The sequence below is a fragment of the Macaca nemestrina genome, chromosome 4, assembly GCF_043159975.1.
Source record: "Macaca nemestrina isolate mMacNem1 chromosome 4, mMacNem.hap1, whole genome shotgun sequence".
Classification (NCBI taxonomy): domain Eukaryota; kingdom Metazoa; phylum Chordata; class Mammalia; order Primates; family Cercopithecidae; genus Macaca; species Macaca nemestrina.
The window spans coordinates 173959443-174203235 of record NC_092128.1 but is presented as its reverse complement, the minus strand read 5'-3'; the positions used below and the strand labels follow the sequence as shown (position 1 = coordinate 174203235).

Here is a 243793-nt window from a genome sequence, read left to right as displayed (position 1 = left end):
TTCATGTCAGAAGAATCCTTATGCCGGCTGGGCGCAGTGGCTCACGCCTGTAATCCCAGCATTTTGGGAGGCCAAGGAGTGCGGATCACTTGAGGTCAGGAGTTCGTGAGCAGCCTGACCAACATGGTGAAACCCCATCTCTACTAAAAATACAAAACTTAGCCAGACGGGGTGGTGCATGCCTGTAATCCCAGCTACTTAGGAGGCTGAGGCAGGAGAATCACATCCCTTGAACCTGGGAGGCAGAAGTTGCAGTGAGGAGAGATCATGCCACTGCACTCCAGCCTGGGCAACAGAGCGAGATTCGGTCTCAAAAAAAAAAAAAAAGAAAAAAAGGATCCTTATGCCAAAGTGTCATATTTTGGGTTATTATATTCGCTATGCTTCAGTTGTTATTTTCTTTTGCTCATTTTTCTGTAATAGCCCAGAAAAGTTGGTCTGGTTTTATTTATGAAGAGCTCTGTTATGAAGACAGCTGGTCCAGGATAATCTCTTATGTTTCGGATCTACAGACTCCAGCAATATCACTAATCCCGGGAGTGGGATCCCAGGCTGCCACTACCATGTGGTGGGTCCTCAGAGGGGATCCCTGTCTGCCTTGGAGCTTGTTTTTATAAGTTAAGAAATGGTCGTGCTTTCTAGAAGGAAATGTTCCTATTGTACCTTGGCAGATATTACGTTTAAGAAATTTTGACATGGCAAAAGTAAAATTATGTTGGGGAGGCAAGAGGAAAGCTGGCATCTCAAGCTGGAAACATGCAAGTCATTGTTAGATTCTGAACTGACTCTGAAACGTTTTATTAATTGTATTAGTCCATTCTCACATTGCTATAAAGAACTACATGGGACTGGATAATTTATTAAAGAAAAGAGGCTTAATTGGCTCACGGTTTCACAGGACGTACAGGAAGTATGGACAATCATGGTGGAAGGCAAAGGGGAGGCCAGCTGGAGCAGGAGGAAGAGAGCAAAAGCAGAAGTGCTACATACTGTTTTGTTTTGTTTTGTTTTTTTGAGATGGAGTCTTGCACTGTCGCCCAGGCTGGAGTGCAGTGGTGCGATCTCAGCCCATTGCAACCTCCACCTCCCGAGTTCAAGCAATTCTCCAGCCTCAGCCTCCCAGGTAGCTGGGGATTACAGGCATGCACCACCACACCCAGCTAATTTTTGCATTTTTAGGAGAGAGACAGGTTTCACCACATTGCACAGGCTGGTCTCCAACTCCTGGCCTCAAGTGATCCATCTGCCTCATCCTCCCAAAAGGCTGCGATTACAGGCGTGAGCCACCGCAGACGGCTGCTATACACTTTTAAACAACCAGATCTTGTGAGAACTCACTATCACGAGAACAGCAAGGGGGGAAGTACGCCCCCATGATCCAGTCACCTTCTACCAGGCCCCTCCTCCAACACTGGGGATTACAATTCAACATGAGATTTTGGTGGGGACACAAATCCAAACCATGTCATTTTACCCTGGCCCCTCCCAAATCTGTTGTCCTTCTCACATTGCAAAATACAATCATCCCTTCTCAACAGTCCCCTGAGTCTTAACTCACTTCTGCATTAACTCAAAACTCCACAGTCCAAAGTCTCATCTGAGATAAGACAAGTCCCTTTTGCCTATGAGCCTGTAAAATGAAAAACAAGTTAGTTACTTCCAAGATACAATGGAGGTACAGGCATCTGTTACATGCACCCATTCCTAGTGGGAGAAATTGGCCAAAACAAAAGGGTTACAGGCCCCATGAAGTTCAAACCCAGCAGGGAAGTCATTAAGTCTTAAAGCTCCAAAATAATCTCCTTTGACTCCATGTCTCACATTCAGGCCACACAGATGCAATGGGTGGGCTGCTAAGGCCTTGGGTAGCTCTACCCCTATGACTCTGCAGGGTATAGCTGCCATAGCTGTCTTCGTGGTGTGGTGTTGAGTGCCTGTGGCCTTTCCAAGCTCACAGTGCAAGTTGTCGGTGGATCTACCATTCTAGGGGCTGGAGGATGGTGGCCCTACTTCTCACAGCGCCACTAGGCAGTGCTTGAGTAGGGACTCTGTGTGAGGGCTCCAACTCCACATTTGCCCTCCATAGTTCCCTAGAAGAGGTTCTCCATGAAGGCTCTGCCCCTGCAACAGACTTCTGCTGGACATGCAGGCATTTCCATACATCCTCTGAAATCTAGGCAGAGGCTCCCAAACCTCAACTCTTGCCCTCTGTGCACCCACAGGCTTAACACCACATGGAAGCTGCTAAGGCTTATGGCTTGCACTCTCTGAAGCAGTGGCCTGAGCTGTACATTGGCCCCTTTTAGCCACGGCTGGAGCTGGAACAGTTGGGATGCAGGGAATGGTGTCCTGAGGTTGCCCAGGGCAGCAGGGCCCAGGGTCTGGCCTACAAAACCATTTTTCCCTCCTGTGTCTCCAGGCCTGTGATGGGAGGGGCTGCTGCAAAGGTCTCTAAAGTGTCTTTGAGGCATTTTCCCCATTGTCTTGACTATTAAGATTCAGCTTATTTGCTTATGCAAACTGGCTTATGCAGCCAGCTTGAATTCCTCCCCAGAAAATGGGTTTTTCTTTTCCATCACATGGCCAGCCTGCAAATTTTCTAAACTTTTACACTCTGTACCTTTTAAAATATAAGTTCCAGTTCCAGATTATTTCTTTGCTCATGAATATAAGCATAGGCTGCTAGAAGCAACCAGGCCATCTATTGAACATTTTGCTACTTAGAAATTTATTCCACCAATACTCTAAATCGTCACTCTCAAGTTCAAAGTTCCATGGATCTCTAGGGCAGGGGCACAATGCCTCCAACCTCTTTGCTAACACGTAACACAAGTCACCTTTGCTCCAGTTTCCAGTAAGTTCCTCATCTCCTTCTGAGACCTTTTCAGCCTTGACTATATCACTATAGCATTTTGGTCACAACAATTTAACAACTCTCTAGGAAGTTCCAAACTTTCCCTTATCTTCCTGTCTTCTTCTGAGCCCTCCAAACTGTTCCAACCTCTGCCCATTACTCAGTTCCAAAGCTGCTTCCACATTTTCAGGTGGAATGTGGCACCTTTATAGCAATGCCTCACACTCTCTGTACCAATATTCTGTGTTAGCTAATTCTCACAATGCTACAAAGAACTACCTGAGACTGGGTAATTTATTAAAAAAATAAAAAGAGGTTAAGTTGGCTCACAGTTCCACAGGCTGTATAGGAAACATGGGTGGGGAGGCCTCAGGAAACTTACAATCATGGTGGGAGGAAAGGGGAAACCAGCATGTCCTACATGGCTAGAGCAGAAGGAAGAGAGCCCAAAAGGGAAGTGCTACACACTTTTAAACAACCAGATCTTGTGAGAATTCACTATCATGAGAACAGCAAGAGGGAAGTCTGTCTCCATGATCCCATCACCTCCCACCAGGCCCTGCCTCTGACATTTGGGATTACAATTCAACATGAGATTTTGGCAGGGACACAAATCCAAAGCATATCATTAATTTACTGATAACTGGATGAGAAAAAGGAATTAGAGGGAATTTCAAGAGAGGGAGAGGGATCTTTTTTAAAATGACTTAAAATTGAGGTAAAAGGTATATATACACTGAAGTGTACTACATAAGTGAATACTATAAACCAAAAATCAAATTCCATTCCCCCCAACCATCTGTATAGACCCCTCCTCTTGGCCCAGGGCATGTTAAAGTTAACTGAAAAGCTAGTTCAGGCCGTGATGGGAAGGGGGAGCCAGACATTATACTCATTATACTCTCCTCCCTTTTGGAATTACTGATAGAATAGGCTCTTTAGGTCTGATAAGAAATATTTACAATCTATTCTCTCTGAAGCCTGCTACCTGGAGGCTTCCTCTGTGTGATAAAACCTTGGTCTACACAATGCCTTATCATAACTCTATTCATTACAGGTCTTTAGATAATAGCTTTTTCAACCAATTGCTAATCAAAAAATCTTTGACTCTTCCTACAACTTGGAAGCCCCTGCTTCCCACCTTTGTAGACTGAACCAGTGTCCATCATACATGTATTGATTGACATCTTACGTCTCTCTGAAATGTATAAAACCAAGTTGTAGTCAGACCACCTTAGGCACATGTTCTCCCCAGGATCTCCTGAGGATTGTGTCATGGGTCACTGGTCACTCATAGTTGGCTCAGAATAAATCTCTTCAAATATTTTACAGTGTGACTGTTTTTGCCAGCAATACCTTGGTGATGTAGAAGAGGAAAAAATAATTTTCCCTCTGCTTTTCTGGGTTCTTAGGATCTTTGTAATAACAGATTAATAAGAGGAAAACAGCTGGGTGCTGTGGTTCACGTCTGTAAGCCCAGCACTTTGGGAGGCCGAGGCGGGCAGATCACAAGGTCAGGAAATCGAGATCATCCTGGCTAACATGGTGAAACCCTGTCTCCACTAAAAATACAAAAAATTAGCTGGGCATGGTGGCGGGTGCCTGTAGTCCCAGCTACTCAGGAGGCTGAGGAAGGAGAATGGTGTGAACCTGGGAGGTGGAGCTTGCAGTGAGCCGAGATCGCACTGCTGCACTCCAGCCTGGGCAGCAGAGCAAGACTCTGTCTCAAAAAAAATAAAATAAAATAAGAGGAAAACAAGCTGAAGTTTATTAATATTATATTTCATATATACATGGGAGGTACCCAGAGAAATGAGTAAATCTCAAAGCCATGGCATAGAACCCTGGCTTATATAGCCTCACCAGAGAAAACAAAAACAAGAGGGCTATGGGGGAGGCAATTTATAGGAAGGTGACCAGGAAAGGAGGCACAGTAAACAAGAATAAGGTTTGTTATGCAGATTTAAGTCAGTGCCTTCTCCATTGATAGCAGTCTCATGTGATTTAGTCATCCTTTTATTCCTGTTAGAGAAGGAGACACCCTTACAAATGGAGATTTCCTTTATAGTGGTATATTTCCCATACAAAAGGTTAACTTCTACTTTGTTTTTAGAGCTTCTTCTGTGTCTGCTGTTTCTCAAAATAATCAGTGCAAAATAATCCCTATGCCAAAGAGGCATATTTTGGGGTGGCTTACTCTGGTCTCCTACAGTGATTTTTAAAATATGTGCACCTTGGCACCTTGATGCAACCGCCAGTCAGAGTAAGAGGTGGAACATTTCCAGCACCCCATAAAGTTCCCCTGTGTCTGCTCCATCATGATCAATTAGTTTTGTCTGTTTTTGCACTTCACGTAAATGGGATCAGGTAAAATGTATTCTTTGTGACTGGCTCCTTTTACTCATCCTAAACCTGTGAGCTTCATCTGAATGTTCGAGTAGTATGTTCTTTCTCTGTTGTTGTATTACATTGTATGAACAACCCAAAATGTGTCTCTTCATTGGTGATGGATCTTTAAACAGGATGCCCAAGAGAAGCAATGGCACCCACCATCCAGGCTACAAAGTGACTAATGGGACCAGGCTTCACTGCTTGCCTAGGACAATTTATTCACTTATTCAACAAATATTTATTGAGCACATAGTGTATTTGTGAAGCACCAGGCATTGTTCTTTGTGCTGGGGATGTCAAGATAAAATCCTTGTCCTCATGGGAGCTTATGTTACAGTGGGAAGACATGATTACTTAGTTCATTTATGTTGCTAAAAGAAAACATCTCAGACTGGATAAAACATCTCAGACTGGATAATAAATAACAACAGAAATTTATTTCTCACAGTTCTGGAGGCTGAGAAGTCCAAGATCAAGACACTGGTATTCGGTGTCTAGTAAGGGTTTTTTTTGCTTGGCAGATGAGCCCAAGAGCAAAGAAGCCCAAGCTAATTCCCTCCAGTCCTTTTTATAAGACACTAATCTATTTATGAACGAGGAGCCCTCATGACTTAATCTTCCCAAAAGGCTCCACCTCTTACACACCACAATAGAGGTTAAGTTTTGATGTGGTTTGGCTGTGTCCCCACCCAAATCTCATCTTGAATGGTAGCTCCCATAATCCCTGTGTCATGAGAGAGACCCAGTGAGAGGTAATTTAATCACAGGGGCGGATTTTTCCCTTGCTGTTCTCATGATAGTGAGTGAGTCTCACAAGATTTGATAGTTTTATAAAGGGCAGTTCCCCAGCACACACACTCTTGCCTTCTGCCATGTAAGATGTGCCTTTGCTCCTCCCTAGCCTTCTGCCATGATTGTGAGGCCTCCCCAGTCATGTAGAACTGTGAGTCCATTAAACCTCTTTTTAAAAAATTAATTATCCAGTCTCAGGTATTTCTCCATAGCAGTATGAAAATGGACTAATACAGTAAATTGGTGCCTTTAGAGTAGGGTACTGCTATTAAGATACTTGAAAATGTGGAAGTGACTTTGGAACTGGGTAACAAGCAGAGCTTGGAACAGTTTGGAGGGCTCAGAAAATAGAAAAACGTGAGAAAGTTTGGAACTTCCTAGGGATTTGGAGGGCTCAGAAGACAGAAAGATGTGGGAAAGTTTGGAACTTCCTAGAAGCTTGTTGAATGGCTTTGACTGCAATGCTGATAGTGATATGGACAATAAAGTCCAGGCTGAGGTGTTTGCAGATGGAGATGAGGAACTTGTTGAGAACTGGAGCAAAGGTGATTCTTGTTATACTTTAGCAAAGAGACTGGCAGCATTTTGCTACAGCCCTAGAGATCTGTGGAATTTTGAACTTGAGAGAGATGATTTAGGATATCTGGCGGAAGAAATTACTAAGTGGCAAAGCGTTCAAGAGGAAGCAGAGCATAAAAATTTGGAAAATTTGTAGCCTAATGATGCAACAGAAAAGAAAAATGCATTTTCTAGGGAGAAATTCAAGCCTGCTGCAGAAATTTGCATAAGTAACAAGGAGCCAAATGTTAATCACCAAAACAATGGGAATGACATCTCCAGAGCATGTCAGAGACCTTCACAGTAGCACCTACCATCACAGGCCTGAGGCCTAGGAGGGAAAAATGGGTTTCTGGGCCAGGTCTGGGGCTCCCCTGCTGTGTGCAGCCTAGGGACTTGGTGCCGTGTTTTCTCCTAGCTGCTCTAGCCATAGCTAAAAGGGGCCAAGGTACAGCTCAGACTTTGGTTTCAGAGGGTGCAAGCCCCAAGCCTTGGCAGCTTCCACATGGTGAGCCTGTGGGTGCACAGGAGTCAAGAACTGAGGTTTGGGAACTTCTGCCTAGATTTCAGAGGATGTATGGAAATGCCTGGATGTCCAGGCAGAAGTTTCCTGCAGGGGCAGGGCCCTCATGGAGAACCTCTGCTAGGGCAGTGTGGAAGAGAAATGTGGGGTGGGAGCCCCCACACAGAGTCCCCACTGAGGCACTGCCTATTGAAACTGTGAGAAGAGGGCCATCATCCTCCAGACCCCAGAATGGTAGATCCACTGACAGATTGCACCATGCACCTGGAAAAGCTGCAGACACTTAATGCCAGGCCTTGAAAGCAGCTGGGAGTGGGGCTATACCCTTCAAAGCCACAGGAGTGGAGCTGTCCAAAGCCATGGGAATCCACCTCTTGCATCAGCATGAACTAGATGTAAGAAATGGAGTCAAAAGGGGATCATTTTGGAACTTTAAGGTTTAATGACTGACCTATTGGATTTTGGACTTCATGGGGACTGTAACCCCTTTGTTTTGGGCAGTTTCTTCCATTTGGAGCAGGTATATTTACCCAATGCCTATACCCTCATTGTGTCTAGGAAGTAACTAACTTACTTTTGATTTTACAAGATCATAAGTGGAAGGGACTTGCCTTGTCTCAGATGAGACTTTGGAATGTGGACTTTTGAGTTAATGCTGTAATGAGTTAAGACTTTGGATGACTGCTGGGAAGGCACAATTGGTTTTTAAATGTGAGGACATGAGATTTGGGTGGGGCTGGGGTGGAATTATATGGTTTACCTGTGTCCCCACCCAAATCTCATCTTGAAATGTAGCTCCCATAATCCCTAGGAGAGACCTGGTGGGAGGTAATTGTACCATGGGGGTGGGTTTTTCCTGTGCTGTTCTCATAATAGTGAATAAGTTTCATGAGCTCTGATGGTTTTATCAAGGGCAGTTCCCCTGTACATGCCCTCTTGCCTGTCACCCTGTAAGATGTGCCTCTGTTCTTCCTTAGCCTTCCACCATGATTGTGAAGCCTTTCCAGCCATGTGAAACTGTGAGTCCATGAAATCTCTTTTTCTTTATAAATTACCCAGTCTCAGGTATTTCTTCATAGCAGTATGAAAATGGACTAATACAAGTTTCTACATGAATTTGAGAAGGGGACACATTCAAACCATAGCAGATGGGTAAAGATGCTTCAGGTATGGCCGAACTCACCAACACACTAAGACAATCTTAGTGACTGCTATGATTTGAATGTATTCCCCAAAAAGTATGTGTTGGAAAATTAGTCCCCGGTGCAACAGAATCTGGAGGTAGGGCTTAGCTGGAGGTTACAAGTTTGACCTCGTTGGGGCTCAGAAAGCAATACCTCACAATAGGGCATTTTTGCCATGCTGAACTGAAGAAGCCTCAAAGTCTCCGACCACCTACCCCCAAGATCTCTCCCAAACAAACTGAAGTTCCTTTATCTGCCTAAGATACAAACTGATATAGGTTGGTTGTGTCCCCACCCAAATGAATTGTAGCTGCCATAATCCCCACGTGTTGTGGGAGAGACCCGATGGGAGGTAATTGAATCATGGGGGCGGGTTTTTCCCATGCTGTTCTTGCAATAGTGAATAAGTCTCATGAGATCTGATGGTTTATAAAGGGCAGTTCCCCTGCACATGTCCTCTTGTCTGCCACCATGTTAGACGTGCCTCTGCTCTCTTCCTTTGCCTTCTGCCATGATTGGGAAGCCTCTCCAGCCATGTGGAACTGTGAGTCCATTAAACCTCTTTCCTTTATAAATTACCCAGTCTTGGGTGTGTCTTTTATTAGCAGCCTGAGAACAGACTAGTACACAGAGCCACCAAGGAGAACAATGACTCTTTCTTCCTCTTCCTGTTACCTCATTATCTATTGCAGAAAAGAAAATTAAGATCTTAATTTTCCAGCCTTATATGGCAGATCCTATTTACCCTTATATAACCATTGCTAAAATTTGGGTATTGCTCCCATATTTACATATGTATACACATGTCTAACTTATACACATATATGAATGCATATTTAAATAGAATCATATTGTACCTTATTGTAGTATCATCTGCCTTCTTTCATTTATTATCCATCATGAGTAGTTCCCCTTATCATTAAGCATCTTCCTATAACATATTTTTTAATGGTTACAAAGATTCCCTTTGGAATGACACACCATATGATAGAGTTTGGACGTGTGCCTCCTCCAAATCTCATGTTGAAATGTGATTTCCAATATTGAAGGTGAGGCCTGGTGGGGGTGATTGGATCATGGGGCAGGACTCTCGTAAATGGTTTAGCACCATCACCAGGTGATAAGTGAGTTCTTACTCGGTGAGTTCACATGAGACCTGGTTGTATAAAAGTCTGGAACCTCCCGGCAACCCTGGATCTTGCCATGTGACATCACCGTCTCTCCCTTCTCCAACTGCCATGACTGGAACTTCCTGAGGCCTCACCAGAGGCAGACACTGGAGCCATGCTTGTACAGCCTGCAGAACCATGAGCCAATTAAGCTGCTTTTATTATAAATTACCCCGCCTCAGGTTTTTTTTTTTGAGACGGAGTCTCACTCTGTCACCCAGGCTGGAGTGCAGTGGCACGATCTTTGCTCACTGCAACCTCTGCCTCCTGTGTTCAAGTGATCATTCTGCCTCAGCCTCCCGAGTAGCTGGGACTACAGGCGTGCACCATCATGCCCAGCTAATTTTTGTATTTTTAGTAGAGACAGGTTTTACCATATTGGCCAGGCTGGTCTCGAACTCCTGACCTCGTGATCTGCCCACCTTGGCCTCCCAAAACGCTGGGATTACAGGCATGAGCCACTGAGCCCAGCTGAGATATTCCTTTATAGCAATGCAAAAACAGACTAACACGCTATAGGTCCTCAAATACTTGCTGACAAAAAGAGGGTCTCAACTTGATATTTGATAATTTTGGACATTTAGATCATTTACATTTTAGCTATTGTAAATAAAACACTGCGATGTGAACATTGCCTTGAAAATGACGACACCCCTGTATAATTACATTATTCATGGTATAATGAATCACACCTTTAGAATAACTCCACCTGGAGTTTGCATTTGTATTATACACTTCAGAACATGTACATATACATTTATCTGGTCCTCACAAACCCCATCAGATGAATTGGGCAGATATGCTTATCTTTTCTCACCATCTTAGAGGTGAGAGAGGAAGGTGTGGCTCTTACCACAAACAGCGGCTTTTGTGTTCCGTGTTCATGACCGGGATTAGACAGCACACAGAGGGCAAGACTGGCAAGGCCCTGTATTTCCAAGCCAGAAAGTTCATCGATTAGCTGTTAGAACAGGACTGTACGCTGGAAATCCAAGGATCAAGATTCTGCCCTGCTTCTCATAGTAAGGATAAGAGAGCAAGCTCGCCACATATCAAGGGCTTTTCGCGGAACCAGCTTTGAGGGTACCACGTGTGCCCCAGTGCTCCCTGCTGGAAACCTGGAGGATTGTCTCAAGTTTTTTTGACAATGTGCACAAAGGAGCTAAATCTGACTTAGCAACCAGACTGTGAGTTTCCGGGGGCCAGGAGTGGGAGGCGAGCAGGAATCCGTCCCAAGCAGGAATCTGTCCCGAGTTCATCTTTTAGCTGATGGGAAGGCTGTGGCCCCTCGCGCTGCTGTGGTTGGGAGCGGAGCATCGGTGTATTTAAGAGCGTCCAGGTGACTGTAATGGGCCAGTTGGATCTAATTTACCTCGAAAATTCATGCATTTAACTAACACTCTGGCAGTGAAGAGCCGGACAATGCTTTTTGTCTTGATAAAGAAATAAAGGGAATAAATAGAATGTTGGCTGCGGTTGCTGCTTATCGAACATTTTTCCTAGATCTAAGGGTTTGCCCGAGTCTGAAGGATGTGGAAGGATGGCGTTCCACCTTACTTCCACCTCCCTCGCTGCATCCCACCTGGTACCCTCCCTGGCTGGCTCGGGGCACTGCCAGTGCCGTCCTGTGCGAGGACGTTTCTCTGGTGCCCTCTCGCGGTGGATCAGCGAAGTGCCGCATTTTATTTAGAACCAGAGTGGACCTAGAAGGACCCTTGGACGTCATCTTTTGTAACCCTATCGTTTTATAGATGAGGAACCGAGGCCTAGAGCAGTGAAGTGGTTTGCCCAGGCTCACATGCCTAGTAATTAGGTTAAATGGGGTTTGGCTGGGGACAGTGTTTAGGACTAGGAGAGGGTAACCCAGATCCCTGGCGTTCGACAGCCTGAACAAAGGCTTGGGAAATGAGAATCAGCTGGCGATGGATGGAATTAGAACAAATGCTGGGTGCCACACAAAGGCCGCGAGTGATTGCTGCTGCCACCACTGGAGCCTCAGAACCTGGCAATTTGCAAAGCCCCTCAAGGCCAATATGTCCCAAACTGAACTTATCATTTCTGCCTTCACTTTATCTTCTTCCGTCATGTTTCATCTCAATAAATGGCCTCACCTGCTCTCAGGTTGCTCAAGCTGGACAGCTAGTCATCTCTCTCTGTAGTCCACATCCATCCATCACTGAGTCCTGCTTCCTGTAAAATTTAGGCCTGGTGCGGCGGCTTACAAAACCCGTAATCCCAGCACTTCGGGAGGCGGGCAGATCACTTGAGGTCAGGAGTCTGAGACCAGTTTGGCAAAACTCCATCTCTTCTAAAATACAAAAATTAGCAGGGAATGATGGTGGGCGCCTATAATCCCAGCTACTTGAGAGGCTGAGGCAGGAGAATGGCTTGAATCCGGGAGGTGGAGATTGCAGTGAGCTGAGATTGTACCACTGCCCTCTGACCTGGGTGACAGAGAAAGACTGTCTCAAAAAAATAAAAATAATCTAAAAAATTATCTTGAATCCTCCACTGCCAAAACTTCTCCTTACCTATGACTATGAAAACCTGGGTAGTGGCCATCTTCCAGCTGTGGCTGTCCAAATGGTGAACACCTTCCTTGCATAGATAGCATCTCACCTCGGGAGCATTGTCCTGCTTTCTCAAGGTAGAATCTGGTCGGCTTCCTTTCCCAGCCCTCCCACATACCCCTTGCAACTGGAATGTAGACGTGTGTGCTGGGCTTTACCCAATTAGGTGCAAACCCAGGAAGCTGCAATATGGAAGTGAGTGACGTGATGAAGCCTGAGGATGGAGCTGGCCTTTCATCAGGGTTTGAACGTCCTGGAGGGCACAAGGGGATGATTTGGGAGGAAGAGAGGCAAAGGGCACAGAGCAGAAGGAACACGAGGAGAAAGGAGATGTCAGATGATTGTGGGGAACTACATTTTGGGCTATGACCCAGTGTGATGGTTAATACTGAGTGTCAACTTGATTGGATTGAAGGATGCAAAGTATTATTCCTGGGTGTGTCTGTGAGGGTGTTCTCAGAAAAGATTAACATTTGAGTCAGTGGACTGGGAGAGGCAGACCCACCCTCAGTCTGGGTGGGCACCATCTAATCAGCTGCTAGCTCGGCCAGAATAAAAAATGGCAGAAGGACATGGAAAGACTAGACTGGCTGAGTCTTCTGGCCTCCATCTTTCTCCCGTGCTGGATACTTCCTGCCCTCAAACATCAGACTCCAAGTTCTTCAGCTTTGGGACTTGGATTGGCTTCCTTACTCCTCAGCTTGCAGGTGGCCTGTTCTGGGACCTCATCTTGTGATGGTGTGAGTCAATACTCCTTAATTAACTCCCTTGTATATATGCATCTATCCTATTAGTTCTGTCCCTCTAGAGGACCCCGGCTAATACACTCGGGGTGACATAGAGATAACACATGGTGGTGCTGGATTTCTCAGGCTTGCTTTTTTTTTTCTTTTTTTTGAGACAGAGTCTTGCTTAGTCACCCAGGCTGGAGTGCGGTGGCGCGATCTCGGTTCACTGCAAGCTCTGTCTCCTGGGTTCACACCATTCTCCTGCCTCAGCCTCCCTAGTAGCTGGGACTACAGGTGCCCGCCACCATGCCCGGCTAGTTTTTTGTATTTTTAGTAGAGACAGGGTTTCACCGTGTTAGCCAGGATGGTCTCAATCTCCTGACCTCGTGATCTGCCCACCTCAGCCTCCCAAAGTGCTGGGATTACAGGCGTGAGCCACCACGCCCAGCCATTTCTCAGGCTTTCAAACTCGGATTCACAAAAACTGTTGCCTTGGTGCAGAACAAGCTAAGGCCACAGGTAGAACAGATGAGCTGGTGAGGCTGCCACAGGAGCTTGGGGCTGTGGTGGGTGCTCTGAAGGCCTGTGCAGAAACATACACAAGCTCTGACTGGAAACACAACCTCATATATAAGACAACAAAGCTGATATGGGAAACAGTAAACAAGTAGCTAACATGCTTTTAAAAAATTTCACTCCAAACCAACATGTGACCCGATTGGAATTAGAATGTGTGTGTGTAGATGTGTGGATGTATGTATATATGCATGTGTTAAGCCTATCCTGAGAGCAGCAGTTGCCATAGAGAATTTTTGAGTAAAATCACCCTCTTTGGGAATATACTTTCTTCCCCATGGGATCACTTTTGGGATCAAAACTTATTTGGTTGTATCGGCTTGGGTGACATCCTTGCCAAAGACATTATTTCAAAGACACTATTTCATAGGCATTGTTTTTAGCAAAGATACTAGAATTTTGCAAAGTAAAAGTGAAACTCTGCTTTGGTCTTTTACGGGGGCTTAACAGAAATATAAACCACTGGTGATTGATTGGATTGATTGAACATGTAAATGAGACATGTTTTTTGTTTCTTTTTTTTCTTTTATTTCCAGAGCAGGAATAGTCTCATTACTTAGACATTCTGTCATGGGTAGTGTCTGTTCTCTGACTAACTTGACTCTTCATGTACAGTCACTAGGTTTTCCAGAAAACTTATAAGTATCTGAAAAAAATGTTGCATTGGGTGTTAAGATCTTTTCAGTTTAGTTATTCAAAAATAGTTTCCCCAGCAGCCTTATTTGCAGAAGTGAAAAAGCGAATTGTTAAATCATATGTAATTGTGCAGGGCCCCTAAATAGCAAAAACATATTGAAAAAGAAAAATAACAAAAAAATCTGCCTATTAGGTACTGTGCTTATTATGTGGGTGGTGAAATAATCTGTACACCAAACCCCCATGACACTCAATATACCTATGTAACAAACCTGGACATGTACCCCTGAACCTAAAATAAAAGTTAAAAAAAGAATAAAATTGGAAAGCTAACATTTCTGGATTTCAAAACTTAATATAAAGTTACAGTAATCAAACAATGTGACGCTGTTACAAAGATAGGCATATAGAACAAATGTAAATGAATGTAGTTGCACTCTTACCTCACACCATATACAAAAATTAATTCAAAGTGATTTCAGCATTAATCTGATGCTAAAACTAGATAAGGAGACAACAACAACAACAAAAAGAAAATGACAGGCCAATATTCCTGATTAATATACGTGCAGAAATCTTCACCAGAAGATTTAGCAAACTAAATTCAACAACACATTACAAAGATCAATCATTATGATCACTTGTATCCCAGGAATGTAAGGATGGTTCAACATATGCAAAGCAATAAACATGATACATCACATTAACAGAGTCAAGAACAAAAAATCGTATAATTACCATAGATGCTAAAAAAGCATTCAATAAAATTTAACATCCCTTCGTGATAAAAACTTTTGACAGAGTATAGAAGGAATATATCTCAAAACAATAAAAGCCATATATGACTTTTATATGGCCAAAAGTCATATATAACAAACCCATAGCTAACATTCTACTGAATAGGGAAAAATCAAAAGCCTTTCCTCTAAGGTCTGGAACAAGACAAGGTTGCCCACTTTCACCCCTTTTATTCAATATAATCCTGGAAGTCCTAGCCAGAGCAATTAGGTAAGAGAAAGAAACAAAGGGCACCCAAATGGGAAAGAAAGAAGTCAAATTATTCTTGTTTACAGATGACATGATTCTATATTTAGAAAAACTTAAAGATTCCACCAAAAAACTGTTAGAACTAGTGAACAAATTCAGTGAAGTTGCAAAATACAAAACCAATATACAAACATCAGTGGCATTTGTTGTTTATTTGTTTGTTTGAGACAGGGTCTTGCTCAGTCACCCAGGCTGGAGTGCAGCAGCAGGATCATGGCTCACTGAAGCCTAGACATCCCAGGCTCAAGTGATTCTTCTACCTTAGCCTCCCAAGTAGCTGGGACTAAAGGCATGTGCCACCACACCTGGCTAATTTTTAAAAAAAATTTTGTAGAAATTAAAGTCTCACTTTGTTGTCCAGGCTGTTCTTGAACTCCTAGGCTCTTGCAATCCTCCCACCCTGGCCTTGCAAAGTTTTGGGATTACAGGCATGAGCCACCATGCCTGGCCATCAGTAGCATTTGTATATGTCAACAGAGAACAATCTGAAAAGGAAAGTGATCCCATTTATTCTAGCTACCAAAGCAAAAACAAAGCCCTAGGAATAAATTCAATCAACAAAGTGAAAGATCTCTACAGTGAAAACTACAAAACACTCATGAAAGAAATTGGAGAGGACACCAAAAGGTAAAAAGATATCCCGTGCTCATGGATTGGAAAAACTGATATTGATGTGTCCATAGCACCTCTATTAGCCTGTTTTCACACTGTCGATAAAGACATACCCAAAACTGGGCAATTTACAAAAGAAAGAGGTTTAATGGACTCACAATGCCATGGTGGCTGGGGAGGGCTCACATTCATGGCAGGAGGCAGAAAGCAAAAGGCACATGTCACATGGCTGCAGACAAGAGAAGAGAATGAGAGCCAAGCAAAAGAGGTTTCCCTTTATAAAACCATCAGATCTCGTGAGACTTATCAATTACCTCAAGAACAGTATGGGGGAAACTGCCCCCATGATTCAGTTATCTCCCACTGGGTGCCTCCCACAACATGAGGGAATTATGTGAGCTACAGTTCAAGATGAGATTTGGGTGGAGACACAGGCAAGTCATATCACCACCTAAAATGATCTACAGAATCAATGCAGTCCCTATCAAAATACCAGTGACACTTGTCTTAGTCTGTTTATGTTGCTGTAAAGGAATACCTGGTTAATTTGTAAAGAAAAGATGTTTATTTGGCTTATGGTTCTGCAGGCTGTACAAGATGCATAGTATTAGCATCTGCTTCTGGCAAAGGCCTTAGATTACTTCTACTCATGGCAGAAGCTGAAAAGGATCCGGTGAGATCACCAGACAAGACAGGGAGGAAGAGAGCAGGTAAGGAGGTGCCAGGCCTTTTTTTAACAATCAGATCTTGTAAATAGAGCAAGAACTGGGCGGATGGCAACAAGCCATTCATGAGGAATCTGCCGCCATGATGCAAACACCTCCTGCTAGTCTCCACTTCCAACATCGGGGATCACATTTCAATGTGAGATTTGGTGGTGGGGTGGGGGTGTCAAATATCCAACTATAGCAACATTCTTCACAGAAACAGAAAAAAAAAAGAATCCTAAAATTCACTTGGAACAAAAGACCCTGAATAACCAAAGCAATTTTGAACAAAAAGAACAGAGCTGGAGGTATCACACTAACAGATTTCAAAATGTACTACAAAGCTATAGTAACCAAAAATAGCATAGTACTGGCACAAAAACAGACACATAGACCAAATGGAACAGAATAGAGAGCCCAGAAATAAATCTATGCATATATAGCCAACTCATTTTTGACAAAGATGCCAAGAACATACATTGGGGAAAGAACTGTCTCGTCAATAAATGGTGCTGGAAAAACTGGCTATCCGTACGTGGAAGAATAAAACTAGGACCGTATCTCTCACCATATTAAAAAATCAAATCAAATGGATTAAATGTTTAAATGTAAGACCTGAAACCATGACACTACTAGAAGAAAACACTGGGGAAATGCTTCAGGACATTAGTCTGGGCGAAGATTTTTTTTTTTAGTACAACCTCACAAGTACAGGCAACGAAAGCAAAAATCAACAAATAGGATTATATCAAGCTAAAAAACTTCTTACACAGCAAGAAAATAATCAGCAGAGTGAAGAGGCAAACTACAGAATGGGAGGAAATATTTACATCCATTTGACAAAGGATTAATAACCAAAATATATAAGAAATTCAAACAACAGCAAAAAACCTGAATAATCTGATTAAAGAATGGGCAAATGATCTGAATAGACATTTCACAAAAGAAGACATATAAATGGCCAATAGGTATATGGCAAAATGTTCAACATCACTAGTCATCAGGAAAATGCAAACCAGATATTATATGCAATGAGATATTATCTTCCCCAGTAAAAATAGCTATTATAAAAAATACAAGAAATGACAAATGCCTGCCAGTACACTGTTGATGAGAATGTAAATTAGTATAGCCACTATGGAAAACAGTATAGAGGTTCTTCAAAAGTTCAAAATAGATTTACTGTAGGATCCAGCAATCCCAGTACTGGGTATATATCCAAAAGAAAAGAAATCAGTGGCGGGGTGTGGTGGCTCACACCTGTAATCCCAGGATTTTGGGAGGCTGAGGTGGGTGGATCATTTGAGGTCAGGAGTTTGAGACCAGCCTGGCCAACATGGTGAAACCCCATTTCTACTAAAAATACAAAAATTAGCCAGTAGTGGTGGTACAGGCCTGTAATCCCAGTTACTCAGGGGCCTGAGGCAGGAGAATCGCTTGAACCTGGAAGGCAGAGGTTGTGGTGAGTTGAGATTGCGCCACTGCGCTCTAATCTGGGTGACAGAGCAAGACCTTGTCTCAAAAAAAAAAAAAAAAAAAAAAGTATGTTGAAGAGATATCTGCATTTCTATATTTATTGCAGCACTGTTCACAGTAGCCAAGATATGAAAACAACCTGAGTATCCATCAGTGGATAAATGAATTAAAAAATAAGGCACAGATACACAATGGAATACTGTTCAGCCATTAAAAGGAATGAAATTCTGTCATTTGTGACAGCATGGATGAATCTGGAGGACCTTACATAAGTGAAATAACTCAGGCACAGAAAGACACATATATCACATCTTCTCATTCATATGTCTCAATCAAAGTTGATTCTATGAAAGTAGAACATAAAAGGATGGTTACCAGAGGGTGAGAAGGCTGGTGGGGATTGGGGATGTGTTTCCTTACCCAATAAAGGAAATACAGTTAAATAGAAGGAATGCGTTCTAATGTTTGGTAGAGCAATAAAGTGACAATAGTTAATAATAATTTATTGTGCCTTTCACAATAGCCAGAAGACAAGATCCGGCATTTCTCTGTTAGAAACACAAAGAAAGGATAAATGAAGTGATAGATATTCTAATTACCCTGATTTGATTATACATTGTATACATTTAACCAAATATCACATGTACTCCATAATTATGTGTAATTATTATATATCAATAAAAAACTATAGAAGAGAAAAAAGAATTCTAAATAGTTAATTATATAAATTATATTTAATTAAAACCCATATGTCTTAATGATGAGTAAAAAAATAGCAATGCTTCATTTTTTATTCAGGGTGTCTATAGTTCATTCTTCTTTCTTATCAAATTGACTAAAAAATTATTGATTTTTGGTAACTTTATCTGAATGTTTGCCTTTTGAAGGGGTTACTTTATTAAGATACTATCCCAAACCTGAGACATATCCTCTATAAAATACAGAGGAATAAAATCAGAAAATGTTTGATACATTATGATGAATTAAAGGTATCTAAGTCAGTATTTATAGTTTGAGAATAAAACCCTAAGAGAAAAAAAAACTACGTGTAAATATACAGAAAATCAAGTATAATTTTGAAATAAAATGTCAAAAATTTCATTTGAAATTTCATTTGGAGTGGATGTCTCATATAAATGAAAGCCAAAAATATGTATATAAATAATTTTACAGCTCATTAAAATTTTGTTTTATTTAAAACCCAAAAGCAGAAAGAAAAAAAATGCACTCAAAATAAATCAATGACTTAAATATAGAAGCTAAAACCATAACACTTTTAGGAGAAAACATAGGGATAAATCTTCATCATCTTGGATTTGGCAATAAGTTCTTATATATGACACAAAAAGCTTGGCAACAAAAGCAAAAACAGACAGATGGGACTACATCAAACTTAAAAACTTCTGCACATCAAAGGAAAGAGTCAGCAGAGTGAAAAGCAAATCTACAGAATGGGTAAAAATATTTGCAAATCATATATCTGACAAGGGATAAATACCCAGAATATATAAAGAGTGACTATAACTCAACAACAAATAACTCAATTAAAAATGGGTAAGGTACCTGAATATACATTTCTCCAGGGATGGTATCCAAATGGCCACCAAGCATATGAAAAGATGCTCAACATCACTAATCATTAGAGAAATGCAAATCAAAACCACAATGAAATGTCACTTCATACCCATATTAGTATGGCCACTATAAAAAAAAAAAACCACAAAATAACAAGTGTTGGAGAGGATATGGGGAAACTGGAACCCTTGTGCACTGTTGGTGGGAAGGTAAAATGGTACAGGCTGCTATGGAGAACAATATGGAAATTCCTCAAAAAATTAAAAACAGATTTAGCATATAATCTAGCAACTTCACTTCTGGTTATATAGCCAAAAGAATTGAAAGCAGGATCTTGAAGAGATATTTTCACACCAATGTTCATTGCAGCATTATTCACGGTAGCCAAGAGGTAGAAGCAACCCAAATATCCGCTGATAGAAGAATGGATAAAGTAAATGCAATATACATACAGAGGAATACTACTCAGCTTTAAAAAAGAAGAAAATCCTGTTAATATGACAACTTGGAGGAACTTTGAGGAAATTGTGCTAAGGGAAGCCAGCCAGTCATAAAAAGACAAACATTGCGTGATTCCATTGATATGAGGTATCTAAAGTAGCCAAACTCATAGAAACAAAGTAGATTGAAAGTTACCAGGAGCTGGGAGAGAGGAAAGGAGGAGTTGTTGCTTAATGGGTAGGAAGTTTCTGTTTGAAGTGAGGAAAAAGGTGGTTGCTAAGGGTAGGGGGAAGGAAAACAAAGCTGTTTAATGGATACAGAGTTTCAGTTTTGCACAATGAAAAATCCCCTGTCAGCAACCGTTGGCAATGATGTGTGGAAATTGGAACCCTTGTAGATTGCTTGTGGGAATGTAAAATGGTACACCTGATGTGGAAAACACGATGGTGGTGGTTCCAAAATTCACACACACATATATATATGAAGCCTAGCTGGGTGTGGTGGCTCATGTCTGTAATACAAACTACTTGGGAGGCTGAGATAGGAAGATTGCTTCAATCCAGGAGTTGGAGACCAGCCTGTGTAAGATAGGGAGACTCTGTCTATAAAAAAATGAAAAAAATGAAATATAGAATTTACCATATGATCCAGAAATTCCACTTCTGGGTATACATCCAAAAGATCTGAAAGCAGAGACCTGAATAGATACTTGTGCACCAATGCTTATTATTCACAATAGCCAAAAGGTGGAAATTACTCAGTGTCTATCAACAGATGAATGGCTAAACAAAATGTATATCTATGTAAGGAAATATTCAGCAACAAAAACGAATAGTTTTGTTTGTTTGTTTTTTTTTTTCTGAGACAGGGTCTTGCTCTGTTGCCCAGGATGGAGTGCAATGGCACGATCTTGGCTCAGTGCAACCTCCGCCTCCTGGATTCAAGCGATTCTCATGTCTCAGCCTCCCAAGTAGCTGGGATTATAGGTATGGCCCACCACACCTGGCTAATTTTTGTATTTTTGGTAGAGACAGGATTTCACCATGTTGCCCAGACTGGTCTCAAACTCCCGGCCTTAGGTGATTCGCCTGCCTTGGCCTCCCAGAGTGCTAGGATTTCAGACGTGAGCCACTGCACCGCATGTAATAAAGTTTTGATGCATGCTACAACATGAATGAATCTCAAAAATATTATGGCAAGTGAAATAAGCCACACGCAAAAGGACAAATATTGCATAATCCCACTTACATGAAATATCTAAAATAGGCAAATTCATAGAGACAGAAAGTAGATTAGAAGTTACCAGGAATGAGAGGAGGAGGCGGGGAGGAGGAATTATTTCTTAATGGATACAACGTTTCTATTTGAAGTGATGAAAGTTTTGGAAATGGATAGTGGTGATGGTTGGACAATATTGCCAATATAATTGATGCCACTGAAACATACACTTACAAATGGTTAGAATGGCAAATTATATTTTATCAAATGTCACATGTTTTACCACAATAAAAGTTATCAAGATGATCTTTACTTTCATAAATAAGTAAAACATAAAAAAAGAAGAACAAATACACAAATATTAGACATACAACTCAATGAGCTACCAGCTATATTGGATTCAGCGGTAGCAACAGGAAGGGGCCCTGACGTTGTCAAAATTTTTCCTACATGCTTAGTGCTTTGTGCGTGCTTTCACTGCATCTGCAGAGAAGCCCTGAGAGGTGCTACAGGGCCTATTTAGGTGGAAAAACAGACTAAGTCCTGGCCCAAAGTTATGAAGCTCTATAAACCCAGCATTCAAATCTAGGTCTATCTGGCTCCAAACGGAGTACAAGCAGACCTTGGTGACCATTTTGGGAAAAGTGTTTCACCCTGGAGGATAATTTTGAGTTTTTACTGAACTGGGGAAGATCACTGTGAGGGAGAATAGACTAAATGTGAACAAGATCCTATCCAACTCTAATTTCTCATAGGACTTTGCTGGAACTCATCACCCTCAGAACACTGATTTTGGGTTGAGTTTTCTAGTTTATAAGATTTTAGTGCACAATGGCAGATTTAGTAAATGCTGAATACAGTTCTTTTCCAATGTAATAATCCATCCATTTTCAGTTTAAAATTGACTTTGGTTGAGAAAGAGAAGTTCTTGAATTTCCTGCCTGTGACCAGAGGAGGCCGCTCTTTCACTATGAATGTTTTTAGGGTCAAACGCAAACTCAAGCATGTTGCTAGGACCCAAAATTATGGTTCTTATTTTCATACTCTATCTTTCTCTTCCTCCCTCCCCTCTCTCCCCTGTCCTCCTTTCCTTTCCCTTTTTCATTTCCTTCTCCTCCTATTATTTCAATAAGTCAGCTCAGATGTGATAACAGGAAGGGGATGTTTCTCTTCATCATATTCTTTGAACATTTATTCACCTGTTCCCCCACAAATAACTGTTTCCTTTGTTTGTTTGTTTGTTTATTTGAGATGGCGTCTCGCTCTTTCGCCCAGGCTGGAGTGCAATGGCACGATCTCGGCTCACTGTAACCTCCGCCTCCTGGGTTCAAGCAATTCTCCTGCCTCAGCCTCCCGAGTAGTTGGGATTACAGGCGCCCGCCACCACGCCTGGCTAATTTTTGTATTTTTAGTAGAGACGGGGTTTTGCCATGTTGATCAGGGTGGTCTTGAACTCCTGACCTCTGGTGATCCACCTGCCTCAGCCTCCCAAAGTGCTGGGATTACAGGAGTGAGTCACCGTGCCTAGCTTACTGTTTCTTTTAATAACAAACTTTCCAAGAAAATGGATCAAATGGAAAAGATACTTTTCCTTCCCCTTTACTATTTTTAAGGATGGAAATGGACTTTCGTTTTTGGGTGTAAACAGTTGAACAGTCACATGGCAGAGTTCAGTGTTCCTTTCCTCAACCTTTCATTTTCACAGTTTCGTCTGTCCTGGCCCCAGAGAGGGCAATGTGGGAGTTGTTTAGAAAAATCCATTGTCAAATCTGGAGAGCATTTAGATTTTGACATTTGATAGCTACAACTCATTTTCTGCATGGAGACTATAGCTTTCCAGAAGTTTCTTTGGTTAAGCAACTGAAAAGAAATTTAGGTTTTCTTCCTTTCTTTTTTTCTCATTCTCTCTCTCTCTTTCTTTCTCTCTTTCTTTCTCTCTCTCTCTTTCTTTCTTTTTCTTTCTTTCCTTCCTTCTTCTCTCTCTCTTTCTTTCTTTCTTTCTTTCTTTCTTTCTTTCTTTCTTTCTTTCTATCTTTCTTTCTTTTTCTTTCTTTCTTTCTTTCTTTCTTTTTCTTTCTCTTTCTTCTTTCCTTTCTGTCTCTCTCCTTCCCTCCCTCCCTCTTTCCCTTGCTTCCTTCCTTCTTTCTCTCTTTTTCTCTCTTCCTTCCTCCCTCCCTCCCTCCCTCCCTCCCTCCCTCCTTCCCTCCTTCCTTTCTTCCTTTTTTTCCCTCTGATCACTAATGAATCTTTCTAGAAAAGAAACATTTCAGTGCTTTCACCAATGTTTTTGATCTTTGCTTTCCCGTATCTCCATCTGTGTTACTTTAAAAAGTATCCAACCTTTTAACTGGGAGAGTTAACAAGCAAAATACAACTTTGTCAATTAGAAAAAATATTTTTTAAAAGGAACTTTGTAGCCTGACAGATGAGGGGATCAAGGTGCATGTGTATTGCGGGCAGGAAAGGTGGGTTACAAACACAATCTTCTTTATTCTAAATTACCTTGTGGGCACGGGTAGGGGGGGGAAGAATTATTTAATTTAAGGATGAGATGATTTAGAGCTCCAAAGAAATATTCCTCTGCAGAAGTGCCTCATCACACAACTTGGTTATTGAGACCTTCAGTGGGCTTGGTATTTGTGTCTTGGACACTACTTTTTTTTTTTTAAAGGGCCTGAAGGATCTTTAGGGAGTTAGGAGGCAGATGAGCTTTTCTGCTTCTAATTGGTGTTACTGCTGCTTTTCCTTCTCTTTCAGGCTATTCAAACTAACAAGAGGAGGTTGGTAGGGGCCCTCCTAAATTGGTTTCAACTACATTTTCCATTGTGTGTGTGACCTTGAACTAGTTCCGGAATCTGTCAAGGTTTCAGCTGTCCAAATCACACAATGAGACGTAGAATGATGTGATCTGCAATGGTTTCTTGAATGCCAGCTCTTTAGGGTTCTCCCTGTCTTTATTGCCTTAGAAGCACCATGTTCAGATTCTGATTCACTATTCCAAGCAACTGTCTCACCTTACAGTAAAAGTAGACAGAATATCAGTTAATACAATATGGTCTTTTTCTTTTCTTTTGATTATGGAAAGACTTTGGACACAAATCTTAGCGGTTAGTTGAACACGAATGGGGAAAAAAGGAAAGTAAATCAATAAATTGAAAGAAGACTTTGGAGGCCCTGACTTCCTGGGTTCAAGTCCCGGCTTTGCTACTTCTACCAGTAAGTGGGCAAGCTTTTAAAATTCTTTGTCCTTCCATTTTCTCATCTCAAAAAATAGGATAAAAATATCACCAACCTTGTGGGTGGGATTGTTGTAAAGACAGCTATCACCATAATAATTATTATAGGCTGGGTGCGGTGGCTCACACCTGTAATCCCAGCACTTTGGGAGGCTGAGGCGGGCAGATCACGAGGTCAGGAGATTGAGACCATGCTGGCTAACATGGTGAAACCCCGTTTCTACTAAAAATACAAAAAATTAGCCAGGTATGGTGGCATGCGCCTGTAGTCCCAGCTACTTGGAGGCTGAGGCAGGAGAATCTCTTGAACCAGGGATGTGGAGGTTGCAGTGAGCCGAGATCACGCCACTGCACTCCAGCCTGGGCAACAGAGCAAGACTTTGGCTCAAAAAAATATTACTATATAATTATTATTTCTGCCAACTTATAATTATGCCTGTTATTTATTTATTTATTTTTGGAGGTAGGGATGATAGTTCACTGCAACTTTGAACTCCCAAGCTCAAGTGATCCTCTTGCCTTCACCTCCTGAGTAGCTGGGACTACAGGCATGTGGCTGGCTTTTTTTTTTTTTTTTTTTTTTTTTAAATTCTAGCAGAGATTGAATCTTGCTGTGTTGCCCAGGCTGGTCTCAAACTTCTGGGCCCAAGTGATCCTCCCACTTTGGCCTCCCAAAGTGCTGGGATTACAGGCGTGACCCCCACCCCGTGCCTGGCCTATGCTTTTTGCAAGATTAGCATCTTCCATTTTCCACTGTGACTCATTAACCAATGTGAGAAACTACTTTTTGAGAAAAACACTGTCCCGGGCCCATTTTCCGGCCTTTGTAGTGTGTATTTACAAACGAGTTGGAAAGATAAGCCTGCCATAAGTAAAATGTAAGTGAATAGCCTGAGAGGGATCTGTTGGGGGAAGGTGCTTCCGAGGTAATGGATCTCCACTGGTGGCTGTTTTGCTGACTCTCCTTCAGGGAACCGGGACCGTGCAGTCCTGTTCAAAAGACATGAGCAAACCATTCACCTGATGTTATAGGCTGAAAACCACTCAACAAGGTGGGCTCGAAACCTTCATGTGGGCTCCATTCAAAGGGCGGCCTGAGGGCCAACAGCATGGGCATTTGGCATTACCTGAGAGCTTGTTGGAAATGCAGGATCTTGGTTACCATCCCACAACTGCTAAATCAGAATCCGTATTAGAATGAGATCCCCGGATATTTGGGGAGATTTCTAGGCAATTGCTGAGCACATTAAAGTTGAGAAACACAGCCACCTGTGTTCTGTTGTTCTTCTTTTCTTTTCTTTGAGATAGAGTCTCACTGTGTCACCCAGGCTGGAGTGCAGTGGTACGATCTCCGCTCACTGCAACCTCTGCCTCCCAAGTTCAAGTGATTCTTGTGCCTCAGCCTGCCGAGTAGTTGGGACTACAGGCGTGCCACCACCCCCAGCTTTTTTTTTTTTTTTTTTTTGTATTTTTAGTAGAGATGAGGTTTCACCGTGTTGCCAGGGTAGTCTCGAACTCCTGACCTCAGGTGATCTATCCGCCTTGACCTCCCAAAGTACCGGGATTACAGGTGTGAGCCACTGCGCCTGGCCGGTCTATTCCTTTAAGTTTTGGTTTTACCTACTGAAGTAGATTGTCAGTAATGATAAGTGACATGGAGCAGAAACTGACAAAAATTACCTTGGGGATTTCACTGAAGACACAGTGACCACAATTACAATAGTCATCAGCCAGATTCTCCAGTTTGGAACCTGTGAATTCACGAGAGAAATCTGCATTTCCATGAAGTCAAAACAACTCATCATTTTTCCCCTTGCCCTATCTTCCACTATTATTATAGGGGTAAGGAAAATTATTCTACATTTCTATGTGAAATAAAAAGGGAAAAATTTTTGAATATCTCAAAAATGCAATATTAAAAATGGTAAATTTTGTGCTATATACTTTAAATTAATTGCCTTTCAGTCTCACAGTTCTATTTCTCTTTTAACTTGTTTTGATTTTGAAAGTAATACATACCTATTTTAGAAAAGCTATGTATATAGAAGATGACAAAGAAAAAATGAAAACCATCATCCAGAAATAACCACCTTTGATATTTTGTTTATAGATTTCTAGGAGATTTTTTTTTCCCTAAAAAATTGAAATGGATTGAACACACTTCTTTGCAGACTGCCTTTTCTCCCATATTACTATTATTGCTTATACTTTCTATGCCGTGAGCATTCCACACCACAGAAGTTCTCAAACATGAGTGAGTTTCAGAATTGCAGATTGTTGGCTTTACCCCCAGAGTGCCTGTTTTAGGAGTAAGACCAGGGTAAGACCTGGGAAGTTGCATTTCCGTGAGTTCCAGGAGACGACACTTGGAGAACCGCTGCTATATAGCAGTCTCATTAAACTTGGTATCTGTGTTTTTCTCTCAGGCTTTTTTTTTTCTTTTTTTGAGACGGAGTCTCCCTCTGTCATCCAGGCTGGAGTGCAGTGGCCGGATCTCAGCTCACTGCAAGCTCCGCCTCCTGGGTTCATGCTATTCTCTTGCCTCAGCCTCCTGGGTAGCTGGGACTACAGGCGCCTGCCACCGTGCCCGGCTAATGTTGTTTTTGTGTTTTCAGTAGAGATAAGGTTTCACCGTGTTAGCCAGGATGGTCTCGATCTCCTGACCTCTCCTGAGCCACGACGCCTGGCCTCTCTCAGGCTTTTGAGGTGATTTGGATGGTCCATCAGGTCTGAGAACTATGATTGAAGCATCGTCATAGCACTGATCTGATGATGCAGTGGCAGGAGGAGAGAGAAATGTGTGGGTTCTAATCAGGCTGCCCTTCTAAAGATGATTTGTTTTTAGAAAATGCACAGGTAAAGGGGGCCTTGGCCATTTTGGTTTAGTCTTGTGAAGGGTTTTTTAAAGAGTTGCAAACTTTGTACACCTTCACCTTCAAAAAATAGTTTTACCACAACTGTGTTGGCTCAAAATGAAGGGAAATTGATTAATGATCATGGACTGCTATTATTGTTACAAGAAAAGAAACAAGTGGGACAGATTTTATAAAAGCAAGCAAGAGCCTAAAAGTCAGGGGAATACTGTAGAATTGAGTAGTCATTGGTGAAAACTGACTTCCTATGCTGATCTTCCTCTAATGTCTGATACATATCTTTCCACCTTCTTCTATCATGCCAAGAAAACACTATAACACACCTCATAAAATCTACGGGTCAGGAGTCCAGGCCTGGCTTAGCTGGATCCTTTGTAAAACTGCAGTCAAGGTGTTGACCAGGACTATGGTTTCATCTAAGGCTCAACTGGGGAAGGATTTGCTTCCAAGGATGCATGGTTATCGGCAGAATTCAGTTCCTGGCAGGCTGTTGCATTGTGGGCTTCAGTTTCTTGCTATCAGCCAAAGGCCACTGACACGTGTCCACTCCATAGACAGTTCACAACATGGCAGCTTGCTGCTTCAAAGCCACCAAAGGAGAGAGAGTCTTCTAGCAAGGTGGGCGTTACAATCTTATGTTACGTAATCATGCATACATAGTCATGTTGGTCGTTTTCTCCTGAACTGAGCAACTTATTTTACCTTCCAGAGCTTCGATTTCTGCATTTACACAGGGAAGGAAACAATGCCTTCCTTAAAGGAGCTGGGTCATCAGGATTAAATAAGATGACACATAAGTGGCAGCTGGTGCAGTACAGGGTACCTGGATTATTCCCTCCTTTTTCGCAGCCCGCCTCTCTCTGCCCTGGCTGTCCACCCCTATACACGCAGATCCTCCCAATGCCCAGTGCCCTGCAGTTTTCACTTCTCTCCTCACTCACATTCAAGCCTGCTCTTAGGAAGCCTTGCATTTGGGGGCAGTGGGTGGTGGAAGAGTAAAATGGGAGGCTGGTGAGAAATCATTGGGAAATGTAGGTGAAAGGGATGATTGTGGGGTGATTTCACAGTTATGGTGAATTCCTGTTTGATGTTATGCAGTTTTTTTTTAGTTCAGGTCTAATGGTGGAATAAAACGCTCTCTTGCTCCAGTTTCAGAGGTAGTGGGAGCTGGGGTGGGGAGGAGGTAGTTGGGGACATAGGGATTTCTCAGCTCTGGAATCATGCATTAGACTTGTTTCTCTTTTCATCTACAGCTGTAGTCAGCCAAATCAAAAAAGAAAAGCCTATCCAGGCCTTTGTTTAGTGACTTGGGAGATAGTGGAGGGGATGCAAAGCTTCATTGTTCTCTTATTGAGGCAAAGGAAGCATTCCTTAGATTCACTGTTATATCGTGATGGCATGGGTCTTGTTTTTAGAGTCACCAGCTCTTTGGCCTACAAGTAACCCCTCAACTTTACTGAGCCTCAGTTTCCTCATCTGTAGCAGGCCAGGGTACCATTCTGTCCTTGCCTACCATGGAAGGCTGGAGGTAGAGAAAATTAAATAAGAAAATAGATAAGAAAGCATTTTGGCTATGAGCGATGGCTCATGCCTGTCATCCCAGCACTTTGGGATGCTGAGGTGGGAGGATTGCTTGAGCCCAGGAGTTCGAGACCAGCTTGGGCAACATAGTAAGACCCCATCTCTATTGAAAAATAAAAATAAATGTAAAAAGAGAGCACTTCATAAGTTATAAAGTGCCATACACATCTCAAACATTGAATATCTTTGCTAATAGCTTGGATGGATTCTGGCTTCCAGTAAGAGGAATGTGACTTGACCATTGTTTCCAGCAGGACATGAAGCAATGTCTTTACCTAGTTAACATCATGTTTGGTACATTCTGCTCCTCTTTTCTGATGTCAACAAAGCTATTATTTTGTACGCCATTTCCCTGAAGGCTGGAAGATTGGCTAGAGATGCTGATAGGAGGCAAGATTGAATTACCAACTTTGAACTGAAAAGACAGGTGACTCAAAGCCACAGTAGCCAGGACTGGGTGGGGTGATGTCATAGAAAACTGATCTGCAGACAAAATTCATGTTTTGATTTGTTCTTTCTCTTTCTCTTGGACTAACTTTAAAACCAAAAACTGATGAGAATCATCACTCAAATGAACATTGGCTTTCAGGCGCTTCTCACAGGAAACCTCAGGCATTGCTTATGCTCTTGGGGTCTGCATTGCTTTGTGTCCTGAATCAAGTCAGTTGCAAGTGAAAAAAAGGTCAATAAACTCAAATTAATAAAGCAAGGACATATTATCTCACTTAACTGAAAAGCTCAGGGGTTCCAGGGGTGTTTTGGGGTGTTGCCTTGATGTCTCTGTTTTCAACTCTGCTCTTTTCTGTGTTGATTCTGATCTCAGCCCGATGTCCCTCTGTGGTCTCAAGGTAGCTCCCGACAGCTCCCACTAATCCCCTGTCCTCTCTTCCCAGCGATTTCAACAAGAATCCCATACTGAGTCTTCTGCTGGCACTGAAGGGGTTTCTGTCACAAATTATCACGAATTATGTAGCTTAAAACGGAAACTTATTCTCTCAGAGTTCTGGAGGCCAGGAGTCTGAAATGGAGGTGTCGTCAGGGTCAGGGCTGTACTCCTTCTGGAAGCTCTAGAAGATATTCCATCCATTGCCCCTCTGGCTTCTGATTGCTGTTGGCATTCTTGGGTGTGTGGTTGCATCTCTCTAATCTCCACCTCCATGGTTACATTGCTTCCTCCTATTCTCTGTGTCTTCCCCTCTTCTGTCTCAAATCTCCCTCTGCCCTTTATTTATAAGGACACTTGTCATTGAATTCAGGGCCCACCTAATTATCCAGGATCATCTTATCTCAAGATTCTTAATCACAACTACAAACATTCTTTTCCCCAATAAATTAACCTTTACAGGTTTTGGGAATTAGGATGGGAACGTATCTTTTTAATTTTTATTTATTTTTTTGAGACACAGTTTCCCTTTGTCACCCAAGCTGGAGTGCAGTGGTGTGACCATAGCTCACTGCAGGCTCAAACTTTTGGGCTCAAGAGATCCTCCTGCCTCAGCCTCCCTAGTAGCTAGTCCTATAAGCATGCAACATCACATTCAGCTAATTTTTTTTTTTGTAGAGATGGGGTCTTGCTGTGTTGCCCAGGTTGGTCTTGAATTCCTGGGCTCAAATGATCCTCTCACATCGGCTTCCTAAAATGTTGGGACTACTGGTGTGAGCCACCACACCTGACCCTATTTTTGGGAACCACCATTCCACCTATTATACTATACCAAGATATGTATAAATGTTCTCCTGAAATTCTCTCTAGGTCTTGAATATTTTTCTCTGGTTGCTTAAGCTCTAATTTAAGTCATGTTTTCAGAGCCAATTTCTGCAGCAGACCTGTAAAATATCTAAACTCTACTTTGAATCCTCAAATGGAGGTGGGGGCAAGACTTGAAGGCAGTGAGAGGAACTGATTTGGAACTGTGATTGCTGAGGAGGGGAAGAAGGGCCTGTGGGCAGGTGGGGAGCATACTCCAGCGAGTGCAATTTACTGGCTCCTAAGAGAGGCTATTGCTTGAGACCATTCCTCGCAGACCCTGCCTCGCCCATAGGCTGACAGTAAGAAACCACGTGTGATAACCTTTTCAGAGTCTTCAGGGAAATTTAGCTTTCTGTAACAGCACAAAGTTCATACAAACGCATCTCCTATAACTGTTTGCATATAGGGTTGCATATTTCATTTATAATAAATTATATTTTTTCTCATCCCAGGTAGGACATCATTTCCTAAGAGTTGCTAATCTTACTGGATGAAAGATAATTCATGAGCTCCATGTTTATCTGGTGAATATAATACCATATTGCAAAGAAACAGATCTTCTGTATGTCTTTTTCATGCAGACACTAGTTTTGGGCCCAACTGCACTCTGCTTATGGCTGTGATCACTGTAGCTGCTTCTCCCAGCACCCAGTGGTCTGTGATAATTAGCAAGTGCACCTGGAAAGTTCTAGAACTGCTTGAAAATGGAAGTGCCAAGTGATATGATTCTGCGACTACAAAAGAAATGTTAGGATTAAGGCAGGGCTGGTCCTGAGCCCTCATGTACTCTCTGTCTTTGGGAGAGTCACGGCGAGTTGAAAGTTTCACACTCGTCTATAGCCTTTGGGTGATTCAGGTCTCATGGCCAGAGCTTTGCGCAATTAGTGCAGAAGGGCAAATAGGGAATGTAGTTCCCCTCATCTGCGCTGGGCCACCAGTGATATGCTCCTGGAAGAGCCCCAGGGTTGTCTTCATCTTCCTGCCATCTTGTTCACTTTCAGGTTTTCAAGGTCACTAGGGCCTCTGTCTTCTTCTACTTGGAAGACAGAAGTCTGATTATCTTTCCATTCATCTCTGCCTTCGTTCTTCATGCCACCAGCAGGATTATCTTCTGAAACTCTATACACAAGTCATTCCTCAGTAGATAACCCTTCCCTGCTTGCCTCATTGTCACCAAATAATATTCCAACTCTACAGCCCAGCTCTGAAGACCCTCCTGGGTCTGGGGGTTGTCTACCCCTTAAAAATATATTTTTCTTTTCTCCTCAATGAGCCCTCAACTCTTCCACATCTTTAGCTCTTTTTGCCACTTTGAATGACCTTCACTAAACTGTATTGTCAGCTTCCTTATTAGTTGAATGGGAATAACATCTTTAACTCTCCCAGACCAGAGCAGTAGATTAAATGGACTATTTCATGGAAAGTTTCTAGGACAGCTCCTGATGCATTTACGTGATCACAGCATGATTATGCAACCTCCATCTTTGGGAGTTACTTATTACAAGCTCTCCCTCATGGCTTAGCTTGAGAGCTGCTGCTTTTCTGATGCTGTCTTTGTCCCCTCACCTTTGGGAGACTTTTTTCCCACTGAAATTCAAAGCACTTCATCGCCATGTCAGAATTTGGTGTTATGTACAAATTACTATGTGCTTGGTTTGGTATCAGGTCCAATTTTATGCGCCTCTCTGTGCCCCATGTTATATCTTTTCTTTTCCATAAGTCTTGAACCATAACTTCCTCTGCGGCAAGGGCTCTCTGGGCAGCTGTGCCCCTGGCTCACTTCCTCCACATCACAGAGCTCACTGCGACTATGCAGTGTGGCTGCTGTGACCTCCACTGTGCTCATGGATGTAGAACCACAGCAGATCCAGCACTCGAGTGATACAGAGTCTTGGTCCTGTGGCCAAGAAGCAGCAAGATGGAAGCCCAACTAGTTTCCCTGGAGATGAATTGTCTTAACTAGGTTCCTGGGGCCTTGAATGTAGTCGCTAAAGGCAGACCAGGGGGTTTGAGGCCCCGTGCTTCCATCAGGGTCTGTCCTGCAAAGGCATCCCTAGAGACAATGGATCAGTTGAGTTTGAACTTGGAGTTAGCTAAGACCAGGCTCACAGGACTCTGGCCTTCCTACTCCTTCAGAACTGAGATAAAGATTGTGTTCAGGGAGTGTGGTCTGGCTTCTCAGTGGCTTCCCAGAGGGAGCAGGTAGCACAAGTTGTATGAACTTGGGCTGATGAGAAGGCGAGACAAGAACAAGCCTACAGATCAATTGCTCTCCTTCCCTCCCCATGTGGTTCTAGTTTCCGTGTAGCATCTGGAGGCTGTCTATGTGCTAGGCAGATATACTTGATGTTGAGGATGTGACCAGCTGGGAGAGGATCCCCTTCTATTTGCTATGTTTTGCCACTCTGCTATCCTTTCCTCCCACTCCAGATTCCAGTGTGTTGCACTCCTCAAGAAAACTGGATGCAAGCGTCGCCTAAGTTTTTGCTTCCTAAGGAAGCATGCCCTGAAAATTTTTATCTACCATCTCTCTTTTTCCTCCTCTCCTCCCTTTCCTTTCCCTCTCATTTCCTCTTCTCCTCTGGTCTTCTCTGTTTTTCTTTCTTCTCCTCTATTACTTATTTTGTTCAAAAACCAAATCATAGAAGTTTGATTTTTCTGATGAGGGCTCCCACATTGCTTGCTAAAGCCTTAAGGAATCGTGGGGCAGTAGCTTTCTGAGTGGGATTCAGGATGGTGAACTTGATAAAATATTCTTTCTTTTTCTTTTTTAGAGATAGAGTGTCACACTGTTGCCCAGGCTGGAGTGCAGTGGCATGATCATAGCTCACTGCAGCCTCAAACTCCTGGGCTCAAGCAATCCTCCTGCCTCAGCCTCCCAAATATCTGGGATTACAGACGCTGGAGCTTGACAAAATAAACGTGGGTACACCCCAATTTTAAGTGATCCTCTGGTTTTAACTTTGTTTTCTTTATAAAAGAGATTCCCATAACTTTCTATCACATATACAAATTATTTGATTAATATATTTCAGTTGGCAATGAACTTTGCAGTTGCAGCCCCAGTGTGAAGGGAGAGGCTGGCCATTGCTGCGGGCTGCTTCACAGAGGAGAAGACACGTACTCACTCTGCCCTGGAAGGTGGGGGTAGTGGCATCTTTCGTCTGCTCTATTTTTATCTCTCTGGTGGGAGCAATGTGAAAACTTCTAAACATCCTCTATCTCAGCACTGGGGAGCTTCACAAATGTCTGACATGGCCACACAGTCATTTGTGTGTGTGTGTGTGTGTGTGTGTGCGCATGTGTTTGTGATGGGGGAATGGTGGTAGGTAGAACAGTGGCCCCCAAATGTCCACATCCTAATCCCTGAAATCTGCGAATATGTTACCTAACATGGCAAGAGGGAGTTTGCAGATGAGATTAAGTTAAGGGTCTTGAGATGGGAAGCTTATTGGATTACTCTGGTTGCCTGTAATCACAATCGTCCTTATTAAGAGGGAGGCAAAAGTGTCTGAGTCACAGAGAGAGATTTGAAGATGCTACCCTGCTGGCTTTGAAGATGGAGGGAGGGGCTATGAGCCAACGAATGCAGTCCACCTTTAGGAGTTGAGAAAGGCAAGGAAACAGATTCTCCCCTCCAGCCTTCAGAATGAACTTAGCCCTACACCTAGACACCTAGCCCTCCTTACACCTAGATTTTAGTCCAGTTAGATTTTAGACTTACAGAACTACAGGACAATAAATCTGTGTCATTTTAAGCCACTAAGTTTGTGGTAATTTGTTGCAGTAGCAATAGAAAACTAGTATGGTGGTGGGGGGGGGGGTGTTGAAATACTAACTTTTGAGTTACTTGTACTTAATTAGTTAAATATATTTGTTGAGCTTCTCCTCTGTGTCGGGCACGAAGATGAATCATTCCCCGTGGAGCCTGCAGTCTGAGGAAGCAATTGTTCTAGTGAGTTCTACTGTGCATAGCTGTGTTAAATTGCCTAGTTTCATTGGTGGATAGGATATTTTGGTTAGGATACTTCTTTTTCTCCACGTAATTTTTTTTTTTCACTAAGAAATCATTTCTAATTTAAACCATTGAGCACTTTATATTTATTATGTGGAAGGCATGATAAATGGTTGCTAGGGAGATAAAGATTCTCTTCACGGGGTTTCCAATCTATTAGTAAAATTGGAAAGAGTCTAAAATAGACAACTAACTCTACAAGGTGGTGTATGATTTTTAATAGGATGGGATTGGGCCAGAAGCAGAACCCAGGTCTCCTTGAATCTCCCTTCAGCTGCCAGCCTCTGTCCTAGTTAGATGCCATGTACAGAACCCTGCAAGTAAGGAATTCTTTATTACCTATGGACCTAGTTTCTCTGGAGACTCCAACCCTGCTGCTAGTCTGAATCATGCCCAGCTTCAAGGGCTCTCTGTATCCCTGTAAATTTGGACTTAGACTAGAGGTAGATCAAGGTTATACCAAATGCTGATCTTGACCTGATAAATTTTACTTATAGCCTATGCCACACACAAGAGAAGAAAATCCCTTTAAATCTTTTTAAAAGCAGACTATTCACCTCATTTTTGTTCCTCTAGCTAAACATCTTCTTCCTGTGCCCTGTCAGCTCTGTGACCCAGTTGTACCTCTGTTCTTCAAAATATCCCTGGACTTTCTGGCAGGGTGCAAGGATATTTTTTATAAGTTGTCCAAACAGGAGGAGAGAAGCCTTGGGATTTGCCTCGAGGTCAGGGTGCGTGACCAGCTATGCAAAGTGCCTCAAGAGACTCTTGCAATTTCAGGGGATTCATGGATCCCAGGGGAGGGATGTGCCAGAGATCGGTGGGTCACAGAACCTTTCCTGGAGGAAGGGAATGACATATGCCTCAAAGGACATGGAGGATTTAACTGAACAAAGGGGAGGGAGCATTTTCCAGGTAGGGGCCTGGGGTAAATAAAGTAGAAAGTGGGAATCTGTAGTGTTTAGGGTCCAGAACCTATTTAGAACTGACTTCATGCATGCAATTCTAGTTATCTGATTTGAGTCTGTCTCAAAATATGACTGGTATTTATAAGAGTGCTGTAGCCAAAGTTCTTGGAGTAAAAGTGATTATATGAGACATCTGGGAAACTCAGGGCAGGTATATGTTCTTAATCCTTTGTAATTGGAAGCCCCTGAGGAAACACAGCTGTCTGAGCCGTCTATTCACCTGCACATTAAATGAGACAGGTATTAATTGACAATTTCTCTTGTCCTTGGTTAAGAAACCTGTTTCATAGAAGAACATAACGGAACATCTGCAAGATGGTACAGATTGCAGTAGTTTACTCAGATTACGCTGTTAGTGTGCACAGAGAAAAACGAGCAGCACAAGATAATGCAGATGGGCCTCAATCCCAGGAATTTATTATTTGAGCAATCTGCAGTAAAACTTGCTCCTAACAGTGAAAGAGTAGATGATACCTTTTTAAAAACAATTTGCAGAGTTTTCTTTTTACGCATTTTGAATTAAACCCCAATAAATGTGTCTGCACTGGGTATGGAAGAGCATGGAAGGGCTGAGCGTAAGTTGTCACGGTCCTGGGTACAATGTTCAGTAACTAGTTAATTAAGAATTGATACTGAGAGAGTCCTTGTGTGGGGAATGCCATGAATTGTGGAGGGTCTTGGAAGACACTGCTAAGATTACACAGGATGATTTATTGTACATATTTTCTTAGTATATGTGGAATTTCACAATTAGTGTCTCACTCTTCTGTGTCTGCCACATTTTCTACTTTTTTGTTTGTTTGTTTGTTTGTTTGTTTTTGTTTGAGACAGGGTTTCACTCTGTCACCTAGGCTGGAGTGCAGTGGGGGGATCTCGGCTCACTGCAACCTGCACCTCTGGGTTCAAGCGATTCTGGTGCCTCAGCTTCCCGAGTAGCTGGAACTACAGGTGTGTGCCACCACATCCAGCTAATTTTTGTATTTTTTTTGATAGAGATGAGATTTCACCATGTTGCCTAGGCTGGTCTCAAACTTCTGACCTCAGGTGATCCACCTACCTTGGCCTCCCAAAGTTCTGAAATTACAGGCATGAGCCGCTGCACCTGGCCACATTTTCTAGTTCTTTTTGTGCTTCCTACTGAAATAAAATCTCTTTTAGTGGATGATGCAACCCTAGCTATTATCATTCATTATCGTCTTAGAAGGGATTAGCTGACCATGGCAAATTGATAATGAAAGTGCACATCCTGTAAACACAGGTGGAAGGAGACACAAGCATCCAGGAAAGAGAGACCCAGGGAGCCCAATGTCACAATTTGTCCCAGGGCAGTGACTTGTAAATGTCTAACTGGGGCCCTATCATCGTATCAATGGCTGGATGGTCAGCTCAGCTCCGGCACTTTGATTGCTGGCAACAGAAGCTACCTCTAGCTAATGATAAGGAGAGAAAAATAAAGAAATGTACTGGAAGGATATGGGATAGCACACAGAACTGAAGAAAAAATAAGCAATAAATGATGAATAAATAAGCAATAAGTGGGACAAGCATGTGGGCAGAGTAAGAAGAATAATGGACAGTGTCTGGGAGCATCACTTTTGGGAAAAATCTGCTCCAAATGTTTTCTGTCTTTGGAGTTTGCTGCACAATATTTGAATCGTTGTTGGGGACAGGGAGAATCCGACCTAGTTTATTACCCCTGAATCAGGAAAGGGGAGGCATCCTAAATGACAACTCCATCAACACCACCAGCGAGGATGAGGGTGATTCTCCACAGGAGGGCAAGACGTTGCCCCCAAATCAAGTGAGATGGGCTTTGGGCTCCTCGTAACAATAGATGTCGTCTCCAGGTAGCTAGAAGTTTTCTAATGCTTTCTAAATGGGAGAAAAATTTTTTTCTATTTACTTTCCATAAAAATGTCAAGGCTTCTAAACAACTTTTGTCAAGACTTAAACACAAGGGCACTTGTAAACTGGGTAATGAAAACTGAAGAAGAGGGGACAATTGGTAGAGGCTGCACATGAGTCCAAAGTCCCCTTTGGAGACTCATGACTTTATTTTCATTCTGAAATCTTAAAAAGGTAAGTGATCTACAACGATCTCAGAATTTCTAAGAGGAGTTTATATAAGATTGTGTATAAAGTCAATAGAATATGTGGAGAAAATGTGGACTTTTGAGTTGGAGGGGTTTATAAACTCAGATTTTTTTTTTTTTTGCAATTGTTTCCTTCGTAATATGGAAATAACCAGATCTCTTAAGATTTTGTAAGGTACCTGAAGCTCTTGGTATATATTAAGCCTTAATACATGCTAGCTTTCTTCCCTCCCACTGTGTTTTTATGTATATGTTCCTCTTTATGTATGAATCATATATACTAATGTAGTTTTCCTTTCCCTATAATGAGCTGAAAACAAATTCTCTTCTCCTCAATTCTATTTTTCTTCTTTGGAGCTGATGTTGGTAACAGGAGTACACAGCCAACAAGTTCATCCCTATCCTGAGGTTCGTATTACAAGATACAATCATTTTTCCCTTGGCGGTAGATGAGACAATTTATATCTCTGGTTGTCTTAAACATCTCCTACAACAAGTCAGTTATAGTTTAAAGTCTAAATGAAATCCTCTGTGGATTTGGATCATGGCTAGAAGCAAGGCCATCAAGTTAGGAGTGCTTGATTGAGCAAAGTTAAAAAAAAAAAAAAAGGCTTAGAACAACTAAATTACAATGAATGGTAGTAATATGTCATTCACGGCAACTTCAGTATTCTCAAATATTTTGTTTGATTTGCTCAACCAATTCCTCATATTAAAATGGATTGATGGGGTGAGTCTTCCTAATTTTTATTTTAAATGGGGCTGAAAGTAGAAACTGTTGTAGAAATAAACAAGAAGCTGTTTAAGGAGACAACCAGAGGGAGAAGCAGCAGATAATCTTGGAACATGTAGGAGAAAGAGCAAGTCATCTCACAAAATATGGTAAGAAAAATCACCATCCCTGCCCCAGCCCAAGTGAGAGAGTAATCCAGGATACCCAGAACATGGAAAAGGCACTTCAAAGTCAACCAGAACAAAATTGGAATTCCAGCCTTGCCGCTTTCTTTCTAGTTGCTGATCAACTTTGGAAACATGTCTTAGCCTCTTTGATTTTCATTGTTCTTATCTGTAGGATAAGGCTAAAAAATATCTCCATTTGCAGGACTCCTGTGAGGATGAATTGAGAATGTAAAGCACTTTGGAGTGGTTGGAACATACAAAACATTTGATAAATGATGTAGTGTTATTGTCTTAATATATTTAATATAGTATATATTCTAAGATGTATATTAAAATATGCATGCATTAAGATTTGACCTGAAAAATGGGGAATTATGTTTTATTATGTGAAAATTAATAATCTTATAATAATTATGAATAGTAATCATATTAAATCTTTTTTTTTTTTTTTTTTTTTTGAGATGGAGTTTCACTCTTGTTGCCCAGGCTGGAGTGCAATGGTGTGATCTTGGCTCACTGCAACCTCCACCTCCTGAGTTCAAGTGATTCTCCTGCCTCAGCCTCTCGAATAGCTGGGATTACAGGCATGCACCACCATGCTCGGCTAATTTTGTATTTTTAGTGGAGATAGGGTTTCTCCATGTTGGTCAGGCTGGTCTCGAACTCCCGACCTCAGGTGATCCACCTGACTCAGACTTCCAAAGTGCTGGGATTACAGGCACGAGCCACTGTGCCTAACCCATATTCATTCTTACATAAAAATGCTGAAACTTGAGGTGATACAGATAAGAAAAAACATGGGGTTGGGGTCAGAAAATTTTCAGTTTCTTCTGATTGGTGGCTGACATGTTTGAGTAAGTTACTAAAACTTGCTGAATTTCAGTGTCTTTATCCATACAGAGGGGATAATAGCACTTACTTTTTAGAGTTTTGGGAGGATTATAAAACAACTAATGAAGACTGCCTAGCATATGGTAAACAAAAAACACCTGTTCTCTTCCCTTTTTGGTATTGTTCTGAGACTACTATATAATCCTACTATATCTCGTAGTCACTTTAGAATACAGACAGAATACAGAGTCTCAAAATCTCACAGATAGCATATAACATATTAGAATCATCAAATACAAATATAAAATTTAAAAGTGAACCTGGTGAATATTTCAACTCCACTAACTGATGCATCAGGGCTTCTGATGTGTCCCTGGTAAGTAAGTCGCTAGGTAATTTCTGTAGTACTAAGCCCTTACTACCTTAGAACAGAGAGGCCATTCCTTTGAGGCAGTTTTAATTGTCAGAAAGTTCTTAATATTGAACGGAAATCTCCTCCTGGCAATTTCCCTTCAGTGGTTATAGTTCTAGATGTTGATCATATTCACATTGCAGCCCTTTGTTTATTTTAAGTCTGCTGTCTTAGAACAGCACCCGGCCAATGGTAGGTACTTAGCAACTGTTTCCTCAGTGAATGAATGAGTGGATGAATGGGACAAGAAATGAGAACCATTTAACAGTGTGAGTGCTTTACTGCCTATGCTGAGAACATTAGCACAATTTCTTTTGCACAAAATGGTAATATATTGTATCAGTCATGGTACAATAAAGACAGCAGAACAATTATGAGTTTTATAGAATAAGGGATTTATCATAGGAATAAGGCCTTATACCATTATGGAAGGGGCTGGAGAAGTATAGTTTACAAGGAGGGTTGGGAGGATCAGAGAAATGTCTATAACCGTGCCTTCTGAAATGCTAGTGCAAGTGGACAAGGGCAGAGTTCACAAAGGAATATGTGAAGGCAGGGACAGCAGCTGAGGAGTGAAACTGGGAAGGAGCCTGGGAACCCTGTTGTTGCCTCTGCATCTGGTTATGGGCCTGGAAAGACTGTTGGCCCGTGTGTTCAGGCTTTCCAGAGAAAAAGAACCAGTAGAATCTATCTGCCTGCCTATCTATCTATCTATCTATCTATCTATCTATCTATCTATCTACCTACCTACCTATCTATCATCTATCCATCTATCTGTATATCATCTGTCTGTGTATCATCTGTGTATCATCTATCTATCTATCTATCTATCTATCATCTATCTATCAATCATCTATCTATATCTATCCATCTATCTGTCTATCATCTATCTGTGTATCTGTCTCTACCTATCTATCCATCCATCCACCCATCTTTCTATCTATGGAATTGCCTCACGTGTTTACGAAGTCTGGGAAGTCTTAAAATCTGCAGGGAGACTGTCAAGCCTGAGATCCTGGAGAGCTGGTAGTGCAGATAAAGGCTGAAGGCAGTCTGTTGGAGAAGTTCCTCTTGCTCAAGGAGGCTGATCTTTTTGTTCAGTTCAAGCCTTTAATGTGTTGGATGAGGCCCACCCACATTATGGAAGGCAATCTACTTTACCTAAAGTTCACTGATTTAAATGTTAATCTCATCTCAAAACACCCTCTGAGTTGACATATAAAATTACCCATCACAGTCAGCAAAGCTTGCAGTCAGGAAGAAGAGCTAGATACAGAGGAGGGAAAACATGAATGAGGGCTGGAATCTGCCAGCACTTCTGCCTCTATCCCTTGTTGCGCTAACAATGATGGTCTTTGAAGAGTCAATGGCTACCGTTCACTTCTGCCTTCCAAATCTTGCTCAGGTTTCCCAGAAGATAATTCTGGGAATCATAGTGCTAGTAGACCAGTTGGCATGCATAAAACTACATAGTCAACCCATTGTTAACTTGGCATCATATATACCTTTTTAACTTATATTTAACTTTCTAACATGTTGCAACCACCCCTCAAGCAACCTCACACCTGCTAACCTTCTTGCCCCAAAAGGATACAAAGTCTCATGTGTCATCTAATCCATCTCTGGGTGATGTTATTACCCTTTAAGCTGCATCACACTTTTCCGTTGATATCTTGTAGCCTGAATACTGAGGTATAAGACTAACCAACTGTTAGTACATCTGATGATCAATACTAGCTTAATGGGAGAAGGGGAAGAAAGGAACATAATTGGTTAATATACACACAAATATTCATATGAAAGTAAGAAAAACAATAGTCAAAATTACTAGTCTTTGTTTTTATAACTGGACAGACAGGCTTAACTGGTGTTATCATTCCCTTCTTCCTCTGCCCATTCCTGCTGGTCATCGTTCTTTCTGAGTGGGATAACTAAAAGTTTCATTCCTTATTATACAATATGATATAACTAGCTATAACTTCCCTGCCAAGTGTTGTCCCCAAGCTGGTGTCATAACTAAGTTTCCCAAAGGTTATTCAGCTGTTCTATCAGACCAGTGGCTAATTGGGAGCATGGTAAGACTAGTCAGTACTATACATGTGAGCTTATTGTCATATTTTATTTGATAGAATATGATCTCCTGGTTTGGAAACAAGGCTGTGTGTGACACTTTGATAATTAACGAGGCCTTCTCTGAGTCTACAAGAACTGATTTTGGCAGGAGCATTGTGGGCGGGGAAGGCACATTTACATGCAGAGTGAGTGTCTTATCCAGTGAGAACAAACCACTGCCCTTCCATGGTGCCTCCAGATGACTAGAAGATTCTCTCAGGTAGTGAAGCTACATCAGAGATTCAGGGATGGGCTCTGCTGCTGGCAGATTGAGCACTCAGCAGTGGCTGGATCAGATCCACCTTACTGAGTCCATATATAACCTTCAACTCTACCACCACGGCCAATTGATTAATGAGGTTGTTGGGCAAGAAGTGGGATGACGTGGAAAACAGCCAAATGGATATCCGCATACTAGGTCATCTTGTCCATGTTATTAATAAGATCCTCCTCTGCTGAGATAACTCTTCAGTGAGCAGTCACATGGAATCTGAACAATTTTACACGGTGGGCATTCAGAGAACTCCATTTATATTCCCTTTCTCAATAATTATTTTGTCGTCATTTTTTCTAATCATGTTTTTCCCCCCACAGACTCTGCCCAATCAGTCAAATATGAAGCTACTTCCCATAAATCAGTGTAGATCTCTACCTGCTGGGAGGATTTCACTTCCTATTGTCCCTCACAGCCACACCTGGGTGGGCTGTGGTGCTATCGTTGTCTATTTCTGAGTGATGCTTGCATATCATGCAGAACCATCTAAATCAGGCCTAACATTTCCTTTTCAGTCAACTGAAATGAGGAACTCACCACAAGACCACTTCTATTGTTACATGAAAACACCCACTACGTTTAGTAGCTTAAAAGAATAACAATTTTATTTGATTGCTATTCTGTGGGTCAGGAATTCACAAGGTGCATAGTGGGAACAGCTTGCCTCTGCTCCATGTGATATATGCTGGACTGGACCACATCAGATGACTGACGAGATCATTACGTCTGGGGCCTCAGTTCTCGCTGTTGCTTGCACTCTGATTCTCCTTCGTATCCTCTCCTTCTGTTTGTGTCATCCTCACCTCATCAGTCTGGAAGAATAGCTGTACTTCTATGGCTGTGCAGAGCTCCTAGCAGCAACAAAGCTGGGATGCAGCCCTTCTAAAGGCTCAGTTCCAGAGCTGCAGAGCATCACCTCCACTGAATTCTAGTGTTTATAAAGTAACCTGGTTTATTCAGCATCAATTGAAGGTGCAAGAGCTACACCAGGGCATGAATTTTGGGAGGCATAATTCTTTGAGAACTTCTGCAACTGACCAGTGTACGTACTTTTGGAATTTTTTTTTAAAGAAAATGTTGTTGCCTACATAAAAATCATAGACTGGGCCGGGCATGGTGGCTCATGCCTGTAATCCCAGCACTTTGGGAGGCCAAGGTGGGCAGATCACAAGGTCAGGAGTTTGAGATCAGCCTGGCCAACATGGTGAAACCCCGTCTCTACTAAAAATACAAAATTAGTCAGATGTGGTGGTGGACGCCTGTAATCTCAGTTACCTGGGAGGCTGAGGCAGGAGAATCGGTTGAAACTGGTAGGTGGAGGTTGTAGTGAGCCTAGATCATGCCACTGCACTCCAGCCTGGGCAACAAGAGCAAAACTCTGTCTCAAAAAAAAAAAAAAAAAAAATCATAGCCCCATAGCTCTATAACCTATAATTTACATACAGAGGGATAATGTATATTGCAATATTCAGGGTTTCTCCTAACATCATAGAAATACATTGATAGTGATAGCTCTTGAGTGAAAGGCAAATTCATTCTCTTGTTTCTCTGTTGGAAATACCACAGGAATAGTAAATGAAATGTCCCCAGCCGTGGTCGTATTTATTTTTCCTGCACTGCTCATTGGCTGTTATCAAACCTTTAGAATAAACTTGTTCAGCAAGTTTATTGGGCATTGCTCGGTGTCCCAAATTGCTAGCTGATATTTTAAAATCTGATCTCATGTGTTTTTCTTCCTCGTCACCACTTGTGATCCTGTCGCTCTTTGGCCGTTTAAACTAAGCCACAAATCTCAGGCTGTCAGTGAAGGGAAGACTAAAAAGAACACAGCATGAACAAAGAGTTGAATCCTTAGCTTTTTGTTCTAAAATGAGCTTTTATAATTCTTAATAGAGTGATAGCATTTTGTATTTGTAAAATCTGAACTTTTTAGGGAAGAAAATATGTGGGGCTTTAAGGCAGCTATTGCTTGGAGGATAAGAATGTAGAACTTACATCTTAAACAACAGAATAGAAGAAGATGTGAGATTACTAAGAGCAGTTTCCCTCCAAAAAGACTAAGTACAGTCACTTCAGACAACTGTTCGGCAGTTTCTGATAAAGTGAAACATTCATCTACCCTTTGACCCAGCAAGTTTACACCTTGTCTAGGGACACATAGTGCTAGTAGATCAATTTACCCAAGAGAAATAAAAATATATGTCCGAAAGTATTTGTATGTAAACATTCATAGCAATTTTATTCATAGTATTAAAAAATTGGGAATAATCTAAATGTCTATTAGGTGACTAGATAAACAAGCTGTAAAATTTTCATATGGATTTTAAAGATGTGACTTACTTAACAGAAGAGAAGGTATATGAAATTCTTGAATTATGTAGAGAAAGAGGATTATTCCCCTTTAATCTGTGTTACTGGAAGAGTTTTTTTCTAGTACTGAGGCATTGGTACAGAGCTTCCGGAAAGTTAACACACCAAGGAAGAACTGAAGTCTCTTCAAGCAAAGGATGAAGACAAGGATGAAAATGAAAATGAAAAAGCTGCATCTTCTGCTGCTACTATGGAAGAAGACTCAGAAGCATCTTCCTCAAGGACAGGTGATAGCTCACAGGGAGACAACAATTTGCACAAATTAGGCCCCGGTCATGTGTCTATGGATATTGATGCCATTAACAAGGTCTACACCAGATTGCTCTCTAATGAAAAAATTCAAACAGCCTTTCTCAATGCACTTGTATATTTGTCACCTAATGTGGAATGTGGCTTGATGTATCACAACGTATACTCTCAAGATCCTAATTATCTGAATTTGTTCATTATCGTAATGGAGAATAGAAATCTCCACAGTCCTGAATATCTGGAAATGGCTTTGCCATGATTTTGCAAAGCAATGAGCAAGCTACCCCTTGCAGCCCAAGGAAAACTGATCAGACTGTGGTCTAAATACAATGCAGACCAGATTTGGAGAATGATGGAGACATATCAGCAACTTATTACCTACAAAGTCGTAAGCAATGAATTTAACAGTCGAAATCTAGTGAACGATGATGATGCCATTGTTGCTGCTTCGAAGTGCTTGAAAATGGTTTACTATGCAAATGTAGTGGGAGGGGAAGTGGACACAAACCACAATGAGGAAGATGATGAAGAGTCCATCCCTGAGTCCAGTGAGCTTACACTTCAGGAGAAGAAAGAAGAAACAAGAAAGGTCCTTGAGTGGACCCTCTGGAAACTGAACTTGGTGTTAAAACCCTGGATAGTCAAAAATCACTTACTCCTTTTGAAGAGTTTATTAATGAACCACTGAAGGAGGTTCTAGAAATGCATAAAGATTATACTGTTTTCAAAGTAGAAGCAGAGAACAAATTCTCTTTTATGGCATATCCCTTTATAGTGTATGCTGTCACAAAGAATCTGGGATCATATTACAACAACAGAATTCACATGTACAGTGAACAAAGAATCACTGTTCTCTACAGCTTAGTTCAAGGACAGCAGTTGAATCCATATTTGAGACTCATCGTTAGATATGACCATATAATAGATGATGCATTTGTCTGGCTAGAGATGATTACTATGGAAAATCCTGCAGACTTGAAGAAGCAGTTCTATGTGAAATTTGAAGGAGAACAAGGAGTTGATGAGGGAGGTGTTTCCAAATAATTTTTTCAGCTGATTGTGGAGGAAATCTTCAATCCAGATATTGGTATGTTCACATACGATGAACCTACAAAATTGCTTTGGTTTAATCCATCTTCTTTTCTTTTCCTTTTTTGAGATGTAGTCTCGTTCTGTCACCCAGGCTGGAGTACAGTGGCACGATCTCCGCTCACTGCAACCTCCGCCTCCTGGGTTCACGCCATTCTACTGCCTCAGCCTCCCAAGTAGCTGGGACTACAGGCGCCCACCACCACGCCTGGCTAATTTTTTTTTTTTGTACCCTTTAGTAGAGACAGGGTTTCACTATGTTAGCCAGGATGGTCTCAATCTCCTGACTTCGTGATCCGCCCACCACGGCCTCCCAAAGTGCTGGGATTACAGGCGTGAGCCACCATGCCCAGCTAATCCATCTTTTCAAACTGAGGGTCAGTTTACTCTGATTGGCATAGTACTGGGTCTGGCTATTTACAATAACTGTATACTGGATGTACATTTTCCCATGGTTGTCTACAGGAAGCTAACGGGGAAAAAAGGAACTTTTCGTGACTTGGGAGACTCTCACCCAGTTCTGTATCAGAGTTAAAAAGATTTGTTGGCGTATGAAGGGAATGTGGAAGATGACATGATGATCACTTTCCAGGTATCACAGACAGATCTTTTTGGTAACTCAATGATGTATGATCTAAAGGAAAATGGTGATAAAATTCCAATGACAAATGAAAACAGGAAGGAATTTGTCAATCTTTATTCTGACTACATTCTCAATAAATCAGTAGATAAACAGTTCAAGGCTTTTTGGAGAGGTTTTCATATGGTGACCAATGAATCGCCCTTAAAGTATTTATTCAGACCAGAAGAAATTGAATTGTTTATATGTGGAAGCCAGAATCTAGATTTCCAAGCACTAGAAGAAACTACGGAATAAGATGGTGGCTATACCAGGGACTCCATTCTGATTAGGGAGTTCTGGGAAATCATTAATTCATTTACATATGAACAGAAAAGACTCTTCTTGCCGTTTACAATGGGCACAGACAGAGCACTTGTGGGAGGAGTAGGAAAATTAAAGAAGATTATAGCCCAAAATGGCCCAGACACAGAAAGGTTACCTACATCTCATACTTGCTTTCATGTGCTTTTACTTCCGGAATATTCAAGCAAAGAAAAACTTAAAGAGAGATTGTTGAAGGCCATCACATATGTCAAAGGATTTGGCATGCTGTAAAACAAAACAAAATAAAACAAAAAAAAAGGAAGAAAAAATTAAAAACATTTAAAAATAAAACAAGAGGGATAAATTTTTGGTGGTAATAGTGTCCCAGTACAAAAAGGCTGTAAGAAAACCACAGTGGTCACCTATGTCTGTGACTCCCTTCTGGGAACATGTGGGCCGGAACAGCAGATTTCAGCTACATGTATGAACAAATCCTTTATTATTATTATAATTTTTTGAGTGAAAGTGTTACATATTCTTTCACTTGTATGTACAGAGAGGTTTTTCTGAGTATTTATTTTAAGGGTTAAATCACTTTTGCTTGTGTTTATTACTGCTTGAGGTTGAGCCTTTTGAGTATTTAAAAAATAAATACCAACAGAACTACTCTCCCAAGCAAAATATTGCCACCATTTGTAGACCATGTAACCTTCAAGTATGTGCTGCTTTTTTGTCCCTGTATCTAACTCAAATCAGGAGCTATATATATTTTTTAGTGATTTGCTTTTGAAACCTGAAATTTTGAAAACAGTGTGATGCAATTACTGCTCTTCTAACCCCCAAAGAGTTTTCTGTGCAAAATCTTGAGAATCAATAAAGATGGATGGGAGAAATTGGAAAAAAAATTTCATACAATGTAACATAATGGAATAAATTACTAATAGTGCCACATGCATGCATCTCAAAAACATGACGCTGAGTGGATGAAGCCAGACCCCAAATAGCACACACTGCATGATTTCATTTTTATGAAATTCTGGCACACTCAAAATTAATCTGTGATGATAGAAATCAGAAAAGTGCCTAGGAGTGATAATTGATGGGGGAGTGGGAAGCATAAGAAAAATTTCTGGGGTGATAGAATATTCTATATCTTGATAAGGCTATAGGTTACAAAAGTGTATACATTTATTAAAACTCATTGAATTGTTCATATACTCTATGTAAGTTATACCTTAGTGAAAGAAAGGAGATAGCAGTCTATCTAGCGGAAGCGAGGAGGAGATTTGGAGAGAAAGTACACGTGGTTTGGATACTAGTGTGTACTGAAGATACCTCTTTCCCCAGCCTTGCTGACCACACTTTGTTTCTCTTGACCCAAGAATGTCCAACAAGGCATCGGAGACTGTATGGCTAAGGTGTCCAGGTAATGAACTGAGAGAGTCTAACAGAATCTAGCCGATATGTTTGGCTGTGTTCCCACCCAAATCTCATCTTGAGCTGTAGCTCCCATAATCCTCATGGTTTGTGGGAGGGATCTGGTGGGAGGTAATTGAATCATGGGGACAGATTTTTTCCCATGATGTTCTTGTGATAGCGAATATGTCCTGTGAGAACTGAGGTTTTATAAAGGACAATTATTTTGCACACACTCTCTTGCCCATCACCATGTAAGACGTCCCTTTGCTCCTCCTTTGCCTTCCGCCATGATCGTGAGGCCTCCCCAGCCATGTGGAACTGTGAGTCCATTAAACCTCTTTTTCTTTATAAACTACCCAGTCTCTGGTATTTCTTCACAGCAGTATGAAAATGGACTAATACACTAGACCTCACTGTGTATGAGGTAGAGCAAAGAAAAGCCACTTAGATTTTCCCAATCCCTTCATTCTATGTCCTCTTTTCCTATTGGAGGTAGGTTGCAGCATTCTGGGACAGAGCTAGTGAACCTAAGGGAAACTTGATTGGGTTTAGAGGAAGTCAGTTGTAGATGCCAACTCCAGTTGCCCCTTACACCTGGTGCCAGGACAATGCAAACCCACCCACCAGTAAAAACCATTCCCAGGGAGAAAGGAGCTGAGGAACAAAGGCTTGAATTGACTGAGTTTAATATTGAGTCGCTACATTTTAAAATGGTAGCAATTGAGTTTAACTTGAATGACAAGGTAAGATGTTTCAATCGTCAAGGAGAAATATGTTCTCAAGAGCCAAGTTGATTTTAGTTAAACAAAATCTTCTCATCCTCAATAGGTGCTCAGAGCCATTTATAAGAATCTTCCTCTCTCTTTCCCTCTCTCAAATAAACATTAATAACTTAAGGCTATATTTGTGAGAGGAAATTCTACAGCACCTACCAGTGGGCATGTGAGCTCAGCTGAGGTGGCAGGGAAGAACTCCAGACATGAAATTGATAGAATTACAAAAATTAAAATGCAGCAACATTTAGAAATATGACACTAACCGTGAAAAATAATTTTTGCAATTATAGACCAAAATATGATTTTTTTTCAAGGATGAATGGTATCTGGAAAAAAGCACTGACAATTTAAAAATGAAAACTAAAAATTACTTTGTCAGCAACATTTTAAAGATTTTTTTAAAAAAGTGAACTTAAACATATTTTTATTTGATACTCTGATAATTTCAATTATTTGCTTCAGTGGTCAATTCATCTGGTAATTTTGAATGAATTTTTAATATGGAAGCCTGCACTTATGGAAAAATAACCTTTCATGTAGGGCATTGTAAAGCTTCCGTTACTGATCTATATGAACAATTAAAATTATTTAGAGCATGTTACCTAATGACATGGAAACAGAGAAATCTTAGCTGCTGAGCTAGAGGAGGGTCTCTTATTGGGATTGTGTTTTCTCAGTCTAATTCGTGCATTCCTCTGAGTTTCTATAACTGAATCCATGTATTATTTTTCCAAATTGAACTAGTTTTTTTCTGATAATTTCTTATGAGTGTTTCAATCACCTTTCAGGCAAAATGCAGTGAATCATGGTGTTTTAAGCACCCCAAGACATGAATTTTCCAGAAAGTGGAGAAGCTGTATTGTTCAGGGATGATATGGTTTGGCCGTGTCCCCACCCAAATCTCATCTTGATTTGTAGCTCCTATGATTCCCATGTGTTGTGGGAGGGACCCGGTGGGAGGTGATTGAATCATGGGGGCAGGTCTTCACAATGCTGTTCTCATGATAGTGAATAAGTGTTATGAGATCTGATGGCTTTATGAAGGGGAGTTTCCCTACACAAGCCGTCTTTGCCTCCCACCTTACATGTAAGATGGGCTTTTGCTGCTCCTTGCCTTCCACCATGATTACGAGGCCTCCCTAGTCATGTGGAACTGTGAGCTCATTAAACCTGTTTTTCTTTATAAATTACCCAGTCTCACGTATGTCTTTATTAGCAGCGAGAGAATGAGCTAATACAAGGGACATTGAGGCACTGACTACCCTCACCCCCTGGAGGAGGATAGGGCCTTGCTAGTGCTAATTTGGGTTCAAAAAGCAGGAGAGCTTGATGTTTGTAAAAGTTTTGTTAAAGGGTAGCACACAGATTTTAATGTACCTCATTTATTTTAATATAAATGCTTCTGAAATGATGATATATAAGCCATGTATATTAAAAGGGCAGTGACTTGGCAGTTTTCCACCAAGACCTTACCTTGAGCCAAAAAAATCAATGGTGACTACATGCCCTCCATGAAACATTTTGAGGGTAAAGTATATCACATCTGTTTCTGCCCTGCATGGCCACTATGCTTTCAGTAGGGTTTGTAACCTTGCTGAAGTAGTGTGGGAATATAATCTAATCTCACAGTGGGGTATGAATTTGTGGTTACTCCCCATCAATATATATAGCCCACCAGAAAAATCTATAAAATTTTTGGAAAAATTTTATTTTTCCTTTGCAGAAAGAAGCATTATTAAGAATAGGTAGGTTCTATGCTTTCAGGGGCTAAATGTTCAACATAATCCAAGGATGTTGGGTATCTCTGGAAGTGACTTGTCACTGTTTCATGGTTGACTCAAGTCCAGTAGTGCAAAGAGACTTTCAGTTTAGTGGGAGAAATCCTTTAGAGATTGAGAGTGAAGAACTGGTATAAATATATATGTATATAATATATAAAACAATGAACTGAATTGTGTCCCTCAAAAATTTGTGTGTTGAAGCCTTAACCGCCATTGTGATTGTATTTAGAGATTGAGTTTTTAGGAGGCAATTAAGGGTAGGTGAGGTCGTAAGGGTGGGTCCCTAAACTGATAGGATTAATGTCCTTATAAGAAGAGAGAGAAACCAGCTGGGCATGGTGGCTTATGCCTGTAATCCTAGCACTTTGGGAGGCTGAGGTAGGCAGATTAGGTTAGAGAGCTCGGGAGTTAAAGACCAACCTGGGCAACATGGTGAAACCCTGTCTCTACTAAAATACAAAAAATTAGACGGCCATTGTGGTGCACACCTGTAATCCCAGGTACTCGGGAGGCTGAGGCAAGAGAATCCTTTGAACCCCGGAGGCAGAGGTTACAGTAAGCCAAGATTGCGCCACTGCACTCTAGCCGGGGCGACAGGCCAAGACTCCGTCTCAAGAAAAAAAAAAGAGAGAGAGAGAGAGTGAGAGAGCGAGAAAGGGAGAGCTTTGCTTTGCTCTCTCTTTCTCTCTCTGTCATATAAGAACATAGGGAGAAGGTGGCTGTCTACAAGCCAAGAGAAGAGGCCTCAGAATGAAACATAGCTTGCTGGCACCTTAATCTTGGACTTCTCAGCCTCTAGAATGGTGATAAATAAATTTCTGTTGTCTAAGCCACCCAGTCTGTGGCATTTCGTTATGGCAACCTAACCAAACTAATACAATTATTGAGCACCGATTTAAGTATTTATTGAGTTTCACAAGCTATATGTGCTTGCTGGGTTGTTAGATTTATTCAATCAGTTGTTTTACACACACACATCACACACACACACACACACACACACACACACACACACACACACACACACAAGATACCAGTATTCACCTTTAGAAGTGGGCATGGTGGTTAAACCTTATGACAGATGAAGCCAGTTCTGGGGTGCTATCAGAGTGGTTCTGCAGTCACTGGCCAGGTTACCTGATTTTATCCTCTAGTGACATCCCACAGTGAAGCCACACAGGCCTTTACATTATTCAAATTCCTGACTAAGTAATCTGTTTCTCTCTGGTGATGGATTTCTTAACCTTGGGTCTACAGGTAGACTTCATGGTTTTATACATTTCATGAAATTTTATGCCAAATATATCTATGTGCATTTTCAGAGGAGAGAATTTGTAGTTTTAAACAGATTCCCTAGTAATTCCAGACTCTAAGGTTAAGACCAATGGCTTCAGGCCAACGTGTGGTGGAGATCTTATCAATAGTGAAGAGTCCAGCTCCAGGTTAAAGTCCTGGGTACGATCTCTCAGGTCTGACCAAAGACAATTGCAAGGCTTTTCCTGGCAGGTCTCAGGGGAGAAAGTTGACCTCCCCACATTGCAGTCTCTGGAGGAGGGAGGTGCAGTCAAGGATTCAAATCCCCCCACACTTACTGCTCATACACTTATGGATATTCACATTCACAGCCAAGACATCTCCATTTGGGGTCCTCCTTATCTATAGCCCTGCGAGAGCGGGGGCACTTTTCAGGTACATCCACCAAGATGTTCCTTATGGGGGGACCTTGACTAAGACTCTTCTCTCCATTGGGTACTCTGACCTAGTACCTTTTAACCCTAGTTCTTCCCCCTCCCTCCTTTTTCTCTTTCTTTGTCTCTTGCCTTCACTCTTGTGATAAATGAATAAAGGCCTGGTTGTTTCTTTCAGTTTGGCTTGTTGTCCCCCTTGATCACCTTGGGATCTGGCAGCTCAACAGGAGCCGAGGTACTTTAAGAGGTCACACTAAAATAATCATTTACGGGAGATCTTTACAGAAGAACATGAATATCTCAGAGACATGGTTAATTCCAAGGAGCCTCAAAATGACCCATGCTCTTAATAATTCATGTGGATTCTTCTTTACTTGGCCAGTAATCTGATTTTAGTTCTATTTGGCATTTGGAAACTGGTGAACATACTCCATCAAATTCTGGCTTTTTCTTCCAAATGTTCCACCAGGGTCACCTTTGGCCTCTGGTGTTAGTCAGACTATCCAACTACAATTATAGCACAAAACCACTCATTAGAATGGATCCCAAGCTTACACAGTAGGCTCAGAGAACAGCCACACCTGCCCCGTGTTAGGCACCTCGCCCATGCATTTGTGCACACACTCAGGCTTATATGCATTTATTTCACTCAGTAACTTTTACTCGTCTATTTGGCATTTTCCAATTATCTTAGAACCGAGGCCTTACTACTCCTATGTAACTGAGTTGGACAGGAAGATGAGGGCAGGGCATTGACATATGTTAAGCAGTGGCCTTTAAGAACTATGAAAAATGCTTTTATAAACCTTATCTCCTGTGATCCTTCCATGAGTGTCATTTCGCAGAAGAGGATATGGATTCGCAGGTTAAGTAACATGCCCAAGGGAGCAAGTGGAGGCTTTGGGATATGATTGCAAAGTCTGTGTCCTTTACCCCCATCCGCCACAGTATTTCCCTGGATGGAGGTCTGCTCTGTCCAACTTACCATTGTCTATTGAAGTTATCCATGATGTAATAAGACTACTCTGTTAATGTTTGTATTAGTCTGTTCAGGCTGCGATAACAAAATACCACAGGCTGGGTGGCTTAAACAACAGAAATATATTTTCTCACAGTTCAGGAGGCTGGAACTCCAAAATCAAGGCCCGTGGGATTGTTTTTTTCTGAGGCCTCTCTCCTTGGCTTGTAGCTGGACCACCTCCTTGCTGTGAACTCATGTGGTCTTCTCTCCGTGTGTGCACATTCCTAGTGTTTCTCTAGTGTGCCCAAATATCCTTTTTTTTTTTTTTTTAGATGGAGTCTCGCTATGTTGCCCAGGCTGGAGTGCAGTGGATTGATCCCGGCTCACTGCAACCTCTGCCTCCCGGGTTCAAGCGATTCTCCTGCCTCAGCCTCCTGAGTAGCTGGGACTACAGGAATGTGCATCACCACACCCAGCTAATTTTTTAAAAATATTTTTCATAGAGATGCGGTTTCATCATATTGGTCAGGCTGCTCTTGAACTCCTGACATTATGATCTGCCCTCCTCGGCATCCCAAAGTGCTGGGATTACAGGTGTGAGCCACCGGGCCTGGCCAACAAATACACTTTCATGTAGCTTTGAATTTAAAGGGCATATACAGAGTGATGCCTTTAGCATTTTAGCCTTATTAGAGCCAGAGAAATGTATTAGTATTTGATAAAGTATAGTGAAGGAAGAATATAATAATAGTGATGATAATGATGACAATGTGAACATAAAAAAATTCATTTATTGAAGGCTTATCACATGCCAGACACTTGGCTACACACATTTCTTTTTTTTTTTTTTTTTTTGAGACGGAGTCTTGCTCTGTCGCTGGGGCTGGAGCGCAGTGGCCGGATCTCAGCTCACTGCAAGCTCCGCCTCCCGGGTTTACGCCATTCTCCTGCCTCAGCCTCCTGTGTAGCTGGGACTACAGGCGCCCGCCACCTCGCCCGGCTAGTTTTTTGTATTTTTTTTAGTAGAGACGGGGTTTCACCGTGTTCGCCAGGATGGTCTCGATCTCCTGACCTCGTGATCCGCCCGTCTCGGCCTCCCAAAGTGCTGGGATTACAGGCTTGAGCCACCGCGCCCGGCCTGCTACACACATTTCTGAGAACAATTCATTCAGTCCCTACAACACATTTTTAGAGTCTTGGACCCTCAGTCTCTTCAGCTGTAACTTCTCTTAACTTCGTGGGATGGCTAATTTCATGTGTCAACTTGCCTGGGCTAAAGGATGCCCAGATAACTGAGAAAATATTATTTTAGTGTTGTCTGTGAGGGGTTTCAAGAAGAAGTTAACATTTGAATCAATCTGCTGGGTTAAAGAATCGCCCACCAATGTGGGCAGACATCACCCAATACTTTGAGTCTCTAAATAGAATGAAGAGGCAGAGGAAGGGCAAATTTGCTCTCTCTATTTGAGTTGGAACATACACCTTCTTGTGTGTCAAGAACCAAGGATATCAGAGCTCCTGGTTCTTGTAGTTTTGGACTTAGCCTGGTATACCATTGGCTCCTCTGGCTCTCAGGCCAGAGGACTTGGATTGAACTATACCACTGGCTTTCTTGCTTCCCCAACTTGCAGTGGCATATGACGGGGCTTCTTGGCTTCCAAAGTTGCATGAGACAATTTCCATTATAAACTTCTCTCTGTCTCATATATATATATGAGATATATATGTGAGACATATATATATATATATATATATATGAGACAGAGAGAAGTTTATATGAGATATATATGTGAGACATATATATATATATATATATATATATATGAGACAGAGAGAGGTTTATAAATATATGTACACACACACACACACACACACATATACACACACATTCTCTTTTCCTGTTTCTCTGGAAAACCCTGACTAATACACTTCATTAGACCTCTGTTTTCCCATCTGAAAAGTAAGGACAGTAATTTTTACCTGTAGAGTCGTTGCAAAGATTACATGAAACAGTAGACCCAAGGCCCATAGCACAGCGTCTGTTACTGAGTAAGCATTCACTAGAAATTGTATTTACGTTTGTGACTATTATAAGGAAATGTCTTTAGGCTTGTGTCCAAGGGCTGAATTCAGCTGTGTCTCTCACTCCTCCCTGAGGGCTGTGCCATGGCCAGGTGGCTTCCAATCTGTACTCACCTGTTACTGTACAGACTGTTTCTTTTTCAGTGGCAGCCCCTTAGGTCCCAAGGTGAATAGGCCACTACTTAGAAGAAGCTCATGTTTTGTGATCCCCCCCGACATTTATTACCCTATGAGAGTGGGTGATGCCCTACTCTGGGCCTGAGGGAAGCCCACAAGTGCTTTTAGAAGTCGCAGTATTATGATACCTTTCCAGCCTTCTCCTGCTTCCACTGTTCTCAACCCCTTGGCAACCCACATCCCAAAAGCAAGAGGAGGGAAATTTTCAGATGTATTTCTGTATTAGTGTTTTCTAGAGAAACAGAACCAACAAGATGTATATATGTAGGAAGAGATTTATTACAAGAAATCGGTTCATGCAATCATGGAGGCTGAGCAGTCTTAATATCTGCAGGGTGGGTTGGTAGGCTGGAGACCCAGGAGAGCTGATGGTTTGGTTCCAGTCTGAATCTGAAGGCCTGAGAACCAGGAGAGTCTGTGTTGTGGTACCAGTCCAAAGCCTGGCAGACTGAAGACTCAGGAAGAGCCTGTGCATCAGTGTGAGTCTGAAGGCAGGAAAAAATCTCATGTCAGTCAAAAGGCAGTCAGGCAGGAGAGATTCCCTCCTACTTGGGCAATAGTTGGCTTTTTAGCTCTATTTAGACCTTCAGCTGATTGGATGAGGCCCACTGACACTAGGGAAGGCAATTGCTTCACTTAGTCCATCGGTTTAAATGTTAATCCATCCAAAACACTTTTGCAGAAACACCAGGAGAAATACTTAACCTTGAATTTTGCTTGATATTCTTGAATATCAAGCACTCCATGACCCAGTCAGTTTGCCAAATAAAAGTAACCATCATAATTTTGGTTCTCATCAGTCTTGAAGAATCCTTCCTCACCCTCCAGTAAACTGGCATTTTGTTCAAAGCTTCTAAGTTATTTAAAGTTTTACACAACAATGAGGGTGAGTTTTTAATCTAAGGGGTAGGAAAGGAAGAATAGGGTGAGGAGGGAATAGCAGAAGTAATTAAAAGTAATTGTCATAATTGCTTCTTGTTAAACCCAGCTAATTGGTAAAAAGTAACAAGGAGGAGGCCATTATGCAAATATATGGCCACTCTGTTCGGCTCCAGTTGAAGATATCAGAGCAGAGAACGGGAACATTTCTACTAGCCAGTTACATGATGATCTGTTCATTGTCCTTCCTTATCAGTAACCCTTAGCCTCTTGCAGCATCAGACTTCTGCAATCTTGTTAGTTTTTCCCAAGCTGTCCAAATCCAATTCAGTATATTTAGAGTCATTCCTGACCCTTAAGTTATAGTATTTTCCTCTGTGTCTTCCAACTACTACCACCCTTTCATGCCCAGCTCAAATTCTGTCTTCCCCTTGATGCGTTCTGTGACTATTTCAGCCCTTAGTCTTCCATTTTCTCTGTATTCTTTTCTTCTTGCCTTTTCTGTACACTGACAGCTGCTTATATGACCTGTGTTACTAGAGGCTGCTTTTCCCTGTTATTTCCAGATCAGGAGAGTAAAAAACCTTACAACAAAGCTCTGTTTCTTGTGTACCTTCTTTAGTACCAAGAATAATCCCAGGAATAGAGTTGCTAATAGATACTTATGAATAATGAGTGACTCTAACATGTAAGCCAAATCGTATCATTCCTCTGGGCAAAACTCTCTAATGACTCCCCGTCTTACAAGAAAACCTAAAGTTCTATAACAGACAACATGGGATAGTTTGATCGGATCCCTTGTCCCTTCTCTTGTCTCCTTAATTCTCCACCTTGTTCACTGGAGCATCATCTAAATTGTCTTCCACGAAAACCTCTCAAGTGTAGGGGTTTCTAGGTACTGTAAGGGCAAATACAAACAAAAATAAGAGGCTGGGCCTGTAATCCCAGCACTTTGGGAGGCCGAGGCAGGTGGATCACCCGAGGTCAGGAGTTTGGGACCAGCCTGGCCAACATGGTGAAACCCTGTCTCTACTAAAAATACAAAAAATTAGCTGGGCATGGTGGCAGGCGCCTATAATCCCAGCTACTCAGGAGGCTGAGACAATAGAATTGCCCGAACCCGGGAGGTGGAGATTGCAGTAAGCTGAGATGGTCCTATTGCACTCCAGCCTGGGTGACAAGAGCCAGACTCCATCTCAAAAAAAAAAAAAAAAAAAAAAAGAAGTGTCATTGTCTCTGTTGAAAATAAGGGAAGATACCTCCTTTTTCTTAGATAATTTACTTTAGAAAATTTGTCATTGTAAATTCTCTGTCACTTTGGTAGGTGTCTTGATCCCAAACTACCTTCTATCATCAGGATATAAGAAGTTTATTTTTCCTTTGAATAAAGCCAGTTGGGAAACACAGATGGTCACTGCAATTACTCAGTGAATCTAGGATGAGCTATGTGTGACAAATCGTGCTGCCAAGTCCTCTTGTGGAGGCGTAGGTGTTGTTTATTTTGAGAACATGTATGTAACGGGCTTTATCTGCTTGGCTGTATAAAAAGGTGAGACTTCTTTCTGTCTTCACAATTTCTTAGTGGGTTGCCTGTGATGTGCACCACATTCTGGTTCAATGTTTATTCAATAACGAAATTGTTTTCTTCCTCTTGTTCCTTCGTGGGAAGTTTTCTGGGTTGGAGATGTGCTGTTGTTAATTGTATTTCTCTAACAGTACCTGCCTGGATGTTTCTAGTTGCCCTTCACACTACAGACTTCTATCTTGAGAAGGGGAAGGTGAGGACTTGTGTCTACAATTTCTTCCTCCCACCCTTTGTTTTATACTCCAGTGCATTATACAGAGTGGGTGCTACAGTCCAAACGCTACAGTCCAAATTCCTATGTTGGAATTCTAACCCCTGAGATGACGGTGTTAGGAGGTGGGGCTTTGGGAAGGTGATTAGGTAGTGAGGACATAGCCTGCATGAATGGCATTAGTGTCCTCATAAAAGGGAACCCAGAGAGCGAGCTTGCCTCTTCCACCTTGAGAGAACACAGGGAGAAGGTGCCGTCTACGAACGAGGGAGCAGACCCTCACCAGACACCAAATCTACTGGCACCTTGATCTCAGACTTCCCAGACTCCAGAACTGTGAGAAATAGATTTCTATTGATTTAAGCCATCCATTTTATGGTTTTAAAAAATAGCAGCCTGAACGGACTAAAACAGTAGGTTGTCTTTGTTCTTTTTCTTCTTGGAAAGGATTTCATTATACTATATCCTTCTTCTTCCTGGTCGCATTAATGTCTACACATTGGTTTTTTTTTTTTTTAATGGAAGAAACTCTACGATCTGTGTCTACCAGGCATATATATATATATATATATATATATATATATATATATATTTGATTTTGGAGCTGTTTAGTTTAGCTTCTCCCAAAGATAGATCCTTGGATAAAGATTTGAGTGCAAGTAGTTTATTTGGAAGGGGGAGGGAACAGACGTAGTGGAGTGGGAAAGTGAGAAATGGAGGGGAAGATGGACGCAAAGGGTGGGCTACTAAGACAGTTCCTGCAGTGGGTGACTGGCACTTAATCTCCCATGGAAACTGGAGGAATAGCAGGAAACATACATCAGAACTAGCCCACGGAGGGGTTAGGTAGCTGGGTCTTTATTAACTCCCAAGAGTCAGTGATTAAAGGCTGCTGGTGGGAGGGAGGGAGATATTCATTCCCTGGCACTTCCAAATGCTCTCACTTATGAGCAAAGCTGCCTTTAGTGGTTCAGCCAAAAGCCGGCAGGCACAGCGATGTGGATTACATCCGTGGGAGGTGTATTAGTCCATTCTCTGACTGCTATAAAGAACTACCAGGTCATGCCTGTAATCCTAGCACTTTGGGAGGCCGAGGCAGGCAAATCATGAGGTCAGGAGTTTGAGCCCAGCCTGGCCAATATGGTGAAACCCCACGCTACTAAAAATATATATATATAAATTAGCCAGGTGTGGTGGTGCATGCCTGTAGTCCCAGCTACTCTGGAGGCTGAGGCAGGAGAATCGCTTGAACCCAGGAGGAGGAGGTTGCAATGAGCCAAGATTGCACCACTGCATTCCAAACTGGGTGACAGAGTGAGACTCCATATTTAAAAACAACAACAACAAAAAACAAAAAACAGAAAAAGAACTACTAGTGACTGGGTAATTTAAGAAGAAAAGAGGTTTAATTGACTCACAGTTCTGCAGGCTGTACAGGAAGCATGACTGGGAGGCCTCAGGAAACTTACAATCACGGTGGAAAGGTGAAGGGGAAGCAAGCACCTTCTTCACATGGTGGCAAGACAGAGAGTGAAGGGGGAGGTGCTACACACTTTTATACCACCAGATCTCATAAGAACTCACTCACTATCACGAGAACAGCAAGGGGGAAGTCCACCCCCATGATTCAGTCACCTCCCACCAGGCACTTCATCCAACATGTGGGGATTACAATTCGACGTGAGATTTGGGTGGGGACACAGAGCCAAACCGTAACAGGAGGACTGCTGGCATTGAGGGTTTAACCATACAGGCGAGGCCCGGGCAGCATCTGCAGCAGGAGCCTGGGGTAGCATGTGCTCAACACCGGGATGTGCTGCCAGATCCCCACCAAGAACTGACTTGTTCCCCAGGCACTGGGAGCATGGTGAGTACACAACCTGCAGCTGTGAGCCCCTTCCAGGATTGGCTCAGCTGCTGAGCTGCTCACCCAAGCTCACACTTCTTCCCACATTTGATGACTGATCAGTATAGGAATATAAAGGCCTGGCCATCTGGCACAGCACTGCAAGGGCCAGTCTAGCTGCAGAGGACCTGAGAGGTCAGCCCAGGCTCCCTTCCTTAGGGCGGATCCTAGGGCTCTCCTTACTAAACATCCCATACTCACAACTCCTTTCCCAAATCGGTTTCCCAGAGAACTCCAGTGCTTTCATGTGGTTGCAGATATTGCCAAGAATGAAAGCACATCGGCTTGGTATCCTAGGACTAGTATGCCAGCTAAACAACGATAAAGGAGCTACAAATCCCGGTTTCCACAGGGTAAGTAAGAGTGGGTCTTTGTAAAGGCAATGATTATTTTTAATCATGATTATCTCCATTTTTTCTCAGAAAAAAAAATTATCTTCCAATCTCTTCTTTGTACCCTGTCTGATTCTTGCATTGGATCTCTTTTCCTCATTTCTGATAGCTTATTTTTCTGTCTTTAAAGGCAGTTTTTCTCTCAATCACTCAATCTTTATCAGTTGATTTCTAAGGATATATTTATTTTTCTGTACTGCCTGCCAAAAGAATTTTGGCCTGAGACTTAAAGAATTTTGGCCTGAGACTTAAAGAATTTTGGCCTGAGACTGCAGCTCTGGGCCTCGCCGGCCTGAATGCTCTGACTCTGTGGTCTTCTTTTTCCAGCTGCATTTGTTTCTCTGATGTGATGGAGGTTCTGCTTGCTGTGGCAGTAGGAGAGGTGTTTGGATTCCCTTGAGTGGGAGGAAGCACTTTCTCCTTGGTGTCCAGGCTGAAGACACACTCCCCTTGGTAGACCATCAGGGCTCCTTACATGCGATGCCACGAGTCAGCTCTCTGGCAGAAGCAGCTCGAGAGTATTACCTTGGGGTCACATAGCATCCAGGATTTCGGCTGTGCTTTTATATCCTAAAACTTAGTATGGCCCATAAATGGAGAGAAGCAATAAAAGTGTATATCAGTATATCAGTGTTTTTATACTGTATATCAGTGTTTTTACATAAACACAAAATTTCTGCTTATATACGTTTAAAAATAGCCTCCTTACATCACTGACTATAAAGACATGTATATATGTGTATGTGTGTATATATATGTGTGTATGTATATATGTACATGTGCGTATATGTACATATATGTGTGTATATACATATGTGTGTATATGTGTGTGTATATACATGTGTGTACACGTGTATATATTGTTAGCTCTGCAAGAATATGTAAGTATGTATATATTTGTGTGTGTACACACACACATATATCTCGCTAGCTCTGTAAGTCAACTCAGTTTGGGGGAATGATTTTACCACGAATATCAGATCAGTACTTTCTCAGGTATAATTTATGCCTATTACCAGAACTACACTAGTGCTGCTAAATATATATATATATATTTTGAGACAGAGTTTTGCTCTGTCGCCCAGCCTGGAGTGCAGTGGAGCGATCTCAGCTCACTGCAAGCTCCACCTCCCAGGTTCACGCCATTCTCCTGCCTCAGCCTCCCGAGTAGCTGGGACTACAGGTGCCCACCACCACGCCTGGCTAATTTTTTGTATTTTTAGTAGAGACAGAGTTTCACCATGTTAGCCAGGATGGTCTTGATCTCCTGACCTCATGATCCGCCCACCTCAGCCTCCCAAAGTGCTGGGATTACAGGTGTGAGCCACCGCGCCCGGCCAATATATTACTTTTAACAACTCTTGTGCAAGAAAGAGTTGGGCTTCAACTTTCCTCTGTAAACCTATAAACCAGCAGTGGTGAGAGAGGCAGGGTGGACCTCTCTCTTAAGCATCGGTCTCAGCTCTAGGCTGCTCTGACTCTTCTGGGGTTAAAACAGGGAGTGGGGGAGAGATGCATGCCTCTGACAATCTGACCAGAGGGTTCTCCAAATTGTGCATCTTTTGGAGCTGACTCTTGCACTCATGGGCCTCTCATCAGTGCTCTGGTATAACAATCCCTCTAGTGGACTGCTCACATCCTCCCTCACTTTCTGCATCTCATGGGACCATCCAAATTGCTTTGGCTGAGGTTGCTTCACCCTCTTGACCAGGATCCCTTCTAAATCAGCTCAGTGGCATTCCCACCCCAGATTCCTATCTGGCAGCCAGGAACCATGTATCTTTGAACAGTCACAGATAGGGGGCAAGGTTACTCTGAAACTCAGCCCTGGCTCATTGCGATGGACTGTTCAGCCCTGTCTCTCCCCTGTAGTCACTTTCCCCGCCCTGAGTCAGACAGCAGTTGGCTGTGTCTTCCAAATTCAAGGGATACAGTACACTTCCCATGGAAGTTGGCTAGAAAATGCCTAGGTTCTTGAAGACCATTTCCAAAGGAATCTCTTCCCCTTCCTAATGCTTGGCCTCTCCAGCGTATTTCATGATTGGAGATAGGAGCTTAGTGTAACTGGCCAATGGGTTCTTGCCCGCTGCCTAGACAGAGCCAATTTATCAAGATGGGGGAATTGCAATAGAGAATTTAATTCTCACAGAGCCAGCTGTACAGGAGACTGGAGTTTTATTATTACTCAAATCAGTCTCCCTGAAAATTTGAGGATCAGGGTTTTTAAGGATAATTTGGTGGGTAGGGGATCGGGAAGTGGGGGGTACTGAGTGGCTGGGTCAGGATGAAATCAGCGGGTTGAAGTGGGTCTTCTTGTTATCTTCTGTTTCTGGGTGGGATTGCAGAACTCATTGAGCCAGGTTACTTGTTTGGGTGGCATCCCTTGGTGCATCAGAAGGCAAAGTCTGCCAAATATTTCAAGTGCTGATCTTAGGTTTTACGACACTGATGTTATCCCCAGGAGCAACTCGGGGAGGTTGAGAATCTTGCAGCTGGAGCCTCTGGCTGCATGACTCTGAAGCCACACTTCCTAATCTTTTTTTTTTTTTTTTTTTTTTTTTTTTGAGATGGAGTCTCGCTTTGTCGCCCAGGCTGGAGTGCAGTGGTATAATCTTGGCTCACTGCAACTTCCACCTCCTGGGTTCAAGCAATTCTCCTGCCTCAGCCTCCCGAGTAGCTGGGACTACAGGCGCCCACCACCACACCTGGCTAATTTTTATATTTTTAGTAGAGATGGGGTTTCACCATATAGGTCAGGCTGGTCTCAAACTCCTGACCTCAGGTGAGCCACTGCACCTGGCCTCTAATCTTATAGTTCATTTGTTAGTCCTACAAAGGCAGACTGGTCCTCATGCAAGAAGGGGCTTTATCTCAGGAAAGGGCTGTTATCATCTTTGTTTTGAAGTTAAACTATAAATTCCTCCCAAAGTTAGTTTGGCCTACACCCAGGAATGAACAAGGACAGCTTAGAGGTTAAAAGCAAGAAACAGTCGGTTAGATCAGATCTCTTTCACTGTTACAATTTTCTCAGTTAAAATTATTGCAAAGAGGGTTTCAATTAGTTGCAGACTGCAGATCTAGGTTTCTACAGCTCCCTTTACAAGTCCTTCTCAGGTAGATTACCACCTTTCTTTGTAATATGAGAGCTGTTGTCACTGATGATACAGGTCCTCAGCTAAAACTAAGAGTCCTATTTTACATGTTGTTTTGCTTTAATATTTATCTCTTGGTGAATACATATACTTTTAACTCTAAGACAAAAAGGAGTTGGGCTTCAACTTTCCACTTCAAAACTTTTGAACCTATCTTTGTTCTCCCCTCTCAGTTTTACATCTCTTGAACAATCAGTGCAACAAGCATTTCGATTGTAATCACATCGAGAATAAGTGGGTGTGACGTTCAGTTTTCACTTGCTAATTTTAGTCCTTTGAGTTCTGGCCCAAAGGAAAGGAACAGACCAATCAGCATATAGATCAAAAATCAAAATGAGAAAGCTCACCAGCCCAGAAAGCAAAGAAAAGTTTTCATTTTTCTGTTGTGATAATACAATATTTCTTGCTTTTGCCTTTGTTGTTCAACATCTATAAAATATGATGATGAAAAGAAAGAGGTGAAAGTGAATGATTTAGGTTCTAGTCTGGGTTTTGTCACTCACTGGGTGATCTGACCAGTCTTCTCCAATGCTGTTTCATCATCTGTAAAATAAGAGGTTACACTAGTTCCTATATTATATTATTCTACCTGAAGTGATTATTAATAGTACATAGAATAATTCTACTGCTTATGTGTTTGAAATTGGTTTTGATACCAGTGGTTAAGTAGTAATGATTCTGACCCTCATTATGAACACTTCAGTGGGCTTCATTCTTCAAAAAGAAAATGTCATATTTAAGTATGTTTAATTTTACGTATTTCTGTAAATTATAGTTTAATTAAGGTTTCCTTAGAGAACAAAAGACGGAATCCCAGAATTTGGAAAACAACTTTTTAAAACCTCTTTCCTGATCGTGTTAGAAATTCAGTAAGGCAGAGAAGACTCCCTGCCCACCTGTGGCTGTGGAGTCAGATGCATAGAGCCAATACTCAGATGTTAATCTCTTTAGAAGATTATTATTCTTATTTTTTATTTTTAGTTTTTTAGATGGAGTTTCACTCTTGTTGCCCAGGCTGGAGTGCAGTGGCGCGATCTCAGCTCACTGCAACCTCTGCCTCCTGGTTTCCTGCCTCAGCCTCCCGAGTAGCTGGGATTACAGTCATGCGCCATCACACTTGGCTAATTTTGTGTTTTTAGTAGAGACGAGGTTTCTCCCTGTTGGTCAGGCTCGTCTCGAACTCCCAACCTCAGGTGATCTGCCCGCCTTGGGCTCCCAAAATGCTGGGATTACAAGCATAAGCCACCGCGCCTGGCCTTAAAAGTTTATTTTTAAAAAAGAAGAAGATTACAAAGATGAAGAATAAGGTATTACTTTGCAAAAATCACACCCACAGCTCTTGCCTCCAGTAGTATTTCCTATATAAACATTGAATAATGGAAAAGAATCTTGCAGTAAGAGCTAAGAGCCATCAAAAGTTTCATAAACAACATTGAGTAAAAGGGTAGTAATGTGTAAGGAAACAAAATTTTGCCATTTGGGTTTTTTTCTCTCTCCTAAAAAAATAAATGTGATCCTATTGTGCTGTTGGCCACATTTTGTTGGATTTATACAGTAAATGTACCTCTTCTATTACTTCAATAACTTAAATAACAAAGATGAAGGGGTAAAACTCATGGGATTGGGAAGGGCAGTTCTTATTTACAGTTGTATCCCTAGCTCTGAGCATAGCGCCTGGGATGCATTAGTTGGGCATTAAATATTTGGGAAAGGAATACATTAAGAATCAGACACTGGGAAGGGGCTGTAATGAAAGAACAATTTTAGGTGACAAAATTGAAGCTGATTGCTGCTCTTATGTCTGATTATAGAGCTTTAACTATGATGGTCAAAGCAGGAGGGCTTTGAAGACAGCATAACCATCCTGTGGAATCCAAACTGCACAGAAATCAAATGGAAACATATTTACTTAGTGTCAGGAATTGTTCTACAGTTTTAAGGTGAATGAGATTCTTTTCATGCAATTGAATCTACGCCATGAGAAGTCTACCCTACCCATCACTGAGGATGTACAAAAGTCCCAGGGAAGCTGGTGATAGTTGTACTCAGGAAACTTGCCTTTGACCTCCAAATACATCTACAGTTGCTGAACCATGAGCTACTACAGCAGCTATTATGGAGGCCTGGGCTGTGGTTCTGGAGGCTTTGGTGGCTGGGTCTATGGCTTTGGCTGTGGTTGTGGTAGCTTCTGCAGGCTGGGCTATGGCTGTGGCTATGGAGGCTATGGATTCAGCTGCTGCCAACCATTATACTATGGATGATATGGATTATCTAGCTTCTACTGAAGAGTGAACTCATTCTTTGGATCACTAGAATCTGTGTATCATCCTGACTTAATTCTCCTTTCAGGTCTTTTTACCCCCTCTGTCAACTGCACAGCCACTTTCTTGATAAACCAGACAAAGCAGCAAAGGGTGCCTTGTGAACTCTTCAGAGTGAAGACTCAATTCTGGCAACAAACACAACAGAAACAGTGGCAGCAGCAAGGGGAACCCTTCCTGTAGAATGACCTAGAATCTCACCTTTCAAGCTGTGAATCCCTCTCTTCCCTTATTAATATATCAACATGGCACCAACTCTTCTATTTCAATAAACTAATTTTAATAGTAGAGCAAACTTGGTTGAAAATTTTTTTCTATTTTATTTTGGTAAGAACACTTAACATGACATCTACCCTCCTAACAACTTTTTGAGTTGACCATACATTATTGCTGACTAAAGGTACCATACTGTATAGCTGATCTCTAGAGTCCGTTCACCTTGTCTGACTGAAACTTCATGCCTTTTTGTCAATAACTCCCCATTTCCCCCTTCCCTTAGCTCGTGGTAACTGTCATTCTACTCTTGGATTCTACAAATTTGACTCTTTTGGATGCCTCATGTAAAGTGGAATTGGGTAGTATTTGTCTTTCTGTGGCTGGTATATCACACTTGGTTTCATTTCTATTGATTCATTTCACAGAACCAGACCCAAGCTTCCAGGGTCTGTGTGTGTGCATTCACCATTGTATATTCTGTGGTCATGACAATACCTGGCACGTATAAGGCAGTCAAGAATATTTGTGGATTAAGAAACTTGCTCATCGGTGTTATAATATAAAATCATTTTTAATCTGTCCAATGGTTTGGGGATAATGGTGTTCTTTTACAGCTCTCCACCCTCTTCTCACCCCATTTCCTCTTACACACAAACATACTCACAAATTCTGGTCAAACATCTCTCACCCTAGGTGGAATTAATTTTTGTCCCAGCAGCTGACAAAAAAGCTCAACAGTAGCACTCCATATGTACAACCTTACAGGGTCAGGCAGAATGCCTTGCATTTTGTTAAGAAACATGTATGAAAAATTATTTGCTTTCAAGGCAAGCTACAGATATTTGCCACATAACTAGAAAATGTGCACATTTGGACTTCACCATAAACAACCTAACGTCTATCAACATTATAATGGAAAAATAAATTGCAGTATATTTTTACAATGGAATATTACACAGCAATGACAATGGCCAAACTAGAGCTATAGGCGACAACCTGGCTGAACCTCACAATCATAATGTGGAGTGAAAGAACCCAGGCATAATAGAATAAATACAGTATGAGCCCATTTATTTAAGTTTTTAGACAAGAAAAATGAGATTACAGGGTTAGAAGTCAGGATAGTCATTACCTTTGGGAAGACAGTATTCACGGGAAGACTCGAGGGGGGCTTCTGAGGTGCAGGCAATGTTCCATGTTTTGATCTGGCAGTGGTTACATGGAGGTTCTTTCTAAGTCATTAAATTTATGCTGTGTGTGTTTTTCAGCATGTTTGTTATATTTCGATATAAAATAATCTAAAAATTAATAATATTCCATGATTTGAAAAGTGCCTTCTAAGAGCAGATAATTCAGATGGTTCAAAATTTTTTGAGGACCTACTTTGTATTACATGCTGGCTGCACATATGGAGATTTCAGATGAATGATCTATCACTTTTGATGTCAAGAAACTAAAAATATAGCAGCCCATAATAGAGGCATAGGTGGGGACAGGAGGTCTGAGAAGGGGGTGGTGAGTTTCTATTCCAAAATTTAGGAGAAGATTAGGAAAGTTTCTCCTAATGTGTCTAAGCCTCAACTTCAGGATATACACATGGTATTAGTATCGTTAGTCATAAATCTAATCACATCTGAAAGAATAAGACCTAAAGAAAGTTAAACAGTAACCACAAAGAAAATCAAGTAAAAAACATGAATTAGGAAACTTGCTCACCTATGGGTTTCTCTCTTTAGCTTAAATAGGAAGTGCATTTTGCTCAATGGACATGGAGTATATTTACTGAGTGTGCTGTGGGTGATATGAGTGGGAGATGTGTATGATTAACAGAGAAAACAAGTCTAGCTCAATATCGACAAAACTTCAAAGGGAATTTTGATGCCTAAAAATTGTTCTAGATGATTTTTGAAAATTACATAATAGGCTAAATTATTCTTTGGAATATCGTGAGAAAATTTGTTATGCTGATAGGAAAGATGCAAATCTATTAACAAAAATGGTGTTTGCCATTCCTTTAATTAATTTATCTACTCTATTAAAACGGTTTGGATAAGTAAAGATACACAGTTAATAATATCCTTTGTGTTTCTCAAGGATATTTTAGTTAGGCAACAGTATTCATGATTTTATATAAAGCCTTCAGCATTTCAGTAGTGTTGCCTGATGTGTTTGGGATAGCAGATCAGAGATTTAACAAAATTGATGTTGATATCAAATATTCCTCATGCTAATGAATATGTCTGAAAAATGTATGTGGATAAACAATGACTTGAGAACTAGGAGTTACTCATGAGGGTGATAAACATAGTGATCAGCACAAATCTTGACCAGGCAGTTGCTTTTATAACCCCATTGGCAGCTAGTATCTTCTATTTGACAGAAATAATATACCACATATGAACCTCTCAGTAAATTCAACTTTCCCCAAATGCCTGCTGAGATTTATCTTGCACAGAATGGATTAAACTTTCAAGGCTTAGAGGAAAAATGTACATTCATCCCCAACTCACTAGCTAAATAGAATGCCAAGCTCACGTCTTACGTGAAAGGAAGCCTTTAAGAACCATTTGGATGACCCAGAGAGAGATGACATTCTCTACCTCCCATGACGCCAGGACTGGAGGCTTTAAAAAACACCTGTTTGTGCTGGAGCCTAATTAGCACTAATCCTATGTGGCAAAATAAGCCGGGGTCTGATAAGGTTCAGAACATTTGCTAGGAATAATTTTTCAGTGTTACTTAAAATTAGTATATTTTTATTTTTTATTTTTATTTTATTTTTTGAGACAGGTCTTACTCTGTCACCCAGGCTGGAGTGTAACAGCATGATCTCGGCTCACTGCAACCTCCGCTTCCTGGGCTCAAGTGATTCCCATGCCTCAGCCTCCCGAGTAGCTGTGGAGCATGCACCACCATGCCCGCCTAATTTTTGTATTTTTGGTAGAGACAGAGTTTCACCATGTTGCCTAGACTCGTCTTGAATCTCTGAGCTCAAGCAATTCACCTGCCTCAGCCTCTCAAAGTGCTGGGATTACAGGTGTGAGCCACCATACCCAGCCACAATTACTTTTTTTTTTTTTTTTATTTTGAGACAGAGTCTCGCTCTGTTGCTCAGGCTGGAGTGCAGTGGCGCTATCTCGGCTCACTGCAAGCTCTGCCTTCTGGGTTCACGCCATTCTCCTGCCTCAGCCTCCCAAGTAGCTGGGACTACAGGCGCCCGCCACCACCCCCAGCTAATTTTTTGTATTTTTAGTAGAGATGGGGTTTCACTGTGTTAGCCAGGATGGTCTTTATCTCCTGACCTCATGATCCGCCCACCTCAGCCTCCCAAAGTGCTGGGATTACAGGCGTGAGCCACCACACCCGGCCCAAAAAGTATTTTTAAAATTAAACTTTGGGTGACTACTATCTGGAAGGTGCTTGTAAGTAGTAAAACAAAACAAAACAAAACAAAATCTCTGTGCATTTTGTAAATTCCTCTGATTTATTGGCTATTTTCTTATTATTAGTTGACTATAGATGATAAATATTTATAATAAAGAAGTAAGTTTTTGCTAGTTCCTCTATAATGTCTAATTCGTGTTGTAGGTAATTTGAAACAGTTGAATCCCAATTGACTTCAGATCAAGAAATATTTGTGTTTATGATTTGGAATACTGTTTTGGTATTAGGATAATACAGGCTATACTGCAATAATAAGTACACCCTCAAATCTCAGGCTTAATCCAATGAAGTTATTTATGACTCTTGTCTAAGTCTTACTCAGTGAGTCAGTTCTCCTTGGAGCTCTCCTATAGTGACTCAGGGATCTGGGCTGCTGTGTTTTTTTTGTTTTGTTTTGTTTTGTTTTTTGAGACGGAGTCTCGCTCTGTCGCCCAGACTGGAGTGCAGTGGCGCGATCTCAGCTCACCGCAAGCTCCGCCTCCCGTGTTCCCGCCATTCTCCTGCCTCAGCCTCCCGAGTAGCTGGGACTACAGGCACCCGCCACCACGCCCTTGTATTTTTAGTAGAGATGGGGTTTCACCGTGTTAGCCAGGATGGTCTCGATTTCCTGACCTCGTGATCCGCCCGTCTAGGCCTCCCAAAGTGCTGGGATTACAGGCTTGAGCCACCGCGCCCGGCCGGCTGCTATGTTTTATAGCTCTGCTATCTCGTTGTTTCAGCCACACTAAAGGGCGAGAAGAGAACAGAGAGAAAACATACCTGCCTCTGACTGCTTTGGATGAGATGAAACACGTTAGTTCTGCTCCTATTCCCAGTGGCAAGTATTCAACCTTTTGTCTCTGTGTGCCCCGAAAAGGGAGAATTGGTGGTCTTTCCACAGTTACTTTTCTCAACCAGAACTGGATTGTTTTGCATGTCTTAGGGACCCCTTGCTCCATTTCTCTTTTAAACTTATTGTAGCTCAAACATACATATGATGGAGATGTGGAAAGACCAGGGGTAAATTTTCCACACTTGATAGAAAGTTTTTCTAGGCTGATACCTTTTTTTGTCACTCTAAAATGGTACAAGCTGCCTTATTGGAACTCCAAGTCTTAAATAAATGTCTAAATTCATATATCTATGTACTTTCGTATCATTATATATTAAATCAACAAAATATTTCAATTTTAAATCTTATAAACACAACAAAGAGATGTGTTTATTTTCAAAATCTTAGGTTTTAAAAATAAATCTAGAGAGAGACCACTGAATCCCTCATTAAATGGATGAATTTCTTCAGGAGTAACCTTGCCAAATGGTTTAGGGTACATAAGGGTAGGAACTAAAGCTTATCTGATAATTATTAATTTATTTGTTCAGTCTTCATCTGGGGTCTTCCTGTGTCTCAGCAATTATGATAAAAACATTCAAAGATGTATAATAGCTCAAAGTCTCTTTTGTCCTTACTCCCATTTCTCTGTATGTAACTATGTTTGTACCATCTTCTTTCTCCACCTGGCTTTAACCATCTGTACCAAGAAAAAAAAATCCCATTTACATAATAGCATTTTGACAGATTAGGACTTTCACTGAAGTTTAGGGTGGGAGGGGCACAGAGTGTGATGGGAAAATGATCAGGTAAGGTCATTTCCTCCACCACCTTGCCTTGGAGCCCATTCCTACCAGCCTGGTTTAGCCCAAGCTGACACTCTCTATGTGTGACCCATTCATTATGTCAATCTTTAAGAAAGTGATTCTGTTCTTGGATCTCCTTGAGAAAAATCCCTTCCTGCTCTTTTCTTTAGGACCCCTGATATTTTAGAAAACAGACTTTTCTCCATTTTATCGTATTTTATATCTTGTGTACTTCCTAATAAGCTTTCAGGTGATTTACAGTAAAACAAAGTATCACATTAAAACCATCAAGCATTAGAGACAAAGGACAAGAGGCAGGGCAACTATGCCAGATAACCCAGGCTAAGGGAAAACTGTAACTGAGTTAAGACAAACCTAGCTCCAAGCTTCCTAGCTGTCAAAGTCATTAAGGAAACTAATTAATCTTCATTTTAGTTGATTGAAATGCTTGTGGTTTTTTTTTTTTTAGTTTGCCATGACTCTTCTTAATTTCAGCTGTGTTACTCAATGTTTGGCCTAGCTTTGTTTCACTTATCTCTTTGATGTACATTGCTTCTACATTTTCGTTCATTGAACCAAGTCAGTTTGGGTAAATTCATTAACACAATCTCATTGGCCCGCGTCAGTGAAAGAAACATTGACAAAACAGGCCCAAATATAGCTTTACAGTATGTTTTGGGGATAACTTTCAATGTTATTCATTCATTCATCCTTTTAAATAGTTGCAAACACTGGCATGTCTTGGGCCCTGTGCAGAGTATATGGGAAGTGGTAGTTGGTACCCCTGCTCCTAAGTAGATTGTAATCTATAGAAAGTGAAGCTTGAGAAGTTTAGCAATTTAACCTGACTTTAAACAGAGACCCACTTGAATTACAGAGCTGGAATTTGAAAGCAAATCAGTCTTCACCAAAACCCGTGTTATTGACTTTTATCCACTGCTTTCTTTGTGACGGGCAGAATTTCTACAATGGCCTCCACAAAAATGCCCTGCCCTGATTCATGGGAACTGGGAATAGGATAAGATAGCACTCTCGTGACTGTGGTATGTTACATGGCACACGATCTTGCAATGATCTGGTTAGGTCTGATCTAATCACACGAGTTCTTAAAAGCAGAGTTTTCTGTACTGATAGCAGAAGTCAGAGATTCAAAGCATGGAGGAGATTCAACACACTGTTGCTAACTTTGATGATGGAGTGGACCCCATATGAAGGGATGCAGGCGCTGCTTAGAAGCAGAGAGATGCTCCCAACTAACAGCCAGCAAATAAATGGGAACCACCGACCTGCATCCACAAAGAGCTGAATTCTGTCAACAAACTGAACGAGTTTAGAATTAGATTCTTCTCCAGAACCTCCAGATAAAGGCTCAGCCTGGCTGATGCCTTGACTTTCATTTTGTGAAATTCTAAACAGAGAACCCAGCCAGGCTTACTGAATTTCTGGCCTACAGAACTGTGAGATAGTAAAATGTGTTGTTTTAAACTGCTAAATTTTGGGTATTGTGTTTGGCACCAATAGAAATGTAATACATCCTCTCAGATTAAAAGGAAACCACGAATCCCCTCTCATTGGGCAATTCATGAATCAAAATAGCTGGTTCTCTTATCTTCTACCCATTTCCCCCATATATTCCTAGGGTTATCATGAGAAAATTTCATGGAATCCAATTTCAGCTGTATTTCCAATTCACCATTTGAATGACTCTTCATGCTCTGCCAAGTGTTCTGGTAACTGTTTCTCTTTGGGGAGCCAGGAATGGCCATTGACCAGTTGGGAAACCAAAGCTCAGAGTAAACTTATGTAAGGTCATATAGAAAACGGGTGGTAGGGCTGGGCGCAGTGGCTCACGCCTGTAATCCCAGCCCTTTGGGAGGCTGAGGTGGACAGATCATGAGGTCAGGAAGATGGAAACCATCCTGGCTAACATGGTGAAACCCCGTTTCTACTAGCCGTGTGTGGTGACGGGTGCCTGTAGTCCCAGCTACTCGGGAGGCTGAGGCAGGAGAATGGCGTGAACCCGGGAGGCAGAGCTTGCAGTGAGCTGAGATTGCGCCACTGCACTCCAGCCTGGGTGACAGAGAGAGACTCTGTTTCAAAAAACAAAACAAAACAAAGAAAACAAAACAAACAAACAAACAAAAAAACAAAAGAAAAATGGTGGTAGACCTGGGTTGTTTAAATGTGTTTTATTTATTTTAAAATTTCTTCTTTCCTTTAGGAAGCAGAGGTCTACTCTTCTGAGCAAGATAATTCTGAATGTAAATTTAACATCTGATGCAGTTGTAACACTTACGTAGGGAAATATTTTTCTACTCTCATTTTCAGGCATACTTTATTACCACAGCCTCTTGGGTTTTGCCAACAAAATGTCTTTTTGTGACCTCAATTATATGCTGCTGATTTCTTTAAGCCACGCTATTTCCACCTAAGCAGTGATCCAACTTGTTGGCATTGGATAGACCTTCACGTTCATTGTTATGTGAATAGACACTTAAAACCACTTCAACGTGGTAAAAGAAAGTAACTAAATTTAGGTTATTAAAGAAAACTCCTGCTGAAATCTTTGACCCTGAGCTCCAAAGAGCATAGTATAAATGCTGGGCAAACTATTTTTGTCCTCTGCTCTATAAATGAGTTCTGTTCTTTCTTCCATTGAGTACTGTTGGGCACAGCTGCTGTTTTTAGAGCCGAAAAAAAAAAAAAAGATGGGAACTGAAAATAAAGAAACAAAACCTTGTCTGAAACACCTGAGCCTGTGACTCATGGCCTGCTTCCTGCATAGACTGTGTGTAGCTGCTAAGTAATTTATGAATGAGGGAGTGTAGACGAGGGATGACATCAACAAAAAGAACTAAGACTGATGGATTCTATTTCTAGTTCCAAACTGATGATGAAATGACTTCAGATAAGTCACTTAAACTTCTTTTGGGATCTCTACCTGTAAAATAGGAAGAAACTCATTTTTTTTCTTGACAATGATATAAAGACCTGCTTAGCTTCTCACCTTTACTGACTTCTCATTTAAGGCTTGATTCTCTTCAGCTCCTCTTTTAATATTCAACCCTGTACAACAGCGATGGAATCCATGCTTTTCCTTGGGACAAAGGAACTCAGAACAATAATTCAAATGATTCAGCCTTAGTGCTGGTTCACTTGGAGTGTTGGCCCTGGATGGGTTCTGGCTTTGTTCTGTGTCATCTATCCCTTTCCTGTGACCTCGTTCTAGTAACTGGATCCCCAGATTGTTTTATTACATCTGAGCCTCTCCACTGGTTTTCGATCTGCTATGCCACTTCCTCTGAGACTAAGGTTCTGCAGCTGATCCTTTTTGTCCCTCCTGTCGTATTTCAGCCAGAGTATCCAGTCTAGGTAAGGTTCCAACACTTTTTGTTCATCTATGCCACTACTTCTTGAAAGACAATCCTTGAAGACCATTCATTAAAAAATTTTAAATTCATTATTGAGGAGACCCCCAAAATACTTGTAAACTATGTATAAAATATAAAAACTAATGATACAATGAACATCTGGAGTATCCCACCTGGTTACCACCGCTACCACTACAAAAAAAAAAATTATTATTATAATTGAAGTCCTTGTCCCATTCCCTTTCCTCTCTACTCAGAGGAAACCACCCTGGCTGAATTAACTTGTGTTTATCTCTCTGTCTCTCTGCTGGAGTGCAGTGGTGCCATCTCAGCTCACTGCAAGCTTCGCCTCCCAGATTCATGGCCTCCCAGCCATTCTCCTGCCTCAGCATCCCGCATAGCTGGCACAACAGGGGCTCGCCACCACGCCCTGCTAATTTTTTTTGTATTTTTAGTAGAGACGGGATTTCACTGTGTTAGCCAGGATGGTCTTGATCTCCTGACCTCGTGATCCACCCGCCTCGGCCTCCCAAAGCTGGGATTACAGGTGTGAGCCACTGCGCCTGGTCTATCTCTCTCTTTTTTTAACTTTAGTTTTCCCAGATGGTATTTTCCTAAGTAACATATTATTTAATGTTGCATATTTTTGAACTTTATATAGATAAAATTATAGTGTATGTGTTATGATATTTCCTTTCTAGTTCAACATTATGTCTCTGAGATTCTCCATGTTTTTACATTTACCTGTAATTTATTAATTGTCACAAGAAGGCAGTGTTTTCATTGTATGACTCTCACATAGTTTGTTACCTCTGCTATCTTTGATGAACATTCGGATTTTTCCTATTTTTATTATGAAAAGGAGTGCTATGAATATACACCTGTCTTCTAGAAGAAACAATTGCTGGTTGATAACAGTTTTCACAGATGCTTGTCTCAATTTATGATCCCACCAGAAGGATAATTCCATATCCTTGCCAACGTTAGATTTTGTTAGGCTCTTCAACTTTTGTCAGTCTGGAAGTCATAATAGAGTACCTAATTGTGGTTTGAATTTTTATTTTCTTGGCGATTAACAAAGCTGAGAATCTTACTTGTATTTTTTTGGTCCTTTCGATTTTCTCTCCTCTGAAGAACTGTTTAAATTTTTTGTTTCAGTTTCCTATCAAGTCATTTGCTTTTTAAAATGATTTGCAGAAGTTCTTTGCTTAGTTACTATTCCTTTGTCAGTAACATATAGGGCAAGCATTTTTCTCTCCAGTTTGTGGGTTGTCTTTTTATATTTCATATCTTTTAGGGACCAAAAATCCTTAATTTTAGTTTAGCTAATTTATCACTTTTAAAAAATGACTTGCATCTTTTGCATCTTAAGACAGTTTTCCTGGCCCAGTGTGGTGGCTCCTGCCTGTAATCCCAGAACTTTGGAAGACGAAGGTGGGAGGATTGCTTGAGGTCAGGAGTGAGACCAGCTTCAGCAACATAGTGAGATCCCATGTCTACCAAAAAAAAAAAAAAAAAAAAAGAGAGACTTTTTCCTTCTCCTAATACTACAAATATGTTGTCCTATATTTTGACTAAAAGTTGAACAGTTTTGCCTTTCATATTTACATCTTTAATCTGTCTGGAATCTGTTTCTGTGCAAGAAGTTAAAAGGGGCTTTGATTTAATTTCTTCCACACCAATAACAATTGTCTAAGTAATGTTTATTTAAAGTCTATATGTTTCCCACTGGTTTGCGATGCCAGCTCTGACATAAATCAAGTTTCAAGTCTGTTTCATTGATCTGTTTGCTTTTCCCTATAATAATTCTATAGTGTCATGAATGTAAACATTTTGTAAGAATTCTTGATATCTGGTATAGCAAGCTTCACTAAGTTGTTGTCTTAAAATGTCTTGGTTATCCTGGCTCCATGTTTTTCCATATATATTTTGGAAACTTCTTTTGACAAGTTACATATACACACATACACACAAATTCATTGCAACTTACACTGTAAATACCTTTCATCTGTACATGAATTTGCAGAGAACCGACTTGTTTTATATTGCTTCTTCCAATCCATGAACATGGTATATCTTGTATATCTCTCCATTTAATTAGGACTTATTTGAAGTCTTTTAATAATTAATATGTCTAGCATAGTCTTATGCATATTTTGCTTAATTTGTTGCTAGGAATGCACACACACATTTGCTATGATTAATCATGATATGGGATTTTAATTGTGTGCACTTGAATTGTATTTGCATATTCTCGGCACACTTCATCATTTTCATCCCATGCTGTGATAAATCATTAATATTCTCATTTGTGATGTCTAGATCAGGTCTATTTTCCTGCCTTCCCTCCCACTTTAATTAGATGGCCTTTATTTTTCTTACTGGTTAATAGACATCACATTAAAAAATTAAATTATGAATGTACACTTTTGTCATATATAAATATATAAATAAATATATTTACTGTCTCTATACATAGAGTAAATATCTTTTTCTACTAATGGCTTGCCATTTTACTTTTTATTTCTGAATGAACCAGATATAAATATATATAATTTTGGCATATATAAAAACACGCAGATAAACATATATATGATTTTTACATTGCTATTTGGAAGATTGGTCTGTAATTTTTCATTCTTATAATGCCCTTGCCAGTTTTTCATACAAAGTAATACTAACTGTATAAAATGAATTGGGGAGTGTCTCTCCTTTTATTCTTAGAAACTTACCTTTTCAGGAATTACTTGTTCCTAGAGATGGCTAATCAAACTACATGGAACTAATATTTTCTTTTCAGAAAGTTGTTTTTGACTTATTCAATTCAAAAAAATGTTAATATGCCTATTTACTGTTTTTTAGTTGTTCTCTAGGACATTTTGTAAATTATATTTTTCAATGATTTGCTCATCTGTTTTCATATTTATTAGTACTAAGTTATTATCTTTTTAATATGTATAGTGTCTATAATTTTGGTTAAAGTTCATTCCAATATTATTTATTCTGTCTCTCTCTTTTTGTAGATTAAACTTGTTAGAAGGCTGTCAGTTTTATTATTATTTCAAATAACCAAGTTCTCACATCACCATTCCTTTCTGTGTTTGCTTTCCTCTATTATACGTTCTTATCTTTAGTTTTACATCCTTTACCACTCTTTGGACATATAGATACATTTTCACCATATTCATTTTTTATTATAATCACATTACTTTATAAATTTTACTCTATGTAGCACTTTGCCTTTATATCACAAGTTTTATGGGGCATGTGCTATTTTTGTTATTTAAATTCTAAATATTTATAATTTCTCTTGTGATTTCTTCTTTGACTTACGAGTTATTCAATTTGTGCTTTTAAATTACCAAACATATGGGTGTTTTCATGTATGGTTTTGTCATTATAAGTAGTAATTAAATTGACTTTTGGTTGAAAAGTGATCTCTATATGAGATCAATTATTTGACATGTTTAAAGACTTTAAGAGGTGGTCAGTTTTGATGCTTTTTTAAATATAAATATTCTTCATGTTCTTGAAAATAATGTATTTCGAAGATATAGTGCTCAATATATGCATGTAAGATAATGTTTTGGGTAGTGCTCAATCTGTATCCTTACCAATTTATTTTCTGTTTGATCTGTTGTCGGAAAAAGTATGTTAAAATATCGTGCTACAATGGTAGAAGTGCCTATTTTTTTTTCTGTACTGCTCTGAATTTTTGTTTTAAATATTTTGAAGCTATGTTATTTACTGCTTTATTGCATCATAACACCTTTGACATTGATGCCTAAGAGATATATATCTCTCTATATATAACTCAATATATATAGAGAATTGAGTTTATATATTTATTAACTCAAATGTATATATACATATACGTACATGTATATAATACTATGTATATAATGCTATATATACATATACGTATATGTATATAATACCATATATATACTTGGCTAGATTAGGGCTAATTTTCAATGAACAATCCTCAATTCTGCAAAAGATCTTTCCATTGTCTAGACATTTATATCAATGTACATTTGAGGTATACAAATAAAATAAAGCTTAAATAAGTGATATGTGTAAATTATTAGCTTTGCTCTTTAATGGTGGGAAGAGTTAGGTTTGTGCTTTTGTTGGATTCGTTAAATAGGGTTACTATCATTTTTAAAAACATATGTGATGCATTTGCTTGTTCATGACTCTGAGTCCATTTTGTCCTCAGAGGGGAAAAACATGATGCTGGGGACCATGAGTCAAGGATGAAAGAAGGAAAAGAGAAGGAACCATAGAAGAGGATCCAGTTGGTTAATGTCTTAACAGCCTCCTTTCCTTTTTAGCTTCTTGGTTCCTTAAGGATGTAGGAAGAAGACAGGTTTTGAGAAAATTTCACTTTCAAGGGAAATGTTATTGGTCCAGTTTCTACCATCATGTGAGAAATCCTTAAACAATATTATACAGGGCGTGGACATGAATAACATTAAATGTTGGACACCTAGACCAGCATTTTTGAAATCTGAGCTTGGTGGCACCATTTCATAAAGTCCAGGCTACCTTTAATCCTAAACATATTCAGAATGTGATAGCAATTACCCATAGTTTTTGAAGATATGAAAAAACAATACATTCTTAAACTGACAGAGCAAAGTTTCTTTGGAAGTGCTTTATCAGGAATGAAAATGATGAAGTGTGCTGAGAATATGCAAATACAATTCAAGTGCACACAATTAAAATCCCAAGATGTGTTTTATGATAAATCATTTCACTGCAGTAGCAAGAATTAGCAATAGGAATTCAAATTGATAATTAAGATTATATGATTTTTAGAATAGCTAACCATTTTCCATTTTCATCTGCTCTTTGAAATAAAAAGAAGAATATCATATCTTAAAACCAATCTATAAAAGGCAGATTGTATTTCAAATGTACAGGAAATTATTTTTTTCTCCCTGGCAGTCTTCTGTACCTTGAGAAAACCACAAATAGAATTTTTTTAAAAAGTCTGGTCCTATCTCCCATCCCCACCTCCCAACCTCAGAGTAAACTCTAAAACTTGTTTCAGTTCCCAAACTATTTCCACTACAGGCCTTAAAGAAAGACAGTAGGTGCTCTATGCTCCCATTACAGTGCAAATGTCCTATTGGAAGTTAAGCCACTTCTAACCAATCCCTTCGGTGAGCAAGCCCTGAACTGATGGAATCACCGTATGATGAACGTGTGTGGAGGGCTGTGTAAGAGGAGGACTGCTACGACGTTTTTGATTTAGGCATTTATCATCAGCTAGGCCATTTCTTGTCTGCTTTCTGTTGCCTGTTCAGCTTGAAGGAATAACTCAAGCTGAGCAGACAATCTTCCAATTCAGAAATCATATTGATTGCACATGTGATGGCTTTGCAGGGGTTCAGGAGGGAGAGGCAGATGTTAGGATTATCCTTCATCTGCTGGTCCAAGCTTCTTTTAATTTTTAATTTCTTTAGAGTTTAATGAATACAAGAGAAGAAATGTGCATGTTTTCAAATGTATGTTTCATTATTATTTGGATATAGTGAGGCAAACGGGTCAGTAGATAACTGCCATTGAAAAGATGACTTGTCATAGATTTGAAACAGAGGGGTCATGCCATGCCATGGGGAGTCGGGGCACACAGAGAAGCATCAGCATTGGTCAGGAGACAGAGGGAGAGAGGGGAAAACATGGGCAAGACTTTTTACTGTGATTTCCAGGGGAAAGAGCAGGTGAGGCAGGGTAAACCAGCTTAGAATTGGTTTGTTTGAATAATTTCAGCAGTTTTTGAGGCGTAGAAGATGTCGTCACTTGTCTAGTACCAGGCTCTGGGGTGATTAGGGCAAAGAAATAATGGCCTAGAGTGTCAGAGCCCAGTAAAAGAGGTGCTTGAGAGGCATGGGCTCTATTGCCTCTCAAGAGATTGGTTGGTTTGCATATGGAAAGCGTGCTTGCAAAAGAGTCCTTTACTATTTCCAGTCATTGGGGAAGTGGTGGTGGGGGTCTGTGGCAGGGGGTCACAGTGTCTCCAAGATTAGCAAGGCCCCAAGATGTCAAAGCATCGGAAATACATGGTTAATACGGTGTTGTACTAAACAAGTGTCACCCTTCCCGTGGTTGCTTTGTAAGGCTTCGTACAATTTTCCAAGGTTGACTGGACCCAAGGTAGTCCCATGACCTGGACAAGGGAGACTGCATAGACTGCATCTTGCTCCTATGCCTTGCTCTGGGTAGTGGATTCTGCCAAAGGCTTTGCTTAAGTCTGCATTTTCCCTCATTGAGTTTCATCTGTGAAATGTGGACAAGAGCTGCTGTGTCTATTGAGGATGAATTAGAAAACAGGCACGAAGAGGGATTTAAAGCAAAAGATACTGTACTTTGCAAGTGTAATTCATGATTACTTAATAGGGAAAAGAAGCAGGTACTTCAAAAGAAGCATAAACAGAAAATGAAAAAAACATACTACCAACAATGAAATAAAATAGGTCTTTTTTAGTTTCTGATAACGCATACATAGTAGGCATGGATTTCATTTAGCATTCCCAGACTCAGAATAATGGCTCTGTGTTGAGGCAATTCAGAGACTCTGGCAATCCCGTAACTCCGTTGAGATGTTGGCCAATTCTATTGCAATCCTTAATCAAATTTTCGCAGTGCAGTATCTGTGTGCTCTTGTCTATTTCTTTTAAAGTGAGAGTTGGGAAGTTTCCCCTCAGGCCCTTGAGCATTTCAGGTTCCCTCAAAACAGCTTCCACAACATTGTTTTCCTTTATTGCCAGGTACAAAATCCTAGAGAGATCCTGATTATACGATTTGCCAATCCAATTAAAAAAAAAATGCAAAAAAAAAAAAAAAAAAGCTTTCTCTTGGCCGGGGATCCTCCACGCAAGCTTGATTTATTTTCTTACGCGCCTGATGTATAACTAGTTAGTAGCTGCCCAGTGTCCCAGATGTTAAAATAGAAGGTAGTGAGGCTTTCTATATGATTATTGAAGTTCCCAAGAAGCAAATGTAAACAAGGCATAAAGATGATTGCATTTGTGTTTTGAGGACCTCAGCAAGCAGAGACAATGGAAATATACCATCAACAGGAAGGAAATAGAGACGTGTGCATTTATAAAGCAGGATTAGAAATGAGTTTCCTGAATAAAAGACAGGAAGCTGAGAACACTTGTGTTCAAATGCCACCTCTGTTGAGAATATGCCTGTTGTTCCTATTTATTATTCAAAAAGTGGAATACACCATCCTGTTCTATAAGAAGGTCACAGGCACCAGCCAACTGATGACACTGAAACTCTCAGAAGCTTCAAATTTCTCTAGAAATGCAAAATAGTGCTATTCAGTGGAGATGGTAAAATAATGATGTTTGCTATTTCCCCAGCTTTAAGTGTACACTTTGCACTTTAATCCCAGGAACAATATTGCTCTGTGAAAGGTATTATTCTCAGTAAATAGAGAAACTTAAAACATAAAAACCAATTATGAGACTGGGTGCGGTGGCTCATGGCTGTTATCCCAGCACTTTGGGAGGCTGAGGTGGGAGGACTGCTTGAGGCCAGGAGTTTAAGAGCAGCCTGGGTACCATAGTGAGACCACTATCTCTAAAAAAATAAAAAAAATTAAATTAGCTGGGCATTGTGGTGCTGCCTGTAGTCACAGCTATTTGGGAGGTTGAAGTGGGAGGACTGCTTGAGCCTAGGCGTTTGAGGCAGCAGTGAGCCATGATCCTGCCTGGGTGACAGAGTGAGACTCTGCATCAAAACACAACAACAAAAACCAGTGATGAGATTTGCCTTACCCAAAGGAGAGCAAAAATCATGTGCAAAATGAAGATTAAAAACCTAATGCCCTCTTTGTGGAAACATTCAGCTGTCCCCAAGCAGTAGACCTTAGACTCTGTGGCATTCTTCACCACAGGGCTGTTTGACGTTGCTACTATCCCAATGTGTGCCTTATGGGTCGTGTCCTTAGTCCCTGTTTTCATAAGACTTTGGAAATCTGGAATAAAGCAAATACTTGGTGGGGATAGTTCCAGGTTCCTTGAGAGAATCTAGGTCCTACTTATTATTAGAGAGTCCACGGAAATTGATATAGTTGGTCCTGGGGTAGATGGCTTAGAGTGGGTGTCTCTGGGTTTAATAGCAGACCTGGTTCTCAGCATAGGCAGGGGATGTGGACTTTCTAGTAGTATTCTTTTTCATCTCCTAGGACTTTGTCAGATCTGGAGTCTCTCCTTCTCTAACCCTCATGTTCTCATTCGTGTTGAAGTGGCTCTTCATCCTCACTGGGACATCTGTTCCCACAGCTCCAGTCTCTTGTCTGAACTCTTTGCCCCAGTCGGCCTCAGTTGTTCCTCTACCCAGCCTGGACCCCATGGCTCCTTTGCACAGTTTCCTCGCCAGCACCTTAGCATCCCTCGCCACGCTTAGCCCTTCACTGTCCCCATTTGTCACATCCATATCTGGATACTTCTTACTGAACCCTTTCTCACGCCATTTCTGGGTGACAGGACCTGATAGAGGAAGCTGAGAAACAGTGCTGAGGGCTTGGGGGTAAATTCAAGTTGTCTGGGTGCCCAGCTCCCTCTGCTGTTCAGCAATCCTCTGAATCAGCTGTCAATCCTCAGCTCTCCTCTCCTCACAGAAAACTCTCACCTCTTCCTTTACCGAGATCATCAAATCTATCTAATGAAAACTCCTCTCATTTTCTCTTATTTCATTTCTAAAGTTCTCTGAGGGTTCGGATCATATTTTTGAGATATTAACCTCTATCAACTTGTTTTCTTCCAACATTTCCTGCTTTTCCTTCCTGTCCATAGAAGCAGTAAATTGTCTCCATGTTCATTGTCTCAATGGAGAGGTAGGACAGGATAGGTCTTAATGGTTTTGGTTTCAAATACTCTAAGCTCCGAAGAAAGAGAGGGCAACTGAGGACGGACCCAATGGTGGGGAAAAACACGAAAGAAGAAGAATTCTCATCCCTGCCCCACTTCAGTCCTTCCCAAAACTAGAAGATTCCTCTGGGATGATGTGTGAACAGAGTATCCGCTCTTTGTAAATCCTGGAGAAAGTGCACCTGCTACCTTGTCTAGCAGAATTGCAGAGAGAAATTGGACTCGTGGTGTATAGCAGATGGTCCCTTAGTCTAGTAGAGATTACTGCACCCCTGGTGTGGCACAAAGGTGATAGTGAGAGTCCCTTGCCACTGGCATTATATGGAAACAGCAAATAAGCCAACAGACCTGAAGTCACCATGAGCAGAAACAAGCATGACTTGGCAGAAAACTTCACAGACCAATATTTCAGCTCCCTTCCCCCCAGCCATGTTTCAGGATTCTGTAAGCACCCCAGAACATTGATAGAACTCTGGAGAAGAAAGCAGGAAGGCCAGAACCAACTAGGATAAAATGTCCACCAACCCAGTGGGATGGGGGCTTATAATAGCAACTAGGTTGAGTTATAGAAAAATACAATATTTATTGCCTGCTTGAGTTAAAAACTGAGATTTAGACCCACTTCATCTGTGTCTTTAACCGTCTTCATTCTTTCACATTAATGAGAAGTGTTTTATTGCCTTATGTTTCATTTCAATTTTAAGAATAACATGCCATCGTCCTAAATCATTGTCCTAATATTTCCAACATCTACCAAACCTTCGTTACATATATCCCTTCTTGTATTAGGTCATTTAAAGTCTCAAGGGGGCACATATATAACTCAGAGGACTTAAGACAAGAGAGTAAGTATGTTAGCTCATGGAAAGTAAGAAAATGTGGCGTGGGAAACCACTGGGCAGGCAGAATGTAGCCGTGCCTCCGAAATAACTGGAACTAGGGTCTAGCTGCCCTTAGGATTCTTGCTCTTCATTTCTTCAATCTGCTTCTCTCTGAGAACTGGAATCATTATCTTTGCACAGTGACTGACTTAGCACAGCAGGGAAGAAATATGACATCTGAAAACACCAAAGTTTTTCATCTTAAAATTTTTACCACATGGGAAGGACAGACTCATGCTTTCTCTCTGGTACCTCATTTAGAAATCCATATATTGGCCGGATGCAGTGGCTCATGTCTGTAATCCCAGCACTTTGGGAGGCTGAGGCGGGTGGATCACAAAGTCAGGAGATCGAGACCAGCCTGGCCAACATGGTGAAACTCCGTCTCCACTAAAAATACAAAAATTAGCCGGGCATGGTGGTGCGTGCCTGTAATCCCAGCTACTCAGGAGGCTGAGGCAGGAGAATCGCTTGAACCAGGGAGTCGGAGGTTGCAGTGAGCTGAGATTGTACCACAGCACTCCAGCCTGGGCGACAGAGTGAGACTCCATCTCAGAAAAGAAAAAATAAAATCCATGTATTGTTCATGTCACCTTCAAGGTTTGAGGTATGGGGAGAAGTAGTTTAAAGAACAAGTTGGGGATGGGATAGGACAGAAAAAACAATAGATGTCTATGACCCATTTTTAAGAGAGAGAAGCTGCCTTTAGTAGTGTTGACTGTCATTTCAGTGGCCTATAAACACATGCATGTTCAGTCGCAGAAAGTAAATACTCACAAAAGAATGAGTATATTATCTATACTGCTTCCCCTTCCTCACTATTTTCTCTCTTCTCTATTTCTTGCAATCTAGTGTCTGCTTCGATCACCCTGAAGAAATTCTCTTAAGGGTTGCTCTGAATGACCTCATACTTCTCAAATTCAGCTGCTTCTTTTTTCCCCAAATAGTTGATTTTGTTAATGGCCTATTTTTGTTAATGGCTAAAACATTTTTTCCTAGCTCAGATTCCAAGTGCCTGTCTTTATCTGGTTCTCTTCCTACCTCTCAGATAATGCTTTTTGGTTTCCTTTGCTAATTTTGCTTTCTCCTTTTGCCCTTAATTGTAGGTAACCATCACATTTCTGACTTAATCCATTCTTCTCTACTCTCGGTCTCGTGGTAGTTCAAAGACTTCAGTAGCCTTTTTATTTTCTAAAGCATGAAACCAAAGATATTGAAAGCATCAAAGAGCTAGTGCAAAGTTAACATTCCATAAAAACAATGTGATGAATGATAATGAGAACAGCAAGAGTTGACAGTTAGTGAGCACTGGCCATTGCTCTAAACACTTGACTTGAATTAAGTCCTTTGATCTTCACCCTATAAGATGAATACTATTTTTATGATTTCCATTTTAACAGGTGCGGGCAAGGTATTGTTCAGAGCTTGGATGCTTGTCCCAAATCAAAGAGTAGGAAAGGCAGCAGTAAGCAAACTTGGGTGGTCTCCTAAACATGTCTGCAGCTTCCTTGCATCCTGTGTTTGCTCTGGGTGATGGTCCTCGTACCCAACTCCATCATTCAACATTCCGCTCCTCCTTCAAGTTAGAAGTTTCCAGATTACCTCTTCCAAGTGACCTGTAAGATGAATTCCTTCCCTCTTTGGAACTTCCATGGTGTTTTATTTGTGCCTTTGTTATACATTTTTGATTCTATTGTCCACGTATTTAAAATATGTCATCTTGCCTAATAGACTGTAAGTAACCGTAGGCTTGTGTGTCCCCATCCTGCCCCACCATAGTACCTCTTACTGCCATCTTCCATCATAAATGCTCTGTCAATGTCTGTTAAGTGAACAGATGAGCCATTTGTCAAACAACCAATGTTTATTGAGAATTTGAAATAGACCTTTATAGAAAATCTCTGTAGACCAGTCCTACTCAAAGTATGGTCCACAGACTGGTGTTTTTCCCAGAACCATTTGTTATGGTGAGATACGAAGCTTATTCCAGAAAGGTGAATCAACATACAGATTTCTTCTTCAAGAAAGTCCTTCTCAGAAAAAAATGTTGGCTCAACTAAAGAGTGTGCTTAGTGACATAGTTGATCTACTGTGTGGCTGAATTATATTTTGGTATAAGCTCCTGATCTCATCAGGGACCAGTAACAAATAGTTTGAGGCCAAGTACTTTGAGTAGCACCACTGTAGGGAATTGCTGTGGTTTAAATGTATGCATCCCTCCAAAACTCATATGTTGGAACGTAAACCCCAAGGTGATGGTCTTAAAAGGTAGGGCCTTGAGAGGTGACTAGGTCATGAAAGCTTCACCCTCATGAATGAGGTTAATATTACTATAAAAAGGATGGAAGGAACTAGCTGCACCCCTTTTTGCCCTTCCATTTTCTGTCATTTGAAGACACAGCATTCATCTTTTCTGCCAGGCATGGATATAGGAACAGGGTGCCATCTTGGAAGCAGAGAACAGCCCTCACCAGACATAGAATCTACTGGTGCCTTGATCTTGGATTTCCCAGCCTCCAGAACTGTAAGAGATGCATTTCTATTTTTGTAAATTACTTAGTCTCATTTTGTTATAGCAGCAAACTCAAACTGAGGCAGAGATATAAAACAGATATGGTATGATTTCTGCTTCCAAGAGCTTAACATTTGAATTGAAGAAATACAATGTGAAATTTTAAAGCAAGAATAGCAACATCTAGATCACAAGATGATAAACGTGCAGGTCAATAAAAAGAATAAAGAAATTAAAATGCCTCTTAACTGTTTTGCAGTTTTCTAAGTTTTGCAGATCAAGAAACAAAGGCTTGGACAGGCCATTTTAAGCAAGTCTTAATAAGGCAAAAATGTTTCCATGGAAACAAAACATTAGATGTACATTTTAAAATATGACTAGATGTTAACTGTGATTTGAACATTCACAACAGTTATAGGTGAGCATAGGTTCCACAAGGAAGTTTTCTGGTCTTTATTTGTAGATTTAATAAAATCCAAAAGTTTTTTTTTTGTTTGTTCGTTTTGAGATGGAGTCTTGCTCTGTCGCCCAAGCTGGAGTGCAGTGACGTGATCTTGGCTCACTGCAACCTCCACCTGCTGGGTTTAGCAATTCTCCTGCCTCAGCCTCCTGAATAGCTGGGATTACAGACATATGCCACCAGGCCTGGCTAATTTTTGTATGTTTAGTAGAGATGGGGTTTTGCTGTGTTGGGTAGGCTGGTCTGGAACTCCTGGCCTCAAGTGATCTGCCTGCCTCAGACTCCCAATGTACTGGAATTATAGGCATGAGTCACCACGCCTGACCCAAAAGTTTATACGATGAAATATAACATTAGCATACAAATAAAATCTATTTCTGCAGTCTATACATCTTTGCTCTACTTAAAAATTCGAATTTGCCAGGTGTGGTGGCTCACACTTTTAATCCCAACACTCTGGGAGGCAAAGGTGGGAAGATTGCTTGAGTCCAGGAGTTTGAAACCAGCCTGGGCAACATAGCAAGACCCCATCTCTACAAAAAATTAAAAAATAAGAACTTAGCCAGTGTGGTGGTGTGTGCCTGTAGTTTCAGCTACTTGGGAGGTCGAGTAAGGAGGATCACTTGAGCCCAGGAGGTTGAGGCTGCAGTAAGTTATGATTGTACCATGGTACTTCATGTTGGGTGATGGAGCAGGACTCCGTCTCTCGCCAAAAAAAAAAAAAAAAAAAAAAAAAATCGAATTTATCTTATTAAAAAAAAGATTGTAAATATTTAAGAAAGACTTTCTGGGTGTTTTCTTCCAAGGGCCTCTCAGTGTACATAGTTTGCAGCAAGGCTTTCAAATACTTATTTGTTGGTTGCAAATGCAATTTTAAGTAGTTTGACCATCATTCATTTTCTGAAATATTATCAACAAGAGTAGACTTACTGAAGCAGCCATTAGCAGAACTGATTATAAATATCAGGTTGTATGTGCCAGATGCCTTGAACTGTCACCTCTTAGAGACATATGAGTTAAATCAGCAGATTGCTGTGGAATTAGAAAAAGAAACGAAGACATCTTTAGGAACAAAATACACGATTTGACAGTACAAATGTATGCTGTTGCAGGCAAAGGAGAAAGAAAAATCTTTACTCCAAGACAAAGTGAACACAGTTGTGGTTCATGGGCTTCCTGACAAAATATTTGATCTGCTTGCGTGCACACAAGATGGGTCACAGCTGGCAAGAGATAGAGCTACTAGCACAGGAGTATTCTAGCACACTCTTAGAAATGTGTTAGAGAAAACACCTGATTTACAATTCTGCTCTCTATTAGCTCCATCTTTGTCCCTGAGCTAAGGGAACACACACTAAAACTCACACATCAAAATGAAATCCCAAGGAAACCTAAGCAAAATGTAAACAAAAATATAACCCTTGAAAAAGACAGCAGGTCCAACAGTCACAGTAAGAAAGGTCTGGATAATTTTGTTCAAAAGCTGTTGCTTTGTTCAAATGTACTTGGAAATATTCATTAAAAAAGTCTTTTTTTGACCCGTTAGGGCTTCTTTGGAGGAAATCTATACAAAGATAAACAGAACAGATGAAGAAGGTGGGAGAATCATGATGGAGAGGTTTACAAGCTGATTTGTTAAAATGATCTTTTTTGATTGGAGATGAACTGTGGATAAATGAACACTGTCTGTGAGTGACTTTTCTGTTTTCGTTTTTGCACTTTCTAATCCCCTCAGAGATGAGAGGGCATCTGGAGGTCTTTCTCTTGAGATTCTAATGAGGCCAAGGCAGAGAGCAATTGCAGAAACTTATATGAGCATTACTCTTTTTATGGACTGAATTCTGTCTCCTCAAATTCGTATGTTAATGTTCTAACCCCCAATGTGACTGCATTTGCAAATAGGACTTTAATGAGAAAATGAATGTTAAATGAGGTCATAAGGTTGGGACCCTAACTCAATAGGACTGGTGTCCTTATAAGAAGAGAGAGGGATACAAGTGCACAGAGGAAAGGCCAGATGAGGACACAGCAAGAAGGCAGCCACCTGCAAGCCAAGGAGAAAGGCCTTTGGAGAGATGAAACCTACTGACAGCTTGATCTTGGACGTCTAGTATCCAGAACTGTGAGAAATGTGTTTCTGTTAAGTCACCCTGCCTGGGGCACTTTGTTATAGCAGCCCCAGCTGACTAAGATATCGCAATAGCTGTTCTGTTCAACTTGTGGTCTGTGGACCAGTGCCGGTGCTTGACCTGTTAGTAGGTCACAGTAAGACAAGTACTAAAATTGAGAGTAAGACTGAAGAAACTTAAAAAAAAAAAAAGCAATTTGACAGAATTACTTTATGTCTCTTGAATTGATAATATTAAGATATGTATTTTATATGATTTAAAAATGTTCACTTTCCCAGTAATTCAATTTTCTTTTCCTTCCTTCCTTCCTTCCTTCCTTCCTTCCTTCCTTCCTTCCTTCCTTCCTTCCTTCCTTCCTTCCTTCCTTCCTTCCTTTCTGCCTTGCCTTGCCTTCCCTTCCCCTTCCCTTCCCTTTCCCCTTCTCCTTCCTTCCTTCCTTCCTTCCTTCCTTCCTTCCTTCCTTCCTTCCTTCCTTCCTTCCTTCTTTCCTTCCTTCCTGCCTGCCTGCCTGCCTTGCCTTGCCTTGCCTTGCCTTGCCTTCCCCTTCCCCTTCCTTTCCTTTCTTTCTCTTTCTTTCTTTCTTTCTTTCTTTCTTTCTTTCTTTCTTTCTTTCTTTCTTTCTTTCTTTCTTTCTTTCCTTCCTTCCTTCCTTCCTTCCTTCCTTCCTTCTTTCCTTTCTTCTTTCTTTCTTTCTTTCTTTCTTTCTTTCTTTCTTTCTTTCTTTCTTTCTTTCTTTCTTTCTTTCTTTCTTTCTTTCTTTCTCTCTCTCTCTTTCCTTCCTTCCTTCCTTCCTTCCTTCCTTCCTTCCTTCCTTCCTTCCTTCCTTCCTTCCTTCCTTCCTTCCTTCCTTCTTTATTTCTTTCCAAAGTTTCACTCTTGTTGCCCAGGCTGGAGTACAGTGTCACTATCTCAGCTCACTACAAACTGCACCTCCTGGGTTCAAACGAGTCTCCTGCCTCAGCCTCCCAAGTAGCTGAGATTACAGGCATGCACCACCACACCGGGCTCATTTTATATTTTTAGTAGAGGTGGGGTTTCACCATGTTGGCTGGGCTGGTCTTGAACTCCTGACCTTAGGTGATCTGCCTGCCTTGGCCTCCCAAAGTGCCAGGATGACAGGTATGAGCCACCATGGCTGGCTTTAGTTTTTTCGTATTTTATAAAAGTATAGCTCTGTGATGGATTGGAAAAAAAACTGCCCCTTCACCAGAGGCTCTGATTTGGAAGGAAACTGGTTCCCCAGTTTTCTCCTCTGTGTTCTGAATCTGAGACATAATTAAATACTGTGCTCTCTGTTCTGAAGCGAAGTAGATACTAGAGACCAAAGACGGATTGACTTGTAACTTACCTACTCAGATTTTCGTTGAGCAAGGGCCCAGAATTTGATGATCACATATCTTGTATTAAATTGTCTCTCTCTTCTGTTGAAAAAATGCCATGTGAGAAGAAGAAGCTGATTAGTTTCTTCTTAGGTCAGATATTTTGAGGCTTTCCTTAGCTTCAAAGTAGCAACAAGCTGAACTCAATAGAATATTTTTTTACAGATTTGTTTCAACCCACAAGAAAAGGGAAGCTCTAACAGAGTTTGGGTTTCGCCGCATATATCAAAACAATCCAAATAATAGTGGCTTAGTGTTTTATGATCCTTTCAAATGACCAAGAAGTTTTGGGATAGTCAGACCATAGTTTGTGGAACAGCTCAAGAATGTCCAGATGGATTTTTGAAGTTCTTTAGATTTTCTTTCATTTTCAGTTGTAATATGTCTGCTGCAGCTCCTGCTGTCATAGCTGCACTTCAATCAGAGAGAAGAGGAAAGCAAAGAGGACAATCCTAATTTACTGTGTATCAACTGATTCTATTCCATTTGAAGGTGCTTCCTGGTAGCCACATGAAAAAATGCTGCTTAGCACACCAACATGGCACAAGTATACATATGTAACAAACCTGCACGTTATGCACATGTACCCTAGAACTTAAAGTATAATAATAATAAATAAATTTAAAAAAAATGCTGCTTAATTATTATTGGCTAGAACTGTGTCCCATAGCCATTTCTAACTACAATTGAAGCTGGAAAATGAGGAGGTGTTGTTTTGGTTTGATTTTAGCTAGGCACGATCGTTCTGTTTGTAGAGAGGAAGGGGAGAGTGATGATTGAGAAGGCAGCTAGCACTGTCTGCCACAGATTAATGCAGAGTGCATCTTCCAACTCAAGAAGTGAGCTGCTTGACTGGGTTGCTAAAGAGAGAAATTCTCCTTACCTGACCACCTTACTGGATAGGCTGACTGGGGATAAGAGAGGAGAGAGTCAGTGAGTACCATATACAACTCTTCATAGAAATCAGATCACAGAAGGAAAAGAGTGTTCTGAAAGTTTCACGCTTCTCTGAAAGCGTCAGTGTGTTTCTTTTTCGCCTTATTTTTGGTTCTTAGCAGTTTTTGCCATAATATGCCTTGGTGTGGATTTCTTTGTGATTGTCTTGCATGTGGTTTGCAGAACTTCTTGAGTCTATGGCTGCCTTTCAGTGTCAGAAAAGGCTCATTCATAATCTCTTCAAATATTTCTTCTGTTCGTTCTCTCTTCCTTTGCCTCCTGGAACTCCACTTATTCATGCTTTAGGCCTTTTACCTTGTTCCGTAGAGCAATTCCACTCTTAAGTATTTCCTTTTTTTCCCTCTCATGCTTCAATAGTTATTTTTGTAATGAGCAATATCAGTTCATTGATCATTTCTTCTATTTATCTAAGCTAGTGTTAACCCTGTTTCTTGAGTTATTAATTTCATCTAATGACTTTTTTATTTCTAAATTTTATATATTGTTTCTTAGTAGATTTCAATTCTCTGATAAAATTCCCCATCTTGCTATCTTATATTCTTGAACACATCAATCACATTTATTTTAAAGAGCTGGGGGTATCTTTCTATTGTCCATTTTCCTTCCTCCTCTCTTTTTTACAATTACTTGGTTCTATTTCTTGACATGCCTGGTATTTTTCTGATGGCAGGAGGATGGCTTGAGCCCAGGAGTTCAAGACCAGCCTGGGGAACATAAAGAGATGTGTCTCTGCAAAAAATTAGAAACATTAGTTGAGTGTGATGGCATGCACCTCAGTTTCTCAGGAGGCTGAGGTGGGAAGATTGCTCGAGGCCAGGAAATCAAGGCTACAGTGAGTTGTGTTCACACCACTGCACTCCAGCCCAGCCTGGATGACAGAGCAACATCCTGTCTAAAAACAAACGAACAAACAACAACAAAAAAGGAAAGTAATCAATAAAAAGAACACAAATAAAACACAATACAGTATAACGACTTATATAGCATTTACATTGTATTAGGTATTATAAGTAACCTAGAGATGATTAAAGCATAAGGAAGGATGTGCATAGGTTATAGGCAAATACTATGCCATTTTATATGAGGGACTCTTTTTTTTCTTTGAGATGGAGTCTTGCTCTGTTGCCAGGCTGGAGTGCAGTGACGCGATCTTGGCTCACTGCAACCTCCGCCTCCCGGGTTCAAGAGATTCTCCTGCCTCAGCCTCCTGAGTAGCTGGGACTACATGCGCATGACACCATGCCTGCCTAATTTTTTGTATTTTTAGTAGAGACAAGGTTTCACTGTGTTAGCCAGGATGGTCTCCATCTCCTGATCTCGTGTTCCCCCATCCCTCCTTCCTTGTTTCATTCCTTCCTTCCTTCCTTTCTCTTTTTTGAGACAAGAAGGTCTTGCTCTGTTACCCAGGCTGGAGTGCAGTGGTGTGATCTTGGCTCACTGCAGCCTTGACCTCCTGGGCTCAATCCCTTGGGAGGCCGAGGGATTACAGGCATGAGCCACCACGCCCAGCCTGTGAGTGACTCGTAAGTCCCTTGCATCCACATATATCTGTATTGGAGTTGCGGGGGTGGGTCTTAGAACCTATCCCCATGGATACTGAGGGATAACTGTATGTAGTGACTCTTTTGTCTCTTCTCCCATGCCACTGAGAAATTGGCAAACACCAGGAGGAGAAATGTGGCAGAGAATGTTATGATCATATCAGTGCATTTTATTTGTCTTTGGATCTTGATTCCTCAAATGTTGGCTACTTTGCTTTATCTGCTGTGGTTTGAAATAGCTACTTTAAACAGAAATTCAGCTTTTATAGTTTATCTAAGGAAAGCTGCTTTGAAGCAAGCTATGCTCTCATAGCCAGAAGTTGAAATTTCACAGTTTAATTTAGCTTTTTCTGGGGTCACTAGGCACTGGTCCTTGGAGTCATCCAACTACAGAAAACATGGTTTTAAAGTACCCTAGAGTAGAAGCCCTTCTCATCACACTTGAGATGAGGATGGCAGCTCTGGGGGCTCAGCTAGAGGATATTACCAGCTCTCACCAAAGACACCTTCCTTCTAAATTGCCACTCCCTTTAGTCTTTATATTCCTGAAATAGGTGAGGGGATTCAAGAATCCTGGAGCAGGTCTTCAATTCACAGTGTAAACTTTCTTTTCTGTCCCTCCCCCCGTCAGTCTCTCCTTCCCTTCCTTGCCTCGCCTTCTTCCCTTCCTCCCTCCCTCCTTCCTTCCTTCTTTCCTTCCTTCCTTCCTGCCTGCCTTCCTGCCTTCCTGCCTTCCTGCCTTCCTGCCTGCCTTCCTTCCTTTTTCTCTTTTGAGACAGGGTCTTGCTCTGTCACCCAGGCTGGAGTGCAGTGGTGTGATCTTGGCTCACCGTAGTCTTGACCTCCTGGGCTCAAGTGATTCTCCCACTTCAGTCTCCTGAGTAAGTGGAACCACAGGTGTGTGCCGCCATGCTGATGAAATAATTTTTTTTTTTTTAGAGATGGGGGTCTTGCTATGTTGCCCAGGCTGGTCTTGAACTCCTGGGCTCATCTGATCCTCTCACCTCAGCCTCCCAAAGTTCTGGGATTATAGGCATGAACCACTACATCCAGACTTCAATTTTCTTGGTGGAGCTTTGAATTTTACAGTCACATGAGTATTGTCTGATTGGTGCCTACGTTAATCCTGAGTCAGGAAAAGCCCCAGTCTGTATCCTGTTGCGCAGTCAAACCAAATTTAACATGAAAATATCCACTGCTTCCTGGAAGTAAAATAAATATGAGAACTAAAAACATGTGAAAAGTGGCTTTCCCTTTGGAAGTACAGGAACGCTTGCTCCCAGGATGTCAGACTCAGCCTGCTCTTTTGGGAATGGTACTTCAGTGACATTATGGATTAAACAGTTTTTTTTTTTTTCTTGAACTGCCTAGGATTCTTTCACTCATAATATTATCACTGTGAGAAAATGCTTCGTAATGAGGCCACTTTATAAATAATCTCTGAAACACAGCTCACGTGAAAGCTTTGGTTTTGGATTACCCTTGTTAAACTTGTTAATTCAGGAAGCTAAAGATTTAGAAAAGGGAATTGGATCCCTTTGGGGAAAACTGTGCATCTCCTGAATTTTTTTCCCTGATAACCACTCAAATAAGGCATTCGAGTGTGCTTTCTTGTGATGACAGCTCTGTACACAGTTTATAAAAGGAAAAGTACATTTAAAAAATCTGTTGCCGGGCGTGGTGGCTCACGCCTGTAATCCCAGCACTTTGGGAGACTGAGGCCGGCAGATCACAAGGTCAGGAGATCGCGACCATACTGGCTAACATGGTGAAACCCCGTCTCTACTGAAAATACAAAAAAAAATTAGCCTGGCATGGTGGCGGGCGCCTGTAATCCCAGCTACTTGGGACGTTGAGGCAGGAGAATGGCGTGAACCCAGGAGGTGGAGATTGCAGTGAGCCCAGATCATGCCACTGCATTCCAGCCTGAGCGACAGAGTGAGACTCCGTCTCAAAAAAGAAAAAAAAAAGTCTGTTTTATGCAAGCTTCTGGAGCCTATACAAAGAAACAAAAATTATGTTCTGGTAGAAGGAAAGGAAAACCAGTTTCAGAGCTATGAGGGCCAATGGTTTTGAGCTTAGGTACATAAGTGACCTCGGCTGAAACCTGCAAGTGTGCTGGGAAGTACCAGAGTTCTTGAGGCCTCTGATGTGACCGTCTGGGCAGCACTTGAATTGTACTCACTTTGAAGAAGGTAATTTCTGTTGATGCCATTTGCTTGAGTCTAGTGGGAGATATTTTGGCCACGCCAGTTTGAAAACGATTATCTGCCACATGTCCTGGATGTGGCTGGACAGAGGTCAGTTAGAGCAGAGCTAGAAATAGGCTTCTTCAATTCATTGTCTGAGGCTGCTGTCACAGAGTCCCACAGACTGGGTGACCTAAGCTACAGAAATTGATTCTCTCACAGTTCTGGAAGCCAGAAGTCTGAGATCCAGGTGTCAGCCGGGCTGGTTCCTTCTGAGGTTGGGAGGAAGAGTCTGCTCCAGGCCTCTCTTGCAGCCTTTGGTGGTTTGCTGGCAAGTTTGGACATTCCTTGACTTGTAGATTCATCACCCCAATCTCTGCTTTCATCTTCACATGGGGTTCTCCCTGTGTCTGTGTCCAGATTTCCTCTTTTTACGAGACACCAGTCATATTGGATTAGGGGCCCATCCTACTCCAGCATGACTTCATCTTAACTGATTATATCTGTAATAACCCTATTCCCAAATAAGGTCCCATTCTGAGCTATAGAGGGCTAGGTCTTCAATATATTAATTTTAGGTTGCCGGGGGCAGGACACAGTTCAACCCATAACATTTCTGTTAACTTGAGATTCCCAGACACTCTTCCCCTAACTTCCAAGCACCACATCCATGAGAGTTAAGAATCTGATACATCACTTCACTCCAGGTAGCTATTATGATTGAATCTGGGTGTGAGCCATTAGCTATCAGACTTTGCTGGTAATAGGCAGGTTAATCTATTACGCTGAGAAACTCTCTCTGGGGTCATAGCTTCCTGGCACGGAGAACCTACCCCTGAAACCTTTTATTAGGTGCGTACATAATTGTGTTGATTGATCTGTTTTTAGAAACTTGCATTTTATAGCCATTCATTTTCAAATCTGATAATCAGGTTGATTAAACTTTGACAAGCATTAAAAAAAAGGAATATGGAGAAGAGAGCTGACAGTCCTAGGAGGGAAAAATAATGGGTCTTTAAAAAATAAAATTTGAAAATACAATGGGCATCTGGAGGGTACTTGTTAAAATACTTGTTAAAATAATTAGTGACAAAGCTTTGAATCTCAAATCATCTCCAGATTTTTCAGCTTGATTAACATGAATAAAGAGTCTTAAAGTGATATATGGCGTTTTGGTTTTGACTGCTTTTTTTTTTTTTCTTTTTTTTGAGTTTCAGGGTCTCTGAGTGCTGAACCACTTTCTAATCTCATCGTTCTACGCCACTGGTTCTCAACTAGGGGCAGTTTTGTGCCCTCCTCTCCACTCTGGGGATATTTGGCAATATCTGGAGACATTTTTGGTCTCAACTTGGAGGCAGGGGCAATGCTACTGGCACCCAGTGGGCAGAAGCCAGGTGATATGATTTGGCTGTGTCCTCACCCAAATCTCAAATTGTAGCTCCCATAATTCCCATGTGTTGTGGAAGGTCCCTGGTGGGAGGTAATTTAATGGTGGGGGTGGGTATTTCCCATGCTGTTCTTGTGATAGTGAATAAGTCTCATGAGATCTGATGGTTTTATAAAGGGGAGTTCCCCTGCACACTCTCTCTCTTGCCTGCTGCCATATAAGATGTGACTTTGCTCCTCCTTCACCTTCCATCATGATTGTAAGGCCTCCCCAGCCATGTGGACCCATGAGTCCATTAAACCTCTTTCCTTTATAGATTACTCAGTCTGAGGTATGTCTTTATTAGCAGTGTGAGAGCAGACTAATACACCAGGGATGCTGCTTAACTTCCTACACTGTATACAGCACAGCCCCTCACAACAAAAAATTGTTAGCCTGAAATGTTAAGAGTGCCAAGGTTGAGAAACCATTATCTTTTTCCATTTAGTTCTGCTGGGAAGTCCTGGTTCTGTTCTTTTTAACTGCAGCTTAGATGTCACCTGGCATTCACTCTGTGTGTGGAGAGTTAGCTACCACTATGGAGAGGTCAATCTAACATTTCAAGGGAGGTCCAAGGTCCTCCTCAAGGCTTTTGAAAATGGCTGTGAGCTCATGTTTTCCTAGACATTAAAAAAATGTCACATAATATAAAAAGGTCCCACAGGCTGGGGCTTCTGCTTTTAGTAAGCCTACAGATTTTAATCCAATCTTCTCTCCTACTGTTACTCTATCTGCTCACTGCTAAAACAGATGTGGAACTTGACCTCCCAATCTTTATATTCTCCAGTAGGCATTGGTGTAACAGATTTTGCTGCAGTTTTTTTTTTCTTTTCTTTTTTCTTTTTGGAAGGGGGCAGGGGGCATGCATTTAGTTTTCATAGTCACACAAGAACAGACAAAAGGTCATCATAATTTAGTCATCCTACATGCTTCTCGGTTATATATTTTTTGGCCCAACTCCCTTCTGTGGGTTTATAGGCCTCCTCAGGTTCCCCAGTGAAATTCAATTCCTCTGTACCTGAAGGTGCACTGTAATTTAGTATTCTGGGTTCAGCTTGGTTCCAAATCTCCCTTTGCATAACTTGGGGCTCATTACTGAGATACACTCTGCTGTCCCCTGTCCTCCCTAGGTCTTGCTTTAACTCACACACAGATCAGGTGAAGGGCTGATGTTCTGATTTATTCCTTTCATGCTCTGAGACCATTCCCTAGAGGAGACAAAAGAAACACAGAGATTTCTGTTCCCACTCCAGTGACGATGCAGCCCCATTCCTCCAGACCCCTCTTAGTAGTTCTACTTGCCTTTCCCACCCCTCTCCTATTTTTTTCCTTGTTCACAAAACTATTTGATCCTGCACAAGTCAGTCAATTTAGAATCATTGAAAGTGCAGCTTAAGGAAACCCTAGAAAACATTTATTTTAAGCTTCTCATTTCAGAACTAAGAAAACTGCTTAGGATTAACCCAAGGTTAATTAATGGTATTTGGGACCAAGATCCAAGAGCCTATTTTCTGGTAGTATTTTCAAGATTACTAGGAGAAAAACACCCAAATCTTAGTTCTCAGGGAAATCTCTCTCTCTCTCTTTTTTTATTTTTGAGACGGATTCTTACTCTGTCGCCCAGGCTGGAGTGCAGTGGCACCATCTTGGCTCACTGCAAGCTCTACCTCCCGGGTTCACACCATTCTCCTGCCTCAGCCTCCAGAGTAGCTGGGACTACAGGCGCCCGCCACCACACCAGGCTAATTTTTTCGTATTTTTAATAGAGACGGGGTTTCACCACATTAGCCAGGATAGTCTCGATCTCCTGACCTCGTGATCCACCGGCTTCGGCCTCCCAAAGTGCTGGGATTGCAGGAGTGAGCCATCGCGCCTGGCCCCAGGGAAATCTCTTTATTACTCTGAGCCTCAGTCTCGTTGATAAAAAATGGTAAGAGTTGGATTAGATGATCTCTAGGTTTTTTTTTTTTTTTTTTTTTTTTTTTGCACTAGCAATAAAATAATTTTTACAAATTGCTTGGAGACCCTGAACATCCCGCAATTTAGACCAAAAAACCCTAAAATATTTTTCTTACATATTGAACATGTTTAACTTTTTTCACTCTTGTGACATTTTCACCCATGTGACATTTTTAGAGAGACATAAGAGTGTAATAATGGGTAAGAACACAGACATTAAATATGGAACATCCAGGTATGAATACAGGCTTGGCTTCTTACAGGACAAGCTGTGTGATCTTGGGCAAGCTACTTAACCTCTCTGTGCCTTTGTTTCATAATCTTTAAAAGGCTCTTGATAATCATAATACCTGTCCTAAAGTAGTTTGAGGGATTAGATGTGTTCAGAAAAGCACTTCAACTGGTAACTGGCACGTGGTAAGTACCATGTAAGTGCTACCACTTATTATTTCTGACACCTGCAATTAGTAGGATATAGATCATGAAATAAAATAATTTGGTTGGAATAGAAAGATTAGAGGGATACACTTGTCACCTTACATCACTTCTTTTCTTGCCATAGAGCAACTGAGTCAATATATAAGAGGCTCTCACGGTATTATTTTTAGACTGTTATGAGGAGAAATGTCTAACCTTATTCACACTTGAGATAACAAATTATTAATGTCATGAGAATTATCCATTACCGAGGGTGGGCTGAGAACCATCAAGATTGTGCTATGTAAGCACTTTGGCTTGTGCTGTTGGGTGAGGCTCTTTGGAATGTACTGCAGACAATTTATGTTTCCTGCAAAAATGCAGAGAAAAGCCAAAATCTTGCAAAGCAGGGCTTCAGAGCATTGGTTTTTTTAATGTAATTTTTCTAATCCTTGCCATCAGAGGAGATGTGTTTTTCCCTGGGAACCCCAACTATATTTAAGTTAAATTATTTTTAATTAGTCTCAAATTATTTTCCTGGGAGGTCGTAGACGTGAACATTCCTCCTCCCCTTCTCCATTATCTGATTCAGGAGCATCCAGTCAGAGCCACGGACCCAACTTTGGGCAAGAGTTTATCCCAAAGTCATTTGATCTTAGACCAGTTGTCAAAGGAGATTGAAAGGTGGTAACAGCTTGGGGATGGTTCTGAAACAGAAGTCCCCAGTGAGGGCCCTGCCTGATCCAACACCACGTGACTGTTTCCATTGGATGAGATGACAGAGTGGCTTGCGTCTTCCCTTCCTCCCTCTGCATCTTAGAGTTGAGGACCATGAGGTGCCACTGTGGGGAGATGAATACCAGCCATCAGCAGCCTCCGCCTCTGCCAGCAAGTCAAGGGGTGAGCGAGCAGCCACTGAGAATCACAGGTGCAGAGTCACCAGGCAGGTGAGGAAGACGTGTTCCAGGGGCCCCTGTTGACAATGAAGGACAGCCAAGTTACAAGGAGTCACCTGTTATGCCAAGACAATTTATACATAAATCAGTCTCCACCGGGGGTGAATATTAGGTGGAAAATGTGCCAGGCTATGGAGTTTGCTCATTGCCGTGCCAGGTATGAACCTGTGGCTTGAAAGAAAAATCAAAGCAGGCAGAGGAATGTCGGAGCAAGAACAAGGATGCTCAGAGGGGGGCTGGGGCTTCCCATGCCTTTTGAAGGCTCTTTCTAGTGTTCTTTTTGAGGTGTTAAATTCTATGGCTCCTGTCCTTCTTCCAGAAGCCAGTGGCTTAGTCTCAGTACATTCAGATGTTTTCTCTGCTCCATGATGATTTAGTGGTTGCACATTCCAGACCCCTTTCCTCTCAATGCCCACATTCTTTCTACACTGGATCCTAAATTTGATCCCAGACTGTCATTTGTGATGGCATGAGGGGTCATTGCAGCTCTGGAGACACTGAATCAATACCAGAGAGGTGAGTTACTGGTTTCATGTGATCCTTTGAGGCCAGCCTGGGGCAAGACATTTTTCTAAGCTTTAGCAACCATGAAAGTTTCCATGGATTTTCTAGGACAAGGGGTCTTGAGAAGAAGCATCGGGAATTAGAATCTAATATACAAGAGGATCATGAAATGCAGTAAGAGCACTGGGGCTGCAGGCTGTGGAATCCTGAGACAAGAGAAGAGGAAACCAAGGAGGGCCAGTCAGAAAGTTGATCTGAGACTTTACAGAGTTCCTGAGGAATAAAGTCGAAGGAGCCCAGACCTTTCTGGACCTTTGGACGCTCCGGCAGCTATGCAGATAGAAGGTGTGTTCTCCTCCTCGGGCCCCTTGGCTGACAGCCATGATGATAGCCGATTCCCTTCCTTCTGAGCAACAGGGCATCCAGTTCTCACTGCAAACTCCACTCTGCTTCATCCACATCTTGCTGTCCTCCAGTTCCTGCACCTCTATGGAGCCCTTTTCAGCGTTCCCAGGTTGTCAGACGCCTCTCTGAGGGCCCTGCCCCTGGTACCGTGCCTCTATTAGAACCTGGCTCACTGTGTCTGACGAGGCTTCGCTCTGCTCCTCAGTGGGCCACTAGATGGTGGAACCCTGGCGAACCAGAACTGTGCCACAGTCTTCTCTCTGTCTGTTCTCACACCTCATATGGAGCATGGCATAAACTAGGCACCATTTGTTTGTTAAATAAAAACAAAATTCTTTCTCCTCATTTCCCATGAAAGTTGCAATCTAAACCAGCATAATTAAGAACAATGTGATTCACTTTAAAATTAGCATTTCCTTTGAAAAACTCTACTATAATTTTTTTAAAGGGGCAGGGATGAGAGGATAGACCAAAACCTTAGAGAATCTCTGGCACTGCCTAAAGTGTTATATACACCTGTTATCTCACTGAATCCGGAATGTAACTTGTGGGAATTGTTTGCACCATTTTATAAATCAAGAAACAGAAGTTCAAAGGGTAGAGGTGGGATGCCGAAGTGAGTTATAAAGCTGAATTTCAAACTTAGGTTCAGCTGACTCAAAGCCGGAGGTTACCCTACACTGCCTAGTACAATGAAGAGTGTTTCACTTTTCTCTGCAGTGTGAAGATTCTAATTTCGAATTCTTGTAGGAGCCATATGTAACTTAGCATGTGTGCACAATATAGTTAAAAAGACACATGCATCTACTGAAATTCATGCTTAAAATGCACCAAGCCAGGGTACCTTGGAAATACTTTCTAAATGAAGTTCATTGCCCACCTCCCCCCGCAGTTTTAAAAAAATTATTTATTTTTCACTAGGCCAAGTTAGAAGCAGAGGAAAAGGATTTTAGTAGCAGACCATTTCCCTGAGGAAAGTGATTTGTCTTCATTAGTATTCCAATTTTTAGTATGCAAATTGTATGTGCTTTTTTCCCTCCTTTATATTCATGGCAAATTATAATTCACTCTCACTGAGGGAACGGCATGGAAAATGAAAAGAGCCTAATCTTTAACATGAGTCAGACTTTCTCTGATTTGGGTGGAAGTGTAGGGGCCTGCCTCAAGGCATGGGGTCAGCTGAAAGACCTTTCCAGGTTTTCTTCTAGTCCTAGAAGTCATTTAATTATTGTCCTTTTCTGATTAGTTTTTCCCATCACATTTTAATATTTATGAAATTGAGAAGGACCTTACTATTGATTGAATGCTTAAAATTTTGATGAATTGTTATTTCCTCCCGTTTTCTGTTGTGTCTCACAGTTGATGGTATCTTCGAATTGAGTAAATCTAGGAATCCTTGTTGGGATGCTCAGGAGCTGTTCTGATTCCCTTTAGCCCTCTACTTCCAAGAAATGGGGGGCTAGCATCAAGGCTGCCCTGGTTAATACTTCCTTCCAAATTTTCTCCTGGTTGACCAATGTCACAACCTTGTAACATCCTTTAATTCTTATCTATTAAACAACGTTATAGCAGTAATCAGCTGTTCCTTATATCTTAGAATATTCTTCCTTTGCTTAATAAGTAGGATCAATGTAAGTTGGAATGTTTTCTCATCTATTGATGCTGCACATGGAGAGGGCTGAAAGTCCAAGAGGAAGAGGTGAGCAACACAAGATCCCCAGAAAAACAGACCCTGAGCACAAACATCTCCACGTTAGTGACAGGCTGACGCCACCTGGTTGGCATGGTGATGGGAGGGGGCTTTATCAGGAGACAGTCTTGGGATATCACTATGGGATGAGGGTTTCTCTTATTCTCCTCTTTGTGATGTGAGCCTGGCTCAGGTTGTCACTTTAGAGCTACGGTTTGAGCTGAGGTCCGTTTGAGGATCTTCATGGCGTCAACACACCCTCCCTATTTCTATGTGTGAGACTGATCTTTATTTCCTCATGTTACTGCAGGATCCCAAATAGCCATGGGCTCTCGGTAACATCTTCATGATGCTGGCGTGTGATAGGTTTATTTCTTCCTTTTCTTCCCGCTGTCACTACCCTTGCCTTCCCAGTGTTTATTTTGCATGCCTTAGCACAGACCCTGGCCAGCTGAGTTACTATTAGATGCAATAGAATCTATCTTTTATTATATCTGGTGGGATAAACCCTCTACCTGGTCAACATCTGACAAGAATTTAAATAATACTTTTTGTTTTTTTTGACAGAGTCTTTTTCTGTCACCCAGGCTGGAGAGCAGTGGCATAATCTCGGCTCCCTGCAACTTCTACCTCCCAGGTTCAAGTGATCCAGGTGCCTCAGCATGTGAGTAGCTTCCTGAGTAGCTGGGATGACAGGCGCGTGCCACCACGCCCAGTTAAGTTTTTGTATTTTTAGTAGAGACAAGGTTTCGCCATGTTGCCGAGACTGGTCTTGAACTCCTGGCCTCAGGTGATCTGCCCACCTCAGCCTCCCAAAGAGCTGGGATTACAGGCATGAGTCACGGTACCCGGCCAATAATACTATCTATAATGCAGCTGTACACAGATCAACAGGATGTTGAAGGAGACATTTCCTGTGGTCAGGGCTTTCAGCTAAAGTCCCAAAGCTGAGGATAATAAGCAGGAAGTGTTTCCATATTTTAAAGGGAATGCTAGGAAGTGGCAAATCCCTCTTCCAAATGCCTCGGTAAAGAGGAGTGGATTGTTGTGCTACTCCCACACTCTATGTAAAGAGAAGACTAGATTTCATGGCATTTCATTCAAGAAGAGTATTGGTAGAAAGGGGGATTCATAGAAAGAGTGGTTGCTGATGTAGCAAGAGGTCTTAGGCAGTGAGACTGTGTTTCCTCCTTGTGCTGCCTGAGGGCCAGGGCTCCAGGTTGCCTTTTGGAGATAGGAGCATGCCAACAAGAGTGGAGACTGATTCACTGACTGGAGGCCTGCTTAGCTGAAGAAATCCAAAGATCCATCTCCGTGTGGTAGAGGGTGGTGAGAACCTTCTTGGGAGAACCTGACACATTTCCTGAAATCTGTGCATGTATGTGAGTTTATGAGCTTGTTCCTCTCCTCTTGCCTTGCTTTCATAACTGTGGAGGGAGAAGGCTGATAAGAGCAGTTTGTGATGTTAGGAAGTTGAGAGAAGGCAGCTGGGAGGGTGACACTCACACCTTTTGTCTGGTACAAAGGTATGCGTTCCTATGGACCAAATGAAATAATGGGCGATAGCCTGGCAAAAAGTACCTTGAGGATACAATGGCCAAGAGGATATTCTGCGGTGTTCAGGGAATTACAGCAGTAACAGTTGTGTGGATGCACTATTAGGACAGGAACTGGAGACAGCAGAACACATCACCCCTATAGGGGACCTAGTAGGGTAGAGTTCCCTGCAGGCTTTTGAAAACTCTTCCATGCACCCCAAGGAAGGGGCAGTATGTGAACATCTCCCAGTGGGTAACTCACTAGCACCCGGGAGGATGTGCGCTGCTTCTTCTGTGATCTGGTTCCCACCTGCCTGGCTCTGGAGGAACAGATGTCAGGACAGGGAGGGAGAAGACAGAGTATGGCCCCCATTACACATCCCCACTCCAGGTCCAGGCTTGTGTTGTGACATGGACCTGAGGCTGAAGTTTAAGTTACGTTAGCGAATCATGTCTACACAAATCAATTTATAAGAAGGCCCTTCTTACCCACTACAACTGACCAATAAGCTCCTTTGCCATCAAGAACTGGGAACAGGACTCAGACCAGGTACGTTGGTAGGAAGTGCTTGGAGAAAAATGAAGTCTGTTTCAAAAGAAGTTCATCAACGTCAGGTGTTCAATAAGCTCATCACTCAGCGTGGGTCACAACGATGACATTCAGGACAAGCCATCAACAGGCATTGCGTGGCATTCCTGAGCTACATCTACTGTTAAAGTATTTGAGGGCCTGGTTGTTAATTAAAGCCTCCTCATGTCTGCTCAGAAGATGTTACTCAGACATTATTTCTTCCTTTTCTTCCCACTGTCACTACCCTTGCCTTCCCAGTGTTTATTTTGCATGCCTTAGCACAGACCCTGGCCAGCTGAGTTACTATTAGATGCAATAGGGTCTATCTTTTATTATATCTGGTGGGATAAACCTTCTCAGAGCGAAGGATTATGAATTGTTATCAAAATAATCACAACTTGTATTTTCTATTTAATTTACTATATTCAGGCACTTGTGCTAAAATCTTCACATGTTTTTATCCTCACAATTACCTAGGAAGTAAAGATTCATTATTATCATTTTCAAGATGAGAAATTGGGCCTAGCATGGTGGCTCATGCTTGTAATCCCAGCACTTTGGGAGGCTGAGGTGGGTAGATTGCCTGAGGTCACGAGTTTGAGACCAGCCTGGCCAAGACGGTGAAACCCCATCTCTGTGAAAAATACAAAAATTAGCTGTGTGTGGTGGCACTGGCCCGTAGTCTCAGCTACTCGGGAGGCTGAGGCAGGAGGATTGCTTGAACCTGGGAGGTGGAGGTTGCAGTGAGCCGAGATCACGCCATTGCACTCCAGCCTGGGTGATAGAGTGAGACTCTGTCTCAAAAAATAAAATAAAATAAAATAAAATAAAATAAAATAAAATAAAATAAGGATGAAAAATCAGAGGCTTAGGGAAGTCAGTTGCCTGAGGTCACACAGCAGGTAAGTGGCATAGCCAGCACTTGGATTTGGATAAGTTTGTTTTTCTCAGGTCATCTGACCTCTCTGCCTTGGACGGGGTCAGCGGTCCTGGACCAGGAATGATTTTGCCTCACTCCTTGACAATGTCAGGAGACGTATCTGGGTGTCCACAAACTGGAGAGGGAGGTATGCTTCTAGCATCTAGTGAATGAAGGCCAGGGATGCTGCTTAACATCCTACAATGCACAAAAAACTCCCTCCAACAAAAGTCGGTAGTGCTGAGGCCAAGAACCCCTGGATTAGGCCCCCACCCCTTTATCAAAGGAATGCAGCAATATTCAGATTTTTAAAATACATTTTTTATTTTAGAATAATTTTAGTTTTTTTTTCTTTTTTTGAGACGGTGTCTTGCTCTTGTTTCCCAGTCTGGAGTGCAAGGGTGTGATCTCAGTTCACTGCAACCTCCGCCTCCCGAGTTCAAGGGATTCTCCTGTCTCAGCCTTTCGAGTAGCTGGAATTACAGGCACGTGCCACCACACCCAGCTAATTTTTTGTATTTTTAGTACAGACGGGGTTTTGCCATGTTGGCCAGGCTGTTCTCGAACTCCTGACCTCAGGTGATTTACCTGCCTTGGCCTCCCAAAGTGCTGGGATTATAAGGGGAGCCACCATGCCTGGATCAGTTTTAGATTTAAAGAAAAGCTGCAAAGATAGATAGTTCAGAGTGTTTTCATAGACCCCAGGCCCGGCTATCCTTATCTCACATTACTGTGGTTCACCTGTCATAGCTAATAAACCAGCATCGTTACATTGCTATTAACTAAAGTCTAAAGTCCACCCTTCTTTCAGACTTCCTGAGTTTTTACTGAACCTCCTTTTTTCCTGTCCAGGATCCTGCATTGTGCTTTGTCATCCCATCTCATTAGGCTCCTTTAAGACTGTGATATTTTTTCAGACTTTGGTTTTGGTGACCTTGAGAAGCTTTGAGGAGTACCAGTCATACATTATGTAGATTTTTTTTTTTTCAATGAAGCTTTTTCTGATGCTTTTTTCAGCATTAGAGGGTGTTATGGGTTTTTTCTTTTTTCTTTTTTTTTTTAGTTTTGGAAGACAACAGAAACAAATGCCATTCTCTTCACATTATGCTATTAACATGATTCTTTGCTGTTGACATTAACGTTGATCACCTGGCTTGGGTAGTGTTCGTTAGCTTTCTCCACTGTAGAGTTACTGTCTCCCCAACCCCTCTCACACTGTACTCTTTGGAAGGAAGTCACTAGGTACAGAACCATGTTTAAGGAGTGGAAAATTTTGTTCCACCTCCTTGAGTGGGGAGTAGCTCCATAAATTATTTAAAATTCTTTTGCATGGGAGAGTTGTCTATCCTCTCCATGTATTTGCCTGTTTACTCAGCCATTTATTCAATCAATCATTCGTTTATTTCAGCATAGTGGTTTGAACGGTGGCTCCCAAAAAGATATGCCCACTACCTAATCCCTGCAACTTGTGATGTGACCTTATTTGCAAAGAAGTCATCACATTCGTAACTAAGTTAAGAATTTCAAAATGAGATTTCCTGGATTATCTAGGTGGATCCTAAATCCAATGCCAAGTGTCCTTATAAGACACAGAAGAGCAGGTGCACCCAGGATAAGGCCATGTGGAGATGGAGGCAGAGCTTGGAGTTATGCAGACACAAGACTAGGGACATCTGGAGCCACCGGAAGCTGAAGGAGACAAAGAATGGATTCTCCCCTAGGGTCTCAGAGGGAGTGTAGCCCAGCCAACACCTTAATTTCGGATTTTTATCCTTGAGAATTGTGAGAAAACAAATTTCTGTTGTCTAAGTCACCGACTGGGTGTTAATTTGTTATGGCAGCCATAGGAAAGTAATACAATGAGTATGAGTTTATGAATGCTTATTTTATATTTTGCATTATAATCTCATATAATGTTATTTATTTTATTGCTCAGCTTCTTCCAGTTTTGGTCATTGGGAGCCCTTTAAGTTGGCAGCAGTGGTTGTTAACAGGCATTCCTGTCTCCCATCCTGGTGTGTGTTGCTGGCCTCTGCTTTGTAGAGCATTTTAATCCGCCCTATGCAAGCACCGCCTCTGAGTCAAGTCCAGAGCTTCTGACTCAGTTTGCCTGGAGCTAGGTCATCTCCAAATCCTGAACCAGAAAGTGACCTTTAGTGTTTTATTACTCTTTAATCATTCTGTTACCCATCAGCACACCTGGGAGTTTACTACATTCCAGAAGGTTTGCCAGGAGAGGGAAGAATTAAACAGGAATGCTGGCATCAAGCAGGTTTCTCTACGCCCTGAAATGTTTACATGTTTTAGCAACACACTTGCATAGCATTAATGAGGAGGCAGAAGCAAAAACGTGCTTTCAGACTGCTTCAAATGGAGTCTCCTTAGCCGACATGTTTTCATGCAAAGGCAAAATTCATGTTTTTTGTTGGCAGATTTGAAATTTCAGATACTTCAGGTCAAATATACATCCAAGTCCACCAAGGTGTCTTTAGCTACTGTAAATGAGAGCCAGCATTCTAGGTTCCCTGGGGAATTTCCTGGAAGATTTTTGAGGATTAAGATTGAAGTTGCTCTCCAGATGTAATATGGATAAACAACATTTCTTGGGTAAATTTAGACTTTCTCTCTTTGTAAGCCAGAGGGGCCTTGGTATCCAGTTGCTACAAAGCTTGTAGAATTATTATCTTTATTTCCTTTGCAGTAGAATGATTTGTTTCGAGGATTGAATGTGATAGAAAGAGTAGAGATAATTGTGAGAAATGATAAGGCTCCAAATCTCCCCCACCCCGACTCCCCGCCCCAAGCTTGTACCCCTTCAGGATTTCCTGTGTTTGTAAATGCTCCTTATTGATCAGCCTTGAAGCTGGGCTGCCATTTTTGTCCACTTTCCTTCTTCTCATCTCCCTTCCTTTTTTGGTTCCTCCTTCACTCTCCCCTACCCCATCCAAACTCCAAGTACAGTCCATTTTTCTTCTTTTCATCTCTGTATCTATTTAACTTTGTCTCTTATAGCCAGCACCCTAATGCAGACCCGCATAACCTTATTTCTGAAATACTGCAAGACTTTTAATCGAATTATCACTTTTCGACTCTCCTTTACATTTCTCTAAGTGCATTAATGCATAATCACATCTCCTAAACATAATCTTGTGTCTTTATATTCCCCAGCTCATTATCCTTCAAGGTTTCCTCAATGCCGGAATAAGAAAGTCCACACTCTTTCCTGTAACTTTTAAGTTCTCCCAGATCAAGCTTAGCATGCCTGCCTAACTATAAATCCTGTAATTCAAAAATGGCATGAAACTTCTGTGCTCACCGAAGTGATTATTGATGCGTAGATCTGCCTATTGTCATTTTCTTTCATTTTCATTTTCTTCTTTTCCACTGTGCAATCCATTATTTCAATGCCCTGTCTTATAGATGAGCTCTTCTCTTTTAAGGGTCTACAGGCTGTTCCTGCTTCAGGCAATGGCCTCCCTCATTAAACTCCTGTGTTCTTATTGGCTACTGCAATATTTTTCAAACTGAGGTCTGCAGAGACATACGATAGTCATGGTTCTCAAACTTTTAGCATTCCATCAAAACCACCTGGAGGGCTCGTTAAACAGCGATCGCTGAGTCTATTGCCAGAATTTTTGATGCGGTAGGTCCGTGGTGTAGGGACACATTCTCGTTACTGATAAGATTCAGGTGATTCAGATGTTGCTGGTCTGGTAACCACATTTCAATAAAAAATGTAGTCTTATGGCTTTAAGATTTTAGTATCCACTGGAATACTTGGAGAGCTGATTCAAAGCTTAGATTCCAGGGCACTCACCCTCATAGTCTGATGAGGTAGGTGTGTGCTGGGCAGGTCCTTTAGCAGTCCCAGGTGGTTCTTATCCTTGGTTCTTAGCCCTGCCCGAGAAGTCTTGTTCTGGAAGGCACAAGCACGCTCATTTCGGAGAACAGTGGTGAGCCATTAGGCTCTTATCCCCTAGCATCCTGGTCTGCTCATTTCTGTGCATTTGATTTATTGCTTCAATTAAAGGTTTAAGTTTATTAGGAAGAGTTTCTTTTGATTCTCAGTCTCTAGCATGGTTTTTCCCAAGGAGTAGATACCCAAGACAGATCTTTTGGATTTTATCCAGTTCAAAAAAGTAATTCCTATCTACTTTGATGCACTGTGAAAGTAAGGGTTGAATTGGGAGTGGGGGTAGGAGGGCTTGATTCGGCTTTGTGAAAAGGCCTCAGGCTGTTTGAATTCCCAAAACGAGCTTCCACTTTCCCTGATGTGGGCGCTATAAGGCCAAGCCTCATTTTCTCTTTTGCTGGAGGTGAGAATTGAATATCCATATGCCTGTGGTTAAGTGGCATTCTGATTGCTAGGTTAAAAGTAAGCCACTTCCCTCCATACTTTCAGGTAGTTTCTTATGACTGACAAACTTTTGAGAAGTGAAACCAAATGTGACTTTCATTTTAGCTTTAAGAATAAAAAAGATTGGGGGCACAGAAAAAATGAGGAGGATGATTTTTTACTTCTATCTGGACTGATTGCTTAATGTTTCAGCAAGGGACAATGTATGCAGAATAAAGAGGTGTGCTGAGAAGGGGCGGGCAGGGATGCTGGAGGGCTACATATATTTGCCTCGTGGCTCTGTGTGCCTGGTACTAGGGACCTTGCAGTATGAGGTCCTCTGTATCTGGTCAGTACAGTTGAGACATACAGATGTATAGACGTGCAGGTGTATAGATGTACAGTAAAGATGTATAGATGTACATACATATGGTAGAGATGTGTAGGTGTACAGATGTACAGTAGAGACATGCAGATGTACAGACTTACGATAGAGATGTGCAGATGTATAGATATACAGTAGAGATGTGCAGGTCTCTACTGCACAGAGGTACAGATATACGGTAGACATGTACAGATATATAGATGTATAGTAGAGATGTACACATGCACAGACATATAATAGAGACATACAGATGTATAGATGTACCATAGACACATACAGATGTATAGATGTACAGTAGATATATACAGATGTACAGACATTCAGTAGAGATGTACAGATGTATAGATGTACAGTAGAGCTATACAGATGTACAGATGTTTAGTAGAGATGTACAGATATATATGTATAGTAGAGATGTGTAGATGTACAGACATAACAATAGAGACATACAGATGTATAGATGTACCATAGACACGTACAGATGTATAGATGTACAGTAGAGCTATACAGATGTACAGATGTTTAGTAGAGATGTACAGATATATATGTATAATAGAGATGTGTAGATGTACAGACATAACAATAGAGACATACAGATGTATAGATGTACCATAGACATGTACAGATGTATAGATGTACAGTAGATATATACAGATGTACAGATGTTTAGTAGAGATGTAGATGTATAGATGTATAGTAGAGATGTATAGATGTACAGACATACAGTAGAGATGTACAGATGTACAGTAAAGATGGGCAGATGTATAGATGTACAGTAGAGATGTATAGATGTATAGATGTACAGTAGAGGTGTATAGATGTACAGACATACAGTAGAGACATGCAGATGTATAGATGTACAATAGAGACATAGATGTTTAGACATACAATAGAGATGTAGAGATGTATAGACATACAGTAGAGACATACGGATGTATAGACATACAGTAGGGATGTAAAGATACACAGATGTTCAATAAAGATGTACAGATGTATCTCTGTTGCTTAAGAGGAAGGCTAGGGAAAGAGATTAGAAGTGATCACCTTTGCAAGAGAATCAGAATTTTAAAATCATATATTTAATTTTAAACTGAGTGGCCAAAACTTACTTGATCACTCTTAGCATTTCCCTAGACAGTGTTTCCCAGAACACCATGTAGAAAATGTTTGTATAAATACATACACAACTGAATCTGTGTTACAGTAATACAATTGTGCCAGAATTTTCAGCAGCATATTTTACTTATTTTAAAGGAATTATGGAGGTGTGAACATTCCCTGTTATAAAAGTACTATTCTAGAACATTCTGATGTCCTGAAGAATATCAGAATGTTCTAAAGTTCAGATCCAAGTTAGTTTTAAGACATTCAATTTAATAAATATTTACTAATTTGACCCAGAAAATAGCTTTTCTCTTTCTTTCTCCAAAGAACTGGATTTTATTTTAGGTGAATTCAAAATTTTAGAGTTAGAGAAAAGCTTAGAGTACAAACTAAGGTAGACAAATGAAGTGAGTTGTCCAGTGGAAAATTTCTGATTGTTCAATGATAGGAAAAGTTGAAAAAAATAGTATACGTGCACAAGGGAATATAATGTAAGTATGGAAAAGAAGGAGAATAATTGATAAGGTGACCTGGAAAAGGGTTCTGTATGCATTGGTGAGTAAAAAACAAGCAAGTTGCAAAATAATATGTATAATATGATTTTTTTTTTTTGCCAAAAAGAAATTTTTTGCCAAAAAGAAAAAAGAACCCAAACAAACAAACAAGCAAAAACCCCCAAACCAACCAACCAACCAAAAGCTGTATGTAAAGATACACGTTTTGGTATGTTTCAGCAAGAAAAATATGAAAACATACTTCAAAATGCCGATATCGGTTATCTTGGAAGGGTGGAGTGGGATGGGGAGTGATTTCTTGGGTTTTTCCTTTAAATGTCTCTATTGTTTGCTTGGGGGCACTGACTATTTAATGGTTTTGTAGATAAATGGAAAATTCAACAGTATATTTGTTTGAAAAAGCTCTCAAAAGAGGAGGCCTGAAAGTGTTAGAAATACCTCGTTAGGAAAACAGCTCACTGTTTTTCCTTTCCTTTAAATGAGCTGTGAGTGAGCTTGCCAACTCTAAAGTAAATGGGGATTTCGGAAGGTCTTGAGCATACTTGTTTTGTCCTTAAGCACGAAGTGTTCTTCCCCGAGATGTTGTTTAAATGATCAACTGACCTGTGAAGTAGGAACTTGCAAGCAAAGGCGAACTTCACTTCTGCCTAAATTATTTCCAAAAAAAAAAAAAAAAATTGCATGAAGTTTTCAGACTATTAAGATTGGAAATGTCCAGTTAGAGGATGTTATAGTAGACCTATTTGTGCAAAAAATTTACTAAATAGCATTATCATGTTAGTCCCAGAGGAAATTCAAAGATGTGCCCTAAAACACTGTCCATGGTCTCTAGGGTTTTAGCGTGGAGATGAAGAGACAGATTTAAGTACACATCAAAAATGGAGAATATTGGCCAGGCGCAGTGGCTCTCGCTGGTAATCTCAGCACTTTGGGAGGCCGATGCAGGTGGATCACCTGAGGTCAGAAGTTTGAGACCAGCCTGAACAACATGGTGAAACCCTGTCTCTACTAAAAATACAAAAATTAGCTGGGCGTGGTGGCAGGTGCCTGTAATCCCAGCTACTCAGGAGGCTGAGGCAGGAGAATCACTTGAACCTGGGAGGCGGAGGTTGCAGTGAGCTGAGATCGTGCCATTGCACTTCAGCCTGGGTGACAGAGCAAAACTGTCTCAAAAAGGAGGATATGATGAGATGATATACAATCTGTTTGTGTAGTGCCCACTTTTAGCAGTGTAGACATCCAAAAATGGAGAAATGAGTGAAGGCTGCAGATTTTGGGCAAATGCTACAATGAAAATTTTTGTACGACTAGAAAGTAATAAAATATAAAATAAAAAATCCAAGTCTCTGCAAAAAGCTACAGTTACTCCCAGGTAAATGATCCACACACACACAAAACTAGACTAGAAAAGAATTAGAATCGCTTTTAAAATTGTTCAATGGGCAGCGTCTACCATCTGACATTCTCCTTGAAATCTTATTGATGTTAATTGGGATTATGAAGGTGGCTAGTGAGGGTGGCTGAGTTTTTTGGTATTATTTAAACATTTTCTCAGTGTCTGCTGCTTCTAGGGGCTCTGCTGCTTCTAGTGTAGATTTCCACTTTAGTAAATCTACAAGTGAGCTTGCTGCTCCAAATATTCTTTAAGGAATGGAACGATTTTCCCTGGCAATGTTTACATCTTCCGTGGAGCTCTCGGGAATGATCTCCTGAGCTCTGTGGGCTTGTCGTCTTTTCTGGGCAGTCTTCCAGCCAGGGCAGGTATGTGAAAAATCGCATGCTTGGGCCTTTGGACATTAGTGGTATCCCTGCTGAGGCTGCCTGTGTCTAAACTGCTTCCTGAGTGCTGTGATTACCTAGAACACCATTATTATTGATGACAGGGACATACTCATAGTGTCCTCTCCATTTGCAAAGTGCTTTACCATGGCATTCACTTATTATTTATTAGATGTTAATGTCTAATTATAGCACACCTTTGCCAAGCCTTAGAAAGGTTGTCTGGGTAGGCTTGGCTTCTGGGGTGGGATGCCCAGCCCCGCTCCCCCTGCTGGGTTGAAAGCATGTGGTCTCATTCTGCGTCAGTCCTTCAGTCCAGCATACCAGCCTCTTATGTGTCTGCGACCTGAGGACAGGAGACTGGGGCAAAGCAGGCAGAACTTGCCCTGATCCTGGGTTGGATTCAGCCCTTTGGTATCAGGTCACCAACTCCTGATCCTGCTGTGAGAATTGGGTACTTATGACTTTTCTCTGCAGCAAGGACCGTGTCCTTCCCTTTGACCTGACAAATGTATACAGTTGCAATCACTAGGAAATAAATTTACTTAAATCCTATGAATAGTTTGAGTGTTCTTTCATAATACAGTGGAGGTACTTACCACAGTGCATTGTGCCTTGAGTAGATAAATGTTTGTCTTTTCTAAAATGGGGGCCATTTAAAAAAATGCAGACAAAAACCACTCTTCTTGTTATAGATCTATTGGCATTAGTTTTGAGGATTTATAACCCAGCTGAGCACTTGAGTTAACAAAACATTCTTTGTCCAAAGAAATTTAGAAATGTAGTCTGAGTTTCTTTTTAATTATAAAAGAGAAGTAATTAAGAACCAGATGGCTTTAGATTTTGATAAACTCTGGGGCTGTGAGTGTCTCTCTTGGGAGTGGGTTGACTGAACCTGGGGCTTCCAGCCCAAGGCAAAAGTCAGTGTGTTGACATCACATAGCTGTGCTATTGATTATCTTTCCACATTTGGGTGTTTAGGAGCTGACCAGAAAATACTGCTGCTGTGCGTGTCTGCAGCTATCTCATTGTTGGTTGGGGATCCTTCAGTCCTAAGTCTCTTCTCTGTTCTGTGGAGTTGAAGCTGAAGGTTCCCAACACTTCTCGACATGCACTTCATTGTTGGGATAAACATGGCCACTTCCTCCTTTCACTGGGACCTAACCGTCTTGCTGTTCTCCACTGTCTTCCTAAACTACCCCAATTGCCACAGCTCAATGGAACTGCAGTGCTCACATCATATTGCTATGGAAGGCATGTGAGGAGCAGATGTTGACCTTAAGTTCCCCCTCACTGGTTTCAATTCTAGAAGCACTAGAAAAGCATGCAGAAGTGAAGTGTTATTTCTCCAGAAGATAAGACTGACCATAGAACATTTATGGTATATAGTCCCTAGACTTGTACTTCATCTAGTATTGTAATTTATTTCCTTTTTTTTGTGTAATAGTGATAGCTGTAATTTGTAGTTTCTTGAGAAAGGGGAGGCAAATCCAAAAAGGTTAGTTGAGACTCTGAAGACCATCCCTATTTTGGGAAAGCTCAAGATGGTGGCAGCAGAACCCTGGTTCCCATTAAGGAGGCCTGAGTTTCCAGCTGCTCTGCTCCCTTTTCCTTGTAGCAAGGCAATGGACATTTGAATAAGGTAAGCCATAGGTAGGTGTGTTCCTACCTTGGATTTTGACTCTGGGGCCATGGGGCAAAGAAGCAGTGGGCATTCTAGAATTCCCTGTCCAGGGTTGGCAGTGGTGCTAGTAAAATGAGGCCACAGTAAGAATCTACGTAGGATCTTCTACTAAGATTTTGGCTGTGATTCTGGCCTCCTTTTATTTTGTCTACTTCTCTGTGCGTAGTTGACTAGCCTTTGCCTGAATCTTGTCATCTACCCTACGTCCTTCTGATAAATTGCATTTTGCCTTCAAGTAACCAAAGTTGGTTTCCTTTACATGGAATCAAGAACCCTGCACAGCACTCCTGTTCTGGGGCCAGGACATTGACTACAAAGGTTAGTAGAAACTATTTTGCCCAGTACCTCTTTTTAATCATAGAAGAAAGTTTTCTTACAAATTGAGAATGAGACTTTGTGTCAGCTACTGTATATATTCCAAGTCAAGTGTCTGAAGCACTCAAAGCTTTCGCCACTGTGTTTCTATTATTCTAATGCTTTATGCTCTTAATGGCTAATCGTGCATTCCATGTAAGTGCTGATGGTAGAAACTTGCTCCAAATTCTTGTTTTGACTGGTTCTGCTAATACCTCTTTTACGTATTCCTGATGTAATTACTTGTGAATTCATGCTGTAATGAGAGAAATTCTATAAATATTCTCAGCTTTATGAGGGAAAACAATAACTTCTAGTGGAGAGTTATCCAAAGAATGTTTTTACTATTACTTAGGAAAAGGATTATTTGGTTTGTCTTACTCCCAAATGTTCTCCCAGATTCAACAGTCAAAAGTTGTCTGTGTTGCTTTCCTAGGAATTTGCTTTCTTCTTCATGGATATTTACAAGAGGGGTTATGTTTACTTGGCATTTGGGAAATGTTTTCACAATGCTCATTTCATATAGCAGATTCTCATTTCGTGAATGAATATCATCTTGGTCCATGTGACAAAATCTCTGGAATGGTCTGTAGGGGCAGATACACTGTCAGGGCAGATCTGCTATCTTTCATTTGTGTATATAGAATTCCTTATGTATGGCATAGTGATGTGTGCATGCAAATGCTTATGTAAGTTAATATGATCACATTACAATATGTTAAATACCCAGAATTATGTCAATAATTAACACACAGTTGCAATATGTAACAAGAAGCAAATTCTGAATACATAGAACATTTATTCAGCAAGTATTTACAATGGCATCTTACTAGGTGCGAGGCAGTTTGAGGACAGCTAAAGCTAGCATGCTTTCCACTCAAGGGATTATCGATTTAATTGGGGAAACTTACAGTGTCACTGGAAGTTTATACTCTAACAGCTTTTATGGGATTTTAGTCAACCCACAGATATAAGCTTCTTGTTGGCTTACATGTTCCTGGCAAAACTTTGGAAGTAGGCATTTGGAAGCAATAAAACAAACATCTTTTAAAGGTTTTAGGTTCCTAGTACAAAAGTCTCCGATATCTCTGAACTGAAATTCTAAGGCTGACTTCTAAGCTATTTTCATAGTGACCCTAAATAGGATAACGTTTTGAAATCTGAGGCCTGAAAGGGAACAAAAATAGGAAATCGGAGCATCTTGGACCTGGAATGAAGCCCAGATCATTTGGCTTCACCAGGAGCTCAGAAACTTGAGATCATTTGTATGTGAGAAACCCCTGACTTGACTGCCATGGTCTTTTTTTTTTTTTCTTTCTACTTCCCCTCCCACCCCATTTTACTCTTCTAGAATCCCAAAAGATACCTGTTCTGGGCTTCAGTGGTTTTGGGTTTAAAAATTTTTTAGGCCGGGTGCTGTGGCTCATGCCTGTAATCCCAGCACTTTGGGAGGCCGAGGTGGGTGGATCATGAGGTCAACAGTTGGAGACCAGCCTGGCCAACATGGTGAAACCCTGTCTGTACTAAAAACACAAAAATTAGCCAGGCATGGTGGCATGCGCCTGTAATCCCAGCTACACAGGAAGCTGAGGCAGGAGAATCGCTTAAACCCAGGAGGTGGAGGTTGCAGTGAGCCAAGACTGTGCCATTGCACACCAGACTGGGCAACAGAGCGAGACTCCATTTAAAAATTTTTTTTGTTTTAGTAGAAGGCAGAAATACCAGTGCTACTTGGGAGACACCCACCATTGTTCTAGGGAGTGAACTGGACCTAGACTACCTCTTCCTACTGATATCACCTCCTTTTCCATGGCCTTCCTCTGATTGTGGAGCAGTTTTCTGTAAAGGGCCACAGAGTAAATATTCTAGGCTTTGTGTGTCGTATGCACACTCAGTTGCAATTACTCTACTCTGCCATTGTAGTGTGAAAGTAGCCAGGGTGACACAAACAAATAAGCAGGGCTGGGTTCCAATAAAACTGTATTTATAGAAGCTCAATTTTGAATTTCATATAATTTTCATAGGTTATAAAATATTTTTCTTTTGATCTTTTCCAACCTTTTAAATATTATTCTTAGCTCACGAGTGGCACAAAAACAGGTGGCGGCCTGGCTTACACGAGGGTCTGTTAGTTTGTCTATCCCTCCTGTGGAGAACCATTATGGAATATTTCCCTGAGGAATCCTAGTTAGAACTGATGCCCCAAGAAAATCAATGCAAAAGAAACATAATCGGCCAGGCGTGGTGGCTCACACCTGTAATCCTAGCACTTTGGGAGGCCAAAGCGGGTGGATTACCTGAGGTCAGGAGTTCAAGAACAGCCTCGCCAACATGGTGAAACCCCATCTCTACTAAAAGTACAAAAAATTAGCTGGGTGCAGTGGTGCATGCCTATAATCCCAACTACTCTGGAGGTTGAGGCAGGAGAATCGCTTGAACCTGGGAGGCAGAGGTTGTGGTGAGCTGATATCACACCACTGCACTCCAGCCTGGGCTACAGAGTGAGACTTTGTCTAAAAAAAAAAAAAGAAAGAAAGAAACATAATCACGTCAACACTAATTAGAATCCCAGAATTTTAGGAATTACTTTTCTCACATTACTACATTTAGAGATGCTCAGGTGGTGGCCTAGAGGGACATGACTGCCTCTTGTGACCTGGTTCCTCCTGATTCATAATTGTTAGCTTCTCTGTCCCATGCTCATGCAGAGACCCAGGGCCCTGGACTACATTCCATATTTGTTTATTCATTAAAACAATTCTTTTCTTTATTTTCCTTTCTCCTCTCAGTTGGGATTCTCCTGGGGTGGTGATCTCCCAGCATTTGCGGAGAGATAGATGCCTGCTTGCCTAGTGGCCTTGAACCTCAACGAGGCTTCCCAGGGAGAATTTTGGATGAAGACCTTTATAAAGGGGTGAGGTAGCTGCTCAAACTCTTGAGTCACTGCTGTGTCATCTTTTATAGGTTGCCATCTCTAGTACAAGATGAATATGAGGGTGTGTGAATGTATGTGTACTTTATAAGAACAAAATCGGTGATACGTTTCCCTATAGCTTTATGAAGGGTGGATCAAAAGGAGTGAAGCCCATAGACTGAAAATAAAAATGAAATTCAGATTCATCATGGCCCAGCTTCTAGCCACACATCAAAGATGTTTGGTCTGCTGGCTTGGCTTAAGAACACACTTAAGTTATTGTATAATTTATTTCCCAGAGTGAAGACTGTAAGCGTTGAGGGACTCGAGACACTGTGAGTGAGAAAACCAGTTTTCTTTTGGATATTCATCTGAAGGTAAATAATTCAAAGGTAAATTTAAATGTGTGGGATAAATAGTCTACTTCTCCCGAATACTCTTTCCTATCTCACTTTTGGTTGATAATTCCAAGATAGTGCCTCAGCGACTCCCATATTCCAAAGCGCAAGACTGGGGACTCCAAAGTCCCCGGAACTTGCAAAGGAGGTGGCCAAAATCCTGTTGTGTGGCCCTTAGCTGACCTCCTACACAAGGCCATGAAAGAGGTCGGGGAGTCTGAGAGAAGAACCTGGCGTTTGGAGAGAGGATTGGTTTGGGAAAACTTGGGCTTCGAGTTTCATTTTTCACCCAAGCTCCAGACCTCTCTTGCCCACTCCTCACCCCCTAACCTAAAACTGATTCACTTTTCTCAAGGTGAGAGAGGTGGCTTTAAGGGGCTTATTTGCACAGCTGGAGCTGTGAACCCTGTGATGAATAACATATGCCTACAAAAGCAATCTTCACAGGTGAGAGGCTGGCTGGACCAGCTGTGGCAGCTGAGGACAGGGCTGGGTTTGGGCCCGGTGTTCTCCGTCTGATGGTGGGTCAGACGTTTCTGTCACCTGGGGGCCAGATGAAGGCCACATGTCAAGGCAGCAGCTTGGGGTTGTTTAGATCCTCCCAGCAGGGCTTCCAGGAGGAGCAAGAAAATATCAACAGAGTGGGGTTGGAGGTGTGCCACTAGACGCCAGGACTGAAGAAGGAATTCTAAGCTCTAAGCAAAATACATTTGTATTCATCAAGGTAACTACAGGTGAGGGACCCCCAGCTTGGAGATGTTGTCCAAAGAAGACGGAAAGCATCCTACAGCAGCGTTGTCATTAAACACCAGCAAGAACCAAAGCCAGATCACAGAGATGCCCCTCAAGTGAGTTCTTTCCTGTCTCCTTACCTCTTCTCTCCTCTTTGGCTCTGGTCCTAGAGGAGTTAGAAGCCATAGCTGGGAGGGTGAGGTATTCAGGGCAGAGGCCCTTCCTCCTCTCACTTTGAAATAAAGTCTGGAGTTTGACTGTTATACAGGATGTTATATTTAATTACTGAAATGAAACTACCCTTAGGAGTGTAAGTGAATAGAGGGCACTTAGTAACCATAGAGTGAAGGGATGTCCTATGGGGTTTCATACAAGAGTTTACCAAGAGCAAGACAAGATTTCATCCACAGGCAGAGAGAATCAGCAACACAAAATGGCCTTGACTAGCAGGGGGAGAAAATAATAAAGTTGGTTTTGATTGTTCCTTGCCAATATCACCTATTTAATATCTGGGTTACACCTATAATTTGCAACAGCAAATTACAGGTATATAAAATCTCAGTTTCCTATAGTTTTCTTGTCAGTGTTACAGGATTAGACTCCCATAGGAACAGAAACTTTAAACCAGAGTCCTCTGTAAATTTTTCACAAATATTTTTTGCTTGTTTGTTTGTTCTTTGATGATTTTAATTTTGATTTCCAAACTGAACAAATTCAGCCTAACAAAAGAAAACCACAGGCTAACTTTATTTACAGAAATAAATTCAAAAATTCAAAGGAAAATATTTGCCAAGGAAACCTAGTGATGATCAAAAGGAACAGCACATCAGGACTGAATAGTTATTTCAGAAATGAAGCATGTTTCTATACTATGAAACCTATTAGCATTTTTCAGTTTGTTAAAGAAAAAGAGAAAAATTACATGATTATCTTGCCAGGTACAGAAAAAGCAATTTATAAAAATTCAACAGATATTCCTGGTAAAAACTAGGAAGAAATAGCCTCTTAAACTTAGATAAAAGGTATCTGCCAAAAGAGCAAACATCTTATGTAACAGTGAAACACTGGGAGCATATTAATTAAAATCAAGAGCTCTATTATTACTCCTGATGGTACTGCAGATACCAGTCAATGAAATATGAAGGGAGAAATAGTGTACAAACATTGAAATGGAAGTGATAAAACCACAATCATCTCTAGTTGGTATGATTTTCTACCTAGAAAAGCAAAGGCAAACTGAAAAGCTTTTAGAACTAATATGATAATTCATTGCATTGCCCGAATGTAAGACCAAACATTGAGATCACAAATTTACTGCTATCTAAGAGTAGCTTATAAGAATAGATGTTATTCATAATAATAAAAATATCAAAATGCCTAAGAATAAGTGCAGAACCTCAGAAACACTGAAATGTCTAAGGATAAACCTCAGAGCCTAAGAAGCTTACAAGGAAAATTAGAACACTGTATTGAAAAACATAAAAGAAGTGATGAATAATACACAGTATTTCTGGATGGGAAGACAGAACTGTAAACTGGTAATTTCTTCCTAATTTATAAATTCAGTGTAATTCCAATAACTTTTTTTTTTTTTTTAGATTTTTCTTCAAGTAAACATATGCTTTGGGCCGGGCGTGGTGGCTCATGCCTGTAATCTCGGCACTTTGGGAGGCCGAGGCAGGTGGATCACGAGGTCAGGAGATCGAGACCATCCTGGCTAACACAGTGAAACCCCGTCTCTACTAAAAATACAAAAAATTAGCCGGGCGTGGTGGCAGGCACCTGTAGTCCCAGCTACTCGGGAAGCTGAGGCAGGAGAATGGCCTGAACCCGGGAGGCGGAGCTTGCAGTGAACTAAGATCGCGCCACTGCACTCCAGCCTGGGCGACAGAGTGAGACTCCGTCTCACAAAAAAAAAAAAAAAAAAAAAAAGGAAAGAAAGAAAAGAGAGAGAACTTTCCACAGCAGTGTGGTTTTGTGTGGTTTTGGCACAGAAATAGAAAACTAAATAAATGGGATAGAATTGAGAATCCACAGAATAATGTGTCTTTTGTAATTAAGCATTTATGAATGGACAGTTTCATAAATGATGCATGGACAATAAGGTTTGAAAAAATTATTCTATACCTTATGCCATATACAAAAATAAATTCCATATGGTTTAAAGACATAAAAACACCCTATAAATATAATAAGAACATGCAGGACGTTTTAATAACCTTCGAGTGGCTAAGATTTTCCTAATTAAGACACAGAATGCAGATACTATAAAGATATACAGTTTAAAATTTTAAACTTGCCCATAAGCAAAGTTAAAATATAGGTAGCATAATGAGAAAAACAATATAAATAATAAACAAAAGATTAATTTCTATAATATATAAGGCATCCCCCAGTCAATAAAACAAATTACCCAATAGAAAAATGGACAGTGATAAGGAAAAATCTATTCACAGTCCAGGTGAATGTGAGAAATCAGTAAGCTAACTTAACCAAAAAATGCAAATTAAAATAACAAAAAATGAGCATTTTTCATCCATTGAGCCAGCAAAAATAATATTTATGTTAGAGATGGTGTGAAAAAGTGAACATTTGTTACATGTTATTGATGGGAATGTAAAGTAGCAAATAATGCTTGAAGGGATTTGGCAATTTTCACCTGAATTTAAAATACTGATTTCCTTTAACCTAGGTTTTCTATCACACAGAACATTTACATATATGCACAAAGAAAAACATATAAAATTATTTATTTGTCAGATTAAATAAATTGAAAATAACTTATATGTCCATCATTAGAAATTGGTATGAATGAAACCAATAAAAAGAATCCAATAAAAAAATGAAATAAAAAGAATCAAGTAGATCTATAGGTACTGAAAGGAAAGGAACTCCAAGATGTAGCATTAAGTAAAAAAGTTACAAGTTTCAGAGTTACAGAGTAATATGTGTCATATAAATTAATGTTTGTAAGTGTAAAAAGATACCTACATCTGTATCTGTAGCTATAAATCTGTATTTATTCCCATGAATGCATAAAGAAAGTTCTAGAAGGATACTCTGATTGCCTAAGGGAGTGGTCTTATTTTAAGAGGATGGAATGGGTAATTTTGTCTCTTATATCTAATCCTTTAAAATTTGAATTCAAAAAAGAGCATGATTTTTGTATTACTGTTGTAATTTTAAATGTTGTTACTCTACTTGCCCTTGTATGCACTGGACAAGAAAAGTCCTGGGCTTTCAATAACTCCCACTCTTCCTGCAAGGGAAGTGGTGTTTTTAGCAGCCCTAATGGGTTTGCATATGCCTGGGGCTCACCTCCCTAGGGGCTCACATTCAACCGCTGGTCCTGCTAAACAGAGCTGCAAACACAGCTGGATGAATCTGAATCACAAGCTCATAGTAAAGTAGAGAATTAGAAAGTGATTTAATGATTTAGAATTTAGAACTCTTGTATAGAATACAGAGTTGTGGAGAATTAGAAATAAATGGTTTGATCCAATGTTAGAAACTATTATCGACGGAAAGACCCAATAACTACAAGAATTGTGAATAAAGCAAAAATCTTAGAAACTCAGAGTTACATAGAAATGTAGAGCCATCTCTTTGGATATTTCCATTTCACAGACAAAGAAAGGGAGCTGACTTTTGGTGATGGAAGAAAGGGATGGACTTTTGGTGACTTCCCACAGGACTCCTGAATCCTAGTGCTCACTTAACTGTAACATCCCCAGAGCTGTTGTTGTTGCATGAACTTATAAGGGAAACCATATTATTAGGAAAAGTATTTCTATTAAAATAATAAAAAAGGAAAATGCTTAAGCAAGAAAAAAACTACAGACATGAACAGAACTTTCTATTTTATTCTTCTTCAACTTGGCCTCACCAAAGTATAAGAAAAGATTTCATCGGTGATGAGGAACATTGAAGACACTAGTAGGAAGGCCATGACAATGAAAAAAATTCTAAATATGAATATTTCCATAATAAAGTGCCATAAAATAACTGTGGGAGAAGACTAAGCAGGAGATTATGGCTATTGAGAATAGAAAGAACTGATTCCACTTAGACAAAATGAGAAGAATCCCAGAGACAAATGAGAAAGTGGGTAGGGTAGGTAAACTTATTTCATAGCTAATCTTTGATTTTTCAGGTTCAAAAATTGACTTTAAAAACTATGCAATGCATTAAAAAATGAAAGAAAAGAAAGTGGTAAAGCTGGCCGTGCAGGGGATTGAAATGAAGCCCCATACATTTTCAGCTGCTGTACAAAAGTTTCATCATAAAACTGAGCATCTATGCTGTGAATGCGGAGTATTTTTGGTTACTACGAATAATCAAATCTCACAGTATATACACAGTTTAGTTTAGCACATACTTTTAATGGACTTCATCACCATACCTTTCCTAGAATGCTTCAGAAGGAACAATCCTAAGTACTTGAGTTTTATCTTGTGATTTTCCTGAATCTGAATTTTTGCTTTCAGGATCCATCTGCACCTCCCTTCATTCACTGGAAAGTGACTGTTTCTAAAGTATAGAAACATTCTAAAGTTTGCAATGCTCACACCAATCACCAATAAAATATGGGTTGGCCACTTTTCATGTAAGGGCCAGATAGTACATGTTTTAAGCTTTGTGAGCCATGAGGTCTCACAACTGCTCAGTCTGCCTCGTCGCACAAAAGCAGCCTCAGACACCACGTAAACGAGTAAGCTGGTTGGGTTCCAGTTATCTTTTGTTTAGGGAAACTTACATTTCATATAATTTTCAGATGTCATGCAATATTCTTCTTCTTTTCGTTTTTTCTTCTCAATCATTTAAAAATGTAAAAGCCATTCTTAGATAGCTGGTCGTACAAAAAGATAGTGGGCTGGATTTGGCCCACTAGCAGCGGTTTGCTAAGCCCTGACCTAAAATCTTAGAAAGAAGGCAGGGACTACAGGCGCCCGCCACCTCGCCCGGCTAGTTTTTTGTATTTTTAGTAGAGACGGGGTTTCACTGTGTTAGCCAGGATGGTCTCGATCTCCTGACCTCGTGATGCGCCCGCCTTGGCCTCCCAAAGTGCCGAGATTACAGGCTTGAGCCAGCCACTCGGTAAGGCTGAGGCAGGAGAATGGCATAAACCCGGGAGGCGGAGCTTGCAGTGAGCGGAGATCCGGCCACTGCACTCCAGCCTGGGAAAAAATGAGCGTGTGTTTATCATGAAACTGCTTTAATATTTTTTTCTTTGAAGGATCAGGAGAGAGATTGTTTGCATTGCTATAATGATAGCAGTAATAATGGTCAATATTGTATTTCTATAGCACTTTCTTTGTGCCTGCTACTTTTCAAAGTACCTTTACCTTGAGTGACTCCCTTAATTCTCACAGTAAACCAATGAGATAAGAACCATTATTACCATGCCCATTTTGCAGATAAGGAAACTGAAGCACAGAAACTTTAAATAATGTGCCCCAAATTCTTAGTGTTAGTAAAAATAGTAAGGCTGAGATGAGAACTCAGGCAGTCTAGTTCCAGCGTGTGCACACTCAACTTCAATGCTAGTTTCCAACTTAATTTAGTTACACACCCTATGAAGCCCACTGTGTGTCTTTCTGTTTGAATATTCTTTACAAGGTCTAGATAATTTAGTAGGCTGTTTTCGTTGAGAAATCTGTCCATGAAACAGTATTGGAAGTGAGAGGGTTGGGAAAATGCTAAGTAACTTTTTTTTTAAGTCAATACATATTTTAAAAAAATTCTTGAATAACATAATTTTAGCAGGCAGATTGAAAATCACAGGAAGTCTTCTAAAACATTTCAAAAATGAAAATTAAAGAAGTTTTATTTGCTTGATTAATTGACACTGGAGTTAGGAAAGACTTTAGGACTTTGTGTGTGTATTATTTGAGTTAAAAATAAAAAATGCTATTGAAGTGGGGTTCATTGGGGGATGGTGTCACGATGTTGTCCTTGGAGAACCCAGCAGGCCCCCAAGCATCAGAGTGTTTCACTTTCTCTTTTTTTTTTTTTTTTTTTTTGAGACGGAGTCTCGCTCTGTCGCCCAGGCTGGAGTGCAGGGGCGCGATCTCGGCTCACTGCAAGCTCCGCCTCCCGGGTTCCCGCCATTCTCCCGCCCCAGCCTCCCTGGGACTACAGGTGCCGCCACCACGCCCGGCTAATTTTTTGTATTTTTAGTAGAGACGGGGTTTCACCGTGTTAGCCAGGATGGTCTCGATCTCCTGACCTCGTGATCCGCCTGCCTCGTCCTCCCGAAGTGCTGGGATTACAGGCGTGAGCCGCCGCGCCCGGGCATGTTTCACTTTCAATTTAACTTGGAAGTCACTAAGTAATCAAACAAAGACTACAGCCAATAAGGAGAAAATTGGTTATCAAAGCTTTCAAGTCTATGAAGAATTTCTCAGATAAATCACCAGTTGTTTTAAGTTTTTGAAACAAGCTGTGTCTTATGTGTATGAGTATGTACTTGTTGGTGGGGGGTAACTCATTCATTTATGTGAGGAAGACAAGATATACTCTCTAAAACTGGTTGGTTCTACTGAATTCTTCTGTACCTCTTTTGAGTTGATTAATATTTGGCAAACATTCATTCCTTCTCCAGCATCTAATTACTTCACTAAAAATGATGATAATGTTACCAAACTCACAGGCTGGTTGGAAAGATTAAATGAGATAATGTATGTGCATTGGAAATTGTGAAAGGATAATACATATATTAATCTCTTTTAATAAAGCCAGTGGAAAAGACAAATCTAGCTGTACCTCTCTGTTTAAATGTAAAAAGATCTCTATTACTGTCTGCATCAGCAAATTCAGATAAGACGTTCACTATTTATATTTTCAGCAAGAGCTGGAAAGCAACTAACAGCGTAACTGCTATCAAAGATGGTTTCAGAGATCTGTGAAAATGGATATATTCGTTTTAATTTACACTGAGGCATGCAGTGTCAGCATCACCTCAGAAATGTCTTAGGGGATAGATTTTATTAAAATATTTGTTTTACATTCTTTCTAATGAGAAGCATTTTCCCAGCTTTGATCTAAACTTCTATTTTTTAAGATAAAAACTCATCTGTTCAAGTGAAAAATGTGCGTGGTGATATCTCTAGGAGGAGAGGCATGCTATTTGATAAAAACCTCAACACTTTTGGTAGTTCTTAGCCAGGTTTAACATTAAAAAATAAACTGAAATTTTATCCTTCAGCTTTGTGTCCTTTAAAACTGCCAATATTATTATTTTCAAGGTTAACCTTTATTTTTAGTAGGCTACTCTGTTATTCTCTAAAATTAAATTATTGGCTTTCTTTAAAATTACTTTATTTTTAATGGGATAAATTGTCCTTATTTGCAGTTTCAAGATGGATGGAGTAGGCTAGGCGCAGTGGCTCACGCCTGTAATCTTAGCACTTTGGGAGGCCGAGGCAGGTGGATTGCCTGAGCTCAAGAGTTGGAGACCAGCCTGGATAACACGTTGAAACCCTGTCTCTACTAAAATACAAAAAATTGGCCAGGCATGGTGGCGTGAGCCTGTAATCCCAGCTACTCTGAAGGCTGAGACAGGAGAATCAGTTGAACCTGGGAGGTGGAGGTTGCAGTGAGCTAGGATCGCATCGTTGCACTCCAGCCTGGGTGACAGAGTGAGACTCCATCTCAAAAAAAAAAAAAAAAAAAAAAGACAAATGGGGTAGACATGTGTCTTGATCTGTTTTCTATTATTATTACTGAATACCTGAGACTGGATAATTTATAAAGAAATAATTTTAGCTCTTGGCTTTCAGCTCGGAGGAGGTGAAGGTGCAACTTTCTTCGGTAGTCCCGAATCCGGGTTCATCCAATACCAGCCGCCTCCACCATGCCGCCGAAGTTCGACCCCAACAAGATCAAAGTCGTATACCTGAGGTGCACCGGAGGTGAGGTCGGTGCCACTTCTGCGCTGGCCCCCAAGATCGGCCCCCTGGGTCTGTCTCCAAAAAAGGTTGGTGATGACATTGCCAAGGCAACGGGTTACGGGAAGGGCCTGAGGATTACAATGAAACTGACCATTCAGAACAGACAGGCCCAGATTGAGGTGGTGCCTTCTGCCTCTGCCCTGATCATCAAAGCCCTCAAGAAACCACCAAGAGACAGAAAGAAACAGAAAAACATTAAACACAGTGGGAATATCACTTTTGATGAGATCGTCAACATTGCTCAACAGATGCGGCACTGATCCTTAGTCAGAGAACTCTCTGGAACCATTAAAGAGATCCTGGGGACTGCCCAGTCTGTGGGCTGTAATGTTGATGGCCGCCATCCTCATGACATCATAGATGACATCAACAGTGGTGCTGTGGAATGCCCAGCCAGTTAAGCACAAAGGGAAATATTTCAATAAAGCATCATATGACAAAAAAAAAAAAAAAATTATTTCGCACAGTTCTGGAGGCTGGGAAGTCCAAAGTCTAGGGTCCACATCTGGTGAGGACTTTCTTGCTGTTGGGGACTCTCTGCAGAATCCTGAGGTGGTGCCGGGAATTGACGGCAAGGAGGCGCGTGAGTGATGGCCAAACTGGTTTTTATAACAGACCCACTTTTATGATAGCAAACCTCCCTTGATAATAATCCGTTAATCAATTAATCCATTAATCCATAAGTGTATTCATCCATTCATGAAGGCAAAGCCCTCATGACCCCGTCCCCTTTTAAAGGGCCCATCTGTTAAGTCTGTTACATTGAGGATTAAGTTTCAGCTTGAGTGTTGGAGGGGACAAACATTCAAACCACAGCAGCATTAAGTTTTGGTCTGTGTGTTATTTGGAAGTAAAGCTCTTTGGGGGCAAGGTCACGCTGAGTGATTTCTGTTAGATGTAAACACACACACAGCAAAAGAGAAATGCCATCGAGGAGTGTCTTTGCTGCAAACCCTCAAATGGGGTTGTTCTTGCTTGCTTTGGAGACAAAATATGAACATTTATCAGTTATTCCAAAGATGACCAAACAGTCACTGCAAATGGATGTGGAAGAATCACATAGAATTTCATGTATAACTTTTGAGAACAAATTAAGTGGTCCTTGGAGTAACCTGGTACAAGGATGATTTGAGTAAGAAACAGCTCTTGAACACAGGTAAAATCTCATTTTAATGAATTTGAGGGAGTTGGAAATAGCTTTGTTACATTCCAATTATATGTAATTGGAAATGTACGTGTGTTCAATATATACAGAGCACGGAGGTAGTGCTATTTACTTGATTTAGTTTATCTAAATAAAGCAGGCATTTCATTTCTATGTCCTGGTTTTGCGATTTCTTAAAAAACAGCACGTCTTTTATCATCTTCCTTTTATTCTGTATCATGTTGAGGTACTTGCCTTGGAGATATTCCATCCCTGACCCCTAGTTCTGGTAATTTCCTCTCTCTCATTCCTTTCCAACCTTCTTTACTCTTCTGAGATGCTAATATAACAATACTGTAACAGTAGAAAGCACAATTCTGAACCATAGCGGTGTTTTCATTAAGCAATTTGGCTGTTATGTGGACAGGGACTTGTGAGCACATCTGTTCTACAGGATTTTTCATTTAATATAATTTTCTGAAACCACATTGGCAAAGCACCATTATTATAAGCCATCCCCAAGGACATGGAAATAATTTTGCTAAACAGAACTCTAAGTTAAAATGCTATTTATAATTCGGAGATTCTACTTGCATTTATTAGCTGTCTCCTTCCCAGCTATATGAAGATCAACTCTGAGCTAGTGTTATTTAGATGTGGATTTTGGGCTTTGTCCTCACCTAGTTATGGGGCTGGGCCTCATGGAGTCTGTTCCTTCTGAGTTATTTGACACATAATGGCAAGGCTGTTGGCCTTGGGTAGGAAGACAATTTGTGGAAGAACAAGCATTATTTCTGGCTCTACTGAAATTATATCTGTTAATCTCATTTAATAAGATTATGATCAACTGAGATTGCAAAAGGCAAGAGCGTGAATGATATCAGCTCAATATTTTTTCCATCAGTTTATTTATTTTTATTTATTTTTGAGATGGAGTCTCACTCTGTCACCCAGGCTGGAGTGCAGTGGCATGATCTCAGCTCACTGCAGCCTCCGCCTCCCATGTTCCAGAGATTCTCCTGCCTCAGCCTCCCAAGTAGCTGGGATTACAGGTGCCCACCACCATGCCTGACTGGCTTTTTGTATTTTTAGTAGAGATGAGGTTTCACCATGTTGGCCAGGCTGGTCTTGAAGTCCTAGCTTGAAGTCCTGCCTCGGCCTCCCCAAGTTTGGGGTTACAGGCATGAGCCACCGTGCCCAGCCTCAAGTAGTTTATTTGATTGGAGGGGTTAGTGTTATTAATTCCTTGAATCATATCTCTTGTTTCTTTTCCAAACTCTTATAAAGTGTATCTTAGACTGAGTGCACAGCAAAACTGTGTCTCTGACCCTTGCTTTCAGGTGGGTGACATGAAATGCAGACTGTAGTATTTTACGTCTGCCTGTAACTAGATTAAGGAAGTTTTCTCAGGAGAAGAAACCTGGCTGTAGGTGAGCAGTCCCTGAAGTCTTTAGGATGGATTTGAGGCATGTTCTCATTTTGGGGCAATTCTATCTCCCCCCGTCCTCCAGGGGACGTTTGGCAATGTCTGGAGACAATTCTGGTTGCTAGAACTTGGGTGTGGTGGTATACCCTGTGAGTCAAGGCCAGGGATGCTGCTAAACACCCTGCAACACACAGGACAGCCCTCCACAACAAAGAATAATTTGACCCAGAATGTAAGTAGAGCTGAGGTTGAGAAACTGTGAGATTTAGGTAAGAAGCTTGCTTGAACCTTAATAGTCCAAAGGCTGAATAATTACGACAATCCACTCTACGGACTTTAATGCAGCTGTTCAAGAGAGATACCTAGATCTGTATTTGTGGAGCTTATGATGATGTATTAAGTGACTAAAAGCAACTGTCTAAGTGATGATAATAATAATAAACAAATATTATTATTTATTATTTATCGCCAACCTTCATTGAGAACCTACTGTTGGTCAGGCATTGCACTAGTGCTGTAGTTATATCATCCAATGTCATTCTTCCAACCGTATGAAGCAGGCATTATTACATTATTACCAGTCCTGTTTTATAAATGAGGACACTGTGGCATGGGAAAGTTAGATAAAGTTGCCTAAAATCACATAGCTGGTAAGGTCTCATAATTTCTTTCTTTTTTTTTTTTTCCTGAGACAGAGTCTTGCTCTGTTGCCCAAGCTGCAGTGTAGTGGTGCGATCTAGGCTCACTATAACCTCCACCTCCTGGGTTCAAGCAAATTTTCTGCCTCAGCCTCCTGAGTTGCTGTGATTACAGGCACATGCCACCACATCTGGCTAATTTTTGTATTTTTAGTAGAGATGGGGTTTCACCATGTTGGCCAGGCTGGTCTTGAATTCCTGACCTCGTGATCTGCCCATGTCAGCCTCCCAAAGTGCTGGGATTACATGTGTGAGCCATCGCGCCCAGCCAAGTCTCAGAGTTTCTATACCTTGTCACTGTCTCATGCACATGCATAGAAACCATGATGTAATACTGGAGATTTTATAAAAAGCAGTCGTTTCCCCCCAGCCCTTCTCTGACATCAGTTCCACTGCCTGGAGAAAACTCCTTTGATTTTTTTTTTTTTTTTTTGGTTGTTCTATGTCTTCACAACTCAAAAAATTACTTCATTAAAAAAAATTAGGTCCTATTTATTGATTTCCCACTATGATAAAGGTTTGACTCACACTACTACGATACTCTCTGATCACCTCCTTCCCCTCCTTTTTTTCCCCTCACTCTGTCGCCCAGGCTGGAGTGCAGTGGCATGATCTGGGCTCACTGCAAGCTCCGCCTCCCGGGTTCACACCATTCTCCTGCTTCAGCCTCCCGAGTAGCTGGGACTACAGGCACCCACCACCATGCCTGGCTAATTTTTTTGTATTTTTTTAGTAGAGATGGGGTTTCACCATGTTTGCCAGGATGGTCTTGATCTCCTGACCTCACGATCCGCCCGCCTTGGCCTCCCAAAGTGCTGGGATTACAGGCGTGAGCCACCGCGCCCGGCCCTTCCCTTCCTTTGGTGGTTTTTTGTATTTTCTAAAATTACTGTTGATCATTATTGTAAGTTTAAATAATAAAGCAGTAAGCCATTTTTCCATTCTATACATTTTCATCACCATTTTCCTTTTCATACACTCTCTATCTTAATACCCCTGACTTTCTTCCTCCTCGTTCCCTCCTCTCCTCTCACTGTTGCCAGAATCTTTCACACTGATGTGGTTCTGCCGATATCAGCAAGTCTTCTGAGGCTGTCAGCGAGCTGATGTGGAGAGTTGAAACCCGCTAGCTGTTGTTTACATAGCTGTGGTGATGGGTTATTCTCAAATCACGTAGGGGCCTAGGATTACATTTCCTTTACTCCAGACCCAATGTTTCCAGCCTTTAGCTCAGGAGAACAATGAGGGTATAAGCGCCAGTGGATTCTGTTTTTCTGAATAAAGACCATTAGCAAATCCCCTGTTTTCCAGCCCATTTCTTACTCCTGTTCACTGTGTGCCTAACATCTCTCCTGGATTCTAAAGAACCCTTCTCCAGCCACCTCTCTAGTTGCTACATGGACCTAATGGTTTTGAAAATTCTGTCAGAATATGCAACTCTACTGAATTTTATTTCTTTTTGTGAATATTTTGTTTTATGTGTTGACATTTTACTACTTATTTTAATGGATAACAAAGAGCGTATAAGACAGTCTAGACTGTAGCCTCCCAGAAGGGAGTCTGGATGTATTTTTTTCCCTTTGATGTACGAGCCCAGCGTGGTCCCTTAGCACTTTGGAGAGTCAGTTCCTGAGGGTCCCTTTGACCTTTGAAGACAGCCTCTGAGGAGAGCTGGCACCGCACTTCTAAGATTACTGCTCTTGGCAACCATTAAATTCAAAGAATATTCCCTTAAGATAGCAACAACGCTCTTCAGAACGTTCCCAGGTGAAGGAACATTCGGCTGTACATGAGAGGTCTGTGAAGTAGAAGCTTTGAGCCCACTGGGCTTCAATGTAATATTGAACCAGTCTTGAGTTAACCCATGTCATAGGCTGAGAAGTGCAGGAAGTCGCAGCAAAAGGAGACTCCTTGGTCATCCTATCATAAGTTGAACTCTCAAAAATAGACAAAGGGGTCTGAAAAATTCTGAAAGGCTCTGGGGAAGGAGGCTTGAGCGCTCATCTGCCCTGAAGGGGATGGCTGTAGTGGTGGGAGAGGGTTTAGACGGGCTGAGGAGAGGTTTCTGTCCCTGCTCCTCCACCCCCATGTCTCAGTAATCCCCTGTAATGATGCATGGGTTCTGTAAGAAGCCTTGCAGACATGTTTCCAGCTCCCTGCCTATTTTTGAGAGTTAAACTCATGAAAGGATGACCTGAGGGGTATCCTCTTAGTGTGGTTTCCTCCACTTCTCAGTCCTTGCCATGGGTTAGAGAGAGACTGGTTCAGTGTCAGACTGATACACAGTGAACTCCTGTACACAATTCTCCTGACATCAGCCACCCTTGAATAAACTTGAGTGAATGAATTTGTTTTGCATCCTGAAAAAATTATGAAAAGTTTTCTAGTATATAGGAATGATTTCCTCCTTACTGTGGGGAAACTGACGATGGCTCTCTCAAAACAGATCTTTAGAATAAAATGGTGGTTTGCCTGATTTATTTATCTTGATTACAAATAGAAAACGGTCCACTCCGCTCCCTGCCCCGCCACAAAAAGAGAAACAAAAAAACAAACAAAAATCAAACACAATAGGATGGGCGTGGTGGCTCAGGACTGTAATCCCAGCACTTTTGGAGGCCACGGTGGGTGGATCACAAGGTCAGGAGTTTGAGACCATCCTGGCCAACATGGTGAAACCCCGTTTCTACTAAAAATACAAAAATTAGCTGGGCATGGTGGCGCACACATGTAATCCCAGCTACTCGGGAAGCTGAGGCGGGGAATTGCCTGAACCAAGAGGTGAAGGTTGCAGTGAGCTGACATTATGCCACTGCACTGTGGCCTGGGTGACAGAGTGAGACTCTGTCTCAGGAAAAAAATAGAAAAAAATCAAACACAATAAAACAGAGAAACTTGAAAATAGAAACTTGTGTGACGTGCTTTGACCGTGCAGAGTTTGTGTCTTTTGTGAAGGGGTCTGTGAGTCCTAGGGCAGTAGGGGAGGAGCTCTTTCTGACCTCAGGGAGGAGAGCCAGCTGCCATCTTGCAGGAGCTGGGAACCTTCCAGAAAAACTGACAAATATGCAGCTAAGGACAGTTTTGTTACACTGAACAATCTGACTCTGTGCTGAGTTACTGCTTAAAACGTGCACCTGGAACATCCTCCCATCCATGGAATTTTCCAGAGTGATATTCATGTACCAAACAATCTCATTTTACTTTCCTATTCCCATATCCTCTTTTCTGAAGTTGTGACCATTTCAGGGGTGTTTTGAAACACCCTCTCCAGTCACTAAAAATCCTCTAGTGATAGGAGGAGGGGGTAAAAATGCAAAAAACTCCTACCTTTGTAATCTTAGATTTTAATACCATCTGATTTAAAGACCCTTGACTTTTAAAAGCCATTTCTCCCGTGTTTAAGGTTTAAAGTCTTTTTCTTAGGCTCCTGGGAAAGGAATTTCGATAGCAGAGCAGAGCAAAGAGATACCCTAATCTCAGTGAACACTTGAAGGACAACTTATGGGCTTTCACTGAAATTAACTCCTTCTGATTCCACTTCTTGGTAGGATGTAGCGTGTCCCAAAGCAATAATTTCCTGACAGGGCTGCATGCTGGGATTACATGTGACATTTACACACATACACACACACACAAAAACCACACACACACACACACACACACACATATCAGAGATCCACACCTACCGAATCAGAACTCCAGCATGTGGGCCCAGGAATCTCCATACATTACAAACTCTCCAAATTATTCTGATGTAGGCCACCTGTGCAGGTTATTGCAGGTCTTAATATATGCATCCCTGCTGAAAATTTCTTTATAAGCCTTCTCATATCTGGATACAATTTGATGAGCTTTTGAATTTTATTTACTTTAATCACTGGGACTGGCTACATAATTTTCAGAGCCCAGTGCAAAATAACAAGGCAGGCTCTTTGTTCAAAACGTCATTAAGAATTTTGGCCGGGCGCGGTGGCTCACGCCTGTAATCCCAGCACTTTGGCAGGCCGAGGCGGGCGGATCATGAGGTCAGGAGTTTGAGACCATGCTGACCAACGTGGTGAAACCCTGTCTCTACTAAAAGTACAAAAATTAGCTGGGCATGGTGGCGGGCGCCTGCAATCCCAGCTACTCAGGAGGCTGAGGCAGAAAAATCACTTGAACCTGGGAGGCGGAGGTTGCCGTGAGCCAAGATCATGCCACTGCACTCTAGCCTGGGCAACAGAGCAAGACTCCATCTCAAAAAAAAAAAAAAAAAAAAAAAAAAAAAAAAAAAGGGTTTCAAGATGGAGACAGCAAAGCATTAAACCAAGTCCAGGGCCTGATGTTTCTGCACAGGCTGCATGCCTGTCTATAAAACCAGCCCTGCTAATCATCTATTAACTGATAATAAGAGACACAAAGTTTAGGATAAACAACATTTCCAAAGCTCAATTAGCAGGGAATCTGGAAGGTGAAGACTATATATCTATGAGTTATTTCTTGGAAGACAGGTCCCTGAGTAACAGAGGAAAGTATTTGGCCAAACCAGGCTGCTGTGTAGAGCTAGGTAGGTCTGTTCTGCAAAGCTCTAGAGGACATCAGGCTATGTGATGTCCCCCTCCTGTGTGCGTAGTGCACAACCTGCACAACTGCGTGTAGCACAGCTAGGTAAAGATAAATGCTGCTTGGAAACCTGGAAGACATGGCTGGAAAAAAATGCCTGCATATCTCTGGTCAAGATTCAGATGAATTGATTATTTAAGTAACTAGTCCTGCCAGGCATTGTGACATGCACCAATAGTGCAAGCTACTTGAGAGTGTGAGGTAGGAGGATCATTTGAGCCCAGGAACTGGAGTTTAGCCTCCACAATGTAGCAAGGCTCCATCTCTAAAAAAAATCAAAACGAAACGACCACAAACCAAAAACTAAACAACAAAGCCTTATTTATTTACCTCTGTGGTAGATAATTAACTAAGACTTTGTGTGAAATGACTAATTCCCCTTCTAACGTGCTGTTTTAAGTCTGACCAGATGTTTAACAGAAGCCAAAAGTTATAGGAGTAGAGAGATTGAGATGGAGACAAGAGCTCCAATTTTCAAAGTAACTGTTTGAAATCCTAAGAATGCTCAGCACTGTGCTTGAGGTCTTTTGGAAAAGGTTTCTTCACTAATAATACCAATTAACATTTGCATGATCGTTTCAGAAGTTTTTTCTAACACAGCAGCTCATTGAAATTTATCTGGACACAGTGTTGTCCTTATCTCCTTTTGATAGATGAATAATTGAGGCTCAGAGTGGTTAAGTGATGCCTTGAGGGGTTCTGTGCAAGCAGTTAGTAGAGTTGGGACAGGACCTGGGACCATCTGATGCCAGATTCCACTACTTTTCTTTTTAGAGATTCTAGGTTTCTCCTCAGCAGGGGCACAGTTATCACATCCATCTTCAAATATCAGATCAATCATGAGAAACTGGACAGGACCTGAGGATAAAAATCTCTTGCATGAAAAGAATTTAGATTCTGCTCAGAATGAAGATCTTAATTCTTGACAACTCTGTTCTTTTATAATTATAATCCTCCTGGAAAAATCTTCTCAGATTATATACAAATGTAGTTTACTCAATGTTGTCACCAGTTTGAGCTGCTATAACGATATACCATAGACTCATGTGGCTTAAACCAACAGACTCTATTTCTCCTAGTTCTGGGGGCTGGAAAGTCCAAGATCAAGGTGCTGACAGATTTGGTGTCTGGGGAGGCCTCTCTTTCTGGCTTGCAGATGGCCACCTTCTTGCCATGTGCTTGCATGGCCTTTCCTCAGTGTATATACTGTCTTCCTCTTCTTATAAGGGGACTAATCTCATCATGAGAGCCCTATCTTCATGACCTCATCTAAGCCTAATTGTCTTCCAAAGATCCCACCTCCAGATGCCATCACATTTGAGGTTAGGACTTCACATATGAATTTTGGGAGGAACAAATATTCAGCTCATAACACTAAATTTAGAAAAGAGTGATTCCTTTAATTCAAAAATTGTCTCACCTATATCATTTTTGCTTACATTTATGGAGTGATAATTCTCTGCCAGATATATTTCTTAAATGTACACAATTCATCACTGTCCATGACAATGCTATGAAGTCATTATTATTATCATCCCCATTTTACTGGTGAGGGCATTGAGGCATAGTGATTAGGTGACTTGCTAAAAATTACACATCCAGTAAGGGGTTGAATCAGGATTGGTACTCAGGCTACAGACTCTAGAGTTTGCTCTTAAACTCTGCCTGTTAGTCAAATCTTCGTTTCCTTTTCTTTTCCTTCTTTCCTTCTTTCCTTCCTTCCTCCCTTCCTTCCTTCCTTCCTTCCTTCCTTCCTTCCTTCCTTCCTTCCTTCCTTCCTTCCTTCCTTCCTCCCTCCCTCCCTCCCTCCCTCTCCTTCCTTCCTTCCTTCCTTCCTTCCTTCCTTCCTTCCTTCCTTCCTTCCTTCCTTCCTTCCTTCCTTCCTTCCTTCCTTCCTTCCTTCTCTTTCTCTCTTTGTTTTTTTCAGGACTTTGTTGCCCAGGCTGGATGGCAGCATGATCTTGGCTCACTACTGCAACCTCCATCTTCCTAGGTTAAGTGACTCTTCCACCTCAGCCCCCCGGGTAACTGAAACTACAGGCCTGCACCACCACGCCTGGCTAATTTTTTTTTTTTTTTGTAGAGATGGGGTTTTGCCATGTTGCCCAGGCTGGTCTCAAACTTGTAGGCTCAAATGATCTGTCTGCTTCAGCCTCCCAAAGTGCTGGGATTACAGGCGTGAACCACTGTGCCCAACCAGATGATTATTTCTTTACGTCAATTTGCCAACTTGTTTTTCAACAAAGCAACCTGGTCTTTCTAACTACTATTTTGTTACTGACCAATGCTATTTTGCTGAATTTCTCTCCTCTCTATTGTGGTATTTGGAAGCTTGGGAGCTGAAATTTTAAGAATCCTTGGCCAGCTGGGTTTTGGTTTAGGTTCTACTATTGGGGTAGGAGGGGATTTATTCATGATTTGGAAGGCATAGACCAAAACCAAAATTCTAAGCCCCACAACTGACTGAATGGACCCCTTATCTCAGCCAAGAGGATATCAATGAAACCTGAAAAACTAGTTCAGGCCATGATGGGAACGGTGGGTCAGACATGCTTCATTATTCTGTCTATCCTTTGGGATTCAGGCACAACTGAGCAGCATTAACATTAAACCAGAGATTTTAAGAGTGACAAAACAGTCTGTTTGTAGCAATAAAGTACCATATTCCAGCCTGATTCTGGGATAGCATCACATTAAGAGATAGTAAGCCCTGAAATAAATGGAAATATTTTACCTCAAAATACATTTTTTGACCTATTTTGAAATGTCCCTGCAAAACTGTCTCTTGTGGGAAAAATCTACATTCTGTAGAGAATCCCCTCCCCTTTCCAGGTATTTTCCTGATCCAGGAGAGATCTAACTAAGAGTCTGATGCCTCTTAAGTTTTGATAAAAGACATTTATCATCTATTCTCTCTGAAGCCTGCTATTTGGAGGCTTCATCTACATAACAAGAACCTTGGCTTCCACCCCCAACTCCCACTTTATTCTAACCCCAAGCATTTCTTTCTGCTGACTTTAACTCTTTAGGCAAAACTTTACTCTTTCAGCCACTTGCCAATTAGGAAATCTTTGCATCCACTTATGACCTGTAAGCTTCCTCCTGCCCACTTTGAGATGGCCTACTTCTCCAGGCTGAATCAATGTAAAACTTACATGTATTGATTTATGTCGTTGCCTGTAACTTCTGTCTCCTTAAAATGTATAAAATCAAGCTGGAACCTGACCACTTTAGAAACATATTCTCAGGACCTCCTGAGGCTATGTCATGGGTCATGGTCCTCACATTTGGCTCAGAATAAATTTGTTCAAATATTTTACAGAGTTTGGCTTTTTCATCAACAAAGGAGAAAGGGAAGCATGGGCTGTGATTATACAACATGTGGAAGGTCATCTACTATGGACTAAATGTTTGTGTACCCCCTACATTCATATTTTGAAACTGTAATCCTCAGTGTGATGGGGCCTTTGGAAGGTAATTAAGGTGGAGCCCTCATGGTAAGATTAGAGCCTTTGTAAGAATAGAAAGCTTGCTTCCTCTCTGCCTGCATGCAGGAAAGATCATGGGAGGACATAACCATGAAGGGGGCCCTCATCAAGAGCCTGACCATGCAAGCACCTTTGTCTCAGACTTCCAGCCTCCAAAACTGTGAAAAATCCAGGTTTAAGTCATCCAGTCTTTGTTAACTTACTATAGCAGCCTGGACTTACTAGGACACCAACCCTTGCAAGATCCTTTAGGTATTCTTTTGCATCTCACCACTCTGGGGATTCACACATCAGTGGTCATCAGCAGTGTTCTTCCAATTCCAGGTCTAGAGAATAGTAGCAATTTCTTGATTCTCTGAAAATGAATGGCATGCTTGAGAGCCAGCAACAGTGTGGGCTGAGCTTGACTCTTCCACTTCTTTCAGAGATTTGTAATCATTTAGCACTGTATTAAATCACTTTCTATTTGGAATTTCCTAGAAGAGTTTCTGCATTTTTGGCCAAAACACTAAATGATATAATTATACTTCGTTTTGTTTTTTCTCTTGAAAAACAGACAATGTAATGACAAAGTAAAATATTTTGTGTCGATCTTTGCTTTCTCTTTAGCTTTTGTAGGTAGAAGTCATGTATGAACCAAGCTTTCAGTATAGAAGTTTTAAAGCCTATATACTAATCTATTTTAGCATCAGAGTTGATAAGGACAAATTTTAATTTTTAAAGGGCAGAAAGTGGTGATTCTCAACTTTGGCTGTCTATTTAGAATAATCTCAGTAACTTTTGAAAATTATCTGTGTTTGGGTCTCACTCTATTGTAAATCAGAATTTCTGCTGTCTTAACCCTCATTCTTTTAAATTTAAAATTTAAATAATTTGGAATAACTATTTGGTTCACTGAATGTATGCATCCCTGCCACTTTACGTCCCATCTCAATCCCAGTGTGACTATGCTGGTCTATACAATCACATAGCAGCAGAGTATGAAAATCATCTGGATGTCCACACACTTCATTTCTGGAACTTGCTAAAGTAGCAATTCTCAAACTTGCATGTACATACGTATCACCTGGAAATCTGATTAAAATTCAGATTCTGATGAAGTAGAACTGGGATAAGCATTGAGATTCTACATTTCGTAGGTAATTCCAATACTGTTGGAATCCATAGAAAACTTCTAACCAATTTTTGCTTTTCTAGTCCTAGTGTTTTCTCTTTTTCATCAACCCTGTCCTTCCTCCTCTCAGTTTGACTCCACATGTTACCTTCTATTCTCCATCTAGTCTGTTTTATTAATCCATCTGTTTCAACTTATGACCTCAACAAATATTTTCGTAACACACAAATTCTAGTGTAGTCCTCTGGTTCTATGTAGCTCACCAGGCATAGCTATCACCTCACTGCATGGACACCTTGGACACTGTGTAACTCCCCTCCAGACCTGCCTCCTATCAAAGTTCTCTGGCAGCGGAGAGGGATTGTTCAGTCACAGTAAATGGAGATCCAGATGCACTTCTTCATGCTAGAGATATTTTTGTACCTTTGTATCTACATCAGTGTTATTGACCCTGGATGCACATTTAAAATCATCTGGAAAACTGAAAAAAAAATCACACCATATTCCATAAATATGTACAATTCTTATGGGTGAAATAAAAACAATAATAAAAGCTAAAAGCTAGAAATAAAGGCTTATCTCTAGGAGCTACTGCTAGAGATTCTGAAACAACTGGTCTAAGATGAGACTTGGGCACTGGTATTCTGACAATTGAATATCCATTTTATTGCACACTCAGGTTTGAGAATCAATGATCCATACAAAATCTTAAGAAGCTGCTGAATATTTTGGTGTACTAAGAATGCATCAATGAGCTATTGCTGTGTAACAGACAATCACAAAATTTGACAGCAATGAGCATCTATTGTCCACTTGTGCACCCCAGGAGTGGCTGGGGAGCTCTAATGATCCCAATATGGTTGGCTGGGCTTGGCTTCCAGGCATGAGTTTACTTTATCTGGGATTCACCTGACTCTCATTTTTTGGGGACAAGCAGGGTATTCATGACAATGGTAGAAATGCAAGGGAAGAGAGTAGAAACATTTGATGTCTCCTAAGGCCTAGGCTTGGTACTGTTAGTCTTTCCCTTCTGCCCATGTTCCACTGGCCAAAGTCAGTCATGTGGCCAAGTCCAGCATTACTGGGCTCTGCAATCTGACAGTACTTTTAAGCTACATTCCTTGGTCAGACCTCTCATGGTGAATGTTTTGAGCAGAGTTACGATTGAGAATTACTATTTCATGCTGCGTGAGTCTCCCAGACCTAACAAAACTGCAAGAAGATAATTACTGTTTCCTTCATTTAGTGAAATCGATAATTTAAAAATTATCTCCCAAATCACCAGCTTTCTACAACCACATATTCTCCCTCCTTTTTAAAAAAAAAACCCTTTTGTTAGCTCTCTGTTGGTGTTGTGCAAAGCCCTATTGAATCCTGAAGCAAAGGGAAAAGTTAGTAATATTAATCCTAATTTATAATATTTTGTTCACCATTAACTTTTTCTATTCATTGTTATATTTTCAAGTATTGAATTAAATTGTTATGTATATTGATCCCTGAGTTTTCTGGTCTCCCCTTAGTTCTGGTTGTGCTCTTCATGAATATGTGGCTAGGTGTGTTTGTGGCCTCCGAGGATCTGTCCTTGTTCCCAAGGATGCTGCTGGGTGTGCCCAGGAGCTCTCTTTTCTACGTCAGCTCTTTCCATAAACTGCCTTTCTAGAACAAAACTCAGAAGTCTGCATTTGCTGAGTAAATATGCTTACGTGACGCAGCCTCCATTTCTGTTTCGGGTTGGGCCAGGACTCCCTGCTTCCTCTGCTACCAGGCTGACCTCCAGAAGTTCTGGTGGGAAGCCCGCCCCTACCTCCCAGCAGTCTCTGATCTCAGGATCTGGGGAACTCAGCAGTCAGCCAAAAGATTCTTCATCCATTCCTCCACAGGGCAGCAGGGCATATGGTAGGTACAAATTAAACACAGTAGCAACCTAGATATCTAATTATTCCCTAAGGCAAATATGTAACTCAAGCATAACTCTGGGTTATAAAATTAAACCTTTTACTATTAATTTTGTAAAATGCACAGGGAGAAAAATGTACCATTTTAGTAGTCTTAGAAAGGTGACTTTTGGATTCATAGAGCCACGTGGGATAATGACACAGCATAGATTTTGGAGTCAGAAAGACAAGAGTATGTATCTTGGATCAACTAGGTGGCATATGTGTGACTTTGAGAACATTTCTTAACCTCTCTGAGTCTCAATTTAATAAGGGTAATGGCCTTTGTCTTTGAGGTGGAGGAACATGTATATAACTCATAGCATATAATAGAGCTTAAAAGAAATAATAGGAGACACCCGAAATTTTGACCTGGAAATATGTTGACTTCAGTCTCAAAGCTCTCTAACAGCTTAACTCTTTAGATAGAAGACCTTTAAATTGTATTTTACCTTCACTTTGCTGCTTACATAGAATAGACTGGGCTTGCGTTATCTTTTCCGGATACACAAAGGCCATTAATAGGCACAGCTGTTTTCTGCGCTCTGCTGAAATGCAGAATGCCTCAGGACTGATTGATTCACGAAGGGCAGCTCATCCTTGTATGCCTCGCTTGACGTGTCAGTGTGCTTATCTGCGTTTTATGCTCTTTGGTCTTCTCCCTAGCTGTCACAAGTTTGCTGTCACTTGTCCTTGCTCTTGCTTGCCTCCTTTTACTTGCTAGTCCTGACTTGTGGTAGCCTTGTAAACCAGATATCAGCGTAATACAACTGTGGACACTAAAAAGTATTAATAGGCTGTAAGGACCAAGGGAATCCCTATGCATGGTGCATGCATTTGGTGGCATCTCTCTTACAAAGGGATTGCTTCTTGGTGGCAACCTAAACAGACAAAGTTGCCAGGTGTCTGGATTTTTGATGGTGAGGTGCCATTATAATAGTTCACATTGCTTTGAATGGATGGAAGGGCTTAAATCTTTTCTCAACTAGGATCATGGCTGTATCCTGAGAACCAAGACTTTGTTTTGTGTGACTTGATCGCCTTCACAATGCCCAGCATATTCCATATTCATAGTAGTTGCTAAATAGTTCATGGCATTAAATTAGATTTAATGTGATTTGCTTGTCTAGAAGAAAGTAAATGTCTCCAAATCATATTAACAGAGGATCAAAAACAAAACATAAATTATTGAAGAGGACTTACTTTTCCCTTAGAAAAACTGTAAATGTAATTTAAGAGAAACTCTGTGGAATGTTGTTTGAGGATGTAGGGATGCTACCTCTTAGCCACGGTGTTAGTCTGTCAGTGACTGTATCCACTGGTGTGGAACTGCCCCTGGCACAGGAAATTTCAAATGAGAGAAACATGTAGACAGAAAGAGAAACAAATATCCTGACCTTAAATTATTCCTGGTATGTGTAGGTTAGGGTAGATAAAAGTGAAATGAACTAGCTTGGAACTCAGGTGAAATTCTACTGCTGAGTATCCATCTACAGAAACTCTTACTCCTAAGAAGGATTCCTCCTTGTAATGTTCCCCAAATGCGAACCTAAGTGTGGATCAATGTTGGAATGGATAAATCATGGTATATTTATGCAGCGGAACGCTATATAGTTGTAAAATTAACGAACTACATACAACATGTTCAACTCATACACAATATGACTAACTTTAAAAATAAAACATTGGAAAATCACAGGATAGTGTGTGTCACTGGCTTGCACTTAGGTAAGGATAACAGACAGTCAAACTGAAAAATATGCTGTTTGCAGTTGTACTCAGTGGATAAAAACTATATTGAGAAGCACAGGGATTGTATTGGCCAGGGTAGCCTATGCTCTGCTCTGGTCACCAGCAATCCCAAAACTTCAGTGGCTTGAAGTCATAGTTTTGTTTCTTTAGGATTTGAGTTTCGGAGCAGCTACCATCCTGAACATGGCCGGAGGCAGACAGAAAAAGAGGATGTGGCAAAGCTCACATTGATTTTTAAAAGCTTCCAACCCGGTCACTTCTGACCATGTTTCTTTTGCCAAAAAAGTGACACAAGGAAGGATAGTATCAAATGTGTGGACAAGTGCAGTTCTACCAAAGTGGCCAGAAGGAGAGAGCCAGGACAATCGCGAACAAATCTATTGATCACCAAGGGAACGCTGCACAGAAAAATCAGGATACCTTTAAGGGGCTGGACGGGGAATGCAGTTTGGGAGAGACGTAGGAGGGTTTCTGAGGGGTGTTAATTCTCTCTTACTTTATCTGGGTAGTGAGTTTACAGGTTTGAGTATTCTTTAAACTGTCCATGTATGTTTTCTTATATACCTTGTTTCTATGCAAAATAGCCTTTTAGGACATACAGGTCATATATATGATAATATCGTTAGAGAAGATACTTAGCAGGATTTTAGAGATAGTGTCAACTCTGGAGAGATGGAGGAGAGATTGGGAGAGATGAAAAGGAAAATTTCACTTTGTTTTATATCCTTCTGTTTAAATTTCTTTCTTATAACGTATGGTGTTTGCTACTCAATGAAAGATTAATTTTAAAAAAAGTCTTTAAAAAATCAAGATATAGAATTAAAAAAAAAACCATGGGCCTAGGTGTGAAACATGCTTTTTTGTTCCCCAACTCCAGATTGAGACTGGCATTGGGAGATGAGGGGAGAAGGCATTGAAACGGCATCTCAAATGAAGCCAGGAGCAGACAGCCCTCAAAGTGGGAAGCAGACAAAGGACCACCAGCCACAATATCGGAAAGAGGCCGGCATGTGATTTGGTACCAGCTACCCCAGAGTGCGGAGCTCTGAGGACCCATGACTAGGGGTCACTGTCCAGCAGTTGAGATACTTACAGGGAACAGAGGGTGAAGGATTTGGTTGGTTTGTGTGGGGATAAGGGTCTGATCCGCCTCCTGCCATGGTTCGACTGAGCTGAACAAACCAGAAACTTCTCTAGGAACTGGACTATACTATATATGTAATTAAAAGTTAATTATCTAAAAAAAAAAAAGCATTAAATCTGTCTTTGATCTTGGTGGTTGTATAAATGTGCTTTGGAGAGCCCTTCATTTGGACATTGAAATCCCAACCTCAAATGTGGAGAATGTGACATGAGAATTATTTTTTTGAGGATTGATAAGGTTTATTTCAGAGAAATGGGGTGGAGTGTTCTAATCAAGAAAGCATAGAGACATAGATGTGCATAATGGGGACAGCGAATTTATTTTGGATGACGTGGGGGGCTGGAAGATAAGTAGAAAAATAAGACGACTTGAGTCTATGTCTTAGTTTCTTGTGACTGCTGTGACAACTTACTGTGCACTGGGTGGTTTATCCTCTCACATTTCTAGAGGCCAGAAGTTCAACCTCAGTTTCCCTGGGCTGAAGTCAAGGTGTAGGCAGGGCTGTGTTCCCTCTGGGAAGGTTTAGTTTCTTGCCTCTTCCAGCTTCTGGTGCCCACCAGAGTTCCTTGACTTGTGCCCACATCACTCCAATCTCTGCATCTCTCTTCATACTGCCTTCTCCTCTGTGTATGCATAATTGCTCTCTGCCTCTTTCTTGTAAGGGCATCCCCCCCTCTTTTTTTTTGAGGCCAAGTTTCGCTCTTGTTGCCCAAGCTGGAGTGCAGTGGTGCCATCTCGGCTCACTGCAACCTCTGCCTCCCAGGTTAAAGCGATTCTCCTGCCTCAGCCTCCCCAGTAGCTGGGATGACAGGCACGCACCACCAGGCCCAGCTAATTTTGTGTTTTTACTAGAGACGGGGTTTCACCGTGTTGGTCAGGCTGGTCTTGAACTCCTGACCTCAGGTGATCCACCCACCTCAGCCTCCCAAAATGCTGGGATTGTAGGCGTGAGCCACCATGCCCGGCCGTAAGGACACTTTTGATTGCATTTAAAGCCCACCTGCATAATCCAGGACAACTTCCCCATTAATCACATCTGCAAAGATCTTTTTTTCCTTCTAAAGTAACATATGTTCCAGGTATGGGGACCTGGTGTCTTTGGGTGGGCCATTATAAAGCCTACTAGAATCCGAATCATCAAAGTTAGTCCTTGAGGTTTCTGTGCATAAATGGAGAATTTGGGGGAATGCAAGGACTTACGGATACAATTATCTGGTAAATAAGTCCTGCTGCCTTCAGCCTGGACAGGTGTTTCTTTTTGGTTTATGGTTCCTGCCTTGTGTCTTTGGGCAACAGCAAGTATGTGGCCCTTAGACATTGCAATCCCTTCATGTCACTCCATGCCTGAGAAAATGTTCTGATTTGATAGCTCCTGGTACTATTATTATTTCTTTTGAATACAGGGTGGGAGACATTTGTATTTGACTAATATGGGAGCCACCTGGTGTGTACATTAAAATGAAAGGGCCAAAATCTTCTCTGAGTCCAGTTTCCTGTGAAGTGAACATCGAGCATATTCGTTCAGAATTATAATTGCCTTCACTGACGGAACCACATGAGGTTGGTGCAAAATTGCTAGGGAGATCCTGATACACATATTCTATTTATTTCTGTCCCAAGTGGAATCAGTAATGCAAATCACAAATAAAAATAGGAAGCGATTTTACTCGATGTATTAGTGTGAAAATAATTCAGTGTTGCCGAAGAGAATAGGAACAACTATTTGTAAGTAGGAGCAAGTGATATATTTCTCATTATGATCAATTTTTGATTCAGTAAAAAGTTGCTGCTGCTCCTATGATTATTTCTGATGCTTCTATCTTTATCCTTTATGGAAATAATTTTATTCATCTCTCATTTGAAAGTCTTCTTTAAACATTTAGAACAGTATTTTTGGTAGGTTTTATTCTTTCTTTTTCTTTTTTTTTTGTGTGTGGTGAGGTCGGTAAGGCAGAAACAGAAACAACTCTTGTTTCCAGTATTTTCTTGGCTACATGGGACATAAATATATTACTTTTTTTTTTTTTTTTTTTTGAGACAGACTCTCACTGTTGCCCAGGCTGGAGTGCAGCGGTGAGATCTCGACTCACCACAACCTCTGCCTCCCGGGTTCAAGCGACTCAAGCGATTCTCCTGCCTCAGCCTCCTGAGTAACTGGTGCTACAAGCACATGCTGCCACGCCTGGCTAAGTTTTGTATTTCTAGTAGAGCTGGAGCTTCAGTATGTTGGCCAGGGTGGTCTCAAACTCCTGACCTCGTGATCAGCCCACCTCGGCCTCCCAAAGTCCTGGGACTACAGGCATGAGCCACCGCGCTCGGCCAAAAATATATTACTTTTGAACTTTCAGGGTCTTTCAAAGGGCAAGTCAAAAATTCCAGACCAGACATTTCAAGTTAATACCACCAGTGTTACTCTCAGATAGCCCAAGAATGAATGAGTGAAGATCAGACCCTGTTTGTGGCCATGTGGATAGAAGCCAGTGAAACAGAATGAACAGCCCTTATGAAATCACTAAGATGAAGAGGATGTTGCACAGAGCAGAAATATAAAATATAAAAGGCTTTTGATATTGAGGGGGAAATAATTTTATAAATCAACATTGAAAAGGAATAAATTTTTATTGCATTATCCTGTTTACAAGTTTCTTTCACATACGATTTTTTGAGTCCTCCTGCAGTTCTGTGAAGCAAGATAGGTATTACTATCTCCATCTTACAGATGAAAAAATGGAAAGCTAGAGAGGCTGTGATATGATCAATGTCAGCTGGCTCCTAAGAGGCAGAGGTGGGATCAGAGCCCAGTGTCCCACCGTTCCACTGTGGTAGTTGATTAAGTCTGTTTCAAAGGCTGAGTGCTTGTGTGCACGTGCGCACACACACACACACACACACACACTAAAACTCTGGATTTTTTCCTTCTCATTGCTGACCTGTGAAGCAGATGTTGCTTAGGTACACTAATATTTGAGTATTATTATCTTTGACTATCTTGCTCTCTGGTGTGTGTGTGTGTATATATATATGTATGTATGTATTTCTTCTTATTCCTTCCTCATTCCATCTGAAACACCAAGTAATGTTGCTATAGGCACAAATAATTGCAGACTTATTTGGCTGAAGGAGTCCAGCCCATAGTATCCCTATCTCATTGCTTACTAGTGGTAGGGAGAAGAATTATACTGAATGGCTGGAGTCTGTTCTAAAAAACCTGCCGGGGTTTGCTGGGTTAGGCCCTAGAGATCCAAGTAGCAGCACAATGGCAGAACACCAGCTTCTGTGTCCTCTTCCTGGCCCTGCTCCATTGGAAGGGTCAAGGTTGGATCTAGCTGACTGGGCAGCAGGGGCAGGTAAAAGGGAGTGCTCAGGGAGACTGTGGTAGTTATTTGAGGCTGAGATCTGATGGTGAGTCCTATCATAGTCCTATTGTAACCAGTGTTCTTTCAGTTAAAAGGAAAAAAACATAAATTTTCTTTTATTTATGTGACTTATGTTTGGGACTTTTTTTTTTTTTTTTTTTTTTTTTTTTTTGACAGAGTCTCACTCTGCCACCCAGGCTGGAGTGCAGTGGCACGATCTTGGCTCACTGCAACCTCTGCCTCCCGGGTTCAAGCTATTCTCCTGCCTCAGTCTCCCAAGTACCTGGGATTACGGGTGTGCACCACCACTCCCAGTTAATTTTTGCATTTTTAATAGAGATGGGGTTTCACTATGTTGGCCAAACTGGTCTTGAACTCCTGACCTCAAGCAATCTGCCGGCCTTGGCCTCCCAAAGTGCTGGGATTACAGGCGTGAGCCACTGTGCCCAGCCATGTTTGGGATTATTAATTTTGCTTTTAGAAATCCTGCTACTGCTTATACCTCATTCCCCTCCCTACCCCCTGCCCACATTCTTCCTTGCTAACCAAACAGTATTTTGTACATTTCCCACTCTTTATCTGTCTTGGGAAGCACACTTTAGAATCAGTCACTAGGAATGAGTAATGCTTGGTCTAAGCCAGCCAAGGAGGAGCTGTACCCCTTGCCAATGATTGGTCCAGGTCAAGTCATGTGATATGATTCCGGCCAATGCCATACAAAGGTAAATCTGCTGGGGGAATTCTGAAAAAATGTTTTCCTCGTTCTTAAAAATGGATGGACATAAAGAAGCAGTTATTTTCTGCTGCTGATATTTTTGTTTCTGCATGTGATGCTTGGAACTGTGGCAGATGTCTTGGGACAATAAAGGGAACTAACCTGAGGAGACCTTGCTAAGATTGGCTGAGAGGAACCGCAGAAGGAACACTGGGTCCCTGGTGAACTCACTGGGCTGCCTAATTGACTAACCCTGCAACTTCTTCATCTTAGTACCTCTTGTTATATGAGATAATAAATCCTCTTGAGTTACTGAGCTTGTGCATATATGTGCACGTGTGTGCCTGCTTGTTTGTGTTTACTTGCAGCTAAAAGCTTCCTAAGGGATATATGCCTAAAAAAGAAAAGCAATTCTGACCCATGATGTGAATGGGGAGGGAAATGGCAAATACACATATTTGAACTTACTGGGCACTGAGCAGAAATTCAAGGAGGAAGCTTGTGCTTTAGAATGGTGTATTAGTTCTTTCTTGCATTGCAATAAAGAAATATCTGACACTGGGTAATTTATAAAGAAAAGTGGATTAATTGGTTCATGGTTCCACAGGCAGTGTCTACTTGGCTTCCAGGGGAGGCCTTAGGAAACTTACAATCATGGTGGAAGGTGAACAGGGAGCCCGGTCTCTTACTTAGTGGAGCAGGAGCAAGAGAGAAAACGGGGAGGTGCCACACACTTTTAAACAACCAGATTTCATGAGAACTCACTCACTATCACCAGAAGAGCACGAAGGTGGAAGTCGGCCCTCATGATCCACTCACCTCCCACCAAGCCCCACTTCCAACACTGGGGATTACAATTCGACATGAAATTTGGGTGGGGACACAGACCCAGACTATATCAGATGGAGATCCTAGAACAGTGTTTCCCAAATTTAATATGTATTCAGATCACCTGGGGATCTTGTGAAAGTACAGATTTGATTGAGAAATTCTGGTCTGGGACCCCAAATTCCAGGAAATGACACTGCTGCTAGTCCACAGACAGCAATTCCAGGCATTAGAGGTTGGACACTAATCGGGCTCAACTTCCCTACACCTGCGTGGCTTTTGGGTCCAGCATCAAACTTGGAAACAATTTTTGTGTTGGAAAAAGTACACTTTTATAGAAAGTTTGAGATTGAGGTCTCTAAGGTAAAATCCTGTAGAAATGCTACTTAGCTCATAGAATAAAAACCTAAAAAGTCTCATTTTGATTTCACACCATCTTACATCTGTGACAGAGACAAACTTCTCACCTCCCTACAGGAGAAAGATTTTAAAAAGTGATATTCTTTTTCTTCTGTACCATAGATTGCAATAGGAAATGGGTGAGCACACACTAGCAATTGATTGTAAATGTTTAGACAGCCATAGGAAACCTAAGATAATAGATGTTTCAACTCCAAGAAAATATGTTGTCATTCAAACCCAGAGATAATGCCACCAGCAGTTCCCAGGAGCAGTCCCTGCTTCCAGTAGTGGTAAAGAAATGACAGAGTCATCCCATATGAAATTTGACTTATCTCCTAAAAAGTTATCAGAGTGCCGGACTGGTCAAGGGTGAAGACTGCTCTCCGGAAAAAAACTTATTTGCACATCCGAATGTTGAAAGTGTGACGTTAGTCTCAGGAACACTGTGATTCAACTAAATTACACCTCTTCATTTATTCATTAATTCACTGAATAGATACTGAGAACATACTATGTGCTAGAAGAGTGTTTCCCAAATTCAATATGAATCCTGGATTCTAGAGCGTTAGACTTTGAGATAATACACCTACAATGAGGATATAAAGAGAATATACACTAAATATGTTTAAAATTATTAAGACATGATGGAATTGAAACCCAAGGACTAGGGTTGGGAGTGGTGGTGGATAATGTAATATATAAAAAAAGAGATTTAAAGAAGAATCAAGTAAAATTTCCACGTCCAACACTAAAGAAATGTATTCTCATTACAAAGAAAGCTCAATGAACTTTAGAATTAGTTTTACCAATTAAAAAAGAATATTGGTATTTTATTGGGAATTGTGTTGGAATTTATAAATTAAATTATGGAATAATAAGCAACAAGAACCGCTAGGAAAAATAGTCTGAAAATTACAAGCAAAACAAGGACACAGTACTACTGGATTGATGTTAAAACATCATAAAGGTGTAGTGGTTATTGGCACTTGACTAGAAAGTCCAGAAATAGATCTAAGCCTATATGATTATTTAGTAAATGATACAGATCAAATTTCAGAAGGGAAAAAATGAAGCCATTTAGAAACAAATAACTGTGTGTTTGGATTCATAACTCACACCTTATCTCAGGATGAATTCTGGATTAATCTAAAAGCTAAATGGTAAAAGAAAACAGCATTAAATCTTATCTGCTATAACAGAGAGGACATACAATTTGTTTAAAAAGAAAATACTAAGTTATTTTCCTGTTAAAATAAAAATCTTGTAGTGAATGGTTTAGAGTGGTGATTAGCTCTGCTTCCCATGGTCTATCAAAGACACAATTTCCTTCCCTCTTACTGTATCACATTTGCTAGGAAAATGTCCCCTGCTGTAGGAGTGAAGCTAGTTTGCAGGCACATTGTGTTCCTGCTCTGAGGAAGTCATCCCTAGAAGTTACATATATTTGCTTATATTTTGCTGATAGTTACTTAACCATGTGGTTTCACACAGATGCAAGGGATTCTGGGAAATAAGGTCTTGAGCTGCGACATCATTTGCTCAACTTCAATTCTTTATGGTAAAAGCGCAAAACAGATTTTGGTGGACATCCAGCAGTCTCTGCCACCCTTGTTCTTTGACATTTTAATAATTTCACAACATAGAAGGCCCTGTTAGATACGTTACAAAATTTGTGGGCAATAAAAAGTATTAATTAAATTTAACAACATAAAAATACAAAACTTACTGCCTGGCAAAACCTTTATGAGCAAAGTCAAACAACATGATAATCTTGGAAACTTGGAATACCTACAACTCATTTGTCAGATAATGGACGAATTCCACAATTGTGATGTTTACGTATATAAAACATATATGTATAAAACATATATATATATATATATATATATATATATTTTTTTTTTTTTTTTTTTTCACAGCTTCTGTCTCGTAACTCCCATAGCTCTTGTATTTTTCTCCCCAAAGCTGAACAGGCATGCCCTGCTGGGTTTCCCTACTCAGTCTATTAGTATTAGATCATACTCTTTTGGTCCAGTCACATTTCTACATTGTTGTCAATCATGCCTAGCCCATGAAGTCTCCATAAAAGACCCAGGAGGACAGGATTCAAAGAGCTTCCTGATAGCTGAACATGCGGAATTTTCTTTGGGGTGCCATACCCTTTCCCCTGTACCTCACTGTATACATCTTTTTATTTGTATCATTTGTAATATTTTTAATGATAGACTGGTAAATGTAAGTAAGTGTTTCTCTGAGTTCTGTGAGCCACTCTAGCAAATTAATTGGACTCAAGGAGGAGGTAGTGGGATCCCAGATTTATAGGCAGCCAGTCAGAAGTGCAGGTAAAAACAATCTGGGGTTTGCAATTGGCATCTGAAGGTGGGGCAGGCTCGGGGACCCAGCCCTCGACCTGTAGCATCTGCTGCTATTTTCAGGTAGATAGCATCTGAATTGAGTTGGATTGGAGGACACCCAGCTTGTGTCCCATGGCAAATTCATTGCTTGCTTGCTGGTGAGGTGGCGCTCCTACACTCTGGGTCACAGAAATTGTCTATGTTGGTTGTTATGGTGTGAGAGCAAAGGAAAGACAGTTTTTGCTTTTCCACTCAGGCCTACATATAAGGCAACCTAAAATCAAAATCAAAATGTTATGCTTATATTTTCTTCTAAGAGTGTTATAGTTTTAGTTCTTACAGTTAGGTCTTTGGTCCATTTTGAGTTAATCTCTGTATATGGTGTGAGGTAGGAATTTGACTTTACTCTTTTTTGCATGTAGATACTCATTTGTTACAGCATCAGTGTTAAGCCTATTGTTTCTCTAATTGAATTTTTAAAATATCTTTGTCAAAAATCAATTGACTATAAATGTAAGAATTTATTCCTGTACTCTCATTTTATCAAATTAATCTGTATGTCTATCCTTAAGTAGGTACCATACAATTTTGATCATAGTAGATTTGTAGTTAGTTTTGAAATTAAGATGTGTGCGTGTTGCAGCTTTTCTTTTTTTTTTTTTTTCAAGATTAGTTTGGCTATTCTGGGTACCATGCATTTGCATATGAATTTTAGAATCAACATGTCAGTTTTGCAAAAAAGGCAGCTGAGAGCTTTATAGGAAATTGTATAGAATCAAAAAGGAAGTATTGTCATCTTAATAATAAGTTTTTAGATCCACAAACAGTCTTTCCATTTATTTAGGTCTTCTTTAATTTTTTTCAGCAATATTTTATATTTTCAGTGTATAAGTCTTACACTTATTTGGTTAAATTTTTTCCTAAGTATTTTCTTATTTTCAATTCTATTATAAAGATTTTTAAAAAATTCATTCTTAAATTGTTCATTTAGTATATAAAATATAGTTGATTTTTTTACATTTATCTTCTACCCTGCAACCTTGCTGCAGTCATTTATTAGCTCTAATAGTTTTTTGGGATTCCTCAGGATTTTCTACATAGAAGATAATGTAATCTGCACATAAAGACGGTTTTACTTCTTCCTCTTCAATCTGAATGACTTTTATTTATTTTTCTTGCCTAATTGCCCTACTAGAACTTCCAGTACAATACTGGATAGAATGGTGACAGCAGATATTCTTGTCTTAGTTCTGATCTTCGGTTGGGGGGACTATTAGTCTTTACCTATTAAGTATGATGTCAGTTGTGAATTTTTTTGTAGATAGCTTTTATCAGGTGGGAGATTAGCTTCTATTCCTTATTTGTTGAATATTTTTATCATAACATTGTTAGATTTTGTAAAATGCTTTTTCTACATCACCGAGGTAATCATGTTCTTATTGTTCTTTATTAATATGATGTATTACATTGGTTGATTTTCGCCTGTTGAGCCAATCTTGCCTTTCTGGGAGAAATTCCACTTGACCATGGCATGTTATCCTTTCAATATGTTGCTGGCTCCAGTTTATTGGTATTTTGTTGAGGACTTTTACATCTATATCCATAAAGGATGTTGGTTGATCTATAGTTGTCTTGTGATATCTTTGCTTGGTTTTGTATCCTGCAACTTCAGTGAATTCATTTATCAGTTTTTAAGAGTTTTTTGGTGGAGTCTTGAGATTTTTCTAACTATAAGATCATGTCATCAGCCCGGCATGGTGGCTCATGCCTGTAATCCCAGCACTCTGGGAGGCAGAGGCGGGCAGATCACTTGAGGTCAGGAGTTTGAGACCAACCTGGCCAACATGGTGAAACCCTGTCTCTACCAAAAATACAAAAATTAGCTGGGCATGGTGGCATGCACCTGTAGTCCCAGCTACTCAGGAGGCTGAGGCAGGAGAATCACTTGAACCTGGGAGGCAGAGGTTGCAGTGAGCCAAGATCATGCCACTGCACTCCAGCTTTGGAGACAGAGCAAGACTCTGTCTCCAAAAAACAAAAAACAACAAAAAAAGATGATGTCATCTGCAAAGAAAATGCAAATCAAACCAAAATGAGATATCATCACACTCCAGCTAAAATGGCTATTATCAAAACGACAATAACATATGCTGGTGAGGATGTGGACACTGTTGGTGGGGATGTAAATTAGTATTAGTATTGCCACTATGAAAAACAGTATGGAGTTTCCTCAAAAATTAAAAATAGAACTATCATATGATCTAGCAACCCTACCGCTGGGTATATATCCAAATAAAAGGAAATCAGTATGTTGAAGAGATGTCTGCATTTTCACGTTTATTACAGCACTATTCACAATAGCCAAGATACGGAATCAACTTAAATGTCCTTCATCAACAGATGAATGGATAAAGAAAATGTGGTATGTATACACAATGGAACACTATTTAGCTGTGGAAAGAATAAAATCCTGTCATTTGCAGCAACATGGGTGGAACTGGAGTTTATTAAGTGAAATAAACTAGGCACAGATAGACAAATATTGCATGTTCTCATTCATATATGGGAGCTAAAATAGTGGATTTCGGTAGGGCACGGTAGTTCATGCCTGTAATCCCTGCACTTTGGGAGGCTGAGGTGGGTGGATAACCTGAGGTCTGGAGTTCAGGACCAGCCTTGCCAATATGGTGAAACCCCATATCTACTAAAAATACAAAAAAAAAAAAAAAAAAACAAAAAAAACCCCCAAAAAACCATCCAGATGTGGTGATGCACACCTGTAATCCCAGCCACTTAGGAGGCTGAGGCAGGAGAATCACTTGAACCCAGGAGGTGGAGGTTGTGGTGAGCTGAGATCACACCACTGTACTCCAGCCTGGGTGACAGAGCGACTCTGTTCCCTCCTACAGCACCCCCCACCTGCCCCACAGAAAAATAGTGGATTTCATGGAGGGGGAAGGTAGAATGGTGATTCCCAAGGCTGGGAAAAGTAGGGGGAAGGGAGTAGTAAAGGGAAGTTGGTTAATGGGTAGAAAAATACAGTTAGGTGGAAGGAATAAATTCTAGTGTTTGATAGAACGATAGGGTGGCTATAGTTAACATTAACTCATTGTATATTTCAAAATAGCTAGAAGAGAATTGGAATTTTTCAATACAAAGAAATGACAAATGCTTGAGATAATGGATATCCCGATTACCCTGATTTGATCTTTATATATTGTATACATGTATCAAAATATCACATGTATCATATCTTATGTATCAACAAAATAGTGAAAACATATTGTAGAATATTTGATTGCATGGTTATTTATAATTAATGGTTACTTCATTGTTGGATGATTAAGCTCTTTCACCTTTTTTGTCCTTTTATGAATGCTGCTTGACAAGTATCTTTACTCATGCTATTATTAAGCACATAAACTATTTGGTATTCTAGAAAATCTGGTGCCTTCTGGGTCACTGAAGATTATTGGGTTATTTGGCATTACATAAAATGAATTACGTTTTTGATTCTCATAATCTCTCTTGTTTTAATTTTTTATCTTTTCCCTTGATGTCCGATTGTCCATTGTTCATTCAAATTTTACCACTTTAATTCCATTTTTAAAATGTTTCTAATCAGCTGTGAAGTGGGAAATTCAGCAACTGATTGTTTTATACTTGCTTATGAAGAAAAAGTAGGTAGAGTAAGTGCCTTATAGGAAAAATATTCAAGTTTTATTAAATACAATTATTGACTCAGCTCAGACAATTTTTTAAACTAAGCCCCAGGTATTTTTCCTTTTGGCTGAAGTTCTTGTTACTCCACTAAATTAAAAAATAAATCTAACAATAATAAGAAATGGTTTCAGATGAGGTATGCTGCAGCTAACAAAACAGACCAACTGAGATTTGTGAGTGAGGGTAAATATCTTATTTTCACGATGGGTGAAGTGGTATGAGTTCAGGATAGTTTAGGAAGAAGGGAGGTGTTAGAATTTATGGATTTGAGGAAATGAAATGATCTGCTCTGTTGCACTCTGGCACAGCTCACTCCCTAGACACAAAAACTGCCACCCAACTGAACACGTGGTTGAATCGCCATTTCATCGAGGACTCAACATGTGTTCCCCGACACATAGGCTTCTAGCTGATCTATTTGGAATGTAATGTGTTACCAGCCATGACTGCTAATGTGATCAACTGAGTACTGACACTCAGGAGCTATCTTCCACTGCCTAGGTGATTATCCCAGCAGTTCATAAGGGAAAGTACAAATGTACAAATCATTATACATGACTTTGAACTTGCTTACAAAAACTCCAGAGGGGGTATTTTTGAAGTAGATTTAGCTGAATGTAGAGCACAGACTTGCCAAAGTAATTTTGAGAATAGGATGCCAGGGGATTCTCAAATGGCTAATGGTACACAGTACACAGTGAGCTTTCCATGAGAAACCAGGACCCATCTTTTAGAAGACGAATGGAAAGTAGGTTGGGAGTGGCTGAGAGTTCAAATGGAGACTGTCTTTTTCCTCAATAGGCCCTGTGTTTGCCAACTACTGTTTTTTTTTTTTTTCCTTAGATCTCCCCAAGTTCATTGGGTGGAAATGATACATGACATGTGATAGAATTATTAAATGAAAATAATATGATAAAATGTTATGTGATATGAGATGATAAACGGGACTAGCTTACCACATGTCAAACACACATGCACAGACACACACATGTGTGCACACACATACACACACACAGAAGCTAGGAGATTTGAGCTTTAGTTCTAGCCACCGTAATCAGTAGCTCCTTGATCTCAAGGTGTTTAACTTTTCTGTACTTCATCTATGAAGTGAGGTGGGATGGATAATCTATAGCAGTTCAGTTCTGATAGATTAGAAGTTGTGTGTAGGTGAAGTTGCTATAACAAAAAGATGTTATTGGACTTGCTTTAAAAATTATGAAAATGCCAGCCTGGGCAATATAATGAGACCCTATCTCTATAAAAAGTAAAATAGCTAAAAAATTAGCTGGTCACGGTGGCACACACCTGTAGTCCCAGCTACTTTGGAGGCTGAGGTGGGAGGATTGCTTGAGCCGAGAGGGCAAGCCTATAGTGAGTCATGACTGTACCACTGCTCTCCAGCCTGGGCAACAGATCAAGACCCTGTTTCAAAAAAAAAAAAAAAAAAAAAAAAAACCAAAAATTATAAAAAAGTTTTGATTTCTTTAGGATACTATTTGACAAAATTTTACAGTAGACCACTCACTAGGGTGACAGATTGCCAGTTCAACAAAACCCAATGAACAGATATTATATTCATGCTTTTCTCTCTTGCTCTTACATAATCACATTCACTGATTGTTATCTTAGCATACACAAATGTACAATCCATATTTGCAATAAATTCCTGTTCACCATTTACATTATCCAGAATCCTTCCATTCATATTACTTTTAAAATATCTGCTTTTGTATTTCAAGAAGTCTTCTTTGAAACAATGGGATTCATGTTCATTAATTGGGAGAAAAATATGACCCAATGGTAACAATAAAAATGAAAATTTATCCTAAAATAAAACATAAGAATAGAAGCACCATAGCTGAGATAAACCATGCCCTGTTAACTAAATCTGATCTGAGGCAAAGTGGCCAGCCTAGTACTTGCAGTGTATACAGAATCTTCAAGAAAGTAAGAAAGACCAATTAAGAAATTAATGAGAAACTTGAGGAAATCATAACTAAATTTACGTTTCAAATTTGTAAAACATATTTGAATGAAATGGCCTCACTGCCTTTTTTTTCCTCCTACATCTTCCTTCTATCCACCAGCAGGCTGCTTGATAGACTCAGTCTTCACTCAATACCTTCAGAGAAATAAGAAACCACAGGAAGATGCTGCTAAGGTCAACGATCAGTTTCCTCAGCACTAACCCCTTCAACTAGAGGGTCCCAAATCTGGCTGTATGTCAGAACCTCTTGGGAGGTTTTAAAACAATGAATTCCCGGGCCTTCCCTCTACCTACTTAGTTTGAATCTTGGGGTGGTTGAGTCTAGAAGTCTGTATTTTTCTAGCAGCTGGAGAGCTAGCCTAGTTCCTGCCTGCATGTCTACCTTTGGAAGACACCAGCCTAAAACTTTCTGCAAAGACGAGCATATACATTATTTTCGAAATCTGTAGAAACGATATTACAGATTCCTCTGATGCATTTGGTGGCATTATTTCAATCTTAAAAACTCCTATACTTTGGAGGTTCTCTTTCAGATCTAACCCAAGCCTTTCCTATTCAGATTAAATTCATTTTGTTTTAGGGATTGAAAAACAACTGATGCTATTCAGGCATCATTTGCATTTTGGAGCCTGGCAAGCATAATTATTTCTTTTGTCCATGTACTTAGTTCAATTCCTTTTTTGTCCACCATCTTTTTATTTATTTATTTTTTTTGAGAGAGGGTCTTGCTCTGTTGCCCAGGCTAGAGTGCAGTGGCACAGTAATGGCTCAATGCAGTCTTGACCTCCTGGGCTCAAGTGATCCTCCTACCTCAGCCTCCTGGGTTGCTAGGACCACAGGTGCATGCCACCACACCTGGCCAATTTGACAAAAATTTTGTAGAGATGGGGTCTCATCATGTTTCCCAGGCTACATCATCTCTTTTTTCCTAACTTTTAAATTCTTTTATCGCATTCTTCTCCAGCCAGACAGAAAACGAGAGGAGTAGAACAAACAGAAGACAAAGATTCACAAAACCTTCCATGTGCGAGTTACTAACCGACTGATTGGAGGCCCCCATTCATTCACTTATTCATTCATTCTTCTAAGAAAAGATTTGTTAGCTAATGCTGAAAGACAACAACTATGGAAATCTCAATGGTAAAAATGCTTATTTGGCTTATATATTTATGTTGACTGACTGAAGCCAGCTGGCCTCAATCAGCTCTGCTGATCTCAGTGAGGTTTGCTAACATGTCTATGGGTTTGTCCAGGGTTGGCTATGCACACGGGGCCCCTCTAGGGTGGTTGTGTAATATGCATCTCTTGTCTTCCTGCGGTATCTGGTGTGCTGACCTGGACATATTCTTCCCCTTGGCATGGCAGAAGGACAAGAGATCAAGTGGAAATGTACAAGACCTTTAAAGGCTTGGAATTAGCAGCACCTCACTTCTATCTTGGCCAAAGAAGGTCACATGGCCCCCCCCTCCCCCAAAGCCAAGGGTGGGGAAATAGAGTAGAATAAAGGAAGGAGTGAATATTTCTGAAAATAACCTAATTTACCACAAGTGCCTAATATATTTTGGGCTCATCTTTTTATATTTTGAACCCCTATTTTTATCTTTTGTAAAATTGAGATGATAACATCTCATTTGGAATTACATAGTTTTGTTCTAAGCCTTGAAAGTGATGATGTTAAAGAACTTAGTCAGCTTCTATCGTGAGTCTTTGGGTTGTCCAGCCCTGATTTCCACCAGAGACTGCTGGAGAGCGTGGAGAGAGGCTGGAAGTCAGTTTACGGGAGTGTGTGCGCATGCCCTGACCCCTGAAGAGAGAAAACAGAGGAAAATGAGGTACAGTAGGTATGTTACTCACATAGAGAAGTAAAGGTGCTGTAATCCATGTTTCTCCATCTTTTTCCTTAAGAAAAAGAACTGGAGTAATGGATCAATAGGTGTTAATTGTACCCTACTAGGTATGAAGCTTTGAAGTAGTCACCCTCGGTTCAAGAAAGTTGCTCATCTCTTTGAAGACATGAGACTGTAAGATCAGGCTGTAGAATGTAAGCAGAGTGGGTACTCTGAGAAGGGTAAAACGAGTGTGGGCTACGTGGTTTTGGAGGGCTTCATGGATGATGTAGGATTTAAGCCAAGCCTTAAAAGTTGGGTGTGATTCGGAAGTGGTCAAAGAAAGGGAAGGCCATTGTTGTTAACAAAATGAGAGTAAAATCCAGAAGAAGTAATGATTACTAAGGCACTTCAGGAGGCTGGTTGTGCTGACAAGTGTAGATTCATTCATTCACTTATTTATTCAGGACGAGTGTTTTTCATGTCTCCTACGTGCCAGACTTACTGCTAGGGCTGCTAGAGGCTGACTTAATGGTTGGCAGGACTCCTGATCTCATGGAACTTACAGTGAGTCATGAGTCAGAAAGTCATTAAAGAAACACACACCCATCCACACTACACACCCCTCCCCCCCACATACCCTTATATGCACTTTACTTGCACCTTGAAATTATGTATACATGCACATACATATATAAATATATACACAGATATAAATGTATATATGTGTATATATGTATTTATGTACATATGTGTATATATACATTTATGTGTGTATATATACACATATATAAAATGGTATGGTAAATATATATATTGTGTGTATATATATACACACATATATAATGGTAAATTGTATATATATATATATACACACACACATATATATACACACACACAATTTCGAGGTACCAGGGGAGTGTGTGATTGGAACAATTAACCTAGTCAGGGAGGTCATACAGGTGTTCTCTAAGAAATTGCCACTGGAACTGAGGACTTAGGGATAAGCAAGCCTCACTTAGGCAAAAAGGTTTGGTGGGTTGGATGGGGAGAAAGTCTTTTGGGTAGAAGGTGGTATTTATAAGTGGCCTAGAAATGTGGTTGAAATGGAGAGTTGAGGGGGAGTCACAAGTATGAGACCAGGTGGGTGAGTAAAGGAGAACTGGCATAGGTGGGTGCTCTAAAGTCTTTGGTGTGAATCCTCACAAGATGAATTTTCCAGACTGTATGCTTAGGTGCCCGGAGGTGCCACAATGAACCTACAGGGCTGCCCCGAGATATTTTAAATGTTTGAGGGAAATGGCAACATCTCTTGAACACCCCATGAGCTACTACTATTAAGTTATTTGGACCCAATTAATACATGGGTAGTAGGTTTTTTTTTTTTTCTTGAGAGTACCATGAAAAATGACCAAAATACAAAATTGCTGTGACAGGGAAAGTTAGGGATCCTTCATCCCAAGGATGATATGAAGTCATAGTCATTTCTTAAAGAGGTACATATTCAAAAGATGACTCCAGCCACAATGCGGGCAGGTGATTAGTGGGAGGTGGTAGGCAGAGTAGATGTGGCAGTACAGTAGACCATGAGAATGAGGAAGGATGGGGTTGGCCTGGCAGGTCCTGAACGCCAGGTAGAGGATAACCACAACGCTGCCTCCTACAGTTCAGCAGAAGCTCTGGTCAGTACTAGACTTGTGCAGGGCAAGCACCTCTACCAATCAGCCTAATGCCTTTATTTTTTGTTTTAATGAGAAAGACTTTCATGGACGTTTTTTTCTCCCAGATATAATTTGAAGTTAGGTCTAATTTACCTGCAATACGAATGCAGGAATTATTGATTAAGCAAGTTTCTTTACTTAATGCACTGTTGTTTTTTTTTTCTTTTCTTTTGCCCATGGAAGGGAACATGACACAAGGGGTTTGGAACCAGACAATCTGTATTGAAATCCCTGCTCTACTACTTACAAACTTAATCACACTGAGATGTTATTCTCTTCTCCTGGTCTCAGTTTCTTCATCATGCACCCCACAGGGCTGTTGGTGAAGTTTAAATGACAGACATCCGGGGGGCTGAGAGCGACTCACATTGTTGGGGTTTCATGGACATTAGCTGTCATCATTATTATCATGCTTACCTCCCTAAATTACCAGATAGATATCATACCATATAAAACCTTGTTCATAAGTGAGAAGAGGTGTATGTAACAAGGTAGGGAAAGTATGTTACGAGTTTAGATACCTATAGGCTGGGATGCCTTCACTCTGGGTTAGGTCTTGGACGGACTGATTCTTCCACGGGTCTGTTGTGCCCACGTGCTGCACTGTGGTAGAGATGAAATCAAGACTCCAGGTTTGCCAGGTGCGATGGCTCGCTCCTGTAATCCCAGCACTTTGGGAGGCTGAGGCAGGTGGATCGTTTGAGGTCAGGAGTTCGAGACCAAACTGACTAACATGGTGAAACCCCATTTCTACTAAAAATACAAAAAAATTACCCAGGCATGGTGGCGCATGCCTATAGTCTCAGCTACTTGGGAGGCTGAGGCAGGAGAATTGCTTGAACTCTGAAGGTGGAGGTTGCAGTGAGCCGAGATTGTGCCACTGCACTCCAGCCTAGGTGACAGAGGGAGACTCTGTCTCAAATAAAAAAAAAAAAGAAAAAGAAAAAGACGGCAGGTTCGTTGCAGTGTGGGTTGCAGGTCTGGGAATTTTTATCTGGGCGGCCAGTTTTCTCAGCTTTGTAAGAATGATTCCACGAAAAATAATGTTTGTTGTTGGTTATTTGGGACACATGTAGTTTTGCTCTGCTTTTGATCTGTGAGATGATGAAGGATGCTGTATGTTGTTTATGTGGCTAAATTAAATAATCATGATGAATGGAAAAAATCAGGCACCTCACATTTCCTGTAAATGTGATTGGGGATTGGTTAATTTTAATTGTACCTGAGCCTCTTAATCTTCATTAGTTCTCTCCCCTGTCCTCTTCAAATAAGGGAAAAAACAAACAAACAAACAAAAAACAGAATTTCTGAAAGGAAAGGAATAGTAAATACATTTTAAGAAGAAATCCTGACCAGATGTGGTAGCTCACGCCTATAATCCCAGCATTTTGAGAGGCCAAGGTAGGCGGATCACTTGAGGTCAGGAGTTTGAGAGCAGCCTGGCCAACACGGTGAAACCCCATCTCTACTAAAAATACAAAAATAAGCTGGATGTGGTGGTGGGTGCCTGTAATCCCAGCTACCCGGGAGGCTGAGGCAGGAAGATTGCCTGAACCCAGGAGGCAGGGGTTGCAGTGAGCTGAAATCATGCCACTGCACTCCAGTCTGGGCGACAGAGTGAGACTCTGTCTCAAAAAAAAAAAAAAAATTAAAAAAAAAAAAAAAAAGAAATCCTTACAGTCGTTCTTAATATTTAGATACAAAAGGGGTGTGAGATAAGGCAGTGTCTCAATATATTCCAGTTACAAGTGGTAAGTTGAAGACTTCCTACATTGTTCCTGTACTTGTGACCATGATTAAATAGTTTAAGAGTCAGCAAACGCCAAGGGCGATACTTTGTTAGGGTTGGCCTGCTGAGAAAGTGCTATAGGGCTTCTTTTTACGTCACTGCATCACTTTTTAGCATTTGCTACTTGCTTTGCCGCTGTATATTTTTCCTGTGGAAACAAACAAACAACAAACAAACCCAGGCCCTTAGAATGACAAATAGGATTATGTAATCATTGATATCTCTGAAAGAGAAACGATTTGGAAAATGCCAAAGAAACAAATGGGCTTGGACAGTGTTGTAATCACTACGGACTAAAGAGAATCATGTTTTTAGAATAATAGTTCTTAACCCTGGGCACACATATTAGAGCCTTCTAGGAGCTCTTGCTAGTCCTGGGACCATGTCCCAGGCAATGAAATCAGATTCTCTGATGTTCAGGTGTGGGGATGAGCAAGAGGAGGAACCAGGACATCAGTGTTATGTTAAAAGCTTCCTGGGTCATTTGAGTGTAACCAGCATTGAGTGCCCCTGCTATACAGAATCTTTATGGAAGTAATGAATACATGGTAATAGAGCAGTGAGGATCCTGAGGTCTGCAAAATATAGGAGCCCTCATTAGACATCCTGAAGTCTAAAATCCTTGTTTGGTTGATCATTAGCTGAATAACTTTGGAAAATTGCCCAACATCTGTTAGCCTCAATTTCCTCATCCATAAAATTATAATAATTGGCATCATAATGCCAGCTGCCAAAAGTCTTCTTGGGAATTTCACAAGTAACCAGGAAAGTCTCTGTTCTCACCCTCATTCTCACTACAAAGCAGGACTCTTATTTTCAGTGTCTTGTTGCAACACTCAAAAGCAAATCTAAAGACACACAGCGTTAACAAGAAAAAAAGATTTTGCTGACAATGTCATGGGTTAAGAAGACATGCTTTCATTGCACCTCATGCATCAAAACTCAATACTAACTCCCACTGACCTTTCTCTGGCTCACAGCCGCCCTACTTGCTTGGGCATCTCTCCTTCAGGAGATTCCAGTTTTTTCCAAAGTCGCCCAGATATCTGCTTCCCGCTCTTCTCCCCACACTTCATGTACACAGCTTTGTGGTTTGTGAACCTAGAAAAGAATAAAGTAGGAGTACAGGCTGAGAAGGTGAAATGCCTGGACAGTCTCTTCTTCTCTTCTTTAGGGATGGGGGAAAGAGTGGTGGGGAGGACACACATGTTCCCTCCAGGGCATGGTTTCTCAACAGTGGCACTGTTGATATTTTGGGCAGATAATGCTTTGTTTTGTGGGGGCTTTCCTGTGTATTTGTATTAGTTTTCTATTGCTACATAGCAAATTACCTCAAACTTAATGACTTAAATTCACATACATCCATTATCTCTCAGTTTCTGTGGGTCAGAAGTCCAATTGCTGCCTAGCTGGGGTGCCCTGCTCAGGGTGTTACAAGGCTGAAATCGAGGTGTTGCTTGGGCTATTCTCATCTGAGGTTTGGGGTTCTCTTTCAAGCTCACTCAGATTGTTGACATAATTCAGTTCCTTATGGTTGTAAAATGGGGGTCTCTAATTTCTTGCTGACTTACTGGATAAGAGTCACTCTCAGCTGTTGGAGGCCACCTGCAGTTCCTGCTATGAGACTCCCTGAATTAAAAATTCCCAAGGCCCCCTGCATAGGCTGTTTGTTTCTGCAAGGCTGGAGCTTGTCTACTGCTGCTTCTTGTCTCTTTTAGGTTCACCTGATTAGGTGAGGTCCACACAGGATAGTCTCATTTTGCTTACCTCAAAGTCGACTGATTAGGGATCTTAATTGCACCTGCCAAGTTCCATTTGCCATAGGAAGTAACATAAACATGAGAGCAATATCTCATCATTTTCATAGGTCCTGCCCATATGCAGGAAGAGGGGGTTATGCAAGGCATGGCTACCAGGGGATGGAATCTTGGATGCTGCCCGCCACAGTCTACCAAGGTGTTTAACATCATCCCTGGCCTCTGCTCATTAGATGCCAGTAGCAACCTCCCCCCAAGTTATGACAACCCAAAGTGCCCCTCAAAGACATTGCCAAGTGTCTCCTGGGAAACAACATCATCCTAGGTTGGGAACTTCAGGTCTTTGGCCTTTAGATAAGCAAAGGACTTTAAAAACTCTAAAATGAGATTATCTCAAAGGTTTCTTCTTTACCAACATGGGATAGAGTAGCAAAGTGAATTTTATGCTTTGGATCAAGATTAAGATTGAGTTTAGCTTTCCTGAATCATTCATGGCATGAACAGGACTCAAAATTTCTTGGATGTCTTCACTGGGGACTTGGAACCATTCAACTTGTTGGGGTGGAGTGATGTAATGCTACAAGCAAGGCCAGACACTGTGTGGAGGGCGTGGCACTGACAAGGGATTCCAGATCCAAGACTCCAAGCGATTGCAAAGACCACAGATCTCAGGGTAGTCAGGCAGACAGAAAGTTCCACAAGGCACTGGACAAAGCAAGAGAAACAAAAGTTTTTGTTACACCAACCACCAAATCCAGCCATCAATGCCATCAGTAGGAGCATGACCAGGTAGACAGGGCACATTGGCCCACAGATCACTGGAGCCAGAAGATAATATGGATCTTGGATGCTTCCATCCCATTGCCAAAAAGTTGCATGGGTCACCCACCTCTAGGAGAGGAATGCTGAGAGAGACTAAGCACTGCAACTAAAGAGGCTGAGAAGGCCAAACAACATTAAATCAGCTTTAGTAAGAATTTGACTTTGGGCCAGGCGCGGTGGCTCAAGCCTGTAATCCCAGCACTTTGGGAGGCCGAGACGGGCGGATCACAAGGTCAGGAGATCGAGACCATCCTGGCTAACACGGTGAAACCCCGTCTCTACTAAAAAATACAAAAACCTAGCCGGGCGAGGTGGCGGGCGTCTGTAGTCCCAGCTACTCGGGAGGCTGAGACAGGAGAATGGCGTGAACCCGGGAGGCGGAGCTTGCAGTGAGCTGAGATCCGGCCACTGCACTCCAGTCTGGGCGACAGAGCGAGACTCTGTCTCAACGACAACAACAACAACAACAACAAAAAAAAAAAGAATTTGACTTTGAGTAGACTAAACTAAAAAAAGATTATTTCAACCTGCAAAGATAAAAATATTGACTAGTTGTTCTGACATACACAAATGTGTGCACATGAAAGACGTGCACACACCACTTAGCAAGGTAGAAATTGGCAAAAAATATAGAACATTTAGTAAAGAAATAAAGATGATGATTTTCTCTGAAAACTATGTGCACTGTAAGTAAATTGTAACCTTGTGACAGTGTTACTGGATTTTTGGGGTGTCACTTTTCTGACTGGAAACCTCTGTGGCTGTGGCACCTTTGCCCAAATTCTTGTTCTGCATCTAGGAAGAACGAGGTACGCAGACAAGTGGAAGGTGAGCAACATGAAGAGTTTTACTGAGTATTGGAACAGCTCAGAAGAGACCTGCAGTGGGTATCTCTTCTCTGTAGGCAGGTTGTCCCACCAAGTGTTCAGCTCCTAGCAGAGAGGAGGCCCTGGACTGGGTGGGTTATCTTTGGAGGCAGGTCATTCCATCATCTCTGCAGCTCTCAGCAGAGAGGAGGCCTGGAGTGGATGGCTCCTCTCTGCCACTGGTCATCCTGATATCTGCTGCTGGCAGCAGCGAGGGGCCCTGGAGAGGGTAGCTCCTCTCTGCAGTTTGACATCTCTCCATCTTCTGCTCTATGCTGTCTGAGCATGGGGCTTTTATGGGCCTCAGAGTGCTGGAAGTGAGTGCCAACTGGTCCATGGGCAGCTAGGAAAAGGCATCACAAATCCCCACTCTGGTGTGTGGGACTAGAAGCCTGGTCCTGAGCCTTCAGGCCCTCCCTGGCTTGAAGGTGAGGCCTCACTGGGGACCCACCCCTTCTCATCCAAGAGCCTGTCTGCATCCTGCTGCCTATGGCACCCAGGCTGTTGGAGCCAAGGGGTTGCTGCAGGCCAGTTCTGGGCTGCCCCCCAACCCCATCTTGGCCTCCCTCCATTGGTGCCCAAAGTCCAGAGGGGCTGAGGTGGCAGGGGACCAGCACGTCAGCACTTCCCTGAGCCTGCACAAACCCAGCTGGGCTGCAACAGTGCTTGGGCTGGGCCCCAACCTTGCTTCAAGATCGGAGCAGTTGCTGGGAGTGGGGAGAGGCTAGGCAGCAGGAGTAGACACCCCTGAGCCTGCAGTTATGGAGGGTCCCTCCTGCCCCGAGAGGACCGGGAGGCCTAGGCCTACAGCCATGAGCTGGGTGGCTGCAGCTGCTCCTGGGGAGCTCCAGCCCTGACAACTGGTGGGGGGAGGGTGGGGTAGGGCTTCTGCCTGTCCCCAGATCTTCAGAGTGCACAGCCCTGGCCATGCGCCTTCTCTGCATCTCCCTGCAGTGGCAGGGGTTGAGGTGCGGGTGGCATGGTGGTCCCAGCCAACCCTGCACAAATGAACTTGAGGCTTCTGGGACTGGTCCTGCAAGTCCTGGCTGTGCTTTTGGCCAGGTGCTCATGGGTTCCTGCAACATGACAGGGAGTGAGGTTGAGGCTGTGGAGGAGGCTCTGGGCCTGGGAGTGGGTCCTGCTGGGCTGTTTGAGGGTGGGGGTAGCACAGTCAGCTGCTTTGAGGACATGGGGCACAGGGGACCCACTGCAGCCACTGCTACTCCCGCAGCCACTTCTGCTGCCCTGTTTGCCTCCTTGCAGCCTGGGGCAGGGCTCCAGCCCCTTGCCTGGCCGGGCTGGTGACTGGGGCAAGGGTGACATTGCCACAAGTTCCTCCTGCACCCTGGTACTCAGAGTGGCCCCGGGTTCCCCCTCATTCAGCTCACAACCCTGCCAGGGTATAGCCTCTGGGAGTAGATTGCGGGCCCCAGCCTGGCTGTGGGAGTGCCAGGCTCTGCAGTCACCCTGACGTGGGGTGGATCCTGTGGATGTGGCCTCAGACAGTCCCACACTGAGCCTCCCGCTGAGGCACAGGACCCTGGTACTGTGGGCAGGGTGGGCGCAGCAGCTGCGTGGCTGGCTGGGTCTGGGAAATGGGTGTCACTCCTGCTTCCTGTCCCAGGCCCCTGAAGCGTGACCACCACTCCGTGTTCCAGGCCCAGTCCCTGCACTCCATGTTCAAGGGCAGTACTGCCCTGGGCCCATCTTCACCTTGGGACCCCTCCACGTCTGACTGTACCATTCCCCTGCTGGAGGGTGGCCTGGCCCTGCCTGGCCCCACTGCAGCAGCTCCCAGGTGGTAAACCCCCAGACACTGTTTGCCTCAGCATCAGCACCTGAGGACCCGTGGCCAGGGCCCACACCCCACCGCAGCAGGTGCCATGGCAGCAGCCGCTTTGAATAGCCTGCTGCTGCCATCAACAGAGCAATAGGGATTGTTAGAAGAAAAATCCTGTGTAATAAATAATAGAGAAACCACCCTTACTGAGATTTGACACAATTGCTGATGTTAATCAGGAACTCTTTCAGTCAAAAATAACCAAAACACAACTACCAATGGCTTAAATGAGTGGTTCTCAAGTTTAGCTTGCGTCAGCATCACCTGGATGACTTGTTAAAGAACAGATTGCTGGGCCTCACCCCCAGGGTCTTTCATTCAGTCTAGGGTGGTGCCCAAGGATTTGCATTTCTGACAAGTTCCATGGCCGTGCTGCTGCTGGTCTAGGTGTCTCACTTTGAGGATCACTGGCTTAAATCACAAGACATTCATTGACTAATGAACCAGAAGTCTGGAGACAGGAGGTTCTCAACTCTGTTAATCAGCCCAGTGGTATGTCAAGGGTCCACGTTTTTTCTATCTATTGGCTCCACCAGGATTAAAGTGATAGCTTTTCATCTTATGCATATTTCTCTTTTTAAAATTTTAATTGACACAGGATTGCACCTGTTTATGAGGTATAATGTTATGTTTCAATACATGTATACATTGTGTAATGATCAAATCAAGGTAATTAGCATACCTTTCACCTCAAACATTTCTCACTTCTTTGCGGTGAGTGTATTAGTCCTTTGTTCTGCTGATGATAAAGACATACTGAGACTGGGAAGTTTACTAAAGAAAGAGGTTTAATTGGACTTACAGTTCCATGCGGCTGTGGAGGCCTCACAATCATGGCGGAAGGTGAAAGGCTCTGCCTACATGGCGGCAGCGAGAGAAAATGAAGAAGCAGCAAAAGCTGAAACCCCTGATAAACCCATCAGCTCTGGTGAGACTTATTCACTACCACGAGAATAGCTCGGGGAAGACCGGCCGCCATGATTCAATTACTTCTCCCTGGGTTTCTCCCAAAACATGTGGGAATTCTGGGAGATACAGTTCAAGTTTAGATTTTGGTGGGGACACAGCCAACCCTTATCAGTGAAAATATTCAAAATTGCCTCTTCTGGCTATTTGGAAATATACATTATTGTTAACTATAGTCATGCTACTGTGCAGTAGAAGCCAGCATTTACTCCTCCTAAATGTAACTTTGTACCCATTGACCAACCTCTCCTTATCCCCTCCTCCCTCCTACTTTTGTAGGTCTCTGGTAACCGCTGTTCTACTCTCTCCTTGTATAAGGTAAGCTTTTTGAAATTCCGCATGTGAGTGAGATCATGAGGTATTTGTCTTTCTGGACCTGGCTTATTTCACTTACTATAATGTCCTCCAGGTTCATCAAAGTTGTCACATATGACAGGATTTCATTCCTTTTAATGGCTGCATAGTATTCCATTGTGTGTGTACACTACATTTTCTTTATCCATTCATCATTGCTGGACACTTAGGTTAATCCCTATCTTGGCTATGTGAGTGGTGCTGTAATAAACACGGGAGTGCAGATATGTCTCTGATATATGGATTTCCTTTTCTCTGGGTATATATCAAATAGTGGGGCTGCTGGATCATACAGTGTTTGTATTTTTAATTTTTGGAAAACTCCATACTGTTTTCTATAAACAGTATGCTAATTTACATTTCTCCCAGTCGTTTATAAGGGATCCCGTTTTTCTATTTTCTCTCCAACACTTGTTATCTTTTGTCGTTTTGATAATAGCCATTTCAACTGGAGTGAGATGATATCTCATTGTGGTTTGATTTGCATTGACCTGATAATTAGTGATGTTGAACATTTTTCAAATACCTGTTGGCCATTTGTATGTCTTCTTTTGAGAACTGTTGGTTTCAGTCTTTTGCCCATTTAAAAATCAGATTATTTGTTTTTTGCTATTGAGTTGTTTGAGTTCCTTATATATTCTGGTTATTGATTCCCTGTCATGTGGTTTCTCCCTGCGAATATTTTCTCCCATTCTGTAGGTTGCCTCTACACTTTGTTGATTGTTCCTTTGCGATACAGGAACTTTTTAGCTTGATGTAATCTTATTTGTCTCTTTTTGCTTTTGATGCCTATGCTTTTGAGGTCCTACCCCAAAAAATTCTTTGCCCAGACCAATGTCTTGTAGCATTTCCCCAATGCTTTCTTCCAGTAGTTTCATATTATAGTTTACAGCCTTACACTTAAGTATTTAGTTCATTTTGGGTTGATTTTTGTATGTGGTGAGAAATAGAGGTCAGGGTTCTTTCTTTTGTGTATGGATATCCAGCTTACCCAGCACCATTTATTCAAGAGGCAATTCTTTTCCCAATGTATCTTCTTGGCAGCTTTGTAAAAAATGTATTGGCTGTAAATTCATGGATTTATTTTTGGGTTCTCCCTTCTGTTCCATTGGCATATATGTCTTTTTATGCCACTATCATGCTGTTTTGCTTACTATAACTTTGTAGTGTAAAGTCAGGTAGTGTGATGCCTCCAGCTCTATTCTTTTTGCTCAGCATTGCTTTAGGGTCTTCTGTGGTTTTAGGTAAGTTTTAGAATTGTTCTTTTTATTTCTGCAGAGAACGTCATTGGTATTTTCATAGGGATTACATTGAATCTGTAGATCACTTTGGGTAGTATGGACATTTTAATGACATTAATTCTTCAAATTCTTGAACATGAGATATGCTTCCATTGAGATACTTGTGCCCCATTCTCCTGAGTAGCTGGGATTACAGGCGCACACCACCACACCCAGCTTATTTTGTATTTTTAGTAAAGATGGGGTTTCACTATGTGGCCCAGGCTGGTCTCAAACTCTTGAGCTCAAGCCATATGCCCGTCTTGGCCTCCCAAAGTTCTGGATTACAGGCATGAGCCACCGTGCCTGACCCCTCTTCAATTTCTTTCAGCAATTTTTTTTGAACTTTTTTTTTGTTTTTCCTGTAGAGATCTTTCACCTCTTTGTTTACATTTATCACTAGGATTTTTTTTTCTTTCTTTCTTTCTTTTTCTTTTTTGGTGGTGGTGGGGTAGCTGTTGTAAAAAGAATTGCTTTCTTGATTGCTTTTTTAGGTGGATCACTGTTAGTGTAGAGAAATGTTACTGATTTTTGTATATTGATTTTGTATCCTGCAACTTTACTAAGTTTACTTATCAGTTCTAAAAGTTTTTTGTGGAATCCTTAAGTTTTCTCTATGTAAAAATCATGTTATTTACAACTAGGATAATTTGACTTCTTCTTTTCCAATTTAAATGCCCTTTATTTCTTTCTTTTGCCTACTTGCTCTGGCTAGAACCTCCAGGACTATGTTGAATAAAAGTGGTGAAAGTGAGCATCTTTCTCTTATTCTTGATCCTAGTGGAAAGGCTTTCAATTTTTGACTATTCAGTATGATATTGGTGGTGGGTTCCTCATTTATGGGGGGTCTTCAAAAAGTTCATGCAAAATAAGTATTATGAGAAATTATTCATGAATTTCAATTTTTTGGTACCTAAATAAACTCACACTAACTTATAACGTATTTGAACATAATCTAGCTTGAGGCACTAAGAAAGATAAGCTATCAATTTGAAAAAAGCCCTTATTAGAGCAACATGAATTTTGTTAAACATCAAATTTATAGTGAAGCTTAGAAGGGTGGTAAAATCACTGGTGCTTTATGAAAAATTTATGGGGACAATGCCCCAAAGAAATCAGCAGTTTACAAATGGATAACTCATTTTAAGAAGGGATGAGACAATGTTGAAGATGAAGCCTGAAGTGGCAGACCAGCCACATCAATTTTTGGAAAAAAAATTCGTCTTGTTTATGCCCTGGATGAAGAGGACTGACAATTAACAGCAGAAACAATAGCCAACACCACAGACATCTCAAAACATTTAATGTACACAATTCTGGCTGAAACATTGAAGTTTAGCACACTTTCCACTTGACGAGTGCCAAAACTGTTGTGCCCAGATCAGCTGCAGACAGAACAGATCTTGCAATGGAATTTTAAACAAGTAAGATCAAGATCCTGAAGGATTTCTTCAAAAAATTGCAACAGGAGATAGGACATGGCTTTACCCATATGATGCTGAAGACAAAGCATCATCAAAGCTATGGCTCTCAAGAGGTGGGAGTGGTCCACTCAAAGCTAAAGCAGATCGGTCAAGTGCAAAGGTCATGGCAACAATTTTGAGGGATGCTCAATGCATTTTTCTTATTGATGTTCTCAAGGGCAAAATAATAATATCTGCTTATTATGAGAGTGTTTTAAAAAGTTGGCCAAAGCTTTGGCAGAAAAACACCTAGGAAAGCTTCACCAGAGAGACTTTCTTCACTATGACAATGCACTTGCTCATTCCTCTCATCAAACAGGGGCATCCACCTTACAGTCCTGACTTGGTTTCTTCTGACTTCTTTCTATTTTCTAATTTTAAAAAACTTTAAAGGGAACCCATTTTCTTCAGTTAATAATATAAAAAAGGCTGCATTGACATGGTTAAATTCCCAAGACCCTCAGTTCTTTAGGAATTGACTAAATGCCTAGTATCATACAAAAGCATCTTGAACTTGGCGATTAAGTTGAGAAATTACATAAATATATATATATGTGTATATATATCTCTATATGAATGTATATGTGTACATATCTCTATATGGATATATATGTGCATATATCTCTATATGGATATATGTGCATATATCTCTATATGGATATATGTATATATGTGTATATATGTATATATGTGGATAAATATATATTTATATGGAATACTACCAATTCCAATTTTTGTATTTTTAGTAGAGAAGGGGTTTTGCCATGTTGGCCAGGTTCATCTTGAACTCCTGACCTCGGGTGATCCACGCCTTGGCCTCCCAAAGTGCTGCAATTACAGGCATGAGCCACTGTGCCTGGCCGCTACTATTACATATTATAGTCTATCTCTCCCTTTAAATCTAATAATGTTTGCTTTACATATTTGGGTGCTCCAATGTTGGGTTCATATGTATTTACAATTGTTATATCCTTCTGCTGAATAGATCTTTTAGCTGAAATGACAGTCTTTGTTTCTTTTTCCAGTTTTTGAGTTAGTCTACTTATCTCACAGATGTATAGCTACTTCTATACATCTATACTTTTTGGTTTCCATTTGTGCAGAATATCTTTTCTATCACTTCATTTTCAGTGTTTGTGCAACCTTATAGGTAAATTGAGTTTCACATAGGCAGTATATAGTAGGGTCTTAAAAAAAACGATGCCATTACTCTCTATCCTCTTTTTTTTCAACTTTTAAGTTCAAGGGTACATGTGCAGAATGTACAAGTTTGTTAGTAGGTAAATGTGTGCCATGGTGGTTTACTGCACAGATCATCCTGTCACCCAGGTATTAAACCCAGCATTCATTAGCTATTCTTCTTCTTTTTTTTTTTTTTTTGAGAGGGAGTCTCGCTCTGTCACCCAGGCTGGAGTGCAGTGGCCGGATCTCAGCTCACTGCAAGCTCCGTCTCCCGGGTTCACGCCATTCTCCTGCCTCAGCCTCCCGAGTAGCTGGGACTACAGGCGCCTGCCACCTCGCCCGGCTAAGTTTTTGTATTTTTAGTAGAGACGGGGTTTCACTGTGTTACCCAGGATGGTCTCGATCTCCTGACCTCGTGATCCGCCCGTCTCGGCCTCCCAAAGTGCTGGGATTACAGGCTTGAGCCACCGCGCCCGGCCAGCTATTCTTCTTGATGCTCTCCCTCCTTCCCTCAGAACAGATGCCCAGTGTGTGTTGTTCCTCCCCACATGTCCATGTGTTCTCATAAATCAGCTCCCACTTGCAAGTGAGAATATGTGGTGGTTGGTTTTCTGTTCCTGCATTAGTTTGCTGAGGATAATGGCTTCCATCTCCATCCATGTCCCTGCAAAAGGACATGCTCTCATTTTATGGCTGCATAGCATTCCATCATGTATATGTACCACATTTTCTTTATCCAGTATATCACTGATGGGCATTTAGGTTGATTCCATGACTTTGCTATAATACTGCAATGAACATATGCATGCATGTATCTTTATAATAGAATGATTTATATTCCTTTGGGTATATACCCAGTAATGAGGTTGCTTGGTCAAATGGTATTTCTGTTTCTAGGTCTTTGAGGAATTGCCACACTGTCCTCCACAATGGTTGAACTAATTTACACTCCTACCAATAGCATAAAAATGTTCTTTTTTCTCCACAACCTCACCAACATGTGTTGTTTTTGACTTTTTACTAATAGCCATTCTGATTGTCATGAGATGGTATTTCATTGTGGTTTTGATTTGCATTTCTCTAATGATCAGTGATGTTGAGCTTTTTTTTCCCTATGTTTGTTGGCTGCATGTATGTCCTCTTTTGAGAAGTGTCTGTTTATGTTTCTTTGCCTACTTTTTAATGAGGTTTTTTTTTTCTTGTAAATTTAAGCTCCTTGTCGATTCTGTATATTAGACGTTTGTCAAATGGATAGATTGCAAGAATTTTGACCCATTCTGTAGGTTGTCTGTTCACTCTGATAATTGTTTCTTTTGCTGCACATTTTAATTGGATAATTTAATCCATTTACATTCAAGGTTATTAAATGGACTTGTTCCTGCCATTTTGTTAACTGTTTTCTGATTGTTTTATAGATGATTTGTTCCTTTTTTTCTTATTGTTTACATTTCTGATTTGGTGGTTTTCTCTACTGATAAGCTTTCATTCCTTTCTCCTTCTCTCTCTTGCATCTGCTATAATTTTTTCCTCTCTGGTTACCATGGGACTAACATAAGGAATCTTGTAGTTATACTATTTTAAGCTGATAACAACTTAACTTTGGTTGCACATATACACTAGATTTTTATCCTCTCCTTACAATTTATATTTTTGTTGCCTTAATTTACATACATATTGTGGGTTCCCTAACAACTTATTGTAGCTATAGTTACTTTTGGCCATTTTGACTCTCAACCTTCATACTAGATATTTGAAACATTTTCATACCATCGCTACAGTACACTGATAGTAATGACTTTCCTTTTGCTTCCAGTTGAAACATTTCCTTAAGCATTTTTTGTAAGGTTTGTCTAGTGGTGATAAATTCTTCCACATTTTGCTTGTTTGGGAAAGACTTTATTTCTCCTTCATTTCTGAAGGATAGTTTTGCAGGGTATAGTATTTTTGATTGGCAGGTTTTATGTCTTTTAGCATTTTGACTATATCATCCTATTCTCTCCTGGCCTGCAAGGTTTCTGCTGAGAAATCTGCTCAGTGTAGTGGGAATTGCCTTATATGTAACTTAACACTTTTCTCTTGCTGCTTTTAAAATTCTCTGACTTTGACTTTTGATTTCATTATGATGTGCCTCAGAGAGGACATTTTTGGGTGAGATCTATTTGAGAACTTTTGAACTTCCTTGATCTGAACTTCCTATATCTTTCCCAAGACTTGGAAAGTGTTCAGCTATTATTTTGTTAAATAAATTTTCTATAACTTTCTCCATCTCTTATCCTCTGAACTCTCATAATGCAAACATTTGTTCACTTAATGTTGCTCCATAAGTCTCATGGGCTTTCTTCATTCTTTTTCATTCTTTTTTTTTTTTGTCTGACTGGGTTATTTAAAAAAACAAACAAACAAACAAATCTGTCATTAGGTTCAGAAATTCTTACTTCTGCTTGATCTAATTTGTTGAAACCCTCAGTTATGTATTAAATTTCATTTATTGAATTTATTAGCTCTGAGATTTCTACTTGGTTCTTTTTTTTAAAAAATCCATCTCTTTGTTGATTTTCTCATTCACATCATGAATTGTTCTAATTTTATTTTTATTGAATTGTCTACCTATATTCTCTTGTATCTCACTAAGTTTCCTTAGGATTATTATTTTGAATTCCATTTCAGGCATTTTGGAAATTTCCTTTTCTTTGGGGGCCAGTTGTTAGAGAATTATTGAATTCCTTTGGTAGTGTCAAGAACATTCACCTTTTCCAATTTTATGGAGTAGCTTTCATAGGGAAAGACTTCTCTTGCAGATGAGTTCTTGGGTGCTTGTTGGGTATCATGCATGATTTTTGGTTTTTTAACGATGCAGTTATGTAGTAAATGTGAAGACTTTTCAGCAATAATCAACATTAGCCATGCCTGTGAGTGCCTCAGTGGCCTAGACTGCAGGAGTTTGTGGGTTTGTGGTGGTGGTGGCATGGCTTTGTTGGGGGAAGAAGGCCAGCTGGTGCTCAAGTCAAGGGGTGTGTGCATTGGGTCTGCTGATTTGGGAGTGACCTCACCAGGGGAAAGGCAACAGGTTATTTCTCAAGCTAAGGGGCATTTGTGGTGGCCTTGCTGGGGTTGGGACACTGGGCTGGTTCCTAAGCTGAGGGGATGCACTCAGTGGGTCCACTGGCTTAGGGGTAGTCTTCCTGGGGGTGCAGCATTGGACTGGTTCTCAAACCAAGAGGGTGTATACTGTGGGTACACTGACTTGGGCTTTGCTTCTCTGCTATGCAGGACTGCTTGTTACTTGAGGGTAGGGGAGTAGTGAACTTCCGCAATGCAGTCACAATTGTTCCACTGGGCCTAATCTCTGAATAGCCCGGGGCATGGCATTGCAGCTACTTGTGTGGGCATGGTGAAATGATGGTAGAGATGCATTGGTTACTCTAGCAGATAGAAATGGCTACAGTTTCAAGATGGTGCTGTGCCTTAGAAGCTTGGGTTGTGGGTGTTGGGAAAGGCATAACATGAGATTCTTCTCTGAAGCAGTGAGGCCATGTGAACTTGAAGCATCTCCCTAGACAGGGCTCAGGGTTTATGAGGACTGTGGGACTCTCCAGTAGCAAAGACTGCAGGTATCCATGGTGGTAATGAAGGCTGTTTGGGATCCCCTCCTTAGCTTTTTTCCTGTTAAAAAAAAAAGCACGTTTTGGCTCCAAACCAGTCTCAACTGGGGAGAAGAGGTGATGGAAGCAGCATGCTTCATTCTCTTCTCTATGCTGGCATCGTGAGTTTTCATTATGCTCCACAGGGCTCCCTCTACTCCCTGGTACTCCAGTACTCTCTTTTAGATGCTCTAGTCTATATCTAGTTGTTTATTTGTTATTTTGGTCCTTTTTATATTGAGGGAAAACTAGTGTCAGGCACCTCTAGTCAGCCATCTTGCTGCTCATGCATATCTCTGGATGGTTACCACAGTCACTGCTGTGCTGGTCATCACATCCCCACACTGCCTTCAAAGGTATAAGGATGAGGAAGAGAAAGGAAAAAAAGGCATAACTATTTTTCAGACTAGTTCCCTGGATACATGTGTAATTGGAGATGACTGATGAGACAATTTGGGGACTGGCAAATTATTATGGATTGGACACATATCCTTGGCAGAAAGGGTAACCTTGAGTTATTAGTTGGTTCATGGTCACACTGCTTCTACTGAAGCTACATTTGTGTCTTTTGCTATTGTCTTGGATTCATAAAATATTGATATTCTTGAAGTAGATTATTTTTTCAATTGAGCTAACCCTGTCAGTGGCAGCCTGTAAGTTGGAGTCTTTGAATCTTTTTAAGTGTATCTTTGAGAACATCCTTGAAATGCTGTTTCTGTCCTTATCTTGAAAAAACATTGATTGAATTGGGAAAATAAAACCTGTTTCAGAAAACCTCTTGATACATACATTACATTTTATCACATGACACATCTTAATATTTCAGGTTTTTAAATAAAAAATAGTTTTTGGTTTTGCTTCTGATTTTCCTTATCAAAACATTGTAAACATTTAAAAAATCTGATCAAAACAAACTGAGTGTGAAATTATAAATAATTCTTGTTTCTATATTTTTGGAATTTCATATGAAATGCTTTCATTGAGTAAACTGTGTTGTAGGGTGGAATGCTGTGCTTGAGAGGGAAGGAAATATAATGTCTCTAGACTCTATCATGTTATTAACAGACAAACTGAAAAGTGCCTTTAAGATCTTGATTAATTCACAGGCTTCTGTTCAAAAACTTCAAGCAGTAAATATGCCTGTGGGTTGGGTGTTTAGCTTTTTACTTTGGGTTATTGCCAGCTGGAAAAAAAAATGCTGCTCTAGCAGTTTGCAGCCAAACTGGAAGCACAGGGTCAGTGGTATCTCTTAGAAAAGCATTCTTTTGAAATTCTTGTGGTCAGTGTATGCTGATGCTGAGAGAGGACAGATGCATCTGGCTGGAACTGGTGTGCATTTCAATGCTGGTGGTGTGCTATCATTGGTTTAGTTGATTATAGCTGGGAGTCAAGTACATTGTGTTCCTGAGGTGTTCCCATGGGAGCCCTAAGGGGTCAGCATTGTTTGGAGGCCTCCAAGGCAGGGTCTGGGCTTAATCCTGTGAAGATTTCTGTGCTACCAGCAACTTTGCTAGTAGATTCTCTTTAAAGGATCTACAGTGCTTTCTACGTTAGGAGAAAAATGGCTGCTCCTGAAGATGGATTGGGAACTTGGTTTCTCATGTTTTGTTAAAGATTTTCTTACTCTGATTCTATTTCTCAGCCACTGAGATGCAAACTTAAAGACAAATTATGTTTTTTCTTGATGAAATTTGGTTTCATTAACTCATGTGGCCTTCAGAAAAGTGGTTAAATACATTGGATATAGACCAAAACTATTAAGAAGAGGACAAATAGCCCCAAGCTTACAAACTGGTAGAGAAACTGTGAGTGGCTCATGAAAATAAGTTAGGGAGGGAAGTGAGGAGAGTTCCCTAAGGGAATTCTTGGGAATTCAGGAGAAATGAGCCTAAAGTAGTAGTGTTCCTTTCAAAGCATATTTTATGTTGTTAGAATCACGGGGATGTTTGTGAAAACTAAAGCAAAGCAAAACAAAACAGAAAGAAACCCATAAAAGATCTCTGGCCCTATTTAAGATTTATGGGATCAAAACATAGGGCTGGAGTGAGGAGGTGGTGTGGGCTGAATTGTGTCTTCTCAAAATTCATACATTGAAGGCCTTACAGTACCTGAGAATGTGACTGTGTTTGGAGATAGTGCCTTTAAAGAGGTGAGTAAGTTAAAATGAGACCTTTAGGGTGGGCCTTAATCCAATATGGTTGGTGTCCTAAGAAGAGGAGATCAGGACATGGATACGTAGATCTTGTGAAGGCAGAGGAAGAAGACAGCCATTTACAAGCCGTGGAGAGAAGTCTCAGAAGAAATCATACCTGCAGATACTTTGATCTTGGACATATAGCCTCTGGAACTGTGAGAAAGTTAATTTCTGTTGTTTAAGACACCAGTATATGGTACTTCATTATGGAAGCCCTCGTACAGTAACAGGTGGAATATAGATTTTTAAGACATCCCATAGGTGATTTTTATGCACATTAAAATTAGAGAATAGATATTTTAAGGTTGGAAAAATAAATTTGAATTGAGCTCCACTTGTTTTTAAAATTTTCTCGAGCAGTTGATTAAAGTGATCATCAAGAGGAATAAAAAGATGAAGAGAAAATGCAAGTCTACAAATTCTTATTGAGTATGTGCCACCCACTGCACAATGCAGAACTGGGCCTTGGTGAGTTTTATTTGGTCTTCAGTACAAATAAGAACCAGGAAGTATGCAGATGCCAGGCTCTGGCACAATAATGAGGCGTTCAGCTTCCAGGGACTGAGCATTCTTGCCATCCTCCTTACTCAACCAGGTACATTGAATGTTGCCTTCCTTGTCTGCAAAAATAAACAAACAGTGGTGTTCTTAGAGGGAAATGTACTCATTCACATCACACAGCACTAGGGTCTGGTTCAGGATGAGACAAGAAAAGCCCATGGCACAAAATTTAAGGAGGCAAGGTCATGCATGCTTGGAATCTGCACTGGCATGATCTGGAGTTAGGCGCTCAGGGCATAGAATTTAAGGAGGCACTCACTTTCAGGGTTCTACAAGGGCAGCGACAACACTTGCATGACCTTACCTTCTTAAATTTTGTGCCCTGCTCACCCATTTGTCTCATCCTAGTCCTGACCTTGGTGCTATGAGATGTCAACTAGTACATTGCCTCTAAGGACACACCGCTTGTCTGTTTTTGCAGACAAAGAAGGCAATGTTCAGTGCATCTGGTTAAGACTAGGAAGGTGGCAGGAACGTGCAGTCCCTGGAAGCAGAGCACCCTCAGTGTTGTGTCTGATTAAATCCTGGTTCCAGTTTGTATTGAAGCCAAGCCAAACTTAGTCTGCTTGTTAACTGCAGTCAAGAGAGGGTCTGGGGACAGATGGGGATGGTCCCCCATCTTTTCTATGTCCTTTGTTTAAAGTGCGCACCTGGCATCTTGCCTGGTACATTCAAGGGAGTACAAACAAAAGCTGGTGATTGCTTTTGTTGAGTTTCTTTTTGGCCAGGGTTTGTTTGTCCTGTAGAGGTTTAGTCTAAAGATTATCTGGTCCAAGGACCAGCTCCAAGGAGTCTTTCAAGTTCTTCTCATCAGTGCTCTCAACATCAGATCCAACAGTAAATGATCACAGGGACTTTAAGGATCACTGAGCTGAAGCCTTCATTGTACAGATGGAAAAACTGAGAGGAACAGAAGGGAATTAACTATTCAAGATACCAGAGCAACATACTAGAAAAGCAGAAACTAACAATTAAGTCCGGTAACATGGGTCAGTGTTCTCTCTCCGACACCAGCGTGATTCAGGCCATGCAGACAGCAGGCTGGGTTCTTAAGGAATCTGTTTGTCATCTTCACCTGCTAAGGTCTATGCAGGAGGACATACTCGATGTTACCCTGACATGTCCCATGTCCACATATCTTCTCTTGGGAGGCACTTTTGAAATACAGTAGAAAAAAATTTCTTTTTCCCCCAACTATCACCAAATGGGTGACGTCTTTCAAGAATAAGCAAAAGTTTTTTTTTTCAGTTAAAAAGTTGTCTTTTGCTCAGTATTGCCCTATGGCAGGGGGTTCAAGGAGTCTACGAGCTTGTTGAAATTGTATGTACAGTTTTGTGTGTTTTATGGGTTAGAATTCTTTATTTCTTCATCCTCATTTTGTTTTTTTCCTCTTCACTGGCATCTGGCGGGAAGAGTGTCTTCAACATGATAACACTTCAAAATAACACTTCATGTGATGAAGGGCAATTAACAGAGTCAAAATGGAAGTGTGTCTTGTAGATGCTTTACTCTGAAGAAAGGGAGGCTCACTTCCACACTCCCAGCATGGGAACACAAGTAAGTACCCCTGGACTTGGAATGAGGTGTAAGCAGCAGCCTGAGCTTCAGCTACCCAGGGCAGCAGGAGGATGGTGCAAGGGGAGCCGTGGAGTAGAAAAGGAAGAGAAAAATTTGATGAGGGCAGAAGGGCTTCCTGGTGCCCATCCAAGGTGGCCTGGATATGGACTGATTGAAAGGCAATCAGATGAGAAGTATAAACAAACATTTACAACATTTTCTAAAAGCTGAATATGTTTGTCACAAACTTTGAGTATAAACTTTGAGTTATTTCTTACCAGTAAAACTATATATTATAGTGGTTTAGGAGTGTGGACATCCAGGCTAGACTTCTTGGGTTTGAATTCAGCTCTGTTACTCACTAGAGAGGTAACTTTGGGTGATGTATCTAATATCTGTGTAACTTTGATTCTTTATCTGTTAAATGATAACAGTTATAGTAACCCTGACCTCCTTAAGTTGTTATGAGGCTTACATTAGTCAAAACACTGCCTGCAACATAGTATACTAACAAATACTAACTATTAAATTGCAAGAGACAATGACACCGATGCACTGGTCCTGGGGAGAATGGTCATTAGTTCTATAATAATCCACAGTCTTGTCAAGTACAGTGATGTCCTTAGGGTTTGAACCTTGAGTTTATCAGTTAGATCATATCATTTTGTGCTTCAGTAAGGAAGCTTAGTTTGGTGTGTTTAAACATTCTTGTTCTGTGTAGCAAAAAGCATGTATTAATTGTATTAATCAAATGCATTGCTCTGTTTTTGTAACCTGGATTCTCCTAAAAGGAAGATCAGTTGGTACATTTCAGCACTTATTTCTAAGATTGTGGAAGTGTTATTTCTCAGTCAAGTTCTGGCAGCACCACTGCAGCTACTTAATTCTCGGGGGTGATTGCTCTTCATCCTGCTTCTCACCAGCATAGTGTGTTGTGGGCAGCTGTCACAGAAGCTTTTTAATCCTCCCAGAGCTTCCTCAACCCTCTTCTTCTCTCCCATCTCCCCATCACCAACTGGGAATGCAGTTATTAAATTTGCCCTTTGGAAATCTTCAGAGGTCAGGAAATTTAACCTACGCTTTCCCCCTTTGTTCGGGTATGGAATCCAAATTGTCAGGTTATAGAATGCTGGAGCATTTCGTCAGACCACCTGCTCTTTAAATGTCAAAACTACCAGCAGTGTTTGCAATTCTACACAACGGATATTCTTTAGTAATGCCAAAACAAATTTCAGAGCATCATGTATCTACTAACAGGTGAGAAGGTTAAAAGCTAAGAACCATGAAAGTAAATATTTGGCTCTTTATCTAGTAATAATATCACAATCCTCTTTTCTTTCTATTAGTGTTTTCAAGCTCAATTGTGTTGTTAATGCTGATAAAATTGAAACCATAATGTTTCTTTCTGTGTTTATTTTAATTCCAAGAGACAGTAAATCTACTGTTTTGTATTTTGTTTTTATATAATGTTTCTACTAATTTTCCCCTGTTGGTTTATGCATAGAGAGAGTCAAGATATTTCTGGAATGTGGGTAAACACATGTCTTTTCCAATTCTGCCTCTAATTTACTAATACAATTTGTGTAATGAATAAGTTCTTATGTTATTTTGTGCCTCATTTATTTGATCTAAGGAAAATACTCACATTTTGCTTGGTTATCTCTGGATATCATGTGTGTTGTTGGAAGAGGAGAATACCTGGGGACAGAAACAGGACATGTGTTCAGTCTGCCATCTATTTGCAAGGATACTTTTGTTTTGTCTTTCAGAACTGACTTTCAGTTTCCAACTGCATAGTCTTTGGGGGCAAGCTATTGGTGGGAAGGTTTTTAGTCAGAGCTTTTTCCAAGAGCTCTCATGAGAATGAAATTCTCATGAGAATGAACTGAATACCCTAGGGAAAATGGAAATTTGAAATGATTACAAAAAGGTGGGTTGAAGGAAATTGGAAGCACCCTCCATTTTCCAGCTGAGAGCTCCCTGAGAGGCTACACCTGGCCAGTGCCCCAGGGAAGCTAATTTAGATACAGCCATGAGAATGATGTTAACACTCAATGTGAAGGAGGATGTAACTGGGTATCAACACAATATGATTCTTCAAGGAAAATAGTCACCCGACTCTCCCTAAACATTAAAAAATGTTAATTTTCAAATCTAATTGACTTAAATTCTGGTCCAAGACTTGTCCACAGAGGAAAGTGACCAACCATCCTGGCGTGTCTGTAACTGTTTTAAGCACTGAAAAGCACGTGTCTAGAGAAACCCCAGTCCTGAGTGAGTCTGGAGAGTTAGTTCGTCATCCTCCCTGAGGCCACTCGATCTATTTTACTTCATTTTATAGAAGTAAGTAGAGGGGAAAGATGATCCAAAACTTGCCCATAGTTTTCCTTCCATGGACTTATCCTGCACTGTCTATTCTATAAAGGAAATACCAGTCTATATGTTTTACAAAATCTCTTTCAAATTCTGTTGTTAGAAATGCTGGAGGGAGCTTGACTATGAGTTATATCTACTCCATTTGTTGTTGGATACTTGGGACTATCTCTTCATATTTCACATATTTCACACTCTTCATATTTCACACCTGTCATTTTACTTAAAGTTCTATTGTGCCTACAATGTTACTGACTTTTCACTTGCATGCCTTTATTGATTTTTCACACCGGCATTTGACTTTAGGTTGGTGATACCAGACTAGTGACACTTGCCAAGTAGTGAAGATTGTGACCTCCATCAGTGAGGAAACATTTCAGAAAATCTGACTTACAAGGGCTTAAACAATGAGGAAGGTTATTTGCTCAGCTCTGAAGTGTCATTGGGTAGGGCAGACTTTAGGTCGGTTGACCCTGTGATTCAATGCCACTGAACATTGTCTCCCTGCCTGTCCTCTACCATTTGAAGAATTGGCACTTGCTGTAGTTTGAATGTGTCCCTCAAAGCTTATGTGCTGGAAACTTAATCTCCATTGCAAGAGCGTTGAGATGTTGGACCTTTAAGAGGCTCTGCCTTCATGAGTTGATGAGTGGTGTTATTGTGGAGATAGATAATTATCAATGGAATGGGTTCCTGATAAAAGGATGAGCTTGGCCCCCTTCCTCTTTCTCAGACATGTGTGCATTCTTGCTGTTTCACCTTGTGCCATGAGATGATATAGCACAAAGACTATCACCAGATGCAGCCCTTGACCTTAGGCTTCCCTGCTTCCGTAACTGTAAGAAATGAATCTCAGTTTCTTATAAATTACTTGATCTTAGGCATTCTGTTATAGTAGCCCCAAATGAACTGAGACAGCATCTTTCTAAGCTTTATTCCCTCTCTTGATGAGGCAATGGTAATTAAATGCCAAATTATTTATTTCTTGGGGATAGGGAGGGAGGCAGAATACAGAAAGAAATCTTCTCTTTAGTTAGATGAGGTCAACTTAGGCCAGGCATCTAGTCCTGATCTGAAAATTGATGCTGGGAGAATATGTGTGCTCTTTGACCCAGGCCATTTCACTGTCTCAAGGGATTGAATTAGCACAGCGGGTTTAAACCATTGTTTCCCAAGTTTGAGGGAGCATCAGACCCATCTGGAGGGCTTGTTGAAACATGGTCCGCTGGACTTCACTTTCAGAGTCTCAGGAAGTCTGGGGTGGGGCCGGGCCAGTTCATAATTTGCATTTCTAACCACTTTCAACTAATCCTAATACTGCTAGTTCAGGACCACAGCATTTTTTCTTCTACCATCTCCTGCTTCCTAGCAACTTTTCTGTCCTGATCCTGAATCCTGGACCTACAGAGTCCTCCTGTTGAAATTTTTTCACTGGAGCACCACCTTCTTACTACACTAGCCTTCTCTGAGAGTGTTCTATGCTCCAAAATGGTCCTCTCCTCTTTCATCCCTGGCCTCTCTCCAGTACAAAATTTATCTCTTTCCTTTGCAGATCTCAGCTATGTAATAGATTGCTATGTGACTAAGCGATATGATTGTCCTTCTCAAGATTTTATAAGAATATTAAGTTTCTACTCATGCACATGTATAAAGGAGCTATTAGATCAAGTTATCCTTCCAGATATCTTTGGCCATTCCTGGTCAACCCATTCTCTTTACTTCCAATGAAACAGAATAATGGTACCCCAAATTTAGAAAGACTCTTCTTAGCACAACATTTTAGACTCTAAAACCAGAATTACTAGGTTTAATCACTCGTTTCTAGACTTCTGGATTGTAAACCTAAAATAAAACCACCCAGAAGGCAAGCTGGGGAACCCTACGTATCTGCCTCACTCTCAGAGTTCTGAGACACATACTGCTAAATTGTCATCTAGTAATTTACTTAATTTAAGCTTTTCCTTTGGGAGAGAAATCCATTTGGAGTATTTACTAAAACATGTGCTATGTATGCAGTGCAAGCAGTGCTCTAAATCTTACTGATTCTCATCTTTATAAGAAATAGTTTAAATGATAAGTTCCAATAGCTTATATGCCCAGAAGGCCTTCAAAATAAGAATTTTGAAAGAATACAGGAAACAAACTTTTACATCCTTCTCATGTTTTCTGATGTAAAACTCATATGTTTTGCTACTCTAAACCTAGTTTAAAATAAACAATCTTGAGAATAGATGAAAATTTTGATGAATAATAGAATTCTTTTAAATGGAAATGTCTTACATGTGATTTTCCTTGCCATTTAGAAATAAACCATAGCATTTATCTTGAATCAATCAAATACTATATTTACTGAAGGTTTAGTATGTAGATTCTAAAATTGTATTAGTTGCTGCAGGGGAAATAAAAAGGGTACAATATGTGTCTTAAACTATGTGTTCCAAACTCAAATATAAACAACAATTTCCATATTAAACCCTTATTTTCTAGCTTTTGTAGGGATGGAACATAGCCCCTAAGTATGGCTCTGTTTTCATTCAGTTATTCAGCAATCTTTTATTAAGAGGCTTCTATTACCAGGCACTCCAAGGATTGAATGTTAAGCTACTATATACTATAAGTAAAATAAAAGTTTTCTTTTCCTTTCTTTTCTTTTTGCAGTGGCATGATCTTGGCTCACTGCAGCCTCTACCTCCTGGATTCAAGCAATTCTTCTGCCTCAGCCTCCCGAGTAGCTGGGACTATAGGTGTGTGCTGCCAAGTCTGGCTAATTTTTGTACTTTTAGTAGAGACAGAGTTACACCATGTTGGCCAGGATGGTCTTAATCTCCTGACCTCGTGATCCACCCGCCTCGGCCTCCCAAAGTGCTGGGATTACAGGTGTGAGTCACCGCACTGGGCCAAAAGTTTTTTTTTTTTTTTTAAGAAATGTTTAAATTTTGAGCCCTTTGTATTTCTTAGGTATTAAGAAAATGTTCCAAATGTCTTATTAGTTACACTAACACTATTTTTCTGGAAGTAGTCCATCCTTTCTCCACTATTGAGGCTGACCCTTTCATTATTTCCTGAATTATCATATAAATGCAGAATTACCTGATATCTGTTTCCTGATTCTATTCTATTGTTTTGACTTTATTGTTTTATGCCTTGCTGCTTTCATGGCTTTTTCTCTTTTAAGCTGGCATTTTGATTAGGATTGCATTAAATTTGCAAATAAATTGGGAGATAATTATTATCTTTAACTTTTATTTTTTAAATGCACAGGTGTAAAGTGAATGGCCTTAATGCTACATTATGTAAAATTATTACATTTCATATTAAATTAATATGCTTTTTATAAATGTTTTCTCATTGTGTATTTTTGGCTTATGAGAAAACACTTGATTTTGGTATTTTTACTTACGAACAATCATCTCACTAAAGTATCATATTTCTAATCATTTCTCAATATAATCTCTACCTTTTCCAGACAAATAATTATCTTTTCTGAAAATAAGAGTTTTGCCTTCAAGATTGCAGCATTTTTGTCTTTTGACATTTCCCTTCTGTGCTACTGAAACCATTAAACTGGGTACCAGTTTCCCTAACATTAGGCAATACTATTCTTTTGGGGGAGGAGTGACCCTCTTTTTTCCAATTAGCCCAGTCATTGGGTCGAGCTTGCCACAGTGAGGAAAACTGAGCCATCATATGTGCTTTCTGCTGTGTAATACCTCATGTGTATATCATCCAATCTCCAGTTCTGAGAGTTTCTCTGTTGCTGTCGTTCTTTAAAGGCAAACAAATACCAAGCAAAGGATTCACCTTTGCTTTTATTGACCATTTTAACCTGTGATATGGTTTAGCTCTGTGTCCCCACCCAAATCTTAGCTCAAATTGCAATTCCCCTAATCCCCACATGTCAATGGAAGGACCTGGAAAGAGATGATTGGATCATGGGATCAGTTTCCCCCAGGATGTTCTCGTGATCGTGAGTGAGTTCTCACGAAATCTGATGATTTTATCAGTGGCATTTTCCTCTGCTCTCTGCTCTTGCCTTCTGAAGCAGGTTCTTGTTTCCCCTTCTCCTTCTGTCATGACTGTAAGCTTGCTGAAACCTCCCCATCCATGGGGAACTGTGAATCAATTAAACCTCTTTCCTTTATAAATGACCCAGTCTCAGGTATTTCTTTATAGCAGTGTGAGAACAGACTAAGACAACGTGCAGTTGTTTCTCCTTCAGAGTATGTACCTTTCGCTGTGCTCCATTCCATAGTGAGACCCCGTCATGATGAGGAATGAGGGTCCGAACCAACAGCGAGGCATGATAAACTTTGCAGTGTGGTTGGCCTCTCTCCATTGTCTTCATTCCTTCCTTTACTGTGAGGAAGTTCCTTTACAATCTTGTAGCAATTAATTTCCTGAGCTTTTCTTGGTCTGAAAACATCTTTACTTTGCTTTCATTTTTTGAAGAATTTGTTGCTGGCTATAGATTTACTCTAGTAAGAAATTATTCCATGATAGTATTTTTCTATTTTTCTTTTTCTTCTGATGAGAAGTTAGTAATTATTGTCAATGTAGTTTCTGTGAATAGAATGAGTCTTTTTATCTGAATGCTTTGAAGACTGCCTCTTTAGTTTTCTATTCTGCTGTTTGAACTATTATGTGTCTACTTTTAAATTTTGTTTTAAAAATTATCTTTAAGGTTTGCTGCATTCTTGGATTTGTGAGTTGGTGACTTTAAATTTTAGAAAATTCTCAGCCATTATTTCCTTTAAAGTTTCTTCCTCCATTTTCTTTCTTCTCTACTCTGTAACTCCAACTGTCTATAAATTAGATAATTTCATATTTTCCCTTCATGTCTGTGATTTTCTGTTTGTATTGATTTGTTTGATTCCATTCTTTTGAAGCATGAGATTTCTCTCATGCTTCAATTTGGAAAACTAATTCTATTGCCTTATTTTTCAGCACACTGACCTGTTCTCCTGCTCTGTCTAGTCTTCTGTTAAGTCCACCTAATAATAATAATTTAGTTCATTTTTATGCTGAAATGCCTCATTGTTCCTCTAAGTAATAGAGTTAAATGTAAGTTAAGAAAATTAATATGGCGTTTTTAAAGTTATTTCAACATTTGGGTCATCTTTGGGTGACTATTTTTGTCTTAATTATGGGTCATATTTTCTTACTTCTTTACCTGTATTATAATATTTTATTGTATACTAGACATTGTATATGAAACAGCAGTAGAAACAAAATTAGATATTCATGAACTCAGAAAAGGCTTGCCTTTCCTTTTTTTTTTTTTTTTTTAAAGGCAGCTAGAGTGAGGAATTAAAGTATCCAATCAAATCAGAAGCTGGGTTCAGTAATGGATTGATTGACTCTCTAGGCAGTCTCAATTAACTTCTGGTGTTAATATCTTTAAGCAGAATTTTGAAATCGAATTACCCAGAACTAAAGATCTCTCTTCCCTTCCCTCTTTCTCCCCTTTCCCTTCCTGATCCTAGAGTCCTAGTGCTGTCATTTATTTATTCCACTAAAGTTATGTGGGAAAGAATTGTGAAGCGAGGAAGATCAACATTTGTTTGGGAGTCCTCCAGATTGAAGTCGGCCATGCCAGCCCCTCTGTGACTGTTAGGTGACTTTTTTTCTATTGTAGAACACTTCTGCTTAGTGCAGAGTCATTCTTCTGACTGCTGTGCTCTCACTTCAGGGTTGGTAGAGGCCGCCAGTTGGCTAATTCAGGAAGGACTCATTTCCTTAGGAATTTAGTTTCTTTAGCATTAGTTAGTCTGCTGTTCTCTGATGACTTTAAAGAGTATAATAGTTTCTCCTGATGGAGAGCTTTGTTCTGAAGAATAGAAGACTATGTATTTCAAAGTGGTAGCCTTTCACCTCTCCCTGCCAGGAGCACGAGGGGATTTTTCTCCAGTCTTCACTGTGAGAACCTGGCAGAGCTTCCGGAGGTAAAATTCACAAAAGCAGAGGGGACCCCTTATGCCTGAGCCTCCCATGAAGTTTTTAACTCTCAGACTCATCCACATTGAGCCTCCAGAAATTCCTCAATGAGAGTTTGGGTTTTTCTATCTGCCCAGAGTTTCTGCTCATAGGTTTCTGCTCCAGTAAGTTGTGATTCTCGGTTCCCACCTGTCTGTCTTTCCAATTTGGGGGGTTATGATTTGCCCTGTGACCTCCTTTCCCTGATGAACCTAAGGAGCGTTGTTGCTTTTTCAGCTTGTTCAGCGTTTTACTTCTTGTTAGAATGGGTTTTGTGACTTTCCAGCTTCTGGAATTGAGAAATTTGAAATTTTTGAGGAAAGTTATTGATTAGAGTAGAGTTTGCTTCACGGGAAATAATGGCTAGGTGTAGTGGAAACAGATTATAAACGACCTTGAAAATTCGGCAGAGGGGTAGCGGGAGACACTCTGGGTTCTTAATATTTAGAGTGAGAAATGTTGTGTTTTAGGAGGAGGAATATGAAAATGTTATTCAGAATATATGTCTAATGGAGGTGGCGATGAAGGGCGGGTGTGGGGATCAGAAGGAGGGTAACAAGAACACAGCACATATCCAGGCAGGATGGGCGCTACCTGGAGTCCCAGGTTCTCTGGAGCCTGAGGTGGGAGGATCACTTGAGTGTAGGAGTTCAAAGCCAGCCTGAGCAACATAGCAAGACTCTGTCTCTAAAAAGAAAAAAAGGAAAGAAGACAAGCACAGCACCTGTCTCTCCAAAACTGTTCGCTTCTCAATGACTAATTTATATCAAATGAAGGCACTTTTTCATCTTTCAATCAAGAAAACCTGGGATCATCTTCAATTCTCTCTTCTCTATTTCCTAAATCCAGGAAGTCACCAACTAGCTTAATGTGGCTCTTTTTGGCACGTGTGCCTGCTTCTGCTCCTTTTCTGTGTTTGTTTCTGTCCCTTCCCAGTGGTCTGGATCCTTCAAAATACTTCAGTTGGGATGAAACATTGGCTTGGAAGGGAGGTAACAGACATGCTTAGAGAGAGGTGGTGACTGAATATCTAAATGAAGATATCTTCTAGGAAGTTTAAAATATGGGATGTGAGCATAAATGATATTTTAGGACTAAAGATGAAGATACAGAAATCATCAAGGTAACTGCAGATGTAGGAGTAGATCCATTTATTGAAGGGATATATTTAGAAGGGTTATTTATCCTGAGAGACACCTATATAAAAGAACATGTATAAAAATAAATATAGTCCTGTAAAATAAGTAAGGAAGGAATATAGAGTATATGTAGAAATATGAGAAATATATAGAGCAGTAAGAAAATTTAAAAAATCCAAATGTATAATGTGATGAAAATGAAAAATTTCAAGTAAGAAATTAAGCAACAGAATTGAGTGCCTCAGAGAGATAAAGAAGAATTAGAATTCAGAAAAAAAGATTGGATTTTGAAACCAATGAGTTATTTTTCTTCAGGAATGATGAGGTAGTTAATCTGGGTTAAACCTACTATTGAGAACAATTAGAAAATCTGTACAAAATGTCCAAGAAAAAAGAGCTTATCTGCTTGAGTTATTAGAGAAGCAATTGGGTTGACTCACTCAGAGAAGTGAGACTGGCGTTGAGGGGTATTTTTTACTTAGAGGTAGCTACCAAATCTGGAAAAGAAAGTTGAGAAGCCGGAGGGCGGAGCAAAATGGCCGAATAGGAACAGCTCCAGTCTCCAACTCCCAGCGCGAGCGACACAGAAGACCAGTGATTTCTGCATTTTCAACTGAGGTACTGGGTTCATCTCACTAGGGAGTGCCAGACAATTGGTGCTGGTCAGCTGCTGCAGCCCGACCAGCGAGAGCTGAAGCAGGGCGAGGCATCACCTCACCTGGGAAGCGCAAGGGGGAAGGGAATCCCTTTTCCTAGCCAGGGGAACTGAGACACACAACACCTGGAAAATCGGGTAACTCCCACCCCAATACTGCGCTTTAAGCTAATGGGCACACCAGGAGATTATATCCCACACCTGGCCGGGAGGGTCCCACGCCCACGGAGCCTCCCTCATTGCTAGCACAGCAGTCTGTGATCCACCACCAAGGCAGCAGCAAGGCTGGGGGAGGGGTGCCAGCCATTGCTGAGGCTTAAGTAGGTAAACAAAACCGCTGGGAAGCTCGAACTGGGTGGAGCTCACAGCAGCTCAAGGAAACCTGCCTGTCTCTGTAGACTCCACCTCTGGGGACAGGGCACAGTAAACAATAACAAATGCAGCAGAAACCTCTGCAGACGCAAACGACTCTGTCTGACAACTTTGAAGAGAGCAGTGGATCTCCCAACACTGAGGTTGTGAGCTGAGAAGGGACAGACTGCCTGCTCAAGTGAGTCCCTGACCCCTGAGTAGCCTAACTGGGAGACATCCCCCACTAGGGGCAGTCTGACACCCCACACCTCACAGGGTGGAGTACACCCCTGAGAGGAAGCTTCCAAAGCAAGAATCAGACAGGTACACTCGCTATTCAGCAATATTCTATCTTCTGCAGCCTCTGCTGCTGATACCCAGGCAAACAGGGTCTGGAGTGGACCTCAAGCAATCTCCAACAGACCCACAGCTGAGGGTCCTGACTGTTAGAAGGAAAACTATCAAACAGGAAGGACACCTACACCAAATCCCCATCAGTACGTCACCATCATCAAAGACCAGAGGCAGATAAAACCACAAAGATGGGGAAAAAGCAGGGCAGAAAAGCTGGAAATTCAAAAAATAAGAGCACATCTCCCCCGGCAAAGGAGCGCAGCTCATCGCCAGCAACGGATCAAAGCTGGTTGGAGAATGACTTTGACGAGATGAGAGAAGAAGGCTTCAGTCCATCAAACTTCTCAGAGCTAAAGGAGGAATTACGTACCCAGCGCAAAGAAACTAAAAATCTTGAAAAAAAAGTGGAAGAATTGATGGCTAGAGTAATTAATGCAGAGAAGGTCATAAACGAAATGAAAGAGATGAAAACCATGACACGAGAAATACGTGACAAATGCACAAGCTTCAGTAATTGACTCGATCAACTGGAAGAAAGAGTATCAGCAATTGAGGATCAAATGAATGAAATGAAGCGAGAAGAGAAACCAAAAGAAAAAAGAAGAAAAGAAATGAACAAAGCCTGCAAGAAGTATGGGATTATGTAAAAAGACCAAATCTACGTCTGATTGGGGTACCTGAAAGTGAGGGGGAAAATGGAACCACGTTGGAAAACACTCTTCAGGATATCATCCAGGAGAACTTCCCCAACCTAGTAGGGCAGGCCAACATTGAAATCCAGGAAATATGGAGAACGCCACAAAGATACCCCTCGAGAAGAGCAACTCCAAGACACATAATTGCCAGATTCACCAAAGTTGAAATGAAGGAAAAAATCTTAAGGGCAGCCAGAGAGAAAGGTCGGGTTACCCACAAAGGGAAGCCCATCAGACTAACAGCAGATCTCTCGGCAGAAACTCTCCAAGCCAGAAGAGAGTGGGGGCCAATATTCAACATTCTTAAAGAAAAGAATTTTCAACCCAGAATTTCATATCCAGCCAAACTAAGTTTCATCAGTGAAGGAGAAATAAAATCCTTTACAGATAAGCAAATGCTTAGAGATTTTGTCACCACTAGGCCTGCCTTACAAGAGACCCTGAAGGAAGCACTAAACATGGAAAGGAACAACCGGTACCAGCCATTGCAAAAACATGCCAAAATGTAAAGACCATTTAGGCTAGGAAGAATCTGCATCAACTAACGAGCAAAATAACCAGTTAATATCATAATGGCAGGATCAAGTTCACACATAACAATATTAACCTTAAATGTAAATGGACTAAATGCTCCAATTAAAAGACACAGACTGGCAAACTGGATAAAGAGTCAAGACCCATCAGTCTGCTGTATTCAGGAGACCCATCTCACACGCAGAGACATACATAGGCTCAAAATAAAGGGATGGAGGAAGATTTACCAAGCAAATGGAGAACAAAAAAAAGCAGGGGTTGCAATACTAGTCTCTGATAAAACAGACTTTAAACCATCAAAGATCAAAAGAGACAAAGAAGGCCATTACATAATGGTAAAGGGATCAATTCAACAGGAAGAGCTAACTATCCTAAATATATATGCACCCAATACAGGAGCACCCAGATTCATAAAGCAAGTCCTTAGAGACTTACAAAGAGACTTAGACTCCCATACAATAATAATGGGAGACTTCAACACTCCACTGTCAACATTAGACAGATCAACGAGACAGAAAGTTAACAAGGATATCCAGGAATTGAACTCATCTCTGCAGCAAGCAGACCTAATAGACATCTATAGAACTCTCCACCCCAAATCAACAGAATATACATTCTTCTCAGCACCACATCGCACTTACTCCAAAATTGACCACATAATTGGAAGTAAAGCACTCCTCAGCAAATGTACAAGAACAGAAATTATAACAAACTGTCTCTCAGACCACAGTGCAATCAAACTAGAACTCAGGACTAAGAAACTCAATCAAAACCGCTCAACTACATGGAAACTGAACAACCTGCTCCTGAATGACTACTGGGTACATAACGAAATGAAGGCAGAAATAAAGAAGTTCTTTGAAACCAATGAGAACAAAGATACAACATACCAGAATCTCTGGGACACATTTAAAGCAGTGTGTAGAGGGAAATTTATAGCACTAAATGCCCACAAGAGAAAGCAGGAAAGATCTAAAATTGACACTCTAACATCACAATTAAAAGAACTAGAGAAGCAAGAGCAAACACATTAGAAAGCTAGCAGAAGGCAAGAAATAACTAAGATCAGAGCAGAACTGAAGGAGATAGAGACACAAAAAACCCTCCAAAAAATCAATGAATCCAGGAGTTGGTTTTCTAAAAAGATCAACAAAATTGACAGACTGCTAGCAAGACTAATAAAGAAGAAAAGAGAGAAGAATCAAATTGACGCAATAAAAAATGATAAGGGGGATATCACCACCGACCCCACGGAAATACAAACTACCATCAGAGAATACTATAAACACCTCTACGCAAATAAACTGGAAAATCTAGAAGAAATGGATAATTTCCTGGACACTTACACTCTTCCAAGACTAAACCAGGAAGAAGTTGAATCCCTGAATAGACCAATAGCAGGCTCTGAAATTGAGGCAATAATTAATAGCCTACCAACGAAAAAAAGTCCAGGACCAGATGGATTCACAGCTGAATTCTACCAGAGGTACAAGGAGGAGCTGGTACCATTCCTTCTGAAACTATTCCAATCAATAGAAAAAGAGGGAATCCTCCCTAACTCATTTTATGAGGCCAACATCATCCTGATACCAAAGCCTGGCAGAGACACAACAAAAAAAGAGAATTTTAGACCAATATCCCTGATGAACATCGATGCAAAAATCCTCAATAAAATACTGGCAAACCGGATTCAGCAGCACATCAAAAAGCTTATCCACCATGATCAAGTGGGCTTCATCCCTGGGATGCAAGGCTGGTTCAACATTTGCAAATCAATAAACATAATCCAGCATATAAACAGAACCAAAGACAAGAACCACATGATTATCTCAATAGATGCAGAAAAGGCTTTTGACAAAATTCAACAGCCCTTCATGCTAAAAATGCTCAATAAATTCGGTATTGATGGAACATACCTCAAAATAATAAGAGCTATTTATGACAAACCCACAGCCAATATCATACTGAATGGGCAAAAACTGGAAAAATTCCCTTTGAAAACTGGCACAAGACAGGGATGCCCTCTCTCACCACTCCTATTCAACATAGTGTTGGAAGTTCTGGCTAGGGCAATCAGGCAAGAGAAAGAAATAAAGGGTATTCAGTTAGGGAAAGAAGAAGTCAAATTGTCCCTCTTTGCAGATGACATGATTGTATATTTAGAAAACCCCATTGTCTCAGCCCAAAATCTCCTTAAGCTGATAAGCAACTTCAGCAGTCTCAGGATACAAAATTAATGTGCAAAAATCACAAGCATTCTTATACACCAGTAACAGACAAACAGAGAGCCAAATCATGAAAGAACTTCCATTCACAATTGCTTCAAAGAGAATAAAATACCTAGGAATCCAACTCACAAGGGATGGGAAGGACCTCTTCAAGGAGAACTATAAACCACTGCTCAGTGAAATAAAAGAGGACACAAACAAATGGAAGAACATACCATGCTCATGGATAGGAAGAATCAATATCGTGAAAATGGCCATACTGCCCAAGGTAATTTATAGATTCAATGCCATCCCCATCAAGCTACCAATGAGTTTCTTCACAGAATTGGAAAAAACTGCTTTAAAGTTCATATGGAACCAAAAAAGAGCCCGCATCTCCAAGACAATCCTAAGTCAAAAGAACAAAGCTGGAGGCGTCACGCTACCTGACTTCAAACTATACTACAAGGCTACAGTAACCAAAGCAGCATGGTACTGGTACCAAAACAGAGATATAGACCAATGGAACAGAACAGAGTCCTCAGAAATAATACCACACATCTACAGCCATCTGATCTTTGACAAACCTGAGAGAAACAAGAAATGGGGAAAGGATTCCCTATTTAATGAATGGTGCTGGGAAAATTGGCTAGCCATAAGTAGAAAGCTGAAACTGGATCCTTTCCTTACTCCTTATACAAAAATTAATTCAAGATGGATTAGAGACTTAAATGTTAGACCTAATACCATAAAAATCCTAGAGGAAAACCTAGGTAGTACCATTCAGGACATAGGCATGGGCAAAGACTTCATGTCTAAAACACCAAAAGCAACGGCAGCAAAAGCCAAAATTGACAAATGGCATCTCATTAAACTAAAGAGCTTCTGCACAGCAAAAGAAACTACCATCAGAGTGAACAGGCAACCTACAGAATGGGAGAAAATTTTTGCAATCTACTCATCTGACAAAGGGCTAATATCCAGAACCTACAAAGAACTCAAACAAATTTACAAGAAAAAAACAAACAACCCCATCAAAAAGTGGGCAAAGTATATGAACAGACATTTCTCAAAAGAAGACATTTATACAGCCAACGGACACATGAAAAAATGCTCATCATCACTGGCCATCAGAGAAATGCAAATCAAAACCACAATGAGATACCATCTCACACCAGTTAGAATGGTGATCATTAAAAAGTCAGGAAACAACAGGTGCTGGAGAGGATGTGGAGAAATAGAAATTTTACACTGTTGGTGGGATTGTAAATTAGTTCAACCATTATGGAAAACAGTATGGCGATTCCTCAAGGATCTAGAACTAGAGGTACCATATGACCCAGCCATCCCATTACTGGGTATATACCCAAAGGATTATAAATCATGCTGCTATAAAGACACATGCACATGTATGTTTATTGCGGCACTATTCACAATAGCAAAGACTTGGAATCATCCCAAATGTCCATCAGTGACAGACTGGATTAAGAAAATGTGGCACATATACACCATGGAATACTATGCAGCCATAAAAAAGGATGAGTTTGTGTCCTTTGTAGGGACATGGATGCAGCTGGAAACCATCATTCTTAGCAAACTATCACAAGAACACAAAACCAAACACCGCATGTTCTCACTCATAGGTGGGAACTGAACAATGAGATCACTTGGACTCGGGAAGGGGAACATCACACACTGGGGCCTATCATGGGGAGGGGGGAGGGGGGAGGGATTGCATTGGGAGTTATACCTGATGTAAATGACGAGTTGATGGGTGCTGACGAGTTGATGGATGCAGCACACCAACATGGCACAAGTATACATATGTAACAAACCTGCACATTATGCACATGTACCCTAGAACTCAAAGTATAATTAAAAAAAAAAAAAAAAAAGTTGAGAAGCCAAGATAACTGGGAAGAAATTTTGAAAGTTTCTTGTGGCTTGGGAGAAAAAAATGGAGGTACCTTCTGTTGGAACATCGTAAAACTCCCTATTTTAAGTTGAGAACCCAAAAGGTTATGCTCTGGGAGTTGGGATAAATTTGAATTAGATGAGTCCTTGCAGGGACTGAAGCCACACTTTGAATTATTTTAATTCCTGAAATTGAATTCAAGGCAATTCCAGATTATCTGTAACTTTGGACATCTACTAGAAAAAGAAAAGGTTTTTTTTTTTTTTTTTTTTCCTGGAAGAAGATAACATAGGATTCATATTATTTCTACAGCTTGTATAATTATTTCTCCAATTTTCAAACTAATAATGTCTGGCATTCAACAGAAAATAAGCAGGTGACAAAACAACGTAGATGAAAATCCAAATTAATGACCAAAGAAAAACCTACAGGGGCTGCAAATAATATTATCAAATCTAAATTTTAAAATAACTATGCTTAATATGCTCCAGAAAATAAAATAAAACGTTGAAAAAGTTGGCAAGAAAGTAGTAACTGGAAAAATGAACCACCTGTAACTCTACAACTGCAAAATACCAAGTGAAATACTGAGAGTTAAAATTAGGAAATAGAGAAGAGAGTGTAAACAACATTGAAAAAAATGAGTTGGATCCCCTGGAGCATAAAAGAGAGATAATAGGTTGGAAGCAATATATGATGAGATTGAATCTGAGAATTTTCTAAAGTTAGCAAAAACCTTAAAGTCACATATTCAATCATCCCTATAGATCCTGAGCAAGAGAATAACAAACAAACAAACAAACCTGAGCTTGTCGTATTAAAACATCTGAAAACCAAAAACAAAGAAAAATAATAAAAGCATTCAGACATTCAGAGGAGAAAAAGCCAAACTACTTTCAAAGGGACAACTATTAGTGACAAGCTGACTGCAGAATTGAAACAATGAAAGCTAGCTGGTAATAAAATATTACCTTCAGAGTTCTCATAGTGCTCATAGTAAATAACTTGCTACTGTGAATTTTGTATCCAGGGAAAATAACATCCAAAAATAGATAAACAGCATTTTTAGATAAGTAAAACCTGGCAGAATTCATCACCTGTAATCTACACCAAAGACAGAGAAAGATTACTCAGGCTCAGAATGTGAGATACAGGAAGAAATAAAGAACAATAAAAATGAGAAACAGATGAAGAAATGTAAATGTTTAATGACTACGTAAAAAATAAAAGTAGAACCTTATGAGAAAATATGACAATATTATATAAGTGGGAGGGGAATTAATGAAATTTAAAATGTTTCAATTTTATGCCTTCCTCTGGAAGAGTCAAAAAGTCCCATGTAACATTAGATTTTGATAACTGAAGGATGAATAATATAATTTTTAGGGAAATCAATGAAGAATAGTAAGGCCAGATATTAGGACTAAAGTAATAGTGATAAAAAGTGGAATAATAAGAATATTTTGTCCAACAGGATAAAGGAAAAAAAATGGAGAACAGGTTAGATAAATAGAAGGGACTGAGTATGACAGTAGATGCAAATTGAAATATGTCACTAATTATATTAATTGTCAATGAAATATGCTCTCCAATTAGAACACAAAGCTTGTCAAATGGGGTAAAAAGTTAACAATTTATAGCTTATAAGACATGCATCAAAAATATAAGGTTAAAAGGAAAAACAGATGAGAAAAGATATACCATGCAAACTCTACCAAAGGAAAGTTTGTATATATATTTACATACCAGGCAACATACATTTTGGGACAAAAACATAAATAAAATACAGATGAAGTGTTGAAAATAACAAAATATTCAATTCACAAAAAGATAAGAATTCTATGTTTGCATACACCTAATAGCATAGACTTATATAAAGCAAAAATTATCAGAAGTGGAAAAATTCCTAATCATAACGAAGCATTTAAAAATGCCTCTCTCAAAAAGTGGTTGGGCAATCAGACAGAAATACCAGTAAGAAAATAGAATTAAAAAACATGAATAACTACCACCTAATTAGATACATGAGAACTATACTCAACAACTGTAAAATGAACTTTATTTTCAAGCAGACGTGGAATGTTTACATAAATTGACCACATACAAGACCACAAAGCAAGTCCCTCGAAATTTCTAGGGGTTGAAATCATATGGAAAATGTCACTGAGTAAAGACCAATTAAACTACAAATCAGTAACAAAAAGTTAACCAGAATAGAATCAACCTAAGTGTCCATTATGGATGAATGGAAAAGAAAATGTGGTGTATACACAAAATGAAATATATTCAGCCACAAGAAGAAGAGAATTGTCATTTGTGACAACATGGATAAACCTGGAGGAGATTATGCTAAGTGAAATAAGCCAGGCACGGAAGAAAAATACTGCATGATCTCACTTATATGTGAAATATAAAAAAGTTAGTTTCATAGAAGTAGAGAATAGAATGATGGTTACCAAAGACTGGAGGTGGGGATTGGAGAATGAGATGTTGGCCAAAAGGTACAGCTTCAATGAGAAGGAATGTGTTTTCGAGATCTATCGCACAGCAAGGTAACTATAGTTTGTAATGATGTAACATATATTGCAAAACTGTTAAGAGAGCAGATTTTAAATGTTTGTGCCACAAAAAAAAGTAAGTGAAGGAAATGTTATTTAGCTTTATTTAATGATTTGATAATGTATACATAAATTAAAATATCACATTGTACCTCATAAATATAGACAAATATTATTTGTCAGTTAGAAAAAAAGTTAAACAGAAAATCCCCACTTTTGGAAATGAATGACTGATAGGTCAAAAAAGACACCATAAGGGAAAATAATTGAAATCAATGATAATAAAAATATTACATATCAAAATGTGGGATACAGTTAGAGGTGTGCTTAAAGAATAATAATTCTTTAAATTATATTTTAAAGAACATTTTAAGAATAATTTAGAGAACCCAATAATAAGAAAACCTCATTTAAAATGTACAAAAGATTTGGGCAGATACTTCACAAATGAAAGTATCTAACGAGCCAATAGCCATATAAAAATATTTAAGATCATTAGTTATCAAAGAAATGCAGAATAAAACCCCAGATGAGATATCACATGGTTTTAGGTTGGCTGACCATACCACGTGCTGGTGGGGATACGTGACAATATTGTTAGCAGGAATGCAAAACTTGTACAAGTACTTTGGAAAACAATATAGCAATGTCTTATAAAGTTAAACATACACCTGCACCTAACATAACTCAGCAATCCCATTACTAGTTATTCATCCAAGAGAAATAGAACATCTGTGCATATAATATATTGTACAAGAATATTCATACCAGTATTGTTCACAGATGCCAAAAAGTGTAAAGAACTAAAATGGCCATCAATTGGCAAATGATTAGAAAAATTATGGTATTTCTATATTATATTCCATATATCAGAACCAATCTCGTCCAATGAGTCTGAGGCGGATACTCCATTGACAATCCCACTCTCACACGATTTTTCACCCTTCACTTCTATATTATGGAATACTATTCAGAAGTAAAAAGCAGTAAAATATTAATGCATGCAACAATGCACTGGATCTCAAAAACAGTGAATCTCAAAAATAGTGAAATAATTCCAACACCACAGACTACATAATCTGTTATTTCATTTACCTGAAACTCAAAGAAAGACAAAACGATAGTGATAGAAAGCAAATTAGTAGTTCCCTGAAGCCACTCATCAGAGGTAGTGATTGACAGTCAAAGTGCATGAGGAAACATTTTAGAGATTAGGAGGGAGTTATTGTGTATATTGATTATGCTGATGGTTACATAACTATATGCACTTACCAAACTTTATCAAATTGTATACGTACAATGAATGAAGTTTATTTTACATAAATTATAACTCAGTGAAAAGTAAAATGATTGCAGGAAAGCAAGGTTAGTTAAGTATCTGAAAATAAGTATAGCATAAAGAAACATTAAGAGGGAAAAATCATTTGATCTTCCCAATAGATGCAGAAAAAGTATATTAAACTTAACATCTGTTTATAATAATACATTGAACACATAGCACAGGAAAAATATGAGGGAATTTCATTAACCAGGTCAATAATATCTGTAATAAGACTTCAGCAAACATTATATTTAGTGGTGAAATTTTGAGAGATTAGTGTTTGAAATAAGAATGCCTGGTATTTGCCACTTCTAGTCATCATTTTATTGGAGTCTCTGTCTGCAAAAAGGCAAATTTAAGAAAGAAAATTCTTTAGAATTAGAAAGAAAGAAATAAAGTTATCGTATCACAGATCCCATGATCATATGTGGACAAAATTAGGAGCAAAATCACAAGTAAATTGGTAGAAGTAGTAAGCAAAATTAGCATATTTTCTAAGCATAAGGTCTGTATACAAAATAAAAAGTGTTTCTGTGTGTCAGCAACAAATAGACAATAAAATTTAAAAATGCTATGTATAATAACATAAAATATAAGACACCTAAGAATAAATCTAGTGAAAGATATGTACAATTTCTACACAGAAAACTATAAAATATTATTGAGAGAGATAAAAGAAATGGATGGCTATACCATGTTATAGATTGGATGACTCAATATTATAAAGATATTAATTTCCTTAAAAATTGATATATATACACAAATTGATATATAGATATGCAAAGAGCCAAGAATAGCCAACACACTCTTGAAGTAAAAGAAGTTGAGTGATTTATGCTATAAAGATAGCAAGACCTACTATAAAGCTGTACTATAATTAAGACAATGTGATATTGGCAGAAGGAAAACTAGACCAAGGGATAGAATAGATGTTCTAGGAACAGAACAATTTATTTCTGTTAAAGGTGGTGCTGCAGGACAGTGGGCAAAAGGAATCTTTTCAATACATGGTTCTAGGGCAATTGGACATCGTCAGGAGGAAAATTTAGGCTTTACCTCTACTTCACATAGAACACAAAAAATCAATTACCTAGATTCTCTATTAAAATGTGAAAAGCAGAAGCATAAAAACTTGCAAAAGAAAAGCTAGGAGAATATATGTATAAACTCCCGTTGAAGAAAGATTTCATAAACACGACCCTCAAACACATTAAATGTGAAGGAAATGTCAATAGACAGGACAGCGTCAAGATTAAGGTATTTTATTAAGAAAGTGAAAAAGGTAAACCACCAGGCAGCAGGAGACATTTGCAAAACAAGTAACTGACAAAGAGCTAGTGTCCATATCATATAAAGGAACACCACAAGTCAATGAGAAAACGACAGTTTAATAGAAAAACAGGCAAGGGAGTTGAACAGGCATTTCACAAAAGATACATTCAAGTGGCTACAGACACAGAAAAGTGTTGTGCTGATCAGAAAATTACAAAGTAAAGCCACTAGGAGGTACAATGTGTATCCCTAAATAGCTAAAATTACAATGACTGACAACACGAAATGTTGAAGTGGAAATGAAACTTTCCCAAACTGATAGGGGAAGTAGAAATAGGTACAACTGCTAGTGACCTATTAGTGTTAATACATATGTACTGTATGGTCTTGAAATTTGACTTTTAGTTACCCAACAGACATGTGTGTGCAAATGCAGTAAGAGACTATATAAGAATGTTCATAGCGGCATTATTATAGCCAAATATTGGAAACGATCTAAATGTTAATCAGTAGTAATATAGATAAATTGTGCAATAGTCATACAATACGAATGCTGTATAACCATGCAAATGAATGAACTGATGCATGCAATGGCATGGATAAATCTCACCATCAGGGTATTGAAGAAATAAGCTAGACACAATTCCATAATAAGCCAGATACAATTCCATAATAAGGCAGACACAATTCCATAATAAGGCAGACAGGCACATGAATTCATTCATAAAAAGATGAAAAGCAGGAAAAACGAAACAGTGTTAGGCATAAGCATCGAGATGGTCTTCGAGGAGGAGAGAGGGATTAGACAATGTTCTATTTGTTTTTTGTCCTGAGAGGTAGTTGATATTTTACAAATATGTTGTGATAATTTATTAGTGTTTTTGTTTTATGTGATTTTCTGTTTATGTGTTATTGTAATCGCACAGTGAGATCACCTTGCCCGCTGCCTAGACGGAGCCGATTTATCAAGACAGGGGAATTGCATTGGAAAGAGTAATTCGCACAGAGCCAGCTGTGGTGGAGACCGGAGTTTTATTATTACTCAAATCAGTCTCCCCAAGCATTCGGGGATCAGAGTTTTTAAAGATATTTTGGCGGGTAGGGGCTTGGGAAGTGGGGAGTGTGGATTGCTTAGGTTGGAGATGGAATCCTAGGGGGTTGAAGTGAGTTTTTCTTGCTGTTTTCTGTTCCTGGGTGGGATTGCAGAACTCGTCAAGCCAGATTACCAGTCTGGGTGGTGTCAGGTGATCCATCCAATGCAGGGTCTGCAAGAGGCACTGATTTTGCGTTTTACAATAGTGATGTTATCCCCAGGAGCAATCTGGGGAGGTTCAGACTCTTGGAACCAGAGTCTGAACGCATGACCCCTAAACCATAATTTCTAATCTTGTGGCTCATTTGTTATTTCTGCAAAGGCAGACTGGTCCCCAGGCAAGAAGGGCGACTTTTTGGGAAAGGGCTGTTATCAATTTTGTTTCAGAGTCAAACCATGAACTGAATTCCTTCTCAAAGTTAGTTTAAAGGTTGGAAGCAAGATGGAGTCGGTTAGGTCTGATCTCTTTCACTGTCGTAATTTCCTCAGTTATAATTTTTGCAAAGGCGGTTTCATTATCGTTTACAATAAAATAAGGTAAAATGTAAAGCAGTCATTGGTGACCTTCAGGAGAATAATTTCAGCAATGTTACTGAGGCCGGAGAAAGTTAAGGTAGGGAAAGGCTGGGCAGGATGTAAAATAATTTCAGATCACTTTGAGGGGTGTTCAGCAATGGGAGCAAAGGATAGAAAAAAATTTGCTATGGTATTATTGTAGTGTCTTTTAGCTATTAGTAAAATCTTCTTTATTCAAGAGTGGGAAGACATAAATTTGCTTTTTTATTTCCTGACACCTTTCATAAAATTCCATCAATGAAGTCTCATTATCTTTTCTTTGAATGCCTATTCAAACTGCACTAATATTAGATTTAGGAAGAAATAAACCTTTCTCTTATAAAGAGCTCCTTTCATAGTTTTGTTCATTCCATGTGACAACTAGGACTGAAAATTGAGGCAAGTCTGGGGATGTCTCTCAGCTCTACAAAAGAAAGATATTTGTTGAATCTTTCCATTTTCCCTTTTAGGATTGCTGAGAAGGCTTTATGTTCCTGGCATGGCATAGAATTCTCTGTGGATAAGGAGACTTTGCTGTATTCTGTGGCCTCTGAAAGTGCCTCAGCCCAACAGCTGTCTGAAACAACCAATATGCTGATTATAAGGGAAATTGGATAAAAGGTGCCTACTGCTGTTAGGACTCTTATCACACTGTACTGTGTGATCTGCTTCATATTTTAGTCTCAAAAAAAAAAAAGAGAGAGAGAGAGAGAGAGAGTTAAAATCAGTAGTACAGCAGTTTTTTAGAGAAATTCTATCTTATCCTAGAGACAGAAACAAACTGGATCACGAAAAAGGAAAGAAACTTCACAGATAACTAGCCAGAAAAGAATTGAGTTGGAATGGGGTGTGATTCTGCTGCTTTGATAGAGAATTGTTTCATTCAAAGTCCTTTGGGTTGTAAGGACTATCATTAACATGAGTTTGATCAGAGTCAGGAAAAACTACGAGATATGCAAAATCCAATCAGTTTTCATTGAACAAACTGTAAAAGTTACGGTCCTATCAACCAGAATTTCACCTGATGAAATATCCAAATCAGCTGATTAGATTCAGTTTATAAAACATAGACTATGCCAATGATCACAAAGGTTGTTATTGAATTTATTACAAAAGCATGAATGTTAAGAATTTGATTTATAACATTCATGCTTTTGTAATAAATTCAGTAACAACCTTACTGCACTCCAGCCTGGGCGACAGAGCGAGACTCCGTCTCAAAAAAAAAAAAAAAAAAAAAAAAAAAAAAAAATTTGATTTATTCCATCATTTCATACTATGGAAACATTTATACCATCACAAGCAATTTGGGTTTCCTATATCAGCGTGTCGAAGTGCAAAATATACTCCAAATTTTAACTCAGAAATTTATTTAACCCGAGATCTTTGAATCATATTCAGCTATTTGGAGAAAAAATTTGATCTCAAACAAATCCATGCAATAACTAAGAAAGCATAGCCAATTTTTCCGCTTCAAACTAGAGACAGAATTTGCTTTTAAAGCACCCAGTGCAGATCTAACCAGGAAAGTCTTTAATACACATATTTTAAATGTGTGGGTGATACATTTCTAATGACGATTTTGAGGAGATATATCTGTGATTTTCGATTTATTTTTGTATATTATTGTTTGGAATACTGATGACCCTGCACTTTCAAAGGATTGATTTTATTTTCAGGGAACCTCATTTTGTTACTTACCTTTAACTTGCCTGCCTTAATGCCCAATAAAGATTTTACTCCAACCTTTCTCCAGAACTTGCTGCTTTGTTAGAGAATCATCTTGCATTCCATCAGGTGAAAACAAAGGTGGATTTACCACAGTTGCATGTGTTACTGGGATATGAACTAATTTTGTTTACCTATTAGTAATTAAATTTTATCTATTGCTAATCATAATTATTCAGTGGCTTAATTGCCACTGTTTTGGAGCTAGTTGACTAGATATCTTCATTTGGGTGGGTAGTTTAAGATTTTGATATCCTAACCCAGGGATTGGGTTTTTTATTAAGTAACCAGCCTAGTCAGCATTGCCATGGCTCAAATGGGAGACAAACTGGCATTACAGGTGTGCAGTAGATTGATCGCATAACAGCTCCCATTCTCCACCCCTCCCTGTACCACTCCCTTTGCTTTGTAGTTCTTCAGTGCCCTTTGGGCTGGGTATTCCATCTCACCCCTTGACTTCAGATTGAGCACATGACTTGCCTTGTACAATGGCATGTTAGAAAATGTAACCCAAGCAGAAGCCGGAACAAGTGCTTGCATGATTTTGATGGGTCTCTTGCAGCTTTGTGATTTCCATGAGAACGTGCCTGCTGGCTTGTTGTAAGATGAGGCACATGGAGCACGGCTGAGTTGTCCCAAACACCCCAGCTGAGGCCGTCCTAGATCAGCTAACAGCCAGCCACCTCCGTACTTGAGACTTGAGCCAGCTGAGGCCAGACGTACTGCTCAGTCGAACTCAGCCTAGACCAACAACCCACAGACCTCTGGGTAAATTAAATGCTTATTTTTTTTTTTTTAACACCACTGGTTGTGGGGTGGTTTGTTACATAGCGTTATGGTAGATAATGGGTAGAACATGGTTTCATCAACATCTAGTTTTATGGCTACATTGCCAATGTAGCACTTTACAAACTCATACATTTTGCTGATCAGATTGTCAGAGCTGGTCAGGAGGTACCTTCAAGACAGTTGAAAGTTAATTGCTTGGAGGTACAGAAATATGACAGAGGAATTTACGTTATAACAAATATCTTTGACCAAACTTTTCTCAGGCTCCTGAAGCTTCTCTTAGGCCTGTCCTTGCGCTTACTTGTAAAGTCCAGTTTTAGCCAAGAACTCTGCTAAGTCAGCTTAGCAAAAACCCTCCACCCTTGATACCTGATTAGGCTTCTCATGCTCTACCATCCCCCAGATGATGTCTGATCACCCTTGTCCATCTTCAGCAAGAATCCTTGTAGGTCAGTTTAGCTAGAACTCCTCTTATCTCTGATGGTTCCTCTTAATAATTTTGCATCCACTGACCCCCACACTACTCGGCTGTAACTCCCCACTTGCCCATGCTGTATTCAAAGCTGAGTCCAATCTCTCTCTTCCAGTGCAAAATCCCACCGCAGTGGCTGCTATGTCCATTGTAATGGTCCTGAATAAAGACTTCCTATTCTGCTTTAACAAGTACCATTGAAGACTCTTTTCCTTTAACAGTTGTTCCTTCTTTTCTGCAGCTAAATGCTGAATTCAGGGGACAGTGGGCCTAGGGTCAGGCTGTAGCTTGGTGGCAGCAGTGGTCTCTCTTTTGCTATAGACAAACTTCTCATTCCGGGGCATGTAGATGTTATTCTTTCTTTGTGTCTCACGTGCTCTATTCTTCATCGGCTTGTCACTTAATGGGAAGAAAAAAACACCAGGAAATATTTCTGACCCCGAGGAAGCATGTGAAATACGTCCATCATATTTTTCTGGTTATTAAATAATTATTTCAACTTGTTCAGCATATCTTGGGGAAATTCAGACCATATATATTTTAAGATTTCTGACTTTAGGAAAGATGTTTGATTTCATTTTGATATTTTTACAGTATAATATGAAACTGTGCTAATCTATTTCTATCACTGGATTCTCATTTATAATAATACCAATCTTAATATTACTTTTTTCCTAGATTAGCACCATATAGCTCCATGTAGTTATCTGATTTGAAGTTATCAGGGAGACAAGAAAAGCAAAAGCTTAAAATAACCTCGAGAAATAGTATTTGGGTTATTCTGCTCACAAATCATCTTATTTCACAAGATTTGGGAGAGCTTCATTGCTCCCTGATGCAAGTTGGCCATTTTGCAGTTTGAAGTTTTGAGGTGACTCACCTGAAAATTGAGTTAAAAGCAGCCTGAATAAGATGGCTCACCAAAATGACAGGTGTATTATTTGAGGCTTGCCAGGAGTGAAATACTTCAAGGTTTTCTTTCTCTCTTTCTCTCACTACTTTTTTCATTTTTTTTTCCTTCAGGACTGACCCAGTTGGAAAATTCTGGAATTTCTAGCTCATTTATTGGTTTAAAAATATTTATATTATGACTTCCAGACAACAAAGACAGTGATAATTTGTATAATATAACACTTCTACCTTGGGTCCTTATAGAAACAACTCAAGAAATATAAAAATATCAAGAAGCAGACATTATCACTGGAAATTATGGGAAAGTACTGTAAAAAAGCTGGGGATATTAGTTAGTTTCTTTATATTTAATGTAGATTTTTCCAAAAGAAAGGATGTGGGGCTGAGACTTTTAGAAAAGTCCCACCGGTGATGAATTAGGAGGCATGAGTCTGACAGCTGTGTGTACCCTGGAGAGGGTGACTTGGGTTCACTCAACTCCTTGTTCATGGAGGTGGATCCACAGCATGTGAAAGTGCTTGCATTAGGAGATATTAGAGTTCCTATAGGACTCACATTAAGCAAAAAGCTGCCAGGGAGGCAAGATGTCTTGTAGACACCTTTGATTTTTTCCATTTGATGTGCTAAGCAGTAGCCTGGCAAAGCAGATTGCTTAAGATTTGCCACGAACCTGGGCATTACGAAGAGCCAGAGAGAGAAAAAGGCTGACAGCTGATCCTCAGCAGAGTGGATCACCAGACAGTTGCTCCTCCACTTCCTCCGTCTCTGAAACAGCTACGTACCCATGTGATTTAGAGCAATTAAGTTTCTGCCAAAGGCCTGAAAAGGACATTTTAAGGAAAAATACACGGTGGATGAGAGGGGTCCAAAGAGCCTGAGCCATCCTCATTAAATATGAATGGATCACACCAAAATGCCTCAGTACGATAGTGAAGAAAATGTTCTCAAGCTTAAAAGGAAGAAGATGCAGATGTTGTATTTCCACAATATTTTCCACAAGAAAGAGAACAAATGTAAAATGATCTCTTTGTGCTTTCAATAAAACTCTAGAAAATATGAAGTAGAAGCATGGGGAAAAAAAGCAGGAAACAGATTAAAAAGGGATCCAGCTGAGAGAGAGAGAGAGAGAGAGAGAGAGAGAGAGAGAGCAAGCGAGCGAAAATTCAGTGAGTCGGATGAGGCAGGAAAACAGAAAGGAAACTAAAATGTAATCGCTGATTTAAAATTTGCATGAGAAAGACTAAAATCTGTATGAAGAGGCTTAAAATGGAAAAGTTTTTCTATGATATAATGAATCACAATGTGGAAAACAACTTTGAGAAGCTTTCCAGAATTCAGATGAAGGGGATAAAGAATGAAATTGATGAGAGAGAAGATGATATGGTTCATGAATCCTGGAGATGGAACAGAAGGAACGTGGTGTTTCAGAATTGTCTTCTGAACATTAACTGCAAGAAGAAATGAAGCACGACTTTCAGGATTTTGAGAACAAATATGTTTGGCTTTAAGATTTTTTGTTTAACACTTAATTGGGTTTTATCCACATGGAATGCAACTGAAGTATATTTTCAGATAATAGCTGGCTAAAAAAGTAGACTGCTAATAACGTTCTCTTCTTAAGCTACAGGAAATTAAAAAGAAAACCTCAAAATGATTAATGGTCAATAGTGAAAAAAATAATTAAATGAGTCTTATGATTGTAGTTGTAAAGTCAGCTAAATAGGCCAAGTTATTAAAAAGTGATACAAATTTAAAAAATAGAAATTGGGGTTTTACTAACAAAAATATCAAGTGAGAGATTGGGAGTATGATGTAAAACTATGAATGTCTTCAAGTTACATGAAGGAGAAAAAACTAATTGTATATTTTCTGACATTAACTTTTTAATTTACAAAGATGTATGAGATTATTTCATTGTGAGATGCAGTGTTTCATACAGAATCTTGCACACAATGAATGAATAGGATTTGGTGCTTTAATCATAAAGCTAACACCAGTGTAACCACCGCTCAGGGGCAGAAGGAGTCTGACACCAGCCTACCCCAGCAGCCTGCTTTGTTCCTCCCTGATTATAAATTCATTTCTTCCCCTTAGCCATGAACATCATCCTAACTTTTTTGTATTGAAATAAAATCATTTTGCCACCTGAACAATATGGTTTACTTTTGCCGGCTTTTGAGCATCATGTAAGTAGAATTAAATTCTGTATGTAGGTATTATTTTGTATGTTCTTTTTGTTCAACAGTTTGGGTCATTCATGTTGTTGATAGTTTATTTAATTTTATTACTTTATAGGATTTCATTATCTATTCATATAACTTATTTATCCCTTCTAATGTTGGTGAACTTTTGGAATATTTGCAATTCTTGGCTTTTATGAGAAGTATGTCTTAAAATATTTTACAAGGTGATGGCATATAGCATTGAATAAAGATGTATGATTGAAAAAAATAAATGAAAATATTAATACATCAAAATAATGGTAAAAAAGTAAGAAATCTTAAAATAGGACTTACAAAATGGGCTGACAAAAGCAAATCCAAACATGAAATAAAGATGAACACATCTTTTTTTTTTTGAGATGGAGTCTGGCTCTGTCCTCCAGGCTGGAGTACAGTGGTGTGATCTCGGCTTACTACAACCACCGCCTTCTGGGTTCAAGCAATTCTACTACCTCAGCCTCCCTAGAAGCTGGGATTACAGGTGCGTGCCACCATGCCTGGCTAATTTTTATATTTTTAGTAGAGATTGGGTTTCACCATGTAGGCGAGGCTGGTGTTAAACTCCTGACTTCAGGTGATCTACCCATCTCACCTCGGCCTCCCAAAGTGCTGGGATTACAGGCATGAGTCACTGCACCCGGCCCTGAGCACATTACTTCTTATTAAAACCTAAATATTAGGACTGGGTTAGAAACAATATCTGAATGTGAGCTATTTATTATGAGTACTCATAAAATAAAACAATGCAGAAAGGTCAAGAGTAAAAGAGTAAGAAAAACTACATTAAGGTTCACATCTGTAATCCTAGCACTTTGGAAGGCTAAGGTGGGTGGATCACCTGAGGTCAGGAGTTCGAGACCAGGCTGACTAACATGGTGAAACCTTGTCTTTACTAAAACTGCAAAAATGAGCCGGGCATGGTGGTGCACGCCTGTAATCCCAGCTACTTGGGATGCTGAGGCAGGAGAATCACTTGAATCCAGGAGGTAGAGGTTGCAGTGAGCAGAGATCATGCCATTGCACTCCAGCTTGGGTAACGAGCAGCACTCTGTTTCAAAAACAAAAATAAAAACAAAAACACTACATTAAGAAAATCAAACAAAACATCTGGAGTTACAGTAATAATATTACACAATTAAACTTCAAGGTAAAAGTATGAAACAGAACAAAAATGGTTTATGATTAAAAAAAGACAAGTGTAATAACATTTTGTAATCCAAACTAAAAAAAGATCAAATTACATTAAAAACACAAATTCAAGAACAATTCAAGAAATTAAAAAAACACATGTCCTTTTTTCAGTATATAACACAAGAAATAGGAAATAATGCTGACATATCTAAATAATATAATAAATTCAGATGACATAGTAGATTTAAAGCTATATTTTCTATAACAAAGAAATATACTTAGTATATAAATAAAAATTTGATAAATAGCACGATATAATTTACAAAAGAGAAAGGGAAAATAACACAGATGGCGGAAATTAATGAAATTAGAAAATCTAAAAATAGAATATCTGCATAAAAGGGAATGCAATGACAGCCATTGAGATTAAAAATTACAAGCAAATATTTAAAACCCTTTTCTAAAATTTAAAATCTCAAGAATGAATGAATAGGAGGGAATATGAATACAAAAATGACTCAATGAGAAGGAAAAAATAAAAAATCAGAGCATCTGAACAAAATATCAAGCTAGACATTAAAATATTTTTTCAAAAATTACTTTCTGAAAACGCTCTGGGCCCAGAACACTGAACTTGTAAGCTCTGTTATTTTGTTGAGCACAGATAAAGAATATAGATCAGTATTATACTGTATCTACTCTTTTATGACATATAGATAGCTGACATTATTTTACAAACTATTATTACCCCAATCTGGTCATGAAAGTAAAAAAAAAATCCAAAACACCAATCTCATTTATAAATTTCATCTCAATATTCTAAATAAAGTTATAGCAAGTTAAATTCCAGAAAAGTTACAGTTACATGTCAAAAACAAATATCTTACCAAACGAGTAGAAAAAGTAGATGAACCTTTTGGTATGGTGAAGGTCTATTTAACCCTAAATAACAAAGGAAGAAACTCTTTTAAAAAATCAATAGTTTATAAGTGTATGTCAATAATTCAATGATCCCAATTAAAATGCAAGAGTAGAAGAAGAAAAAATATTGTAATCCCTGTCAAAGAGCTTGTATGTTTAATATGTAAAGGTTTGTTACAAATAAGTAAGAAAAATAAGTGCCTGAATAGAAAATTTGGCATAGCCATAAGTAGACAATTCACTAAAAAAGTGATACATAAATAACATGATATAACAATAAATAAATAACAGCTTCTCTCATCATCAAAGTACTGCAAATTAAAACACTGGCTCAGTATCTAGCTATGATTAGTTCATTGCAACTTTGTGGAAGTCCAAAGGCATTTGAAGATGCTGATGTATTCCTAGGGCACTTAGTATTCTCAGTCTACACCCTGACACAGGGTTGAGTTCCTATTTCCAGGAATTGTTTTGGATATCTATCTGATGCATGCTCCTTTTGTCAACATTTGAGTTGACAAAATGTGAAAATTAGGCCCTTTCCAACACACACATACGAACCTCACTAGTATGAATCATCCATACTGGTGAAGGGGAGGTGGGGGAGGGAACACGTAACAACAGCTTGGACAACTTCACAGTGGAAAACAGATATTCCTGTTCTTGAAATTCCTTTTCAACACTACCTTTGGAGGAAGTTTTGTTAAGCACAGATAAAGAACATAGATCATTGTTATGCTCTTCTGTGATGTGCAGATAGCTGACATAATTTCTGTGAGATCTCTCAGCCTTAAAATATGAGATTGGCTCATTATCTTCTCCTCCATCTATGCTCTCTGTCCCTCTCCTATTTCTTGACAGCTTCCTCTTTTCTCCCCAGCAATTCCGGTTGTACCAGTGGCTCAGCAAACGAACTGTCTCTTTTTTGCCTTAGCTTCTGCTGCCAATGGTACTCTGAGAGCCTCATCCTGTATTCCAAAGAACAGACCAAAGTTCCTAAATAAGGCAGTTTGGAACGATTCTTTCATTAAGAAGAATCAGCTGCTGACTTTTGGGATAATAATGGTTCTACCATGATATTAAGACAGAATATGTCTTCAAAAATTGCTGCTTTAGGCTCTCTCTCCCAATGGGTTCTACCAGTATTTCCTAAGGATATTTGTTTGCTCTCTGCTGTCATTATAATTACTTTAGACAAGTTTGGAACCCACTCATTCCCCACTGCCCTCCACCTGCGTCAAGCATTACCCACCACATCAGGCATCCTCTTTCAGAACTGGGGGTCCTAAAGCATAGCAGACCACCTTTATTCCTGCCACCATGGTGAGGAATGATAGCGTAGTGAGTTGATCTTGGCCATAGCTATAAAGGTTATGAAGAAATGAAATACATTTTAACTATAGCTAGTACAAAATTTGGGGATTGGTGTTGAAATCTTGAACCCTATTCATGATCTAAAAGTATGAAGCTGTAATTGTTAACTATTACAAGTTGTTTGGATTCTATATTTTATTAATTGCATGCACTGACAAGTTACGTATGGTTAGGAATCTATGACAACTTTAAACAAATGGAAATTTTTATTTGGGAAAAATTGGACCCCTACAAAGCCCTGTCTTAAATGAAAGAAAAAGGGGAGTGGAAGAACCATTATGTATTGAATGTCTACATGTCCCAGGCATTACTTTATTAGGCCTCCCACAAAATCTATGTACGTCCCATTATTGTTTCCATTTATAGTTAGGGAAAAGGCAATTAGCAGTCTTACTGCTTTTCCCAGGGTTCTAGATGGTTACGTGGTGGTGAGGCAGGACAGACAAGCCCCCAAATTGGGGCTTAGCTCAGGAGAGTTCTTGGCTTCTCCCAGGAAAGCAACGGTGAGCCAGTGATGTTTAACAGCAACTTTTATTGAAGTGGCAAGTACGTCTGTACAAAAGCACAGGTACTGCTCCTTTTGGAGCAGGGCTACCTTATAGACAGAGTAGCAGCTCAGAAGCAGCTGTGCGCTCATATTTATACCCACTTTTAATTACATGCAAGTAAGGGGTGGTTTATGCAGAAATTTCTAGGAAAATGGTGGTAACTTCTGACTGGTTGGGTCGTTGCCATAGAAAGGAGTGGTAACATCTGGGCGTTGCCATGACAATGGTAAACTGACATGACATGCTGGTAGGTGTGTCTTATAACGAGATGCTTCCATGCTGAACCTGTTTTAGCTAGTCCTCAATTTGTTCTGGTGACCAAGCCCCACCTCTGATGTTCAAGCCTTGCTTTCAGAGTCGAATCCCAGCTCTTAGCTCAGTTGAGCACACTTTTCATCTGTAATCTTCACAGTAATCTCTGAGATACCCTACACAGCCAATGTTTATAGTTTGCTTCATTTAAATTATGCAAATTAGCTGGATAATTGGGTTTTCTGTAATAGAAATCTGGCAAGGCTATTGTGAAACTTGAAATTTTAAGAATTTCTCCAGAAGAAGTCCCTTGGTTGCCCTAAGTCTGTTGGCCATCCTTGGTTTAATATTTTTTTTTTTATCATTGTGGTAATCGCTTTTTTTTTTTTTAAAAAAACATTCTTTTCTGTTTTTCATTCTTTACATATTGTTAATTTCTAGTCCCATTATTTATATTATAGCCAAGACATCGGCATTCACCTTTGGATCACTGCAGCTATGGCCCTCTCTTAATTGGAAGAGGGTGAATGTTAATCATTTAAATTACTATTATGATATTTTTCAGTGCCACGAGTGCCCAAGAGGCTTTTAATACACCAAATGATAATAGGACAAATTTTACTCCTTCCCTGTGCGGTTGTAATTTAAAGGTGAAAATAAGTACAATGGAGCTAAATGCGATTATTAGCTAGTGTCAAATATTATAACTTTACAAGCTATGAATACAGTTGCCTCCCCTTTTTCATGGTTTCCCTTTCTGTGGTTTTAGTTACCCTCAGGACAGTACAAGAGATTTTGAGAGAGAGAGAGTAAGAGAGAGACATTCATATAACTTTTATTACAGCATATTGTTATAATGGTTCTATTTTATTATTGTTGTTGTTAATCACTATGCCTAATTTATAAATTAAACTTTATCATAAGTGTGTATATACAGAAAAAATCAGTATATGTAGGATTTGGTACTATCCATGATTTTGGACATCCACTGGGGATCTTGGAAGATATCCCTTGAGAATAAGGAGATGGGACTACTACAATGCCTTAGAAGCCTTCTCTTATGCTATTTGTAGAAAATTTAAAGTGCAGCATAGATGTCTCACCATTGCTTTGTACAACTTAGATTTAATTTTTCAGTTTTAGTGTCCTATAGTAAGAAGAAACCTAATAGGGTTAACCCTTAACTTATCCCTAATACATGAAAATTATTGCTATAACTTTAAGAAGAGTTAGGTCAAAATCAGATTTGGGTAGGTGACTGAAGACTGGGAAGATACTTTATTTATATTTCTCTTGGGCTCGATTCCAATGGGTAACTTGAAAGCAGAGAAACTCTCTTATTGCCAGATCTCTGAGCCAAGTATGTACCTCAGTTTTGCCTTTCCCTGCCTTGATCTGTGAATGACGTCTCCGGTTCCTAGAAAAACAAACAAACAAACAAACAAACAAACAAAAAAACCAACTTGAATCAGCAATTGTCTGCCTTAGTTTTGGAAATTCTATGTAACATCATGCTGCTTTAATATCTTTTGGAAGCTTAGAATATTAATCTTTTCTTACTTTAAAATAATTGGGATGAAAACTGTTTGTAATGCTCAATGACAGTTTGCTTTCTTGTTGTGCCTTTTATGTGTGAATCACAAAGCGTTTTGCAAACCATAACTCAGTTCTTGCAGCTCCCTGGTGAGGCAGATCCCATTATCCCTGTTTTACAGATGATCATGAAACAGACCCATGGAGTTTCAGTGAGGAGCCTCACGTCATGCAGTGAGTCAATGGGAAAGTTGGGGAAGGAACTTGTAGAACTTTTGACATACTCCTTGAATTTGACGACTTAAGAAGGATAAGGAATTCGTAAATGAGGAAGATAAATGAAGAGCCATTGGAAGAGCTGTTTCGTAACTAGCAATAATTGTTTTGATAAATTTTAAATTTTGCCTTAGTTTTTAAGTTTGTATATAAATGAAGGTTTGTTGGACTACTACTGGGATACTTTTTTGTGGCTTCTAATATGTAATATACATAACTAAGGAGGAAGATATTTAAAATATGCAATAGTAGAAAGTGCAGTGGGATATGCAAGAAATAATTTCAATGGACACAATGTACTATTTGGGTATGCAATAATGTGCAAACTTAAATGCTAAATTCAAAGGTCAATATACCAAATTATTTGCTATGATGAGTTGCCAGAAAAAAAAATACACTGCAATTTCAGATGTATGTAAGCTAAGGCTCATTTTTTAAATTTATCAGAACAACTATTGCTCATTACAAAACACCTTTTCTGATGGCTCTTCATGTATCTTTATTTATGCATTCCTCATTCTTCTTAAGGCATCAAATTCACGGGGCATGTCAAAAAACTGGAAGCCACTTTTCCTAGAGGTCACTTAGTCAGTTCAACCTCTGTTATACTGAAATCATTCAACTTAAAAGATAATTCTATTTGCTAAAAGTACTTGGAGAAGGAGGATTTCATGAGATAATATGAGAAAATGATCTTTTAGTGAAATGTGTACCTCTTATCTGTGCAGACAAAATGATTTGGTCATTGAGGGAGATGGGTCGGCTGTGCAGATTGAGGTGTGCAGTGACAACAGGATCAGGGTCTGTTCCTCCAGTTGGCTGCTGAGGCTTTTAGTTTTGTCGGTTCACCCAGGGTTAGCAGGTTCTGGAGGACTAAGTGAAGTTAGCCACATTTTAAAGAGACCAATGTACAAGCCATGGTGCAACTGTAACTCACGCTGAAATTGGATTGGCATACTTATGCTAAGTACTGAGGGTGTTTTATTTCTAGAAGGTAAGGACAATTGAAAAACCAAGTTAATATCAGAATTCTATTGAAAAGTCAGTTTCAAGGATTGGATGATCTGAATGGCACGTCTGTCATGTCTGAAAAAGATAAATTTGCTTAGTGAAGAGTAAGAGCATTTGTGGCGCTGATTGGATGCCCTGCAGGCCTCTACCTGTAGGCAAAGATAACATTACCCTTTGTGTGTTTTCATTAGTTGGACAACAGGTTTTGTAATAAAAATTGTGCTTCTGCATGTGTGTTGAGGTGTGGAAAACAATCTGGTCTGCAAACAATCCATTTAGAAGTCGTCTCTTCAAAAGTTGATTATTTTGAATATGCCCACCACATTTCACTCACTTGTTTGCTTTCTTTTTATATTGATTCTCATTAATTTCTTACCATGCTTGTCTTCTGAATTACTACTCAAAATTCTGAGGATTACCATTACCCTTATATAATATATAATATAATTCTTCATACTGTAATTAGTCATTCCTTGTAGTTCTTCTTAGTTATTTTTTAGTTTTCTTTCTTGAGCTTAGTATTTTTTTACATTAGATGTTTTAGTAGGAACCAAAAGTTACTGTGGAATTTATACTGTGTCTTTCTTGGGAAGGAAAGAAGAGTTGGTGGCTGTGTTGACATAAGTAGGGGAAAAAGGATACTGAAGTTAAGAAATTATGTGAAAGATGAGATTAGGTATCAGCCCCAGTTGATTAGTTTCCTGAAGGGTCGTTTTATCAGCCTTTAGTTCTTTTGCTTTTTAGCTAAAGCAATTGCTGGCTTCAGGTTCACTTTATAGTTCAGTATCAGTGATAACTGTGATCAGAAAAGCAAGGACTGAGTAATGCTTTACTATTAGTGTAAGATGACTGACCCTTTTCTCGGGCTGTGACCTTCTTTACCTGTGGCTCAGCAGCATGCAGGGGAAGACACATTGTCTTAAAACACAAAAGATGTTTGCATCCAGTTTGTCTTCACCCTAAATCATGGGAATTCAGTATCAGCAAGAGACATTCTGAGGAAACCACCTTAGAATATACGATGGATACAGAAAATGGAAGGCTGAGTTGGGAACAATTCACTATTCTCAGCATTGCTACTGGTATTTTATTTTTCCATTGTTAATTTCATCTTCGTTGTCTTCAATCCACCACAAACTGCAAAACAATTTCATTTATGATATAAGACTGTGTCGTCTTCAAAACGCTGATCCGTCCAGACTGGTGAAGTTCCCATAGTCTCCAGTAGAGTCCCCGAGAGCTTCCATGTGCCTGACTACTTCATCTGATGTGGAAAACCCTGAATACACATGTTCTCCACAGGCTCTGGAGCTGCCAAGTGTTTAATTCAGAAATAGAGCCAGAATAAATGAAGACTCTGGAGTGGCTGGAGCTCCTTGAAAGCAGCTGGTCATTAGCCTGATTCACTGCATCAAGCATGTGGGCCTTAGGATGTTGAAGGCATCCACTAGTCTCTCTAATTCCTGCAAGAATCCCCATCCCAGTGCTCCTTGATGAAGAGCTGTCTCTCTACTCTGAACATTTCCAATGATAAAACATAACATTTCAATTTTTATGAACATCAGCTAAGCCCATCTCAGGGATTCCCAGTCCTGGTGTGCTGGCAATTTAGAGAATGATAGTAGCTTATTTTCATGGCCAAAACAATATTTTCATCCTCATATCCTCTTCCAGAACTTTCCCACTTCCCCGTCAAGAAGTAGAGTCCATTTTACCTCCCCTTGGTATCTGGATGGGCTTTTGGGATGCCTTGCTATGTAGGGTATAGCAAAATTGATGTTCAATGACTTCCTAGGTCAGAAAAAGTGATATATTAATATATGTTCATATATATTAATATATATTCATATAATATTAATATAAGTGTATTTTAATATATATTTATCTCATATATAAATATATATCATATTTATATATTGATTATATAGATATTATATTAATATACATTATATATAAATATATTGACACAATAATACCACATGTTAATTATATTAATAAATTATATATATAAGATATACTTATATATTAATATATACTTATATATACTTATATGATATATTAAGTATATATAAGTATATATAGTATATGCTTATGTAATATATTAATATATATTTACTTATATACTTACATGATATATTAATATATACCATATATTAATATATACTTATATAAATATATCATATATTAATATATACGTATATGATATATTTATATAAGTATATATTAATATATCATCTCATATAAATATGTGATATATACTTGTCATATACTTATGTAAGCATATATCAATGATATTAATAGGTACTTACATACTTATCATATAAGCATATATTGATATATTAATATATACTGTCTTGAGGTTCTCACTCTTGGAGCCAGCCTCAGTGTTGGAGAAATCCTGGTGACATAAAGAGGCCATAGGCCATACACAGGTATACCCACAATGGCAAGTGTCAGTTGCCACACATGTGAAGGAATGAACCTTCAATCGCAGGCTCCCCATCCATCTGGAGCAGAGAGGAAATGCCCTGCTGCACTTCCTGCAAATTCCCAAGCCACAGAATCCATGGGCATCATAAATGGCTGTTTTATGCTGCTAAGTTTGGGGGTGATTTGTTACAAAGCAATTGATAAGCAGAAGAGGGAGCAGGGTACTTGGAGTGTGTGTGTGTGAATGTGTGTGAATGGGAATTGTTAAATGATCATATTCTCTAAAATACAGTGAATTTTGAAAAATTAAAAAACTGCTTAAAGTATTTATTAATTCAATATCTATGAAGACATTGTATTAAATCATTTAAATATTAATAAACACTGCTGTGATTTTTATCTTGACAATTTTTGTCATTATTTTCGTGTCAACTTCACCATTACAAATATTATTTTAGTTTAACTTTTATATTAACTTTTATTATGTTTATTTATAGTACCTCACTTCAATAAAACTTGCTTAAGCTTCATTTTATGTAATATCCTCAAAATCATGGCTTGAATAAACTAGCCCTATTTTATTAATACATTTAAAAATAAATTCATGACTAATTAAAACTATAAAGGAGTTGTGCATTTACTACCTAAAATTTTCTCCCATTTCACAGTTAGTCCATGTCTTACTTTGTTGGAGAGCATCTTTTGGTTTTGGAAAACAACAGTGACACGAAACTGACAATAATATTTGCCAAACTTTTATAGTGTTTTGGATGTCACTCTTAGGGACTGGCCTATGTTAAGGAACAAGCATAGTAGATCCACATTACAACGAATACATTTGAAAATCTACCAAGAATCTAGTCGCATTTCAAGACTTTCGTAGTTACTGATTTGACCATTGCAGAAATGGCTTTAAATACCCAAATGTCACTTGCTGGATGCTCAGCTTGTGTACAGGTTTTTTCTTGGGATTGCATGGACAGAGGCATGCATGTACCCTTAGGGGCCTAAGCTAGGAATTAGAAGGCCTGGTTATTATTTCTAATTCTTTCAAATAGCAAGTATTTGGAACCTGGGTGTCTCAACCCAAGTTTCCCGAAAAGCAAAGCTTGAGACAATTTTGGAGTTTTATTCCAGGGACTGCAGCACAAGGGTAGTGAAACAGAAGAGTAGGGAAAGCAACCACAAGAAAGTGTTATCAAGTCAGCCACCACTGCAGGCAGCTCGTGCATGATCCCATGGGACTTCCTGAAGCGAGTTTCATTACTGTATTAGTCCGTTTTCACGCTGCTGATAAATACATACCTGAGACAGGGTAATTTATAAAGAAAAAAAGGTTTGATGGACTTACAGTTCCACATGGCTGTGGAGGCCTCATAATCATGGTGGAAGGCGAAAGGCACATCTCACATGGCGGCAGACAAAAGAGAATGAGAACCAAGCAAAAGGGATCTCCCTTTATAAAACCATCAGATCTTGTGAGACTTATTCACTACATGAGAACAGTATGGGGGAAGCCGCCTCCATGATTCAATTATCTCCTACTGAGTATCTCCCACAATACATGGGAATTACAGGAGCTACAATTGAAGATGAGATTTGGGTGGAGACATGACAAAACCATATCAAGTATTATCTACCTGGAGGACAAAAGCGGGGCATTTTCATCCTTTGCTTTGCATTCTCTGTTACCTACACCTGACCCCACTTCTGGGTGGTACGTATGTGAGTGCAGAGAAAGTTAACATGGACTTTCCTTGCCATGGTATCAGAGAAGACCTAGCAGGAAGCAAGGAGCATGTGAGTTGCCTCAAAGTGAAGGAAGCACTTTGGGACTGCACCATCACCAAACTGGCTTAAGCATGTGCAAAGAGGCTACAGCAAGAAATGAAGTGAGACAGTTTCGCAGTAGTGCATAAGAATGTTTGATGTGCTTGACAAAGATGCTCCCTGGTTTGGACTTGGTTTCTCATCAATCAGATACGAGAATTGTATGAGAGGAATTTAAAATCCAGCACTGGAAGTCTAATTACCAACCTGAGATAGTGCTGGCCTAATGTTACACTCCTAATCCCCCAGACAGGCAGATCAGACCAAGAAGAACTATGTTGAAAGGGCATAAGCACAGGTCAATTAAGCGATGCTGAGAGAAGACCTATCTACTTTGCTTGTCTCCTACATAGATTCCAGTATCCTTACTCCACAGAGTACCTAGTAGGCTCTGAACAATTCTGGATCAGGGAAGGATGATACATCTTGGGAGACTTGGTGCCTTCTCTCTTAGGCCCTGTACATGAACACTACTCATGTCTGGTTACAAATGGGTCTCCCTCTCTTTATTTGGAAGGCCAGGACTGGAGCTCATGACAACTACACATGGGCTTTGCCATATGGTAGTTCGTTGTGCTGAAAAATACTTGGGATTCTACTCACCTTTCTTGACAGCACCCTGATTTTGATCTCCAATGAAGACACACATGAAAAACCACATGAATCTGAAAACAGGCATCGAGAGAGAATGGTTCAATTTAGAATTTTTCAACCTTGACACTGTCCTCTGAGGGTTTATTTTTACACAAGTCATGCAGCTGGTGATTGCTATTTTCAGGTTCTAAAAGCAGCAACTATTTTGCTGGTCTTTGCTTGTTTCTTTCACCTTCTGCTTTCTGCCCTAGAGTTCCGTCCAGCCCAAATTATTCAACCCTTCTTATGATTGATGCTTTTTGAAAAGAGTTTGGAAAATGAATTTCAGTTCAGTTTTGTGGTGCAAATCACCCAGCCTCCAGGGGTTTATAATGTCTTGGTTAATAAAGATTCTGGAGATTCAACCCAGAGGTCTGTGTGAAGTTGGAAAGAAAGCAGAACAACTCAGCCAAGATGTATTTAATTTTTAAAACAACCATTAAGTTCCACACTTAAGCTTCTGAATTTCCTTTTTATATTTCTTAAGAGACAATGAATAGCTTCAATTTGAGAGGGTGATCATCGTGAAACAGTGCAGAATGACAGCATTTCATTTCATATATATCAATTTTTTCCACAAGTTCACTATTCCTGCATTCAATGAGGCTAAGTGGTTTTCTCTGAACCGGCGTTGGTCAACATTATTATCAACTTTGTGATGAAAAATATCCTTGCATATCAAACCTCCAGCCTCCCTCACATGCTTAGCTCATTTTACTCTCAAATGCTTGGCCTTGTAAGTGATTGCTATGATTCAGTTTTGAGTGAAAGAATTGCTCATTTCCAGTCTGTGATAATTATTGTATAAGGCTTAGATTGTTCTATACAAACGAGAGCAAATTATCCATCAGTGATGAAGATAATGGCTAGTAGTTCCTCGATCTCTCCTCATCGCTCCTATTACCCATCCCCTCACTTCACGTTCTGCAGGCATGAGAATAATAATCTTCACAAAACTTTTTGCTGAGTGAAGTTTCAGGTTGTGCCTAACTACATAGTGATAGCAATTGGCCGTGTAATTTTTTCTTACATTCCAAGGAAAGGAGGATTTATTAACTTCATTGAACAACATTGTCACATTAAAATTGTGTTGAGTTTCATCAAGCTTATGTGACTGTCAGTACATGTTTCTTTACTTTTGTAACTTACAGTGAATGCAGATAAAGAGTCAAAGTGCTTGCATGTGACAATAAAATGCATGACAGTATTAAGTAGCTTGCCTACCTCTGCGCTGCATGGTGTATTTTCAGAGCATAGCAGAGAAGTGTATCGATTTTTCACATTGGCAAGACCTTTATGAGAAATGTTACTCACAAACTCTGAAGTCATTTTAATATAAGACTTCAGAAATAATCTGCTTGTAGTCACAATGTAAGCTGGAGTTTCTTTTAATAATTAATCTAAGGGATCTACTCAACATTTTCCCTCTATTTAGCACCTGAAAAATGGCAGACTCTTTGGAAAATGGGTAAGACTGAAAAATCCATTCACTTGTCTGCTATGCTCTGAAAATTAGTTGTATGCACAGCTATTATACATAATTATGATTTCAAACTATAGCTTGAAGCTATTAATGTTTCTCCATTCTTTTTTGCTGTGTTTGTAGTGACCTTGTATCTTATTCTAAGGATTAAAAATTGTTAAATTGGATACAGAATGAACAAAACATGTGAAGTAGTACAGCAGTGCTTGTGACTTACTATCTTATTTATTTCCATTGTTAATCAATTGATGAACCTGGAAGAGAAATGATTATATCCTTTATAATGTCATCAATGAAGTATTCATTGATTGATTAAAAATAACAAATTCTTGTTCACACTTCAAGGAAGGCATCTCATCATGTTTAAATATCCTCAGTGTGAGTTGGTAGTTCAGAGACTCTGTTTTAGTTAAATCTCAACTTAGTTAAATATAAACTGCATGACCTTGGCGAGCCACCCAACGTCCCTGAACTTTAGCTCCTGCATGTGACATGATACCTACTCCACAGAGTTGCTGTAAGAACTCAGTGAGATGAGTTGCACAAATTTTATTTGTATTTTTTTGAGACGGAGTCTTGCTCTGTCACCCAGGCTGGACTGCGGTGGCACCATCTCTGCTCACTGTAAGCTCCGCCTCCCGGATTCACGCCATTGTCCTGCCTCAGCCTCCTGAGTAGCTGGGACTACAAGTGCCCGCCACCATGCCCGGCTAAGTTTTTGTATTTTTAGTAGAGATGGTTTTCACCGTGTTAGTCAGGATGGTCTCGATCTCCTGACCTCATGATCCACCTGCCTCGGCCTCCCAAAGTGCTGAGATTACAAGCATGAGCCACTGTGCCCGGCCGAGTTGTACAAACCTTTAACTCAATGCCTGGAAGAGAGTTGTGTGCTTAAAAGACACTCATTTTCTTTTTTCCTGAAGCGATGGAAGAAATTTTCTAGGATCCTTTTATCTGTAATTTTCAGCTTTCAACGGGAAAGAGAAATCAAGACAAAGTAATAACTTATACAATTCTCTGTCATTCCAGGAATGTGGCAGTAGGCCCTGAAACGTTCTCCTTTGCAACTCTACTACTGATTTCAGATTTTGGGCATCCTCACAATGAAGTACTCTTCCATAGTAGCCTGTGAACCTATGGCTGGGAGAAGCCTGTAAACTAGTAATCCATTTTACAACAGGTAAGCCAGGCCCTAGGACCAAGGACTCAGGCCTTCAAACACCAACTGAGATACCCTCTGTGGTGGGAAGAGCGTAGCCACAACATTGTGGAAAGTAGTCATCTCATTAATTTCACCCCGTTCCTGGGAACACATGGTGAATCACTGAGGGAGGGTCAGGACATTGAGGTCTGGTATCTGGGAAGCATGCTATTGCTCACAGCACCCTCTTGTTTGGGTGTGTCGTTAGCTTCCAATTAGGGATTTCTGATGAGTCCTGACATAACGCTGTTTGCTTTGTGGATATTTAAAACGTAGCTTACCTGTAGCCCTCAAATATATGGAAATCCATTTTATCCCCTTGGGCTCCCTCATGTAAGCTAGTTTAAAAATGGGTCAGATCTTACAGCTGTTTTGGGACAGAAATACCACTGACCACTTGAAGCGATGTTGAAGTTGCTTATTTTTCCAGAGTCGAGGCAGTTTATTCATCCGTGTTCAGGTGGACCCAAACGAGCCATCATTCTGGTGTTTAAAATTCATTATATTGCAGTGAGATGAGATAAAATAGAATGATATCCTTGTAGCTTCCCCAAGCATAAAAAGAATAATTAAATATTATAGCACACTCTTCACACATCTCTTCATTACCAAACATTGGTTAAGTGCCTGCTTCCCCCAACTCTGCCTCCCCCTTATCCCTGATGGAGACAATGACCTTGAAGAGCCTTTAGTTTGTCCATAATTAAAATGCATTCTATCTGTAAGTATATGTGTGAAAATAAGTATCTTGTGAACATACTGAACAAATTGGGAGAAAGATACTGTACCCTTTCAAATTAACATTATGATAATTTTAAAAATTAACTAAGCCTTTTCCACTGGCATATTAATGAGACCTGGGAGTCACTATTATCCGTTGTTATTAAATTAAACATTTTAGGAATAAAGTTCATCCAATTTATTTAGGAAGGGTATTGGCTACAAATACAGCTGCACTTAATTAGCTTCCAATTTGCTTTGTTGTTCTATGTTGCTGGAACATAAAGGGTGGGTCCCAGTGCCCTCTAGCCTTCCCACGGGCATCTTGTTTGAGTCAGTTGATTAATTTTGAGAGCCAGCTCAGACTCTGGATACAAGTCTCTGTGTCCTTTGTTCCTGTCAGGTGTTGTCATTGTCATCTTGAAACATATTCAAGGAGGCACCTTCCCAATGAGGGAATCAGTCACTCCGTTAGGTGTGGTAGAGTGACTGATTAAGTTATGTTTAAAAGATATTAAGTCCAGTAACAAACGAAACAGGGCATGGGCTTGTAATTGGTCCTGGTAGGGAGGGAGAGAGTGTGTGATGGTAGGATGGTGGCATCTTTGGTGTTACTGTCAGGTCAACACTCATCGTAAGCAAGATGAATGAAGGACAACGTGTGGGCTGGGATGACCAATAGCTTTGAAGCTGCCAACCAGCCCTCTTAATCAGACTAAGTACAGTACAGAAGACTTGTGATTTAGTTACCAAACTACTAAACTTTCTTTATGAGGGTGAAGGCTTCTTAAGAGACAATTAATGTGTAGATTCACAAGATGTTCTAAGGCAAGCTGGTCTGAGCCAAAGAAGCCAGGGGGACTGGGGAGAGAGCCCCACCCACCAGCAAGGATATATAAAATCTCAGGAGTCTGAAGTGACATTCACAACTCAGGAGGTAACTTCAGCAAGCTACCTGCAGCCCTCTGTCTGACATCATGTCCTTCAACTGCTCCACAAGAAATTGCTCTTCTAGGCCCATTGGAGGACGCTGCACTGGTCCAGTGACCCAAGTTACCACGACTTCCACCACTGATGCTGACTGCCTGGGCGGCATCTATTTGCCCAGTTCCTTCCAAACTGGCTCTTGGCTCCTGGACCACTGTCAGGAGACCTGCTGCGGGCCCACTGCTTGCCAGCGAACTTCATGTGTCTCCAACCCTTGCCAGGTGACCTGCTCTCGACAAACTACCTGTGTTTCCAACCCCTGCTCAACTACCTGCAGCCGACCGCTCACCTTTGTCTCTAGTGGATGTCAACCCCTGGGAGGTATCTCCAGTGTCTGCCAACCAGTGGGAGGAGTCTCTACTGTCTGCCAGCCAGCCTGTGGGGTCTCCAGGACGTACCAGCAGTCCTGTGTGTCCAGCTGCCGAAGAACCTGCTAAGTATGTAGGAGCCAGTGAGCGAATCAAGACTCCACGACCTGCCAGCTGTTTCCAGGATCTTCCAGCATGCTGCTTGTCCCTGAATAGCTCTTCATAGCTGACCCTTCTTCTGACTGCCTGATTGCTGGCTACTAGCCATGCATACGCTGTCTTTGGGACTCTAAAACTTTTCTGGCCATCCCTAAGCTTGTTTTAAGGGTTGCTCACTGGTGCTGTGTATGCCTCTGGATGTATCCAGAAGCTTTACCACCACGCCCCAGTCTCTGATGCTTTTGACATGTTTTCACCTTGCTGCTGTATCTCCTGGCCTCTGCTTTTGTGTCTCTCAAAAATGGAGCTTGTCTTACCATGTATTTCTCAATAAACCTGCATTAGTTGGCATTGCAAATGTATGTCTCAGCAGAGTTCTTTTTTAAAAATTTCAACTTTTAATTTAGATTCTGGGGGGTACATGTGCAGGTTTGCTACAGCGGTAGACAATGTGATGCTGAGGTTTGGGGTACAATTGAACCCGTCTCTCAAGTATTGAACACAGTACCCAATAGGTAGTTTTCCAACCCTCTTCCCTCTTCCTCTCTCCCCGCTCTTGCAGTTGCAGCGTCTATTGTTTTTATCTTTATGTCCACGTGTACCTAGTGTTTAGTTCCTACTTATTGGTGAGAATAGGTGGCATTTGATTTTCTCAACAGAGCTCCTTGTTTGCAAGAGTCTTTGCTGATCAGGGTCAGAATTTTTTTTTTTTTTTTCCTGAGCCTAGAATATGGGCTTAATCATTATGCCCTGTGACCAAACAAAGGACTATCTTATATTTTACTTGTTCAGAGAGAGTCTTCAGCTGTGTGGTGAAGTAAGGGTTATGATATTTTTCTTTTCTTCTTTTTTCTTTTCTTCTGTTCTCTTTTCTTTTCTTTTCTTTTTTTGAGACGGAGTCTTGCTCTGTTGCCCAGGCTGGAGTGCAGTGGCACGATCTTGGCTCACTGTAAACTCTGCCTCCTGGGTCCAAGCAATTCTCCTGCCTCAGCCTCCAGAGTAGGTGGGATTACAGATGTTCACCACTCTGCCTGGCTAATTTTTGTAGTTTTAGTAGAGACAGGGTTTCACCACATTGGCCAGGCTGGTTTGGAACTCCTGACCTCAGGTGATCTGCCGCCTCGGCCTCCCAAAGTGCCAGGGCTATGAGATTTCTAGGAGTAAATTGTCTTCTATGCCTCCTTCAATTTCTAGGGACACATGGAATAACTTTCATGTAGGAAAAAGAAAAGTTACTCAGAAAACCAGGTATTTCAGAAAGGTGTGCCCGGAAGGGAGCAGCGGGATCACTGAGAGGTGCTGAGTCTTATTTAAAGGATCACAATAGTAACCTTTGGAAAAGATCCCTCCATGATCAACCGGGATGGAAGGAGAAGGAGAAAGGAAGGGAAGTCACTTTTCAGGCCCCGAAATTCATCACATCAAAAGAGTGGCTCTAGCTTTATACCCCCTTGCTCGTGGTGGTAGACTGGTAGAATCGCCCAATCGGGTATACCAGTTGATTGGTCGAGTCAGAGCCCTGAGAAAATTAAAGCTCTGAGTTTTAGTAAATCTGGGCAAGAGAGACTTAAAAAGAAGCTTAAAAACCTGTTGGCTTATATTACTACTTAGCCATACTTCTTGCTTGCTCTTCCCTGGAACTCGTGTACTAAATAAAACAAACCATCTGGATAGGTGGAGGTTGACACGCTAAGTCCTTTTGCCATTTTTTTTTTTTTTTTTTTTTTAAGAAAGTGAAGACTGGCTACCAACTGGTTTGCTTTTGCCCTTCTCATTTATTCTGTCCAGAAAAACATCTTGATTTTCTTTTCAGAGTTGCTTAAGGAGATACAAAAGCACATGATTTTTACACAAAATGGAGACATATGAGGTACACATGCTGTCAACAATGGGTGTCTTTTTAGAAACAGGAATGCTGGTGCCTCGTGGAGAATTTGATCTCACTCTGTGTTGTCAGTGCAAAATGGATTTCTTATTTCTCTGATGGTTTTTCAGAGGCAAAAGGTATAGATGATTTCCGTATAGATGCAATATTTTTAATTTTTCCAATTGATGACTATACTCTTAGTATTCCCCTAATAGGATCATGTTAGTATGTACAGCTCATGGTAATATTTCAACAAAGCAAGACATGGTTTTTAGTCTATATTAGTTTCATGCCCTCTCTTTTTAAAAGAAGAACTCTGGCTTTTGGAAATGCTCTGATTTATTTTAAAATAGAAATCACTAGGGGAACTCTACCTTGCCCTTTCAAAGCTGTTATTACATGATTCTCATTTGTTATTTATTTTAGTTACTTCACATATAATTTGGAAAATTCCCACTTTTTAAGAAGGTGACAGATTAATTTTTTTTTAACTTTCAGCTTTCTAGATTTCAATAAAAAATATAAAGACAGAGGTACCTTCTTTATCTTTTTATTTAGATGGTTACTTGGCTCTAATAGATAACTTTTCTATATTAATAATATATAAGAACATAGCCTTTACGGTCAGATATGAACAAGCTTTTGCGTGGACTATTTATTGTGACAATGTGAACATTTAAGGCTGTGGTAGCTGTCTTGCAAAGCTATTTTCTTGCCTTCATTTCTGTTTGGGGAATCATCTTCTCTGCTATTAGAGCTATTCTATTTGTACTTGAACTTTGGAAGTTCTCTCCATTCTTCGCCTTAATACATAATAAATTGTAAAGTTTCAAAGTTTGCTTTTGAGAACAGTCTTTTAAAAGACAGGGCAGTGATGATTTCTTTCTCTTCATTTACGGCCTAGAAATGCAATTTGTATCCAATATCTCACAGCTGCAGGGAAGGAGCATAACTTTTCCTGGTTCTGCCACTTGGGTGCAGGGTTTGTTGATATTTCTAAGCCTTAGTTAGCTCATCTGTGTGTGAACCGTAGATAATGGTAGCATCTCACACCTTTGTTTTCAGGAGTAAATTGAGGTAATATACATGTAACCCAACTGTCAGCTGAGCCATCCTGTCATTTAACATTGAAACAAAAATAGCTCTCTTATCTCCTTGTGCTGTTTGGTGGAAGTCTTGGCTGCTCCCAATATTTCCGAGGAATCTGAGAGTAGAGAGGTTGGGGAAAGATGTCTAACTTTTTTCTTATCTTCTTGGGCTCTGAGCTTCTACTTTAGAAGAATTGGTTCATTTCATGAATTTTCTTTCTATTTTATGGCCGGCTTCTGTTCAGACTGCCGAGATTCAGATATTTACACTTCCTTTCCATGATTTTCACTATGATCCACTTACACAAGGCATTTGTGTTTCTAACACTTTTATAGAAAGTTTGAGGCCGGGCGTGGTGGCTCACGCCTGTAATCCCAGCACTTTGGGAGGCCCAGGCGGGCGGATCACGAGGTTAGAAAATCAAGACCTGGCTAACACGGTGAAACCCCCTCTCTACTAAAAATACAAAAAAATTAGCCAGGTGCGGTGGCAGGCGCCTGTAGTCCCAGCTAATCAGGAGACTGAGGCACGAAAATGGCATGAACCCGGGAGGTGGAGCTTGCAGTGAGCCCAGATCGTGCCACTGCACTCCAGCCTGGGCGACAGAGAGAAGACTCCGTCTCAAAAAAAAAAAAGAAAGAAAGTTTGAGGACACAGAGAACATTTATACTCTAGTGATGATAACAACTTAAATCTAATTTAAATTTTTTTATCATGGTAAAATATGTATGTAGCATAAAAGTTGTCATTTTAAGTATTTTCAAGTGTAGAATTCAGTGGCATTAAGTAAATTCACAATATCAGGTCACTATTTCCAGAAGTTTTTCTCCATCCCAGACTGAAGTCTCTCGGCCATTGTCTTTGGGACGTTATCTCAATGTCCCAGCTCAAAATCCAATTTCTCCCTCTTTTTCTCCCTTCTTTTCCTCCCTCCCTTCTTCCCTTCCTGCCACCTTCTCTCACCCTCTCCTTTCTCTATTTTCTCTCTTCGACTCCTTTCCTCCCTCTCTCCCTTCTAACTTTCTTTCAACAAACATTAGAATACCTCCCATGTTCCTGTTATCCCAGCACTTTTGGAGGCCAAGGCAGGTGGATCATGAAATCAGGAGATTGAGGTCATCTTGGACAACATGGTGAAATCCCGTCTCTACTACAAATACAAAAAAATTAGCCAGGCATGGTGGTGCATGCCTGTAGTCCCAGCTATTCGGGAGGGTGAGGCAGGAGAATCACTTGAACCTGGAGGTGGAGGTTGTAGTGAGCCAAGATTGTGCCACTGCACTCCAGCCTGGTGACAGAGCGAGACTCTGTTTCAAAAAAAAAAAAAAAAAAAAAGAATACCTCTAATGTTTCAGTTTCTATGCGAGGTGCTGGTTATGCAGTGGAAAACAAAACCATTACTATTCCTGCTCTCCTGAAACTCACAGTTGGGTTGTGAAGGACAAACTCACTGATTCTTCACTATTTTCTCCTATATGTTTTGCTCCCCTTAGCGCTTCACATTTTACTTCCCAATGCCTTACTTTTCTCCAGTGTATATAAAGGCTTACCAAGATGCTACATCTTGCAAGTTCTCAGTGAAGGATGGACGGATATTCTATCCTTTTACTTATATGTTGCTTGCTTATAATGACACTATGATGAAAGCTGAAAGTATAACCTACCTTTGGAATATCTGACTTTAAATCTGAGTGGTCTAAAGCTTATAAGACTCAAAAGAAGGTATTGAGATTTGGTCAAATAGCAGGAATGAATACTTTACACATTGGGACACAGCCCAGAACAGTCCCTTTAAAGCTATCCATGTAGATAGATAAAGGTGGGCTCTGATCTTCGACTTCATCCTTGGTAAATACCTAGGCTTGGTCTTTTTAGATTTTTTGAAAACTCCTACCTGTGCTTAGGAGTTTGTAAATGGCTTCCTATTTGAAAGGCTTTGTGTTTGCTTTTATAAGTCTGAAAGCTTTACTTATTAGGATCTCTCACTTCAATCTCTTTTGTAAACTGTGCTTTCCTGTGTTTAACTGCCTGATGGGCATGTTCAGAGAGATGCCTGGAGTAATACTCAAAGAAATTGTCTTTTTTTTTTTTTTTTTTTTGAGATTGAGTCTTACTTTGTTGCCTAGGTTGGAGTGCAGAGGCGTAATCTCGGCTCACTGCAACCTCCGCTTCCCGGGTTCAAGCAATTCTGCCCCCTCAGCCTCCCAAGTAGCTGGGATTACAGGCACTCCCCACCACAGCCAGCTAATTTTTTTTATGTGTATATTTTTAGCAGAGACGGGGTTTCATCACGTTGGCCAGGCTGGTCTCAAATTGACCTCAGGTGATCTGCCTGCCTTAGCCTCCCAAAGTGCTGGGATTACAGGCATGAGCCACTGTGCCTGGCTAATATTCAAAGAAATTTTCCAAACTCAAATTGTTATAATATCTATTATATTAATTAGACATGATTTGTATGAAACAATTATGATTGGGAACCAGTACCTATTAGCACAAGTGAAAAGCTATTATAAGCAAATATGATTGCTTTGTGTAAGTTGTTCTGTGCCCTATTATAAAAATAGATGATATAATAAGAATATGTAATAATTACATTAATGATAGTTGCTGGTTCCTGTGAGAAAGACAGATGATTACTCTTTTTTATTTTTATTTTTGGGACAGAGTCTTATTCTGTAACCCAGGCTGGAGTGCAGTGGTGCGATTATGGCTCACTGTAGCCTCAACCTCCCAGGCTAAAGCGACCCTCCCAGACAGGTGATTACTCTTGATCCAGAACTCGATGTGGTCTAGGGTAGAATTTGTTTAGTGATGTATGGATTTCTTAGCTGTATACTTACCACCAAAACAAGTTATTAAAATTTCTTCATGAAAAAGACTATAGTTTTGGGTCTGAAACTCTAGCCCCTAAACCACCTTTCTCTTTCTTGAAAACATTTTTTAAATGACTATGGAAATATTCTTAGGAACACATCAATTGCAATGGCAGAGAAAACTTTCACAAAAATGAAATATTCTTTTGCTAAAAACTCTCATCCTACTACTTTTTGCGTCTTGGTTAATGGTGCTGCCATCTTCCATGTCATGTAGAATTGAAATCTTGTTATTAGTTTTTCTCCTCTTTTCCTGTAACTTGACATATTTAATTAAATACCAAGAGCTATTGTTTCTTCTTAGTAACCGTAACAATTCTTTTGGTGATTTTCTTAGCGTTTCCTCTGCCTCTACCTATGGTGGGCAGCCATTACCTTATACTGGGGTCCATCCTAAGCCCCTAACTGATCCTAGTGTTTCTCTTGTCTGCCTCGTCCTCTCTGCATAAGCCTAGCAGAACTATCTGGATTAGTTTGCTGGGACTGCCATAACAGAGTACTACAAACTGGGTCGCTTAAACAACTAATTCAATAGTCTGTTCATCTTTCTTTTTCCATGATAAAGAATAAACTATGGAAATAAAATTCACTGGAAAGTGAAGTGAATTTACCCCCAAAATTTACTCCATGAACAAAAGTTATAGTTATAAATCCTGGGATTAAGGGTTGCATTCCTTTTCAAATTGATTTGATTAAGCAGAGGAAATAATTTAATCTTTTCATTAGCTCTTGCCAAGATAATAATTCATTGACTCTTCCCTTATCTCTGTACATGATTCTGGAATGAGCTTGAAAAATGTTTCTCTTTCAAGAAAAACCTGCAAATGATCTGCAAAGCATATGTAGTATTCTTGTAGGAATCAGAAACTTTAGAAGAGGGAAAACATTCTTTTAGAAAAGTCACAGGACTTGGAATGGGTGGGCTGGTATTGAATTCAGTTCTAGCATATTGACAGTAAGTTAAGTTGTTTGATCTCTCAGTCACTGTCTCCGCCTGTATAAATGAGGATAGTAATGCTAACTTCAAGTATTAGCTAAGGTTGAGGCTCATTGTTATAAAAGATAGACTGTGTAAATGTCCAAGATGAAAGGAACATGCACTTTGGATTCTAAGCATTGCTACCACGAGAGAGAGAGAGAGAGAGAGAGAGGGAGTTTATGCACTGCGCCATTACTTCTATTCCTACGAACTTAATTCATGAGAAATAGTCATAAGTGTGCATAATTAATTACATTGAGATAGTTTATTGTATGCTTCTTATTATATCAAAAATTAGAAAGCACATAAATATCTTGCCAGTAGTAGAGTGGTTAAATAAATCATGGGAATGTCTATACAAATGTAGCCATTGCAACAATACTAAGGATCTGGAAATATTCTTGTTTTTAAAGGAAACATGCAATTAAATAAGACAATATACTTGTAATTTTGTAAATGTAAGACAATTTTGTAAATGTACATATATAATAAGATGAATACACAAAGTTGTTAACAACAACAACAGAAGGATAAACTGTGTAGTCCTCGTGGCTTCACCCAACGGGAGTTTATTTCCTGCTCATTTCAAGCCTCGAATGGCTATTCCGGTTAGTGGGTAGCTCTTCTTCAATATGACTTGAGGACGTAGGCACTTTCTGTCTCATGCCTCTTGTAGCTTCAACTCATGGCTTCCAGTGTGGCTGCAGAAGGTCAAAGAGCAGGGGGACCACACATAGGAAATTTCTGTGAGCTGCCTTGGAAGTGACCCCTACGGCTTCTGCTCACATTTCATTGGTAAGTTTCCGTTCATGTGGCTACTCTTGAAAGGAGTCTGGTTCATATGGTCTTGATGTGGGCAAAGGAAGAAGAGAAAATGGGTTTGGTGAAGAGCTAGTTTGTGTCCGCCATCCCTGATAATGTGACTGTGAGAATGAAAGAGTGTGAAATTAAAGTGTGACTCACAGTAGGCACTCTAAAAGTGTTGGCTGAATCTGAACTAGAATTCTATTTTCATCTGCCCACCAAAGGAGCCCTGTTTTAGGAAACAAGAATTCACAGGAAGGGATTCATCTGGGCACTAATCTAATAAATTCAGGGATTGTGTATAGCAGTTAAGGATCCATCTGTCTAGGCGGCATTATTTTTTAAATCCCAGGGAACATACTTCCAGTCTAAAATTGAGACTTTAGCAATTAGTGCTTATTTAAAAGGAGCTAATTCTGGTAATGTCTGTAATAATAATTTAGATATTTCTCACTTGAAATAAAATAGGAATTGACCAGAAAATAACTCCATAAGTGAAACTAAGGCACATAATTTTTCTATTTCTTTTTATTGTGCATAAACCGCATAATATCATCTTACATTATCTAGGTCTGTCCCTTATTTTCATAGCGTAACAATAGTTTTTGTAAGATATTATTGCTGGAAGACACCTTAGAACTAATTTAATACAACCCCCTCATTTAATGAACAAGGAAATAGGGAGGGAGTGATTTTGTTGTCCAATAAAAAACGACAGGCTGGGCGTGGTGGCTCATTTCTATAATCCCAGCACTTTGGGAGGCCGAGGGGGGCAGATCATGAGGTCAGGAGTTTGAGATCAGCCTGGCCAATATGGTGATACACTGTCTCTCCTAAAAATACAAAAATTAGCTGGGCGTGGTGGTGGGCGCCTGTACTTCCAGCTACTCCGGAGGCTAAGGCAGGAAAATCGCTTGAACACAGGAGGCGGAGGTTGCAGTGAGTTGAGATCATGCCACTGCACTCCAGCTGGGCAACAGAGCAAGACGCCATCTCAAAAAAAAAAAAAAAAAAAAAAGAAGACAGTAATAGAACCATAAGTGACTTCTGATTGAGGGATTTTTACTATAAATGTGAAGGCAACACTGTTCAGATTTTGTGGCTGAATAGTGTTGCCTTCATATTTAGAGTAAAATATTCACATTTTCTAATGAGTTACTAGGTAAGCAGATTTTCCAGGGGTGCTCTATTTCCTGTTAGATTCTATACTCTTTGACAAGGGCCTCCTCTATACCTGTTTCATTTAGCAAAACAATTATTTTTTATTTTTCTGAAATTCAAACGTTACTCAGAGTCTTATATCTGTTGCTAAGATATAAACGACAGATAGAAGATATCCTGCTCATAAACGCAAATCAAAACCATGAGATACCATCTTATGCCAGTTAGAATGGCAATCATTAAAAAGTCAGAAAACAACAGATGCTGGAGAGGATGTGGAGAAATAGGAACGCTTTTACACTGTTGGTGGGACTGTAACCTAGTTCAACCATTGTGGAAGACAGTGTGGCGATTCCTCAAGGATCTAGAAATAGAAATACCATTTGACCCAGTGATCCCATTACTAGGTATATACACAAAGGATTATAAGTCATGCTACTATAAAGACACGTGCACACTTATGTTTATTGCGGCACTATTCATAATAGCAAAGACTTGGAACCAACACAAATGTCCATCAGTGATAGACTGGATAAAGAAAATGTGGCACATATACACCATGGAATACTATGCAGCCATAAAGAAAGGATGAGTTCATGTCCTTTGCAGGGACGTGGATGAAGCTGGAAACCATCATTCTGAGCAAACTATCACAGGGACAGAAAACCAAACACTGCATGTTCTCACTCATAGGTGGGAATTGAACAATGAGAACACATGGACACAGGGTGGGGAACATCACACATGGGGACCTGTCAGGGGGTGAGGGGCTGGGGGAGGGATGGCATTAGGAGAAATACCTAATGTAAATGACGAGTTGATGGGTGCAGCAAATCAACATGGCACATGTATACCTAGGTAACAAACCTGCACGTTGTGCACATGTACCCTAGAACTTAAAGTATAATAAAAACAATTAACTACCATAAAAAAGAAGATATCCTGCTCATAACACATATCACATATCCTGCACATAAATCTATGCAGGAAACTTATTCTATGTTGTACTTAAGGGAACTGTTTTTACTCTGGAAGGCTCGGCTGGCTCTCTAACCACAAAGGCCTGGCCCACTCCTCCTGATGTCTGTCCTGTTCTGTTTGATGTGACCTCCACAATCCTTGGGGGCTTACGATGGCAGAGGAAGGCTGAGCTGGCATAGCAATGAGTACCTGCAAATTGGTAGGTGGGGCTAGTTGACGAGTCCGCCATCTCCTGTCTCAGGATCCTATTGCTTGTTTTCTTTATCACCTCAGGACATCGTCACAAGATCTCACCATCCCTGTGCCATGTCAAATTCTCACTGTTACTGGCTTTGGTCTTGTTATTTTTTTTTTTTTAGTATAGTCATTTCCCATTTAGGACAAGTATTTGGGATATACTCATACTAAAACATTTTTGTTATTTGAACCTCACATGTAACTGGGATCCTGTATTTTATTTGTAAATTTCTGCAAACATCTTTTTTGATGTAATATTAACAGTGGCACAGAAAAAAGTGTTCAGTAGGGCAGATGTTTGAGAAATTCAGATCAGTTAATTTAACATGATTTGTTTCCTTTGTCATCTCAGATATTTAATATTGTTACCACATACTATGAATCTCTGGCTGGACATACTATTCAATATGTGTGTGTGTGTATATGTATGTGTATATATATACAATATATGTATATATGTATACTATATATACGTGTATATACATACTTATATACATATATGTATATATGTATATACACACATATATAATATATATACACACACACACACACACACATTAGAACTACAGAACCCATGTATCTGGAGTTTCTAGTGAGACTATTGTTCTGTGAAAGGCATTTTGGAAAAGACTGGGGAAGAGGAGTGCCAGGTGCCTCAGAGAAACTGGCCCGTGAGATGGATTCCACTCTTTTTCTAATGTGAGATATGGGTGAGAAGACCAAGACACATGAATTTTAAGAAGGAAGGTGGAAATATCCATGTGACTTGTGCAATAGCCAGTGTAGCATAATCCTGAAGGATCATAACATTATTTTATCGTCTACATTCTGTGATATGAAGGGTCAGACAGGCTGGCTGATCAAATTCTGCTCTGATTCAAAGTTAAGGCTGCCAAGCTCTCCAGCGTTCCATATGTGCTGCTAAATTAACATGTCGAGGCCATGTTTTATTGTGAGTGGTTCTCAATGAAATTCTTTGAGGTTGCCCGTATCTCTGATGCAACTGTAATTGAAAATGCAAAATACATTTATGAGCAAGTACAGCTGACTGAGTTGTGTAATGTGCTGATGGGAGACGCTGTCCTTTCAAAGCGAGATGCGACATTCTAATGCCAAATAAACCAATTGCAAAACACCAAAAACCTTTGGCGTTTTAGAATATTTTTCTAATTCTTTTTTTTCCAGAGAACTCATTTCTGAGCAGAATCTATCAAGTGAATGATTTTTCAAAGCTGCTGACTGGTCTCTTCAGGGTCATAGGGAAAATTGATGGTTTATGATTAGATTCTCCTCCTACTCCTTTCCTTGTGTTATTTCTTATTTGATGGCTTTATTTTCTCATTTCATTTTCTAAATTTGCGTATCTCCCAGAGAAGAAATGCATAAGATGACCTCAGGAGGCATATTGAAAACGGAGTTTTCAGTAACTCTGAGATCTCATTTACACATTTAAAATGACAGAGTACTAGAATAACTTTACGGTTTAAATCAATTGTTCAGCTAATTATTCATTCATCTGGTGAATATTTACTGAATATCTGATAGTAATTGGACAATGTCTCTTTGAAGTTTCTAATATAGTAAGGAAGCAGACATGTAAGTAACCAGTTAACATGAAATAAGTACCACAATAAATAAGCATATGTATAAGCATATGTAAAGTGCTGTGGATCTATAAAGTTAGGAGAATCGATTTTTCTCTGGGGTGGAGACTTATGGGAAGATTTCCTAAAGAAAATAATTTGAACTGGGTCTTAAAGAATAGATGAGATCACGAGGCCCACAAGGTAAAGGCAGGAGAAGTGATGTCGGATGGGGCAGAATGAGGGAAAAAAAAGTAGCTTCTCATAGGTGAAACAGCAAGTCCCAAACTGTGGGGACATGAAAGCTGACACTGAGTTTTGGTGTGGCCCCAACAATGGTTATTGTTTTTGGAGTCAGTGTGGCTCCACAATAACATTATTGTGGGTAAATACACACACACACACACACACACCACACACACACACACACACACACATACAGGGTCTCCCTCTGTCACTTACGCTGCAAAAGTGCAGTGGCATGATCACAGCTCACCGCAGCCTCAAACTCCTAGCAATCCTCCCACCTCAGCCTCCCAAGTAGCTGGGATTACGGGTGCACACCACCATGCCCAACTAACTTTTCTAGAGATGGAGTTTCACTATGTTGCCCAGGCTGGTCTCAAACTCCCGGACTCAAGCAATCCACTGGCCTCAGCTTCCCAAAGTGCTAGGGTTACAGGCATGAGCCACTGCACCCAGTGTAGTGGGTGAATATTAAGGAAGGAATACGAAGTGCAAGTCAATAATCTCTATGTTGGGTATTTTGAATGTCATGTGATGAGTTTGGTTTTTGAAATGTAACTAATAAATTATCATGAGAGAGTGTTTAGAGTTGTCTTTTCTTGATGACCAGAGGTCCCAGTGATGTTGGAGGTGAAGGGTGACCTCCAAAAGAACTGGCACTTAAAAATGGTTTTGAAATTTCTATTCTGGAAGACTGGGTGGATAGTGTGACCTTTATCAAGAGAAGGAATGTGGTCAAAGGATAAATGTAGTGGGTGATAGATGATCATTTTTTCTTTAGAGCTTACTGCATTTGAGACTGAGGCAGAACATCCAGGAGGGTACGATCAGGTGAGCAATTGGGTCTTTGGGTGTATATGCTGCACTATTCAAACATGGTATTTTTTCTATGGGTTAATGGATAGGTTTGATTAAACACTGAGATTTATGTGGAGACTGTCTCGTGACCAAGTTCTATGTATTTCTATTGATCACTTGCTGCATCTAGAAATAAATTGACACCATTTCCCCCACAAATCATTCGTATGTTTTGGATACTGTGAAATACTAGGCTGACAATGGCTTGACAGTAGCCTTCACAAAGGACAAAGTAATAAAGTTGTTGCATAAAGAGTAGTCCCTTGAGAAATAACAAAAGTGAATGGGTTTCATAGCCCTACCCATTCTTTGAAAACAGTATACATGTCCTATAATTTGTTGCTTTAATTCCTCCTCAAAATTAAGTAAATTTCTTACTGAACTAGGAAATATTGCTACTTAAGATTATAGAAAGGGAGTTTTCAATCAATTAGTGTGCACACTACAAAGGAAGGTCCTTAGGTGGGGACACACTTTTTAATGAGGGAAAAGATACAGATGTCTGTAGGCAGAAGGTGACATCAAACTCCAGGAATTTGTTCTTCCCTTCACACCGTATCTTTCTCTCCTGACTGAGAGAATCACAACTCTTTCTCTGGAAACTTGCTTTTGTACTTTTTTTTTTTTTTTTTTAGACGAAGTTTCACTCTTTTTGCCCAGGCTGGAATGCAGTGGTGTGATCTCAGCTCACTGCAACCTCCACTTCCAGGGTTCAAGCAATTCTCCTGCCTCAGCCTCCCAAGTAGCTGGGATTACAGTCACGCGCCACCACACCCAGCTAATTTTGTAGTTTTTTTAGTAGAGATGGGGGTTTCACCATGTTGGCCAGGCTGGGCTTTTGTACTTTTAGGGGACCGATAACTTGCTCAAAACCTTGGTGTTGCAGTTTTATTATAGAAAAATATATGGGCGCAATGTCTTCCCTTCTGAGTCATCACTGGAACCCTCTTCCCTTAGCTTCTGAGGTCTGCAGCTTTGGATCTGGAAGTTATGGACCAGAGAACAGGCTACATTGTGTCGACTGGTCATGGCACTTTCTTTTGAAATCAGCAGCTATGGAAGAGTTTGCAAGTAGATCTGGAATCTTCACAATCTTCTTTGGCTGTACCTTGAGATCTATGGCTGTACCTTGAGATCTATATTTCTGTAACATTGTTTCACGTATTTTTTTATTCAGTGCGAAGAACCCAGATGTTTTTCATCCATGACATACTTTGCATAATATTGAAAGATAAAACTAGTTTCCCAAATACTTTTTAAAAAATATCAGCATTTTTTTCCTCTTCCCTTTTCATCTTTTCTTTTTGCTTTCTCAGTTTCTGTGCATAATCTTATATTTCTTGATAAAAGTAATGACACCAATTCAGTCGACAAGGTTGGCACATCTTGTCATTTATTTGAATTTTTCATATTTTGCCTCTAACTACTGCCACTTGCACAAAGGAAAATAGTTATTCCACAGCAGGCATGCTGACTAAACGTATCAGAGCAGCATTATGTGGAACTCTAATTCCGTGGATTATCAAAAAGAAATACTCCTCCTTTCTCTTTTATCTCCCCATCAAAAAAATTCCAGGTAAAATATATGTGAAAAGTGCTGAGTGAAGGAAAGTTAAGCTGATTTCTTTCTTGTATGTTCTATTTCAGTCTTAATGTGCTGATGTACATTGTGAATCTCTCAGTGTGAAATGTACCTTGAAATAAATCCCAAACATTTTTTCTTCTAGAATATCTTGAAGGACCAGAGTCTAGTTAAACGCATTCTCTAAAGTCATGCATCAAAATACATATATACTCAATCTGACATGGGTAATATTTGTTAAAATGTACCTATGTTAGTTAGCTAAACTACTTTTTTTTTTTTTTTAGTTATCAAGGTGTATCCAATCTTGCTATTTTAAAATTTTAATTGTATAAGAGAGAGTTTTTCAGATTTTAGGGTTCAATCTTAGTGTATCTCCTCCGTCCTTGTGCCAAGCTAATAACAGTTTCTTATAGTCTCTTTCAATATAAGTGGTTTATATCATCAGAGGATTTTATCTGAACTCATATTAGTACAATATGTTTAGGTGATTAATCCAATTGTGTGTGTGTGTGTGTGTGTGTTTAACCAATTTTAATTCTGGAATGTTTTTGTTAGATTTCATGTAGGATAAATCCTACCTGGTGCAAAGATGAGGCTCTCAGTTGTTGCTAGTTCTTTTGTAGAAAAAAAAGATGTACCAAAGCATGCAGAAAGTTATGCTACATGGAGAAGCCAGAAAAAGCATAATATATCTCAGTATACAGGAATGCAATGATTTTTTATAGCAAATTCAAAGTAGGAAAGGATTTAAGGAAATATGACAAAATTGATAAGGCATGGTGGACACCATTTAACATAGGCTGATGCTTTCTCAGCATTTTCCTCAAGTGCCCTTATGTGCCTGCATTGAGACCAGCTTGACCTAGGCCTTGATTCTTTCATACCTGACTGTTATAATAGCTGGCTAATAGGGTTACCTAATTATAACCCCTTATCCAAATTAATATTCTTACTATGCCATTGTGATCTCATAGT

The 243793-nt window shown here is 40.3% G+C and overlaps 2 protein-coding genes and 2 pseudogenes across 2 annotated transcripts; all 4 read left to right on the top strand.

The window, feature by feature from the left end:
- The first annotated feature begins 345 nt into the window (after positions 1–345).
- Positions 346–128583, top strand: LOC105472742 (large ribosomal subunit protein uL11-like; annotated as a pseudogene).
- LOC105472741 (ubiquitin-protein ligase E3A-like) lies at positions 43505–47099 on the top strand (annotated as a pseudogene).
- On the top strand, positions 65661–68955 carry LOC112425046 (keratin associated protein 19-8). The gene has a single exon (XM_024790058.2). The coding sequence runs from the start codon at positions 65799–65801 to the stop codon at positions 65964–65966; it is 168 nt and encodes a 55-aa protein (XP_024645826.2). The 5' UTR covers positions 65661–65798; the 3' UTR covers positions 65967–68955.
- A 99495-nt stretch (positions 128584–228078) lies between the features above and the next one.
- Positions 228079–228525, top strand: LOC105472743 (keratin associated protein 11-1). The gene has a single exon (XM_011726270.1). It carries the CDS (start codon positions 228079–228081, stop codon positions 228523–228525), a length of 447 nt encoding a protein of 148 aa, XP_011724572.1.
- The last annotated feature ends 15268 nt before the right edge of the window (positions 228526–243793 follow it).

Coding starts and splice junctions, on each gene's coding strand:
- LOC112425046 (XM_024790058.2), top strand. CDS start 65,799: ATGAGCTACTACAGCAGCTATTATGGAGGCCTGGGCTGTGGTTCTGGA.
- LOC105472743 (XM_011726270.1), top strand. CDS start 228,079: ATGTCCTTCAACTGCTCCACAAGAAATTGCTCTTCTAGGCCCATTGGA.